This window comes from Syngnathus floridae, chromosome 6, assembly GCF_059516105.1.
Source record: "Syngnathus floridae isolate MCC-2025c chromosome 6, RoL_Sflo_1.0, whole genome shotgun sequence".
Lineage (NCBI taxonomy): Eukaryota > Metazoa > Chordata > Actinopteri > Syngnathiformes > Syngnathidae > Syngnathus > Syngnathus floridae.
In genome coordinates this window covers 10814740-11103097 of record NC_142418.1, presented here as the reverse complement: position 1 = coordinate 11103097, position 288358 = coordinate 10814740, and the positions used below count along the sequence as shown (strand labels likewise).

At 40.9% G+C, this 288358-nt stretch overlaps 13 protein-coding genes and 4 long non-coding RNA genes across 28 annotated transcripts in view; 9 read left to right on the top strand and 8 right to left on the bottom strand.

Moving 5' to 3' along the window:
- Window positions 1-5080: 5080 nt before the first annotated feature.
- On the bottom strand, window positions 5081-6600 carry ascl1b (achaete-scute family bHLH transcription factor 1b). Its single transcript, XM_088379012.1, has one exon. The coding sequence runs from the start codon at window positions 6210-6212 to the stop codon at window positions 5640-5642; it is 573 nt and encodes a 190-aa protein (XP_088235138.1). The 5' UTR covers window positions 6213-6600; the 3' UTR covers window positions 5081-5639.
- A 3572-nt stretch (window positions 6601-10172) lies between these two features.
- irf7 (interferon regulatory factor 7) lies at window positions 10173-13327 on the top strand. Of its 4 annotated transcripts, none has more exons than XM_088378628.1 (9): window positions 10173-10328; window positions 10599-10752; window positions 11147-11315; window positions 11403-11501; window positions 11584-11676; window positions 12180-12364; window positions 12629-12830; window positions 12912-13027; window positions 13109-13327. In XM_088378628.1, exons 1-9 carry the CDS (start codon window positions 10321-10323, stop codon window positions 13265-13267), a joined length of 1185 nt encoding a protein of 394 aa, XP_088234754.1. In that variant the 5' UTR covers window positions 10173-10320; the 3' UTR covers window positions 13268-13327. The 4 variants fall into 4 exon arrangements, with proteins under 4 accessions (XP_088234754.1, XP_088234755.1, XP_088234752.1 ...); XM_088378629.1 differs by having other exon boundaries at window positions 10282-10407; XM_088378626.1 differs by lacking the exon at window positions 10173-10328 and having other exon boundaries at window positions 10570-10752.
- A 357-nt stretch (window positions 13328-13684) lies between these two features.
- Window positions 13685-25041, bottom strand: phrf1 (PHD and ring finger domains 1). Of its 2 annotated transcripts, none has more exons than XM_088378624.1 (19): window positions 24935-25041; window positions 24297-24357; window positions 24077-24192; window positions 23846-23962; window positions 23186-23382; window positions 22726-22809; window positions 22394-22527; window positions 21581-21672; window positions 21053-21228; window positions 20681-20813; window positions 20221-20333; window positions 19931-20124; window positions 19726-19848; window positions 19389-19543; window positions 17084-18860; window positions 15856-16994; window positions 15697-15767; window positions 14359-14568; window positions 13685-14275 (listed from the first exon to the last, which is right to left on the bottom strand). In XM_088378624.1, exons 3-19 carry the CDS (start codon window positions 24153-24155, stop codon window positions 14144-14146), a joined length of 4926 nt encoding a protein of 1641 aa, XP_088234750.1. In that variant the 5' UTR covers window positions 24156-24192; window positions 24297-24357; window positions 24935-25041; the 3' UTR covers window positions 13685-14143. The 2 variants fall into 2 exon arrangements, with proteins under 2 accessions (XP_088234750.1, XP_088234751.1); XM_088378625.1 differs by having other exon boundaries at window positions 21068-21228.
- Window positions 25042-26738: 1697 nt separating this feature from the next.
- LOC148396516 (uncharacterized) lies at window positions 26739-29948 on the top strand. The gene is made up of 2 exons (XR_015859049.1): window positions 26739-27023; window positions 27395-29948. It is a non-coding gene; the product is annotated as an uncharacterized LOC148396516 (long non-coding RNA).
- LOC148396514 (ras association domain-containing protein 7-like) lies at window positions 29724-56557 on the bottom strand. Its single transcript, XM_088378606.1, has 7 exons — window positions 56246-56557; window positions 52265-52382; window positions 35096-35294; window positions 33467-34377; window positions 31570-31744; window positions 31394-31483; window positions 29724-30004 (listed from the first exon to the last, which is right to left on the bottom strand). Exons 3-7 carry the CDS (start codon window positions 35196-35198, stop codon window positions 29973-29975), a joined length of 1311 nt encoding a protein of 436 aa, XP_088234732.1. The 5' UTR covers window positions 35199-35294; window positions 52265-52382; window positions 56246-56557; the 3' UTR covers window positions 29724-29972.
- Window positions 46952-50136, top strand: LOC148396515 (uncharacterized). The gene is made up of 2 exons (XR_015859050.1): window positions 46952-47387; window positions 49201-50136. It is a non-coding gene; the product is annotated as an uncharacterized LOC148396515 (long non-coding RNA).
- A 151-nt stretch (window positions 56558-56708) lies between the features above and the next one.
- LOC148396513 (uncharacterized) lies at window positions 56709-62301 on the top strand. Of its 2 annotated transcripts, XM_088378382.1 has the most exons (3): window positions 56711-56842; window positions 58784-58884; window positions 59844-62301. In XM_088378382.1, the coding sequence occupies exons 1-3, from the start codon at window positions 56788-56790 to the stop codon at window positions 61044-61046; spliced, it is 1359 nt and encodes a 452-aa protein (XP_088234508.1). In that variant the 5' UTR covers window positions 56711-56787; the 3' UTR covers window positions 61047-62301. The 2 variants fall into 2 exon arrangements, with proteins under 2 accessions (XP_088234509.1, XP_088234508.1); XM_088378383.1 differs by lacking the exon at window positions 58784-58884 and having other exon boundaries at window positions 56709-56837.
- Window positions 57587-69975, bottom strand: lrrc56 (leucine rich repeat containing 56). Its single transcript, XM_088378381.1, has 12 exons — window positions 69397-69975; window positions 68727-68814; window positions 68343-68403; window positions 67605-67701; window positions 67302-67499; window positions 66216-66384; window positions 65941-66147; window positions 65689-65756; window positions 65267-65412; window positions 64425-64612; window positions 63932-64265; window positions 57587-62918 (listed from the first exon to the last, which is right to left on the bottom strand). Exons 1-12 carry the CDS (start codon window positions 69547-69549, stop codon window positions 62831-62833), a joined length of 1797 nt encoding a protein of 598 aa, XP_088234507.1. The 5' UTR covers window positions 69550-69975; the 3' UTR covers window positions 57587-62830.
- Window positions 69976-70058: 83 nt separating this feature from the next.
- Window positions 70059-85022, top strand: LOC148396511 (GTPase HRas). 3 transcript variants are annotated; one of them, XM_088378386.1, is made up of 6 exons: window positions 70059-70311; window positions 76806-76998; window positions 79430-79608; window positions 80627-80786; window positions 81393-81517; window positions 82326-85022. In XM_088378386.1, exons 2-5 carry the CDS (start codon window positions 76888-76890, stop codon window positions 81510-81512), a joined length of 570 nt encoding a protein of 189 aa, XP_088234512.1. In that variant the 5' UTR covers window positions 70059-70311; window positions 76806-76887; the 3' UTR covers window positions 81513-81517; window positions 82326-85022. The 3 variants fall into 3 exon arrangements, with proteins under 3 accessions (XP_088234512.1, XP_088234511.1, XP_088234510.1); XM_088378385.1 differs by having other exon boundaries at window positions 76800-76998; XM_088378384.1 differs by having other exon boundaries at window positions 70059-70393; window positions 76800-76998.
- Window positions 85023-85471: 449 nt separating this feature from the next.
- Window positions 85472-88933, bottom strand: LOC148396509 (uncharacterized). Of its 2 annotated transcripts, none has more exons than XR_015859040.1 (3): window positions 88885-88933; window positions 87031-87137; window positions 85472-86618 (listed from the first exon to the last, which is right to left on the bottom strand). It is a non-coding gene; the product is annotated as an uncharacterized LOC148396509 (long non-coding RNA). The 2 variants fall into 2 exon arrangements; XR_015859041.1 differs by lacking the exon at window positions 88885-88933 and adding an exon at window positions 88537-88628 and having other exon boundaries at window positions 87031-87132.
- LOC148396510 (tumor susceptibility gene 101 protein) lies at window positions 85589-87887 on the top strand. Its single transcript, XM_088378565.1, has 5 exons — window positions 85589-86062; window positions 86144-86209; window positions 86296-86459; window positions 86531-86633; window positions 87046-87887. The coding sequence occupies exons 1-5, from the start codon at window positions 85897-85899 to the stop codon at window positions 87162-87164; spliced, it is 618 nt and encodes a 205-aa protein (XP_088234691.1). The 5' UTR covers window positions 85589-85896; the 3' UTR covers window positions 87165-87887.
- Window positions 87904-94640, top strand: tsg101a (tumor susceptibility 101a). Its single transcript, XM_088378563.1, has 10 exons — window positions 87904-88264; window positions 89640-89727; window positions 89900-89965; window positions 90143-90306; window positions 90423-90549; window positions 91089-91146; window positions 91233-91327; window positions 92883-93085; window positions 93412-93651; window positions 93738-94640. The coding sequence occupies exons 1-10, from the start codon at window positions 88223-88225 to the stop codon at window positions 93825-93827; spliced, it is 1173 nt and encodes a 390-aa protein (XP_088234689.1). The 5' UTR covers window positions 87904-88222; the 3' UTR covers window positions 93828-94640.
- A 584-nt stretch (window positions 94641-95224) lies between these two features.
- On the bottom strand, window positions 95225-100944 carry ldha (lactate dehydrogenase A4). The gene is made up of 8 exons (XM_088378564.1): window positions 100780-100944; window positions 98966-99091; window positions 98166-98283; window positions 97919-98092; window positions 97643-97816; window positions 97407-97524; window positions 96386-96509; window positions 95225-96200 (listed from the first exon to the last, which is right to left on the bottom strand). The coding sequence occupies exons 2-8, from the start codon at window positions 99089-99091 to the stop codon at window positions 96036-96038; spliced, it is 999 nt and encodes a 332-aa protein (XP_088234690.1). The 5' UTR covers window positions 100780-100944; the 3' UTR covers window positions 95225-96035.
- Window positions 100945-101524: 580 nt separating this feature from the next.
- Window positions 101525-105259, top strand: LOC148396506 (uncharacterized). The gene is made up of 3 exons (XR_015858930.1): window positions 101525-101642; window positions 102246-102303; window positions 105129-105259. It is a non-coding gene; the product is annotated as an uncharacterized LOC148396506 (long non-coding RNA).
- A 9595-nt stretch (window positions 105260-114854) lies between these two features.
- Window positions 114855-241629, top strand: brsk2a (BR serine/threonine kinase 2a). Of its 4 annotated transcripts, none has more exons than XM_088377638.1 (21): window positions 114855-115109; window positions 115219-115341; window positions 187781-187875; window positions 198937-199022; window positions 201315-201455; window positions 209210-209326; window positions 213023-213056; window positions 213886-213954; window positions 215121-215267; window positions 221063-221094; window positions 222412-222576; window positions 223810-223907; window positions 225243-225393; window positions 226310-226375; window positions 230892-230952; window positions 231987-232743; window positions 232817-232865; window positions 233866-233989; window positions 235506-235686; window positions 237140-237229; window positions 239661-241629. In XM_088377638.1, the coding sequence occupies exons 2-21, from the start codon at window positions 115248-115250 to the stop codon at window positions 239795-239797; spliced, it is 2694 nt and encodes an 897-aa protein (XP_088233764.1). In that variant the 5' UTR covers window positions 114855-115109; window positions 115219-115247; the 3' UTR covers window positions 239798-241629. The 4 variants fall into 4 exon arrangements, with proteins under 4 accessions (XP_088233764.1, XP_088233761.1, XP_088233762.1 ...); XM_088377635.1 differs by lacking the exon at window positions 226310-226375 and having other exon boundaries at window positions 114857-115109; window positions 239661-239718; window positions 239896-241629; XM_088377636.1 differs by lacking the exon at window positions 226310-226375 and having other exon boundaries at window positions 114857-115109.
- Window positions 241630-243556: 1927 nt separating this feature from the next.
- On the bottom strand, window positions 243557-280032 carry LOC148396504 (ankyrin repeat and BTB/POZ domain-containing protein 2-like). The gene is made up of 18 exons (XM_088377633.1): window positions 279998-280032; window positions 278697-279923; window positions 255428-255577; window positions 252903-253113; window positions 249765-249917; window positions 249299-249464; window positions 249086-249175; window positions 248490-248591; window positions 248241-248337; window positions 247376-247511; window positions 246490-246767; window positions 246142-246320; window positions 245973-246078; window positions 245055-245157; window positions 244885-244966; window positions 244719-244787; window positions 244479-244592; window positions 243557-244391 (listed from the first exon to the last, which is right to left on the bottom strand). The coding sequence occupies exons 2-18, from the start codon at window positions 279586-279588 to the stop codon at window positions 244200-244202; spliced, it is 3120 nt and encodes a 1039-aa protein (XP_088233759.1). The 5' UTR covers window positions 279589-279923; window positions 279998-280032; the 3' UTR covers window positions 243557-244199.
- Window positions 280033-281908: 1876 nt separating this feature from the next.
- b4galnt4a (beta-1,4-N-acetyl-galactosaminyltransferase 4a) overlaps window positions 281909-288358 on the bottom strand; it is a 94698-nt gene continuing 88248 nt past the window's right edge. Inside the window, exons 12-20 of the mRNA XM_088377632.1 lie at window positions 288095-288195; window positions 287828-287901; window positions 286288-287758; window positions 285749-286131; window positions 285428-285581; window positions 285273-285345; window positions 284358-284511; window positions 284124-284250; window positions 281909-283854 (exon numbers count right to left, since the gene is read on the bottom strand). Coding sequence (XP_088233758.1) covers window positions 283740-283854; window positions 284124-284250; window positions 284358-284511; window positions 285273-285345; window positions 285428-285581; window positions 285749-286131; window positions 286288-287758; window positions 287828-287901; window positions 288095-288195 — 2652 coding nt within the window. The 3' untranslated portion in view covers window positions 281909-283739. The remainder of the gene's footprint in view (window positions 283855-284123; window positions 284251-284357; window positions 284512-285272; window positions 285346-285427; window positions 285582-285748; window positions 286132-286287; window positions 287759-287827; window positions 287902-288094; window positions 288196-288358) is intronic.

Genomic DNA, 288358 nt, shown 5'->3' with positions numbered 1-288358 from the left:
AGTAAAATTAGTTGATGTTTTTGTTCACAGAAAAGTATACTGCCCATGACCCTAATGTGGAAAAGCGGTTTGGATGGATGGATGGATGGATGGATGGATGGATGGATGGATGGATGGATGGATGGATGGATGGATGGATGGATGGATGGATGGATGGATGGATGGATGGATGGATGGATGGATGGATGGATGGATGGATGGATGGATGGATGGATGGATGGATGGATGGATGGATGGATGGATGGATGGATGGATGGATGGATGGATGGATGCTGGACTGATGGACAGAAGGAAGAACGGACAGACGGATTGATGGATGTTTTTCATTTTACAGTATTCAACTTTAGAGCTTCTACTGTGAATTCAGAGGCGACATTTTCGTCCTAACCTGGATTTAATTTGACAAACTCAAAGGTTGAATGTCTAGGTGTGCAGCAGTAAGCTTATATAATGCAACAATACACATGAGACAAAAAATACCTCTGTCTGAGATAACCAATAGACTCATGTGCCTTATTGAGGATAGTGCGTGTGTTGTGGTGTGTCACTGATCAGGTTCTGCAGGAGCATGCTCCAACCTGCTAAGAACTCAGGCGTAGAACTTTGTGAGTACATATGTGGGTGCATGCGCGTGTGTGTGGGTGTGTGTTTTGTGCATGTTTGTGTAAAACTGAGACCTTTAGACAGACAGCAAATTTGCACAGCGGCCCATCTTTAAGACGTTACAACGTTTTGCTGAGTGAAAGAAAACACCTGATGGTGGCAAAAGAAAGGAGACAAGCCGTTTAAACTGTACCTAGAAAGGACATGTCTACACATGAGACATATTCAGACCGTTTGAAGCGTTCGTTACTGAGTTAGGAAAGAAGACTATAAATCAAGAGATTATTATTATTATTACGATCTTTATTATTCAAAGTATTCCATCATCTTCTTCAAGTCATATTTTGATTAAAAATATATATTTTGCATTAAACATCTTCTCAGGATGCTGACCACCTCTGCTAATATTGGCTTCATCTTTAAATGAAATAATTCATTTGATTTTAACCCTGGAATAAAATCACTAATAAATATGATATAATGCGTATTTGTTTCTCCGTTTTCGTGTTTTCAGAAAATTAAAAACTGAGTTGGGCCATTATTTAAGGAAAAGGATGATTTTTTGCATCATCCCCCTGGCCATGGCATGTGCCTTGTCTTCTAGTGGTGACAAGTCCAGGGAATATAACACTTCCCCATACGGCCCAAATGAAAAGCATCGAATAACAGGAGTCCATCAATAATTAGCACATCCATTAGAGTAGACTTAACCTTTAAAATGAGACCAAAGAGAAATAAATTTGGAGGTGTGAGTAAACGGGGAAAAGAAAGATGAGAGTGGACAGCAAGGATTAAAATTGTTTGAATTAGGTCCACGCTCGCCCCATTCATTTGGTATTCTGCTCAAATCAGCGCTTTTGTTGAGCCTGGTGTAAAGTAGTGTCAATCATCTCGACCCGGTTTTGTAGACTGGGCAAATTTATTATGAATTTCCCCTTGCAAATAATGAGTGGTACCCCCTGCCTGCTCTTTCCTTCTCCCCCAAGCCACCTCTTCTCACTCTGCCTCGCTTCCACCCCCGTATCAATGCTGCAGAATAGGCAATAGAGGGTGAAGTTAGCAATCTCAGGGCAACTTGCATTCTGGACCCACATCAAAGTGACACAGACGTCCAATCAGATTTGTCTTACAGGCATTACATGATGAATATGGTGCGGCCGGAGCACAAAAGCGCCTTTGTGTCTCCTCCAAGCAGAGACTATTCACAGCCCACCACAGCCAGCCAGAGTGGAAGTAAATGGCCAAAAGGGCCCGGGACAGAAAAAAAACACCCAAACTTGGGCAGCACAATAGCCCATGCAAATCGCAGCCCCCGCCACCTCCACACAACACACTACTACACAAACCCCCGTCCCCCCACCACCCCAGCCTGAGCTTAGGTCCTTACATGCAGGGGTGTCAGGGATTCACGTCCACGCTCCTTTCATTCCGTAGACTGAAGACTGACTTTTTTTTTCCTTCACTAAGCACAAGTGACTTTGTGGTTGTCAACAGAAGACATCTATATAAGACTTTTGCTTGAGTGTGTATTTTCTGCACACGTAGCCCCATCAAGATGAAGAACAAATTCCAGTTTGAGAGGGGCAATTAAATCTTCAGTCATCCATTCATTGACTCGATACACTCCGTGTAAGCTGTAGCTGTGAGTTTTGAAACAAACCCAAATGACAAGGCTTGACTTTTCCAATTTAAAAAAAAAAAAAAAGAAACAGACTATAATTCATTTTGAAACGACTCAGATGTGTTTCATAAGCTCCATCAGGTTGGATGGGGAACGGTGGTGCACAGCCATTTTCAGACTTCTCCATAGATGTTCAAATGGTGACGCTTGGACCTCTTAAGCACACTCACTGAGTTGGCCTGAAGCCACTCGTTTATTATCTTGGCTCTGTGCTTAGGGTCATTGTCCTGCTGACAGATGAACCATCACCCCCGTCTGAGGTCAAGAGCACGATGGAGGAGGCTTGCATCCAGGATGTCTCTTTACCTTACTGCTGTCATCTGTCCCTCAATCAGTTCCTGCCACTGAAAAGCATCCCCACAGCATGTTGCTTCCACCGCCATGCATTACTGTAGCGATGGTATTAGCCATTTCCTTTGACTGGTTTGAGCTCAATTGAGTGACCTCCAGTAACTGCTGGAGCAACAACCTAATTTCCGTTAAAAAAATTGACATATTCACGAAGCCCAGTAAATTTCACCTAACTTCTTGGGTTGGTCCAGCTATTTTAAGGGTGTGCCTTTCCAAATGTTCAATCAACTAAATTCATCACAAATAAATTCCAATTTAATTGTTCTTTCTTGCTGTGGCAAAATCTTTGTTTGTGTATGTATGTGTGTGAATGTGTGTTCTTGACTTTTGTTCTGTATTGTATGAATACAACTGAATATAAAGAAAAATACATTGTGAATTCTAACTCATCTCAAATGTGTTTCACACACACACACACTGGTAAACATATTTTAGGTTTACACTTGCTTGCCACTTATTCAACAAGACATTTTGGCACGAGCACACACGCGCGCCACTCTTGACTCCTGTCACATTGGGCTGCACACCCAAATGGGCTGCACATGATGGATTATTTCATGATGAATTGAAGTGAACATGGCCCTTATATTTGCAACATGAAAATGACCCTACAAGACAAAGTAGCATGAATAAATTCATCTTGTTACGCTATAGCTGAGGGGAAAATTGTGTATCAATCAATCCGTCAGTGGACAAACGTTTTCATTCATTGAGGGAGTTGGCCTCTGGTTGACACTAAAGGACATCACAGACATCATCAAGCGTGTCATAATGGGGCAGCGGGGTGTTGCACGCCCCAATTTGATTTGTCTTTTGCAGTCCTGGAGACGTAGGAGGGTTTTATACGACACATTATGTCCTTTAAGTCATTTATCACTTGTTTGATCCTGACTGTGCCACTGACCAGTAGATGCACCAAAGCTTTTGTCAGCCCCCACCCAAGTGCAGGCACGTGGCTAACACCTGCAAGTCATGTGTGTGTGTTTGTGTGTGTGTGTGTGCGTGCGTGTGTGCGCGTGCGCGTGTGTGTCGCCTTCTTACAGAGCATTCAAGGACCTGTAACTTAAACTCCAGCTGAATAGAACTCACGCCCTACGACTCCCAATGAGACGTAAGAACCATGATATTTCACAGAACTAATCAAAGAATAAATGTAGTCACAATGAAATGAAAATGTTCTGACTTGAAAACATTTTGGGTCATGCCAACACAGTATTAATTGTAACAGTGAGAAAGTGAGAGGAATTTGGAATGATAACCATAGAACCTGAAAGATATATTGTAATGTCAGAAAGGGGCACATGGAGAAAGTGGGTTAACTTGTTACTGTGCCACAATTGCATCACTTGCTATCAAAGTTTCAGATAAGTATCTTGTTAGTTGTTTAGGGATGCAACAGTACAATTGTGAACTTATTTTTATACTGGCATGAGAGTTGAGTACGGGGAAAGAATAATTTACATTCCTTGTTATAGGGTATTTGTTTTGAAATTAAACTGGATTGTGTTTGCTGTCAGAGGGTTTACGCTATTATAAATATGATCATTATTGTGCTTTTAATCGTGTTGTCGTACATTAAGACTTAGACAATATATTATTATTATATTGTTATTATTATATCATAATAACAATTTTAATCCACTTTATATTTATATAAGTTTAGTCAATATTTATTTTATATATAAAATATAAATTACTTGAAACAAATAAAATATATGTAAACAATAAGTAATTGTGAACTATTATGAAGTCCTACACATGACATCAGGAGGAAAAAAGACATTTTGAGTGATGGGCTGTTTTTTCCATCAGACTTTGATGGCTATAATCATAAAGGCAATAATTGAGTTTAATCATTTACAATAAAGGCCCCAAATTTAAATAATGAGGCGCAAAGGAAGCACAATGGTGCCCACAGTGGGGTGTTGTGCTCCCTATTTTGAGGGAGGTGTGCTAGTGATTGAACCCTGCTTGAAAAACACAGTCGGGGATACAACTAGTCTACAAGGCCAGGTTTTTATTTAGATTGATTTTAGTCAGGCCAATACGAATTTTGACCTGACGTATTGTCTGGCTGACTTTCCCGGGGCCGTATTTCAAATGGGCTTTGAGAAGGGTGAATTGCCTCGTCCTCCTCCCCCGAAACACTCTCCCTGCAGGCGAAATAGAGCACGCATGAAACAATGCAATGCAAGAAAAGTAATATTAATCTCCCCTGCCTGAATGCACACAAAGAGTAGTGGAAGGTGCGCGTCTCTAATTCTTACACACCCAGCTGCGCAATTTTAGCCCCATGCGCCCAATCAAGTCGGGGTGAGGTCATTGAAGACGGGGGGCGGGGAGTGAACTTGAATACAAATGCTCCATAGTTTGCTCAATTACCGCCGCAAACGCGTGAACATAAGGTCATAAAGATGGAAGGAAACCAACACATCCACGCAAACATGTAATATAAATAGATTATTTTATTTATAAAACTCGTTTTACACAAATATATCTGTTAAAATCAAGTATGTACAATTGGAGGCTGCAGGAAGTGGAGAACAAGTGCATACATCAAAAGAGATCTCCTTATCACCTCCTATTACATATATTTATATAAAAAGGGGAAATAAACTACAATTCGTCCCAGGTAGTAGCCTTGATATTGCTGATAAAACTTAGTCCATCAGTCAGTGACAATTTTCAGTGTACAAAAATAGGTCTTCGTGTTACAATGAATGACAAGAAAATCTGTCCGTCTTCAGTCATTTGAGGACAGTTGTGGCCGTGGCTGCCTGCGCGCGTGTGTGAGCGTCTCCTAATAATTGCACTTCTTCAACAGTGTTTACTTCAGCGCGTCAACATGACACAGTCCAACTCCTTTACTCCTTCAACTTCTGTTATTATTGCTTGGCTGCTTTGTTCGCAGAGTCAGGTGAGGGCGGGACGTCACAACACTCTTGGAACCCTCGTTCAGGCACCGGTTCGCTTTTACGCACGGGCGCCGCCGTGTGGTGCTGCGTCAGTAGCGGTCGAACCAGGTGGTGAAGTCCAACAACTCCTGCTCTTCGGAGCTCAGAGGCTCGTCGGACGAGTACGTGGAGTGGGGCGACTCGGGGTCGGCCGAGTAGGTGTTGGAAAGCGTCGGCGAGGGCAGCCCGCACTGGAACGCTGCCGACACCGCGTCGTGCTCGTCTAAAAGCTGCTGCAAAGCTCGGATGTACTCCACCGCGGAGCGCAGGGTCTCCACCTTGCTCATCTTCTTGTTGGCGGCCCCGTTGGGCACGTGCTGGCGCAGCGTTTGGAAGCCCATGTTGACCTGCTTAACCCGGTTCCGCTCCCGTTCGTTTCGCCGAGCCACGGCCACGGGCTGCTGCTGCGGGATGGAGTAGCCCAGGCCGTTGAAGCTCAGGCGCCGTTTGCAGCGCAGAAGCTCCGGCGAGTTGGAGCGCTGTCTTTTCAGCACCTTGCTACGGTTCTGCTCGTGCGCGGTCGGGAGCGAGCAATCCTGAGCCCCGGCGTGCACGCTCAAGCCGGATCGTCTCTCAGTGAGCGCGAAGGAGAAGGCGGTCTGCGTGGTGGTGATGGTTGCCATGTCTGTGACAGCTCCCGTGATGGATGCGTTGACGCTTGGCTCTCGTGTCCTTCGCGTGGGGGACCGTGCGGCGGCCGACTGTCGTCCAAGTCTCTCTTGACTGCTCTTCAGCACGAGCCGATGTGACCCAAACTTTGGCAGCACTCTTCTTTTTCAACACGCGCCCTGACGCACACCCCACCCTCTCCTCGCACGCTCCGTGGCGAGGCCCCGCCCCTGCTGTGTGATTCTTCCGCGGGCCGGCTCCCTCGGGCCAGGCGCGTGGCTCCGGGAGCTCAATAAACAATCTGAGCTTTCACTGGGCCCCGAGCACGCGCTGGCCTCATTTGCATTCCAATGTCTCCAACTTGAAGGCCCATTGGTCCATTCAAACGGCCTGCAACCGTGCGAGAAGAAAGCAGGAAGCTTGAGGGGCGGGCGGGGGGTGAAACAAAAAAAGACTGGAAAAAAAGGAGAGAATTAAAAAAGTGAATGGTTGGACTCTTTGAAATGCCTTTTGAATTTGACAATGTACCCCTGGCAAGTCTTCAAATTATAAGTCCTCGCCCCCACTGCCGTTCTCCTCTGGCTCTTTACGATCACAAATACCAAGACGCTCGCTCCTGTATCCAGGTTACAGCTTTACGCAGCCAAATGGATGCTAAGCGTGTCTCTGAGCACAGTAATTGGCAATTAGACAAGTGGCGCGAGTGCGCGATTCACTCCAAAGTAAATATTGCGTTTATGACATGCAGGTTATGTGTTCGCCCCTGTAGGAATTTTAAGACATTGCTGTTGTATTCAAATGCTAGCAGAGGGAGTTCATAATCCCAAATCGAACTGCAGATGCGCAGAAGCATTTCAGCACCACCTTAGAGGGATCACTCATTCATCGTGCTAAGAGAATTAAACATGCCAGTATAAATGTTCAAAATGCTTTGAAAAAGTCAAGGAGAAAAGCACTGGTTTCTTTGGGTTCAGTTGACTAACATCCATGCACTGTCGGTCTTTGTAGGAGAAACTCGGTTGCAGGGGGAAAACAAGATAGTTTTGCCACCTTGTGGTATGAATTAGTAATTGCAACAAATTCACCTTCCGCCAAGATTTGTTTTCCTTCCTCTTCTGCGGTTGGAGGGGAATCATTGCAAATTATGTTTCATTCATCAATGACGTTAACGTAAACCGAGGCAGATGACATGGCAATGACATGTTATTCCACTAGGTGGCAGAAGGTACAATTCACCTGCGTGCCAACCTGTTAGAATCTGACAAGACAATAATGCTTTTGCGTTGAAGGCTATGAGTTCACACATGAGTTATTCTCAGTATACAGTACTGTATATATTTTTGGTGACATTTTTGTTTGGCCTATCCTGAGATTTACATATACAACATCAAAACATGTCTATGTGCTCCCAATTAACTATTATTCTCATTTAATTTCATCATGCTTATTTTTTGCCCAAGTAGGCTACTGTTTTTATGTAAGTTATTTTGCTATGGAGCATTACTTAAATGAACACTTTTTATATTTCTAAACAGAAAACGTGAATATTGCACATTTTATGAATATATATCGATATAAATGAATGTCTACAAAACTCAATAGTAATTGAAAAAAGAAATACAGTATGTATTCTATGCATGGTATAGTTTCACAGTAGCGCCATGATGCATAAAACAGTAGGGGGGGGGGAAATCCTCAGTCTATTAAGAATTTGAGTATATTTACATACATTTATTTTTGATGGTGCTTACTGTTGCTGTCCCATGAAAAGTGCCAAAGGTCATTCATGCCACAATGCTTTAATGGCTGACAGTGTCAACAGCCACACACTTCACACTCACAGTGACATTTTATGAAAAGTTTTTATGAAATTTCCTGTTGGACTATGACAGTCTTGCCATAGTAGAAGGAGTGGCCTTTCATATCCTAACATAACACACATATCACAGTTATAATAAGCTTGACAAACATATCTTATAAGGACCAAGTTAGCAACAGCATTGCTCAAAGTGTCGTGACATGCTGTATTCTGTTCACGGGGGAGGGAGAATGAGAGAAAGGTGTGTGAGAGCGTGGGTGTACAGTATGCAAGCCATTGTGAAAAGCAGCGTCACTAGAAGGAGGAGGGACAACAACACAATTAAAAAATCCCCTTAAAATGATTGCATCATATTACAGGTTACAATGCTACAAAATAAAATGTCATCATCAAGTTTGGATGAGGCAACAGTTATGACAGCAAATGAGGAAATCATCAAAATAATCATTCCAAAATAATTTATGCATTTAGGAAGTTCAAGGCTGGAAGTAAATATTGAAGTCTTCTAAATCCCAGAAGAATGCTGGTGAACACGAGCATCACATCTCCTTCAGCAGGCTAGCTAACCTACCAAAAGGAGGAGAAACCATTGCAAACCATTTCTGCTAATCTTGAAAAATAGTCTTTCACATCTCAATTCAGCAAAGCATCTTGTCAGGTTCTTCATGGGGGAAAAATGTGCTCACATGAAACGAACAGCCATGAGAAGTGAAACTTTAAGAAATGCAGTCAAGGCATTCGAGAAAATCAACACACAACAAATTTCAAAAGCTGTCACGTGTCAATCTACAATCCTGTAACGCATTCCTGAGCCCAATGGCGTAGCTAGATGGGGGGCCACAGGCACCCCCTCCCCACGCCTGCTACGGAGCATATATTGAATGTTTAGCAGTGTTTACTGAAAATCTTGGGGTGGGAGGTGGTAAAAAAAAAAAAAAAAAAAGGCTGGTTTGCGACTCACCAAGATATCCTCTCTCTCATCCTGCCTGAGACAGAGTCTACATACTAGCCGGAATGGAGAAGTGTCCACATTAGGCATGTATCACTTCTGTATTACTGACATCTCAACTGTGCATGTTTCTAAAGAACACAGCTGGGGTAGGGGGGAGCTTAAGCAAAAAATACTATGACCAAAATCCATTGGACTGCTGGGTAAGAAAATTGACAAGCCACTAATAGAAGGTGGAAACCAACTCGATTTTCCAGTTTTGCGCTCCACTCAGCTGTGAAAGACTAAGTACGTCATGAAACCGGTGTGCACCTCCACAGGTTGTTAATACACATAGTCGCACACCTGCAGTGTCCTGAAGCTAGAAACCCCTCAGTATAGATTATGACACCTCATTTAGAGAAGATATATTTAACTCTAAATCCATGAGTAGTTTCTTATTCACTAAAACCAACTAAAAATCAGGGCAGGTGGACAAGAGTCCATGCCACATAATGGGTTGCAATAACTCTTTCAGATAGAAATTACATGCGCATATTGAAGATCTATTATTAGCTTAGATTCTCATAGATACCGTGATAACCTGTCATGTTTTAACATGAAGCGAGCAAGGCGGCTTCAACAAGTTTTTGAGTTCACTGTGGTAAATAGTGCAATAAATCATAAGTGGCCACTAAGTGACAATAATGATCCACTCAAGGGATTTTGACCTCAAGGTTCTGTTGATTGAAAGAGCTGATGAAATACCAATGTAATCATACAAGAAAAGAGATGACGTCACGCTTCCTTGACAACTTTCATTTTCTCCCAATACCGAAAGTACACGCCATTGCTGGCAACCAGTTAAAAGTGTTCCCCGCCTACTGCCCGATGACGGCTAGGATAGGCTCCAGCACACCCGTGACCCCTGTGGGGATATCCCCCAGTACAGGTGGATGGATGGACCGAAAGTATACCGGTTTGCTTAATTTATGTACCTAAAGCAGATTGTAGTGCAGATACACATTTCCTGCATTGATGAAACCGTCTCAAGCAGGGAAGAGCACAGGAAAGTCCCCCCCCCCCCCCCCCCCTCCTCTCTCTCCTCCTTCCTGCATTGATAAAACCGTCTCAAGCAGGGAAGAGCACAGGAAAGTCCCCCCCCCTCCCCCCTCCTCTCTCTCCTCCTTCCTGCATTGATGAAACCGTCTCAAGCAGGGAAGAGCACAGGAAAGTCCCCCCCCCCCTCCCCCCCTCCTCTCTCTCCTCCTTTAGGAGGAGGTACGCCACGCTGTCTGTGAGCGTGTATAAAATCTCGCACAGGGCTGAAAAGAACCAGATCCACCCCCGCTTAAGAAGCAACAACAGACAAGATATGGAACGGTAAGATATTCTCTGTCTTTATCTCATTTTCTTCTTGGACAGTTTGTGATTGTATAGTACCAATTAAAGATATGGAACGGTAAGATATTCTCTGTCTTTATCTCATTTTCTTCTTGGACAGTTTGTGATTGTATAGTACCAATTAAAGATGTCAAATGTCAATTGGTTAATTCTGCTCCTGTTTACCTGGTCGAGTTGTTAATAGAATACGTTTTCCTGAGTGTAAGCAAAACAACAGGTGATGATTTAATCCAATATGTTTCTTCTCAGCCCTCATAAACCACTATTTGCCACCTGGCTCATAGAGCAAGTGAATTCAGGCCAGTATGAGGGTCTGCGTTACGTCGCTCCAAACAGAATCCGAATTCCCTGGAAGCACAACTCCAAAAGTGACTGCAGTGATGTCGACACTAAAATCTTTCATGTAGGTCTGAGTTCCTTCAGTGAACTATAACACTGCTGGCACACGTTTGCCATATCTGGTTCGATATTTAATGAGCTTTCAATTTTGTAATAATAATGCTTTTGAATTTTTTGCCAGTCAATCGCAGGGCACACATAGACAAACAACTAGTCACACTCACAATCACACCTAAGGACAATTTCAAAAGCTGAATTATGTTTTGAGTTGGAAATGTCATTAGAATGAGACAAAAATTGTGTTCAATATTTAGCATTTTTGTTCATATTGTTTCATGGAATTTATTCTAAATACTGTCAAAACAACGAATTAGTTTGCACCAATCTAAAAAATCTTAATTTGTTGGATAATCTAGTAAACAGTTCCACCTACTGAGATGTTCCTGTATGGTTCACAGGCATGGGCAGTTGTCAGTGGTAAAATCAGTGTTTACCCGAATAATAAGGCCAAATGGAAAACCAACTTTCGTTGTAACCTGAACAACCTCGATCAGCACTTCAAATTGATTGAAAATAACTCCAAGACTGAAGACCCTCATAAAATCTATGAGATTATCAACACTAAGAGTAAGTTGCTATTGATTTAACCTAGATCTCTCGTCAAAGCAAATGTATTGATTTTATTCTTTGGTTTTGTTTTTCATTCATTCGTAGGCACGGAAGAAAATAAACACTTCAATGCTGTTTTTGTCTCCAAACAGCAACAATTTGCGAATAACTCTATAGCCTTAAAGCCTGGTTGTCATCCGTTAGGTACATCCCATTTGTTTAAAGAAAGATAACGTTTCTCCCGCTTATAATGTTGGTCATTGAAATATGATTTACTCTCTCTCAGGCGGGTGTTTAACAGAACATTTCCAATGTCCAACCGTCCAGAGAAACTATTTCAGTGATGCAATTGTTAAGAATGCTGTTCCTCCTTTCCAAGGTGAGCATTTATTTCATTCTGTGTGGATAAACATCATTGCCTTACAATAGATACCATAAGATCCCTGTGCAGAAAATGCATTGAATTGAATTGTTCACCTCCCATTTGACAATCAGAATTTTCCTCGTCCAAACCTGCGTAATACTTGCCCATTCGTCCACCTAACCTTCTTCTTAGATGGGTCAGTTGAGGGGGTAGCATGGCAGGGAAGTCCTCACTCCAGCGGCTTTGTCCGACTTCTTCCAGCAGGATTCCAAGGCCTCTCTCAGGGACAACCCCAAGGCCCCCTCCCAGTGGTTCATGCCCCAACACCTCACTAGTGAGGTGTCCGTCCATGAAGCATTCTTGCCATATATAAAGGGGGCTTTATTTTTAACCCCTCCCTATTGACTGAGATTCTCACCCTATCTATCATGGAGAGCCTGGACACTATCGTACATCCTTGTTCAATGAACATGTTCTTTCAGTCATGACTAAAACTTAGTTTGCTTTTCTCTTCCCAGTAAATCCTTACCTATCTTATAGGAGCATTGACTTAGAGGTCTCCATCCACTACAAAAATAGACAAATGTTAAAGACTACAGTGAACACAGCCCGTCTCCAACTCCACTACTTCCAAGAACCTTGTGAGAACAACTCCCACACTCTCTGCTTTCCCACCACTGAAGGCCTGAGGGACCACAAACAGGTGCCTTGTAACATTCAACAGACACAATGTGACAATCAATGTGATTTAAGACTCGTATTTGACTGTCTGATTCCACCTTGAATCAGGGAAACAGCCGTTAGCATTTTTGCAAGAAACCATCAACCATTTTATGTTGAATGGTTCAAGAACTTGACTCGTATGAGCATAACCAGTTTGATACAGTCTGCTTTTTGTCCAATTTAAAAACAAATGGGATGAACGTTTTGAGATGATAATAGGGAATGGATTTTGTCTTTCCACCAGATTGAGTACACCAACCGCATCCTCAACAGCATCCAAAGAGGTCTACTTCTTGAAGTCCATGAGTCTGGCATTTATGGAATCAGGCAGGACACTTGCCGCATGTTTGCTAGCATTGAGAAACCCAGCATGGCTCAAGCGCACCCGACAAAATTACCCCAAAACACTAAAATGGAGCTCTTTAATTTTCAAAAGTTTTGTTATGGTGGGCATAATTATCTAAACCCAATTAATATTGTAGAATGGTTGAATGAAATGTAATCTTTTTCATTTACATCTGTTTCAGAACTAAACCAGTTTAAGGAGAACAAGGGAGGCTCACCTAACTATACCATCACAATATGTTTTGGAGAGATATTCCCGGATGGCAAACCACTGGAGAAGAAGCTCATAGTAGTCCAGGTGAGCCTAACATTAGGTTATATCATTCGTCTTTCAAGTACACAAGTGCTGTAAAAAGTCCTTCCCTGTTGCTATTACAAGGTGGTCCCGCTGATCCTCCAAAACTTTCATGAGATGGCCCTGAGTGAGGGAGCTTCTTCTCTCAACAGCGCCAACATCAGCCTCCAATTGTCACACAACAGCTTATTTGATTTTATTTCTTCTCAACTAAGCCCACCGACAACTGAGTTCAGCCAATAGTCCTGTGGAGATTTTTGTCCCTAATTTTTCCATTTACCAATAAAGTCTTAGTAAACCCAATTGTTTTATACACTGCTGAGCCTATGTGACTTAAAAAGGTTCCAACAGACACATTTAATCTCGTGGTATTTTTTTTTTAACTTTACTTCCCGAAGTCAAACAGTAAAAATGAGCGAAAATGACTTACAGTCCTAATCTCCAGGTCAAAGCAGAAAAAAAACAATTTGCTTCAGCACGCTCCTAAAATGTCCTTTTAATGCTGCAGCGCTACCTTAGCTGACCTAAACATAATGTTGTCCTCTCCTTTCTCTCTGTCTACATGTTCATAGTTGTGTTCTTCAGGAGGAAGTTCTTGGCTATATTTGGCAGTGTTATTTTGGATGCTGCTACGTACCAATTCGTGATAAAGACGTTCAATTAACAAAATCTTGCTCCATTTATTAAATTGAGACGACAGAAACAGGCAGAAATTACTGAAATAAACAGTTAAGTGGTACTAATGAAATCAAAAATATTTACAATATTGAAATTTCCTAATAAGACTATTGACATTTTTGCCAAATATTCAATAACAGTGACTTTCCTTAATGATACATTTAAATAACTGCAAAAAACTGCCTTTGAACCAAAACAGGAGCTTTGGCCACTGATGAATATTCTATTGACAAAACGTTACGCTTGCCGAGAATGGAAGTACTTAGAGAACAGTCTCTTAACAGCACAACTTTGGCTGTGCACAAAAAGAAAAGGTTTTAACCCTGCAAAAGATCAAAATCCATGCTTGTCCACCGTGATTAAGAAAAGAAATGCAATACTGCAAATTTCTCTCCTGCAAAAACTGTGCATGAGTGTTGATGGGATTTCGATCAGTGGCCGTCAGACAGACGTCTTCTTGGGCTTAGTCTCAGTTTTCTGGTGTTTCCGAGCGTGCTTGTATTTGTCCACATAAGCCTTTACCAGATTGCCGACTTTCACTGGGTTAATTTCCCCACTCTTGCTGTGGCAAACCTAGTGGAACAAATGGTGACTTCAACAATTCTTTGGTCTGAACTGAAAACAAACAATTTCACCTTACTTATCCTAGAACCCACCTTCCGCACAGCTTTGCGTAGGATATCCTTATATTCCTCTTTGTTGATGTCCCTCTTCTGGTAGAAGGGTTTGATGGCCAGTTTCACCTCTTCAACGGCTCGCTCCTGCATGTGAAGCTTCTTCAAATACTCCTGACAGCCGCTGCCACTTGGCAGAGTACTGTCATCTCCCTTGGCCGAATCACTGACTGAAGCAGGTCCACTTGTGTCCTGTTACAAAATGCAAAGCCGATCACAACATAGTCATAAAGTTTTGGTGGAAGTTTGTTTTCTTGAGTTGTGAAGAATTTAAGTGAGACATATTTGAATCAGAAAGACACTGATCATAGCAAAGTTGCAGAATATTACCATGAACCAGATTTTTACCAAACTTTAAGTCATTACTATTTAAGGGCTGGACACAGCATCTCAAATTATAGATGTTGTTGTTGTTATTATTCCATAAGTAATATAATGCACTATATTTCATGATGTGGAGTTCAATTTTATATAATCTGAAATGACACCACTTGTCGGTTTTAGTTTCAATGACGTCACCATAAAAGGTTGCTCCATCAATGTTTGTTGGATAAACACTGCCACTTACTGGTGATTCAATTAACGGACATGTTATTGATGGGCGCATAACTGCACTTACTAAAATATAACTGACTCAAGTGTTGATGTAGACAGAAATAAGCATTAAGAAATGCCAAAGCCATTTTAAATTTCAATTTACAAGAGCTCAGAAATATTTGGATCCAGTCACATAACTTTAACTACAGTGGTAACTTGACTTAGAAGTACAATTAATAACTCAATTTACCAGCGCAAATTACTACATCAATTTCCTCCATATAAACCAATTGAAAGGTTTAGATTCTGTTTAAGCCCCATGCCATATAGGTCATATATAAAAATAAAGTAACACTGAATTGCATAAAAATAGTATTTCTAAAAAATGAATGTAAATGTAGTAGTAGTAGTAGTAGGAGGAGTAGGAGTAGTAATGGTTGGATGTGGGCATTCAACCTATTGATTGACAGCGGGGGCTAGAATCACGCCTTGCAAGTATTTGTATTTTTGCATTTGACTTTGTTTAATTAACGGCTGGACGTGCATCAGCAACTTTCTTTACGCGTCTGGCTTGCAACACTAAAAAATAAAATAAAACAAGCCAAAGATGTCTTGGACCCCCCAAAATTTGCGCGCACACACACACACGTATTTAAAGGGGGCATATTTTGTGATGTCTATGGGCTCAGTCAACTCGTCACTCGAATTTTATGATTTTTTTTTTTTCATGTTTCGAATCCATTCCGAGGCTTCTTTTAACCGTCTCAGTGTCATAGGTCTTACCTGGCTAATGTTAATAGGTGAGGGTTTATGAGCTGCTTCCTGCTTCCGCTTTTCTTTAAACAAAGCCAGCTCTGAGGGAAAGCATAGTGAATGAAATCAAAGAGATGCAGACACAATTACTGGACAGCCAAATGTGGAAATGAGAATAGCGACACTTACTGTCAGCATATTTGTCTGGTTGGGCTCCATCGGTATCTTGTACATTCCACGTCACCCTTTTGCTTTGAATCTTCATTCTAGATGTCGTCAGCAGCTGTTGTGCCTCAGTGTTACCTTCTTGTCTGATATTTTGCTGTTTGATATTGGCACCATTGTCCACAGAGTGCTCTTGCTTCACACAGTCCAGAATGTCAAGCAACATATCCACAGAGATGTCATCGTCGTATTCTGAGATGTGCTTCGTTGGGACGTTCAACTCAATTGCGTTTGCCTGGTCCACTGGGGCCTTCACGTCGGGCTGTAACTGTTTGGGTGCCTCCTGGTGACCGCCTGAGGTGTGAGCCGAGGTAACTGGCAATTTTGAGGGCACTGACTCCGCTTTAATCGGAGTGATTTCAGCAGTTTCTTCCGTCGTGATTGTTTCAGACACTTGAATCTCGATGGACTCTTTTTTTATTCCTTGGATGGATGAAGGTGCATCTTCTTTCTCGGTGTGTTGGGGGGTGGGAGCACTTTCAAACATATCAAAAGATGGTTGCTCATTTTTCTTTACCTTCCTCAAGATTTGTACTTCTTTCTTACTTTCTACAGGTATGGCCGTGGTGTCTGCACTGTCATTTTCCTTTTTAATTTTTGGAACAAAGGGAGAATCGGGCAAATCTTTTTGGACTTCTGGATTTGTTTCATCTTTTACAGAACTTAGTGAAACTCTGTTTTCGTTTTGAGTGTCCTTGTTATATTTTGAGGGTGGAAAACCAGTCACTGAAGCTTTTCTAAAGCTTTTAGATGAACCACCCTCCTTGCTTTTCTCTCTTGAGCTTGATCTGGATCGGGATCTCCTTTTGTATTTTGGTCGTGCCTTTGCGTCTTCATTACGCGAGTGTGTGCGCTCTTTCCATCGTTCTTTGGATCTGGACTTGTATGATGATTTCGATGGGGATTTAGAGCGCGAGCGTCCATGTTTCTGGGCCTTGGCTTTACCTCTGGATCGTGATCTGGACCGAGAACAGCGACGTGTCCTATTCTTTGACATCCTACTTGTCTCAGGGCTACTTCTGCTGTCATCACTTCTTTCCGGGCTGCTTTCTTCATGTCTTTTTCTCCTTGAACGCTCTCTGCTGCTTGACGTGGAGCTAGACCTTCAGATTGGAAATCATAAAGGAACAATTAACAGGACAAGTGTATTTGGTACTTTGTAAATAGAAAAAAAAAAAAACTATCACCGTACCTTGATCTATGTCGTCTCTTGTTTTTACGAGAGCGCTTGGGAGAACTGGACAGAGAGCTTCCCGACGATGAATGTGTTCTTCTGTCTCGCGACCTTGACCGCCTTTCTCTGTCTTTGTCCGTTTTCTTCTGCTGGTCTTCTTGCTTTGAGACGAGATGGTCCTTAGTCTTGTCTCTGTCAGATTGTGAGATGCGTGAAGTATTGTGTTGTTTAGATGGAACCACTTGGGTGGACGTTTTCTTTTCATGACTCAAATCCTTTGGAGGAGAGCTGGAATCAGATTTTTCTTGCTTTAGTCTTATATTGATATAAGATGATCCAGAGCTCGAAGAATCAATCTTTCTGTCAATGGCGTTTTTGGAACTAATAGCATGACGTCCACTTTCCTCCTCTGTCTTCAAGTGGTCCAAGCTGTGTTGAACAGGTGAAAACGTGACTGTTGTCTTTGAACCAGAACAACTTTTCACACCGTGTCCAAACATGTTGTCTATTCCTGAATCAGCAAGTCCCGTCTGCCTCTTGAAGCCACCAAATGGGGTTCGGTTGTCCATTTTTATGTCCACCAATATTGAGTCCTTTTCAACTTTGACAACTCTTGAAGTGCAACTGCCCAACCGTGAGGGAGTTTGCAAATGAGCACTCCTTGGTTCTTCTTGTGCAAATTCACTCTCGGGTGTTTTGTTTTTTGTTTGAAGCAGCTTCTGCTTACTTTGTGCTACGTCATAGGTGAACGCTGACCTGGGAAGTGAATTGAACCGACAATTGTTTCTTTCTAAGCTCTCACTTTCACTGTCAGAACTGCTTGAGTCTGATATAGTTGGGTTCGAGGGGTCGTAGACATTCATGTCTTTTTTGTTAGCGGCAGCTGTGCGTGACACCAACATTTTCTGTTGATCTCTGTGCTCTTGTCTCTTTCTTGCCTCATCCAACTTCTCTCTCCTTTCACCTTCACTAGCAGAAAATGATGGGAGGACCAGACGTCGCGAATGCAACGAGTTCCCGCTGGCGTTAATGCGGAAGCTTATGGATGAAGAAGTTGAGGAGGATGCAGAGGAATTGGATAGTGATGCAGAAGGAGAGACACTGGAGGAGCAAATAGAGAATGAGTTGGAGAAGGCTTGAGAGGAGCCAGCTCCTTGATTTGGAGGCTGGCGGTCAGTGTTGCTTTGTTGGCCAACATGTTTTTGTCTGTTTTTGTCCCCGGCAAAGCTGACCACGGCAGTCTCGGGCATGCCAGAATTATTAATACTGGAGGAAGAATTACTATTGCTTTTATTAGTGCCACTATTGCCATAGTTTGTGGCATCTCGTTTTATTTTTGGTATCCTTGGGACGTTGTCCACATCTATCCACATGGGCTTTGTAGGTGCTTTATTAGGATGACATTGTGACTGAAGTGTTGTTTTGCTATAAGAGCTCAGGTTTGAGTCCCGACATGAAGTGAGGGTGCCGCACATGGAGGACCCATTGGTTCTCTGGAGACCAAACGATGGTGAGGGTCGTTTTTTAAGAGGCGGCTGTAAACACAAATGGCCTCTCGATGACAAATCAGGAAAGTGAGGAGGCTGGCTATTGTTGACATCTGAAGGTGCTGACGAAGAACACTGAGAGAGAGATCTGTTCAAGTTGCTGTGGGAGGCTCCTGGTAGATGTCTGTTGTCATAACTGGATGAAAAACTTTCTGCTAGGCTGGCTGAAATCACTGGCTGGGGGAGACCACTAGATTCCTCTGAGCTATTACGCTTTTCTAAACCTGGCTCCAGCGTTGACAAACTGGCTGTGGAAATTAAAGCACAATGTAAGACACAAAATGCTAATTGTTGCAGGTATTCATATTCATGCTCATTGAAGTGACGAAAAGTAGCCAATAGTGATTGCTAACTCTGCTTTTGAGAGTGTGTGAATCTCTGCAGTCGTAATGGTCTGTTAATAAACCATTACGATTGAGGCCAAGTCTACAGGGTTTGTTGTTGTGCACAAGTGTATATCAGCTATCCTGTATTATTGTAGCATGTTAAAATGAATAAGGGACTTTCCCCCTTGTCATACAATGGAAAAGATCTTATCTTTGAGCATTAAAAGTCATGTGAATGATTAGTGATTGGCGGGTTATTATCTGGATGAACTAAATTGAAGGTAAAATTCACCTTCTTTGAAAAGGAGCCAACTTCTCTAATCCTGATCGTTGGGTCATCAGCGAAAAGTGAGTTGTTGGGCTGAAAAACGTTCTATGCCCATAAGGTGAATTAAATAAAAAAGGTCTAAGGTATGATTGTGGGGCTGTGATTAGAATTTCTAAACGTACCTGATTGTAAGGCTTTAAGAGAACCATCCCGACTAATGACGACATCAGAGCTGTCCATTAAGAGCAGGCTTTGGCCTGAAAGGATGCTCCCCAGCAGATCGGGCACCGGCGCTGCCTCCACAACAACTCCAGTTTGGGGAGTATCCATACCCCGCCTGGCATCACACAAAAGGTATTGAATTGTCTCTTCATTTTGAAAAGAACATCTTGAAATTGTACCCTGGCACAGCAGGGTTCTTTTTTTTTTATTTTAAGATTCTATATTTTGCAATTGATAAACTCAAATATCCACAGTACATTTATCACAAAACCCCTAGACATCAGGATGGAATTTTACCTTGACATACCCATACCGATAGGTCGGGCAACAGGCTGGTGAGAGCGAAAAGCAGAGTGAGAGATTCCTCTTCTCTTTGCCTCCAGCAAGGATGAAACAGTTTCTTCTTGCTCAGCCTCATCACTGAAAAACAAAAAACAGTAAGATCAAATTGCTCAACCACTATCGGGGTAAGTTATCACAGTACAAAGACTAACGATCATACCGATCAGCAAATGGATCCAGGTCGAAAGGATCCCCATAGATTGAAAGGGATGCAGCCCCTATGTCGACTCGCATGCTGCTTAGTGTATGCTCTGAGGGTCGACATATTGTAGGAAGTGAACAGTTGTTCTTGTCCTTTGATAGTCCGAGACTATTGGCGATGCGGCTCTGAGGAGTCGCTACCTTTTTTCCCACCTATGATAAAGCATAAACAAAGACAAGAAAGTCATTTTACATTGCACTGACTATTATGCTCACAATTAGGCTCACAATTACTGATGAGAGACTCACCATTGTCCTTTTGGATTTAGTCTTCCTCCCTTTACGTTTCTTCCTTGGTTTTGTTGAACGGCCTTTTTTACCCTTGTTGGAGAGCACCTTTTTTGTGGTCTTTCTGCGAATTCCTGTTTGAGTGAATGATTGATTGATTTACCGAACATTTATTACACAAAATTATATTACATTTTCATACGAGACAATGACGAGAGAACTGTCTTGCTCCTGCGATGTTTTTTTGTTTATCGTAAATCATGGTATGCATGCGCCCTATAATGCGGTGCACCCTATGTGTGGAATAAGTACAGAATAGCGCCTGCAATTGAGTCTCCGCCTTTTAACCCGAAGTGCCTATGGTGCGGAAAATACGGTACTAAAACAAAACATATAAGAGACACATACTAAGTATAGTGTGTGCTACTTTTCTTTCTGGTTCACTTGTTCCCCACTCTTGTATTGTCTCAATCCTACTTACCAGTCTTACGCCTGCGTCTAGTTGGAGGATGAGGTGTGAGGTCCCTTACATATATTGCTGTGTTCAGCCCAGCAACCACAGCATTGATGGTCTCATCCAGCCAATTAGAGTGGTTCTGGTATGTTTGAGCAAGCTGGAAAACAATAGTGGCATATGAACGAGTGTCCAGGTTTATTTTATCAGTCCATTCTGGTACAAGGGCCAAACACATGCATATGTAGTATTTATTATATGACATGCATCACGCTCCTGTTTCAATGGCACCTTAAAGGGAGGTGCATTTTCTATACACTAAATGCTGCTGCAAATAAGTACATACTGATCCAGAGCCATACGTAAGCAGAGAAGAAGCAACACGCCATCATGCCAAACCTGCGATGTGCGTGCCTGTGAGATACGATGTCGATTCACATTGGCCCGAACCCGCTCACTGTGCTGAGTGCGAGCGATGGCTCGTATTGGACCCACAGCTCGAGACTGGGAACGACTGGTAGTCGGCTGGCCAGTAGAGGGGCGCCTTTGGGTTTGATTCTGTTCTTCTACTGATCCTTCAAAAAAAGAATGCTCTTCAGTGAAAGCATGTATAAGCTTTGACACTTGACAAAATGTACTGTTTGCTTCTATAGAAATTGTTGGGTCTCTTCTCTGTTAACAACCAAGTCTTTTGTTATTTGACGAGTATACTTCTGAAAACGCATCTCTGAAAAAAACCATTGTGAAATTGGCTGAATTGTCACATCACAAGAAATGATTTTTTAACCGATACATGAGTGAAGTGTAGCATATGAATCGCTGCCTCTACAAGTGAAAATAACAACAACTGAATAATACAGGAAGAATCAAATACATTTAAGCAGATTGTATCTCCAAAACCAAATGATGTCTAACAGTCTAACTTACCTGAGTTGTTGTTATTAGCAACACATTCAGGACAGAACCATTCCTCAACAGGAACAGTGTCCAGGGGTGGTGTCAGACATTCCATGTGGTAGCTGTCAACAAAGGGAAGTTGGCCAATAACTCTAGTGCTTTGCTGGTGTGCGAGAATATTTGTTTTGGAAAAAGTTAGGGAAGACCTACCACAAAAGAGTAGTACAGTCAAATAACATCTCGAATTGAATTTAATAATCAATGATGAAGGCTATGTTATTACATGATGATTCAGTAATGACACAAAAAAACATTGGCACCCCTGTGCTACTGTTAGATCATGCACCACCTCCAGAAAACTATCAATTACCAATTATTCGCTATGTACCTTTATTTCTTTTATTTGCATTGGAACAACACAAAAAGGAGAAAAAAATCAAAATGCTGTTGCTTTACATATGTATGTAGCTACAACTTCACTCAGGACAGATGCCAGGTTAGTAATTCTCAACAAAAATCAATCGGCTGGAGTTATGAAAGATTTGAATATTAACAAGTTTAGCTTGAGCTTTTTGCTGCGTGTGTTTTTAACCTAACAGTATAAGAGTAGAGCCAGAGGTTTCCACCTGTCCCTTTTGGACAGAGATAGGACATTGCCACAAAGTTTGCATTTTCACAACTGGCGCGGCTTTGTGCATTAAGATAATTAGATGTGTGGCAGGGGCAGCAACTGGCTGGGTTTCATGTACAAGACAGCAAGTAGCAAAGGAGCCTGCAAAATGTCCGTCTAAATGGCCCGTTTGATGTGAAAAGGTGTAACGTGTCATAGGATGAATGTCTTACCCAGCGTCACAGCCATCGCAGAGCAGAAGTCGGTCCTCGCGATCACTGCCCTGACACACTTCACAGTTTGTCTGCTCCAAGTCCAAATCCACCGTCACCTCATCAACTTTCTTCACTGGTTTTTGTACTGTAATCTGTATTGAGCATACAGTAAGTACATCAAACACTGTACTGTACATCTGGAGATAGCAAAGTCATGTCTGGTGTGCACTTTTGTACACCACATTTGTACGAGTGACTTAAGATATTAAAGGGATAAGTTCATATTATAGCAAACATACACTTATTAAAATTTTCATTAGTCTGTTACATATGATGGAATATGCACTTGCCATTTTCTGCACTTTGCCTCCATAAGATATCCGTAGGTATATGCTGTTGAATGTAATACGGTCCACAGGGCATGAGTTTGCATTCTGAAAAGAGGGATAAAAACATATAAAATTAGATGCTAACCTTCTCTCTTCTACTTGTAAAGACTTTCAAAACAACTTTTATGATGTAAGTCAAGTCCACTCATCCAAACATGATAAAACAGACTTAGCAAAGTATGGCCCTCGAGCCACAATTGGCCTATTAAAATCAAAAGTACAGTTACCGTCAAATGAATAGTATCTATTCACCCATTTTCATACAATTGCCAACAATTTAAATAGTAACATCCTTCTACACGTACCGCATTTATTGTACTCAGTGATCTTGTAAACATTTGGCACAACGGTGGTGCAAGCCCCACATTACCCCCACTTTCTCCACCATGTTGACGTTGCGAACAAAATAAACACGTCTTACCTTGGACCAAGCAAGGATGCAGTCGAGGCAGAAGTAGTGCTCACAGTTCTCTGGTGTGGCCACAGGTTGATTGCTGAAGGTGTTCAGGCAGATGGGACATTTATCTGCATCCTCGTCTGAGCTCATGGCTGGAATGGTTGCAGAGGTCTCGCCTAAAACTCCATCCTCCGCCTTAGCGTCTTCTTCTTCATCCTCATCTTATGTAGATAATACACAGTATAGTTATATAGAGGAGCTTTAACACAAATAGAAAATATGACGTAGTCAAGAGGATTTATCAATTAACTGTCATATCTGTATTCCCTTAACACGATAGCCTTTATGGCAGGCAAACTTAACGATGTTACGAACACTAAACACATTTATTTACTATGCTTATAAACTGAGAGGAAACTATACGACACCGCGACGTAGGAAGACTATTACACGCACACAGTTAAGCACATAATTATCATAGTTTGGTCAATTTCTACACAAGTTTAAAATCTGTTCATCATAGTAATTTGTTGTGCATTATGAAATATTTATTTGTTGAGGGCTCATTTTAATTGCAATAATAAAGAATTACACATTTGACACCAGACTGTAACATGATGTGGAGATACCAACGTGATGGATGGATCGTTTAAATGCATCTAACAAAAATGACATTACTATTACCATCCTCCACTTCATTGTCTTCTCCCTCCTCTCCCTCTAAACCATTGTCGTCAACATCATCTTCATTGCTGCTCTCGGATTCTCCCTCTTCAGACCCATCAATGTCATCATCAGAATCTAAAACAACATTAGTGTAAGTATATATATGACAAGACTGAAATATTTTAGGGTACAAGTTATTCATGTATGAAATGCCATGAGTTTGTGTCGGACACAGATCACACACACGACCTGAAATGTCCCACGGCACATCTCTTTTTTTGTGGACGCTGCGCCTTATCAGCTCTTCTGGACTGTCATCATCATCCATGACTGATTATTAAGAGGATTTTCACTCCAAAGCACGTCTATAATAAAGATGAAAAACAATTTTAAAAACCACTGTTCAAACTATAACTTGTATAATGAATGTGATGGTTTAACTGGATTAATTGCGAGTCAGATTACTCACTATTTGGAAGAGAGGGCAAGTTGATATGATCAAACAGCAAAGTTCATTTCTACGATGTTGCCTGTGTCAAATTAACATAAAAGTGAGCGTGAAGAATGCAAATACAGGTCGCTACTAATATAAATCAATGTTGTGAAAAAAAAAAACTTTATGACATCATGTGATCCAAACTAAAGCGTGATTATTTATGGGCTAAAAAACGAGTAAGGTTGTTTTCTAAAGATTATTTAGATGGTGAAAGATGCATGCATGTAATCAAGACAGGGGCTACGTATGTAAACAAAGAAGCAAACTCAGCACGAACGATACGTACGTCGTGTACTGCAGGAAGTATTAACGAAGGGCAAACAGAGATATTGTATTACAAATATGTGCACTAATAAGATCATAACATCAAATAAAGATTGTTTAGTTTAAAAACAACGACAAGCAAGTTAAATTTGCAGGAGCATGAATCCGTGTAGTTAGCTAACCTTCGAGTAGCATAAGCTAAATTTAGCATTGAGCTTCCACTACAGTTGAAATTTCCTCTTCATTGTTCCGCGCACGCGGATAGTACACTACATGCACCAACTCAAAGTCGCAATCGTATATAAAAGGCTAAATAATAATCATAATAATAAAATAAAAAGACCTACCATATTTGGTAGCAAATTGATAGCTACGCTGAGAGAAAATGATGTTTCTATGGTAAAGGTGTTGAGTGACACGGCCGGCTGTTTCGACGGAAATCGCCGAGTAGATGTTCTTTGCTGTTAATAGCGAATGGTAAATATCGTTGAAGTTTACATTACCGCCATCTACTGGTATGGCGTGTATAAGACGTTTACAGTATTTTACAGTACAGTATATCTTTTACATACATTATTTTCATTTTGTCATTTGTCCTATTTCCAGACCATATTTTTGACATGTTCAATCGTTTCTTCATGTCCACAACAATGATATTTCCAAATTACCTTTCGTTTTCTGTTATGAGGTGTGCGAAGAGCATGGTAAAATGCATTCCTTGAGAAAAATATCTATTTTTTTTTTTTTTTTAGAAATAAAACTAATTTGAATATCTACATAATATGTACAAAAATATCCTCCATAAACATTTGGAGGGTTATTAAGCTTTTTTTTGATAAAACAAAATGTAAAATCTTGTAAAAGGGCATCTTATAATTAATTAATCAATTAGATAATTGATTTATGTCCCACATAAATGATGTGATATCATGTTTAATTGCCGTCTCTGTTAACTGATATCATCACGGAACGATTGTCTCATTTCTACATTTGTTTCTCCTCCTGCCTCACAATTCCACCAATCTCCTTCTCTTCTTGATGTGCCCACAAAAGGGTAATCAAGGTCAGGCAAAGAACAAAAAAATGTTAACAAGGGTCGCCAGAGGTGAGGGCTGTGCCCGGGTCACCACCCCTGCTGACAGGTGTCAGCCTGACATGACCCTCTGCACATCCCTGAGGGTACACTAGTGCATGACGTCATGGCACTTTGTGCAAAGTCCATTGCATTGTTTCTCTGTCTCTCACGCCCCTTTATGTCCCACCACACCAACTCCTGTAATCTGTTACATAATGCAGGGTAATCCTTATTTAGTACTCTATGCCATGGGGGTTATGTGTATCCTGGATAGGAATAATCCAGTCTTTGGTTCATAGCCAAATGTTGTTTAGATAGAAAGGTTCAAATAAAGGTCTCAGACCGGATGCATGTTTGGCAATATACAGTTCACAATGTTCTTGGTGAAAAGATGGTAAAGTGAAGTGCAACCCCAGTGTTTCCTTTTCACATACTTGATTTTATTGTTTTACAATAAAAAAAATATGTTCTTCATTATATTTTCCAGGCCACTGTAAAATGAAACTACACACCATGTACAATATAGTTCCAGAATTTAGAACATATGATACTGTTAATATATGAATAATTGATAAGTATTTTTGATGGGCTCAGAATGTTCCCGAATGTCACGTCGTAAATATTAAAATGCTCTCCTGGTCGTCATCGTGAAATCAGATTGTCATGCAGCATCCTTGCTACGTGCACAATCTCTCTCTGCTCATGGCAACACTGTACACAAGCGAGTCGAGTCCAACCAATTTGCATTGCACGCATAGGGGCGTCATTTGTTCAAAGAAGTTCAAACTACACGTATTAAGTGAATAACAGCAGTTACAAACACCCGACGCGTTTATATAAATATAAATACGGCCATTCTGGGTAAAAGTTTGAGTAAATAATGATATGATAGAAATTGGATTAAAAGTGGAATGGTTTGTTCCTAATGTAAGACGTGCGAAAATGAACGCACCGCACCCCAACTAGAGCGTGAACTGTAAAGTAACTGCTGGTTGTGGCATGGCCACCTTTCTGAGAATTTCATTGGTCGATAATGGATTATAGGCGCGGCATGTTTTGCTTAACCGAAAGTTCATTGGCTGGACGCTGTGCCTGTTGACTTGTTAATTTACATATCCAGGTCAGGTTGTCGTCGCACGGGAATGGGCTGGGTAGAGCCAGTGCAAGTGAAGTCAACTTCGGCTGCGTTGGGTTTACTATAATCGAAAAATGGAAATGACCCCAAGTTTTATTAAGATCTGTGATTTCTGTAAAGAGAAAAAAAAATGTGATTAGAAGTAGGCGATATATGCAAGAAATCACATTCAATTATTTTTGGTGTGCATTTAGGAATACTGTACAACAAGAAAAACTTGGGACCGGTAAGTGCAGCTTTATTTATACACCACTGTTATAAGGTATAGAAAATTGACGGATGGATGAACACTCTATCTAGCTGAAGTGAATGAAATGGACTACATCCCATCTGTCTTTGGACTACAATTCCTGTAATGTTTATTACATATTTTGATGATTTGAATTAAAAATAAAACTCCAATCGCTATGTGCACTACACCGTTTGCAATGGGCCATTTAAACTACTTTATAATTATTTCTATTACATTTCTTATACATGTAGTGACCTAATGTCACCGAATACACTGCCCTGTCTTGTCTGACCATACAATGTGTGATATTCATAATATATACATTAATATATATAATAAAATTGCATGTGTGTTTTTGCTGCCAGGGCAGTGATTGAAAAGCTCTAAAAGCAGGTAAGCCACTGACTAACGCACATTGCGCCCAATGCCAGTTCCACTGTGCGTGTGACAGCGGCTAACCTGGTTTTGGGATTGCGTCTTGGAGCAGACAAGCCATCATTCAACAAGCACGCCTTCACCATGTCCCAGTACTGTATTGCCGTTCAGTCAGGCCTATGTTGGAGGTCCTGCCCCTCCCTTTGTGCACCTACTGTACTTTATTTATGGCCTGCATAGCAAGAGCACGTACTTGTTGACCTCTGTGACCTGCTCTCTCAAATACAACTTTAGTAACATTCATACTAATAATAAAACGATTGCAGCAATTTAGCTGCAAACTAAACCAGGACATATTATTACAGAAATGCCTTTGTGTGACATGATATGTGTTTTATAAAGAGACTATTTGAATAAGTGAGGGTGATTTAATTCCTTTTTTGTAAGAAGTCTTTGAATTTATGGGCTATATCAAGTCAAGCAGCTTTACATTACATGTTCCTGGCAAGTGGGTGAGTTTACCTTACATTTAAAAGAATAACATATTTAATCGAAAGTCTTGAACCAATTTAGCCATTATTGTTTCAAGGAGGACACACTGCATCGCTTTCTATGTGACTAAAAAAGCAGCTGGTTGGACATTTGAATAGAAACCTTTGGACGGCATGCAGGACTATTTATGTCCACAAGTGGGCGTTAGAGGTCCACCGTGTTGGGTCTGTTCAGCCAGTAGAGCAAAAAAACACATGGATTTGGGAGATTATATAACCCTCCCAGACAGATCTCACTGTAATCCAATTCTTCTTAAGTAATCATCATATCAAAAGTGGCCATTTTGTGAAGCTTTAATATCCCACTTATACAAGTACATGGAGTTGATGGTAAAAATTGAAGGAAAAAAAAGTTGACTGAGTGATGAGAGTGCCAATTCGTCGAGGTCATGCTTTCCAGTCCAAAGGTGGCCCACATCCTAAACGCCACATCAAATATGCGGAATGTTGTATGTACAACATTCCGCATATTTGCACATTACGGGTAAACATGAGGAAGTTACTGGAGTTTTATGTAGTGGTGATCACACATTTGTGATTTTTAGCAATCTAATACAAGTCCATCAATTTCAATATATATATTTTAGCAAGTCCTGATCATGCTTGTGTATTTCTTGAGAATATTTGTCGATGCTCAACATCACTGAGGTCAGCTGGCAGTCAGATCCACTTTAAGGGACAAACAATGTAAAGCAACTCCTTGGGTGGCAATAAAGAGCTGTGGTGGTAGGTAGGTAGGTAGGTAGGTAGGTAGGTAGGTAGGTAGGTAGGTAGGTAGGTAGGTAGGTAGGTAGGTAGGTAGGTAGGTAGGTAGGTAGGTATGTAGGTAGGTAGGTAGGTAGGTAGGTAGGTAGGTAGGTAGGTCATACAACAACAGTAGGGCCTACTTAAGGTGCAAACTATTCAGTTTTTGGACTATGACAGTTTTCATGATTTTCATGTTTTCATTTATGTATTAGTTGCTTTAATTTAAAAACATTGTTGCGATGGTTTTGGATGTTGATTTATTTCTTTGAATAAATCCAAAACAACTCATTGGCCTCATAATGAATATTAATGTTGTGTGAGTCACTATTCTGAAATAAAACTTTTATATTCTATAATTTTGTTGCCACAATTAACTACTGTAAATATTTACACATAAACAGACCTGCACTAAAATATAGCAATTTATTATCAAGGCATGCCCTTACCACAAAATGTCATGTAAGTTGCTTATATACAGTAAATTTTATGTATAACACTCACTCACTCACTCACTCACTCACTCACTCACTCACTCACTCACTCACTCACTCACTCACTCACTCACTCACTCACTCACTCACTCACTCACTCACTCACTCATCAAAATAATAAAATAGGTAATAAACTGCTTTTGGTCTCCACGAGGCCCACACGTGTAGTGTCTTCATCGTCACATCTTGTCAATCTACCATGTTCCATCACCTGGAACGCCAGCAGATGTGAGGCCAAGATGCCTGCAACATTTGCAGCAGCTGAATACAAGGGTGTACTTTTCAATCGACTGAATGCTTCCAGTAAAAAGCGAAGAAATAATCACAATGCATCACTGGGCCCATTGTGCCATGAGGAACAGAAAGGAGCATGAATAATTCAAAACTTATAATATATTTATATTTCATTTCAGTTTTTGGGAATACTGTGTTGATTATTTACTGCTAGAGGTTAGCAATACATGAGTTTACGTTATATAATTACAATGATTCATAATGTATGTAATAAAGTACAATGAAAGCACAAAAGATTCTCTAAAACATTCAGACATTTTTATTACATTTAAATACATTGTAATAATTACTCTAAGTAAAAGGTTTTACATTTGTCAGATATTTTGTAGCGCTTACAGTAGCAAAACTCTGTAAATATATTTGTCTTAAGTATTTACAGTATTTACGTCTATCATGGAATGAGAATTGCAAAGGAAGAGGTTAAATAGGAGGTGATGGTGACATTAAAAAGTGAACAAGTTTCTCTTGGCTCTGTGGTCCATGTTTTATCGCCACGACGACTCTTGGGAGGTCAGGACTGCAAGACACAAAAACAAGCAGGGATAATGATCCCTTTGTTTACAAAAAAAAAACTTCAGGAGAAACCTATGCCATCAGGATATTTACACAAGATGGGGTGGATTGATTTTTCCACCATGAAACAAAGCAGGAGTAAAACACATCGTTAAAAACAAATTCAACTGGCAGAGAAGAGAGCTTCAAAAGGAAAGGACTCCCAAAACACAGACTTCATTTTAAGCTGTCACCACATTAGAAGTGCTTAGTATACAATCAACACTGGCTTGAGGGATTTAAAATTCATATTTCAACTCTTGATCACTTCAGATGAACACACCCTAAAGCTACAGTACACTGAGGAACAGTGTAAGTTTTGTCAGGTAAAATGTTAAGTGCAACAATGTCAAACAACCAGGCACATTCAGATCAAGCAGAAAAAAACAAGTATCTTATACCTTGGCCTTTTTGCACATTTTTAAGACCTATTCCCTTCTTTTAGTGTGGAGTTTACAAGCTGACAATTGTTGTAGTTGCTCCAGTTTAATACAGCAGAAATACATTTTGACTGATTTGCAAATAGGCCAAGGTTTTACACAGGAAGAGAATGGGACAGTGCAAAACATGCAGAGCCCTCTGTGAAAGGCTCTTGCTCTTTGGATGTTGATGGTCACCAAAGTACAAGGCAGTGGAGTAGGGATACACCCAGCCCCTCAGACATAAATAGCATTCACATATAAACTGAATCACATCTTTACATATAATAAAACAAATGTACATTATGCATGTGCTATCATTGTGGCAATACAGTGGAAAAGGCAGCAATCAGGAGATAATGAGAATTGGCGACATTGTAAGAACGCTGTCCTGATTAATGCCCTGGCCAAATTTTGAGACACACACACACTCAGAGACAGACAGACAAACTCAGTAAAACTTCAGTCAGTGAAAATTTGGCCAGGGTACGGATCTTTTATGTTAGTGTTAAGTGTGCCAATGCACAAAAGTAAACATAAGAAAGAAAGCAGATAGTCCAGAAGAAAAACAGAAGGAAAGATAACAGATTAGGGCAATAAAGAAAAATAAAGAAAATGTCATTGGAAGAAGGAATGTGAAATTTCATCAAACAAAATCAAAGGGGAATCAGAGAGGATTGTTTAGTGGAGCTTTGAAAAATAGAGCACGAGGAAGGCAGTTGAGAAGTTGCAGGAACCTCCACCTTACAAATGCTTCCACAACCCAATGCCAAAAACAGCAGCCTCAAACCCAAAAGAAGCCAGGATGGAGAAAAGTATGGGTGGGGGGCAATAGTCCCAGGAACCAGGGGAGGGAGGGGGGGAGGTGCGGGCAGGGCAGGAGAGGGGCAGAGCGGGATGGACGTGGAAGGCGGCAGGGTCTCACACATACACACCCTCAGGGTTGAGGCTGGACACGAGGGGGTTCTGTAGGTTGCGTGGGTGTCCCAGAAATTGCTTGGCAGTAGGACGAGGTGGCGATTCAGCTAGAATTATAAGGACAAACAAAAAAAACATGCGTCAAGAATAAATCTACAGGAAACAGTTTAATATTTCGGACTTATGCCCTTACTGCCATTTGTGTATCCATCCTGGAGAAGATGTGCAAGTTCTAACTGCTCCAGTTGCTCTTGGAGGTCTGTACGTGAGTGGCTGTGTGCAGGCAGGACGCCGGCTTGTTGGATAAATTGCTGCAGGTTACACTGCCGCAGCTCCTTATTCAACTCCTCCAGTTCGTCCTGTTTGGCCTAAGATTAAAAAACAAAAGAAAAAAATAGAAGGTAACATAAGAGAAGATGGCAAATCGTGCCAAACACTAGTGGCAAATAACAAATGTGTTGAGAATGCGGAAGTTTTCATTTCTAAGTGTGTTATTGAATATATAATTAGAGGACTCATCACCTCATTACTGATGCTAGTGGTATTTCCTGCCATAGGGGGGCATCAGAGTGAGGAAGTCGATACTACTGAGCCTGCAGGGTCACCATTAGCAGACACATCCGCAGTGAATCGTTTCAGCGACGTTACAACCTTCAATTAGCTTTTGTCATGTCATCAAATAACAGGAACAGTTAAACTCAGTTGCGTGATTCATTTACTGATCTGAGAGGCCAGGGAGACCGTGTCACGTATTCATTTTACTTATTATAACCCATAGGGGAAATGCTGGGATATTATTCAGTTATTGAAAATGAAAACACTCACAGATCAATGAACTGGTTCTCTTTGTTTAATTACTGTATGCAAATGCTGCATGCAAAACAACCGCGTGTAAGTGTGTGTGTGCATGTCTGTGTGTGTGGGGGGGGGGGGGGTAATTTGACTGTGGCAGCCTGCTGCATTTCACACCTCCAGGTCTGTCTCCATTAACCTAATGGCAGTAAAGTTAAACTCATCACACCTATAGCAATAAATAGTCTAGAGGCCATGATGGTTGACAGTGCCTTCTTCGTTTTTTTTGCATGGTAATAATAAGCATATTTCTCCAGTGATAAATCTCCACTATAATTGCTACACTGATAATACTGTGTGCATATTAGGGCGTTTTGGAAATTCAAAATTTAAATATACGTAAACCTGCATGTGGAAAAAAAAAAGACCAGAAGCCTAATATGTTGGTTTTGGTACGCAAGCCTACTGTATATAGTTGCACTGATGACTATGACAACGAGTCAGTCTCAGACCATCAATCAGAGGCCCGCCAAGGGAATGACTTCCTGAAAGGCAAATGAGCTCTTAATTATTCTTTAATTACTTTTGCAACTACTTAACGATGACTTGGAACAGGACACAATGGTCAAACCTCCTGACTAAAAGTTGTCGCTGTACTTTTTTTTGGCTGGAATACATCTCCAGGATGCTCCTGAACACACCATCAGTGATGTAACCTCCAAGAGCTCATGACACGGATATTAAAGTCTTTGGTTTCACGTGGCCTACATGGAAAGTTTTCAACTTCGTTAAGCGTTTATTGACATAGCCGCACCCAAGACAACATTCATCACTAAATAAATAACCAAGATAAGTCTTTGTTGATCCAATAAAGTGAAGCTCTTGTGCTCGAAAACAAGTCCCTTTAATCTCATTTCTATATCGTACAGAAATAATTCAATAGACAATGTGTATGTGTTTAGAAAATGTATACAAAATGAGACATGCCAAGATGGCTAAGCAAAACACCTAATGTTCCTGTAATAACATGTAATAAAATGTTCTTATGTTAGTGGAATAGTGGTTGAATATTGTTAGTTCAATACACAAGATGAATTCCAAAAGTTTTAATTTCACTTGAAAACGCGTTTGTATTTGGTAACTGTCTTTGTGCTGTCTGCTGCAGTGTGTACGCGGAGGAGAGGGATACTGTCTGTATCTAGGTAGAAAAGGGTCTGATCTACACAGTCAAATAAAAAACATCGTAGCCAATCACGGCTTCACAGTCCCTTTTCCAAAACTAGAGCCTCTCTCCTTACCTGCAGCAGAGACTCTGTCTTCCCCAGAGCTTTATCAGTCTCAGAGAGGTGCTCCTCCAACTCGGTTCCATGCTTCTCCTGGCTCTGGAGCTCTGCTTTCACTGCATCAAGGGACTCCTCTGGACCTTTGCTTTTGGCTTCCATCTGACTTTCTCGTTGAATCTCTTGCTCTAGTTGAGAGGAGCGCACCGAGAACTCATGGAGCCGCCTTCCGCAGTCATCTAGCTGAACATGGAGGTCGCCCAGCTTTCTCCTCATTCCTCGCTCTCGCTCCGTCTCCGCTTGAAACTCCTCCTCCCAATATTGCTCGTGGGCGAGCTCAGCCTGGTTCATCCGCATTGTTTGCTCCAGAGTGTCCAACTCCTCTTGGAAGTGAGCATCGGTGATGGGTGAAGGAGACAGAGATGGATAGTGGCGCTCCCATGTATCAGACTCCCTTTCTAGGGTTTCCAGCTGTGCTTCAATGGCCCGTAATCTCTCTTGTTGCTGAAGAACAGCCTTAAAGACCTCCTCTTTGGATGGGCCGATTGGCGGCGAGGGATATGGAGCATGAGGAGATGCAGGGATGGGAGAAGACGAAGGTGAAGCTCTCTGGTCTGGGGAATCCTGAGGACACCTCTGAAATTGCTTAGCTCTGGGAGATGTTGATGGGCCCAGGTTGAATGTGAGTGACTTTTTGGGTTGGCTGCGTTTTAAAAGGTCTGGCTCGGTATACTTGGGCAGGGGGGTTAGTTTGTCTTGTCTTGAGCCAGGACCGTCACTGCTGCTTGGACCAGTGCGACGCAGGAAGAACTGAACCTCATTGCCGTGTTGGCCTAACTTGGCTAGAGACTCAAGAGGTCTTTCTGTGGCCAGCAACTGTCGCTCTGTATCCCGCAGACGTTGGATTAGAACATAGCGGCCTGTCTGACCTGAGAACAAAGGGGGGGAAAAAAAAAACAAGTTCAAAGCACATAAACAACTGTTACTTTCCTAAAAAACGTACTTTACCAACGTAAAACAAGGAATGGCTGTAGCTAATTTATGATGTTTCTGATATATGCCTCTGAGAACAAAAAAATGCAAACATGAAAAAAACGCTAAACTAAAGTTTCCACTAGGACCTTGAAATTAGGACAAATCCTCCCTTATGGCTCAGCAGGTATCACTGGTGGAAAGTAGCTAGTGCTAAATCTGGTCTTATATTGTTTAATGCAGACACAGTGTATGGCTTGAATAAAGACAGAGAATACATGAGCAGACTCAAATCCAAAATGACCTCATGGCAATCCAGCGGAGCTCTTAACTTTGTGCAAAGCTGCAACTTCAAGATTAAACATTATGCCTCTGTTTTGTCCGCATGATTTTTTTTTTTAACATCCAGCCATGTTTCAATGGTGGCCAATGAAGATGAGTTCATCAGCTACATCATTATTGGGAACTCACATTAGTTAGAGAGGAGAGACAAAGACAAACTAACAATATTCTCTCCATCATACACGTTAGCACAGTTGAAACACTAAATTGGGATTCCTTTCTTTTTACACAACAACTGATTCAGCACTGCTCGTGAAACCCGAAAAATGCACTTAAAAGTACGGCTAGATGGAAATAGGTGACACTGCCATATGAAGAGCTGGGGTCACTCACCTATTGCCTGGGCCAGAGCGATGACCACATCCTGGCAAGATGTCTCTTCTGATAGTCCGCATACCACCCGCACCACTCCGTCCACCCACACTTTGAGTTCCATCCGAGACCGAACGAAGTGAGCCGATTGGTAAGATGGTCTTCCAAAGTGATCTCTATAGTTCAGTTGGGCTGAGCTCAGCAATGCATGTCCTCAAATCTGTATGGGATGGACCACAGAGACACACAGGTGTTGAAAGTCGTGGACAAATTGTGTCTATCTTACACACAACAGAGTGTGTTGACAGTGAGTTCACGTTCCATTTCATGTGATTACTAATTCATGCTGAGTAATTCATTTATGACCACACCAGAATATAAAGGGTGTAGCAGCAATCCTAGTGGTCTGTTAAGAGCTCAGCCAAGATCTTGAGGACCTAGAAGCATGACCGGCAATCTGTAACCCAATTAAACGCTCCGCTACCCTCCTTCAAAGCCGTTATGATAGCTTACTGCCAAAGGGAATGGACAGGAGAAGTGGAGCAACTCCAGCTTGCGTGCATCTGGTGGAGGGTGTTTGTGTGGGTGGAAAAAAACATTGAGAAAAAAGGGAATGGTGTGTTTCTAAGTGTCCTCCCAGTGTCAGCAGGATCAAAGTTGACTTGAGATGGTAAAATCAACAACCTCTATCCAGGCAGGTTAGCCTCGAAATTAATATCATTATGTTGACTTCGGTCTCCGTCAGTATGTACTTTCACAGCCAAGCTTCAAAACAAGGTAATAAAATACTGCAATGCTCATAAAAAGAGGAAAGCCTCAGGCAGTTAAGGTTTATCTACAAAAGTTGGCACCAAGAAAGAAACTATGTCATCTCGGTGGGTAAAACACAAGACTCAAACAGATGGCGTTCTCTTTCCGTCTGACTTTCTAATTCTCATTGGGAGGTGTTTTAACTCAAGCCCCCCTTCGCCCCATACACACACACACCTTATCTTGGCCTTCTTTCAGTGCCTGGCCGTGCTCTGTTGGCTGCCAATAAGAAGTTGCCTCTGAGGAATGCACTGACTTCATTAGCCAGCCGGAAGAATTCCTACTATCAGCCTTGCCCAGCCTACCCTCATGACCTCACCACCGTACACCACCATTATTTCTCCACTTGTTTAGACAGCAAACCCACTGGGCAGCAGCAACATTACATCACACAAAGGAGGTCTGTCGTCACCGCAATAAGACTGGACCAGCAAGCTCGATGGCAAATAGTAATAAGTCAGTACAATGTAGGCAAATAAATCTCCTTATCATAACTAAGCAGCACTGCAGTGATGTCAATATTTTTCCTTGGAACGACAAACAGTGTTGCAAGACATTAATTAAACCTGTGCGGTTGAGCCATGGAGTGAAGAATCATCTACTTTGGCAGAGAGGCTTTTTTTCCTCTCTCTATCTGATATACAGGAAGCAACATTTCAAATCTTGGGGCCATCAACAGTGGAATGACACTTTGCAAGCCACGTCACAGGAAATACCGGAACACCTGCCTCACTTGAATTAAATGCAAAACACTTCCACAGCCTAAGGTGACGTGTAAAAAGTGAAGCTGAAATGGAGGATGAACTTTGCCCTTAATTTACCAGTAAATTAGGTTTTAAATGCAATTATGCAAACATTCTCTAGTTTTTATTCCAATTTAAGGTTTCTATGTACCAAAAACAATGAAAAAGGGAACACAAGAATGCCACTCTCCCATGTTATTTAGATCTAGTTCTCACTGGTTAGCGAAACATGATAAGCTGTACGAACAAGAATCAGACAGACCTGTGAGCTTCAGGTTGCGATCAGTTCCCTCTGTTGTAAGCAATAAGAGTGAGAACTGGACAACAACCTGATGCTGTCTAATCTCTGCAATTAGTACGAGCTCAGATTTGCGTGTAACTAGTTCTACACACAGCCTTCCACCAAACCACCCATTCCAACATGAGTTGTATCCTCCTGGCAATCCTGTATACTGCACTGCATGAAAAAATAAAAACTCACTTCCGCTGCTCTATACGTCATTGCCCAACCCACCAAAACAACCTGACACCTAGTTTCACCTGAAACAATGTCCTTCTTACATGTCACATGTTGACTCAGTGTAAAGGAATGAAGAAAATGCTCTCACTAATCAGCAACCTCGATCAAATCTTCATCTTAGCGATAAAACTACTTGAGGACGTTGTCTGTTGAATGTATGATGAAAGACAGGGAAAGAAAAAGGGAGACTTGAAGACAGACAATGAGCAAGGCGGTTTGGGAGATACATGTGAAAAATAGATAAAAGAAGCGGAAGAGTGGCAAAGAAAATAGCTATGATTGGAGCCATGTGCTTGCCATTCTCTCCTCTCTCATCAGTCATCTAAAAAAACGCCTAGCGCCTTTTATCACCCCGTCTGCGCCTCATTCTGTCTCTCTTCAAAAACAGTCAGAGGCTCCTCTGTGAATTCCACTGAAGGCACAAGTGATGACCACCGCTCAGAGCCCAGGGCGTGTTTCAGCCCATCTGAGTGGGGAACAATGCTTGTTTGCGCAGTTTTTCCTCCCTACCCAACTGTTAGGTGGACGGTGGAAGTGCTCGCTAACACGAATTTGAACAGATTACCGTATTTTCCAGACTATAAGGCCCACCTAAAAACCTAAAGTTTTCTCAAAAGTCGACAGTGCACCTTATATATGGACCAAATTCCTAAATTTAAACTGGCCCGAAGCATTGTGTCATGAAATCAATCCTAAGTGGCCTGCTGAAGACTATGAATCATAAATCAAAAAGACTATGGATCATTATTTTGTGATTATAAAGTAATTTGTTGCGTCTGAAGTTGAAATAAAAAAGATAAAACGGAGAATGATTTGATTTGGATTAAAAATCTGACATGATACATTAATGGTGCGCCTTATAGTTTGGTGCGCTTTATATAAGGACAAAGTTCTCAAATGGGCCATTCATTGAAGGTGCGCCTTATAGTCTGCTGCGCCTTATAGTCCGGAAAATACGGTAGTTAACAATATTTGTAAAAAATAGACTTACAGCTTTGAGTTTGGAAGCAAAAACAAAGGTTTTGCGTTTAAATTCCAGCTCTCCATCAACCGTGCCAAAAAGTATCAGAAAATTCTGCACAAGGCTGATATTCTGCAGAGACAAGTGTAATACCATCGCTTTGGTCACAGGTTGGATACGCCTGCATTCATGTGTAAGTAGAACGGCCATTAACGGTCATCACAGTGCTATCGCTGCAGCAACAGGAGGACAAGAGACAATGCAGACACTACGCATCTGGGCACTCAGTCCTACAACACAAAGCGGCAGTGTCAAAACACACTGCACTTGTTTTTGCTTAAAATCCCTAACGATGGCCCTGCCTGGTTAAAGACTATGTTGTAGGTTAGACATTGTTACTTGATGACAATGTACAGTGGTGGAAGAACGTCCGTGTCGCTCTGCTCGAGATTGGCACAGACAACACTCAAAGACTTTACTACGCTGGGATTGAGCGGCCCGCGCTGATCACAAGCGCAGACATACTATTGTTGTTCCGCTTTGGCTCTAAGCAGGCAGTTGCCTCTTTTGTGGCCTTTGGTATCACTGGGTTGTGTGCAGTGCCAATTATTGTGGCCATTCTGCTGCGTCCACATGTTATGACTGATAAAACTAATAAAGTGCTTGTCTTTGTGCTCCCTGACGCCCGATTTGCATTCTTTATTCAGCCACTCCTTCTTTGTCATCCCAAGTTTCAGCCTGCTGGGAGAGCACAGTTGCTGTGTTCAAATACCCATGAGGACAAAAACAAACCGTTTAAGTCCACAACATGCCCGTCGTCAAGAGCGGGAGTCATTATCATCCACTAAACCGTTTTGGTTGAGAAATTGCAGAGAGAATGAGTCATACATGTTTTCCCCCATGCATATCAATTTATATTTTCAGTGAATAATGCTTGCTTTAGAGTTTCATTTTAAAGCAGATCTTTTCACCTCTGCGTCTGTGCGGTAGTGGAAGAGACGACCTAGAATAATGAGGTAGCTTTTTTTTCAGAGCCCAAAGGGAAAATCCCGTTTAACCACTTTAATGACCAAGCATTTTCACTTTCATTTCACCCATTTGGCTTTCTCCTGAGCCAGCTGTGTTTTCCTTTAGTATTTATGAGGCAGTACTAAAGCAGTAACAACCTCTTGGAAAGATGAGTCCAATGAGGAAAATGTTGAACGTGTACCTTTTCCAATGGTCAACAGGAGGAGTCCATCCATATGATTCTTTCCTTGCTCAATCCTCCTTTTATATGGCAATTTAAGAATTAAAAAGATATCACTTTGTTTTCAAAGGCATCCAATGTTACTTTCTCATCAGAATTCGTCGAGGTTCGTTCAAGGTCGCAAATGTTCACCAGATGCTCGGCAGATTTTCGCCTGTACTTTATGTTGCAAGGGAATTTTTTTAACCTGTTCAAAATTCCTTGCAACAAAAAAAATCACTAAAATTGTTGGTGAACTTATGTCAAATGTTTTGCAAACATTTGCAACCTTGAACGAACCTCGACGAACTCTGACGAAAACGCAACACTCGCTGCCTTCGAAAACACTCGAAAACACAATTGTCCGTGGTTCAGTAGGACAGGGGCTGTACTTGGCACATATAAAAACAAACAAGAACTGATGAAAGTGGAAGAAAAACAGTATATTGTATTGCGCTTGACTTTGTCACAATGTCAGTACTTCCCTTCTTGACGATGAGACCTCACCATTTTTCATCATAGGGAAAGAATAGTTTCGTGATGACTCAAATGACAAAGAAAACACTCCTTCCCAAAAAATTGTAAAAAAATAACATCAGTGCCTGTTCTTGTCTGCTTCATAAAAAATTGATGAAAGACATTAGGAATGGATGGATAGGAAGATCCAATTTGCATTTAAGGGAATGAGGGGAACGTTTTCTTTTGACTCGCCATTTTTATCAAAATGAAATGGCGTCGTCTTTTACAGATGTCACCCTTCCATAGATTTTGATGAGGCGCAGTGGTTGCTTTTGTGTAATGTGTATTTTCACTCTGGGCCTCTTTAAAATGAATATAATTAGAGATTCAACTCAAAACACTAGAATGCCAGCTGTCTTCCAGTGATGCTTTGAGAAAGCAAAGAATGACCCCTGGCTTGAAAATAGCACAATGTTCCACAAACACAAATCAATAAATCTTAATCAGAGATTTGCAGTGTGTAGGTCAGACAGCAGGAAGTGGACCACTGAGTCAGGAAACTAAATCAGAGATCTGAGGCTCTCAATGAGTCACTCAATCACTGACATTTAATGTGACAGTAATAAATGGTGGGAAAATAATAGCTGAATAGTTTAGCAATTGTGTTTTTATTTGTGCTTTAAAGAATTATGCAAAACACTAGAACATGATATGTTGTATATTTTAAGCTGTAATCCTTCTTAGAATGGAGGCTCGGAATTCCTAAAATACCAATTGCTATCAGCTCACTATTAAGAAACACGTGATAAATATATTCTTCCCTCAGCACATTTCTTTTAAAATTGTGCTTACTTAATGTGCTTAAAATTGTCTGTCCCCAGTTTGCCTGAGCCTTTCTTTTTATTGGTTATGAAAATGGACTTACAATAAGGGAAATAAAAACAACACTCATAAGATTTAGTCATTATAGTTGCACTGAGGCCCACTATCAAGCACTGCACGCTTTAACCTGCTGACTATAATGACTGGCTTGACCAAGTGTGAACTTTTTGCTTGCATTTTAATTAAAATTTAATATTTACTACCACTAATGTTAAGGCCACAGTATTGCCTTCAATTTCAGTTGTCCCACCATAATTTGCACATATCTTAAATATGTAAGCTAATCATGGTTATATAAGAGTGGCTGATTTTTTATGAGATGCCCTACGATTCAGATATGACCTAATTAGTCGACTAATCGCAATTATAATTAGTGATTAGCCGAATAGCACAATAATCATTTGTGGCAGCCCTAGTAGAGAGAAAAGAATAATTATTCAAAATCCATCCATATGTCCATCACCAGTGACACAAACATAACTATCAATGCATTGCAAGCCAGCAAGAGCAATGATTATTTACTGTTACAGACAATGTGAGGTCTGTCAACATCTGGTGAAAATGAACAGGACCATGAAACCATACCGCATGAAATTGATGACTGAAGTGGGTTTATTGCTAACGTCGACAAGCTGAAGCAGAATTGGACATGGTCAGTGAGAGTGTATCACCTGTCACTGACAGTCTTGGCCAAGTCTAACTGTGGAAAACACCTCAGCCGCTGTGAATCATTACAAGCCATTTTCACAAAGATGGTTTAACTGGCCTGTGCAGGAAGCAAGCAAGGGACAAGATGAAATGAAGAATTTCATTGTTGGATGGAAAAATGTAACTTTTTGTTCTTTTCAAAGATAATAACGGGACTCTCCAGAGAATGTGACCAAAATACTTTAAAGCATTGCCACTTCATTATTGCTGCATAATTCATCTGACCAAGAGACTTACTAATACCTGGCTTGTCACTTAGTTATTTGTATCAGCTGAGAAACCAAGCAGAGCAGAGAATATCAGAGACAGGGACTTTGTTTGCGCTGACTCATGGGTATACACACACACACACACACACACACGCACACATGCACAGCCAGCAGCAAGCAGCAAATGGTGAGAATGATAACGGTAGCTTGCACAGGCAGCTCAAGCATCCACAGAGAGCTGGGCTCAGGATGAGTGGGTTGGCCAGCCGCGGGCTTAGCCCTCCAAGCGCAGTTCATATTGTCAGATGAGCCAAAAAAAAAAAAAAAAAAGGTTCTCAGACTGCTGATGAGCACCCATGTGTAATTATACACCGCCAATATGAGTCAGCAATGCTGGTCAGGGAACGAGGACACTGCTCCTTTCCCAATCAAGCTTAAACACACAAATTGACACGTATAGTGTGTGTGAAGTATAAACACAAAGCCAAAAATGAAATGATACTCAGTTGTTGTTAATGCTTTATGGAGGACAAAAGTAACTTCTGCAGAGTCAACTTTTAATTTCCCAAAATATTGAGTTTTTTTGCAGGTGAACAAATGTGTGTAGCACTCAGTTGCTGTATGCGTGCTTGCATCTGCCACAGGGGATTCACGTTTGCCGCAGCGTCCAGTGTCACAGGTTTGAAGCTCAAACTCATTGGTAATTTAAAACATTCCTCCACGTCTTCTCATATGAATTATTCACTGCTGTTTTTTTTTTCATTTACCCTTCTTCTTTACTCTTATCAAATACTCTTTAAAATCCATTTCTAATATTGCTCAAGAAAATATTTTTAGGATATTAGAAAGAAATGATTTGCATTTACCATAAAAAAATGACAAAAGTGATTATTATTAATCCATTTAGATTTATATTTGATGGACTTCAGTCTTCAAGATGTACGTATGTGCTGATTTCTAAAAGTACCTTGGAAGCCAAGCTGTAAAAAAAAAGCATGCACCTGTAAGATTTTCAGATTTCCACAATAAAAGAGCTTAAAATTATGTTTTTTGCAACATAACATAACTGTTTGTAACATTTTTAAACAGGAGGTTTTACTAAATTCATTCAGTCCTAATTCAAGGACTTAAGCAGGACTTGGATTGTTTCCTTTTTTTTTGGAGCAGCCACTGGTGATAATACTTTCAAAGGTACTAAGCCAACTGATCCTGATAATATCTGCTCTAATCCTCTTCCTTAAAAGTACTCATATCGGCACGGTCCGAAGAATTGTTTTTTTCATTGGCCTTTAATCATACTGCCAGACAGCCATCATTCCATTCATCAATTCAGTTGAATATGTAAGATTACCGTTGAAGGCACAAAATGGTTTAATAATCACGCTGATGGCTAAATAGTGAGTGATTTCAACCTTTAAAAGGTAGTTAAGGCATGTATTTTAGACAAATGAAGTTTCCCGTGCAATATGGTGAAAAACGTGGGTCTTTAAAACACATGCATCTATTTTAAATTCACAGAAACCAATGAATATCATATGCTGGGTGAGGATCACAAGCGGCTAGATTGGACCCAAATTTATAGTTTGTATAGTTTGATGAGGTTGTATCATACACAACTGGATTCAATGCCCTGTCATTACTCGAAGGGGAGGCAGAGTATCAAGCCTGCCAATACTGCATGAGTCGAAGATTTTGTGTGCTTCCATGGATGTGTGGCAAAGATAAAAGTTCCCAACTGAACCTCAGAGCCGTATTTTCTATCACAAGGAACATATGTAATACACACACAGACACCATGAACCCCAATGTTTCAATCACCTGTAGTAACAAGTTAGACTGCACCTCTACATCCATGCTCAATGTGGCCACAAAGTTTTGCAAAATGGACGACCAGTCTGTCAAATGCACCTGCCTGCCATTTGTCCACTTGGCTAATTTAGTACGTCCACGTCCCAAGGCAGACATTTCTTTCTTCTGGGTGTTTGACCTCCAACCCTCCCCCTCCACACCGTCCGGGGCTTTTGGCAGAGGCACCCTTTTATTTACCACCAAGAGAATTCTGTGCGTCAAAACAGCATGGCTGGTTGAGCAAGGGGAGCAACCTGCTGCTGCTCACTCACACAAAGAAGCTACGTGGCCATCCCAAAGGGCGGCCGAGATGTTTACTACAATACATTCACAATGGACAGGGAGGCAAATAGACTTGGACTCCATAACCCCTTCAACTAAAAGCTGTCTCTCCTGTTGAGGAAATACAAGCGTAGATATGTGGCAATGGGTTTTTAGTGACGTGACAGAACAAAGAGTCCTGAACCCATTGGGCCAACAACAAGTTTCCCATGACAGGCCATGGCAGCATTCTCAAAGTGGAACTTTATGGCCAGTTGGACTGACTTGGGAACATGACCTTCGGTGGACAAAGCTCTGAAAGTTAATCCTGAGAATCATTGATGCAGCGCAACTACGAAGCAGGATATGTTGGTTGAATGAAAAGGGATTTAGAGAAGGGAGCTCAAAGAAACTTTACCCGGTTGACTAAGCAAGAGCATTTGTGGAGTGTTTATTTTTTTTTTCAACGTAACTTTTTATTTGTTTCAGTGTGGTGATGGCTGTGTGTCAAGTAGGCTAGGGCATAGAATGTTGACAATCAATTGTAACCCAGACTAACATTATAAATTCTCTCAAAATTGTTGATTTTTTAAAAAATTTTGTTGCACACAAAATACATAGCAAATGCCAACATGGCATCGGTTAAGGAAAGGGTTTTTCAAAACGTATGCTGGTTTCCAACAATAACGTGTTTGCAAAGGCACTTAAAACATCTTGAGGTCTAAAAGCAGAACCACAGTGAAATTCTTTTTTTAAATCCCCTCATTCCTCTCAGTAATTATAGTCTCCCAGCTGACAAAGCATAGGTCTGTTGTCTTTGTCTCTTCAGATACAACAGGTGAAGTGGGGCTCACTGGGCTGTACGCCATTCTTTTATGACTAGTTCTGTGAGCCAAATGTATTTTTTCCCATCGTAGCTCCACAGAAACACCTAAGTTATGAGAAGCTTCCCTTAGCTGCCAAACCCCTCAAAAAATAATGGGACAGAAATACTGTCACTGTGTATATCTGTCACTGCCAGCTTGCATAATTTTTGAACGGGCGCCACCCTCCCAAAAAAAAAAACGGTATGCTCCTCGTTCATCAAACCGTGGGAAGTTAACTCTGTGAGGATGATTTATTTAAATGAGTAGAAAAGTTGAAAAATCATAAACTGGGTTGACTTAGGATTGGAAAAGGGGTGCCAGGCAGGATGATGGGGCTGGGTGTGAGATGTGATGCAAGGAGGACTGGATCAATCTTTTATCACTGCAGTGTACTTTCATCCCTAATGGATCTGACATGAGCCTTCCGTCCCATTGCACAAGGACACGTGGAACAAGGAGTGTGAGACTTAGAAGGAGCTACACTTAAGAAAAAAGACATTTACAGAGGCAAAGAAAGTGGTCTGAACCACATTCCCAAAATAATCATAGCCTGAAACTATGCAGACATATTATTTCATGTCCTAGCGTCATCCAATTACCCCCGGCCCTGAGTGCATCTGCGGGAGCCGGTAAACATGCCTGATAAGGACCCGAGAAATGAAGTCACTTCACAGCATGAAAAATTACTTTGTAAATTTCCATCAAGAATTCCCAACAGTCGTGCTGTGCATGGCCGAGCCCGCTTTCCTTTCCACGTGAGCTAAATGACAGACAGGCACTTTGACAGAAGCGACAGAAAGATGGAAAGCCATCTATGAAATAATGCAGAGAAAGAACAGTAAAATAAGGGAGTGGAGAACATGACTATCAGAGGATGCTCCACTCTCAGTATCCTTAACCGGCCCATGGAAGGACAATAAGAAAAGTCACTTAGACTGAGGTAGCTGAACAATAAGAAATAAGCATTTATAACATGTATAAAAAGTTGAGATCACACAACAGTAAAACATACCACTGCCCTGCTGTGTTATCAGAGACAATAGCACTGGTACACTTTCAGGAACTCAAATGTTGGTTCTCTCCTTTGCAATAGCTTCCACTTTTTTGTAAGATTTTGTAAGACTTTTTTTAAGTGCTCATATCCAATTTGGGATATGCACACTATGATAATAGTGGTACACAAGGTGTAACAACCTTACAGTCCAAGTTTAAAGGCCATTTTATATTTTGGGCAGTAATTGTTTTGAAATTTCACTTTGGAACAGATAATCTGGTAAACAATGCAAAAAGTCTACTTCCTTTTACTGATTCTGGGAAACACAAAACATTCCATTACTGTCCAAGTTTAAAGACTGTTTTATATTTTGAGCGGTAATATGGCTTTGGAAGAGATAATCTGGTAAAGAATGCAAAAAGTCTACTTCCTTTTACTGATTCTGGGAAACACAAAACATTCGTACTAGTAATCAATGATATTATTACGTCAGCCTTTACATTTAAAGGCACTCGGGCGTGTTAGTGGCAACTTATAAATGAATGAAAAAAAAACTAAAAAGCTGTTTCAACAATAACAAAGCTAGTTAGCAATCATCAACACAAGGTATAATTATGGTGGGGGAGATTCCAATTGATACCCAAAAATAGTTAGAAAGAATGTTCGGCTATTGATATCAGAAGTTTATTTCCTGGTCAATAGCATACAGATGAATGTTAACAAGAAGCCTGTCATGTGAGAGTCAATAATTAAAAAGTCTTTGACACTTGCATTGCATGATATTATTTGAAATATGTAGCACCCTAACAGTTAAATGAGGCTGGGGAATGCAGCACTGAACTCTGCTCGGGCTGCCAATGAATTAATCTTTAATCCTCCAGTGATAAAAGCAGCAGCTGACTACAAGAAGCATGCACTTGTCTCATAGTTCTAATACCGAATGCTCCCTTTCAACGGAAAAACACGGACACTGCTCCTAACCATGGAGAATTTATAAAAAAAAACACACATGGAGAAGTAAAAAAAAAAAAAATCACAAGAGTACAAAGAAGTTTCGCCAAACAGGTTTGAGTCTACCCTACAGCGAGTTTGTTGTAGTATAGACAGCCGTAAAGTCATAGTTGTTAAAACACAGAGTACTTAATTAGACGTCTAATCATCTGCTTCAAAATATATAGAGCCTATACCATAGTCATTCCTCTCTGCAAGTGTGCCATTATTCAATATGCAAATGCTAGAGCGTATGCTCCAAAGCAAACAGCCGACTTTAGAGAAACTTCCCCGCACTGACATTCAAAGGACACATTCAAACAAATAAAAACAACAAAAAAACTTTCCACTCACCAGGAAGAATATTTTTTTCTCTGTCTTTAGCCTCCTTAGATCACACTCCTTCTCTGCCTTGCTGAGCAAAATTCCTATAAAACTGGCAGCAGAATCCTTCTGGTGTGTGAGCATATGTAAGGATGTACGTATGAGTGTGTGTGGACGATGTGGACGACAACGACAGTCAGAGTCAATCGGACGTGGTGCCCAAGCGATATCAAGGATGTGGCTTCTTTTTTCTTGCTCCGTCTGGCTGGCTGCCTCAGGAATGCACTGCTCCTGGGTGTCTCCACCACAGTCAAGATCTGAAAGCCTGGAAGAGTTTGCTTTTTTTCCCCCTCTCTATTTGTCTCTCTTCCTCTCTCTGTGGCTGACTCTTCCCCTCCTCCTCTCTCACTCACAGAGAAGCACACCCTATCAGTCACTCCTCCTTCTGTCACTCTTTCTCCCCACCCTTTCCTGCTGTGCTGACAGATCAGGTACCTCCTCCTTTTTCAGGTAAGTGTTTACAACGTCATGCTCTCTCTATATCCGTTTCCTCATACTGTCTTTTTTTATCTGACAAATATACTGCATCTTAGCATGCAGTTAAAACTGTTTGCACAATTTATAACCAGAGGCATTAAAAAACCCACCCACCTCTGACCTTGTGTGAAATGAACAGCTGATTACGCAAGTGAATGTCAGGTTTGTTTGTTTTTGCTTGCTTTGCTCAGGAATGACATCATAGAACAGGAGACCAGGTGCACCTACACTGTAGAAAAAAAAGGTGTTTAAGCAAAGAGCCAACATAAAACAACATGAAACTGAACTCTTTTGTTTCCAAAGCACCTTAAAAATTCAATCAAAGACAAAACTGGTGTCTCTCTTCACTTTCGGGCTTGACCACCGCCCATGAAACTTAAAACTGATACTGCACCTGATACCAACAGGTCTTGGTGTGGAACAAAAAGACTGCTGTTCATCGTGAAAATAAATACAGCAATGTCTGACCCGGAGAATTGTCTGGGTTAGGTTAGTATACTAAGAGGAAGTGTACAGTAGTATATTGGGTAAAATTTTTATTATTGTATTTACTGAGACATGCTGTACTGTATTTGACAAGGTTAATTTAACCCTTTATGGCAGGGCTGTCAAGCTCATTTTCATTGCGGATCAGATTTATGGTCTCCCTCAGAGGGCAGTGGTGACTAAATAAAAAAAATAAAAAAAAAATTCACATACAGTAATTGTAAATTAGACCAATCAGATGTTTGTGAATGTTCTGCACTGTCAATTTGAAATAAAGTCATGTTTTTTGTAGGAATTAAGGGATGGAAATGTGGATAGAATGTTTTTTTTTTTAATCTTTCAAAGATTAATTGACAAGTCCTCTTTCACCAGCAGATCAGAGGTGTCATGAGCTTAGCATGCATGACATCACATATGTCTGCTTATCAAAGATAAGTTTGATAAGTAAACATCTACTACAAGATAAGTAAATAATTAGCTGTAGCATTCATTGGCAAATAGAGAGGCTGAGAGAGGACGCTTTCGTTCCCCTGTCCCATTTAGATACGTGTTAACTCCAAGCACCGAGTTGCATTTCTAGGTACACCTCTACATGACGCATTATATGATATAGTATGATATGATGTATTATTTTGTTTCGCTGTTTTTCAATACCTGCCAAACTTACATCCATTTTTTTAAACCAGATGAGAAATGTTATTTCATACAATAAAGTTCTTTCAAATTCAAGGCAAATGATGTAAATCAAATTCGGGCCAAAGTTAAAACCGACTTCATAAAATTTTTTTATATGGCATCTGGTGTATAATATTCCAAATGAACACGTAAACAACAAACATAATGCTGCTATGAATATGTTAAGTCATGTAAAATATGTGTGCATACGAGAAACTGCAGTAAGGTACATGATGCAAATAAAAGCATGCACGCACACACACGCACGCAAACCCTTTCGCCAGGCTCGCCCCCATGAGGAATTCTTTTCACTTCTGAGGGCTTTAGTGTTCGGTCTATGAAGCAATGCTTTTGGCACATCTAAGTTGTACTGTCAGACAAATCACTTAAAGAACAGTCAAGTAAAAGTCTCTGGAGGACTTACTGTACCAAAGGCCAAAGTGAGAAAAGGTTAAGGTGCCGCTGAGGGGTGACATTTTGAAGGAGCAGAAAAGTAAGCACATCCAGTACCTTGACAGGGTATAAAGCTTAAGAGGATAATGTGTGTGTCCATCATCAAATCTACACAGAATTTTTTCAAGGGTTTTTTGTGAGATTTCCAAAATCATGCACAAATCTTTTATAGAGCTGAAGATAGAAACACAACAGGCCTGCGAGGAGGATTAGCAGTCCAAAGCCTCCCAAAGTTTCCTGACACCTTCCAGGCATTCTTCGGGGCACCTCCTACTGCTGTGCCTTCTTCAGTCCACCAGTCTCTGTCCAACCCCACATATATCATCCCTCATTTTCTGTGACTCAAACATTCTTGAACCCCCCCCTTCTTTGCTCCCACTTGTCTGCCCCTCTTCATTCAACAAAGACGCCAAAGAAAACAGACAACCAAGCCCTAAAACGTATTACAAACAGTTCTTTCATAAGATTCAATTGCTGTTTTTGCATTATTTATCACCACAAAAAAATTACATTAATCTCAAACCAAGTGATATATTCCCATCCACCCAAAGAGTGGTGATCAATCCATAAATCCACGAGGGGAGAAGAAGGCTATGATAGCAATAGACCAAGTAGGTTTGCCAGGGGTTAAAAAAGGTTCAGAGTAGTTGAGGGCAAAGGGGAATGCATGCTGATTATGTCTTTGTTGGCTTTTATGCACCATGAATGAATAGCATTAAGATCCAAATGCGCTTTGCCTCCTCCCCTCGTCCTTGTTGACACCATCTTCTCATCTTCCCAACTTCTTACAGTCGACCAAGCCTGGACGGTGAATAAAGTAGCATCATACTACCAAAAACTCTCCAAAGCCATTGTTTAAATCAGTCTTAAAGCTAAATAGGCGAGATAGTACGCATGCCCTTCATGTGAAAAATGCCTTAATATAGTATGGCTGTCTAATTATGGTTTTATTTTATTTTTTTATGTTTTTTAATCTCACATACTTGTTTTAGCCTTTTCTGAGGATTTTCAAGATTCATGTCGCATATTTTCACACGACTGTAAATGTTCTAATGAAAGCAGTCTTGGGTAATAAATCAATCCTTCCAAGGCAATTTTTTCATTGCCATTTTTGCCCTATTTTTCTTCTTTCAACCAGTTCAGGTTGGCTTTACAACATGTGTCACATTTTTGGGAACCTGTATACAAAATGCTTTTAACTTAAACATTTGACCTACACTACCGTTCAAAAGTTTGTGGTCACATAGAAATATCCTTTTTTTTTTTTAAATAAAATGGCTATTTTTCAATGAGGATAACAATAAACTAATCAAGAATACACTCTATACATTGTTAATAAGGTAAATGACTATTGTAGCTGCAAATATCTGGTTATTAATGCAATATCTACATACTAGGTGTTTAAAGGTCAATTTCAGACAACCATCCATCCAGTGCTCAAAACTCAGATAGTGACCATGGTTTTGTTGCATCTATAAAACTCTAACAATGCATTTTTCTCATTCCTATTGGATGACATTTTTCATTCCCACCAACCCTTTAACAAATGCACACTAATAGCAAGCCAGTCATCTGAGACAGTCATTATTTATTGTAAAACAAGATGGTGGCCAGTGTTAGGGTTAGAACTGCTGATTTTACCTTTATCTCAACAAAAACCAAAGCCAAAGGAGGGGTTGGGTATCTAAAGAGACAGGAAATGTGGGTTTGTGGCCTGGGAGCTGTCAGGTGGTAACAGGTCAGGGGTCAGAGTTGAACAAAAGCTTCATAAGCCCCACACAGACCAAGGCTGAGGCCACCGGACATTCTCGCTCAGTGTTTGTCTCAGTTTACCTCACAGTGTTTGTTTGACTTTTAAGGTACTGCATCAATTTGTCAAGTCCAAAGGGTCTTCCAATTGGTCCCTTAACAGATCAGTCGTCTGTGCATTTACCCCCAACATTGTTTATCATATGGTTGAAAAGAACTATGCAAACACCTGCAGGAACAACACTTTCACTGGCCCAGCCTTGCCAGCCTTTTCCCTCTGTGGTTTTCCAGGTCAAAGCCAAGCGGTAGCTGTCAAAGTTCGAAGTCCTTTGTAGCTTGGATCATGCATTATGCACACAAGAAGCAAAAAAAAAAGAAAACAAAAGTCGTTCTTTGACAGTATTCCCACTTGCACACAAACATGTTGACAAAATTGCATATTAAGACTCTTTTCTCTTTTCATACAACCGCAACAACAGATGCTGTATTTTCAAGCAGAGTACATATGCAAAACAGATTCCCCCCAATTGCAAGCATAATGACCTGTTGAATTTTAAAGAGTCCCATCACCATCCTCTTCATGGTTGGAGTGTGAGCTAAGACTGGCCGCACATGAGTCTGAATTAATGATTGTCTGTTATCAGATATGCTATCTTACTCATCAGCTCCTAGACAATGGCCATGTGTGAAGGTTTGTGCCGCTTGCTGTCAGATGCCATGCCGACATATCACGAATATGCTGATGTGTTTGTATTCTCTGCACAACAGTGGTGACATAATGGTTTTGGTCAAATGCTTCAACAGAGCATTAGTGCCAGATTCGTCCTGGTGACTACTGCCAGTAGCAAACCCTCCTTTAGATGTGCCTTTTGATGAAAGGGTGAAGTTTTTCCCAAACAGATGCTGCGTATGTGAATAGCAGAAGGTCCTTCAGGTCATCAGATAGAGTGCATGAAAAGGGAGGGGCAGGGAATGGGCGTCTTGCGTTTCCATAGAAACTAAACACAGACACAACCACCTGGTTGGTGGAGCCCAAGAAGGGGAGCAGAGAAGGTATCATTTCAGGATGGTCACGTTTTGATCCGTGTGTTTATTTGTATTCTGAAGGGCAATATTTTCGGGCAAGTAAAGAGGAAAATGGACCACAGAAGAAACATTACCATTACTTTATGGTTATTCATTTAAGCCAATTGAAGTTCATATGCCTTAGCATAACAAATGAATTTGTCCCAAAAACTAACTAGGTAAATTTCTAAATTTACAATTTTCCCCCACATTTGTTGAAATTTGTTGTATGACTCTTTTCAAAAAACACAGTTTAATAAAACACACCCCATCGATCCAGTTTCCAATCCACAATATAACCTTAATAATATAAAGGCACAATTAAATAAGAAAAAAATAAAACAAAACCAGAGAAGAACTCAACTTTCTTCTGCATTATGTTTTACAATTACGGAGACAATGTGGTCATTTTTGTCACTCACCTCTTGCAGCCAGCCTGTCTCCGTGAGTGTCTTGTCTTGTGAAAAAGGAGAAGAGGGAGCAGAGGAAGAGTGAGACAAGCCTGCTTCTGACAGTTTGCGCTACCTGATCCACCGCTGCCTATGGGAGAGACACATACATGCTTAGAGCAGTGCAGAGGGGAGGGGGCAGCTGAAGAGCAATGTGAAGTGGTGCCGCCATTCCCCGTTGCCTACGCAACCGACGCTCTTTGAAAGAAATCATCCAATGGCAAACATAAGCAATTGTTCAGACAAAAAGTCACATGACTGCTCCAACACCACTCCCAAATGGCAGAGTTGAGGAGGGAGGGGGAGACAAGCGTGGTGCTTGTGGGTGGCATGTGAAGACAAGGAGTGCAGAGGAGGGAAAAAAGGGAGGGGGGGGACAAACAAAAAAGATGATTGTTGAGAACTTACCAATGCTTGCTAGCACAAGAAAAATAGTGCGGTTTTAGAATATATAGACCTTCATTTGCAACCCCAAAATATATTATGAGCTCCAAAATTGAGTGCAGAAATCTGTGTGTGTGATTGTGTGTATATATATATATATATATGCATGCACTTGTGTGCATGCGTGTACACTCTAAATTCATTAGATTAAAGTTGGATATTTATCTAAAAGTACTACCTTTGTGACCTAAAAATGATAGATCACTATTCTCATGTATCTGTATGGCATTTCAAATTCCAACCAACTCAAATTGGTTGATTGAGATGAAGAAATTAATAATCTATGCAGAGCATGAGATATTTTTTTTAAACCTGTCGTGTTTGGCCATTTAATCATACAAAATGGTGGCTCTGTATACCTTACCATACCGAAACTGCTTTGCTGTCTGTAGCACTCATCTCATCCTAATACATGCATATTTTTTTGCAAATGCAGTCAAACAGAATGAGGTTTAAGAAGGGATATACTGTAACAACATCATAATAAATAGCAAACAGTACAGGACATGAACAGACAGGATGGGAGCAATAGACAACCTATTGTGTGGCAAAAGGGCTGGGCAAGTAATCAAAATTTGTGTTTTTGATTTTGGATTCTCACGATCATTAAAACATACTGCTGCTTAGATGTATGTCATCGTGTGTCTTGACATGCTAGTAAATCACCAATGTCACAAATTTACATGAGTTATTAAAGGTGTCTGGAGTTGATGTGCAGGCCCAATGAGGATGAAGAACCCCTCAAGACGCAATCATCTAGTCATTATATTTATAGTGCTTGTCTTCATTAGAATCAAGGGTGAGATGGAGTCTATTCCAAGACAAACAACCATCCCACATATGGGCAATTGTGAGTTTTTGGAACGTGGGATTAAGATAGTTTACCAGTTGAAATTCAAATCCCTGAAACTCAGAACATGAGGAAGATGTGCTAAAACCACTATTTCACTATGATTGCACCCCATCTATGAGAAACTGTTCCTGGCATATTTCTTGGCTTTCAAATGGTTTCATAGAGGCCACAATATTAGGTAGTCTGATGAAAGCCAAAACAGTCATATTAAGCGTTGCAACAAAAATGTTAGTCAAAGTTAATGTGAAAAATAATGCAAAAATATACTCTATTTGCTGATTTACATTTATATATATATATATATATATATATATATATATATATATATATATATATATATATATATATATATATATATATATATATATATATATATATATATATATATATATTATGTGTCCAACTAGTGTTGTTAGGCCTATGTAAGAATTTTGGTGAACTTATTTAAAGATACTAAAAAGTAGCAAAACGCGGCGTGTCTTGGCCAGTAATACGTGTTTACACACAAGTAACCGACAGAGAGACGTGCAACTGCAGCTTTTTTAACGAGTTCGCAAAGACCGCACTGCAACTTTCTACCGAGAATGAAATCTGCAGGTGCACCACTTGTTGCATCACCGAGCGAGTCTCATATATAGTGCTGTATTCCACATAAGCGACACCCAGAAACTCAGCAGATGGAGGACAACTGAACACAACTTACAGTGAGCGGTGCAGCAGCAATAGACGTTTGATCGATACGATAAACAGCCGACTTTAGTCTTTGATTGTTACGCCATTCCGGAAAGGATATTTTAACATTTCCGGTTGTCATTTCAAATTAAAGTGAAATTATTTTTTTCCCCGAACCGCTTTATCCTCTCACGGGTCACGGGTGTGCTGGAGCCTATTAAGATTTTCATTAGACCACGTCTTTGTTTTCATGAGTTAAAAGGAAGCAAATGAGAATCTTGAAAACCTTCATATTTGCAGCAATACCATTTTACAATGTGTATATAATATATAAATTTAATAATTTTATAAATTACTGATACAAATATAGGCAGCACAGTGGGGTACGGGTTAACACGTCCGCCTCAGTTAGGAGGGTGTGGTTTCGATTCCAGCTCCGGTCCTGTGTGGAGTTTGCATGTTCTCCCTGTGCCTGCGTGGGTTTTCTCCGGGCACTCTGGTTTCTTCCCACATCCCAAAAACATGCATGGTAGGTTGATTGAGCAGTCTAAATTGCCCTTAGGTGTGAGTGCAAGTGCAGATGGTTATTTGTCTCCTTATGCCCTGCAATTGGCTGGCAACCGGTTCAGGGTATCCCCCACCTACTGCTTGATGACTGCTGGGATAGGCTCCAGCACGCCCGCAACACCCGTGGGCAGAGGCGGTATGGAAAATGGCTGGATGGACTGATGGACTGATACAAATAAGATACTTGCAAAATCCAGGAAATACTAATACAAATAAGACAACTTACTTGCAACATCCAAAAAACAGAATATTTCAATTCTAAATTATTGCAGTTGTAAAATTCGTTTTTTTCCCACTTAGCTATAAATGTGTTAACAGAAATAACTTTATCTTCCTGACTATCGAATGTTCCTCGTGAAAAGAACTTTACGTTGACAGTACTTTACAAACAGCATGTCCCAAACCTGTCTCAACTCGTACTATCCGTATTTCCAGGTATTCCAAGGTAGCATTCCTGAATAAAAATGACTCATCTGAAGTCAAAACAAAGTGGTTTCCTAAGGCGAAAACACATTCCAGCAGTTTTCTTGGAATGAGGGAAGTGTACATTACTTCTTCAAAAGTTTCCCTCCACAGCAGAGTTGTACGTGGCGGCATTGCAGGTGGGCCGCAAAACTGGAATTGGAAAATCATCCGCGCTCGCACTCACACCTACGGGGAATTTGGAGTGTTCAATCTGCGTATCATGCATGTTTTTTGGCAACTGGGAGGAAACTGGAGTGCCCGCAGAAAACCCACGCAGGCACGGGGAGAACATGCAAACTCCACACAGAGAGGGCCGGAGGTGGAATCGAACCCGCATCCTCTTAACTGTGAGGCGGACATGCAAACCAGTGCTACAACGTGCCGCTGAAATGGGAAATAATTGTAACATTTTAAAAATAAAATTGATTTATTATTTAGAAGATTTATTTTCCAGCTAATTTTGTCAATCATTTATTCATCCAAATTATGTCAAATGTAGCTGAGATTCCCAAAATAGATAGAGATGCAAATAAATAGCCTGTATAGATCTATCCTCCTTCGGTGCAAAATAAAATATTTCGCCAAAGCAGTGGTCCCCGAGTTGCTTCTTAGTTATAATGGTGGTCCCTTGGACAAAGCCATTTGAAAACCCCTGCTCTACACTACTGTATTCCATTGAGTCTTTGTTTGATAAATTTACAATCAAGATTTTGGCAATATGTTGGCTATAAATAGGATATCTTGATTGACATGTTAGTCTGAATTTGCATTCTTGGGATTACACCATCTTTAAGCATATTGCTTCATGGAATTAACATTTAAGTTTTACAACAGTTTAAGGGGACAAATTACTGGAGAAATGTATACTGTTTTGTAAAATCTGAACACGACAAACCCTTTAATATGGATGATACAGCCTAGTGTAATTTATACATATTGTTTTGGTGACCTACCTTCTTTTCTCTTGATTTTCGTCATTCCTCCTTTCTATGTTTGTATTCCAAAAAAAATATATAAATAAAAAAGTTACATTTCCAAATGAAGAGTTTCAGCTCTGTTATGTAAGTTTCATGGCTGAATGGCAATGAGCCAAATCATGTTCACACGCTGTACTTTAAACATTCCTGTTCACAACATGTATACAAGCCTAAATCGACACTGCAGAATGTGCCTCAAGGATGTACAGCCAACAGCAAGTTTTTGACTCTGCAATTGGATCCTGATAAACCAGTTGCCGGCTCGCTGACTAAAAAATATTCAACTCTAAAAGGCAATACATTGCCCGTAACCTTACAAAACACAGTCCACCTAATGTTTTTGTTTAGAAGGATTACGTCATATCACATGGCTTTGATGATGTCACAGAATTGTTAGAATATAATGATATCATGCCTATGATATGCCATCAAACATAATCTTGGGAGATTATCTTTTGTTGAGATGCATGATTTTATAAGAAAGGTAGTTCACCCACATATTGACTTCATGTATTCCAATGACATTTTCCCCTGAAAGAAGACACTTCCAATCATGTTACCGGATAAGGTTAGGTTAGCAAATTGTTTTAATGGATTTCACAAACACTACTGCTCTCAATAGCATATTCTCAAATATATGTATGTATATGTTGTAGCCGTCACTCAGCTACTTGCTGGATTTATTCTCAACTGCTAAGTACAGCGTAGTAGCCTACTGTCCATCCATGTATACTCATCACATACCATATCACTTGACTATTTTTGCGTATTCTGCTTATTATCTCCATTCAGCTCTGACTATTTACGGTTATTATTGCTGGTATTTAATTCATTCTCAATTTATGCTGTACACAAATTCTTGATACAAGTATAGTTTATAGTTTTTCATGCTCTATACAATGCTGCTGTCTATTTCTATGATTTCTACTCTACTATTCACAATCATTCCTGTATTTATTCATGTTCAGTCTGCCATTATATGAATCCGCTGTAGCTGAGCATGCTTTTAGCAGTTTAATGACATCGCATTGAAGTTTACAAGCATTACACACATTCTATATTGAAATACAATAAATGATTTGTTTTTAAAACATCGCCAGTGCTAATGCAAACGTTAATGTAAAATCCCATTGACATGCTAACAGAAAATTTGTATCGACCTCCAGGAGTGGTAGTCATTCAAATAACAAATATTCATGCCCAAATGCCGTAGGGACATACATCATACACACACACACACACGCACACACACACACACCCACACCCACACACAAACACACACAGGTAACAATAATACTCAAAGGCACATATTCCCAATCCGTGTAAAACGAGTTTTATTCAGAGAGCTTGATAGTAACTTTCTTCTTCCACTCTTATCATAAGTGTATACATGCATGCACGGCACCCCACTAAGGGGCCAAAGCATAAACATCAGCAACAGCTAGAGTTTATTTCATTTATTGTTCCTTTTAATATCAATTATTTTAGTGTATTCTTATTTTACTTTGCTCCTGTTTTAATTTGCGGTTATTCCTTGAACTTATATTCAAAGTCGAGTATTCAAGTTTTCCACGATATCAAGCAAAATAGAAATATGATCTTCGAGGTCCCATATTAACCCAGTAAGTCCCCAAACTTGTGAAAATAAAAGTAGAACAACAAAATAGCATCAAAATAAAGATGATATAGAGATAAAAAAAAGATGCTTATTCCCAATTGAAACGTGTGCTGACATGCAAGCCAGCAAAGGTGTAAATGTAGCAGAATGAAAATGCAAAAGAGGCGTAAATTTCCTGTGATATTTCAAAGTTCACTGGGTACCTGACAAAAGGAATAGGCATGAGGCTATGATGTCGTTTTAAGTAGTAGGGTTTTAGTAGGTTAATAAATACATTTTAAAATCAATGAAAATTTGCTTTATTAATTGTGATTTCAATATGCCTCAAAATAATCACGTGATTACTAGTTTTTCCATAACTGCCCAGCCCTTGTCTGCCATTCGCATCCACATACTGTATGGTATTTATTATTAATATACAGTTGCCATATACGTATATTGCCTCTCTACTCCTGCTCGCTCTCATCGCTTGATATTTGATGTTCCGAGATATATAGAGCACTTTTTGTGTTGTGTTATTTAAAGTGCTCTCCATCTAAAACTGAGGTGGATAGAGATATTGTAAACATACACATAAATATTGTAGGATTTTTTTTAAATCTTCCTATTCGTGTGCGCTGATATGTCCACTGAGCAGCTGCAAAAGTGGAATTTCCAAGTAGTGGTACTAAATTATATTCTATCGATAATAAATAAATAAAAGAAGCCCTGCAAAGAGCAGCAGGGTTATGATAAAGCAATGCCCAAAAGTATTTAGGCAATTACAATCTCCACACCATGAATTTTACAATACAAAAGACAACCAAATGTAGACTACAGAATATGTACAATTTCTCAAGTATTTGGACATTTGACATACTGTAATTGAAAACTAATTGGATGAAAATGCTTTGCAGTCATTGACTGCCTGAAGTCTAGATGCCCTGGACATCATTCAACTCTGAGTTGGTGGAAATGCTTTGCTAGACAGTTTGTGGGTCTTCCTACGTTGCCTTCAGTAAGTGACAAGCATGTTGCATGTTGTCGGGTTGAGATCAAGACACTGATTTGGTCACTGAAAGATATTCAATTTCTTTGCCTTTAATTTTTTGTGCGGTATAATATCCATCTGTACTATAAAGGGCCATATCACAATTTTTTTATCATTTTGGGTAATGTGAGAAGACTTGAGTTACAGTCGATACATCTGCTAGCAGTCAAACCCTGGAGAGCCCGTTCATTAAGCAGCTGTCGAGTTGTTCCTTTTCTTGTCCATAGTTTTCTCTCTCCTTCATTCTGATACAAGTTGGTGTTGGTTTGGCCCAAAGAATCCAATTCCAGAACAGGTGACGCTGTATGAATGTTTTCTGACTTTCCTGCACTCACTTATTGTTTCAGAAAGGTGTCTCGCGACTAGATTGATAATCACATCCCTACTTTCACCAGCGTATTCTTGACTTTTGTTAATGTTTCATTCACAGACAAAACAGTCTTCCTTCACCGATTTCAGTGGTTTTATTGCGACAGAAAAAAAATGAAACGAGACAATTTGACAGTACATAATTGAATGTTCTTCAATGACAAAGTCAAATACCTGATCTCAACTTTATACTTGCTGTGGACAAACATTCGGAGCAGCTAGACCCACAAACAAGCAGTGATTTTCTCCAAGGGTCAAATTACTGTTGTGAAAGTTAGGTCGCAAATTGCATGCACACATAAATGTAGTGCCAACTAAGTGGAAGATGAATAGTCTTCATAAATGCATATATACATACACACAGTTAAACACCACTGCAAACATCAACCACAAATAAAATTACTGTTCAAATAGATAAAAAAAATGTGCATAGGGAGCACATTATTGTGTCACAATAGGTAGTAAGTAAATTACAGATTCTTAAATATGTTCTTTGTCGACAAGAAAAAGGTCAATGAAACATTAATTCTTGCATTCTGCGTATTTTTGTCTCCAAGGCTGCTGCTACTCACAAGATTTGCTTACATCTCTCTGGGAATACCATAAAAAAGTTGCGGAGTTTTCTGCAAGCTATCACCTTTGGCCTTCAGGAAACACAGCTCAGTTGCCGTCCTTGCCAGCAGAGTGTCTTCCGCCATAAGCGTGAGCCTAACAACAAACCTATATCTGTGGCCCCTAATATTACCAAACTGCGGAACAACATCCCAGAAAAAAGCAGTGCTCCACCAAGGGCAACTAAACTAAGGAGTAGTGGACGGCAGTCTAGAGTCTTTCAACAAAGGACCCGCCCATTGATACATCGGTTTCCCAAGAACACGAAGAATACTGCCACACTACCAATGGCTATTGGCCCTCAAATAACCAAACTGGATGTTAAAGTAAATCAAAAGAAAGCCCCCCCCCAAATTTACAAGAATGCTAGTGGCACTCAGGAAGTTCCATTTCAAACCATCACCCTGGACTTTGACAAATCCAAAAAGAAGCAACCCATCCAACAGCAGACTCCACGTCAACCAAAGACACATACTCAGAAAACTGACCACCAGTGTAGTTCAGACGTTAAGCATACCTATACACCAATCCTCAGCGATGCAAGACAAGGTGATCAAGATATTTTACCATCAATTCCCTTGATCCCCTATATAACACAATTGCAGTCTAGGCCACATCAGAAGAAAACCAACCCGGAATGCAGGCACAATCCACACCGCGTCCGTCCTCCAGTCCGCAAGGATTGTAAACACAGTCCTCAAGAAATCTCAAAGGGTCTTCAGATAACCCAACTGGAATGTCCAAGTAGGCAGACTTTGCACCCAATCCACAAGCATGAAAAAGACATTCAAGCTGCTATCCAACCCATCACCATAGTCCCTGATATATGCGAACTGCATAATAGCTCCCTGATGGGAGTCCAACATGGTGTCCGCCGACCAAATGACAAGCCGGCAAAAGTGTCTCATCAAGATATTCCTGAACCCGTCACCATGGGCATTCAGGTAACCGAAGTCAAGCGCAACACGGATCATCAATTTGTCCACACGTCAGTCCAAAAGAAAACTTGTGACGCATGCTCTTACTTCACACGGGTGGAATTTTGTCCTAATCATAAGAACAGTAATGAAGTCCACAAGGGGACTGGGCACACTTGGCCAGTTGACACAACTCCCATTTCTATGTGCCTTCAGATAACCCCACTCTAGCGTGGTCTCCACTATCTACCCACTAATTCACAAAGATGCTCGACTCATTAAACGACAATTTGATGGAGGCCGTTCAGAAACCGGATAAATTTGGTGCACCCATCACCGTCAACAGCAAAGCCACCACTATTCTGTGCAAAGGTTCACGCTGGTTCCCAACAACAACCGTGTGGACTTGTAGTTTTACGTGAACCATACAAGATTCCACTGGACTTCACTCAGGTCAGAGGTTTATTCTGAGAGCTCTTATCAGAGCTCTGTGGGCTGCACTTCAAATGGGATCATCGTTGTTTTTTACAGTCAAGGACCATAGAGGTTTTTAAATCTGTCTCAAGAGGGGAAGAGGCTGTACATGAGATACAAATCCCTAAATAGCACTCTGTCAGAATTTCATCTACAGTACTGTATCTTCAAACGTCAGGTCAACAAAGACACATAAAGGGGCTTTAAGATCAGTTGAGCTGTAATCACTTTGCAGAGACTACTACTCCAGGACTACTACGGCAATTGTTTTAGCTAAACCTTTGTGCTTTTACCTTTTGTTATAGTGTGTTGTGCGAATTATCACTTCGACAGCTGCGTGAGCTGAACTTGATAAGAAAATAAGTGAAGTGAAATAAAAAACAAAAACTGGGGTGTGCTTGAGTCTAAGACGTTTTCCTCTTTTAAATCCTACGTACCAGGGTTGGAAGCAGAATTATGACCCAAACCCATGACCTTGCAGATTTGCCACCTGTAAGGTCAAGCTAAAGGCCCATTGTGGGCCTGGCAGAACTTTAGGATGGCCACCCCTTCAACTAGATCAGGTTTCACCAATTTGGGTCCTCGGTGTCTGGTGTGCTGCATGCTTTATATTTCTCCCTGGTGCAACACAACCGATTGGCCCGTGACTGATGGGGCCTGAGAAAATATTCTTATTCTCAACACTGACATGACAACCATTTTTTAGGGCACCCTGAGGTAGGCAGTGGCACATTACAGACAGCAGAATAATGAGTTTTAAATGGCTGCTTTTCATTGACCAAGGATAACATGTTCCCCATGCGTTTAACTTGTAAAACATTTGTATTGCCAATTTGCCATTTACCCATCAAGATATTCTGGCTACCTCTAGATCTACGTAATAACTTCAAGACTTGTCTGCTGTAATGCATCCTTTTGACATAGTGCCCTCATGTGGCATGTAGGGCTATCACACCACGAATAACCAGTATGTACAGCAGAGAAAAAATAAAAACATTTTTTTCACCTTAAACCTGAGCCTAAAAGTTATCACAATGTTTATTCATATTTGTAATATATTTTGTGTGAAAGTATCAATATTTCAACTGAAATATGTAGCAATTATCTTCTCAAAACTGCAAAAACTACTGTTTTATCACAGTTGCAGAGCATTTGTCCTGTTTTATGGTTATATAGTCCTATTAACAGGGCATGTTAGGAGATTTAAAAGTAATAAGTCAGAGTAAAATACAATGACAGTCATTAGTCAAGTAATTGGTCTCTGTTTTTAGAAATTTATGGTTGGGCCTCATATATACGTAGTATATGTATATTTTAAAAAATTGTTGGGAACGGTTTCAATAAAGGGACTAGATAAGCAAATTGCTTCAACCTGCTTCCCTTTTCGACAAGTCATGTCAAATGTGCAATGGAACTGTAACAAATGTGTTGTGCACTTGCAGAAATAAAAAAATTCAAACCAAAAATAAAAGCATAAAAATAATATAGCCCTAGTCGAGACTTTCTAATTCTGCTAATTCTCGTGTCAGTTTAATTTGTGCTCACTCTGAAGGCATTTGAAGCTGGTGCTCTGTCCAGGATCTTTGACAGTTCACTTTTGTTGCCAGGCTGTACACGTCCATCTCTAAACTGAAAGACAGGGAGATGTAATCTAATTAAATTCAAGTACAATTTGTGAGTGAGTGAGTGAGTGAGTGAGTGAGTGAGTGAGTGAGTGAGTGAGTGAGTGAGTGAGTGAGTGTAAATAAATAAAGGCATGAATGAATGAATAAATGAATCAATAGATGGATGAATAATGAAATCAATCAATCAATCAATCAATCAATCAATCAATCAATCAATCAATCAATCAGTCAGTCAATCAATCAATCAATCAATCAATCAAAGCCAAAGTTTTCCTTTCCATTACTATTCATGACAGTTAGCTGGTAGCAGCAGGCAGTCATTTTCACAGGACTAGATATACAGTATTTGCAGCTAGTTAGTGGATGTGAATGGTTTTGAACAATTTGAGGGAAAGGCCCCAAAAACTTGGAAATGTTAGATGCCTGTGATAAATCTGCCTTTTACAGTAAATGTGAACTCTGATCCCATGTTCTGTACGCTTGCCTATTGGTCCCCTTTTGTCCATTTTAACAACTTCTTCATACGTGTTCAAATGAACAGTGATCAGTTGTAAATTTGATTTTGTTTTTGGAGGGACTGGTAGGCTACTTTTAAGTGATACTATGGGTACAATTATACAGTACAATTTCATTGAAAATTTGAAAGTAAAATGTGCTGCTCTGACAAAATGTTAAAATTTTGGAAATACGGACAAATTGTTCTGATGTGGATTTGTATAGGTTGGGAGCTTTGCTATGGGCTTTTCTAATTTTTCATCTTGTTTTCTATATTTTTGAACCTCAGTGTGTTTCTTCTTTTGTTATTGAAATAGACATGCTTGCACAATGTATCGTGGTTCAGAATTTGGGACAGAAATTTGAACAAAGACGAAATTATGTCAAGACATCCTTGTCTTTTATCGGGACATAGAGGTATGTAAGTAACATTGCACTACTGTAACATTGCACTACTAAGAATTTAGTGGGAAAAAAAGACTTGAGAAACATTTTTTACAATGGAATGCAATAATTTCTCACCAGGAATCCTTGCTTTGTCCTCCAAGGCTATTTAATTTATATTGAGGGCTAATGTTTGAAGGCAATGACGGACAAAGCTTATTCATTCTTGTCAACTTCTGGTTAAATGGCAGGTCAGTCTGTGCAGTACTTGTGGCCTTTAAAACTTTGCATCCTTCGCTGCAGGAATGAAGATTGTGTTCTGAATTGGCCAGGTTGATTCGAATCCGATGTGCGCGGATTCCTATGGGCTTCTTCCGACAAGAGGCTGATTTGGAACTTAGTGGAGGACGAGGTGAAAGTGTGTTGTCACAGAAAAAGGGATCCACATCAGTCGACATGGATTCAAACTCATCTGAAAATGACATGCAAAAAAATGGGCAGAATTAGCAGCTCTCACTAAGTCACCTTTTACAACTTGACATCACATTAAGTTCAGCCTCCACCTCCGGCTTAACATTTTTATTATTAAAATTATAATTTCTTTTAAAGTGTCTTCAGTGTGTGTTTTTACCTGTACATATAGATTTGGAAGATGAATTAGATGGACTTGTATCTAGAATATCCTCACAATGTTCTTCATCACAACTGTCGCTCATACAATCAAATCCTTTCTCTTCATCATCAGCCTCTTCATCGTCGTTGCCATGTCGAACAACCAGTACTTGTGGTAGTCTATCTCTTTCTATTTCTTCGAGATACCTGGATGTGTGAGTCACGTATATGGAGACGTCACTTAAAGGGGAAGTAAACCCCAAAATTTTCTTTACAATAATATGTTGTATGTGCCCCCACTAGTCTAAACACAACATTTTGATTCAGATTTATTTTGTGGGATATGAGTTAAGCAGCAAAATTCAAATTTTTATGCATCTCCTGTCGACTGAAAACGACATTGCAGTTGCCAGGTCACAATCAATCACAGCTCAGCTTCAGAAAACTGGTGAGCTGTGATTGGTTGACTGGCAAGTTCAGCCTACTGCCCAAAGACTGCTGGGATAGGCTCCAGTGCACCCGCGACCCTTGGGAGGATAAGCGGTTCAGATAATGGAAGGATAAATTGAAAAAAAATGCTATCGTTCTTAAGCGCCCATCACAAATACATTCTTCAGTGAGTATTTCCCATGTCATCAAAAACGTCAGCACTGCACATTTCCTTGAAATGACGTCATATAGTTTTGACAAAAATGTATAATTACTTGGCAACTCCTCTTACAAGGCCTATAGTTTGATTATTTTTTATCGAGTCCCACCCTTAGTATTTATATCCTTTTCACAGTCCCATTAATTAACAGAGGCAGATTTTTAAGTGTGATGTTGTTTTTCATCCAAAAAAGAATAATCTGAGTAAATTACCTGCAGTGTTTCTCCCTCCAAGTTCTCAGTTCAGCAAGCACGTCACCACCACTCTCTTTCCCATCAGGGTCTTGAGGGGTAAGCGTGTGCTCTGGCACATAAATGGGCAGGTTAAGGGGGGTAAAAGTAGACGTACAGGGTGCTGTCTGTGAGGAAACACAAACATATACACTAAATCAATGTAGCAATCTAATACGGCTAGGTAAGCAGACACCAAAATAAGGAAAAAAGTAAGCATGACAGCGGAGGCGACGCATAAGCACAAATGTAACAAAATAAAAGTTAATAAAATGTATACATAAAATTGTCTCCCTTCAAAAATAATGCCCAACCAAAATATTGTACTTGTGGTTCAGCTGGATCCCAGAGCAAAATGTACTTTCACAACAGAGTGAAATAAATCTTCATTTTATGCCACTTACCCTCAACTTTTCACGTCTTGCTCGTATTGCCTTGACAGGGTTTCCACAGAACAGAATCTTACCAGCTCCTGCATATAGGATATAAAGATGCAGCCTAAGTCCTGCTTTTTTGATTATTTTTGTTAAGAGTTTGTCATTGTGAACCAATACTAAAAAGGGACTCAGAATCAAATACATCCATAACAGGAAAATACTATTTCCTAAAAAGTCTACAGTAAGTTAGCATTCATGAGAAATATCAGAATATGTAACCATGCGTCAGGACACTGCTGTCTTCTTCAACTTCAGCTAAATCTGAATCCACAGAACCGGGTGTGGACACTGGACTGGATAGAAACCCAGATGAACTTGCTGATAGAGGTCTGGATATAGGTGTGCTTGCTGATGACTGAGGCCGGAGGCTGGAGACAGGGCGCTTGGTTGAGCTGGACCAGATATATGCACTGTTTCCTTCGGCTTCTACAAAGAAATTGAGTGTGTCATTAAAACATCTTGGAACAACAGGTGAGACCACAACAAAAACATACGGTCTCCATTCAATGTCGGGGTGGGGTCCCTTAGGTAGTTTCGGAGAATAGCCCAGTCTTCCCACAAGTTGCTGCTTGAGCCCAACCTGCCATCCTCCACTCTTGCGTTGTCAAGGTAACGCAGCTGTGGAACCAACTCCCTCACCGCATGGTAATAATTGTACTCGATCTGGTGGGGTGAGCAAAATAGGCCAAATAAACTACTGTGACTGCAATTTTAGAGATGGCACAGTTCAACAAGGCTAGATGAAATCTCGTCAAGTTTGAACCGGACATTTCTCATCTTCCATCGTGCAGAAGAGAACAAATAACTAACTAATAAGGGGAAAAGAAAGCAATGAGAGAGTGTGAGACTTCTGAGAGAGGAAGTGAGCGGTTGTTTGTGTTTGTGCGTTTGAAAGAGAGTTTGGCAAACTCAAGTTGCCAAGTCAAACCCACAGCTGCTACAAAGCGCAAGCCTAATACATATTCAGCTCAGCCTCTCCCTTCATTGCTCTCGTTTCCTAATTAATTCTCTGCTGGCGACCGTAAACTCTCTTACAGTGGATCCCAACTTTCCAAACTGTTGTAAATCAGCAGAAGCCGCAAACCATTGTGGTCAAGGGTGGCCATGGCCAACATGAGCCGCTCGCTGGCCACCTTAATGGCCACCCACACGTCTTGGGGAAGATTTTGAGAAACCAGACATCCGTCTTACCACATGGGTGCGTTACATTGGGGCACTTACATACGTACATTTAAATGAACACTCAAAAAACAAGTCCAAGATTTTACTCCTAAAAAGTATAATTATCATTATTGTAAACTACTGTTACAATATGCAGAGTTTGAGCATTATTGCTTAAATCTTTTTTTTTTTTTTAAATTCACATCCAACTATAATACAGTGAACGCTATGTTTAAAAACCGTGCCTCTATAAACAGACTGTATGCATAGCAAAAGATTTCATTCTAATATTGTTTGGTTGTATTTATTTTATGTCAGTGATTATTTTGCATAACACTAGAAGGATCCAGTGTACTAGAATTACGTGTACCACATTTGAGAATCTCTGAGCGTCTGTATAAAAACATATATTGACCTACTTGTGTGGTAGTGGAGTTTGGCTGCAGGCACACCGGGTTTCCCTCCAAGGTGAGTGTGTGTAGTTTGCCACATAACCTGAGATATTGAACCTGGACAAGGTCATTCACATCATTTCCTTCCAAATCTAACACCTGTAGATTCTCCAGCATGCCGACCTGACTCAAGTCGGACACTTGGTTAAAGGCCAGGTACAATTCCTGAAAAGAGAAGATAAAATGCCCCCCAAAAATAACAACACAACAGCTTGTATATATTTGAACTAAACAAGTACTTGACAAGAAACTATGACTTGTGAATGATACCCTGAGAGAGGAAATAGTCGAAATGCCATCCAAGCCTTGTAGATGGCAACAAGACATCCATAGAACCTGCAGGTGGGACAGGGTGGTTCCCAGGTCTCTATATGCCAAAAAAGAGGACAAAGGTATATTACATCTGACAGTATTTATAGCGTAGTAAGATTGGTGCTCATTTTGAAGTTTATTTTCTGAATATATCTGAATACTCAAAATTCAAAATCATCACCAAAATAAATGTGTTAGTAAGAAGTTATGAAAATGATCACCTTACAACTGTCCTACACTTAAACAACTCTGGGCGAAATAAAACTTTGATTAAGCAAAAGTGTACTTTCAGAGGACGCCCTTGGGATTTGAAAAAATATACAATTGCAATGAAATTGGGAGTCAGACATTGTGTAAAATTTAAATAAAAACACTAATAGTTGCTTAGTAGGTGGGATTCTTTGCCAATTGAATAACTAAGAACCTTCCCCTTTTTGCTTGAACACACTTCTCATTTTTCATGTTTTATGACATTTTATACACTCTGAAGAGAAACATTAGTGTCACTATTGCATATTTACTTCCTTACATCATTTAACTACACTATATGTATTGAGCACAAGTGGTTGAGAAATTGATGGATGACTTAAACGCATGTTCACTGTGGAAGCTGATGTCAACAAATATGTGAACGCCAAACGAAGTAGACAACATAAGGACTAAGTTAAGGTCAAGTATTGTGTCAGTTTTACTCACCTTACAGACATGAGCACACTGTTGTTCATTTTGAGCAGCACCAGCCGAGGCAAGTAAGAGCCTAGAAAATGATATCAGCTATTTAAAAGAGGAAAAATATGACCATTTGAAGCCCCTAAATTAAATTCCAGAAGGACAGATAACCACTTTTTGATTCTTACTGAAATAGTTCATTTCCTAAAATGGCAATAATACCTTTCATATTCCTATGCGTATGACTGTGACCTTTATATTGAAATTTTGACATTACGTACATACAAATATCTATCACAAGGATGAGTATTCTTATAAAAATAACATACATAGATACTGCAAATGTATTTTTTCTCCAAGAATGACACCACATTCAACACCGCATATGCATTGATGTGGTATGTCGCTCACCAAAGTTACCAAGGCTGTTTTGTCGAGTGTCCACGCAGATTTCCAGTGAGGTCACCTGAGTCAGATCTTTTGTTCCACACAGTAATTCCTGTGAAGGACAGGCTCAACTCAGCACAGTTACCCAAGATGTATTGCTGATATCAAGGATTTCCATCTATTATAAAGGACATTCACTTTGATCAAGATACAACATAAATGTGTATGTCATAATTTGTGCACAGCCCTAATACACGTATATAGGTAGGAAGGTGGGTAGGTAGGTAGGTAGGTAGGTAGGTAGGTAGGTAGGTAGGTAGGTAGGTAGGTAGGTAGGTAGGTAGGTAGGTAGGTAGGTAGGTAGGTAGGTAGGTAGGTAGGTAGGTAGGTAGGTAACTAGGTAACTAGGTTATTAGGTACAATACAATACAATACAATACAATACAATACAATACAATACAAGACAATACAATACGATACGATACGATACGATACAATACAATACAATACAATACAATACAATACAATACAATACAATACAATACAATGCAATACAATACAATACAATACAATACAACACAATACAATACAATACAATACAATACAATACAATACAATACGATACAATACGATACAATACGATACAATACAATACAATACAACTTTATTTATATAGCAAATTTTACAACCTTACCAGCCTCTCCTGGGACAGATAGAGTTCCACTTCACCCTCCTCACAGAGTTTCATGGCAGGAGCTGGGTTGAAGGGGCCTGATTCATCCATCATAGTCACCTGGACCCGACCAGAACCAGGCCGAACTTCCCGTATTCTAAATGTGCATTCCATTCTTCTCGACTAACAATATGGCATTTCAAAAAAGCGCCAGGCTTTACTTTGACCTTGGTGTTGTGGGAAAGTTAATTCAGCCATGTTATTCACCCAATGATGGCCATCGGTGCGGTCAAATGTTTGCTTGGCAACCATTCTCATCTTCCTGGATACGGACGGCAAAGGCTTCTTGGGAAATGTAGTTTTTCTAGTTTATGCCTGCTCCAAAAAGGTGTGGCTACGCAAAATAACCTTCAAATGTTGCAGTCGTATTCATACTCATTCAAAGTTTTTGTGTGTACGTGAGTGTATGTGTGTGTGGAAGGGGGTAATCATACATAAAGCCTCTTCGCTGCATGAAACTGACAAGGAGCTTACTTGGATGCAAAGACAATCAATTCTTCTCTGAAATCTAATCGACAATTTCCTCTGAACAACGTGTTGTTTTTTTCTGTTATTTGTGCGTGAACGCGCCAAGAGCGCGCTACTGACGGGCACGGCGCGTGCACATCGGGGCGGTTCTGCGTGGGTCTGCGCTGGGCGTGGGCTACACGCACTCCCCATTGCCCACTCCTCATCCTCTCCCCTGCTCTCACACTGGAGCCACATTGTTCGATGAGGACACATTTCGGTCTAACCGATGAGTGCCTCCAAGTCGCTCGGTGCTATTTAGGAAAAGTGAAGCGTTCGTGGCAAATAATAAAAATTCGATGATTTGAAGACGACCGGAAACGGTGCGAAAACTGTTTGGAGATATTCAGTTGAAGAAGGAACTTGAGTGTGAGCATCTTTTTTTGTTTTCCCCCTTTTTTAACCCCTCTCCTCCGTCATAGGAAAAATCGCTAATTGCAGCCCGCTTATTGTAAGTATGAAGCAAACACGTTCCAGTCTCCGAAAGATGTTAATTACGATCTTGTGCGCCTTTGCACGCCGTGTTGTGTCTTGGTGCCCACAGTTACACGTTAGCTAGCAATGGTGAGGCTTTAATTGACAACCAGGACGTTTTCCATTTACACGCGTGAATTTAGTTCGAGAGACGTGTGTGTTCCTAATAAATAATACATGTGCCATTATCATTCCGAACAACGACCCCTGAGCAGTATTTAACTTGGGAGGGGGTGACTGGATGTCTCTGTTGCCCATAAAACAGAACACGGAGTCATTCAAATGCCTGCACAGCTTAACTGATTGCATTGTGAAAGAAATACAAATAAACGAGACTACTGTCGTCGCTAACAGGGGCCACCAGAAGGGAGACACCCTGCTCAACCGTGGGAAAACTGCAAATGTATCACTGCGGAAGTTTCATATACAGCAAGTGCTGCATCATAAACATCCGCCCTGATGTACATAATGCCGAGATTTGATTTGATTGACACTGTCACGTTGGTATTCATAACAATGATTATTGTCGTTATCGTTTGCAGTGATGTACTGCATCATTCTGATAGCTGTTTGGAAAATCTATCTATCTATCTATCTATCTATCTATCTATCTATCTATCTATCTATCTATCTATCTATCTATCTATCTATCTATCTATCTATCTAGCCAACCAACCCCATCCATCCATCCATCCATCCATCCATCCATCCATCCATCCATCCATCCATCCATCCATCCATCCATCCATCCATCCATCCATCCATCCATCCATCCATTTTCAACATCGCTTATCCTGGTCAGGGTCGCAGGGAGGTGCTGGAGCAGACTGCACCCTGAACTGTTTGCCAGCCAGTTGCAGGTTTATGGCGAAATAGAGTGCACTATAGAGTAGACTTGCCACAAACAACTATTTTGCTATTTGACTTAACTGGTTGTGTTGAGTGTTGTTATAACATGTCCGTGCAGTAATTCACCAGAGTACAAATTTGGGCTCATGCTTGATTTAAATAAAAATATATTGTTCATGATTATTTTGGTAATAATTGAATTGAATTCACAGTTGTTGAAACAATCGGTTATTTTTTGGTACAAAACAAGACAATGTTTAAACGTAAAAAATATCAAAAGAAATACATTTGTTTGGAACGCAATAGTTATCTAAGTTTGTTTTGGACCAAGCAACATTGATAAAATTGGTCATTTTAAAATAAAGAAATGTATAAATTATTCAATATTTGAATTCAAATATGATTCCCTTGTATAAATAAACATACAGTAGTCCATTGGCTGTTAATGCATATTACAGTATTAATAGATTTTTTTAATAATCATGCCAACTTGGTAATTGTGGAGTGTAATAACCGTAATTATCATTTTATTTTAATTAATTGCAAAGCCCTAAAATGGCGAGGAAACCTGACTTCTACCCTTTGCTACCTCATACTACTTACTGCTTCTTCTTTTACTACGAGTACAATCCCTTCCTCCCTTCCTTTTTCCTATTCGTCGATGCAATACATTTAAATCAGCTTAGACAGATTTTAATTATTTTATCCGTATCAAAGGAGGGACCTTCTGTGTTTCTCTAATGGTGACCCAGTCCCCTGCTTGCAAGAATTACCAAGCAGTGAATTTAGCAGCATTCTGTGTCTGATGATAAGCCACTTGGCTCCTATAGCCAATTGTGCTTTGTGGAGGTCAGCTGGCCTTTTCATCTCTGCTGCTGCCTGCATGGTCTTACTCTGCTCCAGCTGCCCAGAGAATGACCCCCGCCGAGAAAAGGTCACCTGCACACAAAATCTTTAGGAGAGAAACTGTTGAGATGGCACTTGTTTGAAAATGCAAAATGGAGGGTTTTTCCTTTACTGTGCTCTGCGTTTTTGGTCGGGCTTCCACTTGGCTGAAGAATGAATTATTCAGCATTGTTAGGCATACTTTTACATGTGCATTTGGTCAAACTTGTTTTAGAGCCTCAGAAAGCAGAATTGAGATAGTTGACTGGCTCATCTGCCAGTCAACACTTGTTTGGATGCCGTTTAGGAGGATGATGTCATTGTAGTGGGTGGGTGTAGCGAGCTGTCCTGGAGCCTTGTATTGGATTGTGATACCTCCCTTGGGAGGGTCTCCTTACCATCAACGCTCCACTAAATATCTATTATCTCGGTAGTAGACTTGTGGCTCTGCCAGTATGGATTCTTTAACCAATTAAGCACTTAAATTGACAGTAGAAATTATACTAGGAAAGATTACCCTCCTTGCACTATACTTTTTACACAAGTTGTGTCTTGACTAGTGCTGAAATACTGTGCTGTCTATATTTACGGAGGTCCTAGAAAAAGCTGAGCAGAAAGTTGGTTTAAAAGTTGGGAAACACATTTTTTCTTCTATTGCGGTGTCTCTTTTGTTTTGCAATAATCCTGAATTCACGTGCAAGACTGCCCATCAGTTCCCTTCAGTTGCGCCCACCTTAAACTGTCATGTAAGATTATCCTCTCGGCTCAGGCAGGGGTCTAGGGTTTCCAAACTAACTGTTAATTTCCCAGGCTGGAGGTGGCAAGTTATACAAAAAACTCCAAACACAGACATACTAGTTATCCTTCCTCCGGCCGAGCCATGCAAAGATTTTGTGAGCTGCACATGTCAAAATATAGGAATTAAACACTTCAACGGATTAATGCCAGACTAGTTTTATACTTCTGAAATAGCAGACATTCTTTATTTGATTCTGATTCTGTATTGATTCAGAATTTGCTCAAAAAAATTTAGCAATAATAATGATATTTATGTGAAAACACTGATAATGTTAATGATTTCCTCAGATAATTGAAACAGTAAATATCATTATGTAACACTTTTAACACGTTTACATTTTCATGTGATCACTTCTGCAACATTCCTACAAATCAAAATGTCCCATCACTGGTGAGCTTTTAAGATCGCTCATGATCACCGCGTTAGAGAGCCCCTGTGCTCATGTTTGCTTTATGCTAGTATGCTAGCTAAAGCTATTGATGAGATGTTTTTTTAACATTAAGTCATGATTGTGTACATGTTAGAATGCATGGTGATGATTCTCTCCGATTCAAGTCCTGTGCCACTATATTGTGGAATTGATGTGCTGATCATCAATCTATTGATACATCAGCCCAAGCAGCAGCTCAGTGTAAGCCCAATACTGACAAGTGACTTGAAGAAAGCAATAGCATCTTTAAGCATGATGAAGTTTTCTATTCATGTGTGGATTATTTATCAGCGGCTGACATGGCCTAGTTTGAGAGGCAATGGCAAGGCTGTCTGGTTTCCTGCCTCCAATGTGCCAGCAGCATTCACGGCACTGTTGAATTTTTCAATTTCAACTGTCAGTTACATCCATTAGGCAGGTGTGCACTTTCGATCCTGTGTGGCACGTATGCATAACCATTTGTGTCAATTCTGTTTGTGGAGGTCTCACTGTTTGTGCATATTGTGCCACCTCGTCGCAGTTACATAGTTTCTACGTAGTTTTAGTCTTAGATAAAAGAAAGCAAATCTTTGTGACTGTTTTTAAATGGAAATAAAGCTACAGTAGTGTACACATCTTAAGGTATGTTCACCTGAGCCTACAGGTGTTCCAGCAGCTACATTTCTCCACACAACTATCACCTTGACACAACTCCTGCTTCTATCAGCAGACGCCTCATCAATAAACATTAGTGACGATCCAGTTCCATTGGCAGCCAGACGGTCCCATGCCGTAACGGTGCCTCCAGCATATTTGGCATGCAATCTACAATGCCTTGATTCCTGACATGTTGCCTTCCTTTCCCAACCTTCTGGTGCATGTTTTCTCTGATCTCAATTCTTGACTCTCGACACGTTGGCTTCCTTTGACAATGCAATCCTATACGATCGTGTTTTATTTACCATCGAAATAACATTTACGTTTAACTGTACGTGTGTGGTCTTTCCACAAGCAGCCAAAAGAACTGCCTCTGGACATTATTTTGTCATGAAAATAGCCAAAAGCTTGAGACTTAGAAAGTCAGACAGATTGCTGTTATGCCAGCGTGTTACATGAAGGAGGCCTTCGCTGACATTGGTTACAATGCTCAGAGCCACCTGTTCCTGCAAGGCTCAGCAACAGTTTAGTCATGTCAGGATCTATTGCTGCAGCTAATGGCTATGTCCTTAGTTATGGAGTCTGCCTTTCAGTCAATCATTAACATCACTGAGCAAGGCATGGCTAATCTTAGCGTGCTTGACAAAGAGGTTATTAAAGACACACCACTCAAAGGCACATACATATAGTATTATAATTTATAAAAAGGTAGATATATCCACGTGCCCTGACACTGTAAATTATTGGAAATCAAGTTGATGTTCCCTCCAGCTGTGTAACATTGCAACATTAAGATTATGAATGTATTTTTGTTTTATACACATGTAAAATTATGCAATTATTTGTTGTGAAATCAAATGCTCATAGTCCAACCTGAGGCACTTTAGCTACTTGACCAGAGCTGCACCATACGTATTCTTAGGGTTGCTCAATAATTAGCGACATGATAATTATGGGGTTGATGTTGGGTTAACGTCATATTTATAAATCTGATAACATTCAAAGTTCTGATTAAAGCATAATAATAATAATATATCCAATAATGTAGATGAAAATCCAACAAAGCCCTGGGTCAGACAGTTTTGAAAAGTTGTATTCTTTATTAATTACCATTTCAATACTACAATTTATCAGTGATTGAGTTGTCTTTTTCTGATCTTTGTATTTGCTTGATGATCTTAAACATTATAGAAGGGATACTATGCAATACAATAACAATTTTCTAAGGGGGCTTGTACTTTTTTATCGAAGTGCTTATCAAGATGGGATCTGAGGCTGTCATTAATAAAAAAAAGAAGGAAGCTGCACCCTAAATGTTGCAGGGATTCACAGTGATTTTCCTCTTGTAAATTTTAGTGAGACATTATCCCCATGACGATATTGCCTTGTCACTTATTATCATCATTATGCTCAGTATGTGAAATTGTGATTGTAACCATAGGGTTGCTAGGAGCCTCTGGCAGAATGAACGTGCGGTTGGCCATGGATTACTAGCCCCAACTTGCATCTGATGTAATCTTGCTAAACCTCCATGGAAGCGTCACCGTGGCGCTGACTCATCATGTACCATCATGCCTGCCACTGGTCTGTTTTCAGGTCATTTGCAGGGTACAGACTTAGTAGGTTTGGGTTTTAGTAATACAAGAATTGGAAATGAGGACATTTCATTTAAAACACCTAGGACTTATAGTTTGGTGCGTCTTATATTGTATGAACAAAGCTGGATTTCCCCCTAATTTTAGCTGATCTGGTTTATATTCAGGTGCGTTTTATAGTCCGGAAATTACGGTCCATGTTTGCACTGCATGTGACAGCTACGCCCCTATGACTGCTTTGTTTATCCTTTGATTTCATCACAACAGCAAGAAATGTGTCTTGTCTGGCCACATTGTTAAATTCGAAAAAGTTAGCCCAATGGCAGAGCATATTTTGATTATCACAGTCGAAATACAGTGAATACACCAAAGTCGGGTTGTAAATTTGTAAAAACTTCTTTAAAATTATCTGTGCTTGGAGGTTCCTCTGTACTTTACATGTCTGGCTGTTTTTAAACAAACAGCCTTGTGATTCAGTCTTTGAAGTTGATAAATTATGTTCCAAAACATTTGTTAATTTGTTTCATTCTCACCATCTTAATGAATTCAATAATAGTTAAAACAACCACATATATTTTCATTTTTTAATAAATTGAGCTAAAAAACATACACATTAAATATTTCCCGAAGTATATTGCATTTGATAGTACATCATATGGTTTTGGGATATCGAAATTTGTGATTAGGAGAAGATTTCCATTTTTTTTTCAACACTAGACAAATGTGTTTTTTTGCTAGCTTTATAAATGAGTTAGCCCTTCACTGTCACCATTTAAAATGTCCCAAATTAGAAACTAGAGGTAAAAGTCATAACATTTACATGCTGTGTAGTAAATGACAACAAACATTCAGACATGATCCCAGGTTTTGGCAAAGCTGCCCCTCGGGAACGTGTAGCCTAGACATCTCCCTATGTCGCGTTTCTTTTTCTGTCCTCTCAGAGTGAGCGGGAGAGTCGAACGCTGAGTACCTTCAGCACATTTTTTACATTCCCCTGTGAGGATCCGAACACAGGCCCTCTCTATTCTCGCTCTCATCATTGAATTCTAATAGTAACATCTGCTTTCTTTCTGTCCCTGATCATAGAGCATATCTAAAAGTGTGTTTAAACATTTTGAATGCTAATGTGCTTTGGGTTTGTCAGTTTTCTAAATGGCAGCCTGTCTCTGCTTGCTTTTCTTCTCTACAGCTGCAGCAGCAGCGTGTGTGTGTGTGTTTGTGTGTGTGTGTGTGCGTGTGTATGTGTGTGTATGTGTGTGTGAGCCACATCGGGGAAGATGACAGAGTACAAGCTGGTGGTGGTGGGCGCTGGAGGCGTGGGCAAGAGTGCACTCACCATCCAACTCATCCAGAATCACTTTGTGGATGAATATGACCCCACCATAGAGGTACAACAATCTTTCTTTTATTTCCCGCTACATTGTATATATTCCCGCTCCAGCCCTATTGGAATCTTGGATAAAAAGTGAACACGCAAAACCATTTAATATGCAGTCACTATCACGTCCCTGCTGTTCTTCAACATTTACTTTTCTTATGAATTCATAAAAATTGTGTAGACTCTCGGATTGTTTCTGAAATTATTAACTGGCCAATGTTAGCGTGAATACAACCCCCTTACATAGGTATCAGACATATTTGAAAAGTAATTTCCATGCTTGCTTGTAAGGTTTTGGTTCCCCCCACCCTCGTTCTCTCCCATTTTTGTTCTCTTTTCTCACCACGCCTGCCTCTGGCCAGACAATGTCCTTTTTGTGTATTTGCATTCCTGGCTCCTATGCTCTAATAAACAAAGGGAAGGCACTCCCATGTTTTTGTGGCTGCACATTGGAGGGCTAAATACGGACTTGGTTCTTTGATTGTGGTGTTTGTATGAGATGATATTAGACAGAGAAATTATCGGTGACTGGTTAAGTCCAACGGGAAACTACGGAGCTTTTTACGTCGCTACATCAATTTAAAAAGTTCGACACTGTGTCTTTAAAAGAGCTTTAAAATACGATACTCATCACTATCTGTTCTGGAACGACTGACAATTTGTTCGAATTCAAAAGCAAACCTCAAACTCTCCATAAAACAACCGTATAACTAGTCCATTTGAAGATATAATAGGTTATAAGTTAAGTTAATAAGTTAAAATTTGAACTTTTTTTTGAAACTAATGCAAGAGTAAAAGAAACAAAATGACCTATGGTTGATATCACAATCTTAAAACAAGACATTGTACCTTACCACAGCTGTTTTCGCACTGCATTCCCGGCTAATTGGCGCAACAGAGGAGTAACAGTAGAGTATGGAGTTGGGACCTATTTGCCTGTGCATCTCAGCTCGAACTCGCCAAAGTGTGAAATTGCCATGTACAAAGTGTGCTTTCACAGAGGAGTTGTGGCTCACCCCTTAAACTTGCGCACACCGAAAAACGCAAAGATGGCCTGTACACAACATTGCAAGCCCCCCCCCCAAAAAAATCTGTTTCTTTAAGATCAAGCATATACATTATGTAAGCTGTTATGTATACAGTTTTGTATACTACTTGGCATGTTCGATACCACTTTTATCCCTCCGATACCAGTGGGGGTTTTCACTCTTTGAATACCAATACTGAGTGTGGAGACCGCAAGACGTTTGGATATATAGAATTCCATTTAACACAACGACCAAAAAATGTGACCCAAGACCTTTCTCACGCAGATGATGATTTGCGGATACGTCTGTCTGCCGCAGCAGAGTGCCAACTACTCCCAAGAATGACTTCTCGATCTTCTCTGATTTTTCTTTTTGCCTTAAGTATTGGTGGCTGGTATCGGCAGCTTCTATGAGTACCCGATACTTTAAAATGAAGCAGGTATCGACCCGACAGGATACCTTTTATCGGTAATCGCCCATCCCTGTTATATACTGTACATATTTTATATTTATTGTGTTTCACAATAATTACGTTCAGATGCACCTGGAGATGGAAATCAAATCGAGTCTGTGTTGCCGAAATGGACAGATCCAGTCAAACGAGCGCTCGATAGATATCAACAGCCTCTCGAAATGTCCACACTTACTCTTGATTCCTCTTCTTTGTGGCTATTTGCTTCTTCTTTGTTAATCGTGCTGTTTCCATGGTTCAATAAAAGAATTGAACTACAGTACAGTTATATTTTATGTGGAGCTGCAGAATCTAGTACATCTTTGCAGTTTGCAACGCATTGGCCCATTTTTGGTGCTCTGTCACTTTGTGTGCTACTAAGACTTGCATCAGTTTTTGTGATGGTTCACTTCAGTCGCTTTCGGCTGCATGGATCAGTGCAGGCCATAGAATAATACTTAGATGTGTTACGACATCAGCGTGTCAGCGACAGTGGTTTTCAATGGAAAATGTCATGGGCTTTGAGTTTTGAGTGTAAAAATCCTCTGGACCCGACTGGTGGCATTCCAACTGTTATGGCACTGATTTTTTTATGGAGGCCAACGATTTCCCGGGGCAACATCAAATCCTCATCTTGAATCAGTACACAGGGCAGCAAGCTGGAAATAATCTGGGAAAATGTCATTTTAGGTGGCAGCTGTGGAAGAGGTTTTATTGATGATGCGTATAATACTTCACTTAGGATCTCAATCGTTTTCCATAAACACCTGACACTGGCCCACATTTTGGAATACCTGTTGCAAAAAAAGACAAAACTGATTTACAGATATGAGGTGTAACAAAAAATGCTGGGGACTTGTGTACCATCTGCAAACTTTTGTGCAACTTTAGAGATCAGGTCTATTGAGGGGCCAGAAAAGGCCTTGCTTTATGAAACAGTATCTCTTATATTTGCGTTGCAGGACTCGTACAGGAAACAGGTTGTGATTGATGGAGAGACCTGCTTGCTGGACATCCTGGATACTGCAGGTCAGGAGGAATACAGCGCAATGAGGGACCAGTACATGAGGACGGGAGAGGGATTCCTCTGCGTGTTCGCAATCAACAACACAAAATCCTTTGAAGACATTCATCAATACAGGTATGGCAAAATGACAAGAGTGGGAAAATGGTGGCCTTGGATTTTGGCATGTCCATGGGCACTGTGCTTGACAGTCCAAAGGGGAGCGGCTTGTGTTGCCACTATGTGTGTGCCAGCTCTCTGCAGTGGTTAGGAGATGGCAGGCATTTAACACGGCTAAAGAATGCTTAGCCCCAACTGTAGGATTACAGCACCATGCCAATGACATCGACCCTGATTCATAGGGAAGCTGGCCATGGGACTCCCAAGGATGGAGAATGAAAAAGAGGAAGCGAGAGGAAGGATGACAGGAGTTTCCTGTATCTTTGAATTTGCGACATGCCAAGTAAACAAGGCGATATATATCTTTGATAGCTCTCCCTTCATTCAATTAGTCAAAGTGCAAAAAAAAAAAAAATTCAAAGTGAATCGTTTTTGACAAATGATTTTAGTAATGCTCCCATTGTTGCAACACAACACTGGTCAGGACTGCAGCTTTTACTATTTGAATATTGTATATGAAATAGGTTTATGTTGCGTGTGTCAAACACCTACGTCATTTGACTTATAACAAGGTAAACAGCATTAGTGGTGTTGATGGCTGATGGTCTAGCTTTGATTCATGTGGATGTGTCCTGCTGCACTGTAACTGGGGGGGAAGGAGTACATAGATTGATCAGACACCCTCCTCTCTGTCAGTTTCCTTTCACTGCTGGCTGCTGTAGCAATGAGGTAATGCTCTTTGCCGCCTGCCTGTCGTCCATCTCCACCCCCCACCCCCCAGCATGCTCCCTCCTTCAGTAGTTCAGCAGTCCCCTGCACCACCAGGGAACTGGATCTTCCTCAAGGTCCTAGTGCTCTCTGGATGTTTGATTTTACAGTGGTGAAACAGCTGCTGTTTACAGTATAAGCCAGGGAGTTCTCTGATGAGGGGTGTGGCACTTTGATTTAACATTGCATTGTTGGGGCAAGTCGAGAAAACACTTAAGACTGCTCATGTTTAATGATGTCTCCATTTTGTTTTGTTTGCGACCTACAGAGAACAGATTAAACGCGTAAAGGACTCGGATGATGTTCCCATGGTGCTTGTGGGCAACAAATGTGACCTTCCTGCACGTACAGTGGACACAAGGCAAGCCCAGGAACTCGCACGTTCCTATGGCATCCCTTACATTGAAACCTCCGCTAAGACACGACAGGTACATCATGTGACGCTTGAGCTAAAAAAAAACACATTTATCTGTTTTATTGTTTTGGAAGATTTTAAAATGTTCTCTCAGCCTAGAAATTAATTGTGCAAAAAATATGTTAATGTCATGCATTGACTGCTGTTAAATCTGTTGAGATTTTATTGCTGTGTTGTGCTGGGGTCAGTGACTCATAACCAAGTTACCTTGACTGGAGAGCAGAAACCCATTTGAAAGGACTCAAAGGTAGCGATAAAACATTATATGCATCTTCATACAAATTAATCTATTCATCAATGGACTGGCAGCAAGTCTGCCATTCAGTACAAAGAATTAAATGGGACATTTTTTCATTGCTATCTTGATGAAGAACAGTTGAGATGATTGCCATGGTAACATTGTCACACGTCTCCACGATGTGCTCTCCTGAAGGCTTTGCTCTCCCTGGGGAGGGGGGGGGGGGCAGTGTTTGTTGTGCAACTCTCTTCTGATTGATCATAGTTAAAGAATTCAACAGCTCTATATTTTGACCCGTTGATTAATCATGGAAACTTGAACAGGCTGACATAAACATACAACAAAAACAGCTAATTTCTGTCTCAATATTTGTATTTACAGGGAGTAGAGGACGCTTTCTACACACTGGTCAGGGAAATTAGGCAACACAAGCTGAGGAAGCTGAATCCGCCAGATGAAAGTGGTCAGGACTGTATGAGCTGTCGCTGTGTGGTATCGTGATGAAGGTGAGACTACTTTTGATTTTAATTTTCAAGCCCACACCTCACTGAGCGATAAATGCTTGCAAATGCTTGCGAACGTAGCTATATCTGTTTTTTGTCAGAAATGTTGTAAAAGATTGCAAAGAGTGGCAAAGTGTTTTTCTTCTCTGTAAAGGATTTCTCTGGAAAAAACACCAACTGTCTGGCAGCACGACACTAGTAATTTACTGTTATTTTACAATTCACCCACTGCAGTTGAACAGTATATTACTGAATTGTAAATTACAGTATACTACCATAGGATAACAGTGGGTGGGGTGGTAATTTTACATTGTTATGTACTTTAACAGAATAGAACTGGTTTTTGGATTAAATTACCTGACAGTAGGACAACTGTGTTATTGTATTTTTGCAGTTCACACCAGTTTTTTTATAAAAATAATAATGTGATTGCATCCAATTTATAAGACGCTTTTCTGTCACACGAGCAAAGCGCTCGCAATAGTTATTCAAGTACTTGCACATTCACATTCTGGTGTGGGTAAACTACGTATTATCCACAAAGACACAATAACTCGGACAGAGCGGGATTCCAACAGCAGACCCTTTGATTATTGGATATCACGCACTACCTCCTGAGCCACAGCCGCAGTTTGATGTCTCTTTAATTTGACTTAAGTTGTGTACCTGCTTGTGCTTCTAAAGTCTATAATACAAATATATCAGGCTACAAACTAGGACCTCCTGTAGAGTGTTGACGCAACTGCGCTAGTATTTCCGTTTAGAGTGTAATACATTCATACTTTTGCATGGTGCCATGTTTTTCCCTCAGGTCTCCTTCACAGCTTGGAAAGAAATGCTACAGCACAAGACGTCGCAGCATGGACTTGAAAATAGAATGAAAAAACTGAATGATGAAAGTTAAATAAAAGGTTGCAATTTTTTTGTCTCTTGAGAAGAACCTGAACCAGAGCCGTTTTTATGGAAAGAAGGATTTGGACTGACTATTGCCTGCGTGGCTACCTGAGCAAGCTTGGCCAGCGCTCTCCCGTTTTTTGTTTTTTTTTGCGCTTCATGTCGACAGGTGAGCAAAACCACGAATCACTATAATCAACTCCAACGTGGTCTTGCTGGGTAACTAACTTATTGTTTTCAGTCTCTACACTGGTCCTATAGGGAGAGCCTTGAATCCCCAACCCCCTTTCAGCTCACCCTGAAATACTCAATCCACTGCACTGGTCTTGGGTAGGCATTGGACATTTGTTTGCTCTATAACCACTCGTGTAACCCACTTCAAAAAAAAAAAAAAATCCAACTACCTCCCTTTAAAGGTGAAGGCTGACTTGGGAATTTGTAGAATGTGTTGCTGTTGTTTTAACAGTTAGCCTTGTTGTAAAAGATGTGCATTTTGGTTTTGAACTGGAACATATTTCGTGGGTGGATAATTAAAAAAAAAATATTGAGCTCAACTGAGTGAGTTAAAAGAGCTCAACATTTTTCATGACTTGCCCATACATTTACAGTAATAAAAAAAGAAAACGTACGTCCATACAAAAATACAATCATGTTGACACTAATTTCATTGATGTGATACTACCCCTCCTGTATATATTCTAGGGGGTTATTTAAAAAAAAAGAATTGGTTTTGAGGGGTTATTAAAAAAGAAAAAAAAATTGGTTTTGATTTAAAAGATGAATGCATCGAATCAGATCGAATTAAATTGTTCCACTTCAAAATACTGTATATAGATATACGTATCGGATCATCTTTGATTGGAGAGATTTGTCTTTGAAGGAAAGATGGCTTTTACACTTACCTACTGACAAGTTAATTCCTATTGTAATATGACAACAAGAAACTCATTGCATCATACCCTCTCAAACTCAGCCGTACCACAATGAATTGTAATCACACTGAATCGAAACAAATCAAAAACATTCCGCTCCAATAGAAATCTTGAACTGTATCACCCCCCCAAGTGTCAAACTTCGTACTGAATTGCCTTTTTTTGGAGAGAGAAATCCATTTTCGTTCTGAATGCAGCTGCCTTACATTCTTTGGTAAAATTGTTTTTGTGGAATAATAGTGATGGTGACGATGATGATAATAATAATCATAGCTTATTAACAGCAATGGTTACTGTACAGTATATTGGTGTGGGTATAGTAGGATTTATATCTGTTAAATTCACATTGCACTGGAAGCAAGGGAGGGTACAGTGCTTTTGCACAGTGCTACAGCTGGAGACATTTGCCTATATCATAAGAGCAACATGCTATGCTTGCACGGTTACAGGTTTTAGGTGGAGAAACAATTTTCTTTTGAAAACAACTTTCTATTATCGTTTCATGCGCTTTTAACATGCTTTTTAATCTGCTTCTTAACCCCACTACAGAGTGTCACCCTTTGCAGAGTGTAACACCCACATTAGAATGCTTAAACTTCCTACACGAATCCACTACCCTCAAAAATCTCAAAATGTGTGCTGTACATGAATGTGAGTGACTAATATGTGTAATGAATGCTGGATCATGAGGTGCGTCGCTGTGTTTCTCAAGTGTTAACTCGCTTGTGTTTTCGACTGCTGCATTCATTTGCTACTTTACTCAGAAGACTGCGCTTACCTGTTTCTACTTTGTAGCTTATTCCATATGCACCGGAGAAGTTTGGTCTGTTTACTTTGTGTGCAACTACAGAAAAAGCATTGGGTTAAGACATGGCATGTGCTGTACAGATCCTGAAGGTAAAACTGCAACATTTTGAAGTGTGTCTAAAAGAATGAATTTTTTGGTCGTGTATAGCCAATTAAAGCCAAATTGCCTCACTCTTGCTTGATTATATTTAGTTAGTTTAGTTAGTTACATTTATTGTCTATTGGTTTATGAATCCCACTCATATCCAGAGTAAACATAAAACTGCTTTCAATTTACATTGGAGGTGAGGTCACGTTTTTTCCCCGCTACAAAGGACAAGTCATAAATAGCAGGAACAACCGTGCTGCAGTGCGAAAGCTAAGTAATTATTAACCATTCATTTTTGCTCGAATGAAGGGTATGAACTGTGAATGTGTCATCTGAAAGTTTTCAGCTAAAAGTCTGTTTAAAATTAATTTGGTTCAAACTGTTGTTCTGAAACATTTTGATGGAACCTTTGTCTCGTCCTAAATGCTTGTTGTTGCCCTGTCAAACTTTATACTGTATAGCAAATCCATAATAATGCCACAACTCCACAAATCTATGCATAAATTCTCATCGTCTTAGAATGTCTCATATCGTTGCCGCATGGATACTTAGCCAGTAACCCCGAGAATACATGTCACAAAATGACTTGTACAGACCTGTAGAGGTTTGGACTTCTCTACTTACAATTGTATCAAGGGCTTCTCTCTCCCTTGAACACTATTGAATGAAAGTGTGTTTGGAATTTATAAAAAATGTTGGCTGTTTAGCTATTTAAGATGTATGTACTCTTTAAAAAATGTCAAATGTGTTGCAGGGCAGGAATAAAGATGTTATGATAAACATGTTATGTTATGATAGTCTTGTCATTTTTGTGTATGCCTTTCTGTTGTCTTCAATTTGCTACCTCCTACAGGCGAGAGATGGAATATCAACTCACATCTAAATGCTAAGTTTGCGGTTACATTATTGTTGTACTAAATAACGTTGTCGTACAGAGGCCCTGAAATGCAGAACACAAGAGAAAATAACTAAAAGCAAATCAAAAACTACAACAGCAAATTAAAAAAACTTGACAAAAAATAGATAAACACAACAGCCATTTAAAAAACACAACATTTAACTAAACACAACTGTAAATAACTAAAAACAACAGCAAATTAAAGAACAACAAACAATTAAACACAATCCCAAATTACAGATGGATTGTTGCTTTTTCTTCAACAACTTATATTTAATATCCACAGTTCAACTTTGTCATTTTAAGTTTGTGTCAAATTGGGACTTTACCTATTGGTTAAAAACACAAGAATTACTTTGATCAAGACTTAAAACTCACGTACGATAGCAGACAACAGAAGTAAAACATACTCTTTATTTATTGAAAGAAATTACCTTCTATGTAACAAACATGCTCATTTAATGGGTCACGGAAAATAGAACAGTGTTTTTTTGGGCCATATAACCTAATTATTATATTATGGTTATGGTAAGTCACGTGTTTGTACTATCATTATGCTGTTCTCTTATTGGCTCTGAGGGGGTCCATAAAGTTGTGTTCTTTCCCTTAAGCACACGGAAAGAAAAATCAAAGCTTAGTGAGTGTTGGTGAGCTACAGACAAGGCAAGACATATTTTTTCTTTTTAGATACACACACAATCATGACAACCTGCAAAAACACCATAAAGAAAATGCTACCAAAGGTAAGGGAACATAATATTGTATGTGTATGGTGAGAAAAATATTCCTATTCCTGTCATTCCTATTATTCTCTTTTGAGTGTATGCTTGTTTCCGTTGCACAGACTTATCTTAGTAAACATGTGGCGGATGAAATACATGTTGCATTGATCCATTTCAAAGGCCTTGTTCCAGTGGTGGATGAATACAGTAAGGAGCTTACACACAAAAAAAGATTCATTTTTCTTTGATAATCGTGGGCTTTAAAACACTCATGTTCCTTCTTTATAGTTTACAGTGATGGAACCACCAAGTTCTTGATGAGTCTTACAGGAACTATCCCCATCCTTTTTGAAGGTAATAATTTCACATTTTATATCAGGTGCAATAAAGCATTGTACGATCGGTGATAAATATTCTAACTGTTCCTGGCATTCTGTTAGACAAAAGTTATAACATCCCCATATGTGTGTGGCTCGAGGAGTCCTACCCTAAATCAGCCCCCATCTGCTACGTCAAGCCCACGAGGGAGATGATGATCCTGCGGGGAAACTACGTCTCCAGCAATGGTGACGTCTTGTTGCCGTACTTGCAGGAGTGGAAGCAGGTGAGCAGCACACGTGAGAGGTTCGCAGTATGTGCATAGGATAAGCTGACTTTTTCGTGGCACTCTCTCAGGGGAAGTGTGACCTGGTGAGCCTCCTGCAGGTGATGGTTGCCATGTTTGGAGACCTCCCTCCTATCTGTATGCAGCCTCATCGTCACCCTGCACAAACATCCTGTGAGTAAATATAATCATATGTTTTGGCAAAAAATGCGTAACATGCAGAAAGAAAAAAACAGATAGGCAACTTTTCGCACAGAATTTGTGCACTAACCAACCATATCATTACAATGAGTTCCCATGCACATGCCAAAGTCAAATTGAAGTGCTGTGTCCAAGAAAATAACGTCAAAAATTTAATCATGGTTAGTATTGATCGACACTGTTACAGTGACAAAAACAAGGAATACTAATTCCATGTGCAGTAATGTGTTTTGATTTAAGTTTGCAATGAATAAGAAAAATCAGGAAAAGAAAAAACATTTTTCTCTGTCCAAGATATCAGCTAAGTTATAACTGGGTCATATCTAATCAAGTCTGAGATATTGTATTTATATACTTTGTCATTCATTACCTGTCCTCAATATAGGTTCGCTGCAGTTCCACAAACAATCACAGGTGCTTTCCCGGACAGACGGCAGTTTGTATTTGTCTTTATCAACTGAAGATGGGCAACCTGTCCTTCAAGGAAATGAAACCAGCTGTTAAAAGATTTCAACATTAACTTGTTGCTTGTGAAAAATATCTCGGGCACAGTATAACATGAACATAATTGGTTGTTATTTGATTCATTTCATTCTTTTGTCAGTCAAGAACTAGCATTTTATCATTACATGTATATAAATGACTTGCAATGTAATTGTAAGATTTAAGATGCATTGCCTCGTATATACTGTTTACTATCATATTGTACATTAAGCCTATGTGTGTGCATATATATATAAATTTTGTAAATCATGCATGTATGTGTATATACGTATTTATTTAACATATACTACACATCCTTATCATTATCCAGCTGTCTGTCCGTCCGTCTGTCTGTCCGTCCGTCCGTCTGTCTGTCCATCCATCCATCCATCCATCCATCCATCCATCCATCCATCCATCCATCCATCCATCCATCCATCCATCCATCCATCCATCCATCCATCCATCCATCCATCCATCCATTCATTGAGCAGTAGGCGGGGGACACCCTGAACTGGTCGCCAGCCAATCGCAGGGCACACAGAGACAAACAGCCATTCACACGCACAGACAATTTGAAATGGTTAGGTTTTGAAATATGGTATAAGCACTTTCTTTCGGTGAAATGTCACTAAATTATTAAGGCAAGAGAACAAACTAAATTCCCGTTTCAATTATTTCTGTGCTCTATCTGCTGGTTAATGCTGTATCAAATGGTGTTGCTAATAAAGTTTTTACAAATAAAACGTCATCATTTCCCCGGAAAATGTCGGGCATAGTACCGGAAATACGTTGTGTTGTTAGTCTCAAACGAACATATAATGTTGTTTGTACCGAGCAGTTAGTGTACCATTAGTCTTGCGTGTACTGCTTCGATCTGAGTTAACAAGATAAACATCCACTCTGTTCAATTGGACGTTTTATTTCAAATAGCCGGATTTTTTGTGTTTAGTTCGTCCCGGGGTTTTGCTAATATTAGCATAGCATTTACTGGATTCTCGCTAGCGAGATTCAGATTCTGCTAGCTACTGACTTATTTATTCGGTTATCATAAAAAAAAACACCTTAACAGGGAAACAATGGCGGTTGTCAACGAAGGAGCCCTGAAGAAAATGCTGAAGGTAAACCTTTCTCTTGCTGAGTATCGTAACTTGTTAGCATGTTAGTTAACATCAACGTAACATAACAGTACAGTAGAGTGGCCATTTCCTGGTTTGTTAAATGGCGTATTAGTTTAAACATTGTATTGTTTAATCTGTTTATTGTACTCCCTCACCCGGTCAGTGTCGTCAATATTTGTTATTGATTAACCGAAACCTGTATTTTCTGATGCACTAACTTTTTTTTTTAGGATAACAATTTCACACCTTGAAGGAATGTTTAACATATTAACCCGCAATTCGGCTTGCTCCGTCCAAACCAAGTAGTAAGGAACTACATATGTGGGGTTTACACGATGGTGTAGGGACGTGACAACAACTTTACCCGACCAGAAAGATCTTGAACAAAGGAATAAACCATTTTGTGAAGTATGTTAAGAATAAAGGAAATTTTGACATTTTAAAAGCTTCGAATAGCGGGCAAAAACAATGGAATGTCCTGTGACTGAGTTTTTGTGCGAAGCTGTGGGCGCTGTTAGGGACATCATTTAGAGATGAGAAAAGCGTAGCAAACGACTACGTGTGCCTTAAAAGCCATATTTGTTGTGCGACCTCCTTCTGCCTGTTGTTTACTTGGTTACCGGTGCTCTGGAATTCCTTCTTAACCGTCGAGATGTCCTACCAATGCCCTGTGCGCTTGCGTGCTCTTGCTCACAACCCCCGCTCAGAACGTCCTACCCGTTTATACGTATCTTTCTACATACTATATTATTAATGAGTAAATCCAACTGTCAGAACGCCCTACCTGCTCATATGTATTCTGAAGTATAATCTTAGGAGGTTATTTCTATTGTCAGGATTGTCCTACCTGCTTGTAGTATTTTCTCAAGGGATCTTTAGAAGGTTCTACCTGTATTCATCTTAATAAAGCCAACTGAAAGCACAGGATATTGTACTTCTGCTGTCAAATTAGCCATTGGTAGGACGTTTCTCACAGGTAGGACATTTTGGCGGAACACTTCCAAAGTGAGGCAACAGATTCCTAAAGCAAGGCAACAGAAGATTCCACTGTACAGCATCTCTAAACATAGATGCGATAAACATATTTTTAACTAGGCAGAATTGTTTTTTCAGAGAAGAGTTCAAAACATACCTGTGTAGCGTGATCATACAAAAATCAATGCACAAAGAATGGCTGAAACCAGTGCGTCGTCACAGCCGTACATTGTTTACTAAAGGCACTCAAATATGTTACGTTTTCGTGCTCCCCACCAATACTACCGATACAGATCAATAAAAAAATGACTAACACGTCAAACCTTTCATTTTGCTTTAGGTTGTGTTTAAACTATAGGAAAAAAATGTCATCACTCATTTCCTGTTTATCATATTCCAGCAATATAAATACAGGGACCTGACTGTTCGTGAAATCACCAACGTCATCTCTCATTACAAAGACTTGAAGCCCGTAATGGATGGCTATGGTAAGCCAATATTCTTATTCATTCCTATAGTCATAGGTCAAACACAATCTGCTCTGAGTCCAAAGTCCAAATTGTATTAGAGATTCCACGCTACCTCATTCTTGGGTGACTGAATATACAGTGATATGTGAAACTAGTTCGCATCTCCTCACTGGCTCAACTTGCTTTTCAGTGTTCAACGATGGATCTACTCGGGACCTGATGAGTTTAACAGGAACAATCCCTGTAACCTTTAGAGGTACATACAGTGTTCTTATTTTTGTTTTGGATGTCACTGTAAAAATATTGATTAATTATTCTGTTAAGTATTTTGATTCACGTGCTCCAGGTCACTTAAACATACAGTTTCATGCTGGTGCACTGCACATAGAGATGATATATTTCCGCTTTCTGTAATCTGTGTGTTTCCTTGTAGGCAGCATCTACAACATCCCAGTGTGTCTTTGGATGCTGGACACATATCCCTTCAACCCACCAATTTGTTTTGTTAAACCAACCAGCACCATGATGATCAAAGTTGGTAAACATATTGATGCCAATGGAAAAATCTACCTACCTTATCTACACGAGTGGAAGCATGTAAGCAAAGTTATTGTATCTTAATATTATTTCATGGGTGCTTGTTATTAAATTCTGCTAAATACCAATTATTTTTTTCTGTGAGAATCTTTCACCTTTTCCTCTTTGTTTTCCAGCCCCAGTCAGACCTGTTTGGTCTCATTCAGGTGATGATTGTGGTGTTTGGAGAAGAGCCACCAGTGTTTTCTCGCCCCACCACACAAACGCCTTACCAGGCTTTCCAAGCTGCTGGACCTCCTAATTGTAAGTGGTACAGGTTACTATTATCTTTCTTTCCGCGTGTGGTTAAATGACTCTATTACCCAGTCTAACACCAGGTGGCGCCTAATCCCCATGAGGAAATATTTTTAAAAACGCAGGCACCCAGATAGTATGGGCTTTGAGACCACTAAGGCTAGACGATTATAGAAAAAAATCATAATAACCACAATTATTTTGATTAAGATTGTGATTATTTGAAGGATTATCCATTGATTTTTAAAACTTACAAAGTAGGGTGAAACACTGTTTCCCACCATTCGGATATTCTGATGTGACTCCAGACAGACCCTGCGGAGAATGTACCCTGATTGGTAGTAATGGCGTATCTAAAACAAAACATAATTAATTCAACTAATTGACGTTTAATATCTACATGAATTAGTTATTTGTGTGACTACCTCTCCCACTGTTCTACACATTCTTACGACCAGGTACTCCTTCTGCCAGGAACACAAAGTTCTTGGGCTTTTCAGTCTGAATGCCACTGATGTGATTGTGTTGTCCTCTTCCTGTTATATCAGCTTCCTACGTACCTGGCATGCCCGCAGTTTCACCTTATGGCCCAAGTCCGAACGCAGGGTAAGGTGTTTCACAATCATGCGCAAACACAAGTTTTGCGTGACAAGCATGCTCAGTAGCAAGAGCTGTTCAATCTTATTTTGCAGCGGTTACCCAGGTTACCAGTACCCAGGGGGCAACTCTTACCCGGCTACTTCCGGTCCCACTCACTACCCCGCCCAGACTCCCGTGTCCACAGTGGGTGTGTATTACATCTAACAGCTCTCATCATGACACACTCTGTGCAATGACACTCGATTCAAATTCTGTAGTTTTGTAAAATACAACAACATAGCAATAGTTTCTGATTGTGACAATACTTTTGCTCTACCTGAACGTAGAGCAGGTACTTTATTTTTTACTTTGCCACATATGTTGCAAAGTTGCTGACATCGCACAATAGTTTGTGCAGTGGTGGTGTAAGATAATTCAGGAATAGGTTTCACATGAAAAGGAGGGGGGGGAAACTGATTTTGTGAGTAGCAAACTGAGTAGTTGATGGTTCACTGTACAGTAAAGGAAAAAGAAGCTCGGATACAGTGTTATATGTTGAAGTACCGCTTAAATGATTTATAGTGAAGCTGATCAGATCAAATGAAGCCTCCCCATCTTTCTGTGGAGTTAACTGCAAATTCAGCCATGTGACCTTCTTACTGAAACCCTCTCACCCTGGGCCTGACTTTGGTGGCATGCTGAACCGACAAGCGAAAGGTCATCTAATGTAACTAGAGTTGGGAGCAGTAAAGGCCAACAGGACCTACAGTATGGAAGAAAGAGAGTCCTCTCTGGTTATTAGTGCTATATTTGGGGAGGTAAAAGTAACGGCACACAAAGACGAACCTGTGATCAGCTGGTTGGAAGCAGTATTGAAACACCAGTAGACTGTCTGCCACTTGGAGGACTTTTGGTGGTCTCCTATATTTAGTAGTGGGGTGGGGGATCATTTCTGACATTTGTAGTGCTGAGTCAAAACTGACCTGTACATGCTGTAGCGGTGACTTGAAGAAGACATATCGAATGCACGTTTTTAGGTGCTTTCATAAATCAGTTTTTGTCACTAAAAAAAAAAAGAAAGTGGCCTCGCAACTGTGATTTAATTTTCAGTTGACAGCAAGAGGCAAAATGGCTGCCCGCTGAAATGGATAAAAACGGCTCAATTTTGCGGCTTAAATCAAATTCAACCAACGCAATATTAATCAGAATGCCACAATCCGACTATTGGGGGAACATATAACACATTATTGTAAAGAAAGTTTGTGTTGACTTCCCCTTTAATCGTTTCAAATGAGCTCTAGTGAGGTGCACTGATATCAAGCGGTATGTTGACTTTTAAGGCCAATGTTTACTGAAAGTGGAACCTCATATTGAAAAAGGAGGCTAAAGAACACATCTGTATTAATAATGACAGTGTTAGGTCTAAATACGATTAGACATTAAATCACTCGCTGAAATGAAGAGAAGACACCCAGAACAGGTTTACTCGCGAGGAGAACGATAGAGAAAGCAATCTCAGTTAAAACCTCCATCAGTTCTGAGTCCTTACTCCACGTGCCCCTCTTTTTAATGTTATGGTTGCCCTGGTTACAGAGGGGTTGCTACACTAAGGGAGGGGAGATTGTGTCTGTAGCAACGTTGATTAGCTAAAGAATGTAGTGTGGTATGAATTAGCATTCATCAGCACTCCAGGTCTGGCAGGCCAAGGCCTCACTTAAAATTAATCCAACAGACAGGCTTAAAACGAGTGTCACTTTGTTTAGGCTCCAACAGAGACGGCACCATAGGTGAAGACACGATCCGTGCGTCGCTGATCTCAGCTGTTAGCGACAAGCTTCGCTGGAGGATGAAGGAAGAAATGGACAGGGCTCAGGCCGAGTTGGATGCCCTCAAGCGAACAGAAGAAGATCTCAAAAAGGGCCATCAGAAACTGGAGGACATGATCTCCAGATTGGACCAGGAAGTGGTAATGAGTTTATTTCTTTCAGTGGAACAATCTGAATTTCTACCTCATCTATTTTTAAAATTCAAATTACGGAGTGTGTTGGGAGCAATGTATCTCGTGTTGCATCCTCTTTTCGACTGACACTGGACACATTGGTATTATGCAGAAGAATGCCCAAATTACCGTTAAAACAGTTTATCCTGTTTACGCAGTCATGCCTTGGTCATGGAAGGTTTTGTTAGCTAGAGGTGCCTTTGGAAAAGTCAGTTTTACCACAAAGAAGTACATGTGACATTGTGAAAAGGTTTACATCTCGGGGTTCACTGGACTGTCATCTTTTGGGTCAGGCTGACGTCGACAGGAACATTGAGTTGCTGAACCGCAAGGATGAGGAGCTGACCGAGGCCCTGGAGAAGATGGAGAACCAGTCGGAGAACAACGACATCGATGACATCATTGTGCCGACGGCCCCCCTGTACAAACAGATCCTGAACCTGTACGCTGAGGAAAATGCCATCGAGGACACCATCTTCTACCTGGGAGAGGCCCTCCGTAGGGGCGTCATAGACCTGGAGGTTTTTCTCAAGGTCCATTTCAACACAACTTTTAGATACAAACACATACTACATAATTTATGTGTATCAGTATTGATTCATCCCTTCTTTTCCTCCAGCACGTACGCCTTCTGTCCAGAAAGCAGTTCCAACTCCGCGCCCTCATGCAGAAAGCCCGCAAGACCGCCGGCCTCAGCGACCTCTACTGAGGGACACGAGCAGAAAACAGACATGTCTTTGGGCCCTCTGGTTCTCTTTCTTGTCCCTCTGTGTTGTGTCCCATCTTTAATGGACCACTGGGTTGCTTAAACACTCCTAAGATTTGTCCGTGACTTGGATTAAACCAAATGCTTGAGAGATTTTCCCAACACTCACACCCATGTCTGTTTTTAGCCAGGCAGCCTTGTTTGTTGAGTAAGCACAAAATATCGGGTGCTAGCTGTTGAGACACCCCTTGTCACGAAAAGGTTAAGCTCTGATATGAACACCAAATGTGATTAAGAAGACCCTTGATATAGTGCTGCATGCAGCCTAAGCCACATTCAGAAGCCCCCCCCCCCCCCCCCCTCCTAATTTGGATATGCTTTATTCCATGAACCTGTATTGTTTGTCTTGCCTCTCCTCTTTCCATTTTCATTGTACGTGTCAGCTGCTCAGGTTAGCCCTCCAATTTGACTGTTTGGCTGCATTAGCAACTAATCATGTACAGTAGCTCTTCTACTCTGTACAGTCTCTCTCGAGGACATTTTTACAAAGAATATCCACATTTTTTGGTGTCTGTTGTTTCTGGTAAGAAATTAGTTCACTGTATAAACCTTTTTTGTAGGGTACAAAAGATTATTACTAATCAAATGTTAAGTTAAGACACCTCTTGTTTAACTTAGCCCACTACTAAATGCACTTTGAAATGTATCATAGCGTATCTGCTGTTATTTTTTGTTTCCAGTTAAACCATAGATCATCTTTTGTGTCTGTAAATTTATGTAAATCCATTCAAATTAAAGACCCGATTTGATGGCAAATCAATAAGATTTTGTGGGAAAGACCACTGCTCTTCAAATTGAGTCGGGTCACTTTTCCACCAGGACAATGCACCAATCCACAACTCTATTCGTGTTTCCAATTATTTGACCAGGATGGGCATCAAAACATTTGATTGTTCCCCAACCTCATAGACAGTTGTTTTGAGACCATTGAGGGCATGAAAGAGGCCGAGATAAGGGTCGTGGACACATTCACATCAGAGATATTTCCAGTGGGCTTTCCGGACATTTTGAAACAATCCAAGGGGGGGGAAAAAAAAGCATATGGCATCAGTTTTGTCACAACAACCTTAGTTTGGAATCGCTCTTCTATCACACTTGGCCTCATTAGTCTTGTGGGGCACGTATAGACAAGACTCGAGCTATTTTTTACCCCCTTTATCAAAAACATTAAGATGAGCCTTGTAACTTCAGGACTTGAATATGATTTATTGCCCATACTACATAGATAAGCGTGACCTATGAAAGTCATACTGCGAAAACAAGCGGTAAATCTTAATGCTGCTTTTTATAAATTACTCTATAGTCCTGTTATAAATGAAATGAAAAGGTTGACAGGTAAGTTCTTGTTTCTGTATCCTGGCTTTATTTGATGCTACAGGATGTAAAAATATCTCCAGATGCGGTTGATCATCTTCCTGATAAATAACACTGGAAACAATAAATATGTATCATCTGCAGTAATGGCTATTCAGAAAATAACACCATTACACTCTGTTCATGTCCTTTAGAAATTAGATGGAGAAAAAAATAAATCTCTTTGAGGGCATTATGGTGTGCAAACAACATATTTTTGTCTATATTGATATCTATTCAGTAGCATCCCTAAACAGGAGTGGAGTGAATTTCCAATGTCTGTTATCTGACTTGTCAGTGCACGTTGTGTGTGAAGAAGGCCTTAGATTACGATTACATCAGTTGGACAAGAAATCTGCCCCCACTGAGAATGGAATGTCTCCATCAGACTCAAGAAAAAGAAAGACAAGGGGACCAAATGGACAAAAAACGGACACACAGCTTTTACAGTGTTGACAGACTATACACAAAGCATACAAGGAGTGTATAGAATAAGACCCAACAGTGCACAGTAACAATATGTAGAATTTTAGACACAAATTCCCAGCTCTCGACACAGTGTGACCTCTAAAGCTAAATAGTTGTGATTCTTGTTATACGTATTGTGAAAGGAGCGGACAGCAAAAAGAACAATACACTTAATGCTTGTTAATATGTGAAAGTAGCTACCACTTTTTGCAACTTCATAGGTCTTAATGGAGGCCTTTTACCACAGAGGGACACAACACAGAATGGATGCGCTCGGGCTAGTTTGTTTAGTTGGGGGTTGAAGAACTGTACCATGGGGCGCTACACTCTTCACAGAGTGAGCTCCTTTTGGACAGCCCACAGTGTCTCGGCGCTCTTCACCAGATGCTGCTGCTCGTCGGGCTTCAGGCTCATGTTGATGATGTCCGACAGGCCCTTGTTGCCCAGAACGCAGGGGACGCTAAGGAAAACCTCCTCTTTCACGCCGTACATCCCCTGCCGAACGTTACATGCATTAGCTGTCATATATCATCACTCACTTAGCACAATCTTATAAGAAACCACATAAGAGCTTTAGCCACACTGTTTTTTTAATTAATGGCACAGTAAAGTGGTTAATGAACAGCTCGTTTGTTTGAGTTTGGTTTGTTAGATTGAGTTGCACAATAACGTGACCTTACCTTGACGAGTGTGGACACGGGATGAACTTTGTGCATGTTCTTGGTGATGCTCGCCACCAGGTCAGCCACAGACATCCCGATGGCCCATGAAGTGTAACCCTTCAGTCGGATCACCTCATAAGCTCTGCAGAGAACACACACACGAACACAGGATATGGCACAATTACAAACATTTCGAAATGCCTTTTTTCATCAGAGCCGTATTGCTAACATGATAAGGTATCATTGCCCCTAATGTCAAACAGGAAGCCTATTGTCCTGCAATAAGAACACTGCTCGGCAGAAAAGTCATGTTTATTTATTATGATTGTGTCCTATTGCCGCAATCTGACCGTTGGCAGCTACTCCTAGAGATACTAAAGTCTAAGCAGAAGTTCAGAGGGGATAAAACTTTTTCTGTTGTCCGTCTCTACTACTCTAATAAACTCTGGCTGCACATTAGGCAACGCCCCCGGACTCCAAATAAAAAGATGAAAAAGCCTGATGCTATCATTAGACCCCCTATTCATTTTATGGTTTATACAGTTTTATTTTATGCTCAGTATGTTATTTGTCATGTTTCATTTTAATGTATCCACAGCATGTTTCAACTGCGGTTGAAATTTCTCTTCAAATGAAATTGAGGAGCAGATTTGTGATGTGTACATGCAGATCTGTGACTATGTATTAACAGTAGTAACATAGTTCTGTTCTCTAATCCAGCCCATCAATCATTTACAAAGCAAGTCACAAATATTTATTTTACCTTATATTTGAATGACCTGGCCCTTCTCCCTGTTTTAAAAAAATATATATATATGGCCATGAAATAGAAATAGAAAAGTTTGCCCAAGCCTGGTCTAAGCGTATACTGTAGTGTTATGGTGTATAACCATCTAACACCAGGATGAAATTCCTCACTCAGGATGGTCAGCCTTGTGGACTTTGTGCCAATTAAACTTTACTGCTATCTCACAGAGGAACAGCGGGCATGCAAGTACATGATGGGTTTGCTTTGCAGATTTGTGGCAAATGTACTCACCCATCAACCACCATTTTGTGCACCGCCTTCCAGTCTTCGCTATCTCCTTCAGCGCCCATCTTAGGGTTGAGGCCCTGAAGACTGACACCAGCCACGTTCACGCCACTCCACACGGGCACTAAGAGAAGTCAAATAGCTCAGATAAGGCAAATTCAATGACTGGCAACCAGTATGATGCTATATTTGCACTGCGCCTGCATATCAGCTCCCATTTTATTTATAGTGATGACACATACCACTGGAGTCCCCGTGCTCTCCGATGATCCAGCCATGGCAGCTCGAAGGGTGGAGGTTCAGTTTCTCTCCCATGAGGTGGCGGAAACGGGCAGTGTCCAGGTTGGTTCCGGAGCCGATGACGCGATGATGTGGAAAACCGCTAAGCTTCCAAGCAACGTAAGTCAAGATGTCCACTGTTTGGGGAAAGAAGGACAATTCTACACTAAACTAAACAGTATAGTAACACAAAAAAGTGAAAGAAAAAAAATAGAAAAATAGTCGGACTCCTTGCTTACCTGGGTTAGAGACAACCATCAGGATGCAGTTGGGGCTGTACTTGACAATGTTGGGGATGATAAACTTGAAGATGTTGACATTGCGCTGCACCAGATTGAGGCGACTTTCTCCCTCCTGCTGGCGTGCACCAGCGGTCACCACCACCACCCTGGAGCCAGCTGTCACGCTGTAGTCTGGAGAATTCAAACATGCGAGCCTGATTGTAGATTACCAGATAGTTGTGATGGTTGTCAATTTGTTTCTCACCTTTGTCTCCCACAATCTTGTGCGTCTTCAGGAAGAAGGAGCCATGTTGCAGGTCCAGTGCTTCACCCTTCAGTTTGTCCTCCATCACGTCCACCAGTGCCAGCTCATCACACAGATCCTGATCAAGCAAATACAAAATGAACACATTCATGTGTGAGGCCATCAATTGTGCTGCAGGAAATCAATCCAATTCTACTGATCTAGTCTAAAAATATATATTAGTTATTGACTACATGCCAGCAATGGAAAGTGCCGAGCGGAACAATTAGCTACCCTAATACATTTTTGAGTAAACATGTATATACTTTTCTAGCATTTTCGTATGGCGGCGTGCCACGGCAATATTATGCACTGTGGCTCGAGAAAGGCTTGACTGGCGTAGAGTGTATTCTACCTATTACCAAAATTACAGAGAGGCCCACTTAAATTCCGAAAGAGGGATTGTAAAGCCCGAGAGCCACATCATGCATTTTCATGCTGCCCAGCTTTTGTCTTGGGGGGCCCTCTTTTACAGTGCCTCCATTATTCCGAAAGGCCAATTGTCAAGTGCATAGAATAAAAGGTAGGCATGTTCTTTAATAAAGCAAAGGTAGCATTTTCCATTCAATTCTAGCAATCATTCATAAAGTACATGCATGCAACATGAAACCTCTCTTCCTTACACTTTCTATACACGAGTGCAAACATACACTTTATTTGATACCATTATTATTATACAATATGAATTATGACAGCTGCATTGCATGGCCAATGTTAGAGTCACCAGACATTACTTTATGCTTTTTTTTCTTGTCTCTTACCTTGAGCAGAACACTCATGGCAGTGGCCATGCCCACCATGCCAACGCCCACCACCGTCACCTTGTTCCTGCTGCTCCCTGGCTCCTCCTTCAGCACATGGGTGATCAGTTTGTCTTTGGTGGCCATCTGTGGAAAGAAAAATGAGACTGGATCAGCCAAATGGACACAATGGATGTGCAACTTGGTGCTGAAACATGAGTAAGGGAGTTTAAATTATTTGTATTGTAATGAAAGGCTCATTTCGCAAGAGGTGAAGCAAAAAGCAAAATACTAGAAACGCACTCTGGATGGCTGCTAAGACATTGTTATGAATATCTCTGGAACACCTGTCACTTGCTCTGATGAATTCTGCCTTGATTTGTTTGCTGAGTGAACTCATTGATTCCCAGAGTCTCACTTCCCCAGATCACCATAGCAACCACTGCCTGGACAAGTGCGCTCTGCTTCAAAATCTCCCTAGCGAGACGCCCGTAGTTTCTCAGGACTGAGGGGCAGGGGATCATGTGTACGTGCAGCACAGCCCATCCCCCAACACACACACAATACTATTTATGGTTCCTTGAGAGTTCACTACTGACAAGCCTTTGCATGTCAATGTGATGTGGAGGTCACACACGAATGTGGAGAGGTCACACTTATAAGCAGGATGTACTGTGGTAGGTGATGCAAGACCTTTTGTGTTGGAAAAGTGAGCTTTGTTAACACAAAAAAGACCTTCTGTCACTTTCTGTACAGGTTCACACTGCCACTGAGCAGTATTCTTCTAGGGTAGCTTTTATTGTAGTACTTTGTAGTTGAAATGTATAAGGCAATCTATCCCATGAGAGATTTTTAAGATATGTTTGAATGTGGATGACAATACAAGTAATTTTATGAAATACAACAGAAGGATATTGTTACATAAACCAGGGCGGTCTGTTATTGAAAAACCCTGGGTTTTTGGCTTTCTTTCCTATAACTGGTCAACAGGCAGGAAGAGAGTCAACATTAGAAGCACAAATAGACACACAGCAGTGGAATGTCACTAACAGGACAGACACAATTTCCACTCTTCATTCATTACGTGCGATTGTTAAGGCTATTTTTTTATACACTGGGGCTATGCTTATACCACACATACGTTTAGGAGAGAAAAAAATGTTTTTTCCCCCTCACAAGATATTTAACAATATTATAACAGGTGTCTTGTGAGTAGAAAAAAATCATCGCGTGGATTACTAAAGCGCTCAAAACTCAGTTTGATGCTACATTCTTGGAACAAACTATAAATTCATCATATCATGTTTTAGCGTCAGAATCGATTATACAGATCTCTTCTGCGTCAGGCGTTGTTGGTCAAGCAGGATGGAGACCACTACCAGTGGAGAGGAGGAAGGGCGCCTCCATTTCACACTTACGTTACACTGCGACACGCACGCAAAGACCTCGATCTATTGGTGATGGAAGTTATTACCTCTCGACTGTCAGCGCATTTAATGTAAACGTCGACAGTGATCGGGATTTTTACGCTGCCAGCAACAAGTAGGAAATCTAGCTGAGCAAATGTGATTGGCTGAAATCATTATGATCCTGCGAAAAGTGTCTAGCTACCGTCTCCAATTTGTGTTACCACATCATGTGTGTGTACCGATCGTCTCAAACAGGTTTTTTTTTTTTTTGTAAATAAATACGCATGGGATGTCTCGGCCACTCATTTGAAGCTTATTCTCGAAATGATGCAGGCAAGTTTATCACGCCCCTTTCCGGTCAAATACATTTTATACACCCGGAAATCATCTTCACTTTTACTTACGAGAGATTTTAGGCCAACTTACCGTTTAAGCTTCGATGTAAAGGCTGGAATGCTTGTCGTTGGTTGCTGTCGCAGTTTTTCCGCAGAAGAGGTGCAGCTGGGTGGAAGGCTTCGCTTGTTATTTAAACAGTACTAACGCCTCCTCTTCGCTCCCCCCTCCCCTTCGTCGTAATACGTATTCCGAAACACGAATGAAAACTATCAGATAAGGGCGTGGCCACCGGGCAGACTGCGTGCTGGATGTCACGTCCCAGGCAGATGCGGAAGAAAACGGAACCACGATCTGTGCCGCCGCAGTGATCAAGCATCAGTACCAGAACTGGAATTATGGATAGTAACCAGTTTAACGTTGCATTAGGGGTATTCACTTAGTTGTGCACATCACGCGTGCGATTTCTCTCTGCCATTTAGCAACCTTGTTACAAGTTAAATTGGTCTTCATGTTAACAAATCCGATCATTTCCATCCATCCATTACCTTTTCTGGTTATTACAAATTGAATAAAACCTACAGTTATCATAGGGATGGCTATAATTTCATAATGTATACATTTAGCAAATTATTCAGGTTAAGTTTAATAATGCTACAAAATATTATTGTATTCGAGAACGTGTCTACTAAGCCGCAACGCAACTTACATTTTTCTGTGGTTCAATTGCATCATATAATTGATCAGTGCAGCTTTTGCGCCCCCAACTGTCAGCTTTTAGTAATGACAACAAAAGAATATCTTGCGCAACACTCTTGTCCGGTCTCTACACAAAGCTGATGCAACGAGCATTTGTTGCGTTATTACAAGTAGCTACAACACTGTCATTCATTCTTTTTGTTAATTAGTTCACAATGGGGTGACCCAACCCACGATGAGTCACTTTTGAACTACTGGTATGTAATAAAACCTTCAGGTTTAATAATCATGATTATTAAACTTCCGCGATGAAGAGCCAAGTTAACTAACATGGATGCGGGCTCGACCACGAGTGATGCCAAAGCATTATCAAACTTCTTATCAAAGCTAAATCGTCAATGTTGCAAAATTCAGTCAATTGTGTGTAAAAGTACATCTTCAATGAATGCACGAGTTTACTTTGACATTTTCAGTACTTTTCTTTTTCCATCAGGACATTTGGGATCATTAAATCATTTTTCAAGTTGATAATTCATAAGGCGAAATCTTGTAAACATTCAAAGAAAGACATTTGATATACATGGATATTATGGCCTTCAAAGATCCCAGATCAGAGTCCAATTGAAAATCTTTGGTGGACGTTGAAGAAAATGGTATATGGCAAGGCTCCAACCTGTAAATCGGATCTGTTGAACGCAATCAGAAAGTTGGAGTCAAATTGATGAGTATATGGTATTGTTTTATCACTCATTAGGCCTCTGAGACAGCGAGCTGTGAGAATGCAAGTCAGAGTACTCGTGGTATGTTGGAGTTCTTTTATCCTTTTTGTTTTTAATCAGTCCGTATTTTTTTCCCCTCAGAAATTAATCTTTTTTGTTTTATCCGGAGGAACTCTCGAGATAAATACTGGAGCGAGATGTGAGTATATGAACCAGTGGTCCATTAAACGCAATTCGCCAGCAGATGGTGCTAACATAAAGAGAATATGAATCTTGAAATGTACAGCACGATTAATTAAGACAATGGCGCTTTAATTCATCCGAGAGAATGAAATGATGAACAGAAAAGAGAAGAATCTGTCTAAAACTTTGTCAAAGTTATGATTACTCATTTGTTTTCCAAGTTTTCTTCTCCTCCACTATGATTAATACATAATTCAAAGCGAGCACTGGTTAGCACGTCTGCCTCACAGTTAGGAGGGTTCGGGTTCGATTCCTCCTTGTGTGGAGTTTGCATGTTCTCTCCATGCCCGCGTGGGTTTTGTCCGGTGTCCTCCCACATCCCAAAAGCATGCTTGGTAGGCCGATTGAGCACTACAAATTGCCCTTAGGTGTGAGTGCGAGTGCGAATGGTTGTTCATCTCATTGTGCCCTACGATTGGCTGGCAACCGGTCCAGGGTGTCCCTCGCCTACACCCCGATGACTGCTGGGATAGGCTCCAGCACGCCTGCGACCCCCGTGAGTACAAGCGATATAGAAAATGGATGGAACGATCGAGGGCACATGTCACAGCACTATTTGGGCGGAAGGTGTGGTTCACCCTGCCTGAACTAAACACCAGCCAAACCACACCCACGGGTAATTTGGAACACACAGGAAGGTCAGAGACGGAATCGATCACTGCACCTCTGAACTGCGAGGCCAAAATGCTGGGCGGTGCTCCACCGTGCCGCCACCTAGATTGCTCAAGAACGTATGTATAAAAAAAAATAGTCCCACGTGAGGACTGATCAATAGCATAGATTAATGAAAAAATATTATAGTGAGCTGACATCAGTGATATGGAAAAACAACCATTCACACTGCCGTGGACACATATGGAAAATACAGAACAGGGGTCACTAACATGGTGACCTCTACGGACCCTATGAGTAGCACTCAAGCCTGTTGTAGCAATATCTCACCAGTGATGTCAAATTCCATTTTTCCAAGGACAGTTAGAAATCCGATCTGGGTTGCATTTAGTACCTGCAGTGTGTGTGAACTTTCCCCTTGTTACATGTCCCAATTTGCATCTGCCTCCATTTGGAATGTGATCAGGTAGTTGTATTCCTATCAGCCTTGTGGAGAAACAAATGCTAGTTTGTCACATTAGCGCCTCCGTTTGCTCCACAGGGTCAACAGTTTGCTATTGCACAGAGCATTGGGAACACGGTGTGTCTGCTTGAAGGTGATAGTATACACCCCTCGCAGGTTGCTGTATGCCGCAGAGCAATCTAATCGCCTCCGCGCACCTGCCTCTTCTGTTTAGAAATGGGGCCAATGAACACAGAGCCATCAATCATATGACGCTCAACTCACGATGCATACTGTTTGCGGTTTCTTGATGAATTTGTCTCACTCCTCATGCACATCTCCTTATCTCACCTTCCTTCCCATCTCCTCCACTTCCCTCACTCCCTCTGACTTCTTTTCTGGGTCCTAACACTCTGCTTGCAATTGATAACATCCCTGCTGGAGCTTCTTTTATTAGCCACCCACAGCCAGATTAAGCGGGGTAATAATATAGTAATCAACAGCAATTACACACCGTTAAGCCCAGGGAGAACTCTGCTGTGTACAGCAGCAAAAGTGACACTTTTACACAAATTGGATGTGTTTTAATGCAGGATGAAAGGGTGTGTGACTGTACATATATTTGCATGTGTTAGGCAAGTAGGGCAAATTCATTGTACCTTGTTTTGCCTGCAGTACCAATCCCTTTCTTATTATCACTACTTAGATAAAGCCCAGGCTCCCTGCAGTTCATAATCAAGTGCTAATTAAAGCCCCGATTGGACAGATTGTATGCACATCTGTGAAATTATTATTGAAAAATATGAATAGCAATGACGTACATCAGAGCAGCTGAGTGATGAAACATATCCAGTCCTGTGATCTTAATTGTCACTGGTGGAGTTACATATGTGGTGTATGATAATCACCTAGGAGAATACAGTAGGGCAGTGCCTCAACCTCTATTGGGCAGACGCCGCTGGTGCAAGACGTCAAAGTTGACAGACAACATAAAATGTGCTCACTATTCTGTTTTGAACGATACATTGCGTCATCACGACTTTTCACAAACGTGCTGAAAATGCAAGATCCCGATTCAAACAGAATGCATTCATTCTTTGATTCTGCTGTGTGACACTTTATTAGTTGATTATATTTTCTTTAAATACTTTGAAAAAAACTTTAGTAATGACAAAAAGTATGCATTATGTGAGTGTTTAACAAACATATACACTACAATACAATCTTGTTCTAGGTCCTGATCACGGTTACAGAAAAATTCTACCATCACTATTATGTTCTGTGCGGTAACTTGGAGCAGTTCTTTTAAATCTCAACCATCTGTGGAGCTAGAAGGGATTCTGCAGGGGCACCCCCCCCCCCCCCCCCCCCCACACACACACACGTTTGGCACCAAATAATTGACTTTTGGGTATTTTCCTTTTTTTTTAACATTTCTACCCAATAAAATAGTCTTTATCAGCTTTTACTCAAGAATTCTTGGGGGGGGTGTAAAATTGTCCACCAAAGGAAAAATAGCAGAGTGGTTAATAGCCAGTGATTTTAATAGAGTGTTAACAAGTTGATTAAGAACCCACTTTAACTACCTTTACTGTGATAAATAATTGATCATCTTGTAACACGTCTGAGTCACAGTTTTGAGGTTGAGTGTTTAAAACTGGGCTCTGGCTTTCCTTTGTGGTGTTTGCATGATACTTGTATAGTTGAGTGTTGTTGTTTTTTTGCAGGTACTCAAGCTTTCTCTCACATTCCAAACACATGGATGTTAGGCTAGTAAATAGTTATTTGTCTCTACAATGTGCCTGATGATAGACTAACAAGCAGTGCACGGTGTAGTCCAACTCTTGCCCCAAGTCAGGTGAGTTGTAGAGTCCAGGTCAGCTATGATTCTAATGAGGGCACAGCGTATAGAAAACTAATGTATAACAACAAGTAAAACACAAATTTTCATTTTAGTGTCTCACCTTGCCACTAAATCCTCCTCAATTCGTGCAACAAAAAGGGTGACTTTCTTTCATGGTTCTATGTTGCTAAAACACGTTGATGACCACGTTGACATTTGTTTGTGTCAGACTTAACAGCTGGCTTGGTATTGTTTCAGAGTACATGATGGTGAAAACAGGTGGAAGCATTGATATGAACTTCCAGCCTGCAAGGCATTCACGCTCAACAGCCATGTTGGATTTCAGGAACATCTGTGTGGTTTTGCTGTGCAACAAGCCCTACAGCCGACCCCCACGCAGCCTCCATCCCATCCTGTTTTTAGCCACACATATGAACACTAATTGAAAATACCTGTATTACCTAGCCTGCATACACGTGCTTACACAAGCAGAAAACACAATTATCTAAATCAGCCTTTATGTTGGAGCAGTTTCCATTGAGTTGCTTTTTATCAAAATAAATAATCAATTTTGTTGATGTTCCAGCATGCACACTTTTCTTCACAATGGAGATTTTTGAATTCTCCTTTGTTATGATATATTAACTCTTGTTTTTATCACTGATACAAATAATATAGACAGCATAGTATGTTTGTGTTATGACAATACGTAACAGAGGATGACAGGATGAACGTCTTTGCGACTTTTCGTGACCTTGAACGAACCCTGACAAAAAATCAACAGACCCTCGCTAGCCTGAGATACAGGCCTAATAAGTCATAAATAGTTAGAGGTCATAATGTTTCCAAAACGGTTATCTTTTGTATTTTTGTTTATTAATTCATAAAACGTTTGGGTTTCCAGTGCATAAAAAGTGGTTGGCCTTACATTCCTTTACATAATGCAGCAGAAACTTTGTGTCCAGAGAGCTTAACACCTGTGATTGATATAAAGGCGAGTGGTATATCCATGTGAGTGTGTGTGTGTGTGTGTGTGTGTGTGTGTGTGTGTGTGTGTGTGTGTGTGTATGTGTGCGTGCATGAAGGGGTAAGGTTAATTGAAGTTGTTAGAGTGAAAATGATTCCCTCTGGGAGAATAAAAGGTGGAGGCGGTGGGTGGGTTCAGCAGTGGGTGACCAGAGGAGAGGGATGAGGTAGTGCGGAAAACCGAAAGGGGAGGAGGAGGAGGTAAGAGAACTGCCCCTTTCCCCCTATTGCTGGGAGGCAGTGACACATGAGGATGGCAGGGAGAATGATTCATCTAAAGGTCAGGTGTGTCCATCCCTTCATCCATCAGCACTGTTTTGTATGTTTCTTTACATGTTTTTTTCCTTTGGAATTTGATTGATTTCTGATTCCTCATCCTCCTCACTATGTCTGTCCAGCTCTTGGCTGTTTGTACCCCCCATGCGGCCTTTCCCCTCTTCTCCCATTCTCGCTTTCAGATGACAGGTTGGCTCACTGTTTAGTCCAACAGATGCCGGGGCGGGCAGGCCTGACCAACTGTTTTAACTCCAATCAGCTTTTATTGCTCTCCTGAGGAACTCATACAGCGCTTTGCCAGTCTGACATTTTCAGAGGGGGAGAGAAAAACCGAAAGGAAAGGAGATACAAACATTCACCTTATACAGAGTTGATATACCAAATCTTGGTACATTGCACATTTTTCAAGAACTACAGTTGACTTGAGTATTCTGTTATGAAAACAGACTAAAAGCAGAATCAGCTAATAACAGCAACAGGAAAACACAACATTTGCGTGTGAGTTTTCAGATTTGACTGAATTTTTAACACCAGAGGTAGATGATTTTTAAGCTGACACAGGCCTCAAAGCATTTACCATAAATCCTTTTTTGGATCCAGCACCACATAAAAAAAAAATCTCCTAAATAAGACCATGGATGGGGATTATCTTGCTACTCAGAATTTTTTTTGCGTCATGTTCATTAATGCTCCCTGGTTCATGTTCCTCCGTATTGCTGCTATTGCTATTCCTTTTCCAATTAATCAAGATCTCAACCACGACTTCATCTCTCTCTATCTGACTTTTTATTTTGGTTTGGCACCCAAGTAGGTTGAAAAAAAGAAATGATCTTTTTTTGTCAAATCAAAGACTTTAAAGTAAAGCTAATTTTGAGATGTAGGGAGTAAATGTCACAAGTCATTACATAATGAAATACTGAGTAATGAAGTATTTGAGCTTCGCTACTTCCCACCACCATTTATGTGCATCAGTGTGTAAACATAAGTGTGCATCGATTAAGGCATGAGCGCTGATGGTGAGTTATTATGGGCTGTGCCAACTGCTGGCTTCAATCAACTGAGATGGAGTAAAAGTATAAATGTGCATGCGACAGCAAGTGAGAGAGAGAGAGAGAGAGAGAGAGAGAGAGAGAGAGAGAGAGAGAGAGAGAGAGAGAGAGAGAGAGAGAGAGAGAGAGAGAGAGAGAGAGAGAGAGAGAAGGGGGAAGGGGTCTCAGCGGGGATGGAGACGTAATGTTAAGGCCGGCAGGTAATGCATCTGCCGCTGTCATTTGCTCCCCGACAGCTTGAGCCGCCCCTGCTTGGCCCACGTCTGTCGCCTTTTTTCTATTCTCCATCCATCTCGGCTGTGGCACCTCACCCTCCAGGCTCCTCCTCCGCCTTCATCCATTCGTCCGTCCGTCCGTCCGTCCGTCCGTCCGTCCATCCATCCATCCATCCATCCATCCATCCATCCATCCATCCATCCATCCATCCATCCATCCATCCATCCATCCATCCATCCATCCATCCATCCATCCATAAATCCATTTGCTTCAGTGCTTGTCCTTATATCCACCTCCCAAGAATAATGGCAGTCCTACTATTGATCATATGATAAAAAGGCACCTGTGCTTACCTGATGAAAAATTGCGTTTTATAGATGTTGCAGGCCCACTTGAACTCGAACCCAACCTGCTGGCTATTAAAGCCACCAACAACCAATGGGGATCATCTGAATGTTTTTACTTCTTACATGCCGGGCTCAGTCAGCTCTGTGAGACCAATAAGAGCATGACAAGGCAATCATGGGATATTGATCACATAACCTTTCCACAGTGTATAGCATGCCTCTTCTAATGGATTTGTTCTTATCCAAGCCTGCTATTCAAGATGAGAGTACACGCTTCACTGTTTTCTCCAACTATTAGGTGTAAGATATTCCACAACAGCAAAACAATCTCTATTTATGGTGAAACACAAACATACAGTACCTGTTTAAAGGTCATATAGGACAGCACAATTCATTACATTTCTGACAGAGTGTGTAATTTATGAGATACGAAGGTTTTATGGACTACAACATGGCCTACATGATATACAGTCACCAGACACAAATCTAATGAGATCCAACAGTGTATCTGAAAGTCTGCCTTTAATAAGATTCTAATGCCATGTTTATTTTTGTGGCTGTATTGACCTTTTCATCAAGCTCAGTATGTAGCAGTGTATGTTGACTACAATAAGCTAATCATATATCATTTTTTAGTAAATTGCAGATCCTGGTCAAGGCTGCAGGGAGCTAGAGATGGTTCTTTCTGACTTCAGTTGACTTTTCCTTGGATGGTCAGTCTGAAGCCACGCTGCCTGCAGAGAACTTAAGTGAACCACTACAACCACTTGGATAACCACTAGGGGAGCTTCAAGATCAATTATCATAAGAATTTACAAATCCTGTCTTGCGTCCCTTTTTTTGTCTGTGTTTCTCATTACGTTGCTGTATCCATCTGTGCTTGTTGGCTTTTATTACAGTTTATTTGTATTTTGTCACCATTCATTCATCATTTATTTTTAACGTGAGTCCAGCACACACAACTGGGCCCCAAAGAATACATCCAGGCTCCCGACAGCATTTTTATTTCTAACTGCGTGGAGAGGAAAGCGTGCATTCGAATTGGTCTGAGTCACTTTCAAAGGTAGCCAGCCGGTCTGTGACTGAGTATGAGTTAAAGGTCATCCCTCTTACCAGTTGCACCTGTGCACAAACTGTTAAGATAAAACAGGACTGTACATATTTCTCCAGATTTATATTTATGGTAGTGGCCATATGTTAACACAATATTAAGAAATCCACTTTACCCAAAAGTCAAAGCCAGCTAGGAAAGAACCCCCAGACTAAATCTTAGAAAATGAATGAATGGATGTTTTTCTTCACAACAGGCCAACTGATAATGACACCAGAAAGAAAGCAGTGGTTGTGCATGCATAATTAGTGACCGACGACATTAATTACAGCTACAGTAAATGTAGTTGTTTTAATCCAATGTACCATAAGTGTTTTATCAGTGGTTAGTGAAGCAAGCAATTAGCCTTGCCATCCTAATTGCCTAGTGACATCATTAGTTCATCCCCAATAATAACCAACTCTGCATTGTTTAACATTACATTTATGCAAAGTATTATGCATGTGATCTTTTACATCCAGCAGAATCAAAAGTGGTCCCATTCTACATGTATTTAAATTAAAAACGGATATTTTACGGGGGTTGTTGAAGTTTTGCTTTGCGGCAAATGGATCCAATTTTCCGTCTTATGACTCACGAGAGGATAGAGATGTCTATTTTACATATTTGGCTGTGAAGCGACAGGATGTGCACAACTTGAGGGCTGTGTAAAACAGATGCAAAGTGGGTCAGATGAGAGCACGGAGAAATTTCATCATGCCAGTGGTGCTGCAAGAGCCCGCGTTAGTCGACAGAATGCTTGCTTTGCAACAACTGGGTAAAATCACGCAATGACCATGTCTCCAGATTTTATTCTTTAAAAAGATGATTGTGTCTTAAGTGTATGTTGAGTAATGATGTGGACCAGCAGGCGGCAATGTTGTGCTAAAGTGTCTTATGATTTGTGTGCTTTGCGGTACAGTGCATTTCCATATTGCATTTCAAACTCATTTACATGCAGATGCCGGCGGATCAGTTGTACAGTCGGCTACTATGCTCCAAAGGCTTCTTCATTCTCAGACAAGCGTCCTCAGGTGCAGGGATAATATGAAGCTTTCTGCATGTGTGCAAGAACCTCTTTTGCGTAAGTTTCAGTTCCACAATAGTTTAGGAAGAACTTAACTACTCAATCAATATCTACCATGTTTTACTTGTGGATGTGCATTATTCTGTATGTGAAAATATGCCCATGAGATCCACTGCAGACCAGTTCGAGTGTGCCCCTCTTTTAGCCCTTGCAAACACACACAACCCTTTTGTATCTGCTGTAAGCGACAATACATGTCTTGAGAAACAGTGTCACCTGAAATCCTATCAAAGAAGGATACTTCCTCTCATCAATATTTCACCACCCTTTTGCTTTCTTCTGTGAAGTACTCTATGGAGGTCACATTTTACTGGCAGAGGTCAAACTGCGGCTTCATTCATTTTTCAGTCACTCCTCTCCCCTCCAGTTTTGTAAATGTTTTCAGGTGAACACTGATAGCCTTCACTGGATGTGGTTGACAGAAATTAATCAAGCACACCATGCTGGCCAAACCACTAACTGCATTTTGTGCAACCCTGAAGGGCTGAGACTTCCAGCGCATCTGTTCTTCCTGGATTGACTTACACAATATTTGAATACAAGACATTTGAGTTTTTGAGTGTGTGTGTGTGTGTGTGTGTGGGGGGGGGGGGGGGGGTGTAAAGGGATACATACAAATTGTTTACCTGGTCAGATTATTCCACACATAATCATACAGGGCACAGTGTGATGAGACGTTTAATTCTCTGTGTCCAGCCAAGTGATATGAAATAATAATGATGTGAAATAATAATTATCATGAATTTATATATTTTCATCATGCATATTAATTACAATTGTCATCCATTAACAACAATGAAAAACTCACTGCAGTTGGAGATGAGATTTTTCTGCTTCCAATTAATTCCATGATAGGCTTTGTAACTGGGTCACATGGGAGACAAAAAGCCTCAACAAAGTAGGGTAAATTGAGACTAAATCAGCATGCTCAGTTTAAATTCTCCATGTGGCGTTGCTTGGTTTCTTTCAATATGTGCCTATTTGGTATTGTTGATGGCATCTACTTTCAGGTCATATTTTGTTTCATCTTGTGGCGAGCTTGTTTTTGTTTTTTGAGCTTGTTTTATTTTGTTTCATCTTGCATTTCTTTCTTGCATTAAGGCAGAGGTGTCAAACTCATTTTTGTTGAGGACTGCATCTTAGTCAGTTTCCTGTGAAGGGCCAATATGACTGTCAACTGTCAAGTAAATGTATAAACGTCGCATATCATTTACAGTATAGGCTACACGACAAACTGAGGAATAACTAATTTTGAGAAATCAGAGACTAGTAAGAACTGTTCAAAGTTTTAAAAAGATGAATGGTAATAAAAATTGCTGGAAACATCTCTATTTTTCTAACGTGAAGACAATTTACAGTTTTAATATTGACACAATGCCGATGCACAATTTGTATTTGCGGGCCAAATATAATTACACTGTGAGCCAGATTTGGCCTGTGGGCCAGAGTTTGACACTACTGTTTAAAGCCTTATGAGGGGGGGGGGGCTTTGATAATTTAGCATTTTAATTCTTACCAGTGCATTTGCTGCATATTTGTTTTTAAAAAGGAATTCTTTTTATGTGATACAATTGCTCCACTACATTTGAGCCCTGTACCTTTTGCCACAAAACCGCACAAACTTGTCTACCTTCTTTTGTCACATTAAATAAAATAATGCTATTGTGGGGGTTTCTAAATCTCAAATCTATCTCATCCTTCATCTTACTGGAGCCCTACAGATTAAAAAATAAACTGCAAAATCATATGTAACGTAAGAACAATGCATTATGGAAGGGCTTGTTATCGCACTGTTTTTGGTTATTAAGGAAAATACGATCAGCCTTACTGCCTGACCTGCAATTATGGAGAATTGTTGTTAGACTGTTGGTAAATGAATAAATGGATAAAGTAAAAGTATTCTCTGGAACATCCAGAAGGAGTAATAAATTGTTTGTCCTGTTCATTCAATCAGCTTGAAAACGTAACGCATCTTTATTGAACTCCATACACATCCAAGCAGCACTTTTCATTGATTTCTTGCAAAGGGGTGGGATAGAGGGGCGTCGGTAGGAAAGCGGGGTGGTACAGATGAGGTGATTAAAAACTCAGGCTACAGATGTTCTTAGAGCACTTCAAAGTGGCACTCCTGCCAGCACCATTGCCAGGCGTGATGCATTATTGAGAAGGTGCCCACCTGCCTGCACCTGGCACTGGATTCACATGCCTGGTCCACCTGATATCAAGCAGTCACCTGTATGGCACTTTGGGTCGCCCCTCCCCAAACAGACTGGCTCACGGTGGGATGAAGGGCAGCAGGGGAAATGACGCACACTCGCATCAAGGACCTCAAAGGCCCTCAACTAGGGCATATGCTTATGAACTCCTTTAATGAAAGGCTACAAACAAGGAAATGTTCTTGTCAAGTATTGCAATAGCATTTCCTTGCTTACTCTGAAGGAGACTTACAACTATTTTCCTGCAGAATTGAAAACAGAAAACCTATGTCTTATTAATGATTTCTGACATTCAAAATACACAGTGGATTGCCGTCCACCATTTAAAAGTGACACTGATTAATTATGTTATCATAGTAGGCCCCTCCTAGAGCTCGCACCTTATTGTGGTGAAGGGCTCACTCATGTCACTCGTGGTAAAATAGGGTCCAAGGAACCAAAAACACTGGCTTACGTTTTCCCTTGCCCGGATGTAGGTCACCTATGGTGTGAAGCGCCAAGCTTATATGTTCTTATTGCCCTTTGCTCGTCACCTACATGTTGGGGTTCACCCCGGTGGGCAAGAGGAGGTCCTCTCCCCGATGTCCATGCGATGTTCTAGAGGCGTGTCAACTAGTGTCAGTGCCAAATTTGCCCACCACAAATAGGTTGTAATTAAATCTACTCTAATAGGATTGGAACTTCCACTAGTGCTTTCACTATCAGAAACATTTTGTGAATTGCAACGAATTAATATTTTTGGAACGATGAAAGCTGTTTATTCTTCCTGGAACGTCCTTAGTTTTGAGGGACACGACTTTGTGTTAATCATCCAATATTTGCTACTTGCTATTTCAGACACCCCTTTAACTTTGTCCTCTGTTTAAGAAGATTTGGAGGTCAAATTGCACATTAGTTTATGAAAGCGCCAGCTTGTATGTGTGTCCCTTGCATGCGTCCCTTGACATCTGTGCTCTCTCAGGGTGCGAGGAATAGACAGAGGCCAGAGCCACAGTCACAGGTCTCAGACCAGTGGGGTGTGAAATGAATTGGAAATCCAACACACACTCCCCCCACCCCGCTGCACTCACAATCACTTGAAAGTTTGTGTTGAGTGAGCGTCTGTATGTGTGTGTGTTTAAAGAGCTGATCTAAAAAAGCAGAGCACAAGGAGTGGACAATGACAGAGACAAGAAACTCTTTGCAGACAGTATAAATATTTATGAACGTTTTTGATACTTACAACATGTGCATTTTACAGAGAAACACATCTGCATTTTCTGGATTTTGTCCATTGCAATACTATCTCTTATTAGAAACAAAGCAAATGCTAGAAATTGATACTTTAACCAATATATTGGCTAAGGTTTATATATATTAATAGGGTATAAATGATAGGCATACCAATATATTGCTTAAGGTTTATATATATTCACTGTAATTGTCGTCATTTTATAACTTATTTTCGTCCAATGAATGTATAGGGCATTAACAGCAAGTTCAAAATATAATAATCAGGGCTGCTGGGAGGTCAGGGCTCTTCAGTCTAGACAGTTGATGGAGACAGAGATTTCTAATGAATAAATTGTGGCACAAAGATTTATTTCACCAGCATCCACTTCAAGAGAAAGCTTCCTCTTGTTGTGGCTCCACCTGCATATCTCAGTTTTGAAATAACACAAATCCTTTTCATTTTCTGTAGAATTTATGACATTAACACTGGTAGAGAAATTGCATTAGGATAAAAGCAGTCTTGGTTTCAGAGATTACTGCTGTTTTTCCTGTGACATGTATTCTCAGGTTGTAGCCCCTCCATTTTTCTCCATGTAGAACTGTCATGTAAAACAAGGAAAAATCAATAGAAACGGAATTGGATTATTATTTGGTTTAAACATTAATGAAATAGTTTATTTGAAGTGGATATTCCGCCAAAGTTTCAGCAAAGCTCCTAAAGTCCAAGGTAATTAAGTCAGCAAGAAGATGCTGGGGTGTGTCTGCTTCTAGGGTGCACCAATTTGCAGCAAATCATTGACAATTTTTTTGGTTTTACCTTCTAGCTCTGTTTAGTTGTTTTTCCTTGTTTTGCTCTAAAATTTCATAAGTGTGAATCAATGTGTACAACCTCCTCCTGCCAAAAGCCGTTTGGGATTGAGTTCGGGTCACCTGCGACCCTATTGTAAAAAGGATGGATGCATGCATGAAAAATGAGGAAATTTCACGTTCGTATTTCAGATTTGTGAAACTTGTTGTCATATTATATGTCTACCCCCTTGCGTGCACCCAAAATGTTTGCAAACAGGTGAAGAAGAGCTGCTGGTCCAGCGACACAAAACTGCTGCGGCGCTAGACACAGTGCTCCTCTGTGATTGGCTAAGAGGACCGCCAATCATCTCACACGCCTCCGCAGCACCTCCCACAGTCGCGCTGAGGCAGCGCAGCTCGCTCCTACAATGCTTTGAAGGCACTTGGGTGCACGTCTTCGGTGATTGGAGAGCTGTGCAGAAAGAAAAGGAACAACCTCGCCTCCTCAAACACCGAGCGAGGTTGTGGGCTGCGGAGATCGAGGGCAACACAAGCAGGTGAGCCACAAGAAGAGGAGGTGACGTTGGTGGAGTTTTAAAAGCAAGACGTCAAAGCGGCTCGGACCTCCGAGGAGGAGTGCTTTTCATCGCCTGCTCTTCGTTTTAGAAAGTAACTGATCTCCAGCTGCATTCGTCATGTCATCGTCCGGTAAAGACAACAGCGGAGCCCCGCATGCCAATTACGTGGGACCCTACCGATTGGAGAAGACGTTGGGCAAAGGACAGACAGGTTAGTGGGCAGGTTTGCAACTGCTTCATTCATTTGATTCGATCTTGCGCAGACCGTGCGCATGTCATTTAAGCGTTTAGTTCGAACCCCCTCTCGCGGCTCCTTGTGCACTGCTGTTTCCCACTGATCCGCTGACATAATCATTGTTCACGCACTGTGGGATAGGGGAGTCGGGAGGGGTGTTGTGGATTTAGGTGATGCTGGTTTGCATTGGTTTGGACTGGCACTTAGTGTACGCGTGTGCATCCCGGGCCGACAGTTAGAATAAAGTTTTGGGGGCGTTATTCCCACGCGTGTGCGTGCGTGTTTGTGCGTGCTCAGGTTGCAGCCCTGTTAATCCCGATTTGCCCGATGCAACGATCTATTCTTAGTCCCATGGCAGGCAAGGCAAGGGAAGCAATCAGTCAGGCGGTTCTCCTCTAGGCCGTGGTTGCATGACGTGGGTTTCCTCCAACATGGTGCTGCGGGTACCACCCTGACAGGTGCTGGGAAATAAGAGCAACATGAATCTGTCTTCATATCGCCTTGGGCATGTTAGTGGTTTCCCTGAAAAACCGGCACATAGCTCACTATTGACTCCAATGACACTGCAGTTTGTTGTTGCTTGAGGTAATTCATAATGGAAACAGGACTTAACTCCATCAAATTTGATTCGAGGGGATATTTGTGTGGATTCTGTGAAGTGAGGTATGTGTTGCCGGTGGAGCCATGCATGCAAGAGAAGAGGAAAGCTCAGTGCAGTACTTGTAAGACGCTAAAAAGACTGTGTTTCTGCTGAGAGAATTTTCTCCCATCTGTTGTTTAAAACGCAGCAAATAGGCGTTACTTGTGTTACCTGGCCCAGCTGGTCATGCTGCACAGCCGTGTATGCGTGTAAATTGCATTTTCTTGGCCAGTCTTTCTTCTTTCTGTCCATTTCCCGATTATCTTATGGGGATTTCCTCCCAGTCCAGGTATGTTCCGTATTTCCTTTCTCCCGCACTTTGTTGTTTGGAATATCTTGTCAAATTTCAGTGGCAAACTTCTACAGAATCTTATGCACAAGCAGCAACTTTATCAGGTGCACATGCAAAGTCAATCTGAATCAAGAAGTCCACGAACCGACAGTAATGTTTTCTTATGCAAAATATTATATATCACAAGATGCTGATTGCTGTGGATTTTCTTTCCAGTACTCTAGAACTGCATCATCAAGCAAGCTAGCCAGTGTTACACCACTAAACAGCAAACATATTGTTAATTTAATACCCCTGATTCAAAACTTGAGAAATGTAATCCTATTAAAGATGGAATGTTTAGCAATTTGTTTCAGTTAGCCACAATAACGTTCCAGTCAAGTAAATCCTGATCAGGCTTGCGAAAATGGATTTGAAGGCAGAATGAATGGCCAGACAGTTGTAATATAATTTGCTGACAGACAACAACATGAAGTTAGCCCAGTAATTAAACAGAAAATGAATAAGATGCAATGTTGTGGTTTGCCGATGGTACACTTGAACAAATAAACTCGTTTAAATCATCCCTCTGTCGTAATCTCGATTCATTTTTTCCATCCATCCATCCATCCATCCATCCATCCATCCATCCATCCATCCATCCATCCATCCATCCATCCATCCATCCATCCATCCATCCATCCATCCATCCATCCATCCATCCATCCATCCATCCATCCATCCATCCATCCATCCATCCATCCATCCATCCATCCATCCATCCATCCATCCATCCATCCATCCATCCATCCATCCATCCATCCATTCATTTTCTATTCTGCTTGTCCCCATTTCGGGTCATAGGTGAGCTGGAGTCTATCCCTGTGAACTGATACACTGGACTGGTTGCCTGCACATATAGCCAAACCAGAACCATTTACACCTGTGGGTAAATTACTATCTTCAAATGACCAATCTATATTTCTGCAATGTAGGAGGAAGCCGGAGTACCCCGGGAAAACCCACGCAAGCACAAAAATATCATGCAAAGTCCACAAAGGATGTTGAGATGTAAAGCACAAGACTGTGAAGTAGGGTCATTCAGATCGGCTTCGCAAAGGATTGAAACGCCGTATGAAGGGAACTGAACCGCCCTAAAGCTCAAGTGTTGCACAAGTGTAGCTTATGTTGTTGTTGGCTTGTGGTTAATAAACTCACTATATAATATCTGCCACATCTGCACAATCCTATAATGGAAATAAATGTTGCATGGTGTTTTCCACAAAAGATTAATTATGAATAAATCGCCACAAGTGCCTGTGCGCTGCTTCCTCGCCGCTGCTCCCTCGCCGCTGCTGCTCCTGTACAATCGTCACTTGCAGAAAGACCCAGTTCAGTTTGCTCTCTGGAGAGGCTTTTGCTGGTGGAACGCTGCTGGCGCAATGGTCTACCGGGTACAGACTGCAAATGATATGGTGTCACCCGCATCATCCATGCCTCATGATGCATTTATGAGCTGCTTTTGTCCCAATTTCTGGCAAGGCTCGTTTGTCAAACCCATGTAAGCATAGATAAGCTCAAGTGTCAGAATTGCATCCTTCGCTGTCCTGTGTTGACATTTCATTTGTGAAATTCAGTGTCATTGAGACAATTATTCGAGCATTCATTTTAATGTGACATTTACCTGTGCTCAAGTAAAAGGCTTGTGTGTTCTGTTTGAAAAACAATTACATATCTATCCATATCCAGCCTCTGTGCGGCTAATCCACGCTAGACCTATTTAGATTGATGACATGCATGCATAATATCCTGTTGATGACATATTTGAGCTCTCTCAGCCAGGTCTTTCAGCAAGGTCCGGCCTGCAACTGTGCATGCCTCACGCAGTCAGGAGTGACAGCAGGCACCTTCCAGTGGGTTAAAGCTGTGGTGCTTGGGTGGTATTATTAGAGGAGAGGAGTATGTCCTCTGGTTGAGCTGAGCAGTGGTGCTCTTCCCCGTTCATTAAGTGATTAGTCCTGACACAAACGCACACACACGGACACACACTGCCACCAAAGTGGTTCTGGTTTGGCTTCCTGATTTAATCCCCTATGCAGCCAAAGTCTCCAGTCGCTCACACAATCACGTGGCCCATTGGGCAGGCCCGCTCTAAGCTTAGCGACGTAGCCCTCGCGTGTTGCCAAATGCAGACTCATTGCGCAGACTTCTGTTCTGTAAAGTGATACATAATCATGTTTTTATGGTCTAGTGACAACAGATGGAGATGACATTTGCTGGCTCTACGCAAGCAGTTTCTGTCTGTCTTTAGTGCTGTTTTTGTCTGTATTTCCTTGGGTTAGCTTGCTTTTTGTGTACCCGCACGGGCCAGAACAGCGTTCTTTAATAGGTTGTGTCTGCATGAGCGACTGCTCATTAGGGTTGGAGCCACAGAGCCAGTCTTAAACAGTTATTGTACTCGAGGGCTGAGACTTAGTCAGACCTGTGTATCCGCTAGGTGAGGATTGCAGTCCTGCTTTGAACTGTTTTTGCTCTTGGTGCTTAAGATGTCAATAGTCACATTGGTAAAAACATTTGTACCCTTGCAGAAAATACACGTTGTGTGTGAAATAGCCCATTTCTTGCAGTTTATGAAACTTTGCTCTAGAAGGTTGACAATTCTGGATTTGTTTTGTCCTCAGAATACCGCGAGCTGAATCATTGTTTTGTTTGTTCATACTTCAGAAACCGCAACCCAAATTTTTGTTTGTTTGTCCGTTGATTCGTGAGTTCGTTCTTTCTCTCTTTCTTTGTAGGTTTTTGATTAATGGAATAAATGCTGCCCATTGTTTGGCTAAAAAGGCCTCTTAATCCGGTGTAAATCCTTGTTCTTGCAAGATTTAGCTATTGGCAAGCTGTGAGCTCAGGGTTATGTAGTCTCCTTGATTCTTCGTTGGACATTTAGCAAATGAAACAAACCATGAGCTAGGCCTTCATATTGACATATGCACCCAACAAAATGCATCCTGCAATGTTGTATTGGTCCGTATCTCAGTTTGTATATCTGCTAAGACGTTCTCTTTCTGTGTTCGCTGCATTTATACGGGAATCTAGCAGTTTCATTTGTCTTTGTGTCAGCACTGGTCCTGTTGTGGTTTATATGAGGTCTTCACGGTGCATGAGTACGCAAGAACAAACAAAATGTTTTCTCTATCCTCGTGCACACAGACAGATGATGGGTTGGACATTCCATGATAATGAAAAACCGTTAATTTGGTTTTGATTAATTGCTGGTGAGTTGGAGTGGTTCATTGAGATCAATTTCAAAGATTTCCTGTCTGGTGGAAGCAATCCATTGGTGTTACACACCATGATATTCCTCCCTGATGATGACAAGTGAGGAGGGAATGTTCACTCGATGGTGTCAATAAAAAATAACCCCCCTCGGCCAAAGCATGAAAAAACACCCCCGTTGCCTGTTGCTGATGCCGTTAAAAACCATGCTGGGCGCTAACACAAGTGGTGACCCCCACCCAGGGTGTTCGCTGAATGACTCATAATTTTTTGTGAGACTCTTTTGCTAGTCCGGCAAATGAGGCAAATAAATTGAAATTAGTGTTTGGTGGATTTGTTTTTAAGGCTTGACCCAGTGGCTATTTTGTGTTACTCCTGCTGAAAGCCAGCCAGCCATACAGTATGTTAGCGCTGTGGAACCGAGCTGGGTCACATGAAGCCAAGACTGTCTGGGCCCAGCTGTTTGATTCTCAAGCCAAGATCATGCTACCCCTGACTTGAAATGTAACCTAATTGGTGGGATGCAACTGCATGTGTACTTCATCTGAGCCATATGTTCTGTCTTTGACGAGAATTACTTTATGATGACAACTTCCATCATAGGGCTCCGCTCCGGTCTCCATTGGCTTCCCTCGGCGAGTCAACATTCATACAGGGATTCAACCATTCGGTAAATCAAACAAGACCTTGGTAGAATTGCATCGATTGGGAAGAATGTATGTAGCCAACGATTTTCAGAGACTAATGATGAGGAAAGAGGTGGAGAAACAGTGGGGAGTATAGTGAAGGATGAAGGTGAAAAGTAGTAATTGTAGTCAAAGAAAACGGGGGACCATGAGCAGAAACACATGAAGAGGTCTTGATGTTTGTGAGTGCATAGAAAATTATTGAGTCAAGCAAAGTATTGATCATTTTATTCATTATGCTCCATTCTCCTCTCTTTTTTTCATTCTTCTATTCCTGACCTCAAGAAGGTGAAAGGGCTCGATCTTTAGATGGGAGGTCAGTGAATTAGTTAAGCATTGCTGAAAGTGTTTTTGTTTTTTAAATTTGCCTCTCTCTTGCGCTACAACATTCCCATAATGTAATGAATTAAGATGAAATTCCCCTCTCTTTGTCCTACCAGGGGCTACGATGTAAAGCTTGCTTGTCCATAATGACTTAAAAATAAATGCAAGCACCTGACACAATGTCTATATTGTCTCATTCCAACTCAAACGCAGGCAGCCACACTAACACTGACCATCTGAAACATTTCCCCTCTAAAAAAACATCTGCTAACTCCTACCTAACAACATAAAATGCAACAAAAATGAGGAATGTTAATGAAATTAGTGTGTTGGTATTCACTGGCAGAACCAAGCAAGGTACTTACACCACGACTGTATATCACTGGAAAGCAGCGTATTGCTCTGTGTCGGAGAGAGGTGGGAGGGGAGGAACTAGGCGGTACAAATCAATTTTGAGGCAAGGCGAGTGGTATATTTTAGTGGTTGAAATATTACATTTCAGTCAAGTATTGTATGATAATGCACGTTTCTAGTTTGTTTCAAAAGAGCACAGTAAAAAAATAATCGAAATTTTAGGGGAGTGGTTGAATGCAATACAAAGGTGATTGAGCACCCGTAAAATGAGCTAGAAATGTCTGTCTTTATCACAAGCCCCCCAATGAAAGGAGGATGATACAGGTTGGAGATATAGTGGTAATCTCTAACAATGGAAACGACACAGGACATTACAGCAGCCATCACAGCAAGACACTTTTTTCTCCCTAGATTAGTGAAGTTCTCTGCTTGCCATAGGTTGTTGTTTTATGTTCTCATGCCATTTAGGATTTCACGGTAATTGTCCTCCAGTGCAGTGGAGAGTGTGTACACCACTTCTTCCCCCCCTGCTGCTCCAAATTGTGACGATAAAATGTCTATTTTTATGTCCTACTGATCCTTGTCATTGCTACTCACTGTGTTTTGTCTTGTTTGGACAGTCATTACAAGTCAGCTACCACCACGTCTTTTGTGTCAGTTCAAATTTAACCCTTGCTTAGCTGCCTGCCTAGCTAAAAGTGCGTGAACGCTGGGTCGGCTGCCAATGTTGGTTGTCTGGTTGTCATGGTTTCTCCGCTTCTTGCTGGTTCCCAATCTGCCTTCATGAAAAACGGAAGGGATCGCTCTCTCTCTCTTCTTCCACCTACTCACTCTTCTGTTTTCTCTCGCTCTCAACCTCTGCAAGCGGCTGCAATCAGAAATCAGCATCATGTCTACATCTGAATCGTGGCAGTTAAATATGCAGCCTTTTTCCACACGTGTTAGTTTAACTCATTCATACTGAGTGTCCCCCCCCCCCTCCATTTGTTCTGCTTCGTTGCATGGTTCACACATGCTTGTGCAGGCTGCATGCTTTTGCGTGTCGTCAGACATACGGCCATGGATCAGACAGGCTTGTCCTGCTCTTTGCTCTGCGCTGCGTTCTGTGTTCCCATTTTAAATCTGTGAGATTAGCACATGTGGGGAGCCTCGGCTTTAGTGGCTGTCGGCTCAGCTTGCCTTGGCAGGATGTCCTGTGATTGGGGGGAGCGCCGTCCTCATCCCCCTCAGTGCTGGCTGTCCTGCTCTACTTCATCCATTAACAAATAGATAGGTAGGCCATTGACCTTGACTTTGGTATAGTTTTCCTCATTGCACCACCCTTGCACATCTCACACTAGTGCTCCAGAATCCACCATAGGCCCTCTCTATAGACCATTAATCGAAGCAATATGGTAATAGGGAGATTATTCTTATTTTGATCGATACTCATCGCATTACTATTATGCGTAACTCAGAAAGATCAGCATAAAGCTTGGAGTTGGTTCATTTGCCGGATGAGCTCAAAAGAGTATGGATTTTTGTACTGATGTATTATATTTTAATTTGATTGTATTCCAGACTTAAAAGAGGTGGTCATTTGACTTTTTTTTTTTTTTTTTTAAATCAACTATGTGGAAAATTCATGACCACTTCATCAATTGATTGTCTTTCCATCTATCTCATTTCCCTGCTTAATCTCACATAGGGTCCCAGATGGGCTGGCGCCAATAATGTGTGTCTGGGGCAAATGTAAATGATGGCATTTTGGCAGGATAGAAAAGTTGAACGCGGAATCAGAATATTCCCATTTGGCTCAGAACTGTCAAGGCATATTGTCATCAGAGAGGAATGTTTGGATGGCACGTCCTGTCTGACCTATCTATGAGGGGAGTGCACTCGGAGGGGGGCCTTGATTCTCTAAAATCTTGATCCGATTTGATGTTCGATCTTACAGTCACAATTTAATTTGATTCTCTGGTATGTAATATTTTGTTTTCTGCATTGCATAATAATAATACAACATTTGTAATGAATAAACAGGTTATAAAGAAATCTTTTTTGCCCGGCTGGTCAAATGCTGTAATGAACTGAGCCTACTGTAATAACTTATAAATTATTGAATTTTTTCCCTGACTGTTTTTGGGGATTTTATTTCTGACAGTGTTGTAAATTAACTGTAGGTTTGTGAAGCCCTTTTGAGACACTTGTGATTGAGTGCAATACACATAAACTTGACTTGATTTATAGGCTAAGTGCCCCCCTTTTACCTTTTGAGTGCACTATCACTGTAATTTCAATCTTATCTATTTTACTTACATTCTTTATGTGGTTTGAAATCACTGTTACCAATAGATCTGACTGAGTGACCAAGCAACACAATGGAAAAAAAGGGGCATTGCTGCATCTTCATCCCCAATGGCTGCTTTTTGACTCTAGGCGTAAAGCTGCTTATTCATGACAATGCTAGTGATGTACTTGTGTGTTTGTGTCTGTGCGCTCCAGCTTCCTCCTCCACATCAGTCTGATGATCCATAACAGTGCCAGAGAGGCATAAATCACAAAATCAGTTTTTAGCACATGAGATAGGCAGAGTGGACTCAGTGCAGCCTCAAAAGAGGAGGCGGTTTCTGAGTGTGACGGAAAAAAAAAACAACAGCGCAGTAAAGCACCTCTCAGGGTCAGCGCCTCTATTATCATTCAAATCCAGGACACAGCATGGGTGTCTCTCCCTCTCTTTCCTTCTCTCTCTGTCTCCCACATTCACTACGCATTGTACAATGAGAACTCCCTGCATTCACACAGAGCAAAATGCGCCATGCAGCTGTATTGTAGGAGAGGAATTCCAGTTATCCATTTGCCCAGAGCAAGGATGTGACGTCGTGATAGAGAAAATGCAACCACAGCAGGAAGGGCTGCACAAATGTGATGCCTGAGGGTTAAGGACACTCACCTCTTAATTAATTAATCAACCAGGGGTCGCCCACACAGTTCCCCCTGATTCTCAGTTATTTATTGCAGACCATTTTATGCTTCTGACTTTGTGGGGACAATTTAGATAAGGCCCTTTTCTATTCCAGCATCCCCCAGTGTGCAGAGCAAGGTGCATAAAAGCACTGAAAGATGCGCCTTGTGTGGAAGAATATACAAAAGTCACTGACCGTCTCGAAAACCTGAACTACAACAGAGATCGTCACCGGGTTACCTGGCCTGATAAATGTTCTTCTCAATGAATCCAAAAACATACACTGTAAAAAGCCCTCATGGAAGAGTGGGGAAACTACATTTTGTTCAGTTTGTGCATTTGTCCTTAAAGTGGACACGCTTATGTTGCTTTTTGGACCATGTCCTCAGTTTCACGCAAGTATACTCATATTGACTCTGTTGACAGCGTAGATAGGGACTTGTATGTAAATCTATATTTGTCTTTTCTAGTGGCAGCATCTATTTTGATGTCTGTTGCCATAGCAACATGGTCATGGCTGTGACTGTCCTTGAGCAAGTTTTTTTTTGTTAGCCTGCTTTGTTGCTGTCTTTAGTCCTACTTTGGTGCGTTACAGTTTGTTAAGTAGAAGCAAAGATGTACAGCCACCAGAGGATATTTACATTTGTTTGTGACTGTTTTAAACAAAACTGAAAACGTGCAGGTCGACGTGTGGCAGGGCATTATTTATTGAGTGGCTTGTGTTTATAATGACGATTGCTATTTTTCCTTAGCATAACCCGTCTTCCAGTCGTGCTCCTTCCTAACACAAATTGTTTTTCTATTTTTTATCTATGCGTATTATGCGATCCTTTCGTCTGCTTTAGTTATGCGCTGATTGAATGAAAATATTGTGATGATTAGCCACATTTTCCTGGAAAATTTAATAACTTCTCGAGTCAAATTAAATTATGTACATATACATTTAACAGTGTCCACCCATTCTCTAATTTCTGTACGCTTATCTTCAGCCTCTTATTTGGGGTGAGTGGTGGGGCACACCCTGAACTGTTCGCCAGCCAATCACAGGTTATACAGTAAATAAACAAACATTCACATTCACACATATCGACGATTTAGATTCTTTGGATTATTTAATTACCTAACCATGTACGTTTTTGGAAAACTTGTTAACTCCACATACGAAGGTCAAAGACCGGATTTGAGCCTATGCCTTCTGCTGTGTGAGACAGATGTACTAACCAATCATCCACCATGCCGCCAATTTTGCTGTCTGTTGGATTTTTCTTTTGTGCACTCACTCTAGGAAAAAACATTTAGAGTTAGCACAATTAGTGAATGTAAAGTATACACAGTCATACAACGTCCCTTGCATCCTACTTTCAAATCTCAGCCACAGTCCAGCACTGCTGCTAACGTTATCATCTTATTTTTCGCTCTCTCTGTATCTTGCCATCCTTGGCTCTTTTTTTTCCCCTTCATGTCTTATCACCCTCTTTCTTCTCGACCTTTGCTCCTCCTGCTCCCTCATTTCCTCGTTTCATGCCTAATGGATATTTCCCTGCACCCTCCAGACCTTACATTACTGTTCTGCTCAGGTAGGTCTCATTTCATGCAGAGGTGATTAGATCTCACCGGAAGCAATTCAGTACTGATAAGCTGCAGTTTTTTGAATTCACACAACGCCGAAAGAATTAAATTCAAGCATTTCATATGCTTCTGTCAATCATGGGACTGGTATCTCTTACTCACTTACACATATTAAGCAAACTTGAATCTAAAAAGCCTAGCCCGCACACAGTATACATTTAAGATTTATCTGGGGGGAGGCTGTCTTAATAACAAAGCAAACGTGTAGTGTTCATCCTCTTATCCCACTGTTCTATCTTTCCTGCTGGGGTAAAGAGGCGAAAACAAAACGTTCTTTTGAATAAATATTACAAATCTCACACATAACTGTGCAAGCATGCGTACAAATGGGTTAATTTAATGTGAAGGCAGACTAATGGAAGAGGAAGATGCTGTGTTGTCTTTTAGTAGGCCTGTGCTTGTAATGGCTTGTGAATACCAAATTGAATAGAATGTGTCATCATACTTCATGTTATTAGTCACAGTCGTAAAAATAAGACATATGTGCTCGTATACTAATTCTAAAGCTTTCTACTTGGAATGAATTCAGACAAAACAGTTTTATGTGGTCCTGTATTTTGGATTGCCTTACAATATGATCTATATTGTGATTCAAGTAGAATTGTGTTTCATTATTCTGAATCTGTTCTTGATAATCCGATACTGAGTCACACATGGAAATGCGCACAGACTGGTTACACAGTAAAGGCTTATGAAGGTCTAATTCGTATTCAACAGGAGTATACATCTCTCCAATAAAACATGATTCGATACATAGGATAAGACATAAGTCAAGTACATGCTACATATTCAAGTTGAACAGTTCAATACAGTTTGATTCAGTGGAACTGCAATCCGATTCACAATGGGATAGCTGTAGCCTTTGTGACGTTTCTTAATATGTAACCAGATATCCAAAGCCCAACCTATTCAAGTTAATGAAATTCAAAGAAACAGCAAATGATCAGAATTGTATATACCAGGTGTGGATTGCTCATAAAGTAAAACGTTTCTCCAGACATGGGGTGAAATACGACTGAAGGACAATACATTTTAAAATGTAAATATTTGATTCAGTTTGCTTCAATTAAAACGGATTCAAATTGGTTTTCTTTACACCCCAGTTATTTACTGTTACCACTACTGTTGCCCTTAAGACATTGTTAACTGGGCATTGATGCAAACGGATTGATGCAAAGGATACACCGCAACCCTCTCCTCCTTTTCCATAGTATTTTTATGATCATATGTCAAATCCCTCCACTGAGAGATGAAAAAACCCAGCATAATTTCTGATGTACTTAACGCTTCCATTTGTCCAAGAGAGGTACTTAATGTCCCTCTCATTTTGTTCGGCTTCAGGAAAATGTCCCCACCTCATGCGCTGCTACCCTTTCAAGCTCTCTTTATTGAAGTGCTCTTCGTTGGCAATTATACAACAGTATCTGTGTCACGTAGAAGTCACATGTATGAAGGCAAGAAGAAAGATGAGCTCATAGTGGCTCCCTCCTGGAGTCTGAGGGATGTGTCCATCCTTGGAAGTGATTCATTAGCCTGCCCCCAGGATGAGCGCCAGGCCCCTTGTGGTCCAGACAGACTCCATGCTTGACACAGTCCTCTTTTTGTTCTTCTCTCGTGTAATCCGTCACACAACAGGGTGAGAATGATGGAGTGCCCATGTGGCACAACCTCTGCCTGGACATATATCGAGGCAGTTTTGCATTAAGTGGTGATGCAATGTAAACAACATGAATGATCGTCATTATAGAATAGCTTGAAGATAGTTTTTTGTTGGTGGTGGTGGAATTGAGTTGAATGTAGCCTGTAGTGTAAGGAGCAGTGAGGTAGGAGATGCTGTTTGATCACAAATATGGGTTTTCATTTTGTCATGATTTGATTAAATTCCATCTCCAGTTGTCCTGTGTCGAGTTTGCATGTTCTCCCCGTACCTGCGTGGGTTTTCTCCGGGCACGCCGGTTTCCACCCACATTCCAAAGACATGCATGGTAGGCTCATTGACCACTCCAAATTGCCTCTAGGTGTAAATTTGATTGGTTGTTTGTCTATGTGTGGCCTGCGATTGGCCGGAAACCAGTTCAGGGTGTCCCCTGCTTACTGCCCGAAGTCAGCTGGAATAGGCACCAGCATGAGGAAAAGTGGTTCAGATAATGGATGGATAGATGGACATTGTTTAGTGATTGATACATAACTTTGAACAATTCTTCAAATGTCAGCGTTCCCTAAGAAATAGCCCTCATGTGCCGGGAACTGTGGAGTGTGCAGACTCTTGCTGGTGGCCTGTGGCGGTTGCCTACGATCTTGTGCTGGTGCAAATGGCTCCTTGAGATGGTGTTTCTTCACCCGGATGTTTCGTGCCCACCCTCAGCCTCTTTTTTTGGTGACTACGGTATTATTTTCAACTAATATGTACGTGAGTGTGTGTTATGGGATCATTTTCTGAATAGGTGTGTGTGTACTACAGTTTGACTGACTGATTGATTGATTACCAGATTGACCTCTTAAGGCTTCAGAGATTGTGAGTGAAGCACATACTGCCCATAGCAACCTTTTTCCTCTTTTTGAGTGTGTACTGTTCGCTTCCATGTGATTAAGCTCTGTGTACAAGAGGTAATAGGGTCAGTCTGGTGGTGCCTGTTGAGCAAATGACAGTGATTAAGATAGGAGTTGGTGGGCTCTGACCTTCTTCAGGTTTTCTTCCTTAAAACACTAGCCCCCCCAAGACATGTGTAACCTTATCACTGATGAGATGAGGAGAGTGTTGGAAGGTAAAACTAGCTGATTCACCTCACCTGAATTGATTCAGAAGCTCGTACAAGGACGAACCAACATTTAAAAGTAATTTGATAGCTATTATCATTGCAGGGATTCGTGACTGGCTCCGTGTAGAATGTCTCAAGTCAAATGTTCCTGGAGTGATAAAAATTTATAGTCCAACAAAATATGCAGGGAACATTATAATGGTAATCATGTGTTTTGCTTCTTCTTTGGCGTCATAGCTTCAAAAATACAGACCACCGTGATGCCATGCAATAAGACCTGCATTCAGTTAGCATCAATGTGTTTAGTCTGTGTTTTGGTTTTTCTTTGGCTTTTTTGTTTTCATTTTGCAGCACCTTGTCCAAAAAAGAAATAACATAAATGAGCAGTATTAGGGAGAACTTACTGTATACCTGTTGGTGAACTCACCGGTAAGTATCATGCTTAAACAAACATGCATTGCACGTGTATTGAAAGCTAATGCCCAGTGTTTTGGTCTGTATACTTGACTGGTTAACTTGTTTTTTTAAGACTGTTAAACAATTTATTGTGTGATGCACTCCTGAGATTGATATCACCATCACACCCATGTAATTTATGATTAAAGTTAAGAGCCAGTGTGATATAATAGTTGCAGCTTACAATTGACATTGATACAGCTCTTACAATTGGTACAACAATTTTTTTTTTTTTTTGGTATCCTGGTACCTTTACTTTGTTACTCCCCAAGCCTATATATCTGGATACTTTTACTTGAACCTGATGTATGTACAAGAAGATGACCCAAACTTCAACCAGCCAGCCTCAAGTTTCACATAACAGCTTTAATATTTGATGTTAGATAAAATCCATGAACACTACCAACTCATCACTCAGCAAATGTTATTCTCATTATCCAAATAACGACTGGCACTTCATTCATTCAGTCTGTAATGAAAATGAGGTTAATTAAACGCTAAGCAACTTTAGTAATTGCAGTATTAACAGTTTTAAAAAACTTTTAAATTAAAACGGTTACAAATGTCTTATCAAATGTCTTATCAAAAGCTTATTTGTATCTATGAATCACCTGGCTCTCTGCTTTAAAGGGGCTTCCTCAAATTTCCCAAGCTTGCCTTGATATGAGCTGAATCCCTATCTAAAATTCTGTCCTTTGGTGAGCCTTCTTAGGTGAGTGGCTCCTTATAATGAGTTTTTATTAAAGTCATTCGTTATCAAAGAGACTTATTTTCTGCTCAACTTCTCCCCTTTTCGCCAGCTTTCCCCCCCTCGCATGCCCTGCCATGCCTTTCACTTTTACTTTTCTCCACACAGCTTCCAGTGTCACCCTTCTAATTGTCTTGTCTCCCGTCTCTGTATTCCTGCTGTCCCTTTCCAATAAGATCACCACAGAGCATGCCTCCCTCTCCGGCTTTGCTCTTCACGATATCCTCACTAATTGCTTGAAGTTAATAAAAGGAAGTATCCGTTCTTCAATTGCCTTACCCCGTTCTTGTCGCGTTTCTTCACCCTTCATTTCTCAGGCAACCTGTGTCTTATTAATAACTTGGTCCTCCTTGGACATGATGTTGGAACATTATTGCATGAGGTGCTCAAAAAGATCTTTCTTTCTCTTTGACTGCTAACTCTTCCTTTCACTTATAGTGATAAATTTGGCTGGACAGGTGTTTACAATTGTTAGGTATGACAATTGGTATGACATTCCAAAGTATTGGATTTGTTAAGGAACCGCTGACGTTTCAAAACCAAAACAAATTACATTGTGTATTTTTGGATTGTCAGAAAGAAAATATTTTATTATGGTCGATTGATTTATCCTTTGCAGCAATAACAATAATTTGATTTTAGTGCTATGCAGTCATAGCCTTGAATGTAATCATCCAGTGAAATGATGCTAAATATTAAATAATGACATATCATGAATTTGTTCGAGACCACTTCTGACAGAGCCAATGCAAGCTGGCTCATGGGCCACCATTCAGAAAGGCTTAATATCGGAACCTGTGCATCTGTGAAATATTTGCAACCAGGTAGCACATAGCAGAGTTTCAAATGAAAGAGCAGATGGGGCAACCAGGTGTCTCCCACCATTGAGAATGGCTAGAATTCAATTATTTTTCGGGTCATGCATTTAGCCTTCTGACTGTCACACTCATACGGGCGCATGTTGCCCGGTGTGGGCCGCGTGAACTGCTTTTTGGCGGTTGCCGTTATGTTGGTCGTTTTTTAAATGTCTCTGCCGTGTCCCTCTAAAACTCACCATGTTCCACCAAGTGTTTTTCTTCAGATGTCATATTGAAGTCATTGTTTTGAAGCTTCTTAACATGTTTTCCTCATGAGGTGTTTGGCTGCGGGCTGCAAAGTACAAGTTACAAAACTCCAAATGAACTACAGATGAACTTGTCAATATACTAACGCACGCCGAGCGAACACAAGAAGGGTAGAGACGCACACACACACATCACAACGACACGTGACACCCTCTGAGAGTCACTCATTGGTTCGCTTTTTAAAACTAACCCCACATATGCACACAAACGTCTTAGTATTTAGAAAAGTATTTTTCTAAATCACATCACAAGTATTTTTCTAGAGAAGTAATGTGTCTCGGCTGACCACTACAAATGTGCATGTCAGGCGCAACATTTTAAACGTACCTCCCTCCCAAACTAAAACAAAACTAACACTTGCTTTGTTAGGGTAAGGGTCAGCCAGTGTGAGTACCAACGGGGATGGATAGATAACGTCATAGAAAATGATTCAGGTTAGCTGCTGGGATTAAATCTCCCCATGGCTCGGACTAGAGAGATTACCAACTTGCAGAAAAATGCTAGAAGATTAGAAATACACATGTGATTGCACACATGCGGTGCCCTTACACGCACGCACGCACGTGCCAACAATGCGGTGTTTTAGGGCTCACTACTGACCCCAGGCCCAGGGTGAAGCAGATGGCTGCTCTTTGAGTTGTTATGTAAACTAAATGACAAAATCTTCTCTTGATACATGTGCGATCTGTTGTTATACTCTATGCATCTCTATAAATGATATAAATATTGATTACTAACAAGACTATTGAATTTACAGAATGGAGGTAGAATCCCATGTTGACAACATGGGTTTTAAAAATAGAACATGTGGTTGTGCTGCTAAAATTTGAAGTGCGGAAAGAAGACAGACGGATCATCAAGAAGTAGGAGGGCAGCGGTATGGTGCCAGGGAGGACTAATGAATTGCCAGATAAGCATCTACGCACATAGGCACACACAGTGATATCAGTCAGCCCTGTTGGCATGGTGACCCTCCCATCACCTTGTGTGGTCACCTTGACTTGTCCCAGCACCCTAACATGGTTGTGTGTGCCTGTGTGTATGTGATCGAGTAACTCTTGACAAGCTGAAATTAAAAGTTTCCTTATGGTAGGGGGCTATTACAGGGACGAAATATCTTTCACAGTGTTCGGTCTTCATACGGGAAATAGTTAACTTATCATATCCTCACTGGTCATTTCACTTATATTGACTGTGATTCAATGAGTTAGTTTTTTTTAGCCTCTTCCTGCTCGTCGGACTCTTAACAGGTAGTGAGGCGAACAATGGCTTCATATCTTCCACTCCTTCTCCCATAAAGTTGAAACGTAAGACAATAAAGGCAACTAATTATACTGTTAGCACAGGCTTCCATTAACCACTGAGTGACTGCAGTGATCAAATAGGTTTTAGTAATATGCCGATTTAAAAAAATCTTTTAGTCACGTGTTATACATCACATATTTTGCATTCTGATGCCGTTTACTCAATAACTTTTTCTTTTCATTGGATTGCTTAAAAACTTCTCTGAGTCAAGTCTAACATGTTTATGCACCTTCGATGAGACCATTCTGTAATTAGATTCAGTGGGGCATGGAAGAAAACATGAGCAGACTACTCTGACAAATGTATCTAGCATTAATAAAATACATACGTGTTATAGATAGAAGATCTATAATACTGTCATAAATAAGTAAATAAAGGTCATATGGTATCTATTTGTAACAATTTCATTACTTTATATGTAAAAATATATTCATTATATTGATTTATTGACATAAAAAAATGTGTATTGAACCGTGGGTCAGAAATTGACGTACAAAACGAATCTCAACTTTGGTGGATGATGACAGCCTTAATAGATACTACTTAGACATACTCAAAGCTGTGCAGTCAGTGTTTGAGTTCCATTTCAATTTTCTTTCCAGCATACACCATCATCAGTCAGTGAATGACTAAATGTCTTAAAAGCACTTTGTGTAATTTGAAGATAGAAAAGCAATATTGTAGTCCAGTGTATTATTTGCCTTAGAATCTGTACCACCGGCTAGTGTTTTGTTGGTGTATTGTAACTGTGCATATGACATATTGATTGCAGGGCAATGTTTTTAATGAGAAACAATTGGCTGTGTAAGCATACTGTTGATTTCTAATAGACTTTTTTTCTTATGTAGGATGTGATTGAGTTTTTGGTCACATCAATGAGTTTATTATGCATTTTAAGGTCTGTATTGAAAACGTAGCATTTTGTTGAATTTGAAAATGTTTTTTATTTCCGTTCTGAGGTGCAGGAAGACACTCAGGATTACTGGGTTTGAGTTATTTAGTCTTTTGATATCAGTTTTTATTTGTAGACTCGTCCTCGTCATCGATCACACAAGCACACTATCAGTTCTGACTGACTCATGGCCTTCCAAATATCAACACAGAATTTATAACATACAGGCATCAAATGATGGATACTAAAGCATTTTCTTGATGTTCATAGTAGTCCTTGAATATGAGCTAGTTAAACAAGTTAAACTAATCCAGGATGCGTGATGAAGTGTAAAGACTGCAGTCATATCAAGTGTGGTCTAGAACAAAGGGCCGAGCAGCAGGGAACCTGTAAAGACATTGTTGCGGCAAAGGTTACACTAAGGTTAGTTCCTACTACAGCTTGTCTGTGAGCGTTCTCCTGGGAAACAAGCATTCAGCTGCTTTTGCCCCTCACTGTTACACTTGGGATGACGCTTGTCGGCCGTGAGTGTCTGCTTTGAGTTCATTTCTTATTTATGTAGACACAACATGCATACCTAAGATGTCGTACCACCAGTGGGGGGGTGGGGGTGGGGTGGGGGTTGAGTGGGTGGAGGTCGGTGTCATGGGCTCACACGACTTGACTTGGAATCTGAGGCAGTCAAGCAGAAGATGCGCATTTGAAGTAGGGGGGGACATGCTCGAACAGAAGTGCACTCCGCTTACACACTCAGGAACAAAGGTGTGACAAATAGTGTAGCCTGCATTTCTTTTGGGCATTCATTATTGTCAATATAATGCAATCTAACCAATATTTTTTTCTTTATTTATATTTTTATTACAGTTCCTATGAGATTCGCGAACCCCTGATGTGACAGAGCCCCCATGGCTGGCAAGAATCAGAACCATGGCACAATTTACCTTTCGAAATAGGCAGTGGTGCTTCACCTTTTTCTCTTTGTCTCTCTCGCCTCTGTCTCGCTTGCTCTCTCGCTTGGTCTCAATGATACCATTTGTGGTTGGGGCATGCTTCTGTTTTGGACCAAAAATGGTTAAGTTTGCCATTCTAAAGCCCTTATGCAACACTGAACAACTTTCAAAGGCAGCGAATGTTGCGTTCTCGTCGAGGTGCATTCAAGGTCGCAAAAACTTGGCAAGCGGTCGCCAGACGTTCCCCTGTGCTTATGTTGCAAGGGAATTTTGAACATGTTCAAAACTTCCTTTTGACAAGGAAAAATCACAAAATCTGTCGTCGAAGGTCTGGCATACATTTTGGATACATCTGCGACCTTGAACGAACCATGACTTGTGCTTGACTCGAATGGAACATTCACGGCCTTTGAAAACACAATTGTTCGCCGCTCAGTGGGATAGGGGCTTAACTTGCTGGTGCAATCCGAACCAAACTTTGCTGCATGAATTTCTGAAGCCTACGCAGAGAAGAGGTGAAATGTTTTCGCCGACAAATCAATCCAATACTCTGAGAAGTTTAGATCTTTTTTATTTCCCAGGCAACATGGTCGTGAATTCCTTCTTACCCTCTTTTAATTATCATGACTAACAAGGCTAGAAAACTACAAGAAGAACTTGGGTAAAATTCTTTTGTATCCTTGTCGAATTTCAATAAATTTTATTAAGTAGAGAAAGGAAGAATTGAAAGGTTAACAGTAATCCACCATTAACAGCCCACCCTTTTGGGGGAATGGAATTACTATGTTTAAAACATCAATTGGACTCAGCTAGGTACACTTTCAACTTTGATCTGCATGCACCCTGTCACATATGCCAGACCTGTGTGTATGAGAGAGAGAGTGAGAGAGAGTGAGTGTAAATGCCTCTGTGTGTATGTGCACTACCCTGGGCTTCTTAAGACTGAACGCTGCTCCATATCAGGACTGATCACCGCTTCAGGCCGGTTCTCGAGCGTTCGCCTCAGGCCCGTCTTCCTGAGTGGTCCCTATGTGCTCCTCAAACTGACACTACTCATGCATGCTCACGTTCAAGCACTTGTGCGAGCGAGCACACCTGGGGATTGCCACGTCTGTGTAAATGCGCGCACGGTGTGTAGCCTATGCCAATGCGCAGTATGAATGTAGAGTACTTGTCATGATGCATGTACTGTATTGGACAATCTGCTGAGTTTAAAACCACACACAGGCAAGTTTTTACGGTGTGGACCCAGACATTAAAGATCAGGGTGTTGCTTAAGATGGCTCAGCTCAGGTCATGGCTTGAGGTCAATATTTCACACACTGCAACTGTGTGCATTAAGACAATGCTGTCAGTGAGCAACAACCATGAAAAATACAGATTTATTGTGAGACCAACAACCTTGTGCTCTTCTTGCTATTGCTGAGTCATGTCCGTTGACAGATACACTCTTTGAATCTTTTGCAGCATTTGTTTCTGAATCTGCTTGGGGTGGCAGGCACCAGGTATCAGGTCCAGTGTGTGCATGTGCTGAACAGTTTTCTGTGACTCTTAGTGAGTTGATTCCTGTCAAAACAAGGACATGGCATTTAAAGTCTACTTTAGGATTTGCTAGTAGTACACGCTAAGTGAAGTGTCTGTCCATCCGTGACACAGTAGAAGTTAACATTTGATTGAAATGTGAAGTGAGCTAAAGCAGAAGTGAGGAGGAAACGGCACTAGAGGAGGAGTTCACTGTGTTGGAATGAATTGCTTTGGAGCTGAAAAGTTTGCAAAGCGTAAAAGACAGAAATCGCTCTTGCTCTTAGGAAATAGACATAGACTATACATACGTAGGAGGGCCTAGCTATGGGAAAGTGGAACGTTTATTTTGGTTTTTACCTGTTTTGGGATGTTTTTTTTTTTTCTGGTGTGAGGAAAAAAACAAAATCCAGGACCGTTGTCAGGAAAAATTTATTTCACTCACTGCAAGTTTCCCTCGTCAATGTAGATCAGACAATCAACCAGTGTGAGAGTTGCTACGCCATTTGCTTTGTTCAGTATGTAAAAAAAAAAAAGAGAGAGGTGTGGTAGGAAAATAACTGAATAATTTTGATTGCAGGTCAAACATGTAGGATTTGATTTTGTTAACATTTTCTTTAGGGATGGGCGTGTACCTACAGCAATACCAGTGAATAGAATAAAAAATCTGATTACTGTGGAAAATAAATGGAGACTTTTATCATAAGGGTGTATCACTCAGTATCAAGTTTCCATTGTACAGGCTTAGCATGATTAAAAAATGCTCAAAGGTCAGTAAGAACAATGATCTGGACCGTATTTTGATTTCATCCTCTCTGCTTCAAATTGAAATTGATATAGTTACAATTTTAGTCACCAATAGTTTTGTCCCTGTTTCTTACGGTAAATCACACTTTCTCATGAAGTGCAACATTTGTTTCTCATCTCCTTCTGCATCTACTTCTTCACATGTGCCACTGGACCTCATGATTGTATTAGAGAATGAGATATGATGTCAATGGAAGATAATCTGATGGGAGCGACGCAGCCATCAAAGTATAAAAAGGAGTCACAAAAAAATAGATTGGATGGTGAGGGTGTGGTGTTGCTATGGGTGATTGGCAGGGCAGATGATTTGTGACGCACTATGTGTGTGTGTGTGTGTGAGTGTGTGTGTGTGCGTGCGTGTGCGTGTGTGTGTGTGTGTGTGTGTGCGTGCGTGCGTGCGTGTGTGTGTGTGTGAGTGACAAGCAGAGAGCAGCAGCAGGATAGACAGGAGGTCAGTTTGATCTCATCGGCCTCTGCTGATTGAAGCTTTAAGATAGGAAAGAAACGTGTGTGTGCTTGTGTTAGTGCGTATGTGTGTGCCTTTTTTTCAATAGTGTACTCGATTGTGTACTTGTGCCATTAAAGCGGGAGCTGGTCGGGGGATGGTGAACTTGTCAAGAGGTCTCTGTATGTGACGTCAGTGATGGAGAACATGGGTTTGGGAGCCGGCAGAAGTGTTGGGATCGCCACTCGTCCGCATTCCGTTGTTTGTGTGCACGTGTTTGTCCGTGTGTGAGACAATATTGAGTCTAACATGCACACAAGTTTCACAAGTGTGTGTATTAATAGGGATGGGAATCTTTTGGCCTCTCACGATTCAAATGCAATTCTGGGATGTGGGAGGAAACCAGAGTGCCTGGAGAAAACCCACGCGGACACGGGGAGAACATGCAAAGTCCACACAGGGAGGGCCGGAGGTGGAATTGAACCCGCACCCTCCTAACTCTGAGGCGGACGTGCGAGCCAGCGTGCCACCGAGCCGCCCACGTCTGAATCGCAATGCATTTAATATTCAGAAATTTTCCACACCCCAATGTATTAATGTGACATTTTACATCTGGCTGCCACTGCAAGATTTAAATGATAATGGCTCCATTGACCCTGAAGAAATGCTGCAATAGCGGAAGTTTTATGGATGCATGCACGTGTGTGCACGCGTGTTTGTGTGTACTGGAAGCGGCTGTGTATTTGCTGTGGTTAGTCTTTTTCCCAGCTTTGTCTGGGAAAGTGAAACAACAAATTACTTATCTCTAAATATATTTATTTGCCCAATCCTTTGTGTTTATTTTTTGGAGGCGGGGGGTTTGCAGCAAGACTCGCCAAGATATATATATATATATATATATATATATATATATATATATTTTTTTTTCCTAGTTTCTCTCTCAATGTGCTCATTTCTATCTACAGCATGTATTTTTGCTTTTCACATTCATTTTCCACCTTGTGGGTCTGCGCTACATAATTTGTTTATATTTCGCTGCCTCTCCCCCTTCTTTGTCCTGGATGTGTTGATCCTGTCTCCTTCCCAACTGTGCCCTCCTGTCCAAATGATGCATTAATCCAGGTTACCCCAGCCTGTTGTTTATGCCACACAATGGCCTCGCACGCGCACGCATATTTGCTCACAAAGGCTCCCCTTGTCTTAACCGTCACACAGGCTTGACTCATAGCAGGCAAAGAACAAAAAGCCGATTGGGGCACTCTGCGTTGTCGTACATAATCCCACATCTTTAGGCACAGGCGTCATTTACAATACACGGAGCTATCGTTGCTAATCATGTCAACAAGAATGTCTGAAATGAATTTATTGCATATTTCAGTTTGGTCACTTCCCTGCTGCTCAGTGTATCGATCTTGCTGTTATCATCTTTAAATACGTTCTACGATGCCTAGCTGCAGCATTTTGCTCATTTTACATCCTGTGATCAGATGCCATAAATATCGGTGACTATTTCTCCGCGGTCCTGATTGGGATTATACATGTCTGTTGTGATTAAGCCTCGTAAAGGTCATATGGATAAGAGTCTGTTTGCTGTTTGATTAAGTATTAAGTCAACTTTCTGTAATATTCACAATTACGCTCTTGGGTATTTAGAAATCAGTTGAAGCTGTGTTCTTTGGAAAACTGATTAATTTTCATACACGCTGCTCGTGTGTATGTTTTGTTGTTGAATGGGCTAAGTATTATAAGCTCTCCGCAGTCCACCGTTGTGTCCAATATATGTCAGATGAAGAACTTTTCTCTCCCACTTATCTCGCTCACAATTGGAATAGATAGGTGAGCCTATCACAGTTGACTGGGTGTTGGTGATTTTAGATTGCTTTCCAGTGAATCCCTGAACTCAAGTCAATGCATGGGAATCACAGTGATGACCAGAGGAGCGCACATGCATTTGTTGTATAAAAGGTACAGTTGAGATTCAGTGTGTGAGCTGTATCATAAATTTGGCCTCCAAACTAATTCTTGGGTTTACATGATGCTGTCAAAAAATAATTTACATTATATTTATTGCTCTTGTATACCTGCCTCACAATAAATGATTCCGAATCTTTCCTCTGACTGCGATAAGCACTGGAAAGTAGATGAATTTCCACCTGATAGCTGTTTTGCTACCACACTATTTCCTCTGTCCTTTCATGCCTGTGGGAAAGGCGACAATGAAGACAGACTGGAAGAACGCTATTTTCGCACTCACGCACCCACACACGTTCATGAACAAGGACACACGTTTCCTTCGGGCCCCATTGCACTTTTAGCCGCAAGTCAATCCTTACGAAAGACTCTGAAATTATTTCTTCACTTTATCCTCTTTTATAGTCAGTGCACAGTTTCTAAATGAAGTAGAGTCTGACCTGACCTCTTAAAGTGATTTGGGCAACTTTCTTTGTGTACTCAGTCAGTGGAATTTCTGTATCCAAGTTTCCATGACAAAAGCTCAATCTGGTACACATACAAGTGCAATAAACAAGAGCAGCCGGTGCACTTCTCAAATCTGTTTGTCTAACGTTATGATGATTCCACCGTATCTCTGAATGAATTTTCAGTCTCTTCCTTCAAGCGTGTGATGCTCCCATTATTCGGTTTTGCAAGCCAATCATTTTGTCGGCGCCATAGCCATGTTTTCTGCTCCAGCTGATATTAGAGATTCCACTACACCCATTTATGCTTCATTGTCCAATATAGTGCATGTCACTCCCCATCACTGCTCCTGTGAAGCGCATCTTACAATTGCGTCTGTAAACTCTACGACAAACCCCGAACACGTTTCTGATTATTTTTCTCAGGCTTCGTTCATACCTTGACAACTCCCTCGCTTAATTAGTTCTTCACATTCAGTCGAGCATCCCGATGTGTTCATGCCTCAGTGGAGGGATAACCAAAGTGATAATAGGGAATGAAAAGGGCTCTCAACCTGTGTATCATGCACTAAAGGAAATTGAAGGCTAATAATGACGGCACGTCTGTTTCCCGTGTCTCTCAGGGGGCCGCAGTACTTGTTGAATGCTGGCAAGGCATAATCAGGTAGCACAAAACAAATCCCTTTTAGTACCACAGTTGACCTCCTGCAAGAAAATACAAGTCTCTTAACTTAATGGGCCCTGCAGCCTCTCTTTTCATTGTTCCAGTCACTCATTCTTTGAGCATCGTTGTAGGGCGGCAAGCGCCATTTCCTTAAAGGCAATAATAACACACCTGAAAGGGCTATGCCGTGTCCCCTTGGTAGCTCCCTAACCTGCCATGCCCCATCCAGCTTTATCACTGCCTCCCATATCGATCATGAGATGTGGAGTGTCATAAAGCTTGGATTCAAAACGAAACAGAAAAACGTCCCCCCCCCCAAACAAAATACTTGCGCAGCAGACATTTGTGAACCGTATAATGACGAAATTTGTCTAGGATGTTTCTTTGCTATCGTACTTTTAACATTTATGTTTCCATTAGCCCAACGTTTTGTGTTTCTTGCCCAAGCCAATCGGTAAACACATGCATGGAAGAAATCTTTCCATGAAATAAGAATGGTCCTCCCATCAGAAAAAAACAATAGATGGATAGATAGATCAATAGATAGATGGATATTGGAAATCTATGAGATATCCAGTCCTCTAGGGCTGTCTTTTGTTGGACTGCCATTTAATGTTATTACCTGGAAAAGAGATTTTAAATGGCTTTTACAGAGAATCGGTGAAAATTGCACAACATCACAAGGACATGTTATATTCTTGGGAGCACATGTACATTACTGGCAGCATTCTGCCCTGATGTTACGCTTAACAAGCCTTCAAGAGGGAAATGACTGTGCTTTCAGAAACAGCTCAGCAGGTACCTTTAGGAGGCTGAGCGTATCTTTGATCATTATAAAAGACCTTCTCTCTCTTCTAATTTGTACGCATCTTACTTGTGACCAGAGGCTAGAACAGTGCAAGAAAACATAGAACGATTTGAAATGAGGAAAGGAACTGGCATGAAATACCGGAACAAGATGGGTACTCATCACTCAATGTCCATCCTGCTATCTACGTATTAGAAATTTTTGATGAACTTCATGTTTTATTGAATATATTGTGCTCACAATGTTCTTTTATGCATTTGCTGAGGCAAAAACACCCACTTTAGTGTAAAAGCAGCCCATCCTTTTTTAACGAGACGCCTCTTTGCACCAAACTGCATGCTAATGTAATGTTATATGGTTTATTCAACAGTCATTATTATTCTGCTGTCAAAAGCCATTGATTGCCACAATCCACCTATCATCCTGCTTGATGTGCCACACAGCACTTGACCCATTCGGAATGTTTGTTACTGACAGGGTCAGAATGATGTCACGTGAGTCACAGAGGAGCTGTTGTGTTTTCTGAATGTCCAAATTCTTTGTTGTATGGTACTCAATACCCCAAAGGTGTGTATAGAATGTAGTGAGAGGAAGAGAAAGAATAGGAACTAAGATTCAAATTTGACTTTATTTTCAAGACCATTTTCCCTAGAGGGGGACCATGTTGGCAAAACGAAGGGAAAGACAAGACTGTCAATCACACTCCGGAGGAAATTTAATTTTTTTCCTTTAAAGATAAGAAACATGAAAATGTCTTTTTTTTTTTTAAGCCTGAGCTTGCCAAGAACAAGAGAGGATTGTGTTTGCACCACTGAATACAGCCGTGTCTCCAACTTGAAAGAAATGTAAACCAATTAAGTGTCATTGATGATAGTCTGTCATGTTGGGGCAAATGCATTGTGTGTGAAGACGTGTGTGAAAAGGTCACCGGGGGTCACTGTGAGTCAGTGCTAAGAAATGTATGACAACTTGTAAAGAGCATGAAAGGACAACAAGATGGCCACTGACCTGCAGAGCCGAATATTTAAATCAGTGACATATTTGTTCAGTCCTTCTCATTTCCTTTGGCATTTCTCTTGTGAATATAGATTGGATTTAAGATGGATTTACTGAGGGATGCAGCGAGAGGGTTACTGTGTACAGGTGGTTGAGAGAAAGGTGCTTTACTCTTAGATGGACCTCATGCAATTTTGAGCGGGGCTCATAGATGATACAGGAATAAAAAAGCGCCAGGTGGAGGCCAAAACCTATTTGCACCTTAATACAAGAAGTGGCTTATCATTCCAAAAGGGTTCTTTTTTTTTTTTAATTTATTTTTTGCATCAGTAGTGCACTTCATCTCCCGTTCCCTTCAATGCAAGCTCTCATGTCAAGCGTGGCTTTGAACGTTGAACATGTCCACTTTTCTTCCAAATTGCTAATTATTTCAGAGGAAATGGCATTACTGAAATGAATTCATTTATTCTCACCCAAACTATCAGAATTCCAAAAGCTTTATTGACTGCTAAGTGAAACTCTTTCACCTCCACAAAAGATTTTCCTTTGTATCTTACATGATACATGATGAAGTAAAATTTTTGAAGATTTTCTTGAAAGACTTGTGGTGTTTGATTTTGGGGATTCCGCTGTGTTCAATCAGACCTAGTATTTGACACTCCAGTTTGTATTGAGCGTGCGCTGGAAGACGAAAGCCTGACTTTCTAATTTCCTCTAATTAGAGTGTCAATGTTTTGCACCTCTTTCAGATTGGCTCGCAGCTCTGTGAGGACCAAATCGGATGAGTGCTCCCCCATTACCTTCTAACTGCTTGGTAACAGCATGTCTGTGTAAGGAAATAGGAGCTCTGTGTATGCTTTTTCCCAAAATCTTTATGCTGCAGAATAGTTGCCTTGAAGCAAATATTTGTTTTTACCTGTCTGATGTAATGTTGACTTATTTCAACGCCGTTGCTGTTTGATTTTGAGCTGTGCTGACAAATTCACATCCCTCAGCTTTCATATAGGCAGCATCAGCAGAATATTGCAGACGAGACCTTCTGGACCTGTGAGTGCAGCACAGACTTCATGTGCAATTTACATGTTAATATGCCTGTGAAAGCTGCACAGGGACTTTTATGATTGTGCGTGTTGGTGACCAAATGTGAAAGTGAAACCTTAATTAGTTCTCATGTGTTTTCTCATTCATCCACATCTGAACATTACTGATGCAAAAGTCTCCAAGGTTTCGTCATTCCTTTTTCTCCTTTCCTGATCACTCTTAGCATTACCCGCTTGATTAGGCTTTGCCTGTCTTACAGAAGTTTAGGCCATTCTGTGATTTAGACGACTGAGGAGAAAGTAGCAGGAATTTGAACTGCAATAACTTGATTTCTCAGCACATCTAGTCGGACTGCAGCTCAAGGAGTATAGGAAAAAACACAACTGTTAGCATATTTTTTGTACTAACTGAAAAGAACACAGCAAAGAATGATGGCAAAAAAGCTGAGTGCAAAATGGCTTAGTGGACAAACATGAAATTCTTTCATAAAATATTGCCTGTGCAATTACAAAGTGATTTATCGTGACAGTAGTTTGTAACTGATTACTTTTACTTTCATTATTCTTAGTAGGAAAAAAATTGTTCCCTAATTAAAGCAAATTTTTTGGAAGTTGACCAGCAACCTGGAAGGCATTGCATTCAACCACGTTAAAAGCAACCCCCTCCCCCCCTCTTTTATTCTCATTTTGGAAGTGGGCCATTGTCATCCCACAGTGGTAATTGTCTCATGCACGCACGCACGCACGCACGCACGCACGAACGCACGCACACTATCAAGGTCACAGTCCGCACCTCCTCCCCTTGGCTTGTCCCCATTTATCCAGTATATAATGGGAAGTGCTGACTGGTTTAGGACATGCTTAACAGCCCCATCACATCTGTGAGTTAAAAATATAACCTTGTCCATTTAAAGGTTTGCATCCAGTGTTTACTTACCATAAAGAATTCAAATAAACCTTCAGCAGCTGATATGTTGGTGTCAATGCATTTATAGTATTGTGAGGAATTTAGCGTTTTATCATCTAGTAACGAAAATGTCAGCTTGTTGTATGAACTAATGGCGTTATACTAGTGTTCTTCTATGAACACCCACTCTGGATTTGTGATCAAGGTCCGAGGTAGAACATGGAGGTCAATGGGAGCGGTGGATGTACTTCAATTGGTTTTCCTCCTTCTTGCTCCTTTCTTTATTAGCTGTGTGCAGCTGCATTAGGATTTCCCCCCGGGAGGAGAGAAAGAAATTAAAAATGGGTAGAGTCAGAGGACCTGACCAACATTCATATTTATTGTGCCTTCCTGGACACATGCTGCATTGATGTGTGTGTGCGTGTGTGTGTGTGTTTGCAAATATAGGGTAACAACTCCGAAGCCCCTGGGTCTATAGCTGCTGTAACCCTGACAGTTAGTGAGGCCAGGTAATTACCTTAGAATGACAGGTCTGCAGGGCATCGTATGTATGTATGCATGTGTGTGTGTGTGTGTGTCTGTGTGTGTGTGCGTGTGTGTGTGTGTGCATGTGCAAAAATACATGTTTTCAGGGTTTGTGTCTGTATCCTATCATTTTATATTCAGGATAGGCACAGGTGAGTGTATTTTGGGAGGTTTTGAGAGATAAGAGATAAACAGTGAAGCGCAGTTTTCCCATTCAATTTAATTAAACAGCATCAATTGATGTGTGCAGAAGACCACCTGCTTGCGTATGCAAAGTGTGCAGCGAGAGGCTCAGGCCAAATGCAGCCCTGTAAGAACAGCTCATACTGTATTTTGTAGTTTGTGGGAAGACAATATTTTCCTCCAAACAATACTTTGTTCTATTTTTGTTATCATAATCACTTATTGCAATTCTGACGTGAATGCACTCGTGTGTGCATGGTGTTTGTTTGCAGACATATCTTTGTTACTAGATGGGGATCTGTTTTTATTAATAATTTGATTAATTAATACTTTAATTTAATCACAACTATCTTGTTCTGTTTATTGGTTTCCTTAATGTATATAATTAAACAAAGCTGTGCCTACATATTAACGATCAGGGACATATTTACACCCTCAGTATGTGTGTCTCCATAGGCCATTTTGTTTTCTTCCCTGCTGGATGCTCAACTCATTCATCTCCTATTTTTTACATCTTGTTTTTCCTTTTGTGGCTTGTTTGTAATGTGTATGTGTGTCTGTGTTTGTGTGTGAAAACTCAAAGCAGAGGATTTAGGTTTCTCAGCCCTCGTCATGATTCCACTGAGGTGGGATTTGTCCAAGTGTGTGTTCAAAATGACGCCTCCAGCACAGCACATTACAACACCTTAATCCATAGTGGTTTATACAGAGGAGGAGTAAAAAAAGAGAGGACAGAACGGGCAAGGATAAAAGGCACAGCGGAAAAGACAAGGAGCAGGATTTGGAGTATTATGGGAAGGAAATTTCAAGGTCATATAGAATCATAAAGAAGGACTGACAGCTGTTGAAGTTAAGGAGTTTCATTAATTTTCTATTCACTATAGGGGTGAATTGATTAATCTGCAACTAGTCACTTATCAAATCATTGATAATTACTTTGAAACACTGGTCAACAAATGTTTTCTATTTTTTTATCAGAGAGGCAAGTTAACATTTATAGATTAATTTTTTTTACCTGAATTAAAGTCTTAAAATGTAAATTAGTTGCAGCCTCAACTCACTACATACCTACAACTCGCGATAAAATAATATGCAGTTTACAACTACCACAAACTATAAGGAGAGAGAATATATTTGAGATTTGTACGTGTTTTTTTTATTGTTGGGCATGCGTACATCATTTGTAAATATTCAATTCTGCGTTTGAATCGTCAAATATGCGTTTGTGGATCAGCAAACACATGCATTCATTTTTGACACAAATATTGCGCCGTTTTAAGAGATTACACACACATACACACACAACTCTCAGATGTTGAAAGGCCATATTCCTCAATTTTGACATAAATCTTTCGCCATACCTAGTAACAACCACAATAAATGGTGTTCTACGACGGATCTCATGTATTGGATGGACGAGGTTATACAGATGTGGTTGTGAGTGCACTAAATTATTTATTTCTACAACCATAACAACAATAATGGCTTTTATATCCCGAATTGCCTTGTACATTCATGGTGTGTGAATAAGACCAGTGACCCAGTACATCTTGTTGACTCCTTGGTTATTGCCAAGGTAACAAGTCAATGCCAGTTCTTTATGCTGCTGACTTTATTGAGTTTGTGTATATATTCTCGCGTCTGTAATGTTTAAGTGTGTGTGGATAGCACTGGCAGAAACCGAGAAATGAACGGGTGGGAAACTCGTTTGTCCTCAAAGTCATTTTTTATAGGAATACATCAGGTAGCATTTCTCTCTCTCTCTCATAAAACGCAGTGGTATATAAATTTTATAGCCGATTTCAAGATTCCTTGCTATAAGATGGAGATCCGATAGTAGATAGTAGTCTTTGTCTGAAGCAGCTAGGTCTGATCACATTTCTTGGGGGCGTCAGAACATGATCCATCTGTTATTAAGGCTGGGCGATATGATTGAAATATGTATTAGTTGACATCAATACTTGATCCCCTCCAATCATAAGAAAATATACAGTAGATCAAAAATAACAAAATAAAATCCCTCTTCACCTCCTATCTGTTTAACTACCTGTTGTGTTCTTAAAAAAAATTATCTCTCCTGGCCACACCATCATGGTCCACTTTTTAAGCAGCTTCTCAATTTGTAATATGTGCAGATATTCCCCCTGGGCATGAGCGTTTTCTGTGCTTCCTGACTATTTGTGTTCCACCTTTTTGTCCTACACTCACTATAAAGGAAACTCATTTCAAGGGCTTTTTATATGTAATCTTTTAAGCTACACCTCTACTCCATAATACCTCTCTTGTGGTTGCCTGTGTGGGGCTACTCAGGGTAGATTTTTTTTCTACTTAAATATTTCATAATCGCTATGATCTTGTTTCATGGGCTTAAAATTCTTTTATTCAACTGGGCCTCAGCTAGATGGAACAGTAGGCTTTTGTACAAAGTTTTAAAAATGCTCCCTTAGCATTGGAAAGGTATTAAATGATAGCTAAGGTGGCTGGCAGGCGGCAGTGTAACACCACCAATAGTTAAATTTGATTTATTATACATAGTTTTTAATTAGTCCCCCAACCCCAATTTCTTTTTAAACTAGGCCAAAGTCACGCTCTATTTATTTCATTTTCAGTTGAACGTGTCCTCCATGTTTGTGAGGTGTTTTTTGTATATTCTTGAAAACATTTGAGTAAATTCATTTAGATTTTCTCTACTTTTCTCTTAAAATATTCTTTATTTTCAATGTCTGAAATGTGTTTCCCTTTAAATGTTTTGTAACTATGTCAATCACATTGAGTCACCTTCAATATAAAATGTGCTATAAAAATAAAGCTGTCTTGCTTACGGAAGTCACGACATAGTTGCACAACATCCATGCAACTCCCCCAGACAGCATTTTGCTGCTTCCGTTGTTTCTTTAAACAGGGGGCATTAGGATTATTATCATTCTCAATTACACGCGCTAAGTAATGCAAATAATGGTAATATCATAGATGGAATTGCAAAGTCTCCTCTACTGCAGGATGACTCACCCCCACTAAGTAAATATGAGAGCTGTGCTAACCAGGAAGAGTGAAAAGCTTTTATTTTTTATTTTGACAGAAAAGAGGGGCTTTACTTCATACTCGGGGTATTTCCCCCTCCCCCCTCACTCACTGCTGTTTCCCCAGAAAGATTACTGAGCTTTGAAGGCATCCGACTTTCAAAATGGGGTCTGCTGGATTGGATGGAGGGGAAATGAGGGGAGATGAGAATTGCTGCTACAGTGCTTTGAGGGTTGAGGAGGAGGAGGGGGGGGCGTCTGTCACACAGGGACTACCACAACGAATAGTCGGAGTCTTCATGTTCTAGAAGCATACGTGCTGATGTCTTTTCAAAACGTGAAATATTTGTGGGTACAGTCACACTCATCTATTGCTCTCTACCTCCCGCTCCTCTGGGTTGTAATCCATTCAGACATATTTTTGATTTTTTTTCTTTCTATTTTTGTGCTGGCACTTGCCCACATACTCCCATTAAATCACTCCTACATGCTGTCTGTATTTTTCTTTCCTCCCTAGGGAGCACCAATTTTTCTTTATGGACTGCTGTATTTAAGGCAGCCAGGATGTGAATCTGTTGTTGCTTTTATTGTTGTTAGTTTTAAGGACACTAGAGGCGGTGTGAAGAAGGCAGCCCTTGTCAAATTTTTTAAACTTGAAGCAAGAACTACTGCTTGCTACTAGTTGCATAAATATCGATTCAGACAGATTTCAGAAGGTAGTCAGAAAGGAATTCAAGCGATATTCAGTTCAATTTTTTGTATTAGTGTAGGTTTAGCCTCTGCTGTGGCTGTTGTGCAGGAACACTGTGCAAAAGAGGGTTGTCTTTTCTTTCTCTTTTTTTCTGACTTTGTCCAAACAACACTCCTCCTGTCTGAACCGATTTCTGCAATGTAGTAACATGATTTTGGGGTCACGAACAGGCAAGGCAATTTTGGGAAGAAACACGATGAACATGCTCAACACCGACTTGTCCTTATTGACAAAAACATCCTTTGTTGTTGTCTCTGCGCAGAATGTAAAAGTAGGACTGTATAATTGCATTCAGTGTTTACAGGGAAAAAATAATCATATCTTCATTGAAACCATTCATCCATCCATCCATTATCTGAACCTCTTATCCTCACCAGAGTGGCGTGCGTGCTTGAGAATATCCCAGCAATCTTTGGGCGGTAGGCCAGGTACACCCTGAACTGGTCACCCAAACCCACACAGGCTTAGGGAGAACATGCAAACTCCACACAGGAAGGCGGGAGCCGGAACCAAACTCTTCTTCACTCAACTATGAGGAAGACGTGCTATAATTGTGGTCAAAGCAGCAGTCTTCACTTAAAAGATGACATAAATTCTCCTGTATTTATGTATACAGAACAACAACAAATCATCAAGTCATCAAGTCATTGACGTCACATTGTCTCCTCTACTTGCACTTACTTTCCTTAGTCATTTGTCCATTACCCATTCATTAACGCTGAATAAAAACTAAATACCAAGGTCTTCCCTCCAGAGTGAACTTTACCTCCCGAGCGTGAGAATACCCACAATGCAACACATTGTTAATCCTATTGGCTGCTGACGAGCCATTACCATTCTGCAGTATGCGTCACTGCAGAGAAGAGAGCCAGAACCAGACAAAGCTAAATGCTTAACTGCTGCTTAAGCTTGTCAGATATGAATGAGCGGGAGGACACAGAAGCAAGTCGGTCTTAGATCTGTGTCATTTTGTATGTGTGCACAAATAAAATGTATGTAGTTGTATTGCTTGTGTGCATGTGTGTGTCTGCGATATTTTAGTAATATTTTGGTTAGTTTTAGGAGACCTCCCCTCCTCTCCCAGTGAAGTTGAATTAGTAGAGTTTATGCAATCATTTCCAGTTAATACTTGCAAATGCAGTCCCTTAATCTACCATGATTCCTTGTGCAGCATGGATTTGCTTGCCTGAAAATACCCTGATTATTCTTGTGACGCATGCATTAACTTTTACCCCTCTCTTTAGTTAAAAGCTTTAGCCTAATTTATTTCCACTCATATGGTAACGTAGGTGCTGTGGGGCGGTGTTCAGGGTGAAGAACAAGAAAACGGGGCTAGAGGGGAAGGAGGAACATTCAGGGCCCAGGATTTAATTTCCGCTTTGCACCATGCGATAAGTCAAGTTTAATGAGCTGACAGAGTGTGATGGGCGAGGCAGGCGGGCAAGAGCCGGGGCACACATAGCAGGGCAAGGGGGAGGAAGAATTTTAAAAGGGAGAGAAAGACAGGATATCCTGCAGATTTGTCGGGCACAAGGGTGAGGTGTTCACAGTTCTGTAAATTGGATAGGTTTAGCATTTTCATTTTTATACACAGTTCATGTGTATATGTATATGTACAGTTTGAGGGCATGCCGTCAGGGCCTTCAAGGCCTCAACGCTATCAAGGCTGTCAATGCCAAAAATACTGGCCCGTGACACGAGTAATGGCAGTTTTTGGTTTTAACCAATCCGATTTCAGATTCCCGTACTGGGCTTGCGAGCAGGCTTCGATTGACATCGGCAAAAATTCATTTTCAAGCAGACTTTTCAAGAAAAACGTTGCTCGCTGTAGGATTTGTTTGTCACGCCCTTGGCATGTCATCTTATCGTCTAGAAGTTTCTGGTTTGCACAAAATGTTTAAACATTTCAAACCTAGGTTTCATTCACATGTATTCAGATATTCCTTCAAACATTCATAGATTTATACAGTGCATGAATCAGTTGCATCAACAACAACAAAAAGCATGTTATAGAATGACGCTTCTGTTTGTCTGCAATGTTACGTGATCTTGACCCGCGTTATATTCTGTCTGAAAGAGGGTGAAAGGTTAAGAAGCCCTCCTGCTGCTGATGGTTGGGGAAGCGGACAACTGGAGCTCTCCTTGGTGCTGAATGTAGCTTGACTGCTTCCATTCACTGTTGCTTTCCCTCTTAAAGACAGTTCAGAGTTGTATTGACAACGCTTCACATTATGGCAGTGTGCCAATAAATCCTCCCTTTATTAGACCCTGTGTATTGATCCATTTTCTCTCCCCTCAGACCTCTAATTCTATTGGTCCATCTCTGATTAATCCCCGTTTTCCCCCTTTCTGCTGCCTCTTGCTTTTTCATTCAGAGGAAAATGTCAGGCTCTATCTCTGTGTCTTAGCTCACTCCTGAGTGTAGGAGGGGATTGGTGGGGGTTTGTTTTATGAACCCATTTGTGTAGTTTCTGGTCAGTTATTTGATTAAATATCAGCAAGTGGTCGTGGCAATAATGCCACTAAGGCAAAGGTAATATTTGATTTTTTTGTCACTGTGGCCTTATCACAGAAAATGATCCAACTAGATCATGCACTGTTGATGGTTTGTGTTTTATGTCTCTTCATACACATTCTTCAGAATGTATTATTTCCTTTGTCTCCCTTGATACTGATACAACGTTGCATTTACACAGCATCAGGAAATGCTTAACAGGTGGAAGGTAAGCTTGAGTGATTTCCCGCACGATTTTCTGTTTGTGTAATGTGTGCACACCTGCGATAAAGTTCCCTAGAGATGTGACTTCTGATGTGTGATGACACATTTAAGTGTGTGTGTCTGGGCGTGTGTGTGTGTGGATGTGTAGGCGTGGCTGTGATGGTAATCTGACTGTCACACTAAAACTGGTTTCTGCAGTGAAATCCTGTTACATCTGGAGTTCTCCATAGGCCTATCCAGAATGACTGCTTTCTTCTGTCTATTTTCCTTCCTTGACTGTTTGCCATAATTTAGATTTTTTTCGCTTCCCAGTTTTTTCCGAATTTTCCTGCCCGTTTCCCCCTGCATCTCCTGAAAAACATGCTGAATGTTTACATGCGTTTTTCTGTTGTTGAAGTTGTTAATCCCATTGCCAATTGACATTTGAGCTCAAACTACATGTAGAATAAGAGAAAAACGTGTCATTTTAAGGCATAGCTATGTGGTTGTTAAGTTTGCTTAGCGTAAAGGGAAAGTCAATTTTCTTTACAATAACACCACAGTAGAACTCCAGAACTCAACCACCTCGGTACTCAACAACAAAACCCATCCAGCTGTTGCACATGAAGCATAGTATTTGATCAATGATTGTTATTGTCAATGCATATATTGTAAGCCTACTGTATTGATAAATACCAACCATTAAGTCATCAGTATCCATATTTAACTGGCTAAGAAAGTACAGAGAAGAAACTATAGGCAACAGCTTCCATCAGTACCCCCTGTCACATATATAGCTGTTCACACTGTGCACATCTGTATACACACCCGCAGAGCCCAGAGGGGTGGTTGTCAATTGGACAACCTCGCCTTGACTGGTTGCTGAAACCACAACTCACATACGTGAACACGCTCTTGCTTTGTATATTCTGTAAACACGCACGCATGCACGCACACGCACTGACCGAAGGGCTGTCATTTGTCTTCTGTTATCCATTAGTGTAGATGGATGGAGCAACAGAAAGAAACAGGAAGCCACAACTGAGAGGAAGCCACACAGCAAAATAGTTTGTGAGTTGCTGCAGGTTAGAAAAAGTATGTGAGACAGAGGGGAGCTGTCTACAGGAGTTTGTGTGTAGCAGTTTCCCCTGTGCACGCCCCTCTGTTGAAGTGAGTTGTAACAGACAGCAAGGCCCAATGTTCCAAAGGCCAGCAAGCTCTCGGCATTTGCATTATCAGTTGTCCACTTGTATCTTCTTCACAGCTGTCAGGGTTACGCTCGACAGGGCAGACCCTGGCATTTCTGACTGTCCAGTTAGCCCTGCGCACACACACACACACACACACACACACACACACACACACACACACACACACACACACACACACACACATGCACGCCCACACAAAACACACACACGCACGCACGCCCACACAAAACACACTTTCACACGCACGCTTCCATGCACATACAAATAAATGATCTTCTGTTTTGTTTTGTTAAAGGGTAGATGGTACTTGATACACTCATTGAGGATCTATCCAACCATCCGTTTTCTGTAACAACCTTAATAGGGTTGCAGGTCATATAATGAGATCCTATCTCAGTTGCATAGTCAATCGCAGTATAATGAAGGCGATTGCATTTTATTTATTTTTTTTAATCCTTGTTTTCCGCGGGAAAACAATCTCGGAGACCAGAAGCCTCTGAATTGAGGACATCAGGACAACTGTTCCGAAATGCCAAGACCTTTCTTATCAAAAAATAAGATGTTTCATTCCCTATAGACTGCTTTCTCTGTCTGTGTGTGCGCATGTGTGAGTTAGTATGAGGGAGTGAGTGACGAGATGAGCGGTTTTCAGTTGCTGTTAATCACACTCCATCTTTGATAGAAGCACTATGCTGCGGCCACTGCTGAGCTCTCCATCGCCATTGCTCCCCACTTGAGGCAGCTATTCTTTCCATCTCCTCCTTCAACAGGTCTCCTCGATCCCAAGAACCACATCGACAGTCGTAATGATAAATCCCTCTTAAATCTGTCTTAGCTCATTCTTCTTGCACCTGCTTGCACTAAAGATTTGCGATGTTAAATCATCCCCCGTAGAGCCCAGAGATGAATGGTTCATTTGGCATATTCCTGTTGATAAGCTTAATCACCATAATTACTGTCCTATCACCTCAATTAATCAAAGTTTGACTTCCTTAATAATTTTATCAGTGAAGCCTGTTCAGTATAAGTAAGCTAAAGTATAAGTATAGGGGCCCCTGGCCAATACACCAATACAAGTTGGAGCAAAAAAATGGATGATTTCCCCTGAAAAAAAACAAAACGGCAAAACACAAATTACATCGGTAGCTGTTTTCTAGTGGCACATGATGATGATATATTCTTAAACCACTGTGTAACCTCAAAACAGTACTCTGGTTGTCCCTGTCCATATTTCAGCGTCTGACCCCAAACAAGTCCTGACATGAAAGCAAACACATCTACACTTTACTTCACTGACCCCAGATCACACACTACTCTTCCTGGGGGACTACAAGGTGTTAACGTGACAGCTGCCTGGGCTCCATATGGTGCTGAGACACACATAACCAGCGACACAGAGGGAGGGACACAGATATCGATGGCGAGGGAACACACAGGACTGTAGTTATAGCACACCGAATTGCTCGCAGCGATGTGGGAGGGGTGGGGGTGTAAAGCTGATCAAACCTGATAGCTGACCTTCTTACCAAATAGCTACATGCCTGAAATATTCCCCCTCGTGGGTTCATTTGTAAAACGGAGACTGAACTTTGTCTGCCATTGTCTTATATCACGAAAAGGTCGCTGTGACATCTTTTTCCTAAATGTGGTTCTTTGTTTAAAAATATAAAGTTTAGTGTAGTAGTAGTTTAGTGGTCCAGTGAAACTTTCAGTGAACTCCAGCGTCTTTCCTCTCTTCCACCCTTTTAGCCGGCGGCTTCTTTTCCATACCAGATGGTGTAGCCCATCCCTGTTAACAGGCAGAAACTGCAGAAAGAAGTAAGAGTGAGGTAGGGTAGGAATTTCCAGGGAGGGGAGTCAATGTATTATTAATTGTGAGTAATTGGGGCATATTGTACGGCTTTATACATTATTTAGGGCACGTTATTCTGAGGGCATTTAAGCTGAAGTGCCACTTGGCTTAATAGATGGGCAGAGAGTCACATTTACCAAGTGACATGTTAAAGTTCACACGCATTTATAGCATTCTTCAATCAGACACTACATAGAACAAAGATTCAAATTGAGTTCTCGTTCCACTGCATGCAATTTAATGAATTAGAAAACCCAATTCCGACGAAGTTGGACATTGAATAAAATGTTAATTAAAAACAGAACGCAGTGATCTGCAAAAGGCAAGATATTTCAGGTACCATCTGATACTTTTTCTATTTTGCAAGTATTTAGTCATTTTTAATTTGATGACTGCAACACATTACCCCAAAACAAGGACAGGGGAATTTTAAGCATTTGGGAACTGAAGACGCTAATTGTCGTCATGCTGTAGGCGAAATAGTTTTCCATTTTTGCTTGATTTACAATTAAATTGCTGAACAGCCCGGGGTCTCCGTTGACGTTTTGCACATCATAATGCAGAACATTTTCAATGGGAGACAGGTCTGGACTGCTGGCAGTCTTTTACCATGAAGTCACACTGTTATAACACATGCAGAATATGTCTCGGCATTGATAATGTCCCATTTTCGTTGGAGTTGGATTTTTACTTTGTATAGAATTTCTTCTGAATGAACCTTGACTTACTTGAACACTCTAAATTATGGTAGTAGCGGTTCACATAGTTTTTTATCACTCTGGGGAATAGTCTTCCTTTTGGCTTAGGTCAGCTGGGATATGTTCTGTCTTCCCCTGAGGCCCTCAATCAGGATAAGCGATAGAAAATAAAATTAGCACGTGAAATGTGTATCTCAATTAAAGTTAATCCAATTCCTCATATTAACCTTCACTAACATATGTGAAGGGTGCCAGTCATCAAGGTCAGGCTGTCCAAGTGTTCAATTAGAAAAATGCAATTAAACTTAGTCGGTTTATTTAGTCTAAACGTTTAGGCATGTCAGTCATTTATCAACACTTAAATGAACAGTTTTAGACTTAAGTGAAATACGCTTTCTCACAGCCTGAGGTTTTTATTTAAATTTCCATTTCTGGCTCTGTGGCAAGACGTTTAGCCAAGTGGCATTGCCGCACAACATAAGCTGAAAATTTACTTCTGTATTCGGTTGGGATAAATACAGCTCATATTATTTTATCAGCAGAAGCCCATTTGACGAGAGGTGAGAAGAATTCCAATCCCACTTCATAAAGCCAGTCCAGTTGGACTTTCTGTTTTCACTGAGTCTAACTGTAAGTCAAACAGCACTCACATAGATTGGCCAAACCCTACCTACGTAGTTTATTATGAAATGTTTCATACCCAAGTTATAGTCCCACACTGATGTTCACAAGCTGATGGTAGCGTGATTACTCTTCCGTTTCTCTGCTTGAATGGTCAGCAACACGTGCAAAGTATGTGGTATCGTGTGCACACTGCATAAGACACAAAAAGCACATTTTAGGGCTGTGTGTAATCTGGAGTAAACGAGATCTAGCAACTCATCACCCTGTTGAGCCTTAACAATATTCACTGTTTGATACAATCTGTTTGCTGTTCATGTGTGCTTTTTAATACCTTTCACTGCACTGATCAAATCTAATATTAACAGAATTGTTTTCTAGGTCTATTTTGCATGCAGCACCGGTTTCTTTCCATTTCTTATGAACCCATTCGAATTATAGAGAATCTGATATAGAGTTTTTGGAAGGTGTTTGCTGTTGCATGAGTAATCTTCTATCAGCAGACTTCACACATAGACACACTAAGCTGTGTGCTGCCAGGATGAGTGTGAATGTTGCTCTAGGGAGGGTGGGTGGTGTGTCGGGGATCCTCTCAGCTTGCTGGCAGGTGCTGTCATTGGGAAGAACTGTATCACTATGCATTTACATTGATCCTTATTAGCCCTACTAGAGATTAAACTCTCTGCAAATGCATGCCTTCACACACTCGCACACGCACATGCACACACACGCACGTGCGCGCACACACTCGCACACATAGTTACCCGGGGACATTTCTATGGCTGGACCAATTTTCTAATTTTGTTTCACAACAAGTCAATTGTGTTTTTATTATATTTAGTTTGCCACCGTCCAATTTCTGCAAATTAATTATTTAATCTTTTTTCCCCATAATATTTGTTTGTTGTAATATTTGTTCAACCTTTGTTACCCTAGAACCGCTTTTTAAATGAAAACTTCAACAAGAACCGGCCTTAATTTGTGGTTTCCTTCCCAGATATTTTTTTCTTTTAATTTAAAGTTAAATCATGTTGTGCACAAATGGGTTTTCTTGTGTAGCACAGTATTTTGATATGTGTGGAAGTCTCCGCAGTAACAGGGCATCTCTAATAGTTTCAAGATCTTACCAAGTTCGGTATTGCTGGCTCCAAGCATTGATAAACAGTACATTTGTGGTTGCTCATGGTTTTAGTTTTGTAGAACTGCATCACTAAATTGCACATAGTCTCCCTAATAATTTGAATGCTAAGTATTTGTTGAGGTTGCAATTATGGTATGTTTAAAGCAGGACCTTGTGCAATTCTGTTACGATCAATAAGCAACACTTTGCCCCCCAAAAATCTCTGCAAAAGTTTAGAATTTTAAATAATATAGTCTACAACATTCCTACAAAATAAAAAACGTCTATCACTAGTGAATTAGTTTTAGAAGACTAACAGGATGCCCCTTGGTGTTGTCTAGTGACCATATAATAAAATCAGAGGCGCATAGAGGACCAGAGCAAAAAGCAGCAATCTTAAATGTGCCACTGAGAGTCCGAGTGATAGTTGTCAAGGTTGGGTTCTTGTGCCTTTATGGATGAGGAACTGCAAGTAAACCAGATCAGCACGAAGATACTTTGAGGAAGGGATAGAGAGTAGTCTTCGGGCGATACATATCAGGATCTGAAATGGGTTCCATTCATAGATGTGATACGAGATGAAACTGAGAAAGCGGCAAGCACACAGGTCGCAGAGCATCAGCATGGAGAGGTGAAGAAAGGTCAGCAGAAGACATTTTAGTGCTTACTCTCAGTAGGTGCATTGGGTGCTCGACATAAATGTCAAGGACTCAGCACGTTATACGGCTCAATGAAGATCAAAACAGTTCCTCCCAGGCACATTGGTCTAATCTGCATTCTACTACTTCCACCTCATGTTTCTGTATCATTTAAGATATTCAAAGAAATGCAAAGGGAAACGAAGCGAAATAACACAAACGTTTAAATGCAAGGCCTTGCAAAGAATGTGCCATAACCATGCACGAGTCCTACGTCTTAATGTTATCTTAAAAATGTCCAGTGGAGAAAAAAATCACATAAATTGCTTCTTAAAACGTTATTTTATGTCAGACATTATTGTTTTAATAATTGTTGGACATCTGGGATCTTACATCTGACAAGAAGTTGCTGCATTGACTTGTTCTACTGTTGTTGAGATGCCGTTATAGTCTGGTGGCAACCATCCATCTTGCCGTCCACACCTCAATCCCACCATCCATCTGCCCATATGACCTTTTAAAAGGTTAGAAGGGACATTTCTTTCTGGTTACTTCTTCTCTCCCAATAAACTAGTCCGTAGAAACCAAAATAGTCCTCATTAGACCATGGGGTGATCTTTAGACCCCGCAAAGATAGAAATTAAACCTTAGGGCAAAACTCACTTTATATTAACCAATAATATAATCAGTGTATTATTTATTCATCAGAAACTTTACTAGATGCTGCCAATCAGGGAACGTACGAGAGCTGTGTGAAAATGTTTGTAAGCTGACAATACTCAGTTTTCATTAACACTGCACAAGATGAATTACTTTAACATTTACTATTTATAGTCATTTGCAATAACTTAGAACTACACTGCATCATGATTATACTGTAATGGTTATTTACAGTGCTAAGGTATCCTCTAATACAGGATAAGATTTGAATGTAAGCATTTACAGCTGAAGCGCTGCACAAAAATCTTTTATTTCCACTCTAACCCAGTGGGAGACTTTGGTGGGTATCTCCCTGACACCATCACTGTTATTTCCAGTCGGTTGCCCTGGGAAACCAGTGGCATGTATAGCTGCAGGTAGGTGTTGATGACGTAAAGAACAAGCTCTGAAGATCACATGCTGATTCTTCTCTTGTTTGACAACCAGAGTCACAGACCCTGAAAATGTTGCAGAATATAGCTGAAATGTGATCTCAATATAACCGCTGATGTCATAAGTTTTTTTTTTTTTGCTTCCACCTGTTAGCATGCCTCGTTGTCCTACTTGTGAGATTTTGTGCGTGTGTGTGCGTGCGTGTGGGTGCGTGATCATGTTACTAAGCAGAAGTCTCTTCTCAGACTCTTCATTGGTGGAGCTCCTCTTTGGCTGGTGTTGCATAACTGCTCTCATCTCATCTGATCTCGACAAGTGGGAGCACAACTTTGCAGGGAAATCGGCAGTCCACATTTCAAGTGGGGCCAGTGATTAGATTTGATCCAGTGTACACCATTTTAGTGTATGTCGTTGAGGAAAGCGTTGAGTTAAGAGAGGAAGAAATTATACATACACCCTTAAAACTGCTGTGTTAAAAATTGAAATGACACAGGAAGTAGGGAAAAATTAACACAACATCCTGGGTTAGTCCGATGTTTAACCCGAATTGGGTTGATTTTAACCCATCATTTTAATGGGGTAGACATTTGGGTTTATCTTAGTATTTTAGTCATTGCACCTCCTGGCATTGCAAAGTGTGGCTGTGACCTAGCTCCTATGAGTTTTGCTTATATTGAGGTTGTGATCTGGCTTTCGGACCAGAAGACCGTTTGGAAGGAAAGGAAATGAACAAAGATGCAAAGCTTTTAGTGCTCCTTTATCTACATGACATGATAGCACTACTCTTTTGCTGCATATGTGTGTGACTGTCAGGTGTGTGTGTGTGTGTGTGTGCACCAGCCTTAAAAGCACAGACGCCTTAAGGCAGGAGATGCAAGTCACATCAAACAGACAGCTCCTTCAAAGCTCTTCATAGTGGAGGAAAGTCCAAACTAAATACAGGTTGACAAATCCATCAATGCAGCCTTGCATGCACATTATTAGCGGAGAAGGTCTGACTTCAACTAGAGTTGACTAGAGTTGATATAATGCTGAATGTAGGAACCCGGTTGTTTCAATCAGGTTTTTGTCTCAATTAGAGCCCTGTCTAACCCGTACGTCTTCCTCTGTGATTCAGACAAGACGTACATTCTCCTCGTCCCCTCCCTCTTCGTTTCCTTGTAGAAGCCTTTGAAGAATAATAGGTGTGCACTGGGAGAGCTATTGATTTGGTCTTGTCGTGTTCAGGGAGAAAAAAAGGGGCGCTTATTTTCTCCAAAACACAGTCGGAAAAAAAAATGTTTTAGAAAGCCCTTTCAAATCCAATTTGCAACTCATTTTCTTACTTTTTCTGCTATTTTGCTTGTTTGCGCACTATGTCTTCTCCTGTTTTTCCTCCACTTTGCTTTGTCTTTTGCCCTTGCTTCCATCTCATAATATAGTTTATTTCATGTTAGCTAATCACATGCACGCCCACACGCACACGCACACATATGCAGTCCCTTCATAAATAAACCTTACTGCGGCCTTTAGGTGTTCCAAAATAATTTTGTTCACTTTTTCTGCTGGGAAATGTGCTTCAGGCAGGATAACACTCACGGTGTGCCTATAGTGCCACACAAATGCAAAATAGCACTGTGTTGTCCACCTCGGGCTCTCCTTTAAGCTACTGATGAAGGTTTGAGCCAAGTCTTACTTAATGGGGTAGAATGCAGCCAACTGTGCTAAATCAAAAGTTTGTCGATGGAAGATTTAAATAGATATTTGGGTGAACAAGCTTCACCCTTGAGATGGTAGGCTAAGAAAAAGTAACATTTAAAGCGAGCATCTTGTACATAAGATTTGGCCATGTATTATTTATCATTATGTACTGATCCATGTGCCGACACTCATCATTACTAAATCAAAGTTAAAGTGCTGATACAGTATGTAGATTGTGTTGATCTAAGTATATATTTTTTTATACATTCACGTCTTTTTTGTTTGTGTTTTCATTCATATCTCTCTCTATAGAATTTATTGCTGCCTACATATATGCTATTGTCATGCTGCACCATCTCATGACCTGAACAATTTTCTTGTTCAAACAATGTGCTGTTTCTGTCCACTCTGCTGCTGTAAAACCGGCATTTTACTATTAACTGACTAATAATGGTTTCTTGAATTCTAACTGGCATTTTCCCCATTACCTGACTAATAAAGGTTTCTTGAATTCCATTTTATTATACACCGTCGCTGTTCTGACTCTGTTGTCTCTGTCACGTACTCTAAAGGTGAGAAATTTCCAGGTCAACATGCCACTCTCAAACTCACGTCAAGTGGCATTTATACACAACAGCGACACAGAAAAAAGGACACACTCGCTTTTACAGGCAAAAAAGAACAAAGCAATTAGTTGTAGTGCAAAAAAATGGGAAGCTTCATCAACTCCTCTTCATTGTGTGTCTTTTTATGTTTCAGAGACTGCATTTACTTTCCACTCTCATCACACTCATTGTCTTTGCAAATACCAGACAGATGTCCGAGTGTGAAATCTGTTGTTTTGTGATCTATAATGTGTGACCACAATACCGCGTGAGTGTGCCAGACAGTCCATACTGTGTAGATATGTGCACTGCTTGTAGATTTGACCCCACTCCAAAGTTCCATTGGTATGCACTTCCTGGCTTACCCAATCACAACAATACCAAAAATACTGCATGTCAGAATGAATGGCAAATGGAGGCGGGTTCAGTCATGAAGAGGGTGTTTCATGTGTTTATATTTTTGGCTGAGAACTTCCCCTTGTTTTATAAGCAGCTACTTTCATCATTGCTCTGATTAAGTTGCATAAGAGAATTCAAGCTTGGCCTCATTTTGTTCCCCCGGGACAGGCAGCGCGTGGAAGTGGTTCTGCATAGAGAACAAAGAGGAGAAACGGAAAACAAGGTGTTCTTGTGATCACATTGTACTACTTGGGAATCTTTCATCATTCCTTTGGTGGGGATTTGAAAGGCTCTCGGAGCACGTGGCAAGGCAATGACGACAGACAGTTCTTTGAATGGAGAGTGGGTTTAGTGTGACGATCGGAAGGAACGAACGAGCCCGGCCCCGTGTTGTCCGATGCCTGCCTGCCTTGATTTAAAAAAAAAAAGCCGCCCTTGGTGGGAAAAAGAGCCGCCCTTGGTGGGGTTACCTCTGGAGGTGACTCAGGCATTGAAACCCAAAACAAAGAGCACTGATCATAAACATGTCTGATAATAATAGAGTGTTATAAACCTTAACCTCCATAATAACATTTTTATTGGCACTTGTGTTGTGAAGAGCGGCGTTTGATATGGTTTACCGTGCAGCCCAGCTCGCAAATTGATAGTTTCCCCATTTACGGCCACCCTAGTTAACGAGCAACACTATCATTGGATCTGTGTGATCAGCAGGTAGTGTGCAGTTAAGTTTTAAACCTTCTTTTAGTGTTATTGGATAGATGATTTGCATAATACTTTGCCTGGCACCACATCACAGTACAGTACTTGAATTCTGGTTTGATGTTGAACTCTTCCTGTTGGTAACGTCAGTGCTCAGTCTGTTTTATAGACAGCGTGTTGTTACTGCTCAGGAGTGGAAATGCAACAGAAGGTCGTTGCACATCAGGAGAGCTGCAGACTCAGAGAGGACTAATAGCTAATATTGAGATTTAACCTCAAGGAAGGCAACATTTTCTAGAAATAGTTGACTGTAACATTTTGCAATTCAACACCACCGCAAACTAAGCCCACGTGAAATATCAGTGGAATTTCCAAAAACAAGTAAAAGAAAAGTAAATGGTCCAAAATTGATGTTCAGGAAAAATGAGCCTCAAAAGTGTAGAATGTTTAGAGTTCCAACCATTATACCGCTGACATCATTTCATATTAGCAAATGTCATGAAACGTCAGCTACTGAACATCTGAAAGATTACATTTTCTTCTTTGTAATGCCTCTCAGCACTTTTTGCTATTTTGGCTCTCATGTAATTTTGTTATAAAGTGTCTTTTCGGCTTGTATGTCAGCAATGTTAAAATTGCTCAAATATTGCTTATACAGTCATTAAAAGCTTTATGATTGCCACAGTTTTGAGTTTGGGATAACTGAGGCTTTTAGGATTCTTTTGAAGAAAAACTGCTGTCCATGGTGCTTTGCTTCTTGGTTCGTCTATTAATTTATCTCAATCGAATTAACACGAGCCACTGAATGGCACACGAGCAGATTAGCTACAGTCTCTCTGCATTGATGTCCGTCTCAGAGAATTATAAATGGACAGTATAAAGAGATTGCATCTGGTGACCCTTCAATGAGATTTTGCACAACAGTGCATTCAGACTGCATTATGAGACTTGGCCTTCGTGGTCTTGAATCTTTCACATTCAAGTTGTTTTTACGCGCATAATACACTCGGGAACTGTATATTCAACCAGACACGCAGTGAATGAGAGAGAGCAGTTTCCACTTTGAAAATTCTGACGCACATAGGCATCCATCCCCAGAAGACCTGGCTCATCTGCAGCCTGAATAGCACCACATGCAGTAAAGAGTCAACTTGGTGTCTAATGGTGATGGAAGCAACTTCCAGTCCATGATGAGACACAGCGGCATTTACAAGCCGGAGTAAATGAGGACACGAATGTGTTGGCATTTGCCATATTATCTTACAGGAAAAGACTTGCATGGTTCTACTTTGATTAAGAATGGATGAATAGGAGTCACTTGTCTATCCCGCAGTCTTTCTTTCATGCTCTCTGCAGAATTCTGATGTGGAGATGTCAGGAAGGGAAACGTGGAGCAAGAAACAATGACGCGTGAAAGCTGCTGAGCCCAAAGGGGAGGAGAGACTGATGTAAAAAAAAGAGCGACTGCTCTAATTTTACCACGTGTAGATGTCTTCTGCTGATGATAAGCAACTATGGATGTGCTGCTATGTGCTGCCCCCACCCCAAACCACCATCTTATTATTCTTTTCTTAGCCAATCATCACACCACACTGCTGTATTTGGGTCACTGCAACATGTTGCTGCTGTCTCTCTCCTGCCGGATTTATTGTACTGTAATCACCCGAAAATAAGACGAAGACGAAGTCGGAAAGGGAAAGTGACACAAACGGAAATACTCTCTTTCCAAAACCCAGTATCAGTGTTTTGAATTCAGCTACACGTTTTTGACAGAATATTTCATTGCATCATCAGTCTATCCAGTTTCATTAGGCTTGTGGATAAACTCGAAATAACTTTTTTTCTTTGATGAGCACTTTTGCAAGCTTACTTTGAGCAGCAGAATCAGAATCGCCTTTATTGTTGTTTTGGTGAGGACGCTGCAGTGATGTGACTCCAAAACTGTCATCAAAACAGCAGTTCATTCAAAGAGGGAATCCTCCATTCCTTAAAACTGACTGATTTAGTATTTTACTCATGACCTAACAAGGATTGAGATCATTAATTTAGCCCCATGTCTATCCCAATGTGTGTTTTGAAGTTCTTATCTTCACACTCGTGCAGCCCCTTAAAAATGTAAAAGGTTAATGTTAAAGATCAATTTGATGAAAATGATATGTCCTACCCCTATTAACCCCTGACACACGTGACAAAATATAACTAGCACAGCATATCTGCTGTGTGAGTAAATCGCCCCATTTTATTTCTGTAGAGCTGCATATGCTCATGGACTTCAAAACAATATTGCTCTCGACGTTTCCGTCCATTTTTCCATCCACCAATTTTGTACCCCTAATGTTCCTGGCGTGCGTATTGTTTTGGAATGTGGGCGTACATCGGAGCACCTGGAGGAAACCCACACAAGCATGCGGGGAGAATATTCAAACTCCCCACAGCCAACTCGGATCATTTTGATTGTGATGCAGATGTGCGAAGCAAATATTCCTCTCTGCCCCACATTATCAAATGCTAATATTACCAAAGAGAGTTAGATTCTCGAGGCTTCTTTCAACCAGCCTTACCCATAATGCATTGCTCCATTTACCCTCTCTGTGCACCGTCAGCAGCACAGACGTCATCACATAACTCCAGCGACATGATAAGAGTTTGTCAAACTTAACTTTGTCAAAGCGCTTTCTTCTAATGGGGTCATGAGTCATAAAGCGTTCGGAGTGAGGTTTGTGTGTCTAATATGAGGTTTGTGTGTATTCGTTGGGAAGAAACGAGTGTTTGCCTGAAGGATCCCTCTCGCAGGTTTAACACATCAGTCCCACAGTGACTGATGACTCCTACCCCCCCACCTTCTCTCACCTCCCTCTCCTCCTCCGTTTATTCATGCTTGCCCCCTCCATTTCCTATCCTCCCTCTCCCAGCAGCAGGAACAGCCGTGCGCTCTCTGGCCTGTATGATAATTTCCTCACTTCAACATCCTCCCTTGCTGTATGTCTCACTGCCTGCTCGTGGGGTGTGGGAGGTGGGAGACCGCCTCACTGCTTTGCCTGCATCATTGCTATCTGGTGGACACGATAATGACAACAGAAGAGCAGAGCAGAGGAATTGATGGGTTGGAGAGAGGGAAGCGCAGTGTCTTCCATAGTGCCTGCATTAAGTAACCTACAAATGCTGCAGTGCAAGGCGTCTGATGGCCGACCTATATTTATACATATGTATAACCCTTGCTGTGTTCTGTTACTCCCCACAAACACCAGCAGTTTTCAAAAGTACTCACCCTGTACTTAAGTAGAAGTACAGTTACTTGTGTATTACCAGTAGTGTTTTTACTGTTTGTACTGATTCAACTCATTGAAAAATTAAACTCAAAAATGTACTTTTAATGACTCACTCGCTCACTCCCAAAATAAATACTCAAGTACAGTACAGGTCATTTCATTCCCACTGCTGCACAGCTTTGGAAATCCGATTTGGTCACTGGCGTGGTGAACTACGTACGACGTGTTGGCTACTTGTACATCAGGAGCTTACAGTAGTGTGTGTGTGTGTTGAAGTGTAGACGTATTCAAATTCACATTTTGATGCCTGACATCATGGGAGAAATTTTCTCCCAGACACTGATGCTCGCGTGGCCCCAAGCTCCCACGCAGCACTCTCCCAATACTTCTTAGCCTCTATGACCCAGCAGTGACTCCGCCCACTCGGATGACCCACTGCAGTGTATGTACACTCTGGCATGCCATCATTGGCACTCATAGTGATTGATTGTCTCTGCTTCCATGCTAACTCGTCAAGCGCAAATGTTGTGGCGGTAGTGCACAAGAAGGTGCTTTAGCCCGTTTGACTGACACATGCTGCACGTGTAAAGTTCAGAAATTGTCACAGGCTTGTTATTTTTCTCCCTGCCTAGAGAATACTGTTAGTGTGTTTTGGTGAAAAGTGGTCTGATTTTTGGAATCGTTGCCTCCAAGCTCTGCAATCAGTTATTTTTTGAGTAGTTTAGAGAATGTTAACACAGGCGGTGGATCAAATAATTCATTTGACGGGTGTGTTTGAATATCATCGCATATCTATTTCATTTTGTTTTTCGATATGGAAAAGCAGAAGCAACGAAATGAAAATGTGACAAGACGTTTGGGTGTTGTACCATATTCATGTCACGCAGTGCTGCAGATATTTTTGAATGAGTGGGAAATTTTCTTGAGGGCTGGGGGGCTTTTGTTGCTATTTGTTTTTTTTTCCCTCAGTCTGCAAAGGCAACTGTTGTGTAATTTTATTGTAGCAACATTAGACAGCTAAAGAACAAGAAAAACAAGATGAGATTAATTAAGTCCACGGTGGTTGCAACCCTTATTGTTTGTGATTTTTCTTCACATCATTTATTAATTGACAGCAAGCTACCATATTTCTCCCAGCCTGTTTTCTCTTCTCTTCTGGCTGTGTGTCTGTCTCTCAGCACATCATTAGTGCAGCCTCTTCATTCCTCATATTCTTTTCATCATATTGCACACTTGAGCCTCAGCATGCCACAATTTTCCAAACTAGATTGTCTTTGAGTTTTGGGTTTGTAACAACTCAACGCAGACCGAACACTCTATTTCTTTTGATCAAGTTGTTGGATTGACGCCATTAGATTTAATGTTGTAGATTTAATGACCGATAAGTTTTTCTTAATGTTTGTGGCATTTCTACAGTATCATAAAACAAATCAGAAGATGCTTAGGAACACATCGTAATTGTCTGCAATTGCCGCCTCTCAAGAGTTCCTCTCTTTCTTCACTTCACCTCTAGACAAATCCGCTGCTCTCTTTGTTTAGTCTTCCGATTTGACCCTAGATTGCACTCTCTGCATCCCCTTGGCCTTTTCTTTGGCTGACCTGGCTTTTACTCAAACAGCGTGGAAGCGTTTACAGAGCATCAAGTTTAAACGACTTGATCCGGCTTTGGTTTAGCACAGCAGCGGATTCGGATTTCTTGTTTGTAAATCTCTGAAATGTGTGACGATTCCATCCACAATCGCAGCCTCAAGGGCTTAATGCAGGTACGGGAAATATATCACTTTTAATGCAACAAAGAGTAAATAAAAAGAAAACAATGGAGGGAAATAATGTGCAATTTGTTTTGGTAGTGTCAGTCTTGTAGGATATGACTACACAGGGAATAATGAGGTTGGATGGATGAACTGTTTGCTAAACATCAGGTGGGACCGCTTGGATCACATCTGCTCTAGCAATTTTAAGCACATCAACAACAGCACTCGGTTAGCAATAGATTTCATTTTCGCTGTTGTTTTTCTCTTGGGGCCGCCATTTGTTCACATCAAAGCTCTTTCTTACATCAGATAGAAAATCTAATGTATACTGTTTTTTCCCCATTTCATCATTATGTAATAAGGATAACAGTAACTGTCACTGCTATGGTGACCCTGAATCTCTTTCCTTAGTGGTTTGTCATTTGTCTGAGTCCTCCCTTGTGTTTGTGCATGTGATACTGTTTGTAGTTGTAGTGGTGCCTTTAGAGACACAGTGAAATGATGACAAAATGTCTTGGAATGGGATGCTACAGTGCAAACACGTTCTGTTCAGTAGCTGTTCAAAAGCCAATATTCAGTTCAGTTCACATTTGACAGCTTGCATTTTCATCAGTTTTTTTTTTTTTTTAATTTTAATTCACTATGGTAGTTTTATTTTACATTTTTGTACTGTAAATACCACTGAAATTTGGATGGCCCACAATGAATACAATGGGTGTGAAAGAATAGAACTTGGGTGCTTTTATTTTCTCTGGTCTACATCAGTTGATGGATTTGTTAACATTGTCTATATAATTAAATAATTATATGGACAATCTAGCACCAGCTAAAATCACAACACAAGCACATTGACTGGAGAAAAGATGTTTATGCTGCCATCAAACGTCTAAACAAAACAAGGCAGCAATTATTGTGCATGATTGCATACATGGTAAGCTAAATACAAGTCTGAAAAGTCAACCGTCGAATCAGTGTACATGCCACCTGAAGTTATTTTGCAAGTATAAGTTTTCATTTTCAAGCATGGCACGTCACTTCATCCTGTTAACTGCCGATTCTATTTATGTTGTTACGCCACTGCTTTAGCATTGCATTATGGAGCCAGTTAACGAGCCATTGAATTAATGTGCTGATGTGCTCATGTATGATGGATACCTGTAACATCCCGGTGAACCACTCTTGTGTAGTCTGGTCCCTATCGAGGCTGGTCGAGTCGATCACCACAGTTTGTTCAGCGTCACTCACGCGCTCGCTTATTTATTTTGACATGACAAATTCATGATATTCATTTGCGTTATTGTTCACGGTTGTGTGCAACAGGCCCACAGGCGGTGTTTTCTAATTCATTCCTAGGGGTCATGCTCAAAGTTGAGGGGTTTTGGACCACGTCCATATGATTTTGATTTACTACGGTCATTCAGTGTCTTGGGAAGCAGCCAAAACATAACCACGAGCCCATCAGATAGGATCTATTTGGTGCCAAACAGATACTTAATTTCACCGTGTCCACGAGACTATGGAGGAGCTAAATGTAACTTGTTGGCTTTATTGTACAGTTGTGTTATTGTGCTAAAGTTGGGCAGCAATCCTACATAATGTCATTGTTTTTGACTAGTTTTTAAATTGAAAAGATAGATAAGTAAATATAAAGTAAAGATGAATTTGAGAATCGAGCTGAGGCAACATTATTTTTGACAGTCAAGAGTGCCTTTCAATCAGAACTAATTGTATTTTCCCAACAATATATTGATAGCCTACAAAAACATGGCAAGAGAATGGAAAGTATAATAATCATGATCACCAAATTTGAGCATAATCCATTGTTGAAATAAATGTGACAAACTTCTCATGCCCGTCGCGACATCATAATTTCTTTGGTGCCTGAATAGTAAATGGCTTTTATGCTTTATACTTTTTCCTTTCAAAATACCCTGTGCAATTTAGATTACCTCATTCATGTTCACGATGGCTCTGAATTACAGAGTGTCTGGTGATAATGGAAACATCTTTATGCACAGTTCAAAAAACAAAAACTATCTTTATACACAGCTCTTACATTTAATTGCCCTACATGTTTTCGGCTACCGTGTATTCATTGACAGACTCAATGCTGTCTTTTATTTGTATATGAATAATATGCAGACATACTTTAAAAACTTAAGGGAAGACAAGGGACCTTTTTGGTTGTCTGTGTGATGTACATAATTTCATTCATTCCATTCAACTATTGATTATTGGCTGGACTGTTTGTCACCCACTTACTCAAGTCAAATTAGAAAGCACTCTTTGTAATACCCGCAATTCAATCGATTGGAATAGGGAAAACACTCCCAAATCAACACGATGAATAGAATGCTTACTGGGAGGAACAGCTTTCATGGATTGTGCCTATTTGCTCGGAATTAATGGGAAATTTCCAGCTTGGCAAAGCACGAGTTATTCAGCATGTAAGGGGATAGAAAGGGGGAGATGCACAGCACTGGTTAGTGTATTTTACATTAGTTCCAGTCACTTATTCTGAAAAGACTCTGGGGATGTACTGTATTGAAGGCAAAGAATAGCAACAGTTGAAGATGTACTATTCTGAATTTTGCTCCCACAGGTTTTCAGACCTATTTATAATACATGACTTTATATGAATAATTTTAACTGTCTAAAATAGCAAACTATATAAATACATAAAAAGAATAACAACTAAGGCAATTACTGCCTGTTACAAAGTAATTGCCGTGGTCAATTACGTACACGAATTAGCTTTGATTTGGTGTGCATTTTAGCTGATCGCTTGGATGAATTTATCTGTGATGCAATTTTGTTTTGCCAATTTTTATGGTCTGCTTATTTCTGCAAATGATGAACCAGTGGACCGTATATTTTTCTTATAATATATGGTGACGCAGCTTCAACTAATGATCAGATTTGTGAGATACTTAAATACATAACTCGACCGTATGCTATAGATGATTTCATTGATCGGAATATGACTCCATCCTTCCATCTATCCTTTTTTTTTTTTTTTTTTGGAACATAAAGGTCTGAGTCAAAGTGACAGGAGTAGTCAGTACTTCAGTCCAGACAGACTAAGCATTTTAGTGAAGGAAGGATGCAGCCTGAAATCACCAGACACATCTGTACAGCATCTGCAGTGCAAATTCTCAATCTCTGTCCATCCGTCCGTCTTATCCATCCATCCATCCATCCATCCATCCATCCATCCATCCATCCATCCATCCATCCATCCATCCATCCATCCATCCATCCATCCATCCATCCATCCATCCATCCATCCATCCATCCATCCATCCATCCATCCATCCATCCATCCATCCATCCATCCATCCATCCATCCATCCATCCATCCATCCATCCATCCATCCATCCATCCATCCATCCATCCATCCATCCATCCATCCATCCATCCATCCCACATAAAGCCTAACACACATCCCATCCCACATTCGAATGGTTTGTGTTAAATCAGCATCAGCATTTGATGTAATGTATGCAATACTTGTCAAAAACCAACAATTGCTTTCAATACAAAGGGACAACGAGAATAGTGACTGTTAACTTAAACCTGAAAATACATGCTGAATTATACTTGTCGTGTGAAAGTGACTATGTAGAGACACTCATGCTCACTCCGACAATACGACAGTGAAAAGTAGTGTTAATGATCTCCTTTCATGTGGTGGTCTTTGGAAAGGGACCGAACATGGGCCCCATCCCCGAGAACTCCGTCCACCTCCGTCACACGAACCCATTACTGACAATTAGCTCAGCTCTCACAGCACTAATGGACCATGTCAAACACACAAACGCGCGCACGCACGCACTCACACACACTGTACAATTGGGCAAATGGCAATCTAAATTTAGCTTGGGAGCAAAAAGACTGCGACTAAAACAGTAGTGTATGATCATATCATACAACAGCAGTGTATGATCATAAAACAACCTAAATTGTTTTAGAGACCTGTATGATTGAGCTCTGATCTCTGCAATTATAAAATATTTAATGCACTTTTGCATAACAAATGTATAGTAAGTCTCAAAATATTCACTTGATTATTGCGGGACGCTTTATTGAAGCTCTTTTGTATGCTGACTGACTTTTTTTTTTTTGCCCTACTCATATGCACTTTTTTCTCTGTGAGGTTGTCCAAATGTCCTCCCCTTACAAAAAACTCTCAGAAGGCAATGAAACTTTAGGAATGAGTCAGAGTAGAGTCACATGACCAAAAAGAAAGCAATGAATTTAAGGCCATGAAGCATCCCCAAAACATGCAGGGTAGGCCGATTGAGCACCCTAAATTTGCACGTAGTTATTGTGAGTGGGAATGGCTGTTAGTCTCTGTATGCCCTGCGATTGGCTGGTAACTAGTTCAGGGTATCCCCCGCCTATTTCACAAAGTCAGCTGGGATAGGCCCCAGCACACCCACAACCCTTGAGGCTAAGCGGTTCAGAAAATGGACGGATGGATGGATGTGGAAAGAGGCCTGGGAGAATGTTTAACACATTTTGAGAGGAGCAGATGAGTTGAACAAGGTCAGTGCGACAATTAAACATAGGAAACTATAACGGCTGTAAAACGGTGATGGAAGAGGATCATTAACAATTTTTACGATGTGTGTTTGTGTCCAATCCAGATGCAAAGCTTATGCACATGACCTTCACTATTGGATATGGAAGTATCACTTGAACTGTCAATTAAAATTAAAATGTTCTGAGCACAGATGAATATTTCACTCTTTGTTGTTCTGTATTGAAATTAGAATTCAATTGAATACAGTCAAAGAGATGAGTTCTAAATTGAAACCTGCCTGTATACTTCTGTAAGTCCTGGGGAAACAACCTATCAATCGCAACATAGCAGTGGCTCCTGATTCTAGTTTTAATAATATCTGGAGTATACTCACAGATAATCAGAGATACACTGAGACTGCCACTGTCATATGCGAAAATTTACACTGTGGACTTTTTATGGTTGTTCATTTGCATTTAAATTGATTGTGCGTCACATACTGAACAATACGTTGTGTTAAGTGCTAATAACATTCCCAAGACTGTTCTGTTTACTTGTAGTGTTCTTTGCACTTCACAAGGATGCAGCTGAGCCCAACTCGCAACCAGTCCAGTTTTTGTTATTCTGATCGGCCACCACACAGTTTTCACAGCAGTTCCTGCATGTGTGTGTCTGTGTCTGTGCGTGCATGTGTGTGTGTGATTGTATGCAGTGGACAAGTGACAGCCGCTGACCTCGCTACATGACAAGCAAGGAAAGCACGCAACAGGCTAAGAGGCAGGGGATAATCAGATATTCAGAGAAATGTTGGTCGCATTACACTTGTACATTCTGTGTCTGTTTGTTCTTGTCCATTTAGGCGGCCAATTAGTCAAGCCCTGTGGTCAGGTTTATCCTTGTGATGCAATTCAAATCACACAACAACATTCTTTATTATCACACAATCAATACATGTTATTTTTTATTATCATGCCTCTCATTCCCATGCCTGAACTATGGTTGTGTAAACCATACCAACAGATCCTCGCTGAGTGGTTGCGCTTGGACATTTCACAGCGCTGCTTGCTTCCCCTAGTTTGGATTAGAGTGTGACGTCTGAGGCTATGGTTGGATTAATCTCTAGAGATACAAGACTCATTTGGATTATGCCCCAACACGAACACAGAAACATGAAAGCCTGCATGTGTACACATTTCTTGTTTGAAACTCAAATATGCATCCAGTCCACGCACAAACACCGGCCATAGTCTTTTCATTTTCATACCAGTATATATTTCTAAGCCTTCTGCCTTTTCTAGATTAAGCCCACCTTTGCACTATTTTAGTCATAACATCTTTGGAGAAGTTTAATTAAAGGTTTGACGCAAACATCTCTATCTGAAATGAGCTCCTGAAAGGACGTGTTCAGCCAAAACCTTTGTTCTTGCTCGGTAGAGCAGCCCACGTTCTGCCAGTGCTTCCCTAAATATTCACTGTGTGAAGCAAAACCCATTTTTAGGGCAGCCATAATCAAAGCTGGCCCCGTTTCACTCTGACAGAATCAGAGGTTCGGCTGTGAGGCATTTCATGTGAAATCACAGACATTACTAGTGGGTTGTTGGTTGGGTCGGTGATCGGTGCTTTTGCCTCAATGTCGTCTACCTCTAATCGACAAGAGCAGCCTCTCTGTAGCAGGTCCCCGCTCACCTCCATCTTCTCTTTGTGCAAATGTCTCTGTCCATCAATCGTCATGCCTCTCCACTTCAACCTCCCCCCTGTATCACCTCTTCTCTTTCCTACCAACAAAACTTAATCATTTATCAGTGCTGGGAGCTCCGAGTCAGTTTCTGAATGCATCTTGTATAATCTGTGCACATTTGTCCATATTTGTGTTTCAGTGTATTGTTAATGTTTTATACCTGGAAAATATCAATGTCAAATACCATCAATGGTTTTTGAGCTAACCCTGTTTCTGTGTTCGTTCTTTGTGGCTGTCAAGCTCTATCGATCATTGCTCTTAACCTTTTTGTCTAATCAGTAAAATAAAAATATGTGCAATTTTCTAGCGCTTGCATAAAGAGCAAACATCGAGGAGAAAGACAGTATGGGGAGGCAAATAAAAAGGCCAAGTAGGTCTAGAAGCATCATATATGATGTTCTGAAGCAAATGTAGAGGGTTTCTCAGGCAGATTTCTCAATAAATGAAAATTATGATATAAACAAAAGCCTGATGACAGGCAAACTCGCAAAAAAATGGCTCACTGACTGAGGCACGAACAGGTATTCCCTTTACTCGCCTCTTTTTCTCCCTCCCCTCAGCTCGTTTACACTTTTAAGGGTTATAGAAGATGCTCCTGCAGATTAGTGGTAATCTCCCTTTCGCCTCTTGGCCTTTACTGCTGTGTATTTATGTACTGTTTGTGAGACTGTATGCATTAAGAAAGTTGCAACTCCTCAGACGTCTCTGGGCGGTTCTGTCTTGGTACTCGCTCTGCCTTTTTACTTCCTCATTAGCTGCACTTAATCGTTACTCTGAGCCTGAGTTATAAGGCTATTTGCATCATCAGTTCCAGTCTGAGTGTGCTTGTGTGTGTTTGGGTTGGTGGCTGTGAGCATTTGACAGCACTTCACACGCAGATCACCCCCCCCCCCCCCACACACACACACACACACACATTTCCAGCCTTAAGCTTTGGGATGAGTATTTTCCATTTGAAATTTCAGAGGACAGAGTCATAAGTTGAGGATGCACACATGCGCGCACGCACATCCACTTACACACTTTCAATACAAGCTAATGCTTCAAGAGTTATTGCAATGACCTATCATTTTATGGGCTTAAGTGACACTCGAAAGCATCTACAACCACTACTTGCTTCAATGATAACCTGGGACTTGCAAAGCAACCATTCACCCGTTTAAACCTATTCTTAATTGAGGACCAACGAAAATGTAATGCTGGAGGTTTGGACCGCACAATTTTTACCAGTCCAGACTTACAAAAGACCCTCACGTGTTAACTGTACCCTATATTGTGTGTATATATAAGATCTTGTGAATGGATTTTTGCAAAGGTGGTGTATAAATTGCACGTCTCACAAGTGAGGCGTCAGATTTGAATTTGCTGTTTGTGTTCTCCCCATATGCGCTATGCCATAAAATAGTATGGGTTTTCCCTGGTTACTCCGATTTCTTTCCACACGCAAAACACGCATGTTAGATTGACTGCAAACAAGGTTTCATATATCTACCAATGTCTGTAGACATAAGCAAAAATGGACTAGTTTTGTCTCCAACAGTAGTTGTCCTTGGCTCCTTTTGTGTCTCTTCTATGTATGTTATCTTGTTTGTGTTTTCAGATTCACCAACAATAGTTCTGAAAGGAGGGTTAACCACTCAACTAGTTAGTCTGTTAGCTAGCTGTGAATATTTGATGGTAAAAAACTGCGTGGTGGCCTGCAGTGTCCACAGTGTGACCATACAGACAGATTTCCTTTGTTACTAGAGCAACACTATACCAACCCTCTTAGTCATCCAACTCCAACCAGAGCCCATGACATGAACTCAAATCGTCATCAGGAACTGAGAGACTGTCAATCCTCTACGCTGCCATATATGCATGCAGGTTGATCTCTATGCCTGGACAAAAGTGGAGTATGTACTTTTTGGAGTGGATTTTCCTAAAGCAGAGCATTACATCCTGCAACTGCGGCTCTTGCCATGACCGCCAAAAAATTAACCAGGGTTTGAGTGTTTCAGTGATGTAGTAAGCCCGAAATGGCCCTACAGATATCCATCATGGCATTATGGCAGTCTCATTTATTGCCTTTAACCAGGACCCATTCCAGTGATGCACAGCATGCGATAAGCATGTCAGTGAAAGGTTCCTATGACAGGTTTATGTGCATTTCCAAGATATATAAAAACTATATATGAAAATTATCGTAGCCATCACTGGTACCCTTTCAGGGCGGAATGACAACATAGAAAGCCACATAGAAAGCCGCTAGTACAAGGGCGCTAGTTAGTTAGACTTAGTGAAGATTTCGCTATATTTAGCAACTTTTCCAACACCTATAGTAGCTATTTTCCCTCAAAAAGACACCAACAAAATGAAAACAGTTCTTCTAATGCTTGCAACTTTCTCATATCATGCACGGTAGAGGGAAAAGGGCCAAAAAGTGCTGGGATTGCCTGATAACTCAGTACGCAAATCTACGGTTTCATATACATATCGCTGATGTTCATTCCTACAAATGATGATGGTTTCCTATTCGGGCGTCAATGCACATTTTACTTTACTAAAAGAAACTCAGTTCGCTGTATTTAGAGGTGGAGGAAAGCAGAAGGTTCAAATAATTAGTTTATACAACCTATAATGCAGTCAAGGAGGTAGCTCATGTTGGGGTACTTTTCCTCAGTGAGTAGGTTCCAGAACTGCCCTTGAGCTATGGACTTCAGCTCAATGACAGCTTATGAAGTCAGAACCCCCTCGTCCACTCCAGTTCAGATGAAACAGTGTTGCAGTTTTGATGCCAGTCAATCAATTTCAGCATCTTCCCGAAAAGGATAGCACTCAAATGGTTTGAGTAAAGAAAAGTCTTGAAAGCATTTGTCAAACTCTGACAGACAATTGTCAATCAGCTCTGTGTAGCATACACTGTCAAGTTCCACACAGGTCTTCCCTTGCATCTCCAGCTCTGAAGCTAGGTTCTTAAAAATGTCCACATCATGGCACTGTATCTTTCAGGAGAGATGTTGCATCTTTCGTTCGAAAGCATTAAGACCAAGCTGATCAAATTGATCACTGTTTTGTCTTTTCCTTGCAGCTGGAGATTTAGGTCATTTTGCAAGTTTGTCAGATGGGTTAAAAATGCCAAGTCTAACAGTCGCTGACCGTCATTTAGTTGCTTGTATTCTGCATGTCCAGCTACACGGAAAAACTTCTTTCCGATCTTTGTTGCCACATCCATGATCTTTTTCAAGTTGAACATTTTAGCGCAGAACGCTTGTTGGTGGATTATGCAGTCCTAATTCAAAAAGTCTGGGAAAGCATCGTCTTGCCTACACTTGACATTAAATCCATTCATGTGGCCAACCATTGCGGGAGCTTAGTTCTCTCAATAAAGTGAACGACTGAAATATGTCCTCTCCTCGCGTATGTTCTTTCATGGGAAGCAATTTTAATAGCTTCTCTTTTGCAGTGATAGCACTAAACACCATACGAATAAAAATTCACATCTCGCCTGGCTGTGTTACTCATGTCTGTAGATTTGTTCAACTGCAGTGAGAAACACTCACAATCACTCTTAGGCATGGCTTCACAGCACCATGTAACTGTACCTCTTGACTGCTGCAGAGCTTTGATGAAGTTAATATTCCTCTCTCATTTTTAATGTCTCTGAACAATGAGTCAGCTGCTTCAACGAATGCCTCTTTTACCATCTCTCCATCTTGGAAGGACTTCTTGTTATCGATGACGAGACTCGCACAGAAAGGTGCTTTGGTGGCGCCTTTTGCTTTTGAACTATGTTGTGTGAAAAATCACTGCTGTCCGGACAACTGGGATTTGAGTTCATTCACCTTTCTCGGCTCGCTTTTCGGCGGGAAGTCGATGTCATATTTTTGATGACAGCCTGAAAATGCCACTCTACATTTCCCTTCCTTGGCATTGCGACAGTAGACTGTCAGATGAGGCATGACTTCTATTTTTTCTTTTTTTATGTCATGCGATCTACCTTTGCGATCGACTGGTAGATCGTGATCAACACATTGAGCATCCCTGGTGTAGAGTGTATCTTTAGTCTCTACGTGTATGCCCTCTCAAGTGGTTTTGTATGTGGTGAACATTTGGACACTATGATGTTATCTCTTTTTCTCACTTTCCACTCTCTCGGTCTCTCCTTTCCCTTTTATTACCCTCCTTTTGCTTGTGTTGAGTAACCTCACAACATCCCTTTTACACATGGTGACTCTTCTTTGCTTTTCCCATTCAGCCAATGTCTTGCTTTCACTCACACATCAGTCTTTGTTCAGTTAAAAGGCCAGGTGAAATTGACTCTTGGTGGAATTGGCCCTTGGTTGAAGTGCCCTTGTAGCTCTGTTTCACAGACTTTTTTTTTTTTTCTCTTTGTGATGTGAGTGTTTATACCCTGTGTTCCAATCATGACGTAAGCCTTTTTTCTGATAAAGCAGATATTCTAGGGTCTGCCTTCTCTTGAGAACTCCATTTACATTCAGTGGTAGGGTGTTGTTCCATAACATACATGTGTGACAGGGAAACACACGTGCACACACACAATGCGCACAAAAAATTAATGTCTGGTCGACCTCGCAACATTGCACTAAATTGTGTGTTCATGGTAACAGACTGCGTGTCTTGAATTGAATTGTTAACTCAGACTGCAGATTGATGCAATGTGAAGTGTTATCGGATGACAGAAAAGAAATCCATCGTTCAGGTAATGTGAGAATAGAATATATGTGCCCAACCTGCATATAATTGCATTTAAAACCCTTGAAAAACTGCTCTGGAAGAGGTCAGTGGTGTTTGCTGTAGTACTTTGAAATTACCTACAGATAAGGAAATGCATAGTTGAAATGAGTTTTGTCACAATTGGTATGGCATGACTACATTTTGTGACTGGCTCCAAGTTAGCAAACAGATCATTCAGAAGTTGCAAAATGCATTGCTCAATAGATACGTTGTGACAATTTTTGTTGCTGGCATTTCATGTATTTATTGACGAGTGGAATAGTTCCCCTCCTCACCTCTCTTTTTACTCTCTACACTGGCATCACTACACTTGCCAGTGCTGTTCAGCTAAAACAGAAAAAAAAACCATTACAATACATCTGAGGTATGTAAAATAACATTGCTCGTGCTAAATTAATCTATTTGCATATATTCCTCCCACATTGCGAATCATGAATTATGTGGTTATATTGCCTGCTTGATAGATGTAAATAATCCTGGGTGCACCAGTTGGATCAGCTTCCACATCTGTTTGCTTGTTTGTGTAGACCAGTAGTAAATCAGGGCCATTGTTACTTTTTGTAAAAGAGCCATTTTTACTGAGGTTGTGGTAATATTGCATGATGCAACTGCAGAGCCATCCTAGTCAAAGTCCCACTATGAGAAATATGGATAAAGAAGGGGATGTCCAGAAAATAGAGAGAGAACAGACCTCACTGAAGACAAGAAAAGAATGTGCAAAGGAATTAAATCATGTGAAGGAACCGAGTGCCAATAGTGGAGATAATGAAACTGGGTCCCACCCAAAAGGGAGAGAAGTGTAAAGAAACAGAGCTATAGCTTTAAGTGGTGAGGAGAAATTCTCTTGTGGCCTCATTGAGATGCAGTGGTGGCTTGCCGATTTAGGTAGCTGCTGCTGATGAATTGATTTAACCAGAAGACTCGCTCAAATTAACCCACTCCCTAAGAGAGATGTCAACAGCCCCTCCAGTGGCTTCTGGGATGATTACCGGCGCATCCTCCCATCCTAAATACCTCCATCTGCACTTGTCTCTTTCTTACTGAATTCTGCCGGGCCAAATCCAGTCAATCGCAGGGCACACACGAAAGGTTCACTTGTAGATTCACACCTATGCATGATTAAGATTAGTTTGCATGTAGTCATGTTTTTTAAAATGTGGAAGGAAAGCATGCAGAATTTGCTGAAATTGAGATCTGATCCCAGATTCAGTTGGTAGCGTTTCGGCTAACCACTCTGTGTTGCCCCAATGTAATTACGTTTATGAATAATCCATGTTATTCTTTCACAAATATTTCATCATGATAAATATTGGCTCCAAATACAATTAGGCTCAGACATCTGCCAGTGAACATGTACTTCCTTACGGTTAAGCCTTTGGAGAACAAAACATTTTAGTTTCACAGAACAATTAATTTCACTGCGGAACACCTGTACATTATTATTTACTGGGGTCCTACACGAGAAGTGTATTATAATTTGATAAAAATAATATTGCACATTGTTGAGGGGAATTGATTTAACAATATGTACTGTAATTTTCAGGTTCTTATTGTAGAGCTATAATACTCATATCAAACATGCCTTTATAGTTTTGCAATGCATTCTAATTTATTGCTCTAACATTTCAGAAAAAAAAAATCCAGGTATTACTGAATCCAACCCTTAATTTATAAATATTACAAAATATATTAAGATATTATAGTGCATATTTATATTATTATTATTTGCATTGTTGATTAAAATGACTAAAAATGTGTTGTCCAGTGTAATCATTCTGCTTTCCTCGAAGACAACAGAAATCAGTTAATATTTTTTAAGGCTGCATAATTTACTATAAACTTACATTCCAAATTTCCAACAGTGGCTTTTCTTTTCCTCCGTAAGCTCAGCAAAATTCAGATTTGACAATCCATTCTTGCGGCTTTTCCTAAATGGTTCATGGAATCCATTCTTACGTTCAACATCACTGCCTGGTTTAGTTCAGTCAATCTCACCCATTGTAAAACACTAAAATAATCAGAATTCGCTATCATCTATATTCTATAGTACCAGAGTTTTCAGAAAAGGCACCCAAATCTCCACATACCCTAGCAGACAAATAATGATTGGGTTTGATTTAGTCTGTTGTTGAAAAGATGAAATTCCGAGCAATTAACCAATTTAAAATGAAAAAAAATTAAATGATTATCTATTAATTTAACATTGATTAGTGCACACCTCTACATCCAATATACTCTGCCCTCCTCAACCTGTGTTTGCGAGCCACAAATTAGCTTACTAATTATGTCTGTGAACATACGAGGACATGAGCTGCCAGATAACAAGTCTTGATGTGTCATTCCAACTCAGATAAAGCTTCCTGCCTGCTCTTGATGTGCAGTGAGTCCGATTTTGTAATCATTTCCAATACTAATCGGAAGCTGTCTCATTGGACCTTCCAGAGGGAGCCATGTTTAATCATGAATGTGTAGCAACTCTCCACACCTTTAATTAGAAAAGTAACTTGGGGTGAATTTAGCTTGCATGATATACACCAAAAGCCTTGTGATGTCTTTTTTTTAACTAGAAATTGTCGCAATGTACTACCCAGCACTCTGCAAGCTTTCTCATTCACTACCAGCTTATATATCTGCACCTCATGTCTTATAGCTGAGAGGAGGTTAGCCTACACAGGAGAGGAAGACGTCCTTTGTTTCAAGGTGTTGCGCTCACTCATTCTGGCAGTGAGTCATCGCCAAGACTCCTCTCTCCCTGGAGGCGCATTCACATAGGAATACGCATTTAGCATGCACACTGACACACACAGCACCAATTCGTAGCCTTGTATCAATGGCTGTCCCTCATTTTTCTGCATATACTATAGAATAAAGAGTATGTCCACGTGCATGTTTGTCTCATCAGATGCCATCTCTGCAGTGAGCCTGGAATGGCTAATTAAAAGATGCCGGCTTGTATTATTCATGAGACAGTAATTATACATTCCTTTTGCTGATCCCAAGTCAGTGGAATCAAAAATAGATCTGAGTGCCTCGTCCTCCTCTGCCTGAATTTCTCTCTGTGTTTTGACTGCGCCTCTCCTGTATCTTTGTTTATATTACCAGTGCGTCTCCGTCTCCTTGCGCCGGCCACATGGTCATGCGATACCTTCCTACTCTCTCATCTCTTCATTATCTGTCGCCCTATTTGCTCTGATTTTCCCCTTTTGGGATTTTCACAGTACATCTCTCTGACAGTGTCACTGCAGCTCGACTCTGGTTTGAGCCTCCCATCTCTTCAGGCCAGAATTCCGACAGGAATATTTTGAATTTGCGCCGACATCTAGGCAGTGAGATTTCAAAGAGAAGCGGTATCGCTGACTGTGATCAAGTTAATGGGCGAGATTGCATCCTCAAAAGAGACAGGCAGTATTTCTAAACACTTGACCTAAAATCTGGAGATGAACCATTAAATAAATACTCTATGTTGATCATGATCTATGATTGAGCGGCATCCTGTCTAGAGTATATCGTGCTTGTTGCCCCCAAGTCAGCTGGGATTGGCTCCATCTCACCCACGACCTTTATGAGCAGAAGCAGTACAAAAAAATGATGAATATACAGTGTACATTTTGTAATTGATACAGGATATAAAGACAGCATCACACCAAAGCCCATCAATATAAGACTGTGATATATGATGAAATAGATATTCGTTGTTTATAATGCATAAGTGGTGCACAGCTGTGTGCTTTTCTGGCTGTGCGCATTCTTTGCCAGGTACGGATTCTGGTGGAGCAACCCTAAAATGAAGGCCCTGTGGCCCTGTAGGAATGCTTCCTGCTTTCTCATGTTCTTTGAGCCCTTTTTCTCTTCCACACTCCAGAATCCAGCACCCTGTTAAATTGCTTTTCTGGACTTTCAAAAACATGTTCTGTTTTGATACTATGGTGCTCATTGTTCACTGGTGATGACGCATCAATTATGAAAGGTATTTTTATATTTAAACTGTGCTATATTTTCCAAAATTATCTCTAGTCTCCATATACTTTGTGCGCCATGATTTGTAGCCAGAACCGTGGTGGGCAGAGAGGTAGGCGTGTCAGAGGTCTGGAAGGGAGAATGCGCATGGATTGAAGGTGTGCGCACACACACACATAAACACAAAACAACTTGGGCATGAACCAGCGATTCTGGCATAGAGTCTGTGACTGACTGTGACTTTGTATTGCAATGAAAATGAACAATGTTGGTGTCGCTTTCTTTTCCTTCCTATAATTACTTGCCCTGACAATAAGGGGGAAATCTGGTTTAATGTGCGATTTGATGACGTGTACAATCCCAGTAGTTGACTGTTGTTTACCTTTTTTGTGTATTGGCTTTCCTGTTGGGCCATTTGATGCAACTACAGTATGCATCCAGCAAAAAGGCCAAGCAAAAATATTTTGACCTTGCAAAAATATGCCATTTTGTTCTGCGCAGCCTCAGTAGCTACTTTACCCCGATATATATTTTCTTTACTCCAAGGGTCTTTCATGCATACTGTAAGTATTTAGGATGTGTTAGCGCATGTATTTGTGTGTTAGTGAGATAGTTGTAGACAGGGTTAGGGGGATTCTGAGATCCGCCAATCAAAGAGCTTGTAGGATTAGTGTATCATTCATTCACAGTCCCTTGGCAATACAGTTCATCATTTTCTTCTTTTTCGAATCCATTAAAATAGATGTGCCTTGAAGCCACTGTGCCTCCTCAGCATTTCCCACTCCCAATTTCCCCAGCATTTTTTTTTTTTTTAGTTGTTTTGTAAACGTTCATACACTCCTGTGCTAAGTTCAAGAATTCAATCTGTTGGTGTACTTTTAATTGCCACAAAAAAAAGGCAGACAATGTTTATTTCCAAAGTGTTTGTCAGGAGTCCCACGTTATGTGCAGAAAGTTAATTATAAAGACAGTCTTTTTCAAATGTTTTATTTTAGAGCTTCTGCAAGCGTGCGTCACTGTGCCTCCGGCACTCCAGGGACAAGTTGCTCCGCTTGCTTTTGAGGCTGTTTTGTTGGTCTGGGTCGCAGTTGCTCCTGATGTTTTTGCCTCGGCTGGTAGGCTTCAGAGGTTTACAAGGAGACTAACAGGGTAGGCTCTCATCATGCATGGGTGCACATAGGAAAGGAGGGGGTAAATGGCGCATTTTAGAAACATTCCTGGAATTTTGAAGTATTTTCTCAATCGGAGATCGAAAACCATGTCAAATAATACAAAAATGGATTGATGGGATCGCGGCTGATGAGAAACAAGCCAACAAGCACGAAGGCAGACACAAGATAGGAAAAAAACGTGTGCCACAAACTAAATGGAAAACCAAAGCAGTAAATTAATCAAACACAAGTCACGAAGAAACTCCATGACGGGAAGATTACAGCAATAGCATCCGACTTAAGCTTTTGCTTGCAATCTAACAATCTCAGCCAAGCAGGCTGTCTTTGCACTGTGTGTTTTTGACGCAATCGGAATCAAAAGATTTTAAACAGAGATGAGACAATTCTTTTATAATATATAGCCCAAACAGGGCATAATTAAGATCATGTCAGTAACTACCAAACAAACATCGAATTCTTGGATGATACTTGTCCTGAAATGGAATGGAATTATAGAAATGGATGGATTGACAAAGTGGTGAAAGATGATGCTTTCCTTGTGCAAATAATGTTGAAATACTTTGCAGTAACCTACTGATCATTAATTTGTGTCGTGTACAATATGTACAGTCTAGCTGATGGGCCCACGGGGCTGTTGTGGGTAATTGATTGGTCTTAAGTCCTGTCCTTTGCCCTAAAGCATGGGATTCTCACGCCCTACTCTGAGGACTTTCCATCTGACTGACTGAAGTAATAAGCCCTGTTTGCACATTTTGTTTCCTTTCAAACTTTGATCCCGGGGCAGAGCTGTAGCCCTCACGTCAAGTATTTGGGGTTAGAGTGTAGCAGTAAAAAGCAGCTCATAGATCTGTGTCTAAGGGCATTGAGCTTCTCTGAGCCAGCACCTCTTGGGGAGAGAAAACTAAGCCAGCATAAGCTACTACCATCTGCCAGCATTGGCTTAGGGCTTCTCCAAGATCAGGATTCAAAGTAAGAGAGGTGCTCAAGTGGAGCTTCTTCATTTGTCCTGTTCCTCTCTCCGTTGCAGTTACTTTTGGATGAAAATGAAGCTGTCCAAGAATGATCCTTCAAAATTATTTCCTGACTGACTGTATATGCATGTTTGCATCTCCCACATGTCCCCATGTTGTTTTTTTAACGCTCATAATAAAGATCTCACAGTTTGAAAATACATGTAAATAGCTTCAAGATGCATTTTACTTTTCAAAATCCCAGCCATGTAGTCACAGAATGTGGCTCAACAGCACCTTCTTCCTTTGTTATAAAGTCATACGTTGGACATTTGTGATTCTCAGTGAGCTGTGGATCCAAGCTTACTCCAAAAGCCCCTGTATACACACAATATTTATCATAGAGGCACACAGAAAGAAAGGAGTTTGGCGCTGGGATGAGGTAGGGGTCAGTCGATGGTGGCCTATCCAGCCCACAAGTCCCAGGCTGGTGCCATTATTCTGTCTATGTGCATGAAGCCAAGGGCTTCCGATTCTATTGATTTGAGAGGAGGGTGAAGGAGAGTAGAGATTGATGCACTTGGTGATTCAGTGCAGTTGCAAGCCCAGGTCAGCCTCTCTGTGTATTCTTCCTATGGTTGTAAATAAAGCTATGGAAGCGTAGTGCGTGACAGTGTCTGTCTGTGTGCGAGTGTGTTTGCCCCCGGCTGTGTTTATACCAAACTGAGACATTCAAGCGCAACATGAATAAGTGTTTTTTTTTTTCTCCCCAGTGAGAATTCAGACACCGCTATGCCAACACTTTAACAATACAAAGAAACTACTTACAAAAACTGGGTGCACTCACATGCTTGTGCAAATATGCCAAGTTTGATTCTTGCATTTCTCTTTGAATCAAAAAGAAAAGTCAACAACAAAGGAACAAATGTAAGCAAAAATAACTGCGTTCGCTGCTGGAAAGGTGACGGCGACATTAGCGGTTTGCAACAGACGTTTTACTGTGCGTAATATCGGTATGATATGATATGATAATATATGATATGATATTATATTCATATAGTTAGGATTTTTAAATATAATTTCTTTAATATTGGCACATTTTCAAAATAACTACATGATGGTTCACTGAGCATTCATCTGCTGACTTACCTAATTGGTAAATTTGTGTTTGAATGACAATTAAGATTCTAATTAGGGATGCATAAACCATTTTCGGCGAACGCTTTTGTCACAGAAACAAGATGTTGTCATGACACGATCAAACACTTTTAAAGCAAGCACACTTGGCTAGCTAACCAGTGTGTAAACCTAAGTCTCAGTCACTACGAATAAGCATTGACTCTGATGTCACGGGGCACTTGGGAGCTCTTCACAAGTTTAGACTTAGGAGAGGAAAAAAAGCGTGGGGGAGATCTGGGATCTGACCCTGGGTAGCGGTGCATCACGATGCTGTGGTCGCCCACGGTCCACCTTGGTCAGCCACACGTGGCAATGGACCACTGAACTGTGCGGAGGTGGGCGGTGTGAAAACGAAGCCCAAAATTTCCCCGCGGTGGTGGCAGTTAAAAGTATGCGCATTGCTGGGAAGGAACCAGAGAGATTGCACTTAGACAATATTGGAAAAGTGCCAGAAAGGATCCAGCCAATGAATATTTTTTTAGGTTTTAAAGGTATTACAATTTGTCATTTGTGTTGGTCTCCGTTTCCTCTCTTTTGATTTCGGCCAAAAATTTTAATTTAGATGGATCCCCAATTCTAATTCTAATTGTACTAATTGTACTAGTAAAAACAGATGAAATTACATATGCAGACAGGCTCTGGTTTAAACAGCATTTACTTCACGTGTAAACAAGACGCACATAAATAAGTTAATTTCACTTTTCACTGAAACTAACTGAAATACACCTTAAAGATAGTACAAAGTATATTATTAAGCTTTGCCTGGTTTTGGGGGGGGGGGGCTGGCAAACCGAGCAGAAAAAGCCCAGACTGCCCTCTGCCTTGGCCCTTTGTCTAGCTCCTCTAGGGAAATCCAGAGGTGTTCCTGTAGGCCTCTTCCCAAACATCTCACCAGGGAGGCATTGGGGGGCATTCTCGTCACTTGCCTGAGACAGCTCTTCTGACTTCTCCTGATGATGTATGACAGAGATTCACACCCTTTCTTTAAGGGAGAACACAGACACTCTGTGGAGGGAACTCACTTCAGCTGCTTGTGTCCCTGATCTTTTTCTTACGGTCACTACCCACAACTCGTGACCATGGGGTGATAGCGGTAAATGGATAGCTTACCCTTTCGGCTCAGCTCCTTCATCACCATGACAGACAGAAGCAGAATCAGCATCGCTACTGATGCCACAGCCATCCTCATCGCGTTCTTGGTTCTATTTCTTCAAGGTTCTCCTGAGCAAGGCACCAAACCCTTCTCATCTGATGGATGCACCCCATGAGCACTGACTGCATGTGTGTGTGTGTTTTTCTCAGTGTATTATAAATCTAATAGATACCTTCTATAAATGAGATTACATTTACAAGAATACCTAGCCAGAACCCCCTTGATCTCTAGCATCTGTTGCCACATTTGCAGTTTGAATTCAGACCATCAGGCACCGCCTACGCCCACCACTCAGTTCAAACTGCCACTCCCAAAGGCAATGAGCCCATGGGAATAGTGACCCTCATTGTCTCAAATGAACTGATATCAGGAACAATTGATGTTATTTTGATTAATCCAATACTCTAATTACAACTACATGTAACTGTGATGTATGTCATGGTTGACATTGAGTTATTGAACATGGATTTCTAATGGCATACGTGTGCCAGGCCCAAAACGACCATGCGTTTATATGTATTGAATTATCTTGTAAAAATGTTATGGTATAACCATTACGTTTATAGATACTGTACATGTTTTATTCATGCAAAGCAGTTAAATTGAATATAAATTTGAAATCATAATGGATTTTCTGCACCGACTTCTCACCAATACAAACATTAAATTTTAGAAGATGACTTGTGAAGCAATAATCCATTTTTCTCTTATGTTTTCAGGACGATATTTTCTCTTTAATGCGTTTATCATGACTGAGCCATGAGCTTCTCTGGCTTCCATTAGCATATGATAATAATCACGGGGCTAATGGTTTTGACTGCTGTTCCACATCTTGATCAAGTGCCTTATGCTCTCACCCGAATCTTCAGCATTTTATAACCTCATCTCTTCCCTCACTTCCTCTTCCCTATGCAACTTCATCTGCACTTTTGTGCCTTGATAGGCTCTTGATCTGCACAATCTTAATCTGTAAGGGTTTTGCGTCAGATTCATTTACTGGCTCTGTGTTCATTGACTCTCCGGTTACTTGTGTTGTAGCTAACACAGCACAACTGCATTGCAGCTATTTAGCACAATGTAGGAATCAATAACACAAATGGCCCACTCCCTTACTGTTTTTATGATTCAAATAAACCCAGGAGAGCGATTCAAGAAAGTGTCACTACACTTACGCAGTCAATAACTGCATTACGGACTTAACGTCACAAGCCATTTTACATCAGTGTGGTCAGTAAACAATCTCTTTGCAGTTCACACATCATGATACATCACATTTAATTCCGCACACACAGGTCCGATAAAATTTCAGCAGTACAGGTACTTTATTTTTATTGGCTAGACGCCCACTGTCTTGCCCAGTGGCATTTCATTTGGTACTTGGGTCTTCAGTCACAATTGATTGGACTTAAACCACGTTGCAAAGATAGAAACCTTCAGTACTATATACAGATGCAGTATAAAGCGCATACGTTTGCAACGTATAGCATCTGGATCAGTTAAACATTTACGTCTCTGTTCTAATAACATGACAAAAACAGAAACAATAAAATACATCTAACTCACAACAGTTGCTGAATTTTAAACGCATCACCCGCTACAGATGGATTTTGTGAGTTGAAGTTGGCTGTGACACGTTTTGCTCTAACAAAGCAATCAGAAGATGGCAAAATGCTGTTTTCACCGAGGGTCAGTTTGGCAAATGAATTTACAATCTGATCGGTGAAAGAAACAAATGTGCCGTTTGGTTATTCATAGTCCACCAAAAACGGGTTGCGCTGTGATTGTGAACTTGGTGTGCCAGTGCATCAGACATTACAGATAGAAACACTTCAAGCACAAGCTGCTGATTGGTTTAGAACATGGCCTGCATTCAGAAATTTACGGGAGCGGAGCATGCGCTGCCTTTCTGAAGTTTCACACTGCTAAAGTCGTGCACAAGCGTCGTAATGAATTTGCGAGCGTGCTCAGAGTTTACGTTGCATCAGGCAACTTTACATGATTTGACATGACAGCACATATTGAAGCACATACTGTGCTTTAAATAAGTACATATAATGTAATATATACAATTTTGTATACTGGAAACAGTTCAGCCAAAAGAAATGCTATGTTATGTGAGGAGAATGGACTTTTAGGAAGAAATAAAACCAATTTCACAAGGAAAATATTTGAATGTTGTTGAGATCTTACTGTTTTACTCAATTAGGTGTTTTGTTTGTTTTTTATAGGATTGGTCAAGCTTGGAGTTCACTGTGTAACATGCCAGAAAGTTGCCATAAAGATAGTCAATCGTGAGAAACTCAGCGAGTCAGTACTAATGAAGGTAAGTCATGCATTCTGTATTATTCTTTATATATTACATAATATGCAGTTTTCTGTGTTTGACTCCATGTCAACAAAGAGAGTCCGTACCACCGTTCTCAATCTATGTATAGGAAAGCATATTTATAATTTTACCAGAATATAGCTAGCTCTCCACTATCTTGTCCTGTCTTTTCCTCTAGCTACCGTAACGTTTGATTTTAAGATTTTCTTTGAATTACGCTTCTTGGTACATCATGGGAACTTGTCATAGCTTAAAGTCCATAGTTAAGCCTCCTAGTTGCTTTTATATAGTACCCATGTTTGTCAACTGCCAGAAAGTAGAGATGATATGGTGATTAGAAGGCTATGTCCTCTGTTGCAGGACGCCTTGTTCTTCTTGTCTTTTGAGGATAGTTCTTTATGACTGGCTGTGTGTCGCTTGTCACTCTGCAGAATAAATTTGGGATGATCAGTCGCCTCCGTCATGCCTCCCCGACGGTTATGCAATCATGGCCTTCTCAATACTGAGACGATGTGCAAACCTGCTGCTTGTGAGCAGACTCGACAGGCGAGTCCTTGGAGCGCTAGGTTAAAACAACGTGTGGCAAAAACATTTTCCCCAGAGAGCCAATGATTATGTTACAACTCAGGCTGAATCTCCCTAAAAGGCTCAGTGTCATTCTTTTTGGAACTGCATGTTTTTGAGAGACAGGATTGAAAGAAATAGCAAAAAAAAAAGCAGGTAATTAATATAGTACATGTGGGGGTTGTGTTTTTCAATTATGTGTTATTATGTGTTATTATGTAGCTGTAATCTCATCACACTTGATAATAGTCCTATAAGAACTTTAGGGTTTGTTTATAGAAGTCATTAGTGGAATTTATTGGGCTTTGTGGAGGATGATGTGATGATGTCTGTTGTTTTTAAAATTTTACTGTAGAGTGAAGTGTGTAAAGTGCTTTGTGGTCCCACTCATAAGAAGCATTTGTTTCGTGGAGTGTCTTGGGTTTTGATGGGGAACAGAAAGTTGATGTTTTTTGTCATTAGGCAGTAATATAATGGTAATGAATGCTGGTTGGTGGTCCTCCCTTGGGAAGATTTGCAGAGGACCCAAAACTCACTAATGTACATAGAATGTAAAATGTTTAGCTACCTCGACATAAGACTGCTTGAATGACTAATCTTGTTAAGATACTGCATATGTAGTCCAAGTTTTTACATATATTCCAGGTTTTACCTGCAAACCCTTTTTGCTTTTCAGGTTTCCCGTTGTGCAATCCAGTTCAATTACGATCAAAATTGTCATGTTGCAAAATTGGCCCGTGTTTTGATGGAATACTGAAGGATAGAGGGGACAGCACTATACTGCCGCCCGAAAATTGTCTTTAACTGGACACATGGTGAGGCCACAGTGGAATTGTTTGCTTAAGAGATTGAAAGGAGGGTGCAGACTTGCTTACGTTGCAGATTCTGCAAATGGAAAACAAATTCCTTCATTTGCATCTCGTCTGCGGCAGAATCCTTCACTCCCTTAACAGAATGTCATTGCTGTGCTGATAGTGGTGTTTGCAAAGAGGTCAGGATTAATAATCCCTTTAGTTTGACAATGTACCCTTAGCTCGCTCGCCCACTCGCTCACTCGCTCACTCACTCACTCACTCACTACTCTTACGCCTAAGGCATCATCTTTTACTTATTCTTGTACTTCATGATTGTTCCGACATGTGTTTTCCGTGTACCGCGCAAAACATTTTGTCATACAGCACAACATTTATCACCTTACTTACAGGTTTTTGTTTTGTTTAATATTCATAATCAAGAAGTGTTTTTAAATATAAATGTTGATTGTATTTTGACTTTACTCCTGCATTATCATAGGTTAGTGATTCGAGTGCTGTACAACGATAGTAAAACCGGTGGCGTTCTAATCCCATGAGATCTTATAGTACATGATCTCGCCACATTATTACAAACAAAAAAATAATATATTGAACTGCTGCTCAACTGATAGTATAGTCCAGCTAGCTCTATTAACTTAGTCAGCAGGCTACATGTAACCCAACCTGTGAACCAGCCTGCTTGAAATGAATTGCATTCAAGAGATGCAGAGGATATTTCAGTTCGCAAGATTTCGAAAGTTCGTACAGGGTTTGATCTTGTGAATGCAACACTTGCATAGCCTACCCACATTGCTGACGGTACCTCAATCAAGGATGCCAAAATACTCATCAATACACAAAGGGGTACATGGGGGAGTGCATGTGAGCTGGTTCACAGTAATCGTCAGAAAAGTTATTGGAAGAAATGATAAAACTCTCACAGGGGAGTATACGTACATCATACACTGTATGGATCAGTTTTATTATTATTTTTAAAAGTGATATAGGAAAGCTGCATGAACTCAATATTGAGTAGCTGTCATTCTGTTGCAGCACAGAATACAAAAACCGCCACTAATATTGATTGTTATACCGATTGCAAATGTATGGAGAAAGAAGAGAGAAGAATCCCATTGCTGTTAACGACAGTCTGGCAAGCTTTACCATTGAGATCAGAGGCTTCTTTCTAGCATTACAAGGAGTAGTTCTGCGACTTAAAACCACCCTTTAGTTTCAGGGCAGGTTAAATTGTTTCAAGCCGCAAGCTCCAACATCGAGCTGGGAGGCCAGAGTATCTTTAGAGTGCAGCGGTGTGTGTTTGCTGTTGATATTTTCCTCACATCACCCTTTGAGGTAGCAAGCTGGTAGCGACTGATGCTGCTGCTGCTGCTGTTGGGATAGGAGCAACTAATTAGTTCAAGTGACTCGCTCTGGTCCTCAAGCAGAACAACTTCAAAGTCCCTCGGTGCTACCCGAATCAGGATAGAGAAGCAGCAAAAAGAGAGAGGTCCAGGTGGAAATGAGTTTAGGATGGAGGGACAGACTGAGGGGTTGTTAAAGCAATGTCTGAAGTTGATGGCTGCGGTTACTGTGCACATTAGTGCAGTGATGGCCCTTGTTTGCAGACTCCTGATGTATGACACGTCCCATGGTTTTAAAATTGAAGACAGTAAAAGAGAAAGAACAATTCCCACCTGTCGACTAATACATACGTAAGAGCTGAAGGAAATCTTGCTGCAATACATGTAGCCGGACCCTGAAATACAAAAGAATGGATCAATACTCTTTTTCCAGTGAAGAGTTAATTAACACAATCAATAGTGGTTTTAATTCTACACTTTTCCACAAGAGAGTATTTCACTTCTTTTATAAGGCCACGTGTTATTTTACCAGTGTTTGTAGATCTGTATCGCCAAGTGTTGCTAAAGATGATAGCACAGTGGCTGTGTTTGAAACACCTCATTGAAAATATCTAATGGACTCAACATGCAGAGCAAAGCAAGTGATGAAGTAGCGGCAGATATTGCAGTGGGCGGCCAAGGCACAAAATGTCCGAGGCGAAGATGAATCGCACTTGCTTTAATCTTGTTATCCCGACATTTCAGTGACACCACTGTAGCTTTCTTTTTTTCTGCCATCTCTACCTGCCCTCCTAACGATTACAGATTGACCATTCCCTCCCATCTTTGCCGTGCCGCAGGTGGAGTAGATATAGAAATGCTTCCAACACACACTTTCTCTGACTGAATGTTGTGCATTAGTGAGTGTGTGTGTGTGTGTGTGTGTGTGTGTGTGTGCATGCGTGTGTGTGCGTACACACACAGCAGTTTTAATGCAGACATGCAGTAAAATAAATGGCTTTCATACGTTGCAGCCTTTCACCTTGATCCATCAGTTTGGTTTGCTGCAAAGCCACAAGCCAGGTTTTTCACCGTATTTATACCTAACAGGTTGGATGCACAAAATGATTTTGAAATTGTGCTGAGTGTTTATTGAGTGCAGAAACGGCTTCAAGTCATGCAATAAGAAATATCGTAGTTCGTTCACTTAAAGATTACATTTTGCCTTGCGATACCACACTCATGTCTACCATGCATTTTATTGGAAGGAAGTAAAGAGAGCATTGTTGCAGCCCTGCTAAGCGGTGTGCCATTCGTAAAGCTGACCCAAAAACAAATTTATAAGCCCAACAGCTCATTTTTTTATGCCGAGACAAGACTGTGACAATTTCGCAGCATTTTTAATACTGCAACATTGTGATATCACAAATACTGTGACATCTTTGGTTTACATGTATTGTTAATGTTAGGAAACATATTGCTATATTTTACTTTCTTTCTGAAAGGTATGTGTGTAACATAATATATTTTAATATATTATCTTCATAACCTGGTGGTGAATTGCTCCTAAATAAAAAAAAATCTCTCTCTCTCTGTCTGAATTGTGATGCTGCTCTGCAAAAAAGAGGAAATAGATTTTACCCGCAGGACACAAGCTGTGGAGATTGAAAATTTCCCTTGACCTATATAACATTTTGGTGACGGAGGTTGAAAATGTGGTTGTTTTTATGACTCTGGCAACATCTCATCAAACTCATAAAGTGTTGTTTGGCTTATTTCGAAGATAAAACAGAAATGGAGTGAAGGCCCAGAAATGAATTGGAGCAAGACAAGTCAAGATGTAAAGGGAACCCCCATTGGGCTCAACGGGAGACATACAGACATCTGAATTGATTGCATGGGTTTCTCCTCTTAAAACGCTACCATTGCTGTGTTGTCACATAGTCGTCACATCTCTTTCTATCTGTTGTTTCAGAGGGTGTGACGACACCTTTCATCCAGTCGCTCTGCCCCCAAGCGGCTTGAAGTTTTTCATGCCTCTTTTCCCTTTAATTCCTTTTTATGTTGCTATTCTTTAATTTTTGATTGGACTTGTTGACCCACTTGAGTGTTTTGTTTACATGTTCACCACTTACTGTTGAATATTTATTTATACATTCGCTTTTGTACCAGTTGTGAACTTTAATGAAACTTTTTTAACATTGGTTATATCATTTCATTTTGGGTTTATATTATCATATAAGGGCAGCAGTTCTGCCCAATTTAATCAATTCTACGAATGCTAAGATGACGCCATTCAAGGAATGCTGTTTTATACTCGGGCTCAAAGTGATGAAGCCATGTCTCATCCCCACTCACTAAAAACACATTTGTCACTTTTGTGGTTGTCTAGAAGCTTAAAAAAAAAGGTTCAAAACAAGACTTCTCATGTGTATCTGTGAGGAATCCACCTGACACAAAGCTTTGCAATCTCTTTACCGTTTTTGCAGCACTTCCATGCCTTGTTCCCAGAAATTCAACAATACAATTACTGATGAGCAATGAAGTCATGTTACTGGTAACGTAAATGTTGTGATATGTCTATTCAATGCAAGAGTTTGCCATCACTGTAACTGGCACTATACAGGAGATGACAGTCTGTGTCAGTCACACGTCACATCAAACATTCAGGGCTATGGGTTGAATCATAATAATGCCTCCAGAGGAACCTTATAACATAACTCTAACTATAGTATCCATCTGTGATCACATACTTGATATGAAAAGCAATGCCCGCAGCACTATACAGCATAGTGAGGTACGTGTCAAAAGTTGAGCTTCTGTGTGAAAGTGATGATTCGATTGTTGTACAGGTACAAGTTCAAGAAAACAATTCACTTTTGAATGCAGAATCGTCCCTTTGCTAATCTTATTGTTAATGTTGGGTGTGATTTTTGTAGATTCGGCGCTGAAGCGGTAGGAAATCCCCAATGACTTTTCTCTATGTTACGTTTCAGAGTAATTGGCTTATCTCAGTTAACCAGTTTTACACTGCTTCGCTGCCATTATTGAGTCCAGTGCATAACCAGTATTGAGCCGACTCAGGTGTCAAAGACCAGGAATGGAACACACCACCAAATAATAATATTTCGCAGCCGAGGCTTTTTGTTGTAAACAAGTTTTCTTCCTTAGTGACTATTTTAGGCAGACAGTAAATTGTTTTCTCCGGGCACTCGGGTTTCCTCCCACATCCCAAAAACATGCTTGGTAAGCTGATTGAGCACTCCAAATTGCCCCTAGGTCTGAGTGCAAGTGCAGATGGTTGTTTGTCTCTGTGTACCCTGCGATTGGCTCGAAACCGGTCCAGGGTGTCCCCCGCCTACTGCCCGATGACTGCTGGGATAGGCTCCAGCACAGCCGCGACCCCCGTGGTGACAAGCGGTATAGAAAATGGATGGCTGGATGGTAAATTGTCATCACTGAAAGTACTTTTCAAATTTCTCATATGTTTCCACACATTATTGCAGGGCATAATACTGTATACTGTATCACAGCACTTGTTAAAACTATATAACTAGAAAACGAATACATTGTGGAGTAAATTCGTATCTATTCCATTTGTAGCATTTTTCTTTCTGTTTTCATTTCCCAACTGTTCAAATTCAAGGTCACCTTATCAGTCCTGTTGAGTAAATTAGTATCTCCACTAAAGGAGGGGGAGACTGAAAACCTGCCAAAAAAGACATTTCCGATGAGTGACACACCAACATAACAAAGCCTTACACTGCCTGCCTGCTAATGATAAATCACTCCTGTGGGGGCCTTGTTCTCATGTTCATTGAATGCCCATTCACACAAACCTTTGCCTGTTGCACTCCATCCTAAGAAACTGCTGGAGTTCCAAAAGATTCATGATCACAACCTTTGACCTCTGGTCTGCCAGGCCTCTCCCATTAGACTCGAAGGTTGTCCATTAGTGAGAAATAATGTAGGCTGCTCGATTCATCTGTCAGAATCACAAACCACAGTAGAACAAAAGATTAAATGTTTGACATAAAAAAACAAGGGCGAAAACAAGATTTGTAGGTGAAGGAGTTCAGCAAAGAATGGAGAGGCATGAGCAAGATTTGAGCAGGTGTTAAATGGATGAAGGATAAGGACTAGCAGAGACACTGTCAATATTGATTTACATGTGTCCGGCATTGATCAGCCCACCGCGTGTAAGGAATTTACCGCCTCGTCGCTACAGATTACTGATACAATCATTATCAGAAGTGCCTGATGCATGTCTCTTCGCCAATGATGCAGTCGTGTTAAATAGTCTAGATTAGTTACACTTTTAAAATTGAGTGGGTTATGTATTTGGAATTGAAGCTGGATCTTTGTCTAATTCTAAGGTAAGACAAGCTCAATTGGGAGAAACATGACCCTTGAACAAAAAACAGGAGAGTTTGTTGCTGAAGCCCCTTTATACCTATCTCCATGTTCTACCCGTTACTACCTGTTATACCTTCTCTTATTGTGTGTCACCTGAGGTCATCATATGTTATATAAATATGTATGTATGATGCAGACCGGCCTGCTCATTGACACCTAAAACCGCAGGTGTTTAATTTCATACGTCATGGCTGCGCAGGCATTGACCAACTTATTTGTACGCATAGAATTAAAAAGTCAACTTTCCAAAATATGTCCCCTATAAAACTTAGATGGAATGCTTTTCATGAGTTTTATCCTGAGGAATCTTACCTACTGAGGCTGCACGCAGCAAAATGGATGGCACAGCTAACAGGTTGATGCTTGGGTGTGAGGAGGCCATGGTACAGGTAGTGTTGGCATTTCCCTTTTAGCCTTCTCCATTGCACCGCATATGCTTCAGCCCTCTCACATTCCATCAACATCTTTTGTTTTGCATCGCTGGGACTCCCATGCAAGCTTAGCCACCCCAGTGTTTTAATATCTGACATACACATGACTGCCTGGTTGACTTTGATCCCCAGATTTCAGCATCAAGGGACCTTTCAGTTGTCGGCCTTGGGGGCGATGACAGAAATGTCTGTGTTTTCCCTCTCTGTGCATGAGAGAGACTCGTGGACCAAAGGGTACACGATGCAATAAGCGGAGAGTGTGAGATGACAGAACTTGTGATCCAGTATTTTCCCCTCTGAGGGTTTGGGCTAGCCTCTGGATTCCGGTGACAACACACATGTAATGTCTTTGCATCGTTGATGCTGCCTGCCTGTGTGTGATCTGAGTGCCATGATATTGATGTTCTCCATTATTTGTTTGATCATCCATTCTGAGGCAGGCCCATGAAATAAATGAAGAATCAATCTTGGGCTGATGGGGCATTGCTAAGCAGGCTTTCATCTTTTTGGAATTGAGTGACATTTATTAATACCAGTCCACACATCACTTTATTTTTCCCATTCGTCCAGGTCTTAGAAGACATCATCTTACTGGTCACCGTGTGACACATGAGCTAACATGCAATTTTTCACATCATGAAGCACATCCTTTATGATGTTGACTGACAAAGAATCAACTCATCCAATGTGTTGTCTGTTATAATTATCATTAGCGTGAATGATGCTTGTCTTCTGTTACCTCATTCAGTACAATTTCTTTTTCATGACATATATAAACAGTGAGATGTCTGCCAGTGATGGCAGAGGTTCCTGTACAAGACACCAGGACCCAAAAACAAATACGAGTCATCACAATGGAAAAATATCTGCCGACCTGGGGTAATATAATCCTGAAAGATTTGAAAAACCTATCAGGTGACTTTTCAGGTTGCAACAAGTGGACACGTCCGGGAAAATGCTGCCTGGTCTACTTAATTTAAACATCAATTTTATTCAGACGTTCTGTGATTGCTTTTCTGCTCACAACAGCAGCATCCATTGCCATGGTTGTAGTTACCACAGCAATCCTCATCAGTGCTGGAGCCTATTGATCCTTTTAATGTGGCAGGATATGAAGCTGATGGATTCCTTGTGGATCGAATTGTGTTGGCAGTCAGCACGTCCTGACGGGCTCCTGTTCTGACATGTTCATCTAATGATGCCCCGCCAAGAACAATAACTAGGCACTTAACGAGACAAATGATCATGCTGCCAAATAAACACTTTGGCTCTTGCATTCATTTGATCAGATCTCAGTGCATGGATACCTATTCTTCCTTTAGAGAAGCTGCTTGGCAAATAGTAGAGGTCATAGAGTTGCAGGAAGTGCAGGAGTAACGAGAAGAATTAAGAAGCTGCTTGTATCCAACTACCTGAATGCATGCTTTCATAGAACACATAATGGACAAAGCTAAGTGTTTTGGCCTCATGTCTTTGCACTGACAAAGCCCTTAACGCCATTTCTACCAAAACTCGGAAAGAGCATGCTGTGCCCCAAACAATTCACCTTCATGAGTTAATGAACTGCTTAATCTTGCAATAATCATGTGGTTTTACAGTTAAGTCTCCACATTAACTTAAGCCTCATGCTTTGTATTTCAATTAATGAAGAATGGGTGGCTAGAGGTAGCTTAACAAGCCTGCTGCAGGCTTTGTAGCATTTCGACAGCTCATCTCGCCTTGAATACCGTGCAGCATTAGTCTCTCTGCAGGGATGCTGGCTGCCAGTGAGAGAGGCGCTGTCAGCACGTTCTTATCCACACACAGCAGTGTCAGGTGAGAGTGTCACGATGCACTGCTGCTCATAATGCTCATTAGTCGAGATTATCCCATATTAACCAAAACAGTTTCTCCCAGTGAAAATCCCAGTGAAACCCAATTGACAGAGCAGTAAAAGGGCTCTGCATTCAACAAGTGGGTATGCTGCGAAATCAAGACAAACTCAGCATGTGTGATCTTAAAAACAAGTCACATTACATGACACTAGAGGAATATAAAAGCTGTGAAAATCACATGAGGTTGTGTCTTTGACAGTGAGACAATCAAGACACGGAGGAGTCTTCCCATCTTCATTTGTCTAATGCCCACAAAACCAATGGAAGAAGGAACAGAGCAGCGAGGAAAGCGCATGGCCGTAAACCCGACGGGGCAGCGCAGGGGCTTTAGATAAAATTCGACCATGCAGGCTTCCTGCTGACAAAAGAAGCCTCTCAGCATTTCTTGAAGCAAAGGAAAAAAAACTAGTACCTTGTGTGGAGTCAGCGGTCAGCTCGCGCTGGACGTTTGTGCACTATCACAGACATCTGTTGAGAGAAGTTGATGCATGTGGACATTTTGCCCCCCGTTCACTTACTAGCAGTATGTTTAGGAACTTGAAACTCAACAGATTAATGTACTTTATGTTTATTTCCAAATGAATACTTTTTCTCCACCTCAAGCATGAAAATAATTTACCTAAATGAGGCAGTGTGGTTAAATGTGGGGGAATCAGAGGGTCCTGTTTATGAATGATATTTTTCCCATTCTTGTGATAAAGGTCTTTGAAAGCTGCTCTGTAAAGCAGAATTCTGAAATCATTTTTAACTCAAGATACAAATTAGCAATGCGGACAACGTGGAAAAATCCCCTGAACTGCTTTGACATAATATAATAGTGTTGTTAAGAATATCTCATCTATGAATTTATTACACAGCACTCCATTTATTTGCATGTTGGGAACGCTGTTTGAAATGTGTTCATTTATAAAAATAAATTCAGAGTTGCAAATAATGTGAAAAACCTATCTACGTATAAATGAACTCATTACAACTTAATCATTTTTTCTTGAAGTATTTTATTTCCACTGATGAGATACATGCTGCGTGTGTTAGAGTGTTAAAATTTTATTTTATTTTAGCTGTGAAGTTTTATTATGAACCATAAATCCCATTTCTTGCTTGTGTAATTTTGTGCGGTGTCATTGAAAATGCTACTGAAAATAGTAAAAGCACACCAAGAGTGGACTGTAGTAATTTACTTTGCCAATTTAAGTGCTGGGAATCCCACCAAATTGCTCGATGTAAAAATATTATTTGGGTTGTGAAAGTTCTATGTTGGCAGACACAACTTGTCTCTTGTGCATTTTCTGAAGAAAATTCAATTTGTTCAGTTTTGCTGAATGCCTTGAGTGTGGTTGAAGTTTAGCTCCACTACCTTCTTGAATAGCTTTTCTGCCTCTCTTTGAGCCCTTTTGCAGATTGTTGCCTGTCACACTTCACCTGTCACCTTCACAGATAAAAAAATAATAATAAAATAAAAATCATAGGTTGGAAATTTTTACGGACCTTTTTCTTCAATTTTGATTGTTAAATTAGTACAACTGTGCTTGATGAATGCCACTTTTACATTATGTTGCCATATGACTAATCACATTTTTTTCTCTACCTCCTTTTCCCTCACCTGCTCCTACTCCTATTTCCTTTTTCGTTCATTCAGGTGGAGCGAGAAATAGCCATTCTGAAGCTCATAGAACACCCGCATGTTTTAAAGCTACATGACGTCTATGAAAATAAAAAATACTTGTAAGTATGATCTTTAGATTTCTTGCAAATATGCAAATAGGAACTGCACTTTACAGTCATCTGTTTGTTGTTGTTCTTGTATGCAAAGTTTTGTTTGTTGTTATTCCCCACAAATCTCAAACATTATATTGTTGGCCCAAAGGAGTATTTTTAATTGGCTTGGAATGATTTGAGGACAATGTCAGCCTTGGAGGGGCCGACGCTCCATTAGTATTGGCATGAGGCATTTAATTTAGTTGCTCATGCTTGTGGAATGCTAATAGGGAGAGAAAGTATCCCTAATGTAAACAACATGACACACTCATCAGACGCAGAACCGTTTGCAGTGGGATACATTAACCACGGAGAGTGGCAGCTGTATTACACGCACACGCATGCAGACACATTCATAAAGCAATTTGCTAACTTTGCCTGTGGTGAGTGACAAGCCCATCGGTCATTTGTAGCAGTCTCTTGATCCACGGAGGACAATTTGTCAACTCAATTCAATTAGCTCTCTTCTTGAGTTTTACAGCTCAAATGGGATAAGGCACGCTCTACTACAAGCTTTAAGATTTTAAAAGGATCATACTAAAAAAAAAAAATTCAGATTCGCAATATACTAAATAGATTATTTGAATCACATTTCGAATCGTTTATTGTTGACAGTGGGGTCACAAGTAGCTTGGTCCAGTGACTAACGCGTTCTAATACTAATGCTGTCAGTTTGCACTTAAAGTGTCTTTAGTGAAAGCTATCAAGTTGAAGATAAATAGTATAACGGTGCTAGCTGTCCAACAACGAAAGATTTATGAGGTTGTTGGCATAAATCCACTACAAGTGGTTTTCTGAGTGTGCTGATAGGTGTGAAGTAAATGGAAGTTGAATTGTTACGCTGTCGCATCAATATTCTATGAAGGAATGCTTCATTGCCACAAGTGAATAATCGCATCATGATGTTGATATACATACCTCGAAAACGAATAATAGCCATCGCTGTGCTCAGCCAAAGATAACAAAATGCAGATGTGTAAATGTGATTTAGAATACTCCATCTAAAAAGTCTTCATTTTAATCTCTGCTGTCACTGCTGAATAGATATATGACTTCACACTTGCTGTATTTACAAAGGTCCCAGATAGAAGCGACTTTTTCTCCTACATCACATTAATTGCATGAATATGAATATGACACTTGACCTTATGACAACAGTTCTGATATTCTGTTGGTAAAAAAATCATTATTAATATAACAATTAGCATTGTAAGATTCTTGACCATACAAGTCGAAAAGAAGTAAAACTGTTAATCATGAAATAACAGAAACAGTCAATTATACTAAGTAACACTGCTGGAGTCGTGCTGCGTTGACCGTCTCCTCTACATTGTGTATAACTTTATGTCTATTCCATCCTTCTTAAATTTTGCTCCATGGTTTAAAATACGTATTACATTCATTTAATGTCACAAATATGCTTCTGGATTCCCTCAAACACACTCCAACATCTTGTACAGTTTTCCCCAAAAGAGCAGAAGCTGTTATAGCTGGAGGGAAGACCAACTACATATATGTTTTTTTTTTCTCCTGTAGGTGTCCCATTACTTTCGCTATACAGTTTATGGGGAGTGAACAGAAGGTGTGTATTTCACCTGCTGTCTAGCATTCCGTTTGTGCTGTAGTAAAGATTAAGGGAGGTTGAGCACAGAATAAATGAGGGGAGACCGGTTGAGAGCAGGACAGGGCATGACTGGCTATCGGCCCACGGTTTGTTTCATGCGGGCCTCAGCAGAGATTCATCTCCTCATGTCTCCTTGGAGCACAGGAGCATGGCCGTGCAGTCATGATGACAGACTGCCACCAACCCCAGTGCTCCACCTTGAGTAGTGGCTAAAAAATATGAGAGGAGGAAATACTCTCGGTGCCTCTTCTCAAAATAATTCATACTCCTTGAAGCTCTTCAGTTAACAATAACCACATAAAGAATTCCCCTTAAGTCTCTTTCATGTGATGAACTGAATCCAGCAGTCATATTATGACTCCTTGATGTGTAAAAGTGTAACGTGTCATCCTTCTGATGCCTCCCACAGGAAGTGAATTTGTCATAACCCTTCACATTTAAATACAGATTAAAGAAATCAATACAAAAACAGTGTAAGTGACCTTTGCGATCAAACAGAATTGTTTTGGGACAATAATGAAAACCGCTTACGCATTACTTCATCTAGCCTCTGTGATGATGAGCTCTTCATTTTCTTTTAGCATTGTTTCTTGTTTGCCCTTTCCCTTATTCCATTTATTTGTCATTCTCTTTAGGTACCTTGTACTAGAACATGTGTCCGGTGGTGAACTTTTTGACTATTTGGTGAAGAAAGGCAGATTAACGCCTAAAGAAGCCAGAAAATTCTTCAGACAGATCATGTCTGCGCTGGATTTTTGCCACAGTCATTCTATATGGTAAGTGTCTACTAATGAGTGTGAATGCAATTTCTGTTTGTTTTGGTCCAGAAGCAAATGAGTGGAACCTTTTTGTTGCACTTGCATGGCAGATTTTGGACATTTTTTTTCCCGAAACTAATCTAACCAGTAGGCCCCATTGACTATATCGGATGTTGTGAGGTTTTAGTGTTCATCTGCTATTTGTCCGTATTTCTTATAGTGGGGGATTTACCAAGAACGATCATGAGAAAATTAAATGGGTAGCAGCGGATTGCAAGTACAGCGAGATCCAAATCTCCATTGTAGCTGTAGTTGGCAATGGGGTACAACAACACTGTAAACTTATATTCAAAATGAAGTTTCTGAATATTGATTGTATTTATAAACGGGGGGAAACAATTACTGTACACACACTGCAAACAATGGAAACATTTTCTGAATTTAAAGATCCATTCATCCACCCACCCATGAATGAATAAAACAAAAATATACATGCATGTAGGCCTTTCGTGATAATTACTATATCATTTACATCTATTGTTTACATATGCCAGCAACACTCAGTCACACAGCTTTGTTCTTCTTCATGTCACTGACCTTGCTCACTGCTCTAGAAGTATGAATACTGAAATGTTATTACCATTTTCCTTGCCTTAATTTATCTACAAATATTCTTTGTTGTGATATCTAGGCTTTTTCCATTGAACATAAAGCTGATATGTTTGCAGGTTTGCGTGTGTAATAATTTCTTCACTTTCAAACAATTTGTGGCGGTTTTATAAGCTGTACAAATTGCCTAAAAAAATTGGGATTCCCAACCAGCCATTGCAGCCTAGTGCAATCAGGTGACATCTCATTTTACTCTGCCACTACAAATACGGAGATGTATGTGTTGTGTAAACGTTTATTGAAGTGCATTATTTCAACAGAGCCTGAATCATTTTTATTTACATTTTTTAAGTTTTAGATGGTTATTGTATTGTTGTTTGAATGTAAATGTTAAAAATTCTTGGGAATTGAAAGGGAATTGCTAATTCATAATTTAATGTACTTTAATATCATTATATCAGTATGTATGGATCGTGACACGAGTATCATAATGTGCTGTGTCATGCACCTTTATTGAATGTGCCTCATGCTGAGGGAGGAAGAATTGCACTGTCTGGGGAAGCTGTCGCACACAATGACCAGGAGATAGTCTTTTGTTTGTTTGTTGCTGGGCTCGTTAAAAAGAAACCTCGTAATTGCATTGTTTTTCAAGTGAGTATGCAGAGTTGAATTTATATTTGATTACATGCAGGTGACTTCTTGGATATGCATCGCACACTTCATTTATCGTGAAAGCAATTACATTCTGCCTGGTGCTATTTAATAATTAAAGCTATGCGGGAGCTCTTATATACAGCAAACGCCTGTACAAAGACTTTAACTTAGATGGTACTTGTTACTTGTGTTATAGTGCGGGTAGGGTAGATTTTTCTCGCAAAATAAAGAATTGAATTAAGATTTAAGGCTATTGTACCATTGATCTGTCTTGCCTTAAACAAAGTCTGAAATGAATAATTAGTGGGAGGTAGTACGGATTAATCCAATTAGGGTAAAGCACCTGACTTCTAGTGCATGCACACATGAAGATTATCACGGAGCTTTTGCGGTGAGATTCCACAGCAGATTTATTTGCTATTGTCTTTTTTTTTCACTGTGGCTGCTCAAATCCACTTATTGACATTCTTGGAAAAGAATGCCTTGTAAGTCATGGTGAAGCGGATTCTCCCTCTTTCTACCTTCCATCTTCAATTAGAGGCAAACACACGGGCAGACGCAAAGAGCACACCCCCTCACCTTGCTCTCCATCCCAGCTAATGAGATCCCAGCAACCCCTCAGTAAAAAAGCATTTCCACAATCATTTCCTCTGTTTCTTCTTGACTGCACAGGAGATTTCTGCAGACCATTAGAACTGCTGCTATTCCTGTGTGACTCAATGATGTGAATGGTGGGAGGGAATGGGACTAAACACATGCTGCGGAGCCTGCATCTGCACACCTGACTTGGCCTTGTGCTTCTGCTCGCCACCCACATCGTATTTCCAGATATCTATTGCCACAGATGGATCTACAGCAGCATTTGCATAGAAGAGAAATTGAATGAATTTAAGATTATTTATTATTGTTATTATTGTCATTATTTAATAATAATGACAATATTTATTATAATGATTATTATGATTATTATTATTATAAGTTCTCAACAATGTTCAGTTTATTAGAACCTACTAAACGATGATATCCATCAGAAATCAAAAGACACAAAATTGTCTGCTCCTAAAGTAAGAAAAAATCTTGTATTACTTGTAACATACGTACCTATGCGTTCTACAAATTGTAACAATTACTGCCCCCGACAAGGCCTCGACAGACGATGCTCTACTGATGCTGGGATTGAAATCACCAAGAACATTTCAACGAGAATTATTTTCTTCATTATTTTCACTCCAGCACACAACAAACAGAAAATTGTTCTCCACCGCAAACATTTTGCATTTTCCTTTTCTTTTTGACGGGGCTTACATTTTGCTGTTTCATTCACGGTCACGGATGACTTATTCATAGAAACAAATCTTTGGAGTGAATGCATTGAATAGAATCAATTTGATCCTTTATAAATTCAGTTGAGCTCAGCAATCGATTTTTTGAAGTGGTCTTCCAAAGAGTTGCTGAGTGCCACACCGACATGCTCACGTCATTTGTGTTAAATATGAATTTATTGAGCAAAGCAGTAAATTATATTGTTTTATTTAAGTGCTGCTGGGTAACTATGGCATTTGTTAGGAAATGAAAATGAAAAGAAAAAAATGGTTAAAACTATAATCAGGCAAAATAAAAGGACATATTTACACATATTAACATTAAGTTACACAAAATTATGCCTTCAGTGTTGTTGTCATATTTTATTTTAAAAAAATCTGCCGACATTATGAGCATAAACAACAATTAACTGTTCATAGGACTCATAGGACTTTTCTTTCTTCCCCATCAAGAGCCTTTTTGTACAAACTGGCTCTTACGGTTCCTCAGTCTGACCAACTTTCTGTAACAACCCCAGAACACAATGATTGTAGTCCTATATGTGCAGAAAAGCTATATTGTTTTTTTTTCTCTTAGTTCTGTGAGGAAGGAGCTGATGACAATCAGTCAGAGGTCAAGTGAATCGACACCATACATTTTTAATGCCCCCCAGTCACTTTGTCCTCCCACACTGTCACATGTTGGTCATGCAGAGTTTTCCTGGACCATGCTATGCATTTTCATGACTCTGAGCCCTGAAGCTTTCAGAGAAAAAGAGCAGCAATCAGTGACAGTCTCTACCCGATCCACAACATGATCAGGGTTTTTTCTTGCGTTTCGTCTTAGTAATGGCACTGGTGTGTCACACTTTATGTGTGAGTTAGTAAATACTAATTGGCTGTGTGGGTGTGAGTGGAGGAGAATGGCTGTGACCCAAAATCCAACATCCAAGGGTGGTGGGATTAACTTGTACTCCTTGCGTGACTAATATACTTACGCATATGTCTTCACCTGTTGCATTAAAATCATATAGGAGCATCTTCATGTCCACCACCCACCAATCGTGTATCTGTGTCTCTCAGATCTACTACTCGTCTTTTTGGAGCCTTCTTCGAGGTGCTGTCTGGAAATTTAATTGCTGCCATTCCCTCACATTCACTTTCAGTGGGTCTGAATACAGCATAGACACTCAAATCCAATCAAATAAAAAGAGAGGGACCCAAGGGTTATTTGAGACCTAGGACGACGAGAGATTCATTGTGAAGCTCCAGAACCACACCGACTTTATTTATGAGGCATAACTTACTTTTTATAAGGACAGTAGCAGAAAGGAAAAATGTGGGTATCATTTACAAATGTGTCTCTATATAGGCAGTGGTTTTGACGCGAATTCAACTCTTCAGAGTGATTCCCCGTAATCTTGTGGTCTTGTGGGCGCAGATTTCTGGATACACACAACGCAACCGGACCGCAGTCGATGTGCATGTTTGTGACCACAACGCATCCATTCAGGAGACGGTGTGAATTAGGTGTTACCCCCACACTTGACACATGCATGAGTGCTTTTAATTTTAAGTCACTCTACAGCAACAGTTTTCCAAATGTAATGAAATTGCATGTCTTTTAAGTAAAATATTCAACTATCTTCGTTTAACTTCTTTCTCTGATGTCTTTTCAAGCATTGTTCTTTTCTTCTGCAATTTTATTCATGAATAGTGATTCATGTTTTTCCATTCAAATGAGATGAATGACTTGCATCTTGACATTGTAATTATTTGCATGCAAAGTCATTTTTGCAATAAAATCCTGACTGTTTGTGGCAAAAATGCCGTTGATATTTTGCTACTATCTACAGTATGTTATGACAAATCCTGCATACCTGCATTATTGCTGCGAATAAAATTCAAGGCTGGTGCTTGGCATCTGATTGAAGATGAGCCCACAGCCTTTTTAGAAAGCACAGATCTAATTAGTTCAAAAGAAACCAAAACTCTTTGAGAGGAAAATAAAAGAAGTATTCGGGGAGATGACGCAAATGTGTGCGCCATGGTTTCGGCTTTTAGTGTTTGCTTCAAGCGTTCTGATTATGCATGAAAAAACAGCTTTATTACACCCCCCCAACAAGATGCAAATGTGATGGTAGCGACAAAGATACCAATAAGTCTTTCATTTGGATGAGGAACAAACATTTTGAAAACTGTAAGACAATCAGAAATATGGCAGGAATTTTGATTGAACAAACTCTATGACTACGAGGCCACAAATCAAGATAAATCAGCATGGTGTGTGCATGCACATGATCATGATCATGTCTAACAGATCCACTGGGAGGTTAACCTTGCTCAGACAGCTTGGAGATAGCTCTGGAACTGGTACTACTCACTGAAGAGCTCTGTTATTGAATCCTACAGAGTTTTACACGGAGCTTTGAAAGCATATTTGTGTAAGGCCTGCTGCATAGGGGAGATTATAGGACAAAGGTGCACTTCTGACACTAATGTCCCCATATCTGGAGCCACTTAATCATATTATCACAAAACCCTCCAGGCAATAATTCTACATCCCTTGTGATGCAATTTGTTCTCCGAAACTTCCACTAAATGATTTCATTTGTGCCTTGCTGCTTGTTTGGATTCACCTCTTGAGGTTACTTTGTTTTGCTTATGTTTATGCCGTGATCACACGCTGATTGAAACAATGTTTATAGCTCATCTAAATATTAATTTTGTGTGCTTGTTTTCCATCTTGAACTAATGGTCAGAGAGTACTTAGAAATTCATGAGCTATTTGATATACTGTTAAACACCAAAGAACTTAGGCCACCCTTTTGGGCAATAAAACCATCAACTCTATTACAAACTAGAGTCGTAAAACAGACGTTTTATGATAAATAGGAAGAGGGAAAACAAACAAAAATATGTTACTCAAAATCCAGTCCAATTAGATCAAGCTCGGTTGCCCACGGGCCTTTTTAAAACGGGCAGCAGATGGGCAAGCTCATTCAAAAATGAGTGAGTAAAAAAATAAAGGAACATTTGGTTGAAATTATGTCGATTCTTTTCATAAAATAATATTTGTATTGTTTTAATTCATTTTATTCGATTTAACTTGCCGATTGTATTTAATGTACTTGTAGTTTTAATTCTGTTATTTGGAATAAACCAGTTAACTTTTATTATCATTATAGAAAAGAATTAAAACATATGCCGTTTAACTCAAATTATTTGTATTTTGCTTATGTAAATAACCAATTTAAGAAATAAAACGGCAATTGATGTAACAAATTTTACAAGACTCTTGATAATGCAAATGAAACAGTGAGGTGAAGAATGCAGCAGGCCGGAGTTGGCCCATGGCTCACAATTTGTCTAACATGTTTTCGATACAGAAGTGATAATATAAACATTTTGCAATCCAGTGTGGCTTTGACATCACCACTCTTCGATTATCTTAATGTGGGAGGCCACAACTACTGTGTGAATACACACACATAAATATCGCCAAGTTAATTTTGAGAGGGACAAGCTACTAAAGCGCTTGATGAGGCAATTTAAACGGAATGCAGTATGAAAGCGACTATTGAGCGCCAGTGTGATGCTAACCCACCTGACAGCTAATCCCTCAGGATAGGAAACAAGCTGCGCAGCAGCTGATGCCAAATTAGGTTAAATGTCTATTGTGATGTTGCAATGTCCAAAGGCAAATGTGTACAGATGCTCTCCCTCTTATATCATTAGTTTCAAGTGGCGAAAGTCTACTTTGTGACATTCTGATAAATTCCAGTAAATCTTCCTCTCATTGCGAAACAAATGTGAAGGTCGGTTGGTGATTTGGGGAAATGGGTCTGCTGTCTGAGTTGGTTAGTTTTTCAAAGAGGCCTAACATAGCTCATAGACACGCATCCATGTGTATAGAAATGAAACTTCTCTATGCATCAAATTACAAGGATTTTTCATGGCTGCATAATAGCTGTATTATGTTGACAGATAAAAGAAAGACAAGAAAAGATGTTGATTGGCTTAGTCTCAGACACTCCACCAAAATAGAGCGCAACAGCAATGTTGATCGAGTTTATAAAAAAAAAACTGAAAATCTTGACTTTGCTCTTGCGAAGATTAAAAAAACATGTCTACTCTGGAATTTATAGAGTTCCTAAATTCTGCCCTTTGCAACAGTGTCCTAGATGCTCCTAATTAACATTTATTGAGTTTCACCAACACTTCAGTTCAATGAAACAGATTTATGACTGCACTCAATAAATTGAGGGAGCGAGAACTTAGGCCACAGGGAAGTAAAAGCACTCCCTTCATAGACGCAAACGCCTACCACAAAAAATTCAAGGATATGGTTTGCGTGTGTGCTTTTATTCTAGTCCTCCAAACATAAAACAAATACATTTCTTACATGTAGTCAAATGGTCTTGGATAAGCAAAAGATTTGTTCTCATTAAACCTGTGTCCTCCTCAAGGTCGGTATGACCTAATGGTGATTGAAAGCCTCTTTGCACCAACTGGATGGCAACATTGCTTCTTGGAGGAGCTCTAAATTCTCGTCATTATTCTTTAAACAAAAGACTTTCATGTGTATGTTAGTTGCTTTGCAGCCTTTACTTCTACCTCTGCTAATAGGGCGAGGTTAGCTGCCCCTTTACAGTATAAGTCCTATTATATAAATGTACTCTTTGAACATCTGTCCATTCCAACACAGCAAAGGAATACTCCATTGGCACAGTCAATTTTTTTCTGGTGGTCTCTTTAAAGAAAGGTAATAGGTACCCCTTGCTGAGTTTAGTGATAATGAATGGCAGCTAATGAACTGCACGTCTGTGGTGGGTTCCCCTCTGTGTGCTTTACGCTGCAAGTTTGCTGGTGGCTGTCTGCGAGATGAGAGGAATGGGATTAGTGGAGGAGAGGCAAGGGAAATGGAAGAAGAAAAGGGCGCAGTAGGGGGCTGTCACACCATGTAGCATTTCAGCGTGGAGGTGGGAGTCTCTGGTTTCTGCATGAAAGTGAAAGGAGGAGAGGTGATGCTGCACGCGGGGGGTCCGCACGCTGAATGGTAAAGGTGCTGAGTTGCAAGAATGAACGTGACCCTCGGGTATTTGATCGACCAAATTTGTCCCTTCACCTTCACTTAATTTGCTGAACATGTATGAATTGTGTTCATGTCTCATTAACCTCGACATGTTCCTCTCTGTCCTGTTTCAGCCACAGGGATTTGAAGCCGGAGAACCTGTTGCTAGATGAAAAGAACAACATCAGGATAGCAGATTTCGGCATGGCCTCTCTTCAGGTTGGAGACAGTCTTTTGGAAACCAGCTGCGGGTGAGTACTTAAAAAAGTATTGTTATGCTTGCTTCTGAATGAATATGAAAGGGTGTTGCACAGGCACAAAATAGTAGGCACAGATGTGTGTAGTTGCCGGTATATCGTGCTCCGTGGCGTGTTCTCAGAGCTTCTGTCGTGGTTGGTTGAGCTCTTGAGAATGGACAGACGGTCTGTCTCACAGTGTGCCATGGCTGCGGGCAGGGCCAGGGCCATGGCCACACATTACTGTCTCCTCACATCAGTTGCAGGTTTTATGATGCGCTAGTCACGACCATGCTGGGCCCATCAATCCCACAATGACTGCAATGAAGTGGAAAAGTCACTTTCAAAGTGGGAGGAGTGCACACAAGTTTTATTGAACCCCAAAGTGGAATGACGATTGTGCAGGATGCTCCAAAAATAAAAACATAACACAGGCTTACTTTCATAAAGAAGCTGCAACGACATGTCGATAACACAAACACAGACTGGATGTAGTATTTCTTTTTGCTCATTTATGTCTAATTTAAAGCAGTTACTTGCACGTAACTCCCACTCACTGCAGATGCTGAGAACAGCCGTCTGTTGTGACCTTTGATCAAATTTGAAATTGAATGACCTCAAGTGCATTTGACATTATAGTGTACACCAAATTTTATGTTTGCAGTACATGTAAACTATAATTGCCTGATGAGGAATAACATTCCCTCAGCGGTGACACCACGTGACACCAAGCATGCAAGCCCGTGGCATCTGTCCCAAACTCAGCCCTAATTCTGCCCAGATTATACCGCCAACTGCAACAAGATACTCTCAAACACACGCGGCACAAAAACATGCGTAGGGTACTGACAATGTTTGGTTTGTTCATCCTGACCTATGCTTATAAATAATGTCTAAACTGGGGCTGGCTCTTTCCTGATGACAGTGCATATACTGGATAAAGTTTCCTTTGAAAAAATATTTGCCTCCTTCTCAAAGTCTTGTTCAAATTTACCTGACGCTGTGAGAAAATGATTTTCCTCCTTGTTAAATCAGGAATTAACTCTGGCTAATCAATCACAGTTTTGAGTTCATTTAACCAACCACACCCACGCCTGATTTCCTCTTAACCTGTTCAATTGAGAAACCACTTACCAGGAAACATAACGTGTCTGATAAAATGAAGGTGGCAAAAGAAAGAATCAATGGCAAAAAGATGCAGGACATTCAGGAGATTAATATATAGACTGATGAGACGAAAGATTTACTTTTTGGAAGGGGTGTGTCCTGCTATATCTGGTGTAAATAATAGCTGTTGGGAAAAAAATTAGACCAGTTGTCAACATGCTGCTGCTTTGCTATTTCCAGACCTAAATGACTGGTTGTGATTGAAGGTATCATGAATTCTGCTCTTTACCAGAAAATCCCAAAGGAGAATGATTGGCCCACGGTTTTTGTCCTCAAGCTGAGGCACACGTTAGTTCTGCAGAAGGACAACAATACAAAACACATTCACTCGTGTGTTGATTTACATACCTCACCTATAGCATTTGAAAACCATTTAAACAGTTTGGTTCGACTTTCAGTTTGGTGTGCATGTGTCCTGTCGGTTCATAGGTGCGTGTAACTCTGTCTCATTTATTAATGAGGTGCAATAATGTAGCACTAAAGGAAATGAATAAGGGATCTCATTTAACTCTGCCACGACAGATGGTATGTGGTTGTACAAATATGTTGTAAGCCTGAATCATTTTTATTTTTTGTCTTAAGGTTTTATTATTCTACATTTCAATGGAAGTGTTCAGCATTTTTGAGAATTGAATAGTAAATGTCCTTGAACTATTTTTCTTTTCATATCATCACCACAAAACATTACTATTCTGGTGGTTTCTGGGAAAATTAATCATCCTTAAATATGTTTTATCATGACAGGCCTTCACGCAGGCATTCACATTGCATTGTAGTTCTATGGGGGCTTAATCTCTTATGACTCATAGATGGTGCAACACACAGATATGCGTCAGAAGCGTGTCCTTTTCCTAGAAAGGGCACAGAACGCTTACAACTTCTTAAAGTCACACTAAGGCAACGGAATTCCCCGCCAAATAGGATCTGATATCTAATCGAAAAGCCACACAGGATTTACAAAGTGTTCCGTGCAAGGGGGAATGTTGACATGCCACGTCTTTGAACACCATCAGTCCGTCTGCAGATGTTCCATGCATTCTATACCACTTTATTGATTCCCCATTTACCCCTGACTTTCTCATCTTCAAGTGCACATTTTATTTAAACACATTTATCTGGCCTCATGTTGCCATTCAAAAGGCTGGCACCAATGCATTACATTTGCCACTGGTAATGGAAATGACTGTAGATGATACTGACCCCATGTAGATTTGAAGGAATCTCGAAATACATACTTTAATACAAACAGACAGCAGATGAGCAGAAGTAATGACAAGTGCATACATACAGTATATGGATGTGTTCCGGCTGTCTGACTTCGTCAGTGCTTGCTGTTTGGTTGCGTCCAAACATAGATGGAAAATTAAGATTTAGGCTTTGCAAAGCTGCACACATTTGGAAGGAACATTAACTTTGAATTATTGAACTTCACCAGCTACCGAATATTAATTGTTTTTTTCTTTCTATAAATGACATGCAAGGTTAAACTCAAATTGCAAGTGCTCTAAAAAACAGTTTTCTACATTTTGTCAGGAGAACATCACTGATACTGCTTAGGTCTATTAATATTTATGTCTTTAATGAACACGTTTCACCGACATCTTTGAAAGATCATACTATGATTGGCATACTATGATTGGAAATAATTGATTGCACTCGACAATTATGTTAGTAATCTTTGGAATATACACTGCATTGGATGCACACAAATAAACATTTAAAATTCTCAATTAAAAAAAAAAAGGAAATGTTAAAAAAATAAAATGTAAATAAAAATGCATTCCGTACGGTTTTGTTTTATTTTTCATGAACAAAAAATGAAAACATAACAGTATACTGTGCACTTTTGCACATTGCAAAGAAATATTGCCTGATGATTTAAAATAAATTACATTGACACCAATAATTGTCATCTTCGTAAAGACAAAGATTGTCAACTATTCTAAATATATATAATGTGAGAGAAAATTTGTGTGGGAAAAGCCTGAAATGTAAAATTATGGAACTTGTGGTAGAAGTGGTACTTGTCTGCATAATGCAGTTGCCATCAGGAAGGCTTTATTTACATAGGCAAGTAAACCACCCCATTGACGTGATGATGGCGGTGTTGTAATGGGCCAATATTTTGACAGCCAGAAGAAAGCAGGGAAGCCAAGCCTGCTATACCTGAGTAAACACACAAACAGGCCAGCTAATAGAAGCCATGTTTATACACGCTACTTTCATTATTTCTGTAGAATAAGACTTGAGGAGGTGAAGCTGCGAAAGATTTTCCTTTGTCTCTTTGTAAGCTGTTTGATAAAAATAATACTAGTTATTCATCAGCCAAGCGCACATGGACAATCTAATGATCTAATAAAGAGCTGTAACAAAATGTGGCATTTACAAACTTAACAGTGCACAGTTCACTATTAACTCATCATATTTAACCATGAAAGTAAAACAACATCTCTGAAATAAAATAAAATGTCATATAGTTTTCTTTTTCCTCTGACTTTCTGTGAGTTTATATATTCATTCTTTGTGTTTCTGTCATCCCAACAGCTCTCCACACTACGCATGTCCAGAAGTCATCAGGGTGAGTCAACAAGCTCCTCACTGGGGATCCTATTACCCATTTTCTGCTTCTTACTAAGTTGGACTTATAGTGGATATATATATTATAAGAATTCTTTATACCACCTGATCAAATGCTGGGTTTGTGTGATACTATAAAATGAAATCAAGATAAATTGTTTCAAAACTCCATCCACCATTTGTGGCCTAACCTGTAAACCTTTAAGTTTAACCTTTAAGAACTGAAAAAATGCAGTTGCACAAGTGTGCACACTGTACATAACTGTGATGAAGTTGTGTTCAGAAACAACCAATCAGGGGTAAGAGAACCTAAATGCATTATGGAATAATGTAATGTATGTAATTTCTGTATATCGTGCATATTTGTCGACAAAGTTAGAAGGTGGTCTCTGCCCGGATCATAGAGAACATAATGTAATAATGTACCCCATATTAATAATGGACACTTTATTTTTGCTTGGGTTATTACTTTATATCAGAAAATATCACTCAACACTAACATTGCCACAGCGTTTGACACCAAGTCATTGAGAAAAATTCTTGTTCAGCACCAATATTCAGCCTTGAAAATGGCTTGCTCTTTGGTGATGTTAATGGATCAACAACCCTATGCTGGCGAAATACTTAGGTCGATACAGACTTTTAGGAGTTGTGCATCATGCAGAGCAACGGATTGCCATAGTAAAAACGCAGAGCTTCAAATGTGAAGCATCTCTCTCCCAATATTGTTTTGCTGCTTTTTGCTGTATATCTTGTGCTCTTTTACAAGGCTTTTTCCTCAGGCCTCTGTCGTGTTGTACTAACGCTAACATTAACAATCTCATCCTCAGGGGGAGAAGTATGATGGGAGGAAAGCGGACGTCTGGAGCTGTGGGGTGATTCTTTTTGCCCTGCTGGTGGTGAGTGTCAATTTGTTCTTTGCTAGCTGATAGCTGTTTGGTTGCAAAGTGTTGGACGCTATGGTCCAACAGTTCTGGTGCTCTTGAAGTTGACTTCAGTTGGACAAGAAGGGCATGCGCCTTGAATGCAGTTGCATGAGCCAGAGTTAATGTCACGAGGGTGTGTATCCTCGAGCTATTTTGCCATCCACACCACACACAGCAGAATCCATTATGATGCCTTTTTGTCCAGCTTGATTATGGATGTGCTTTCCCAGACATGCAGCCCTGCACATTTGTTTCATCAACAGCTGTGCTTTAGTTCCTGCACATTCCTTTTGCATGAATGATCAATACAGGCAAACTGCAAGAGGACAGTTTGAAAGGAATACCATTGCAGACAGAGTGACTCTGGCCGCTGCCGTCGTCTTTGTGTCTTGGCTTCCTTTCTTTCTATCTATCCATTTGTTCATATGTGTGTCTCACTCCTGCATTGAATTAAGTATATAGAATCAAATATTGTCTTAATAAAGCAAGTTTTGGCCGTCACTTGCTCTCATCCTTTTATCTGTTGTGGCTGCACGTTGCAAGATTGTGTGGTTGTATGTGGCACTCTCCTGTCATTAGAGCCAGCTCAGATGGCTAAGGCAAGCACCCCCTTATTGTGTTACTCTGCCACTCTACATATCTGCCTCACTTTTTCACCCCCATCTCATCAGCCTGCAGAGTTTGCTATTCATCACACAGCCACATCTGTGAGATGTCAGCCCACTCTGATAAATGACCCTGATAATGCTAAATGAACAAGGTAAATGCCAAAGTGGGGTAATTATTAGAAATGCCCTTGTTTTTATGTTACTGCTGATTATTTTTCATTTTTGCATCATTGCTGAGAGCAAGCAGATTGCTCCCAATAGAGAATTTGAGAGAGAGAGAGAGAGAGAGAGAGAGAGAGAGAGAGAGAGAGAGAGAGAGAGAGAGAGAGAGAGAGAGAGAGAGAGAGAGAGAGAGAGAGAGAGAGAGAGAATTTGCACAGGATTGGAATTATGTTTTTATTCCTCAGAGCTAACCCTTTGGATGGTGATGTTTTTTTTCTGGTGCCCATTAAATATGCCAATAAAACAAGGGATAATATATTCTTCTGCACATAATTTCTTTCTCTTGCTTTCTTCCCTTTCTATTTTCAGGGAGCACTGCCATTTGATGATGACAACCTGAGGAATCTGCTGGAGAAAGTGAAGTTAGGAGTGTTTCACATGCCCCACTTTATCCCTCCAGACTGTCAAAACCTCCTGCGGGGCATGATAGAAGTGGATGCCTCCAAAAGACTAACGGTCAGTCAAGTGAAGAGGCTGTGCTGCTTGAGCTCCTTTGTTCTTGGCTGCTGTTTATCTGTCAACCAATGGCATGTTTATATATTTAAAAAATGGCAGGGCACCTCGCAGGAAAACTTAAGAACTTTCTTTTACAACTGATGCACTTCTGAGATACCGTTTTTCTTATCAAGGCAATGTTATAAATGCACACGTCTTCTTACACTCTTAACAAATATTTCTTTTAACTGACTAGCAGCTGCAATAATTTGGCCTAGCAGAATTTGAAATTTCTTTTGGTCATGTCAGCCGCTTGTCGCTAGGCAGACTTCACTGGGGTCACTCACAAATGCACAATAGACAATTCTAGACAATTTATTGATCTCATCAATTTTACAATTGATTCTGGGTTATAAAATGCAAAGTATGAAGAAGGCAAATTGTGTCAATTGGTGGATTGCGACCAGTCAAATCTTGGAACAGCCATTTTAATAACATGAGCAAGGGTGCCTAAAACATTTGACTGTAAAATGGAAGTGCAGTAATTAGCAGTACATTTGGTGCCCGGTTGTCCGTAATTGTGCTCCTGGCATTCAGTAATTTCCTGATATTTGGATGCTTCGATATTGTTTGGAATAAGCAATTCGACGTCATCATTCTGTGATCATGCATTGGCTCTCATTTTTGCATTCATGCAAACATGAACAAAACTGCTCATTTTCAGGAGTGCCACAAAAATCATTGAGGGCCATTTAATGGTGTGTGTGTGTGATCTGGTTGTAAAATGAGAAACATCAAAGGCTTGGCTTCTTTTGTATGCTGTGTGGATATTAGAAGTTTTATTTTGTGTTGTCTTTGCTAGACAAGGACAAGTCGCCTTGAGGACCCTTTAGTTATGTCAGCAAGTCTTCAACAAAGTGCTGCGTGTTGGCTAAGCCACTGAGAGAGAATATGCTACCTGTCCCCCCTCCCACCTCAAATCTCTCGTGCAAGAGAGGTCAAAACAGCTTCAGGGATGTGGTGTGACCTCACGGAAAGTCAAATAGCCCGATTCGATGAAGGGCTCTTGCTCTTCTGTTCTTAGTGCACCATCTATGATGGGAAGCAGTCGGAATGATGATGTTGACTTTCATAGTAGAATCAAACTGACAGGGCGTCAAGAAAAAAACTATCGCTGTGCTCCATGCTCAGGTCACACCACTGTAATGCCGAAACAATTCTTAAATGAAAGAATCAATCAGCGGGTGGCCTGGGTCCTTTTGCCCCCCCCCCGTACCCCTGTTATAATAGTTTTGCATAAAGAGATATTTTTGTATTATACTACAGTATATAATTGTTTGCTCAGTCAGTCAGTCAGTCAGTCAGTCAGTCAGTCAGTCAGTCAGTCACTCACTCACTCACTCACTCACTCACTCACTCACTCACTCACTCACTCACTCACTCACTCACTCACTCACTCACTCACTCACTCACTCACTCTCTTTGCTTCCCTTGTGTGTCGCTCATCCTCAGTCCCAGTTGTGCCATGTTAGTGTGGCATCGCTTCACTAATGTACAAATGCACCTTGATTTTCTCTGTCCATGGTTCTGATTTGGTTGCTGGTTTTATGCGCTGCAGCTTCTCTATCTCCAAAGCAAGTGTCTCTCTGTATATTTCTCTCCCTTCTGTCTCTTGTTTCATAGCTTTCCAGCAGATAGCAGTGGTAAAAAAAAAAAGTGTTGTTAACCAGGCAAACTAAATTTTGAACTGCTCTCTCTCTCATGCCATTGTCCCCCCTCTTACTTTTCTCTCACCCAAAATGATAATGCAATATCAGAGAAAGAGACACAAGTCTTTCCTCACACTAAAAAGCTTATATTATCATATATTAAACTGGAGCTCATATGAGGCTATAATTAACATAGATTACATTTTTTAAGTGCACAGAAACGTATTTCGCGTTCAACCAAACCATGCAATTTCTTCTAACAAAAGTCAGCTGATGTCAAACTACAACTTATATACAAAAATACATTGACCAATCATTACAGGAGCAATTTGGGCCTTCTCAGTCTGCCTCCGCTTCTTGTTGTTAACCTCCCTCTCCAGTAGACCTTAGTGCTTTCGGTCACATTGCAGCGCAACGTATTACTAGCCTTAAACCCGTATCTCATTGAGCGGTGAAGGTACGAATGTTTTTTTTTTTTCTTTCTAAATTTGATGGCGACTATAACAACTCTTTGCAACAATTAAATCTGTTTGCTAATGCGTGGCAAATATATTTGCAAGAACCCTACGAAAAACAAGATTCACTACTTTCGCCAAGCGTTCAGCGCTCAGTGAAATCCGCGCTTTAGGACGTGCGACACTAAATTGCCCGTATACTTTGAACATTCATGAAATTAGCAATATTCATAGGAAGGGTGCACTGTACATTAGCTGCAAATGGCCAATATTGTCCTACTGCTGGGAGAACATAGGAATGGTGAGGTGCTCTAATGCTATACTCGCGTTGTGTACCTTGCCTTAAGACTCTGAGCTAAATGAAAGCTTTCGTGTGTCTAACAGGTGCAGCTGTTCTCATCTTCCTTTGTCAGACAGCATGCAATCGCTCGCTAATCAACAGTCTATGCGGGCGAGTTTATTATATCAAAGAGCAGTTCATCATGTCAGAGCCTCACGGGGCCAGCCATTTCTGTGGCTAGAATAGAAATATGACTGACTATTCAGTGATCTTTTTGTTGTGAACTCAAACCGCTTATTATTTTTAACCTGTGTGTCTTTTTAAAGACTCATTAACCACTCTTGCCTTTCTGTCTAATTCAGGGCTCATCAAAGTTATTCATATTGATGTGTCAGCAAAGGTTTCCCGCTGCTCAAATCCACCCTCATGTTTCTCACTCAGCCCCACTAAATACTCGTTAGATAAAGATAAAGCACAAGCATGGATATGTACATTTTTAAATTAGCTCCTTAAGGTCTTGACTTTGGATAAAAAGTATTTGGCAGGCCTATGGAAATTTTAACTGGTTATTGGAGCAATGCTAGTCTGCCTCCCAAATCCAGCCTAGTCTGACATCTTCCCTTATTCTGTCTGCCCGAATGCATTTGAATGGAATCTTTTTAGGTGGTGTAATACATGTAAAATGAAAATATCGATTTGGCTACAGTTTGCTGTTAGAAGTGTACTAAATCTATGCACGTGTGTCTGTCTGCTTTTATTTGTGTACATTGACTATACAAGTTCATCTTTTTTTTCTTTTATCACGCAAATCATTTTCTCACTTATAGCCCATCTTCACTTATCCAAAGTATCACGGCTGCGAGGTGTACAACAGAAATGGACCTATAGATTATATATTGGACTATGAAACAGAATTATCGGACGATGTGTAGTAAGCACCTAGGTTTTATATTATACAGAGAAAATGTAATTCAAAACAATTCTAAAGAACGTGGTAGCCCTCGGCATCTATCAGTGTTGCATTCAACTGGTGCAAAATCTTCATTCTTCTGTGACTTGTGCCGTATGAAACTCAAAGCACATTTCATAATTCATTTCCAATTAGAAAATGGTATTTATTTGTATTTATTGTATTTATTTAGATAATCAATTCAATAAATTTATTCCTCACAAGCATTAAATGTAGCAAACCACAAGCCACCAACTGGCGCATAGCTCACTTCACCTACCAAGGCTGCAAAGCACCCACCCGTGTGTTGCCTCTGAACAGCAGCCGAGCAGCTGGTACCTGACTTTAAACCAACTGCACTGAGTAGCGAACATGCTCACATAAATGTCATGTTTAATGTAAGACACCAACAGAATGGACAACTACACACTTGGCACTATGCTTCTTTCATTCCGCCCATGACCACCTCGTGATTCTGGTGCCCACACTAAATTGTGTGGCAAATCTGGCATGTGGTAAAAGTTGGCATGGAACAAGCTGATTGTGATGACACCTTTATTTACTGTGTAGTTTCCAGGGCATGCGGACAACCTCGGAACATGAATATGACATGGCCTGCTCCATCGGCCACTTACTCGGACATTGTTGCAAATTAAAACAAAAAACAAGGCTCAAAGTGTATGGATTTATATTAGGCAAATTGGCACCAAACTAATTCTGATACAGATAATTTTGACCTACTTAGTGTGGGATCCAGTCACTCATGCCTTTACGTGTACGTGCAGATAATGTTTTTTCCTCAAATTGCTCACAGGCATTTGAAGTTATAATTACACAATATATAAAGTAGCAGAACCCCAGCAATTCATAGACTTGGAGGGTCAAAGTTAGGGAATCATGTTTAAAACATGCCAGATTATTGTAATCCACAATCCTTGTCTCGTAAATGAAAAATGTTCTTGCTTTCCCAAAATAGTTTGTTTTCTGGTGTCATTGGTCATGTTGTTGTTTGGTGCCTTTCTTTCATGTAGTTTATCTTTCCCGTGTTAAATAGCCTAGTAGTGATCACCCTGTCATTGGTTGCTGATCAGTCCAGTGTTGCCACTCACCTTAAATCAACTGGGATAGATTTTAGATTCCAACTAAGATAAGTGGTATGCAAAATGGATGGAGGCTTTCTTTTTTGGGAATAACAGATTAACATTGCCATTGTTCACAGTATGAAATTGTTTTCCTGATGACTTTGAAAATATCATGATTGAAGAGTAGTTTGTGTAATAGCAGACCTGCACACACTCTTAAAGGCAGCTGACAATACACCATGCCAAGTAAACATACAAGGATGCACACTTTGCACGGCCAGTGGTGTAGCACAGTAACATTCCTCCATTAAAAGTGTCTGAAATTGGTGCTGTCACATCCACTAACTGAAGGATGAGAAATTGCACTTCAAACCACGTCTCCTTCAGCCCGTATGTGATATTGCTTCTTAGCCTGAAGCCTTTCAATAAAAGTGGGAAAGAGTAGGTCACGTTTCTTGCTTGTATCCGACTGTCACGGTGTCTGTCAATACGTTAACCAATGTGGTGACCTCTGTGGAAGCAGTCGAGCCACAGGTATCTCAGCTCCGCCTTTGTAGCAATATTACATGGAGGCAAAGCAGAGGTTGCGCCTCTGGGATGGTGGAATCATCAAGAAACTGATGGAGGCACACGGTCGAGAGAATGCCTATGAATGAATGGCAATAATTAGAGCTGCTATGTGTGGTTCCTCAGCAGCAAATGGAAATCCCAGCAGATACATTGATCTAGTGGCCAGCACGGTCATTTGGGCAGACATCTGCTTTTGTTGCCTTCTCACTGGCACTTTCTCTCTGGTTCTGGACGTCGGCCTGAATAAAAGACCTCATTGATAGTATTGGCGTGGAAGCATATTAAAATTGTGATGAGAAAGAATGTGCGTGAGCTGCAAAGGGAATGAGGACTGGACGATCCCTTGACACCTGCGGGGCTTGTCCAGGTCAGCAGTGTGTATGAAGGAGATAATATTCTGTTTATAGCTCAGAGTTATCATCTTTCTCTCTCTCTCTCTTCAGCGTGCCAGCCAGCACGTTCTCACCCTCATTCCCCTTTTGTTTTTCATTCTTCCATTGGCACTATTAATATTTGAGAGCCTCATTTTTGCCTTGCACATTTCAATCATCCTTTATACGAACCAATCACATTTCTGTTAGTACGCAGAGCTTATTGAGGTCATACAGCATTCACCTTAATTTGATTTTCTTTCATGGTTTACCCAATAGTCGCCCTCTTGATTTTGTTTGGATGTGAAGAAAACAAATTCAATTGAAAGGTTACTTTAAAAGAAAGTCATTGCACATTAGATTCTCATTTGCCGTCTGTCTCTTTTTTTCTGCTTTACAGTTAGAAAAGATCCAGAAGCATACATGGTACATGTAAGTATCTTCTCATTTTTACTCCCCACTACTCCACTACTGAGGTTGTTGCCCCGGGAGTAGCAATTATGTGACATAAGGCATGTACAGCAGACTACATTGGAGCAGGCCATGACTCCCCTCTTGGGGTTGTGGGGCTAAGTTGGTGGTGCTAGAAAAAGGATACAGAGAAAATGCAAGCAGCGGGGGAGGGAAAGCAGCTGCTTAGAGTGCAGAAGGGGCAGGTGTTCACTCACTTTAAGTTTTACAACACCTGGTTGGGCCCGCTTGAAACAAATTTGCAGTGTTTGCAGCAGTGTAAGGTGCCATCTCTTTTGTTGATAAAAGAAACACTGCCAGAGTTTTTAATCAAATTGCCTTGCTCTTGTTGGGCAAGCAAAGATGAATTATGGTGGACGGGATAAGCACTATAGAAGACCGAAGGGATAGATGGCTTGTGAGTTATTGTCTCTGTCAGAGAAATTTCATGCAATCACAGAGCGACTCGTGGCGTTATGGCTCAGTGGTAGCGTGTTTGTCTCCCAACTTGAAGGTTGTGGTTTTAATCCTCAAAACATGTCAGTGTCCTTGAGCAAGACACTAAACCCCAATTTGCTCCCCAGCCTCGCACTAGTGTATCATCCCAATTTCGTTGTGTCGCAGTTGTACAATTGACAATAAAGGCATTATTTTTCCTCTTTAGTCAAACAACAGAAGAAAATTAGTCCTAAATGCAAATCAACAGAGCACTTAACTCTTTGCACAATTGTGTCCGACGAAACTAACTCTTCACAAGCCAAAAGTGGTGCTAAATGGTAATGATGGCAAATGAAACTTCAAGATGATTCATGAACCCATTGTTGTGTTTACTTAGACCACCACCCTCACTTTAAACCTACATTCCCATCTAAAGCAGCCAAAAAATACAATAATTGGTTCATGAAGCTTCATTTTGCCATCACTACTAAATGGAGCGCTCATTTCCACAATGGGCACCATTTACACTATGGCTTGCAAACTCATAGCTCAGCTCTCCATAATATTGACTAAGGGGAAAAATATTCACCAGATGATGCAACACGGTGAAAATGCAAAATTCTATTGGGGTCATAGGAAAGTCAAGATGAGTTAAAGGCACTTGAATGTCCACATTTGCTTATCCGTGGATTGTGGTATTAATCTCAATCTAACAATTTATGTAGAACTATAACGCTTAGTTTTGTCAAGCAGTCTTAACGTAAAAAGATGACAATGCTCATTTTTGTCACAGTCAGAGGTATGTCCAATATTCGACCAAGTTCTAGAGATGCTCCACTTCATCTCATTGTGCCTTCTCAGAGGGGGCAAGAACGAGCCCGAGCCAGAGCAGCCGGTGCCGCGGAAGGTGACCATACGCAGCCTCCCATCTGCAGACGACATCGACCCTGACGTCCTGGACAGCATGCACTCTCTGGGTTGCTTCAGGGACAAGAACAAACTGCTGAAAGACCTCCTCTCGGATGAGTGAGTGCACTTTCAAACCTTAATACAGCAGAAGGGGAATTAAAGGGCAGCCAGAAATTGACAAGGATAGGGTGATGGGATATGATTTTTTTTTAAATATATGTATCAACACCAACATGCAAGCAAATTTCTCAAGTTTTTAAGTGCAATATGAATATGATTGAACCTGTAGATCGATGTGACTTGCCAATACTCTAAATCCAGGTTGGCTATTTTCAAGCATAAATAGCGCTTTTCGTCTCAAGTACTTTATGCTGAGCAAATATCACTGCTGCAACAGAGGTCATAATACGTTGTCATCACATCAATCCCATTGTCCTCAGAATAGCTCAGTCTATTTACCTTATTGTCATCTATCAGCAAAACAAGTTTGCATCGCTCGTAATAGAAGGTGCTTGCTGAATTCACGTGATAACGGATTGAAGTCTTTGTTGCACAGTGTCATGCTTCAATCCATTATCACTTCATTAGCCTGCATGACACCGCTTTCATACTATGGGATATGCCTCCCTCTCTCTCTCGTTACACAGATATACCAAACAACAGTGATGAGAAAACTTCAGTTTTGTCTGGAGTGCACAAATATAACACTCATTGTTTTTTCGTAATGCAATTTCTCCACTGGTTAAATTAATCAAAATGATTGCTTTAAAAGTCTTGACCCATCAAAAAATACAGACCATGACACAATGAATACAAAAGGAACATTACAATCGACCTTTTCCTAATGTCCACCTTCCCAGGCAAACACAGTAATAATGCAGGACAAGGGGAAAATGTGCTGTCTGCATTCTTTGCCTCTGCTTCATTTGAGCTGAAAGTGCAGGTCCTCTTCTTTTTGCCTCCTGCTGCTCTGCAGTCTGCCTTTATTATAGAAGGCCAAACTCTTACTGCTTTACATTTCAAAAAACATGGGCCAGAGGCAAAAAAGATATCTGATGTTCCGAATGACTGAAAAAGATACTTAGACAATATTTGTACACTTTCATACACTTGCAAGCCAACTCTGTCCTGTTATATATGTGCACAACATTATATGATGATATTTTACCAATCAACTTTTATTTTAGAAATCAACACATTTTGACAGGAGAGATACAACATACATACATGCTATATAGTATATATAAGTACATATTGTATATATCACAGGGGCTTCAGTTCTATTTTGAATTTAATGTACGGCAACATCTTGTAATATGAAACTGTCTCTTTCATCTACATTTTTATCAGTGACAACCAAGAAAAGATGATCTACTTCCTGTTGTTCGACCGTAAAGAGAGGTACCCCAGTCAAGAGGACCAGAATCTTCCCCCTCGCAATGAAATCGGTGAGACCTGAACAAAAGACAAAAAGTGATGACAAGTAATGCAACTGAGCAGTCAATAAATAATAGCATAGCCAGAGAAAATAATCATTTGTTTCAACAATTTCATTCCATGACAATAAATTTAGGTTACTTTCCATCCGTTACTTGTCATTAGAAGAAGATTATTGCTTCGCCTACAACTTTTGAATTCTCCTGGTGTACAGTCTGACACACTTGTCATCCTCCTTCTGAAGAAATTGGATCGGTTTCCCACAGTGGTGAATTGGCTCAACAATAGATATTGTTTTGTTTATTTATTCCTTACCAGCAGACATGCTCTGGATACACATTGGTGCAAGAGAAAAACTTTTAAATAGGGCAGGTGTTTTTTTTCCTTTGGAAAACTTACTGGCACAGATCTCATCAAGAAAAAGAAACCAACACACATCACGTTTCCTGCGTCAATACATGTCGCTGTTATTTTGGGGGCTGTAGTCAAATCTTCCTTACAATTTCAATGTCTGTGTCAATCTGAATCCTCTTTTAACTGGTAGTCTGAAATGAGAACGTTGCACCACTAACATATGCATATAGTGTAAACAGCTGTCCATTATATAAGGTATAGTAAATGTATGTCCAGGCACATACACATATTTTGATCATCTGTCTCTTGCACTTGCAACGTGCTCTCTCGGCAGGTTCAGCAACACTGCTCTGTCCATTCGCTTACAGTACATAGAATATAAAAAACAATGAGCAAACCGATAGCTGAATCAGTTTCAAAAGAATTGGTGAATATGTTAGTCCCTCACCTCTGATATTGCTCTGCTTAGTTGTTTTGTTTCTATCCATTCAACAATACCAATACAACAATATTTGATTAGTAACCGGGAGAACATTTATTTTGTAATACACTTAAATGCAAAATAAAATTGTATCCAATTATTCAGTGGAATAATCGCCTGAATAATAGATTAAAAAATATTCCATTGTTAAAGCCCTCATCCATTCTCATATATATGATATAAATATTTATACATGATATGAATATTATTCTAATTATTATATTGCATGCTCAATGGCACATAATGGAAATGTGAGCCCGGGAGAGAAAATGATTTAAAAAAAACAAAAAAAAACCCTCACATTTGAGCTCATTATGGACATCGAAGCTCTTTGTTGTAAGATTGTGACATTTTGATGAATACAGCCTCCTTATTGAATGTGGTACAGCGATCATTACTTCAAGGTCTGGGAGGAAAGCAATACTTGTCACCATTAGTGAGGGTTAATGCAATTAGCACTAAATATAACTTCAGCGTTGAGAACTACAAGGGCCTCGCGTTTGTCACACAGATCCTCCAAAGAAACGGGTCGACTCTCCCATGTTGAATCGACACGGCAAACGGAGACCAGAGAGGAAGTCCATGGAAGTCCTCAGTGTCACAGACGGAGGCTCACCAGTGCCAGCCAGGCGGGCCATCGACATGACACAGCATGGACAACGGTATGCATTTCATGTGACACAAGATAAATTCAATTTGATTCCATACAATATAATTCAGTTCAATTCAAAAACTTTGTTCTCTAGCAGCACTTAAAATAAATGCAGTCAATAATTAATGCAACAAATCAGTGATCCAGATTATCACTGACCCTTGAGGATTAGAGACAATCCAGAAGGACACTGAGCGCTTTATCGTCACCTCAGAGTACAAACCACCTCCAACTCCTTTCACCTGGCCGCACATGTGCATGAGGAGGCGCGCTTACATCCCTGACCTGGCTTTCTCACTCATCTTAATTCGTCTCAACGGGCTGCCATCAACAATTACAAGTTTATTTGTTTGTTTGTCGTTGTCACGCGTGTGTATTTGACTGACATCAAAATTGCATTCACCAGGGACATCCAATCAGTACGTTCGCACTGCAGTCATGTTGCCAGGGATCTTTTTATACCCTTTCATCCAGATGACTGATTCTGGTGTGAAGATGTGCGATTGCATGCGTTTCTTTTCTTTTACACAGCCATGAATCGTATCCAAATTTTGCCACTTACGAGCAAACCATTGCAATTGTATCGCTAGAACCGTGCAGTGAGAACCGAGGTGTTAGGATTTGAAAAGGTATCTGAGGTGATGTTTAACGTCGCAGAGGTCTTCATTGTTTCTTTGTTTTTCTTCAAAGAGCTCTGTTCATTTTTTTTTTTTTTGACACGTTTCTTGTCAACACTCTCCTGGTTGCACCTGGCAAATGATATCCTGACAGTCTTTTTGTGTTTGTGACAAAACTCTGATTTGGGTGCATCCTGATGTGTGTCTTTGTGTTTGTGTTGGGCTAAAGCTCTCTGGGCAGAGCAAGTTTAGCAAACACCTCACCATTAGTTTGACAGTCTGCCCGCTCTGTCTCCTGTCTGTCTGTAGTAAGTCAGTATACAGTAAAAGCTTGGATATTCCCGGCGCCAGGAAAAAATGCAGCAAAGAAGAAAGGTATTCACGCTCTCCCTTCCTTTTTGCTTTTGCTCCCTAACCTAAGGTAGATGTCTATGGACGGAGAACGATGCAGAAGTGGGCTCTTTAATAGGTGGATTTGTTTGAATGTGTGTGGGTGTGTTGTATTTAATTTATTGATACAATCTTAAATTAAAAAATAAATTAGGTTCTAACAATTTAGGGCCAAAAAATAGTGAATTTGAAAGTTAAAGTTCTTTTTCCTTTTGAAGATGTGCGAGGCAGAGCTTCCGTATCCATCTCCAACCTTTCCCCCTCTTTTGGTATGAACTTAATTAGTCTCTTTTGAATGCATTAATAATCAGTTCCTCCCGTGCTGTGCCCCACTTTCTCTTGAGATGCCGAGGGTTCCTTCTACTTTGGAAAGCGGAGCTTGAGCCATAACCCTACAAAGCAAAGGCGGCGGATTTAAAATCTATTTGCACATCTTATTTCAGCCAGCAATATATCATCACACCACACATTTCTGCTCGATGCCAGTGACGTTTTTTGACAGCCCAGAAGATGGACTGTGAGTTAGCGTGATCAGCCTAATGACAGAGTGCTGCTTTACAGGGGAACCGACTTGAATGCAGAGCCAGCTAGTCATATAATATAGCCGCACTATAGAGATTTGTGAACTCATCCCAATGTCAGATCTATTAATAACTCCTCACTCGGGCAGTTTGGCAACAAGTGCACATCAAGAATTCATCCCACACCTCTTTAAACTTCCATCCACAAGACACTTTGGAAGGATTAGAGCCATTCCGGCAGCTCCCACCTTTTAAGATGCCCATCTTTGAATTCTATGTTAAGATTCATCTTCTTGTCTCATCCCCTCTGCTCCACTCCATCATCCCTTCAGGGCATTCAAGTCTTTATTTTACGGTTTTGCAAGTTTTGGCATTGTCTTCCTCTGCTGTATTTCTTCTGCCTTTACATCAGATATAGTAAAGGAAAACAGTTTACCTTTATGTTGATAATCCACGACATTCCATACCAGGTCAAGTGTTAAGTTAGTGGTCATGTCACGTACAGTTACGTGTCATTGTCAAAAGTATTGGGAGGCAAAATTGACTCCTACAGGGAGGCAGGACTTTCTACCACTTTTTTTTCTTTTTATTTTAAATTGTCTCTGTTCTCCTAAATACATGCAAGCATCCCTTGGTTGAATTTGTTTTTTTGCACTGGGACAAGCAAGCCAGAACAAAAAAGCCTCCCCTAAGCTGTTTCCACGAAGTTAAAATCATACATCATGTGCAACATGCCTTGGTAAAAGGACAAATTAAGATTTGCAATGAGCTACGAGCTTTAGTCCAATTCAAATTGTTTAGGGGTTAATAGGAAATGTTTATGTTAACTCTATATTATTCACCCAAAGAAGCTCAACTGCATCTTTCCTCCATCTACTTTAATTTTGTTTTCCTTTGTATTTTACTTAGTATAAATGTCAACAGTGGGCTCCTCACTAGATTTTTATATCCCCAGTCTGTCTCACTCACTCACTCACTCACTCACTCACTCACTCACTCACTCACTCACTCACTCACTCACTCACTCACTCACTCACTCACTCACTCACTCACTCACTCACTCACTCACTCACTCTCTTTGCTTCCCTTGTGTGTCGCTCATCCTCAGTCCCAGTTGTGCCATGTTAGTGTGGCATCGCTTCACTAATGTACAAATGCAGCTTGATTTTCTCTGTCCATGGTTCTGATTTGGTTGCTGGTTTTATGCGCTGCAGCTTCTCTATCTCCAAAGCAAGTGTCTCTCTGTATATTTCTCTCCCTTCTGTCTCTTGTTTCATAGCTTTCCAGCAGATAGCAGTGGTAAAAAAAAAAAAGTGTTGTTAACCAGGCAAACTAAATTTTGAACTGTTCCAGCCTTTTTATTCCATGAACTCAGCCAACCTCAGCAGATTGATAAAACGTAGAGGGAGCATTCAAGGTGTACTGGACAGAATGACTTGTATTGGCAGGATGAATTTACATCAGGGTGAAACACAGGGGAGAGTGTTCATTTAAAATCTTCCCAGCGTGCAAGGAGAAATGAAAGCTGGTTAATGATATGGAAATGAAACATGAAAAAGTGCAATAGTGAGTCATAGCTTTTTTTTTTTTTTTTCACTGACCGGCTCCCATCGCTTGATGGGGTTTAAATGAGTTAGGTCAGTGGAGCAATTTTAAGTCTTAACTTTGATGCTAATCATGGACTCTAAGTGTTTAAGGTACTCAAAGAAAGAATCTTTATGACAGAACTTGTCGGGGAAAGCTGCAGGGGTCTTATTGCATCTTCAAACTTGAGGAGCTGAGCTATGGATATTAATTTAGTGCTTCTTCAGGGAGTATTGCTCGCCCCGGGAAAGGAAACGACTTTAAATAGTGCGCTGATTGATATGGCTATCTACTTCACAGAGAGGAGACACTTCTGAAATAGAGTCAAAAGAAGAGGAACGTTCAGTCTGATTGTGTTTGGGCTTTGGTGTGGTTACTCCTGGCACCATAAGTTGTATCAGTTTCATTTTATTTCAGTAAATTCAGTTCTCAGATCTGTCTGTATTATTTCATCCTACACAATCTCTCATTGGAACCTGCTGAGTGTTTTGGATGGAGCTCAGACAAAGCCTGTGGTCACACACTCCGGGACATAGGCCTTTGTTGCAAACTATTGTTTGGAATAGGAAGAGCAGTGCATTGGTGGGTTTGATGAAAGAATGAGCTTACTTAAATCGGCGTGGGCCTTCTGAAGTGTCTTTCTTTCTTAAAAAACTAAACCATTCATTCTTCAGCAGTCCATTACTGTATTGTGTGACCACATTAATTGGCACTGCTATACAGGAAGTTTTTTTCTCAATAAAAAATGGAGCCCATGAATGAATGGGTGGTTTTGAATTTGATCAATATGGCCTTGGAAAAGGTAGATTTACTTAGTGAAAGCTTAATCCTGTAGAACTTCCTATATGTAATCAGATTTAAATTTGAACTCTGATTCAAACTATTTTTTTTATATAGTTCGCCTTAAATGTGTTTTCTAAGCAAATTTCTCAGAAACTTGAACACCAGACTTGCTTACATGTAAACATTCCAATGTATGATTACAGAATAATTTAGTTTTGTGTGCTTGTGTTTACACTAAACAGCCAACAACAGTTAGTCATTGTCATTTTGTAGCAAGGGTGCCTTACTGTGCAGCAGCATTGCCATCTGTATTATTAGCTCTATAGACCTGCTGGTCCAACACTAACAGATGCAGAGTATGTCCAACAATATGCTCGTAATAGGCCGAGGAGACCGAGTGTATCTGTGTTGTCATGAGGTGCAATTGGCAATGTGAGCATGTCTCCGTGAACCGCGGGCTCTCAATTCAACTGTCTGGTCAGCTGCTCTCTCAAACAAGTCTTAGCTCATTTGTTCTCACCCACCATTATGGTGGGCAATCACCACGGAGATATTTATAAAAATAACTTGTGAGTGGGAGTGCTATCTTTCCGCTGTAGCAGTTACTCTTTTTTATTTTTATGTCTAAGGAGGAAGATACTATTTCTTCACACACGATTTAAAACCTTCCCGGGTTGACATAAACCCCAACTCACACTTTTTTGTGGCAGTGTCTGCCTATTGTACATTTTGTTTTCTTTTGTTTTTATTTCTTACCATGTAAGTAAGCATTTGGTTCCATTTTTGGAAACAACAAGATTGATCCAACATATGGGAGCAGCATCATTCTCCATTACTACACCAGTCTTCTTAGATCTCAGGGGAAAACTCACATTTTATCATTTCCTTTTGTTTTTGAGAGGCGTGGTCCACATGTTCGCAAATTCATTAGCGCTTGAGTGGGAAAAGAAGAGCGAGCGGTTGTAAAATCAATGACAAAAACAAGCAGTGTTGTGACAGTCAGCAGCTGGCGTTGACAGGCACTTTGTGCGTGTTGTCTCGTGTGTACGTATGTGTGGTGTGCGTGATGGAGACAGATCATCCTCTGATTGTTCAATTTGGGGCTCGCCTCGCCTCACAATTTTATTGACGACATCTGCATGGAAATGGAAAATGAATGGCATGACACCAAATGCCCCACTTTATTTCCCTCCTCAAGATATCGGCTACTGATGCGGTGCAAACAGACTTAAAAGTCACCATGTTTTATTTATTAGCAAAGTGTAGACTGAGTAACACCAACAACAAAAAAAGGCTAATTTAAATGCTAATGTTTAGGAACGTGCTGAGAGATTTCCAGGTGAGTGTGCAGTCAAATCAACACGTTTGACATTGCTGCGAGTCACTGCTAAATATTGTCTGCTAACAAATGAGGTCATGCACTGTGCGCTGTAGTGTTCCTACTACTCCTCCTCTTCGTAGTCGCTCGCTGTGTGCTTGGCGTGATGGTGCCAGATGCTCTAGTGCTAGCCGATCCAACATTTGACCTCCAAGCTTGTGACCTACGCCTTTTTCTAACAGCTTCACATGTTCAGCCCACAACTGACTTTTTCCTTTGCGTGTTTGGTCCACAGGTCACGGTCTATTAGTGGAGCCTCCTCAGGCCTCACCACCAGCCCGCTCAGCAGCCCACGGGTAAGTCAAGACCTTCTATACCCTTACAACTACACGCAGGTATGTGACATTACACCTCTTGACCAATGTTGAGGTTTCTGTGTCGTTGGTTCCCCTGTGGGATGACCATCTAACTGCTGCTGATCTCTTCTTGTTGTCAAAGTCAGCAAGACAAAATAATGGATGGTCATTAGGGCTCCACAGCAGCACCTCCTGACCTTTAACAAACCAATATCACTGCTCAAATGTTATACGGTCCCTTGAATATGATCTATTATTTTCCCAAACACAATTGTGTTGTCAATTTATGCTTAATTTTGCCTAATTTATGCCTAATTTTTATTTATTGGGTGCTAGCGAAAACATACAAGGAGAAAGGTTGATCAACGTTTTCTCTCAAACAAAAGGATCTCCTCGCCCCGTCTTCTCGGCTTATAATAGTTTACTCTGTTTTTGGCAGCCTTAGCATGTGAAAATCCAGCTCAAGGAATTATTTTCAAAATCCTACTTTTCTATTTTGAGTGGGATATAGGCTAGGAGCAAATGTATCCAGCTGACTAACCTTGAGAAGACTCAGGGTTATCCAAGATCCTCAAACAAGCTGCTCATGCCACAGCTCATCTAAAAGGGAAATTGATTTCAAAGGCCAGATAAATCTGAGCTATTCTGTCCATATAATTTAATATTTTTCCTCAATATGGCTGCACTTTCAAGGTTAAAACTCAATAATAGATCAAGTGTAGTCATGGCCGTTATTGAGATCTGTCTTCCTAGCTCATGTTTTTTCCATGTCTGTCGGAGTCTACTGGTTATTCTTTTGTGACACCGCACAGTTGTTGTTTTTTAATCGTTTAAGTGTCTGTCTTTGTTTTTTTACATGTCTTTGCTTGCTCTTTTCATGGTTTTATTCCCATATCACTTTGCTTTGTTTTCTAACTGCATGGTCTTTTCTCCTTTTCCTTTCCATTCTTGCGCATGGCATCTGACTGCTTGGTGGTTGTATTTACTTGATTCTGTTGTTTGTATTCCTTCACCTGTATGTCCTAATCAAAAAGCCTGTTAGAAAGTTTGGGACTCCACCTCAATCCCCTGATTTAGCACAATCCCCAAACAACAGCCCCAGTCCGTCCCCTGAGCCACTTCCAAATCATACGGGTCCTCGTTTGTCAACACCCAACTCGCTGGCCCCGAGCACCGAGGCACTGCCGGCATCCCTTAACAAGACTCAGACGCTCCCGACCAAGCCGAAACTTGCGCCGAAGCCTCTTCACGCGACACGATCCAACCCGCTCCCCGAAGCTTCATTAGATGCGGCATCCTTGTCGGATTCCTCGGCTTCCTGCCATATCCCATCACACCTTCCATCTGCCTCCGTGCCCCCAACACCCACCTCCCCGCTTTCCCCAACCCCCCCAAGCCCCACTGCTTCATTCCAGGGCAGCCCCCAAGTCCGTCGCTCTCATTTCGCTGCCAACCCCCAACTCTCTGTGCCCTTCATCCCAGTGGTGCCTGCCTCCCCCATCAGGCTGCACCACTTTCACCCTGTAACACCCACGCCTTCGTCATACTCTGACCACTCAGCTAAATGTATCCCCCTCATACAGGTTACACCCCATCCTTCCCCTCGAGGTAGTCCCCTACCCACTCCAAAGGGCACCCCGGTGCACACGCCCAAGGACAGCCCCGCCGGGACACCCACCCCGACCCCACCACCAAGCCCCTCCATTGGTGGGATGCCATGGAGGACGCGCCTCAATTCCATCAAGAACAGTTTACTGGGCTCGCCACGCTTCCACCGCAGGAAACTCCAGGGTTTGTATACACTTTGACAATTTTGTTTTATTTTTGTTTTCATTCCACCCTAAACACTCTCATTTGTCCACAGTTCCCACACAAGAAGAGATGTCCAGCCTCACTCCAGAGTCTTCCCCAGAGTGAGTAAATGTTACACCTTTACAATCATAATGATGTATAACCCGGCCATACCTCAAAGCTACCTTCTCAGACAGGACTGCACATGGCAATTTAAAATTATTATGATTAAGATTTTTTTCCTGCTGAGCTTCTTGCACTGACCTTGTCTTTAGCTTGAGGTGTCTGGTTATGAGTAATGGCTGGCTGCCTGTGTGATGCTTCTCAGCCTCCTGAAGGGTGATTACTTAAGTTTTGGCCAACGCCGTGTGCCTGTTTGGTTGGCTGGCTGTTCATTTCCACCTGGCAGAGAAACATGAGGGTTGATTGGAGAGCTTCCCGCTGAAGATCTTCAAAGTAGATTGCAGTCAAACACCAGTTGCATACTGTATGGCTTTTATTATTAAAATACCTATCCTGCAATTTCTCATACCATTGTCTCTAGTATCGCTGCAGTATGAAAGCATCAGTAATTGATTTGATCACTTAACAAGGTTTGGGTGATCCTTTTTAGGTTCCTTGCAGTGGCACTTCCTAAATAATGGAGGGCCTAAGTACCTTTTACTGTGGCTGACTTTTTAAAAAGCTCTTACCCGGCCTGCTTGTAAGAGGCCACAACCTGAGTGTGCACCTGAGACTGGCCACAATTGTCTTTGTCAAAAGCAATTATTTCTGTGTCAGACCCCGGTGCTGATGTCACTGTGCATCAAATTATCTGAATGTGCAAAACCACAGTGGCTCTATGAATATGCACGCCAGGCACGACAGTGTACAACTTACGGGAGCTAACTTTAGAAGGCTCAGAATACCGACTCTACCATTCTCAGCCTAATTGTGGGAATTTTTTAAAAGTGGCGCTTGACTCAAATTTGAGAAAATCCTAAAGCACACTAAACACACACTGTCAACTTTGGAAGTATGACCCCCTTTTGTATCTCAAATGGGCGTTTAAAAAAATGTGTGCTGTATTATTTAAACCTTTTAAGAAATTATGACATTTCTCGTGTTGTTTTCTCTCCATAGACTTGCCAAAAAATCCTGGTTTGGGAACTTCATCAACCTGGAAAAAGAGGAGCAGATCTTCATTGTCATCAGGGACAAGCCTCTCAGCTCCATCAAGGCTGACATCGTTCAAGCATTTCTCTCGGTATCGTCAACCACATTTATTATTGAGCTCGCTTGTCCACACAGTTCAGAGTCAGGCCCCCAACACAGCTTTACTTACTGACACTTTTTCATTGGCCAAACCTTAGTTCGAGACAAACCATCACTTACATTCACACCTCGGGAGTCTTTATAGTCTTCACTGAATGCTTGTTTTGGGAATACAGTTGGATTATGCAAGTACAGGGAAAACATACAAAGATCACACAGGAAGGCTGAATAGGAGTCATCAACCTTAGCACTGTTTTCGAACCACTCTTCATTGTGCCATTTTTTTAAAATCATATAGGCATCATCTTTTTTATGAAATATGCACACAGTTTAAAAGTTCATCGTGAAGCACTTTAGATGAATCCGATAAAATGAAGAAAAAAATAAACTGTACTCTGTAGTCTTGGTTTTGTACACTGCAGTGTTCCACTTTACCGCAGTCCTTAGTCTCCTTCTTGATAAAATTTGTCTGCATACGTCCACTTCTCTCAAAGTAAATACAGCAGCTACTTGTTCTCCATTTTCTTTCTTTTCCCGACTCTGCATTGTGGAAGAAAAGAATAAGTGTTGTGCACTAAAAAGAAAAAAGAGCTTTAATTCTCTTCTTTATGTGCCTTCTTCAGACTCGTGGGCCTTAGTGAGTGTGGCAGTGGTGACTATTTGCTGGCTTTCTAATAGCAGGCTAGATATGTGTCTCATGAGTATGTGGCGGGCCCAAGGTCTGCTAACATGTTTCAGATTTATGTCGCAATTCAGCCAACTGCTTTTGTTCATCGCTTCTATTTCCCACTTGACTGCAGACTCAATGGAGGTCAATACAAAAACTACAGAAGGCATTTGCGATCCACCTCTCCAACACATACTCTCAGTTTTATATATTGACTCCGTATTTATGTTGCCGTGGTGTGTGTGAATAGAATACATCGCATCTTGCATGTAAGCGCCACACAATCTAGTTTAGCATTCACCCTGTGTGATTGAACAGAACCTTTGCTCACCTCAGTTAAATTTGAACAAAGTTGCCATTAAATGCAAGCAAGATTGGCTTACCTTTTGAGGTCAATGTCAAATACGTTTCCCCATCCCTCAAGGTAGCTTTTATCCCTCCCGGGCTTTTGCTAGCCGGTAGGTATTCCCGACAGGAGATTGGCACCTGAATCAGTGGAATTATACCTTGAAGCACACTCACATTAATGGGATGTCAAGACATCCACAGCACCAGGATGGAAGGTGCCAATTTTACAACTCACCTGTTCATAGGGCGCACAAATTTATTTTGGAAGGGAAAGTGCAATGTTGTCGGGTGACAGACGACTACATTAGCTTAAGTCCCTCGCATGCAAGGGTACGCCCCAAGGTATTAATCTCCTTCAACTTTGACTGTGGCTCATATTTTATGGAGAGTGTTTCATTGACAGTTGTCTTTTTTTATCGTGGAAGAAAAATTCAACATTGATGTTTAATTTCATTGCTCACTTCTATTTTTTTCTTTTCATCTTTGCTTCCAGATCCCCAGCCTGAGCCACAGTGTCATATCACAGACTAGTTTCCGAGCGGAATACAAGTCCACGGCCGGCCCCACAGTCTTTCAGAAGCAGGTCAAATTTCAGGTGGACATCACCTACACGGAGAGTACGGCTGCCACAAAGGAGAACGGCATCTACTCCGTCACCTTCACCCTGCTCTCAGGTAAGGATGCGCCTGCATGTCATCATCCATCCTATCAGTTTCTGGAAATATCATTCTATCACGGACCTGCCCGCTTGCCAATATACAAATCACTACCTTTGCTATTTGCTGAATCCCAACAAGTAAATAGCATAAAATAAAAAAAGTATATTACTAAGATAATTTACGGCATGAATACAAAAATACAATCATCCACTATGTGACATTCCCCAGCATATCTATAAAGAAAATTACCAATAATAATTTGTATATGACATACCATATTGATGATACACAAAACAGCAAACATATCCTGATTGAAATTTTTAAAGTTGTTTAGTGTTTAGCATTTGTCCACGGATATGTGGAATTTTACGGGTTCTCCCCATCACTGTGTGGATTTTCTTTGTGTTGCAAAATTGGGACCTGGTAATTTTTCTTTCTATCACACATCACAATTCAGTCAATTTCAATCCAGTCCGAATAGACTTTTTCCGACTTTGCACAGACCCCACCTTCTCTAGGAGCGGTAGTAGTATTAGGCTTTACTTTGGCTGCGTGGTTTGTCAAGAAGAGACGCTGTCAAGAAAATTGGCATGATTAGCCCGACTTGTATTTTGCATTAAAGCAGTGTGACAGGCAACCATTTTGTAATCATGCTTTACTGTCAATTAGGGTGTTATAAGGAAGGGAATAAACGCATCTAATGTTCAGAAATACAAAACATTTTTTTCTTGAACATGGCAGAGGTATCACTCATCTATAACTTTAAGAGAATAACCTCATGGTATTACTGAATGTTTTTGTAATAGGTCTTGCCACACATTTCATCAAAATGCAGCCTGCGAAATAAAGTTGGCTGAACTTTTTTATTTTTTTTATTTCTGTTTTTTCTTTTTTATTTGACATGCTGGTACATGTCGTGTGGTGTTGCAGATGCAGGCCCTCCAGCAAGCACTAACTTTTTAGAGCTCCGCTCCATGCTGTTCAGCTTCAGGGCAACTCGTGTTGTCATCCACGTTAACCTTAAAATATTTCCTAGTCCACATGGCTGACATGGTTCTTACTCTACCAGCGTAGGCTGGAAAGTGTCACCGTGTCACATTTTTTTTCTTTTAAGTGTGAAAAGGAGTGCAGATCTGAGTATTGATATCTACTGATACTGTTATTTATATCACTTTGATTGCACTTTGTGAAGCACGGATCTGTAATGAAATTATGTAAGAGAAAACGTTTCCAACATCACAAATTCAAACCTTCATACTAGCTCCTGTCCTAAAGATGACCATAATGCAAATCATAAACGGCTGGTTGCCAACTGCCAGACAAGGAAAAAAGATAATGCACTGGCCGTGCAATTGGCTGGGGACCAGCATGTCTCGCTCAAAGTCAGCTGAGATACGCTCCAGCATAAGGGTGTTTTCCCAAAAGCCAAGTATCTGTTCTTCCTTTGGTTTGTGTGTCTGTGTTATAGGACCCAGTCGGCGCTTCAAGCGGGTCGTGGAGACCATTCAGAGCCAATTGTTAAGCACACATGACCAGCCTGGAGTCCAGCAGCTGTCTGGTGAGTAAGATACCCCCCCCCCCCTTTACACCTCCCCTATCAGCATCACTTTCACTCTCTGCCTCACCAAGAGCTTCGTAGGCTCTGCTTTGCACGCTTGGCTTCACAGCATTCTCCGAGGGTCAAAACATTGTCCGGTGATGAAAATTAGAGGGAAGGTATGGAAATACCATTTGCATTCTTATGGAGGTTTTGTCACCATGGCAACACCACAGCGACACCAGACCTGGGCGAACATGCTGCGTGCTTGACTCCCAAGTAGATGATTGGGGAGCGCTTTCTGCTCCACATAGGAATTCATTGTTGTCTGTTTCGTCAGTGAAATAGTTGATTCTGAGTTGCTGAATATGATTCGTCATCTTTTCTCACTACGGAAACGATCTGCTCTCATCTTCTCTTTTGAATACTTGGGCTTGTCTCACTTGACATCTTCGTGGCAATGGCGCTCCCTGTTGGTAAAATTGGGAAACATACTAGCCAATTATCCATTTTCAACAAACCTTTATGGAGACAAGGCACATATTTTGCATTAGAAGTGAATTTTAGGAATTTCATTGTTTTTATTCAAGAGGCAAAATGAGCAATGTTAGTTATAAGTCGCATGAGCAATCACCCATGTGTTGTCGAATTCTTCAATTAATGGCTACTATTTTGCCATAAAAGGGATACATACAAGCGCACGGCCACAATATGACATTCACTTGGCTCTGGAATCACTGGGAGTTGTAAGGATTAGCTGTGATATTTTAAAATATGTCTCTAATTAATAGACTATGGCCTTGGTACAAATGGGAGTCACCTACATATAAAAAAGATCGTGTTCCGTAATTAGTGAGCAATGAAAACACGTGAGCATTATGGCATGCCTATTGCAAAAAATAAAGGGCATGACTGCACCTTTTACAGTTTAGTCCAAGATTTATCAAAATGACTTAACATCCTAATGAGGTCAATATGCACAGAGCAATAACTCGGACTCAAATTAAACTCGTCCTTTTGAAGAACACTTTTTGAGCGTCCCCACCGCAGGGCCTTTAAAATGAGATAAGGGCTGTTAATAGGAAGAGCACAAAGAAGTGGTTTTGCGTGTCATTTTTTCAAACAAAAGGCCTTGTCAATCCTTGCGATTATGTCTTTAATCTCCAAAGATCACCTGGAAGCCAGTGGACGAGGACAAAGGCTAGGTGGGGACACGTGGAAGAGTGTGACAGTTAAATTAAAGTGTGTTCGCTTTTTCCATTACTGCTGTTTTTAAAAAGCGGAGGTTCAGGTGTAACAATCGTAAATTCTTCACAGCTAAGTAAGGGAATAGTTGACAAACTGAAATCATGTTTTTTTTTTTGTTAGGTCAATTATGTGCTGGCAACAGTTCTCTTTCTTCGAATAATTGCACTATTTCTTTACATAGAAAACTTACAAACTGCAAAAATACCAGTAGTATCAATGTAGAATAAATCTTAACAACTCAAATAACATTTTAACTTTGATACTACAAAAAATTCAACTAAACCACACAGTTACTCTGATTGGGTTTCATTGTGGCATTGTACACCTTTCCAGAGAAATGTTGTTGCTAGGCAGAAATCATGGCGCACAATCAGTATGAAAAAGTCAGCAGCTAAAACGTTTTTTTACTGCAGCCTTGCTTACCTCGATCTTTAGCCAGCAGACGACTTGATGCTCAGTCAGCGGATCCTGCAGGTGTTTCATTTGAAGATTGCAAGGCATTTAACCTGCTTTCCTTTAAGATGTGAAATAAAACCCCATCCTTCCATCCATGTTGTGTAGCGCTCGTCTTCATTCAGGTCAGCGGCGAGCAGGAGACAGAGCCGTAGCTGAAAGTATTTCAGTGTGGTGGCCAGGGTGACACAACATCTCACTCAGGGGTGGCCATAAGGGCATGCACGTCCTATGTATATTTGCCTTCTCGAAACACCCTCTGTATCTGAGAAATCATTTCATTTCATGCAGCAAAATGTACAGGACTTGTACCGTGCTCAACACACTTGACTCATACTACAAGCAGGGTTGTGTAGAAAGCAACATTTTTTCTGAGCTAAATTTACTGTTCTTTTGTTTGCCATTGCTTTATGAGCTTTGATGGCCCATTCATTCAATTTGTTCATCAAATATACAGTTAATATAAATGAATTGCGCAAATGATCTAAGAATACAGCATCCATGTGACTTTTTTTTTTCCCCAACTGTATATGTTATTTATTTCCCCTTTCGTGCACCTGATTTGGGCAGACGTTGTAACCATGACCCCACCGCCTTTATTTACATCAATTAACCACACTTAACAACATCAGTCGTGCAGCATTTGTGGCCCACTGTACTCTGTACTCCTCCGCCATGTTTCCTTTCCTTCCCCGGTGCCTCATCTGCACCTCGAGTAACGTGTCCGCCGTAATCCGACACCTCTTTCCAGACGAGAAGAACGGCCAGGTGCCATCCAAGCGCTGCCCCTCGCCCGCGCAAGCACGCAGGCAAGAACAGGAAAACAATGCCGCCAAATGTCCGCTCGTCAAGTTGACGCTACAAGAGGAGTCGCTAGATCTGAACTAGATAGGGAACACCATCATCATCTTCTCATCCCTCCTTTGCACCTCCTTTCTTCATGCTGCTAAAGTGTGTGCGCTAACCTCACTTGTCTCTCACCCCAGGACTTATCCAGAAAACCTATTAAGTCCCGTCCCCGTCCCTCCCCTTCCTGAACCATCCCACCGAGAGATGGACGTGCGCATGGAGGACTGCTTTTGAGAGGTTTGCGTTACCACGGAAACAGATCCTTCATGCAGACTTCTACCATCACCTTTCCCAACCCTGCGTGCTCTGACAGTAGAAGTAGATGACTGTTCCTTTGGTGTTTCTGATACCCCGCCCCTTCCACGCCTGCCTCAGAAAACAAGCATTTTGCTAAGAGACTCAACATGCATACCAGCACATTTCCAGTATGCACACTAAACTCTGGGATGTATTACCAAGGAGAAGATAAGGAGGAGGCGAAGAAGAGCCGACATGGACGGTCGCCGGATTGTATTTTTATTTGTTTTTTTGTTTCATGTGCTTTCTTTGAGATGAACTATGTGTAAAGTCCCCACTTGACCCGAATACCAATACTGCTGCAAATGAACTTTTCAGAGAGAAGCTGTAGGTGAGGCGGCGGGTCATCAAAATTTGGACGGGTGGGTGATTATCTGAAAATGAATGATTTATCCTGTTGTACAGATTGCAGTCATTTCTGATGTACAAAGAGTTGTTTTGTTGTGACGCGATGTTTTGGTAGCCAATAGGAGAAATCATCTGTAATTTTGGTCTCATGATCATTTTGTCTTTCATGTTCTCTGCAGCACTTTGTCTTTATTTCTCCATTCAGACCTCTCTTTCTCTCACGTATACTTACCAGCAGTAGGAAAAGATGAACAATTATGTGATACGTGCTTATTTTTGTACTTGTGGCCCTTATTTATTCATCTCACGGTGTCATTTCCTAATTTATTATAACTATTTATATGAACAAAGCTGTTAGGTCAGTTGAATGTTATTTATTATTGCCCTCTTGTGTGTTTGTAAATGGGGCATCATTTGACGAAAAACAAGATTTCGTTTTAGTTCAATGATGAATCTTCTTCAATGACCAGGGGAAAAAGAACTTGTGAAAGCAAACAAACAAAAACAAAAAAAAACATACCAGTGATTTAAGAATGTAGACTTAGCCTCTTTTTGGAGAGAGGGAATGCTCTTTTATTGATATTTGTCAGTTTCTATATTATTGTTTGTGTAGGCTGGGCCTGAGAAGGATGACATTGATCCACAGGTCTTCTCTTTGTAAATAGATCGTTCCAAAATGGGGTTGATTGTCTTCTTAACCATGCTGGGGATTCCTGCTCTATACATTTAGCTTGTATTGCTGTGTGCATGTCAAACATGAGCTTTTCTTTGCATGGCTTTTGGTGTAAATGTTTCACGCTAATCAGTCGCCACAAAAACTACTGTTTCCATTGGCCGACCCTTCCTTCCTTTTTAGCTTTGCCTATAGTTCTGTCTTTTTTTTTTTTTTAATCTCCCCTCCCATCCAATTGATCTGTTCCTCTTCGTTTATCTTGCACACAACGTTTTTGAGCAATGCCTCTCAGTCTGTGCCACTCCATGGAGAACTTGGACGTCTGAGCTGTTTTATGTGGGGGTTCCGAAAGCACAGGGAGAGGATATCATTACATACCAATAGAAAGCAATACCCTCATGTCAACTCTCCTTTGTTTTCTACAAATGAAAAGCAAGCAGCTCAGAGGACAGTCAGTGCTTCAGAGAGCCAGAGCAGGAGTAATCTCCATATAACATAACTACGATGAGCATCATCAGTGCTGGAAATAATAAAATCATTCCGTTATAGTGTCTTTCTTTTTCTTCCGTGAGTACTGTATGTGCTTGTGTTGAGTCCCCAGCATGTGTAGATTTAGGCAGGGGTCACCAACCTCGTTGAAACAGGAAAAGCCACTTCTTGCATACTGGTTCCTGTGGGCTGCCAATTTGATACACACTTACGAAATAGCAAATTCAAATTACCTTCAATTATGTGTTAATGACTTACATCCATGTGAAGATCATGTTATTCCTCACATTATCAACAATGATTTAAAAATACAGGAAACATGATATGCAACGTTTTTCTTAGCAATTTTTTTTCCAATAGTTTCTCCTAAATTCCTAGCGAACTCCGATACCCTATGACTGGTGAACTATTTTCCGAGGAGCCCACAGGCTCCATGTTGGTGACCCCTGATCCAGTGTGTAGTGAGTTATCTGTTGATCTTTCCTCAACTCATCGTGGCAACATTAAAATTCAGTACAACTTTTACAGAATTCCAAATAGACAGTGCAGTGTTTCCCAACTTTTTTTTTCATTCACGGCACACCTTTTCATTGGAAAAAATCTTGAGGCACACCACCAACAAAAATATGTTAAGTGTTACACCAGCTTCTATATTAAAATCAGTTATATTACAACAAAAGACGTAAAGATCTATTCCTATATATGTATGGAGAGTCGAATAATTGAATAAAAATAAATACTAAATATTCTTTAAAATGTATTTCTTTTGTAAATGAAAGTTTTTGAAAAAAGGTTTTAGACAGTGTAAGGAATAAACTATTGAAAGTGATTGTGATCAAAATCCAAAAGAATCAAGAATATATATATATATATATATATATATATATATATATATATATATATATATATATATATATATATATATATATATATATATATATATATATATATATGTCAGATTTTTTGGGGGGTGATTGGTGAATATAAATACAAGGGTTAGGGTTAGTGAACGAATCACTTCCTAAAGTGATTCGTTCTTTTTTCAGTTCATATGACTTCAACCAGTAGGTGTCGGTGATGTGCATTGAAGCTGGTGCCACCACGCCGTAAATCAAAACAAAGAAGTAAATGACGTAACTTCCCGTTCACGAACGAGTCGTGAATTGCATTTCCCGTTGACCAACGGAACAGATCTGTGAGTGAACGAGTCAGTGAGTGAGTGATTTGCATTTCCAGGTCATCGCGTGAACGGATCAGTGAGGGAGCGAATCCTGACTTTCCTGTTCGCGAACGAGTGTTTCAGTGAGTGGTTCTTTCTTTCCTTGGCAAATCGTAGATCTATATTCTGTCTTACATAGTTCACGCCAGGAGATGCAACACATTCATTGACTGATCCGTTGATGCACGGGAAGGCAGTTCACCCATTAACTCGTTCGCGAACGGGAAAGTCAGGATTCGTTCCCTCTCTGATCTGTTCACGCGATGAACTGGAAATGCAAATCACTCACTCACTCGTTCACTCACAGATCCGTTCAGTTGGTAAACGGGAAATGCAATTCACAACTCGTTCGTGAACGGGAAGTTACGTCATTTTCTTCTTCGTTTTGATTTACGGTGAGGTTTTACCAGCTTCAATGCTCATTACCGGCACTTACTTTTTGAAGTCATATGAAATGAAAAAAGAACAATTCACTTTAGGAAGTGATTCATTCACTCTCGTTCATTGAAAAAAAATCGTTCTTTTGAACGAATTGTTCACTCACGAGCCAACACTAACAGCAACACACACATAAACTGAGTATGTGCCGATGCCACAACATGAAATCTCAAGTTTCTCCGATTTTCCACGCATGCACGATTAGCAAGTGGCTGACCAGGCCTTGCGCGAACTGACCTGTGGTTTGGTGATCCTGTTTACAATGCGCTCGGTATTTAATGTTGAACAATTTCCCACGGCACAGCTGAACATCTCTCACGGCACAACACTGAGATAGTGTATACCAAATGTATATTTATTAATATAGTCAAACAACATTTTTCAAATCTCGTATTATGATTCTGTTGCTACAAAGTATTCAGCCTCAGCATTAACTCAAGTGATTGTTAAGAGTGTACCTCAAACAGTAAAAACAATATACAAGCATAATTTTCATTGGAAAAAAAAAAGGAATAAAAGGAAAGACCCTGTTAAATACTCTCAAATAGTTTTTTCTCATTAAATAGAAACCAGAAAGTGTGGATTATGTGGTGATTTAGTATGGGGACTGAAAACAAAAGCGCATGTTACTGACCTTAATACATTTAGCATGATTGGGTAGTTAAAATGAGCAAGGCCACAAATCCAGCATGGCCTCGAGTGCTTCAGTGGGAGAGCCACTGTCTCCAAGGCAGTTGTTTTTTTTTCCACTGTTTTCCACACTAGAGGGCAGCAGTGGCTAACAGTTCCACTTGCGTTTCTCCCGTCAGTTTCTTTTTGACCAGAAGCTTCCTGAGCCCTTTTACAAACATTCTGTACACCTCAAATACACCCAGGCGGTGTGCTTAACATACTTAATCAGTCACTGCAGATATTCTGTGTCACACGTGTGTTGCCAAGGGTAAACAATGTCTATGTTGCATGTTGTCCTGGTGTCATCACACCCTGGACGTGACATGTAGCGAGCGTAACCGACGGGCCAGAGTGCCCTCGAGCTCCTCCAGGGGTGATTCGCTGCCTTGCCGGCATCCCAGAAGAAGACATCTGAAAGTCTCTCGCTCCATCAGCGCAGGCATCTGCTGCAGGAAGTAGCCTTCGCAGAACAGGCTCAGCTCCACTGAGCCATGAGCCTGAGACAAGACATCAGGAAACGATCATATGGGTTTATGCCTTACATAAAACATAATACAGCAAGAGTGTGTTTGTGCGTGCATTACCTTGGCAGTCTTGTAGATGTTAACTGCGTTATCCAGGTTGATGTGCTGAGAACAGATGCGCTCGCAATGTCTTTGCAGCGCCCCCAGCTGGAACGCACAAGCGGCTGACAACAGCTGAAAGAAACAAGGCACATACCTTTTCAAGCAAGTTGACCCGAAAAGGTCAGAGACTGAAATCTTTAAAGGACAAGGCCTGATGTTAATTAAGCTGCAGTTTTAGGATTCTAAAATAATTCTCACCTCCAACAAATCAGGCATCTTTGTTTTAAGTGACTCTGTTCCTCCGCAGTACAGGTATGACATCATCATCTGCATACATGTCAAAGAAATTCATTATGTTAGATATGTCGTGCTCCATTAATTTGATAGACAATGTTTTGGTAGGTAATTTTAGATTTGAACTTACCTGGAAAACATTATATCTGACATCACTGATCTCAATCTTCTTGTTGGCATCGGAACCAGAGGACGCCAGCAGAGATTTGAATCTAGATGAGAGAGAAAATCATCTTTTTAAAACATCTGCAGGCAAAAACATGTTGACTAAGGAGTGTGTACACACACAAATGCACTTACTTGTCAGAGGCTGTGATGAGCAGGACTCTATGGCCGTAGAAGGGTTTGCCTTCCACCAAGAAAGTTACGTCTGACATCTCCCGGTTATTCAGGAAGTGAGGATCTGGAGGGAAACATTGCAACTTTTTGAACAAAGTGGTGCCAACCTGCATCAAAGAATTCAAATCGAAATAGAACAACATCTATTTGATCAGATCAGAGAGTCGTGTGTAATATTTTGAGACAGACTGCAGACACAGCCGGAGAAAATCCATCTTTTTGTGTTGCTGCTATTGTGTGCATTTGGTTGTCCTGCTTTTCTGTGTTACTTTAGGGTTTTTCTCTTGACTGCCTAAGCTGCATGCCTCAAAATAATTGCATTTGTAAAATCTTAAATTAGATTTTTTTCCAAATGAAGGTCTGGCTTCCTTTCCAGTTGTGGCAATGCTTCTTCGTTTTGTTGAATAGACATGAGACGCGTTTAGATAGTTTGCATTAACTGTTAAACACGTTTCATGTTCGATGGAGTCTAAATTATATAATTGTAACCATTGTGATAAAATAATGAACCCTGTCCAATCCCTCTCGCGGGGAGCCACAGAAATGAAATGTGTAGGAACTGGAACACGCACATCTCCCCCGTCCCTTCCCAGTTCACACACACAAAGGTGTCCGTTTGCAAGATAATCAGTGACAGACAATTCCTCATCAAAATATCCGCACACCAAGGACTAAAGCGATACTAAGATCAGAGACACTGCCAGTGACGACGCACAGGGAAAGGCAAAATAACCCACGGACTACGAGTTTTTCATCTGATGAACCAAACTGAGTGAAACCACATCTTCGAGTCAAGCCCTTCTTTTCAAGTGAAGAAAGCTGAGCAGTTAAAATACATTTCACAATCACTTTATAAAAGAAGAACAGCCAAGCTCATACCCAACTGTGCAGAAAGAGTTGCCTTCATCTCGGGGATAGCTGGAAGAGGAGCTGGGCCAAAACAGTGGCTAAAAATATGTGACAACTGCTGGATGATGGCATCACTCTGTAAAGAAACATTAACATGGTGAGCTTGTGTTTTTAATGCGGGGGTAAAATTTCGACTTACCTTGGTCATGCGCAGGATGTTGAACATGAGGGGCAGGCCCACAGTGAGCAGCTCCTCACAGTAATCTTCCTCTCTGATGGAAGTGAACTCCCTGAGGAGGGACAACGTGACACCCACCCTGGACTGCTGCTGGGCGCACCGCAGGGACTCGAGCCACACATGAAGCTTCCACTGAACGCCTAGTAAGAGCCACAAGACGGGATGGCATTAAGGCTTGCAAAATTCCAGGAAATTTTTAATATGGACATTTTCTATTCTATAGGAATTTATGGAAATTTATGATAGGGAACTATAGTTGTGACAAATGCAGAGGCAAGACACACAGTACAGTGGGCATGTGTTAACTACCCAGTGCTCGCAGCTCCATAGTGACATCTAGGTATCCATGTTCGGCGCTGTAGTAGCTGGCCTCCTGCAATGCCTTCATCCGAGCCTTGCAAAGTCTGGCTAAGCCTCCCTCCGGTACTGCCCCGGGGCCAGAGGAGGAGTTGGGGAGGGTGGAAAGAGGGAGGAAAGGGCAGATTACCGCTTCTTCCCCCTCCACTCCCTCAGCCAGTATCTCCTCCAGAGACAGGACGTCCTCTTGAACCTTCTGAGGCTGAGTCAAGAGCTTTCTCAGCACGTTCCTGACGTGACAAAGGAAAGGAAGCCGGCGTTAGAGTTACAAGGAGGAGAGAGGCGAGAACGCCCAGGACAAAGCGCGGAGAGATTTATAGGCGCTCATGTCGCAGCGCATCCATCCGCGTCTGTGACCCTGCGGCCTCCCACTTGTCTCGCGCATTGTGGAATGTGACGTGTTGAGTCTATATTGTGTTCACACGTTCTCTTAGAGAGCAGGTGCAGAGATTTATGCGACCATCTGGTGCTCACAGACAAATGGATAGTAAAAGCAGGAGGCTGTTCATTCTGCAAACCAAAAGTAGCCATGAGATAAGTTCGATGCTATCAAAATAATTGATGAATTTAACAATCAATGACTTATCAATTAATTGTTGCACCTCTAATTTTGAATATGATTAAAAAGTAGTCTTACAATGCATCCAATTTGTTATTTATTTATTTTTTTAAATCGAGTCCTTCCACTCCACTTTCCACTGAAGTCGAAATTAAAGGATTTACAAGACAAGACCCGAACATTTTTTGATGGTGTGTTATAGGTGTTTAGCTAGTTAATTCGTTTTTGTTAGTAATCAATTCTCAAGCCTTGTTGCCATTCCAGAGGGAGAATGAGTACCTGTGGCCATGCGCTGCAGCGTGACTGAAGCAGTTCATGTCTTCGTGGAGGGACGACGTCAGAGCGTTTCCATCATGGGCCTTTGATAATGGGTCAGCACCTCGCGCCAGCAGCAAGGTCACCATCTCATAGTTGCCTGAACACAAAGTCGTTGCAAGTTAATATCCTGACCTAGCAGCTATGTGCAGTGAATAAAACAAACGTGTAAATATATTGTTTGTTGTTGAAACTAGTAGTAGTCATCAAAATTAAAGAGATTGTATTATAAGATTTAGGAAATTCTGTTACACGATCACTCAGGTTCAGTTGGTAGCGAATTGAAAAACATGGCAAGGCAACATTTTAAGAATTGCAAGCATCTGTGGGAACCCTGTTACACCAACTGGGCCAAAACGGCATGACCACTGAACATAATTTGTAAACGCAACATTTTGGAACTGTACTCAAATTCATTCTGGTCATAGTCGTCACCATGTTGTGGTTTTTATAGCAACAAATACAGTCATATTGGCCTCTTCACACGCTGTCAGTGTGGTTATGCAGAGAGTGCCTGTCCTCTCCTGCAGTCCTTGTGTGCTTCTACGAGGAATGTTGCCCCCAAGCTTGCAAACAGCCGCAGGCAGCACTCCTCTGCCTCGCTAAGCCTCCATTTAGCCTTTGATTTTCTTTGTCCAGTTTTACATTCACAACTCAATAGTGTTCTCATCCTTTCTTTGATGATCAAATGGTGAGTTGTTTATGAGAGCACATTGGCACTCATTTGGTCACCCATATAAACACGGTTGAGTTGGTGACCACCAATTTGAAACAGCAAGGAATCTAATGACAGTTTTGGCTTTTGCAGTGTATGTGTGTTTGTGGCCACCTGCTGCTGAGGCCAGCTGCAGTGGTGTGTCCGCCGTGTTCTCCTGTCCATTACGAACTGCTGCTCCCTCCACACTTGCACCAGCATCCAGCAGTAGCTGCAAACAATACACCATATTTTTTTTCTATCAGACAATGTCTGACATTTATGGACTGACTGCAGAACTCAGATTTGTCAATGCACTTTTGAAAGGCTATCGATCAAACTCAGGATGACCAGGCCATGAGAATGTGAGTGTTTGTTTCTTACCTGCACTACTGAGATGTGCCCGTGCAGCACGGCAAAGGTGAGCGCTGCCCAATGACGGCTGTCAGGATGCACAGATGGGTGCTTTGGGGAGCACGGTGGAACCTGTCAAATCAAGAGTTACACACTAAGATCATGCAAATAGAAGACAAGTTATGAGGACCACATAACATTCTGGCTGTCTATGCCAAGTCATTAAAAATGAAGTGCTGCGTTAGTGTTGCCATTGCTGTTATTTTATAACGATGTGATTTGTTTTCTATGGCATGGTAGAGTGTGTGGTTAGCACGTCTGCCGCACAGCACTGTAAATCTCGCCTTGTGCCTGTCTGTTAAGATTTTGTTCCTTCTGCCCGTGCTTGACTGCGTATTCCAGTTTTCCCCCACAATCCGAAAACATTCGCAGTAGGTTAATCAAAGACTGAAAATGGTGTAGGATGATAATTTGAATGTGACTGGCTGTTTATGTGGCCTGCAATTAACCGGGACCTAGGCTCTACTCAGCTCTTAGTTTTGTGTGGAGTTTAACAGTTTGAATGTGTTGTGTTCTGTATCCAAACACGACATAAGGTTCAGGAATTCAGTAAGAACTCTGTTTACCGCCACATCAAGGTTGGCGCCAGCATCAATCAGCATCTGAACGAGGGCCTCATCTCCGGCGGCACAGGCATACATCAGAGGGGTCATTCCCTGAGAGGTAGAGAGAGGGGACAAGAAAAGAACCAAACAGATAAAGACAAACATCTCGACACATCTCTGTACTTATGTTGCTGCTCTCTCTCAAATGAACAAGAAAAGAAAGCTGCTCAGAACCTGGTCATCCATGCTGTTGACTCCATCAGGCCCCAGCAACTCAATGGCTTGACCAATAAGATCCGTGCGACCGCAGTTGAGCATCCGGAACCCCAGGTCGAGGTGGAACTTGTCTGTTGCTGCCTTTGAATCCAAACGCTTGAAGGAGCTGAAGCAGCACTCGGGCCTAGCGAGAAGACCAAAAAAAAAAAGAGAGAATTTGTCAGCTGAGCAGGCGGGCAGGAATGCAGAATGTAACGTAGTCAGTCACATACTTGGATGCAGTGCTCTAAATTACAGATGCGAGACATTTTTTGTTTGTCTTGAGGCAATATTGTGAAAGATTTTAACATACATGCTTATTATAAGGATACTATTTTGGATTTATTTGTTTCAGTGTTAAAAAGTAGTGCATTAGTAGGAAGTACAACATTGGTAGCAATATTGTTGTGTGACATTATATGACTGGGCACAAGTTGACACGTACTTAAGCTGTCTGGGTTCACAGTCAAGTCCAGGAAGAAGCAACCTGGCAGTCTGTCTGACATCATCAGAGTCCACCAGCAGACTCCTACGATGTTCAGCATGAACTATGGCCACTCTGATCCACTCCATCAGAGGCGGCAGCAATAGGAATGGCCTGTAAAGCAAAACAGATTAACAATTACCTATCAGTGCTTTTGAAGTGTGACGCAATGTTGAAACTGACAACTTTGCTCACAAACTGGTTTTCATCAGACACGGTGTTGGAGAAGGATTTGCTCACTTCTTATGATTCAGGCATATTTCGAAGAAGCTCATAAAGCGTCTTCAACCATGACGTATGTGTGTCTGGCAGCTCTTTCCTGAACCTTGACACGCCTTTTACAGCTTGTGTTTCCTCCCATACAGAAACTCATAGTCATGCATTTATCATGCAACTTTTAAGCTGATTCAAACACATGACTGTACCAGACACCAAGGTTAAAGAAAATAGAATCAACCGCAACGAAAAAAAAGAACTGAAAGAATATAGATAAGAATAGATCTGAGAGACAAAAAGGATATAAAGCTGACAGCAGTTGAAGAAAATAGCTTTGATCACAGAGAAGTAGAAGAATACACACTAGACATGCGCTATGGAATGCGCCCATTCAAACCATTTGATTGGCTTTATCACCACTGCCCTGTTTCTCTCCCCATTTCCCATCACACTTCTAATAGCGTTAGGTACTGACCATGTCTTGTCCTGTTATCTTTTATCAGTTCCTTCTGCTCTATATTCCCTTTTCCTTTTCTAGTGTCTATTTAAACAATGGCCATCACAAGGAGAGTCAATTTTATTTGCTTTTGTTCAGCTAAGCAGTCACAGAGAATGTAATCATTGTTTGAACAATGTTATCATGACTCCCTAAGCTACATTACCCCTGCTGGGATGTTATTCTTAACAACTTCAACATTCTTTAGGGGAGACGCGAAGAGTCCCAATGCATATAATGCATAAAGGTGGAGATAAAAAGCATGAGAACTTTATTACATCATGTGTCACTGCTGTGTAGATGCCATAGCAAACACAGAACTATTCCAAAGTAATGTCATTACTACCATTGGACCGTTTCAGTGATTTTATTCTCATTTATATTGTCTATTTATAATATGCAATGTAAAGCGTTTTTATGCAGTCAAAATTCTCAAAACATTGATGGTATGTCTTTAGTGACAATCTGTTGCTAAAGGCCATTTCTGTTAAGTAAAGGAGAGAATAATACACTTTCCCCACATGGTGCATTTAGTGGCTTAAATGTCTTTCATTTAGCTATTTAAAGCTCGTCCAGGCTGTAATGTTAACGACCAGACAAGTGGCAGGAGTAGGATAAGTATGAGATGGATGGTTGAAGGGGGTGTTGGGAGCCTGCAGGGATTGTCTGAGTGCTGGGGAAATGACTCAAAGGCAGGTGTGGTATTTCTATATTAAGAAACGGGGATGGGTGGTCCTTTTGCTTAAAGTGTCACTGGTGTAGAGTGATAAGAAAGCCAGGTTTTCTGGGGGAAAGTTGCAGAGCACCCCAGAATCAACGTCAAACCACTTTTAATGGAATCCTCTCAACACATGTTGGCCATTTGCTCACTGTCTGTCTTCCTGATGGCCACAGGGCATCCGAGTTTGCTAACGTTGTCCCTTATTGATGACTGATGCAAAGCCAAACCATAAAACCTGTACCCGTGATCATCTCTATCTCTGCCTCAACCTTTAGTATTCTGCAAGTCAAATCTGACCTCAGGTCTAGGTTGTGCCCCACAGACTGAAACGCAAAACCCAGCTTCATCCAAAGTCGTTGCAACATTAAAGTCTGGATGCCTGTTAACAGTGAAACCAGATAGCCCTGAAGGTGAGCTTGACTGACCCAATGTGCTCAGGCTGCATACTGAGAACAGCAGGATAGACTAACTTTCACCCACTTGTTTACACAGAAATATTAGCTCTGAGTCTTGGCGCCTTCTTCACTACAACCTGGTAAGCTATAAATTGACAATCGGCTATGAATTTTCCTCAGCTATGTTGGAAAACTTCAGATACTTGACTCATCAGGCGGTACTGGCTTAAATGACCCGAGTGCACTAAAGTCTACGTTTGAACCAACTTTCAATGAGTTCTCCATGCAGGGCCCATCGTGGGCTGTAAATGATCAAGTTTACACACTGATCTGGTGTATGATTACTCTTAGAAGAACACCATAGACGGAGTGAGAACACCATAGACGGAGTGTAATAATATCTGATATATAGCAATGATACATCGCCTAACATTAAAAATTCTTCAAGACTTGTTAGGACAAGTAAGAGGGTTTATTTGCGACTGTTTTCTTTGATGCAGAAATGAGGTGCCTCTGCTCTCTAACTGCGTTTACTCATCAGTATTTGCACGTCTGGGAGCCAGCTGGTTTTCTGGGCAGCGTGATAGCTGATTTAAACACAAAAACTTAACATGAATGATCCCATATTTGGCACATCCTCAGTAAAATACATCACTCTCAAATGTCAAAATTGGACTCAGTTTGGCAGCGTTTACACGTGAGAGATGGTTTTAGTTACTTTGGAAGTGTGTCACACAGCTGTACTGGATGCCTACATGTGTAAATAATTGTATGATGCACTCTCAATTATGAGTAGTACAGTTACTTAATCAGGTTCTGATTGACATGTTATATAGACACACTTTCCTAGTTTAAGTTACAACTACAAAACAATAGCTGAAAAAATAACCTCTCAGGATTAACGCAATAATGCTGCAAACAACAATCATCGCAGCTATATCAAACTGAATTTTTGGCCTAATTTGACCTATAAGATGACCTATAACATCAACATTAACACTGAATGCTCTTTCTTACCTCTTATTGACCCTCAGAACACTTGTTAAAATGTAAACTTCACACAAGTGTTGAGTGATGCAGAATACTCTTCAGCTAAATGACACTTCATGTGTTTGAATATCGTTTCTTTTGGCAGAGGTTAACTGTGCTTAAAATAATTCATGTTGTGAGCCAAAATAAACCCATCATAATTCAAGGCCCTTAATATAACAAAAGAGTCTGAAATATGTTTTATCTGCGAGCTAACTTTGTTAACAAACTAAAGCGTTCACCTCTCTTTGCTTAGTGCCATACGCGGGGGATCTAAATTAGGATTCTCCATGGACTCCATTTGCGGGCAGCGCAGGAAGTAGTAGATGGTGTGGAGGGCGTCAGGCGACCAGGACACACACTGCTGTGGGCGTGAATGGCGAGCTGGACTGAGCCCCGGACGCACTGAGCTCAGACGCTGCATGTGGTGCATTGCACGAGATACCAAGTCACCTGGAAAAGACAAAATTGGCATGTTGACATGACATGATTTGCATTTACTGTCTCCAGTGTATTTGTTCAGCATCTATACTGGAGCAGATACTTGATATATGAGTCAACCTTGTGGGTTTCCAATCTAATGGGAATTCCCCTTTTCCTCAACCACTTACGTGCATTTAACATTCTTGCCCTTATTACTCTCTCACCACACTTTGCCTTTAGCGGTATCTGTCTTTAGTGGCGTCATTAGCGGTAAGCACAGCCAGGCGGCAAGGATAAATTGTCGCTTATCTTTTATCAATACTATGACAGATAAGCAGCACCAACAAAGTGTTTATCCACTCCGACATGATAGTATAGAACCACTGCACTCCCTTTATACTGTAATTACTGTAAATTACTTCTGGATCACTGACATAATGAACGTGAAATAGTATCGCTCAAAACAACTGAAATGGTAAACAGTGTTTTAATAAGCTCATACTTGAAGTGTGCATCGAGTTGGCAGTCTCGGCAATAAAAAGCAAGTTATCCACTCGGGTGTAACTTTATACAAGCAACCACAACTGCAAAAGTCTTAATTTAGAGGCTTGAGATGCTGTTATCCTGGAGAGCTTTTGCATGCATATCAGATGAAAAGAGCAGTGGCTAGACTATCAGCCATCAAAGGAAGGCGATGAGGAGGGGGCTGCTGGGGGGGAGAGAACAAGGGTGAATAAAATAGGCCAATTTGAACTTGGTATAATATAGCGCTCATTTAGTATGATTACCGCAGGGCTAATTTCTAACCGGATTAGTATGAGTAGGGTGGGGGTTTTGGGGGTTGTTATGGGCACATTAAAGGGTTTGGGTTAGATAGGGTTAGCCCTTCTTAAACAGCCCACACTTCAAGCTGAAGGGCCTCCTTTGTGTTAACCACTAACAGCATTTGACCCAGGAGGTTTCTTCAGAATTGTACCCAAGATGGAGAGCTTTACAGCCTGTTTTGTGCCCAAGGGCCTAAACTAGCTGTCAAAGGTCAAATGCATACAGAATGGTGTATTTCATTCTTAGATTACTTTTTAGATTCTTTCTAGACGTCTGTGGGGTTACTGGGGGATAAAATAATACAAAGTGTTCAACAGTAGATTTAGAAAATCTATCAAGCCCCCCCGACATAACTACAAAAAGTGCATTCTGGACTTGGTCTGAGAATATTTTTTACTTTAAAGACCCTGTAAACTGACTTCTGTGATTTATTTTTCCAAATTCATTATACGTGTTGGAACATAATTGGTGTGTGTAGTACTCACGAGTAGAACTATAGTGTTTTCAAAATATCTTATTTTTTAGGCATAATATTCAAACATAAGCGGTTCAGTTATGTTTAAATCTGGAATCCTGTCATCTAGAGTGCGTCTTGTTTAAGTGTGCTTTTTTAACGGCTGGCCGACTGGACTCACTGTAAAGATCCAAGAGGACTGCGCAGTCTAATACAGATACTCCTGTGTTTGGATGGTCTCCTCAGGCTCCGATTACAGCGGCAAGCCCCCCGTGCGTGTTAGTTGTGTACACAAGTATCAGTGAACACATTGCCTGTGTGTGTGCCTGTTTGTGTATGTGGGCACGAAAGGGTGTGAAGCATGCCAGCCCTGGTCAGAGCGGTGTGGCACAAAGAGCCCACTGAGAAAGTGGGAGAAAGACTGTGTGTTGCAAAGCGTGTGTAGACTTTCTTAATGTCCAGCTAACGATGATGGTGTATGAACGTGGCCTTGTGCTTTAGGAACAATTGGCAAAGTGTTACCTTGTTTGGGTGGGGAAACCTAACCTGCACTTGCACCAACGCTGATCTCTATGACCCGATTGCTCTCTTCCTTTCACAACAACCTTTCCATTTTTTTACCCTAGACCAAAACATTAATTTTCCCAAGTATGTGCACAATCTGTCCCCACCATTCCATCAACCCAGTTTCTGATGACACTTTGAAGAGAACTTCAAGTCCACTTTCATTCACTGTCACATGGCATCAGTTTTAGCAGACCACATGTCAAAGTAATGCAATAAACAGCAAATGTATGCACTATAACATAAATATACACAATAGACATTCCACTCAAATAAATCTGACACGTGGTGAGTGGATTGCAATGTACACCAAAAGAAGACACAGTTGATTGTATTATCTTTCTGATTAAAGACTTCCTGGCTTTCTTAAATTCAGCCCTTCATAATTTTCAGTATTTAAGACACATAAAATAGCAGGTCACATTTGTACCTCTTTGCAATACCAGGTCTACCTACGTTTAGCTTCTAAGAGGATCAGTGTGTTAAGTAGACATGACTTACTGAGTTCCGAGATGCTGCCCACACAGGTGGCAAGCAGTGACTGTTCCAGCGTTCTGAGCTCCAGTTGGGCATAGGCATCTTCCCTGCTATCAACAGACGTTTGATGATTCTCTGTGTAGGGACTGAAATGGGCCGGCAGTGACAAAACACCTACGCAAACAAAAGAAGAAGAAAAGAAATTCATGATGGGTATGTATATAATTTTGAGAAAAACAAACAAATCTTAGCATCTTCCCGAAAGAACAACTGTTATTGGTATTTACTGAGGCACTAAAGGAAACAAACCGACCAGCATCTTAGCTCACTCAAACTTTTTGTTAACTTTAAGATCCGCACAAAGTAAACTAATATATGCAAAGGAATGTGTAAGATTTGCAGTTTCTTTTTAAAAGACAATATAGGTTTCAAACATGTTATTAATCACAACAATGACCTTTAGACACAGATCTAATCGTAATACTTCCAAATCCTTGAACATTTAATACTGTGAGCCGATGGTGGGAAAGGACTGGTTCTCAAGAGTTTATACATAGCATTCATGGAAGTGGAACAAGACAAAATTAATTATAATACTAGGCTAATATGGATATGCTGAAATAAGGGTGGTCTTATTAGGGGATTACCTTTTCATATCAAACACTTAAGATGCTCTTATCCTCTCCCCAGCAAAGGAACTGAACACAATATGGCTTATGCATTTTTTTTAAAACGTACTTTGTGGAGTATGGACTACCAACCTAAAAAGTCTCTGTATTAAATTATACTAATGGCAGCTTTCCCTATGAAGTGATTTAAAACGGTACAAAAATTGCTTAATCAGGCACAACAGTTACATATTGACAGGTGGCATGAAAATCTATAAGCAGCGACCAAACTTCATTTGTCAGCCCACCGCAGGTAAATGCAAACCTGCCAAACACTGCGGCTATTATATCTCATTTTGGGTAGCCAATCAATGACCTTGTTAACAGGATTGGCAAATTTAGACTTTACAGCCAATCGCAAAGGATGGATAAAAAACAAAATGTTGCCGATCTGATACAGCAGATGGTGTAAAGTCTGAATTTAATCCTGTGGGAGTAATGCTGACTATTGGAATGAGATCTCCCACAGACGTGTTACTTCAGCTCTGTGCGTGTGTGTGTGTGAGTGTGTGTGTGTGTGTGTGTGTGTGTGTGTGCCTCTTTCTCGCGCTTTCCATGCACAATCCGACACATACGTATATGTGCTGACTCCCCATTCCAAAACAAAGGGAAAGCCTGTCTCTCATAGAGTGCTCTTACTACAGTTTAGGCCATACAAAAAAACTTCTGTGCACAAAACTCAAAATACTGTGAATGTTTGTACTTCTTGTTTATTACTGAAATGTTGTATTTTTTGTAGTTAAACAACAAGCACACGTTTCTATAGCCTCTACCCTTCTAAAATGCTTTTTTAACTGTCTGTGCTTTCAGTTCTAGACTGATTCAATTAGATTATTGCTGATGCAATGCACACTCTCCTAAACCACTTCACTTTATTTATGTTTAAATGTATTGTATTTATTGAACAAGATGACTTAGCATTAAGACATGAACACAATTATTGGCGATCGTCTTACATTTGCATGGGTGGAAGTAAAATGTGATCTTGGATGTCTGCATAAGTATGCAAAGATGTTCGTGAGCACACAATGAGAAATTGATTAATCTTGCAACTGCAAAGCATATTCAAGGATATAAAGTTCTTTGATTGAGATGATTCCCTTTTACACTGTATTGTAATAGCATAAGACAAGAATTATTATCCCGGATATTAAAATAAAGTACTAGCATGGGGGCCTACCATCACATTCTCAAAAGTTTCCACCGTCCCACCCTTGTTTTACCACTAAAGCTGAGTCATCTCGACCTGACAGGGGTTTACGACTCAGGCAGAGGCTCTCTTTATGAGTATCAACAAACAGAAAACGATAGCACACAACACAGTGAAACTGGTGATGCAGGGGAAACCTTCTGTGGTTATTATTGTTTAATTATTGAGGTTCAACCTCAAAATGCCATGTGGGAATCATGGCTACAAATCAAAGCTCAAACAGACCACAAGTTTGTGGTATTCTCCAGCCATCGAACTACGTATCTCCGAAAAACATTGTATTTCAGCCAAGCTGTCACTCACAGCTCTAACAAACTTTACAGACTACGGCCAAAACACAATGTTTTGATTCAGCCAAATGTTTTGCCAAGACAAACTTTGAACTCCAAATGGTGTAAAGCAACACAAGTTGAGGAGTTCTGTCAAATTAACAGCTAAAATTTCAAAGTGAATTTTATTTTCTTTCATTCAGACCTTGGCTATTTGATTTCATGTATGTTCAGCTCAGCTCTGAAGAAAGTACTGTACATTCTTGTGTGTGCTAATTTGTTTTGTCTAGTGCAAGGACTGTGTGAATATTAATCATAAAAAAAGATAAGGTTAGCTTTGTCCAAAGAATGTTGCGTGCATATTTTTGTCAGTTTGTATACAAACACACAACTGTCTTTCAAACCCAAACAGCCTCTTCATTCACTACAGGGTGGATCAGAGAGCCAGGAAAAGGAGGCTTCAAAGTCACTTCCCCTAGCGCCAATGGAGCAGTTATTTAGCACAAGGAGGCTTTAAGCTTGCTCCTGTGCGAAAGGAGGTGTTGTTCACGAATGGAAAATCACTCAATGGTACAATGTTTACAAAGGCTGTTAGTTGATTTACTTTGAACCCACCATCACCTGACATCCTTGGTGCTTCACACACACTTGACTTTTCCCATCGGTAAAGGCTCCACCCACCTGTTTTACACACTTCCAGTTACATCCATACCACTGTGTTATCAGTGTGTCCTCTCATAAACCGTTTATTAGAGGCACATTTCTCGTGTAAACAAATGGAGGTATGTTCAATGTGTGGTTACATGTGAGAACTGTGAAGTAGGGCTGTTCGTTTGGCCTCATCGGTTGTAAATAGAAGGATTCACCATGTAGGGTTAAAAAAAAATGTTTGCTTGGCCTGGTGGGTCCTTATGATCCTTATCTAAACAGACTTCAAATGGGACAGAGGGGCATTTAGGGAGCCTACGTGGTCTATTAGTGTTTGGGCTAAAAATAATCATCCGTTTTAAAAGTAAGCACATCCACACAACCAAAGCTCTCTTTCTGGATACAGAAAAGCAGTCATGAATTGAATTACCTTACAATTTGGATTGGGATGCCAAGCACCTTAAAGCCCCTTCTTGTCATGTACAAGCACCCATGCAAATGTCTTACAATGATGATAATGATGATTTAGGGTCTGCACAATGTACCCAGACACCTCTGGTGACATGGGTCATGGGGTCAGAGGCTGTGCACAGCTGGAGTTCAAAACACAAGTAACCTTATCAGCTGTGAAGAAGGAGGCTTGTCCAAATGTTGGGACACCTACTCACATTGTGGATCACCGAATGCTATAAATTAACAGCAAGTTGAAAAATAAGTGGTTCCTTGATTTGATTATTGTGAAAGAAATGCATGTTTTGAAAATGCTCACATGCGCATGCGCACATGCAGGATGAGATTGGATTTGCCATGCCTGGCTTTGGTTTTCCCACAGTCCTGAAAAATATCATATAAGCTCCTCAGCAACCCTAACCCTAATCCTAAACATGACTTCCAAATCCCTTCCTCAAGCTCCTACTTTGTACTTCTTTCTTCCAGACTTCTCTGTCCCCTTCTTTTTTCTCTCTAATCATGTTTTATACAGTTTACATTCCAGGCCAACTGTGGTGCCTGTGGCTATCTGGTCTTATTCAAGACTCCCTGTTTCCATGTGTGATGCCACTTCACATGGAGCACCAAGAAACAGCATAGCACCATCATTGGGTTAAAGAGTTTTATAGGTTTCGCTAGTTTATTGTCTGAGAAATGTGGATAAAAATACACCATCGTGATGAAGGATGGTTTCCTCTTGTGACGACGGATGGTGGCTATTACAACCACACTGCAGTTGCAAAAGTGCATACATGTTCAAATTCAAACCCACTCTCATAATCCAAAGGTTACATGATGTCATCTATCCACAATGCTGCCAAGAGCTGAGCTTGACAAATAAAAATATCATTAAAATAGAAAATAATTGACAAGAAAATTCAATTACCATAACTGTGTCTTTTTTTTAAGACAACTTAAAGAATAAACATTTCTGGCCACAAGAGTCAGTCATTTTATGCCTATCTTTCAAGAACAAGCTTTATTCATCTCTTTTATAGACTGTAGGGTAGGCACAAAGAGCATAATTTGTTTGTGAAATTGAGTTTGAACAAATTGTTCCCATTCTGTCAGTGATCCACTCTTTCTCAGCCTGATCATCAACACATAAACACCCTCAATGCATCAGATCCTATTTTTATCCATTTCTTGTTCTCGCTTCCTTGAAATTCAGCAGGTGCTGTTCATGCTGTTTATTTCTGTACTTGGGCAAACCAGTTCACAAAAATCTATCACAATCAATCCTTTCTCCCTTACAGCCAGGTACAGCCAACTCAGGTCTTCAGCGAGTAGTTCCCAAAAAGCAGAGCCATTTTTGATGCAGAGGCTTTTAGATTTTGATGTTTCAAACTTCCAGAATCGTTGTTACAAATGTAAAGCAGCTTTTTGCTGATTAACATTCCATGTTGGGCACTGTAGAGACCAAAATCATGACGCAGAACACACTGAGTCAAATTAGGAAAAGAAACTACTACTGGGGTTAGTGGGGCCCAAAGGGTCCTGTGTAAGGATTCTGACTCACCTTTTTAAAATACCTCTTTTCTTTTTTTGCCTGCTGTTTGCTCAAAATAACATTTGGAATCACTTTTACTCCAGAATTGTACCTAGTAGAAAAGTGGTGTTTATTTTTTGGGCTGCTATAACAAATGGGGCCAAACTTACCATCCTAATGCCATTGTTAATAGAATCATTGTGAAATAAAGAAAGCACAGAATATAAGGGGAAGCACATAAGTCATTGGTTAGCTGGAGAGGGTGGGCAGGGTACCCAGGACAATTGATCTGGAAATCAATGCCACTGGTGAAATGTGTAAAAAGCCACAAAAGTGGTTATAAATAAACGGACCACCCATACTCGGGCACAAAAAGGTACCCTACTTATGCACTGGTCACTAAAGTGTCATCCAATGCACAAATCATGTGGACGTGTCAGTGTGGCTACTGACAGCAATGTACAACTCTCATCAGTGTGTGTTTGTCAGGGAAAGAGTAGCCAGTGAGTGACATGCTTGTGTATAGTAGGTGTTGTATGTAATAAGTATACTGCCCCTCATTCAACAGACTGCAACACCCATTTCACACCCAGGGGGGTTGGTTTAGAGCTCACCCCCTGACCCTCTCACATACCCTATGCATACAACACACACACACAACCAGAAGGGGGGTTGTTTCCAAGCAACAAAAGGAGCCTGCTAAAAAGGACTGTGCTCTAAGCAGATTTGTCCCATGTTGCCCCTAAAAGCGTCAAATCGAACACAGCAAAAAAACATTTATGGGAGCCTATACTGAGAGAATGGAGGCATGTGTTGATTACTTAAACTCATCACACGCACTAAAATGTTAACAAAGCCTAATTGCCTCACAGAGCATCCGTACTAAAACAGCACAGCAAAGTTGAAGTGGTGTTGGAAAGTGTCTGTCAGCCCCGTTATTGACTGTGAGTCCGTCCATGTATTAACCCCCCTTCCAGGCAGTAGGCCCCAGCTTCCATGTGACACCGAAATGAATAAGAGAAGAAACAAATTAAATGGCTAGAGGGAAAGCTGTCCTTTAATTGATTCATCATTCAACATCTAAGGAAAAAAACTCCTGGTTAACTTGTTTATCCATCATTTGTACTATGAATAATACAAACACACAAATGGGCTATTAGCGGTTGCAAAAACATTTAAGTGTTCAGCTGGAGCCAGACTAGTAAAATTATCACTGTATCTTCATTGAGCTTCCTGTGGAAATGAGAATGTCTGGACTTGCTTGTGAAGCACAATGAAAGAGAAGGAAGACAGCACTGAAACAACAAAGGCACAAAGGAGAGAAGTACCCACCAGCAAAAATGTATCTTGAGGACCCTGATGGCCTTCCGTGCTGACTTGGCATGTAGGAGATGGCTCTCAAAAACATTCCGTCGGATGTACTCTGCTTGCTGAAAGTACTGACTGCCTAAATGCATGTCTACAATGCGGTAGCTATAGAAATTATGAATCAATAGTCATCATTTTAGAAGCGGGAAAGTATCTTAGCAACAGTCAAGGAGGGCAGATGACACCTTCACTGCAACCTATCTCCATGTGTGTTTTCTCTCTCTTTTCATGTTTAACTCCAAAGCCAGAATTGTTTGGCTCTTCAAGAATTGCCCAGAATGCCAAACCATTTGGCCTTCAAAAGAGGAGAACTCTGTATATTTTTGTGTTAATGCATTTCTTCCTGAATATGGGGAAAGACCCAGTCAATTTGCTTGGACCAGTATTTCCCACAGTGCTCGCCAAAGCCACGGTGGTTAAATAATTGCTGAGAGTAAAGCTCTTTCAAAAACAAAGAAATGCATGCCCTGGCACACGGACATACACATCGTAGAGAGGCCGCATTGTGTATTGTCAAGCCCGCCCTGCGCAGAAATAATTAAAGCTTGAGAGGGAAGTGCTGATCGATCATGGCCACACATCACTTAATTGAACGCAGAATGAGAGAACATGGAAAAGTTTACAGATCTTTGAACAGTACTGTAAACATGACTGCACTAACCACCATATGCATTGTTAGTAAAAGAGGCCTCGTGACTTGACTTGAACACACAAAGCTCTACCCTACCCAGAGGAAGCACGCAACCCAGAAGATGCCCATTAAAGGAGTGCTGCGTTTTTGTGTGTGTACGTGTAGCAGATCGGGGAGAAGGACTATTCTTGCACACGGTCACATGATTCCTGTGCAAACAACACATTGAGTGACAAGTGTGTTTTCATTCTTCCACTCTTTGCCCCTGTCTGGGCGTGATGATGACGGCTGAGCATGTGTTGTAGTCATCACCACACCCTACACAGTGGGGCAGAATTTGTTCATTATTTATTTTCATTATTTATTTATGTATTTGCTTCTTTTTATTCTGGCTCTTATCAACTTTCCAAGCTGAAGCAATGTAACTCTTGGGGATGCTCCATTGGAAATTTCATTCAATTGCATTCCAAGTTATCCGATTTTGTAGCTTCCATACTCTTGGGTAACATTTGCCCCTTTAGCCTTTACAGTCTAGCGATTTCCAGAAAAAGCACTGGGCGATCATGAGGAGCCTTACCTGTTAAAGTTCTCCGTCATTGCTCCAATAGACCCTGCAGCTGTCCTTACAACAAGCACCCAGAGATTACAGTGTATATCTAAAAACGGGCTGTGCTTGTGGATAATGATGCCTTCCCCAGCTGCGTAAGAGCCTTCCAGGCAGCAGCAGCCCTGTGCCGGAAGTCTATGGCTGAGCCTTGGCCACTGGAGGCCTGGCAGAGTCTAGCAAGATTAGTGCCGAGATCAACTCGAGAGAAAACAGAAGAATGGGAACAACAGCTTGGAAAAAAGACTCCTGCGATTGATTTGATATTAAGACTGAAAGAACAATTTCCCAAACAACAAAAAAAAAATGGAGGAAATGCACATGTCTGTGCATGAATAGACATGACCTAGTTGCACGAGCCAGCAAACCGCTGACCTCTCTTTGTAGCTCCCATCACCAGTTGGTGTAATTATAGGCTTCAAGAGCAGAAATCTACTAGGGCCAAGAACCTCAAGGCAGGTTCACAACTTTACTCTGCCTATTTGGGATTCTTGGCTGCCTGTTTGTTACGTCACATGATAACCACTTATAGGTACTAATTGAGTGCTGGAGTAGATAATACAGTATCTGCTTCTAAAAGGAGCAACATCGGTATCTGCTAAGGCCTTCAGGAAGAGACAACGGATGATTTACGATCCAGGGGGAAGCGAAGCATCTTAATCTGGGTTATCAATTGATTGTTAGATCCTCTGTTAGTATTGTGGAGACAGTGCACATGGTTAAACTTTGCCCTAGTGTTCCCTCAGCGGGAAATGATGACATTTCAAGACATGTTCTAAACTAAGAAAAAAAACAGCAGCACATTGTAGAAGGAAATAACAGGAGGAGGGCGGACAGGGAGCAGAGTGATGGTGCTGAGGGATGTTTTCACAAGGTCAAGACAAGAGAAACAGTCTCTATTATAGTCAGTTCCTTTCAGCAAGGGAGTGGGGATGCAAACTTTCAATTCAGGCATTGTGATAATCAGGAATAGTGGTTTCCCCAATTCTCTTTGTCACTAACAACAGACACTGTATTGAGGCTGAGGAACAGAGCTTGTCTACCTACATCCTGGAAAAGGCCTGTTAAAATGTTGATAGTATATTGACGAGGTAAATTCCTTTGCCTGCTAGTGTGTCTCTATCTCATTGTATTGTTTGGGGGATACCCGCAGTGCTATCTAAGTCTATTCAGACATCAGGACAGCTTCAACGTTATCACAACTACATAGAGATACAGGGAAGATACCTGCTCAAGTTTTCAAGTATGGGCTGGTCTTGCTCTCTCTGTTGGCATCAGCACAATGGATCCAGTTTGCACACTACTATATCGTAGCAAAGATTTCAATTGAAAGCAGATCAAACTAATAATGTTTGTATGAAACCAGTGAATAGTGTACAAGCCAACACACATCCAGCTTGTCTGGGGTCTTTGTTAACACGTTGGGTGGGTGTTAGTATTCATGGCCTCCAGAGTGACCTCTCCCCTCCCTTCTGACCACAGTGCACTCCTGACACATCTGCCCTCTTTACCCTGCCAACACTAACTTAGCTGCGCTGGACATCTGAAAGCTGTGATTAAATCAATGGGGAACTTCCCAAAAGCTGACGACTCACGGTGAACAAAGCATGGAATTGTTGTTAGGGTTGCGTAATAGCAGAAAGTTGCAAAGCCTGTACGTTCTTCTCACCTCCTGAACGAGTCAATACAAAGGTAGTCCTGATACAACACCTCATTAACAGCAGGTTACGGCCAGTCATTTACAGTGAACAGGTGTCACTACGTGGAATGTACACGTCACGTCATGTACAACACCTGGAATATAATGAACACGCATGCTCAATAAAAAAAGGTTACACATACATCTAGAAGCAACTAGGTGGAAAAAATTTCAAGTTTAATGGATACCACCCTTTTGCCTCACGTGAACATGCTGCTGACCACTATCTTGGGAGTGGAAAAGGCTGTACAAGCATTGAGGGGCGGCTTTAGCTATGCTTACGTTAACTGCTGTCTCACTTACTTCCTCTGCACTTTTCTGTTGGACACACTACCAGCACAAAGCCATCCAAAATAATGATAGACACCACTTTTGCCAGTGACTTGGACCCACTTCCGAAAGTCAAATCTCTTAACTTTTAAGCATTTATTGGATTATGTCATCAGGGCTAGAAGAGATGAAAAGGTGCTTCCTATCAAACATAGGAAAGGACAGAACTGTCTAAATAATGATCCCGCTTTTCCTAACTGATGTCAATGCGTAATGGAGAGTATTTGTGACGCAAGATGCAAAATATTACCTAAGTATAATTACAGAAAAATCTTTTAAATAATGAACAGATTCTTCCCGTGTAAAGTGTTTCCACAATAGTTAAAAACATTACATACAGTAGATACTGTTTTGGTGAAGAATTCATTGAAGATGTTTTTCATTGTGCGTTCTCTAAGTATGTCAAGGTAATTAAATTTGTTTGTATGGAACCGCATCTTTCCTTTTGCTTTGAAAATTGCTGGTCTTCATTGAATGTGCATGTGTGACCCAAAAAAACACAACGGTTGCATAGTCGGTAAAATTTGTGACTGCTCTGTTGGTTTAAATATTGCTTCCCTAAAGAGTTGTGATTATAATATATCCTTTCCTTTTGTGGTGCTTGGTCAGATGTAAGCTTTGCTAAATGTAGCTTAGAGATTGCATCAAATTTTAAATTTAAAACACCAATACTCCAAGTACTTCTGTCATCTCACTCAGACGGGATCAAAAAGTTCCTAGGCAAAAATTTGAATTCGAGGATGACCATGAAAAAAAAGGTCCATCTTCACAATGAATTTATCTGTCTGACAAGAAAGCCAAAAAGAAAAATGACTCTTTCTTTGGACACCCACAAACAAGGCATCCTTTCAACTGTGTGAAATTCCAGCACATACTGAACCGCCAGTACTGCACTATTTCAAGCATGTCCTTCCACCCATCTCATCTCAATGTGTAGATTTTGCCAGAGAGATATTAAATGTGGCCACCCACATCTGAAAATACTCAATAATAACACAAAGAGCTGGTTAAAACACACCATTTCAAACTTGTGGTCACACATGACAGTGACGCAGAATACAAGAAGAGGACTATAAGCTTTTATGTTTTCAATGGAAAATGATACAAACAGTTATGTGCAGCACACAAAGACCAGACAATGCAGTTCAATTCACGTTAAAGAAATCCCCCCCTAAAATCACAATATACTGTAATTATTAGTTCTACCACCCATCTTAACATGTGTTGCTAACTTCCTCTAAAATATGATCATCATTTGGTAATCATGGGTTTATAAGTGTTTATTTTGGTTTCAGAATGGTGACCACAAGAGGTGGATGTGCAGAGCAGAGCACATCAGCAAAAATGACGTGGGCTTTTGGCTGAGGCTGTCACGTCTGTTTTTCTGTGGCCACATATGGTCTCCACATGCAGGTGCTTGAAATGTGCTGCTTCCCTCCACTAACCGCAACGAAATTCATGAACGTTTTACTGTACCGTACATGGTTTTGGTTTAATTGTGTTGTGTGCGATGCTGTGGCTCTTTTAATTACACTGTGACTTTGGCCCAACAGGTGACGTTCCCAAGAAGTGTTACTGGTTTGCAGTATGGCGCATGAACACAATTATGGGAAACTGATTTGGGAAGCTGACAATGGCCCGGTGCAAAAGCACAACACGAGAATAATTGCATTACGGGTAGGGCCAGGTTACTTCATTCTCATTTGAGTCGCTTGTCAGAGAGGAGTATTAATACTCAGAACTAGAATGGGAATTGGCTATAGAGTCAAGATTAGAACTCATGTAACAAATAGAATTAAAACCAAACCACTTTAGCATGCTGTTACAGGTATTTGCATTTTCAAAACAAATAGATTTCACTGTGTATGTGTTTGAAATTGTAATGGGTGAGCAGGAAGAGACAACAATATTGTAAATAAAGAAATATTTTAGGAAAGATCTCATCGTGGCACGGCGAGTTCCTTAAGTGACATTGCATCAGTTTGATCCACAAGGTTGCATTACAAGGTCGGAATGCTGTGGGGGAAAATGTTTAGAAAAATGAGTGCTGCAATGTCCTTATATGTCCCCTTGAGCCTTATCTGGCATGAGAAATTGTACAGGATGATCCAGCTCTAAGTCCTTGAGCTGTGGTCAAAATGTGTTTACAGTTTTAGAACTGGATCTATGCATTGGGACACGAAGCAATATAAATAATACTTTATTAAACTCAAGATGGACATTTTTATTTTGGTCTTTTATCTTGGACCATTATTTGGACCTTGTCACGAAGATAAACAGACCACATTAATAATAAAGACAAATAATACTGTAGCTGCAAGAAAAAAAAAATCACACACTAGAAATGCCAAAGGCAGTGATGACTGAAACACACACATACAAGCACGCACATACAAATGTACCTTAGCTTACCCAGTGTTTCCCAACCAGTGTGCCGCGTCACACTGGTGTGCCGTGAGAGATTTTCAGTTGTGCCGTGGGAAATTGTCCAACATTAAATACCGAGCGCATTGTAAACAGGATCACCAAACCACAGGTCAGTTAGTGCAAGGCCTGGTCAGCCACTAGGATCCATAAAACCATATATATTCCATGCAATGTGAGCGAGGGTTCCATAGTGTAATGGTTAGTGCTCTGGATTCTCACCACAGCGACCTGGGTTCAACTCCCAGTGAAACTTAACATATTTTATCATTGAAACATTTGCAACACAGTTGCTCGTGTGCTGCCCCATATAACCATTATAACTATTTGCTTGTGAGCTGCTCTATAAAACCATATATATTCCATGCAGTGTAAGCGAGGTTTCCATAGTGTAGTGGTTAGTCCTCTGTACTCTCACCCCGGTGACCTGGGTTCAAATCCCAGTGATATCAAGGTTATTTTATCATAGAAAAATTTGCAAAAATGTTGCTTGTGTGCTGCCCCATGTAACCATTCTAACTACTTGCTGGTGAGCTGCTCCATAAAACCATATATATTCCATGTAACTTTAGCGAGGGTTCCATAGTGTAGTGGTTAGTATTCTGGACTCTCACCCCAGTGACCGGGGTTCAAATCCCATTGAGACCTCAAATATTTTATCGTAGGGAAAAAGCTTAAGTGAAAGTGAAAAGTGCCACACCCGCCCCCATCCCCACCTCTTGATTGGCTGTTTTATCTGTGGCGTCACTTGGACACTCCATTAGGTACACTGCCATTTTCAAGTGTACCTAATAAAAGGCCACTTTATTTGGGAAATACCATGGTCCAAAATCACAGGCGTCAAGCTCTAGTCTTCAGGGCTGCATTCCAACATGTTTTCCAAGATTCCCTCGTTAAGTGCACCTGCGTGAAAAGTTTTAGCTCCTTTCACGTTCTGCAGGAGCTAAAACTTTTCACGCAGGTGCACTTAACGAGGGACTCACACGGACACTCCATTAGGTACACCGCCATTTTCAAGTGTACCTAATAACAGGCCACTTTATTAGGGAAATATCATGCTCAAAGGTCACAGGTGTCGAGCTTTAGTCCTCGGGGCCGCGTTCCAACATGTTTTCCAAGAGTCCCTCGTTAAGTGCACCTGCGTGAAAAGTTTTTGGTCATTTTCACGTTCTGCAGGAGCTAAAACTTTTCACGCAGGTGCACTTAACGAGGGAATCACATGGACTCTCCATTAGGTACACACTTTATTAGGGAAATATCATGGTCAAAGGTCACAGGTGTCAAGCTCTAGTCCTCAGGGCCGCATTCTAACATGTTTTCCAAGATTCCTTCGTTAATGCGGCCCCAAGGACTAGAGCTTGACACCTGTGACCTTTGACCATGATATTTCCCTAATAAAGTGGCCTGTTATTGGTACACTTGAAAATGGTGGTGTACCTAATGGAGTGTCCAAGTGACGTCACAGATCAAACAGTGAATTAGGAGGTGGGGGTCAGGGCGGGTGTGGCACTTTTCACTTTCACTTAGCTTTTTCCCTATGATAAAATGTTTTAGGTGCCAATGGGATTTGAACCAAGGTGGCTGGAGTGAGAGTCCAGAACACTAACCAGTACACTATGGAACCCTCGCCTTACAGTGCATGGAATATATATGGTTTTATGGAGCAGCTCACAAGCAAATATTTACAATGGTTATATGGGTTAGCACACAAGCAACTGTGTTGCAATTTTTCTATGATAAAATATTTCAGGTATCACTGGGATTTGATCCTGGGTCGCTGGGATTATAGTCCAGAGCACTAACCACTACACAATGGAACCCTCGCTCACATTGCATGGAATATATATGGATTTATGGGGCAGCTCACAAACAAATATATACATGGGGCATCACACGAGCAACTGTGTTGGAAATTTATCTATGAAAAAATAATTTAGGTCTCACTGGGATTTGAACCTGGGTCGCTGGGGTGAGAGTCCAGAGCACTAACCACTACACTATGGAACCCTTCCTCAGATTGTATGGAATATATATGGTTTTATGGCTCTAACTCTAAGACTAAGCCTAACCTTAACCCTAGCTTTAACCCTAACCCTAACCCTAGCTCTAACCTTAACACTAATGCTAGCTCTAGCCCGAACCCTAACCCTAGCTCTAAACCTAACCCTAGCTCTAACCCTAACCCTGGCTCTAACCCTAACACTAGCTCTAACCCTAACCCTGGCTCTAACCCTAACACTAGCTCTAACCCTAGCTCTAACTCCAACCCTAACCCTAACCCTAGCCCTAACCCTAGCTCTAACCCTAACCCTAACCTTAGCTCTGACCCTAACCCTAGCTCTAACCCTAACCCTAGCTCTAACCCTAACCCTAGCTCTAACTCTAACCCTAGCTCTAACCCTAACCCTAGCTCTAACCCTAACCCTAGCTCTAACCCTAACCCTAGCTCTAACCCTAACCCTAGCTCTAACCCTAACCCTAGCCCTAACCCTAACCCTAGCTCTAACCTTAACACTAATGCTAGCTCTAGCCCGAACCCTAACCCTAGCTCTAAACCTAACCCTAGCTCTAACCCTAACCCTGGCTCTAACCCTAACACTAGCTCTAACCCTAACCCTGGCTCTAACCCTAACACTAGCTCTAACCCTAGCCCTAACTCCAACCCTAACCCTAACCCTAGCCCTAACCCTAGCTCTAACCCTAACCCTAACCTTAGCTCTGACCCTAACCCTAGCTCTAACCCTAACCCTAACCTTAGCTCTGACCCTAACCCTAGCTCTAACCCTAACCCTAGCTCTAACCCTAGCTCTAATCCTAACCCTAGCTCTAACTCTAACCCTAGCCCTAGCTCTAACCCTAACCCTAGCTCTAACCCTAACCCTAGCTCTAACCCTAACCCTAGCTCTAACTCTAACCCTAACCCTAGCTCTAACCCTAACCCTAGCTCTAACTCTAACCCTAACCCTAACCCTAGCTCTAACCCTATCTTTAACCCTAACCCTAGCCCTAACCTTAACACTAATCCTAGCTCTAATCCGAACCCTAACCCTAGCTCTAAACCTAACCCTAGCTCTAACCCTAACCCTAGCTCTAACTCTAACCCTGGCTCTAACCCTAACCCTAGCTCTAACCCTATCTTTAACCCTAACCCTAGCTCTAACTCCAACCCTAACCCTAACCCTAGCTCTAACTCTAACCCTAACCCTAACCTTAGCTCTGACCCTAACCCTAGCTCTAACCCTAACCCTAGCTCTAATCCTAACCCTAGCTCTAACTCTAACCCTAACCCTAGCTCTAACCCTAACCCTAGCTCTAACCCTAACCCTAGCTCTAACCCTAACTCTAACCTTAGCTCTAACCCTAACCCTAGGTCTAACCCTAACCCTAGCTCTAGCTCTAACCCCAGCCCTAAGCTGTAGGGCTGGGGAGGTGTATGGTTATATGGGGTAGCACACGAGTAACTGTGTTGCAAATTTCCCAATGGGATTTGCACTCGGGTCGCTGGGGTGAGAGTTCAGAGCACTAACCACTACACTATGGAAGCCCCACTTACGTTACCTATATGGTTTTATGGATCAGCTCACAAGTTATAATAGTCATATGGGGCAGCAGACGAGGAACTGTTTTGCAAATTTTCTATGATAAAACATTTGAGGTCCCAATGGGATTTGAACACGGGTCGCTGGGGTGAGAGTCCAGAGCACTAACCACTACACTATGCAACACTTGCTTACATTGCATGGAACAAATATGATTTTATGGATCAGCTCACAAGCAAATAGTTACAATGGTTAAATGGGGTAGCACACGAGGAACTGTGTTGCAAATATTTCTTTGATAAAAGACTTTAGGTCTCATTGGGATTTGAACCCGGGTCGCTGGGGTGAGAGTCCAGAGCACTGTACACTACACTATGGAAGCCTCACTTAAGCTCTGTGGAATATGTATGGTTTTATGGATCAGCTCACAAGCAAATAGTTATAATGGTTATATGGGGCAGCACACGAGCAACTGTGTTGGAAATATTTCTTTGATAAAATGTTTTAGCTCTCACTGGGATTTGAACCCAGGTCGCTGGGGTGAGAGTCCAGCGCGCTAACTACTACACTATACAATCCTCGCTCCCACTTTGTGGAATACATATGGTTTTATGGAGCAGCTCACAAGCAAATTGTTAAAATGGTTATATGGGGCAGATTCCTTTGAACGAATCTTTTGAATGAACTGATTCTAAAGAGTCAGTTCACTTAAAAGAACTGGAATGCACATCACTAGTTGCTGTGTGCTTTTACTAACAGTGACACTGACGTAAAATACACAGTCAAGTTGAGACACCTCGACTGTGATCGCCACTCAGCCGCTGTCAGAACAGCAGAGCGTCTTTAAAAGTGACTTTGTTCTTAATGTTGCAATATTTTATAGAGCTAGTCAAAAACAGTAAACAAAGCCATATTGATTCTTTTGGATTTTGATCACAATCACTTTCAATAGTTTATTCCTTACACTGTCTAAAACCTTTTTTCAAAAACTGCCACTTTCATTTACAAAAGAAATACAATTTAAAGAATATTTAGTATTTATTTTTATTCAATTATTCGACTCTCCATACATATATAGGAATAGAACTTTACATCTTTTGTTGTAATATAACTGATTTTAATATAGAAACTGGTGTAACACTTAACAGATTTTTGTTGGTGGTGTGCCTCGAGATTTTTTCTAATGAAAAGGTGTGCCGGGAATGAAAAAAGGTTGGGAAACACTGCCTTAGCTTACCTACACTTTGCCTATTGTCATATTTACCAACAAGTGTGTGACTCATCTGCCTACTTGTTTGTGTTTTCCTTTCCCAGAATCTCTTTCCCAAATCTTGTGGAAAATCAATTTGCAAGCATTTTCAGATACTGAGGAAATGGCCTTTAATCTTCATGTAAACAAGCTATTACTACAACTTGCAATTATTCCACACATTACTCAGCAGGTATACCAAATGGATCATCTCTAACCAGCTCTACTTCCCTAGAATAAAAAAAAATATATATTTTTTATACCCTTCATCAGCCATTTCCAAATTTGCTTTCTACAGCGAAACATTTAGTTTACTCCACTTTGAACACTTCCATGGTTTCCTTTAACATATCTTGTCTAATATGTCTATTTTAATGGTAGAAAAAAAAGACTCATATCTGAAAACCAAATAATACTATCGAATGATATCATTGTCAGCGTATGCTTACCCCTGTGCGTATATGGGAATATGCTAATGAATGTTAGTTCATGTAATGGGAAAAGGAGTGGGCCATGTGTGGAACAGTGCTGCTACAGAGGAGTGTGTTTACTTTAGCAGTGCAACACATCTGAGTTGTTCGGCCTTAGCACACTGACTCCCTGGTTCCACCGAACAAAGAAGTCTCTGACCGACAGCACCACAAAAGCTCTCTATTGCAAAGATCTTTAAAAGGAAAAAAAGGTAATTGGTAAAGAAATCACTTCTCTCACTTGGTTGATGAAAATCCAGAAATGTGGGCCCTTTATAATATTGGATGCAACTCATGCGAGTGACCACAGCACACACAAAGACGCATAAATCCAACCTGGATAGAATAATCTGGAGTCACTGCTGCATCCCTCCTTCAAATGCATCCTGTCGCCGCAGCTTCTTATAGCAAAGCCAGTATGACTCCAACAGATTTCACGAGAGAGCACAGGGGTTATTACATCCAATTCTGGGTCAGACAAATGTGTTTCCACTTAAACTATAAACTCTTTGCCACCCCCCACCCAGCCCCTCCACTTCCCTTTCGTCCGATCAAATGATCTGTTTATATAGTTAACGGGTTCTGCATTGACTATAACCGACTTCCGGTTTGCATATCCAGAGAAGCTTGCAGGCTAAGGCCAATGAAACCACGATGACTGACGTTGGCTTTTATTTTCTGGTGGTATAAGACAATACTGCATTGCTAGTTTTTTAAATTTGAACTGGATGTTTAAAAAAGTGAAGGTGGTTATTGTTGCCATTAAAAAACGAAACTAAATGGAAGTAGACAGATGAATCACACCCCTCTAAGCAGATGAAGCCATCGCTGAGGAAAATGACTGGGTGTTGCTGTCACTCCGACGCAATGACAGGTTCTATGATAACATTTATGACTGGATGACAGGTCAAATGTCTGCCTATTTCTCTCACTGGATTGGTCCCTTACACATTGTGCCCAGACTTTTAAGTGAATATGTAACTCTGGTATATTACAGATTTGACCTTTTTCAACATTGTCAGCTATATTTATTGATGCATGCAATTAAGAAATAAGGTGTCAAGATGTGCCAACTAAGGTTACTATGATCCAAAGAAGTACTCATTGGACAGTTTTTGTGTTACTGCCTGAACTTTGTAGAGATGCCCTCCAAAAAGGAGTGGATGAAAAGTGCATGTTTTGTTATACTGTGGTATAACACAGATGGTAACACTGTGACTTTAAGAATGTCATGTTCAAAATGCAATATAGAATATTTGACATGCTGCAGCTGCTCTACCCAGCATTGTGAAATTTTATAAGTTAAGCATGAAGGATAGAAATGTCGCCACAGGCTAAATGCGTGAAATCATAGAAAGGATGCAGCATTTTCTTTTAAGCACTGCAGAACCTTTTGCCCACTGTGAACGCCACAACCGCTAACCTCTGACACTTAATGGTTTCCTGTGACCGAGTCTCGTTTGCAGTTATTATGAGCAATCCAGATGACAACACAGGTGCATGAAGCGTTGCAGTCTCCCGGTCACCCTCTAACCGCCTGCTTCTAAGTTAACCCTGTTTCCCTATTATCTAGCCAGGCAGAAAATTCATTCCACAGGGCTGGACAGATTGCCTCACGAGCCATAGCCAGGATGCTGTGGTAATGCACCCTTGCTGCGCAGTTTCCAATTTAAACAAGGAAAAGGAAGCCCAAAACCAATGTGGGCTGCACGAAATAAAACTCAGTTCACTGTCATCCAAGAATTTGTCATGAAGGGCTTAATCAAGATGTATATCTAAGGACGCTTTTGAGACTGATCCCACTATTTCTGTTCCTCTATTTGAGTGCATCGCTTTTCTGTATCTGTCAGTGTCAGCTTTATTCTTCCGGCCTGGTAGTGATTTACTGTAAACTATGTTGCGAATCATGACTCATTTCGCTGAAATGCGTTTGGAAGGAGCGTAACGTCATCCAAATGAAGACGGACATTTCCTCGAGATCAGAGCAAAACATCACGGCAAAGATTTAGAATGAGTTTGCGAGATAAAATAACTACTCTCGTGATGAACGAAGTGATCATTCCTGAATCCACGTTATTGTCATCCGTTCTGTGAAGGCCTTCCCTGTCTTCCAAGAATAGTCTAAAGCCACACAAAGACCCACATATGAGCACAATATAAGACATGTGCAAAAGAGCAATCCAATGAGTGTGTGTTGTTACAGCTGGGCCCAGACTGGAGGCCAGAGCTAACAATGACATGCACCATCAGTCTGCTGGTGGCTATGTTACTTAGAAACATATCCAACACAAGAGCCTGTGCATACACAGACTCATAAACTTCTGTAATTTAGGACGATCAACCTCTTATTATTCACTTAAAGCTACATGCCTCGCAACATGTGCGTTCAAGCCAAAAACTAGATTGTTGTTCTGTCAAATTTTAAACACGTTGGACACGCATGCATCATACAACATTTATGTCACCATGATATAAAAGCCATGGTAAGTTTTCCAAAACTGCATATGATCCCTATTCCAGATGTGCAGAGTAGGGCAGTGTATTTTCAGAGTGCTGGTTTCCCCATCTGTCCAACCACAGTGCTGGGATGTTCTCCCTGCCTGTTTCTCCACACGGTTCCCACGCCGCCTTCTGGGCTAAATACATACTTTGGAGAATAGCGCAACATACACAAAGCTATCCTGTGCTCCCAATTCCATGCCTTTTGACTATGTTTAAAAATCTGAAGTAGAAATATTTTTTGTTATTACCGAACCAAATCAAAGTTTATTTATCTGGGTCAATGTCGCATGCTATTAATACAGTACTCCCTTTCAGTTAGGTTCTGCCTCAAAAACAGTGAGACCAAATGCACACATACATCGGAACCTCCCGCAGGTGGAGAACTGGCTCATGGCGGGGGGCAGTGGCATTGCAGCATGTGACACTGTGTTGCAGTTGAAATCACCTTTCAAATATAATTTGATATACGACTAGTCTGTTTTGTATAGAGTAAATGACTGTAAACAAGGCAAGTGTAGAAGCCTAAATCTGCAAAAACAAATGCTTCTTTGCCTTCAATATTGTCTATTGTCATAAAATATGCTAGTTGATTAGATTTGAAATGCAAACATATGCATAATCATGCTTGTTTCTGAGTGACGTGACACTGGTGAAAATACTTCTCCGTGTAAGCTAAAGCTAAAGTGGAGACCTAACCAGCCGTACTGATTGTGTTTTGCAACAGTACTGACAGTATTTATAATTCCATTCGTATTTGTGGATCTAAAATAAATACGAGTTCACAATTAAAAGAGTAAACACATGTATAAATCAAGAGAGTAAGTGAATTTTTGCTCCAGCTGTAGCGGGATCTAACATTTATGATATTCTGTTCTTTTTGCTGATGAAAACTCATGACATGGACACGGTGATACTATCAACTGTAGGCTACAGTACAAAATATGCAAACAGAAGACTGTTTACACCTAACAGCCAATAAGGAGTTTACCAGATGTTTGTACGATCACAAAGATCAATGATTCCCCTTTCTACTGTCCATTAGTGAAGCTAGTTCCATCGCAAAGTGCCCCATAGTGCTCTTACGAAATGCTAAGGCAGAAAGAGCTTGTTTATGCATTTGGGGAGAACAGAATGTCAAATGGATTCTTTACTACAATGGTGCTGCACAATGAGTTCAAACTGTGCTGTGGAGCCATTTGAATGCTGATAAAAGGCAGACTAAACAAGTTCAGGGTCGACATGTGTACAACCAGCGCATGCATGAGTAATGAATACGATCCTGGCACATCCCAAACAAGTTCCTCTAATGCACTCCCTGTAGACAAGAAGAAATAAACAGTGAAAGATGAAATATTTGTGGATGTGAATGCAATGAATACAAAAGAAGACGACAGAACCAAGTACACAAGAAGCAAGAAGGAAGTTTTCAGAATTGTTATTGGAGCCCTTGCAAGTCATTGCTTTCTTAAGGACTTCCAGATGTGAGCTTGTGCCTGAGAACCAGTTGGCGAAATGAAGAGAAATCAAGAGCAAGGGAGGAGCATTTTTTTTTCTGAATGTGGCCTTCCCAGTGATCAGCAGCCTATCCCCTCCCATTCACGAATTATCATGTTGAAGGCCAAAAAGGAGGTATTTGCTTTTTTAAGTCATGACTGTTGTGGGAACATCAGCAAGAGCAGGAGAAGAAAGGGGCTGGCTGACGTCTGACTGTAAGGGTGTGGGGTGTCAGGTGGTAAGGTGGTAGAAGGGAATGTGGCTTGAAGAACCCAGTCATGGACCTATAAAAAGCTGGGGTGGTCAGAATAATGGTCTGTTGTTATAACATATGTGGACACAGACACACGCACACACACATGTACGTGCACACATCACTGAACCTACCAAAATAGGTTCATCCAAACCCAACCAAAATACATCTGCCTAAATGCTGAATAACGAGGCTGCTGTTTAACTTAGCCAGTGATTAAATAATAATTACTTACCGTACTAAACACTGATGAAACAAATATGCATGTGTAGAAGTTTGTGGGGCATGACTGTGTAGCGGCAGAATATAGTTGATAGACAATCGATTGGGCAATTAGTGTTAAGCTATTTCCTACTCTCACGTGGATAGCATGCATACTTGCACTAAAAGATGCTCTTTACTGATAGCATCTTCCACAGAAAGAGCTTGCTCTAGGAAAATGTCCCTCCCCCTATGTATCCTGTATGCATCCACTAAGCCCGTGTCTAGCTTCCCCAGCATTTGTTTAACTATGTTGGGCTAAGCAGGACAATCACACAACAAAAGGCCATTGTATTGAAATCTAAAAAAAAAAATGTTGCCCCACTGACCTAGTAGTAGGCCACAAAGAAAGACTATGAACTGACTCAACATCAGGTTACCCAAAGCATCAAGAAAAGAGAACTAAGTCAAATTGCATAGTAGGTCAAACTAGTAGGGAGCAAATATGGGACCATAGGCCAGTGATTATTAAAAAAACAAAAAATAAATAAAACAAAACCAGCCTGAGAAAGTCATATAGAAACAACATAGAGTATGTAACGTCATGTCCTAGCAGATTGTACGAGAAGTCATACAATGTTGTGATACATCTGTCTGGCTGCTCCGATTATATTGTCGTTTGATACAATATGTTAACAACATATATCAATAGTAAGAGAACATTGGCATGGTACATTGTAAAATCAGCTGGTTTGCTGGAATGTGAAAAGACCCATATCGGGGTCATCACTCTGTCTCCCTCTATCACACATTAGATTTAGCACATTCACTGTCAATGATATATTTGTTTTTAAATAATCCAGACATTCAATGCCAGCAGGTATGTATGTATTCATTTTACACTTGAATGACAGTTTAGAGTGAAAGTCAACTTGATTGAAACATTGCCCGTCCCAATTTCCATGAAAAGTTCTTTGTTATCAAAGGAATACTTTAATTTGTCATTATAGGAATCCTAACTTCTTTATGAGTTAAGAACATCGCAATATTTCTTTAAAGCACCTGTAGATTTAACAAACAATCTATTAAAATGACACTGACTTTGAAACAGAATATTTCAATTGATAATTTGACTCGGGGGAGTGAAATTATCAACCCCTCTAAAAAAAAAAAACAAAAAAAACCTGTTTGCTGTGCCTTGGTCATCCCCATTTGTGTACAGACCAATCATTTAAAGAACATGAAATAGAGCTGATGGAGCGCTAGCACAGCAAGAGGATGAGAGGGAGTGTGAAGAGAGAAAACTCTTGTCTGTACTCCAAACCCCAACATGATTACCCGCGCAGCAAGGGTGTGTGACATCAGAACTGAAGGGAGAAGCGCAAAAACACTACAATACAGTCAAATTGAGCCTACAGGCAAGGCACAAAGACCTGCCGTTTCTTCTCACAGGACTTCCTATGAAATACAAATACTTCCTTTGTTCTAGCATATAGCTCAGCACTGTTATTTTCCTATTCTGTCGGGTCAAATTAGAAACAATCCATCAAATGTCTCACACAAAGGGCTGCTATTGTATCCAGAGCAAAGACCTAATTTAAGTGTTTCCACACGCATTGGAAGGTGAACAAGTGGAAAGTGGTGAGCACAACTCTAAAAGGAAACGGTGTGAGAGGAAAACGTTAGGTGGATGTTGGAAGTCATCACACAGCAACACACACTGAAGGCTTCCATTCATTCACTTGAAGGAACTTACCGCTTGCATTCTTCCCACAGATCAGGTGCTCATAGTGCTGGAGAAGTCCCCACAGCTCCGCTTCGTTGTTCACCACCCCCTCCAAGGTCTCGGCACTCACCGCGGCACACGGTGACCCCGAATCTGGCCCAAGGTGACCCCGTTCGGACATGAGCACCCGGGCAGCGATCTCTTCCACCAGAGCTTCCATGCAGGCCGTCAGGCATATCGCGGCATACTCATGGATACGAACAGATATGCGAGTGTCCACCATCCAGCGGAAGAAGCGACCCACGGAGAAGGACAGGCCGCAGCGGGCCGACTTGCCCTTTCTCAGCATCTCGCCGGCACTCATGCTGTACATGGAGATGGCTTTGACTGTGGCCGAGACGCAGTAGTCGGCCAGAGCCCAACTGAGCACCAGTCTCATGGCGCTCTGCACCTCAAAGCGTGTGCAGCGGCAGTGCATGACGCTCAGCCGCTGGGCCTCCCTCGAGATGCGGATGAGAGCCTTTCGGAGCAGGACGGACAACCGCCGTACAGCCTCCGAGGTGAACACAGGTGCGTGGCCACCCTTTGTAGTGCCACTCTCAGACACTTTGCGCAGTATCTGAGACACCTCGTCTTCTGTCCAAGGGAACTCTTCCAGATCAGGCAAGCGGGGACATTTGGAGAATATGTCCTCCGGGTCCTCAGGAAGGACTGTGTTGACCGTGTCCCAGCTGTTGTTTCTGCTATTCATGGAGCCCGAATAGTACCACCAGTTGCCCCTATGAGGGGTTGTCATGAAAGCCTGGGAGTTCGATTTGGAGGAGGACAGGCTGAGGGATTTGCATGAGTCCCCGGCTCCATAGCCCGAGTCCAAAGTCAGGTCCTCCAGGGTTTTGATATGCGCACTACTCACTCCAGCCATGATGTCTCCGTTAATCTTCTTTCAGAAAGCAGCACTCGTCCGTGGGGCTTCACCTGAAGTCAAACCACCTTGAAACTCCCAGCGGAGCTGGATAAACTGGTTCCACCGCACATCATTTGTCAGACAAGCCACTCAATAAATTTCACAACGCCACACGAGAGAGGGCATTAATGATCGAATTAGGAAGAAATGCGAGGAAGGTTGTCCATTTCCAACTTGCAAGTCGGGGAGATGCAATTCCCGACTCACCTTTCTACAGGCAACGCAGAGCTTTCAACTTTCCTCCAACGAGCGTTGCGGTGCTGAAGCGCTCCCAATCTTTTTGAACTCCACGCCTATAATAGAGAAAAGGGGGGAAAAAAATCTCCTTCGACAAAATCGACAAAAAAATCGTTTTAGACCGTCTTGCCTGCCTGCTTTCAGGATGACGTGTGTGGGAATGCGATTGCGAGAGAGACCCAACAACTGCTCGTGGGTTCGTAGGCGGGGCGGGGCTACCGGAGAATGACAACACGGAAGTAATTGACCAATCAGGAGACGACCAAACGATAGGAAGCCAATCAGACCGTGTAAACGTTGCCATTCATTAAAGCGCATACTTCTGTGCTGGACCCTTCATGTGTCTTTTCTCAATTGCCAACTTGCAACAAATTACGATTGTTTAAAAATAAAAAAAAATAAAAAAGCCAACCCCTGTTAACAGTTTTATATGACAGAGCCCAATTCCTGTAGCTGAAACGAACAGACAAGTTATTTTTGATGGAGAGTCAGCTGGCCTTCCTTTCAACTCATCTCTTCCCTTTGGCTCATTGAAAAACTGAAGGATTTTTCTTTATGTGCATGATAAATGCAACTTTAGAATTGCTATAAAATGTCACTGAAGAGGCAATCAAATAAGTCATTTGTTTACATGTGTGGTATTCTTCAGAGAACTGCAAACATGCCTCATTTAGTTTACTTGAGGTTGAAATCCTAATTGTTACTTTATCACATGAGTTTCCGGTATTTCAGCTCATGTGTTCTAAAACGAGGTGTATCAAAAAAATTAAAACTCATAAGCAGATTGTGCCTTTCGGGATGAAGTGTGAGCAGAGCATTAACATGCATGCTGCTGACTATAACTGGAGGTGACAATGGCTATTTTGTTTTTTTGTACTTTATGTTGCTGCAATCATCACAGCAAAACATTATGCACAATACAATTCCCAGAAAAAGGGTGAATCAGTTCCATTTTCGGTTTGAGTCAAAGGCCGTGATAAAAAGAGAGGAAGTGCAAAAGCCTCTGAGGCCATTACAGGGGGTTAACCTTGCCTCATCCAAACAACACGTTACTCTTGTGAGGCCATCACTTGCGTCATGTCATGCGGTTGAAAACATCAAGGACATCATCCAGAACAGCAAGGACATAGGATCTAAGTCTGAAAATGATCAAATTTTACATCACACAATTACCAGCACACATGACCTTCTCTGTGAATTATTTTGCATGCATCAGTGGCTGTGATAAACAATGGTATAAATCAAATTGGGAATAACACAGTTCAACTTTTGTAATAAAAAAACTTATCTTTTTAAACCTCAACTAAACATAAACATGATTTTACAGTAGATATGTAATATAATTAATTGAAAACACCCCCTAAAATAGTTTCTAAGGCAAATTGCAACATGACTTTTTGAAATAACTTATTGCGCCACAAAATGATGTCACCAGTTTGTGTGCACGTCGTTGCTATGGTGCTATAGAGTTGTTGGTGACGTTATTTTAAATGTTTTCATAATGTCCCCATGTTGCTCAATTCTTAAAGGGTGAGGCAAGGTAGTCCATAACTTGCGTATGTGAATTGATCGCCCTCTTGTGGATAGATGTGGGATATATACATAGTGACGTTGAACGGGGTAAAGACCAAGGTTCATGCATCCATCCATCCATTTTCTATAGTGCTTGTCCCCACGGGGGTCGCGGGCGTGCTGGAGTCATCCCAGCAGTCATCGGGCAGTAGGCGGGGGACACCCTGAACAGGTTGCCAGCCAATCGCAGGGCACACAGAGACAAACAACCATCAGCACTCGCACTCACACCTAGGGCCAATTTGGAAGGCTCAATCGGCCTGTTTTGGGGATGTGATAGGAAACTGGAGTGTTCGGAGAAAACCCACGCGGGCACGGAGAGAACATGCAAACGCCACACCGGGAGGGTAGGAGGTGGAATCGAACCGGCACCCTCCTAACTGTGAGGTGGACGTGCTAACCAGTGCACCGCCGAGCCACCCTAGTTCTAATATATCACATTAAAAAAAAACTCACACAGAAAAGGATGTGGGCGTAAGCGTACAATTTTGTATTAAAAAACAAACAAAAGTACAATACATTCTTAAAACATTTCCTCTACAAAACAATTTCACAGAAATTACCTTGGAATGTATATACCTATTTCCCATCAATTTCCCTTTTAAATATATATCTAGTCTAGTTATAATGCTTCTTCTGCTTTTTAATTTGCCCCTTGTGAATGTTAAATAACCTTACATTGTTTGGACCTTTCCCAATAGAGGCAAAGATAGGGCATTTAACAATCATACAGTCAATAACAGGTCTTAAATTATTACTCATATGAGTCCAGCCTGGAGCCTACTAGCCACTCCTCATCATAAGTACCATGCTGTATAAAGAGGCAATAAGAATCCGCCCTCCAGGCAAGCTAATGGGAGCCAGTGAGCCCCTGCTGGACTGCAGCTGCCAGTGAGTCTGGTTCTGCTCAGTAGTCTCTTAGTTTGCAACAACACGTTCAATGCACTACTACAGCAAACACACATAGATACCTGTAATCCATTGTAAAGGACCGTCACTCCTTTGTGATAGTGTAACTGAAGATATAGTGACATTACAGCCCATTTGTAAATCATTTCCGACACTCTTGTGTCAGTAATATATAACTGTATAAAAACTGCCTGCAGCCCAACTCAGATGAAGGCACACATTTGAGAGAAATTTAACGTTCCCACTTCTGTTGAGTTTAAGTTAAGCGTTCTCTACAGATAAATATTTTGAAACATTTAAATCCAGGATTTTCAACGCAACAGCAACGCAACTATCAGCCCTCGTCTTCCCTCGTTAGAGTTTTATGTTCCATGTGAGGTTAGACATTTAGAGGGAATAGAGGATAGAATCAGTATATTAAAAGGTGCAAACTGTTTACAAACCAATGCTTTAGAAATAAAACCACAACAGTTGGTGCATACACAAACAAAAACTACTGAAGGCATCTAAAAGCAGAATGTGGAGTTAATGAGACAGGAAATGCCATAAATAGCAAAGAGCAATATGATGGATGGTAAAACGCATGTTACAGTGCACAGAACAGCAGTTTTATAGAAACGTTCAACTGTATAAAATAATGACACTGAAACTCAACTGATGAAGCTCGAGGCAAAAGTACATTAGAAATAAATTTTCAAAAAAGATGAAAAGCGCGTGTGTGTGTTGTATGTATGCGTGTGTGTGTCTATATATATATATATATATATATAGACACACACAGACACACACACACACATATATATTGCAGTATATCCAGAAAATAAAAGATTTATTAAGCATTATCACTATTGGGCTGTGATGACACACATTCATGTTAGACTGTCATGTGTGCACATCCTAGAAAAAAAATAATCTTAGGTTAGCATCTCTAACCCTTATGAGAAAAAAGGTGTTTTCTTCACACACTTATATACATATATACATGTGCACATTCATACATATGGAAAAACAGCTGCTTTCCAGTTCTTCTAAAAACATTGCACTAGAATTGAGCTATGAGAAGGAGAAAAAAAAGTCTCTCCCTCAAGTACTCCAGTTGATGATTCAAAGTTACTCAGGATGATCTTTGTAAACAGCTCACTTCCAAAGTTCACATATGGACTTTGTACCGTCAAACAAACTATCCTCGAAAGGATGCTGGAACCTTGGCCATCAGTGAGCGAGCTTTCTTGAGTCAATCTCATACCCACACACGCATGCACGCACATACACTTTCGCACACATGCATGCGCATACACGCAAACACACACACACTTGCACGCACACTTGCACACAGGCACACACACTTGCACACAGTGGATCTGCAGGTAGATTAGTATTCAGGTGCTGCATTATCCCTTTGCAGTTTTCTTGTTTTGGGCATTCCACATTCCACGTTTGGAGTGGTAGTAGTGAAAGAAGTTTCTTAAGCGTAGTCTCTCTACTTCCAAACCATTCTGCAATACCCTATAGACATCCAGAAAGAGAAAGAAATGAAATACACTCTGAAGGTGAGCATTTTTAAAATGAGATCCTTGTGTATTTTTATGAGGTGTGGAGGCTTTTATCAAACATGGCCTATTCGTTGAACTCAAATTCTAATGTAAGTGACTTTCAATAGTTTCATAAAAACAGGCGTTTGATTCCAGGATCGTCTTTATGTCTTCATTTATTTTCGCATGGTATTATGAGATAAACAGAAAAATCAAATATTCTAAATTTTCATGCTGAGTTACCTGTCCAAAAGCTCCCAGTCTTCTCCGCCCCAGCGGTCTTTAAATTCTTCGGTGTTCATCCCGCCAATTTTGTCAAAATCAGACTTGTAGATCCCAAACAAACCGAAGCCATTCACCTCCCAATAACCTGTGAAAAGTAAAAACTCGCATCAAAAAATGAAGAACATTACCAGTCCCAAGTGAATGGTGAATGCAATCATGTCAGATATTTTCATTTTTATTTGTGCGTCTTACCATCAGGCTCCTGTGGCGAACTCCCGCAGCCAAGTCTCATGACAATAGGAGCAAAAGCAAGGCGCCCTTCAACACAGTGCTTCCTGATGCTCTCCAAGATGTTTAGAGGGAAATGAATGTGGAGGTCACACAGGAACACAATGCTGTGGCTATCCTGCCGGAAGGAAAACACACAGTAATTATAACTGCAGTATTGTTTATGTGGTGAGTACAAGTTAGCCCAGTTTAGGGGATTAATTTGTTATCTGAAAGATGTTTGGGTGAAAGGGCAAAACTCACAAGTGGTCAGTGCCGTAAAATTATTTTTATATATTTGTTTATAAATATTTTTATATTATTATTTGTACATTGGGTTACAGTTATGCTTTAAACCATTAACTTTTTGTCAGACGCATCGAAATCTTCAAACTGGTACTAGTCTAATTCCAGAGTAATCAATCCATTAATTAAGAAGCTTTGTCAGCACTTTTTGAGTATGTTTTTTTTATTAAATATGATATTAAATATTAAATTTAAATTGTTCCAAATATGTTCTATAATAATAATAATAATAATAATAATAATAATAATAATAATAATAATAATAATAATAACAATAATAACTAACACAGCAAGCATTCCTAGCATCTGGCCTCAGAATCGGCAATCTGTCTTAGCCTCCACACCCTCCAAATGATTCCAGAGTGATTGACAGGCCTGTCATTGCATTGTAACGGCACTGACACTCAACTGACGGATCAACGTCGAGCTAGAAATGGGCAGCCTCTCATCACCAGGTGGGGGGAAGGGTGCACAAAGGCACGTGGGATTGAGACATATTCAGCGAGTCAAATAAGGGACAGCCATGGCATACACATGCCAGAGATGCAGTTAACTGTTGAAGCACTGCTCTCCCATTGTGTTTGTCTATCTCACCTCAATGGTATCCACTCCAATCTGCAGTCCAGCTGAGCGCTCAAAGTTCCCTTCTCTCCTCAGATACTCATATCTTAACAAAACAAAGCAAATAATTGCTAAGTCAACTATTAAACGGACATGGAAGTTGCCGCCTTGCGAGATGCACGACGCACCTTGGAACAGTGCTTTCTCTAAGCGCTTGCTCCACATCCATGTCTTCACTCTCAAAGTCTACAATGATGATGTTGAAGTTGTTATCCTTGGTTTGATGATGAAGATTTTCCATGTCAGAAATGAACTGCTGGATCCAGCGAGCTTGGTTCTTTACTGAAAGGCAGGAACAAGAGAACTCGGATGAACTGCAAGCCCATTTGAACTGTCACCTGTGTACGGTGTGACCTGAGGAAATATCTCCAAGATCCTTATTTCTAGATGAGAGAACATGAACAATGAATTCATTACAGACTATTCCAACAGTAGCGTTTCTGACTAACCTGGTACCACAAAGTGCACCATGACATCTTTCCTCCATTGTAGCATGACCGGCTGGCAGAGCAGAGGTTTGGCAAAGGCTGTGCTCCAGGCTGTGGCTCCAGGCCGTGAGGGAGATTTGGTGGGTGGAAGGTGTGGAGCGGTGCTGAGGTTGGACGTGGCAGCCGAGGGGCCCGAGGCCGGGATGGAAGCCGGAGCCGTGTTCTCCGTGTTCTCAAGGCTTTCGTCAACTTGCCTGCCCCGGTGAAGCAGCAAATAGATGTATTCGGACAGACGCACGACACTGCGGCCTCTCTCCATCAGCTCCAGCTCCACCAGGTAGCGGTTCCCTCTGGCAGAGTCTCGCCGCTTCTCCACGTTGATGATTCGTAGCAGGGTATAAATCCTGGATTCCGGATACAGACAATCGATAAAGTACAGAATTTCAAAACAAAAGAATAAAATTGTTTAATTTGCCAAATAAAAAAACGCTGCCTTTATTTTAGATTGAATTACAACAAATGTATTCATGTAAAGTCGATAAGCATTCACGTGTTCTTACCCGCCGTTGCGTTCGTTGAGCTTCTCCATGTACTGAGCCAGCACGTCCACCACCTCGCTCTCCGCCAGCTGGAGGTTACCAGACACATTGCAGCGAAGGTCATTCCAGTCGGAGCGCAGAAGCTCAAAATCCATTGGGTTCACCGAGAAAGTCCTCTGCCAGTTGATGCTCTCCTCTGCCCAACCTGGCCGCGCTTCCACCTCTTCGTAGCTGTAGTCCGACATTTCACCTTCCTCGGGTTCTGGTTCCATGTCAGGATTAGAGCGGTTTGTGTCTTGCTCCATCTCTGCCAGGTTGGCGTCCGGCTGTGACTCTGTGATCTCGGTGGTCTTGAGGTAGGAGGTTACTCGCACTTGACCTTGGAGGCTTTCGGTGGAGTTCAACCAGTGAGGAGCATGCTGGGTGGGGTCTTGGTGACGAGACCGTGGGGTCAGAGGGTGTGATTTGCTGGTCGGACCTGTTGTGGCTGTCATCTTTAAAGCAAGGTTCTCCCCTTTGCTGAGGCTCTCATCTGACCGTTTTAGAGCTGTCAATTTATTGGTAGACTTTTGTACATTTTCATTTGGAATGTTGATGCTTTTATTGTGAAGGGATGATTTACCCCATTTTGTGGGTGGATTGGGCCAGAGCTGAGGGGAGCTAACTGGACTCCTGCCTCTGCTTTTAACCCATCCAACATGCCCTTTGTCCCCAAGTTTGACCAGTCTTGTGGTCCTCCCAGTTTGATACAGAAAGACTCCAGGGAACACCTCTCTCGGATGGTCAGATGCCCTCTCCTCCCTTCTCTCTCGACGCTGCTCCCTCTCCTTCTCTCGCTCCCTGTGTGGCCGAGGCCTGGTGATGTAGATCTTGTTCTCTTGTGTCTTCTCTTTCTTGCTTCCAGCAATCTTATTTTTACTGTCACGGATATTGTTGGTGTGGGCAGAGTTGGTGAGGATGTGTTTGGCATGACTAGTTATGGAGGACTTTTTTGGAAAAAGGAGAGGTCGAGTTACTAATTTAGGAGTAGCATCGACCTCCTCTTCTCCACCACCTTTACTGGCCGGGCTGAGTGCTGCAGGACTGTTGCGGCTCCACGACAGAGAGCGGCCTCGGACCACGCTTTCTGTGTCGGAGCGACGCATCCTAGTTTGGAGTTCTGACAGACCGTCTTTGGCATCATAACTCCTGTTAGCCCTAGGTTGAGCTCCTCTCCAGTTTCTGTCCCTTTCTATCTCATCTCTGTAGGCAAAGTGTCTCCTTTCTCTGCGGTTTACTATATTATTGATTGCACCATCTTCCCTCTCACCAGGATCCTCCTCGCCATCCTCTACTTCTTTACTTGCAAATGTAGGTCGCGATTGAGTGTGATGATGGGAGGACTTGGAAGCATGGCTTGTCTGACTGAGGTGAAGAGGCTTCTTGGGTGACTGCGTGCCAACAATCTCTGCCTCGTCTTCCATATCCACCACTTCGTCTTCCTCCAGGAAATCTGGAGACAAATAAACAAGGCATACGGTGAGAAATACAGGTGTGGCCCTTAGAGTCAGCCGTATGTTACCATCAGGGTTGGGAAAGAAGAACGGCCTGTCATCTTCCTCTTCATCCATCTTCATGTACTTATAAAAGCCGAATCTTGAAGACAGAAACAATACCCTTTTTAAAATAACTTTCTTCAAAATGTGTCATCAATGATATTTTAACTCCTGTTTTAACAAGTGGAAAAAAAGTAACAGGTTGCACTGGGTCATGGTGGTGTAATTACTGTTGCGTTTTACATATCTGGATGTGTTAAGATGAACTGAAGATTCCCTTTTGATCGACATACTTCTCTAAGTAGATGGGTGACTCTCTGTAGAAGCACTTGTTCTCTCGTTCCATATGTGTGAGACGGGTGAAATCATTTGGGTAAACAAATGACAGATAAACCTGGAAAACAGTATAGCGTCAAACATAAATTGCAGATCGTTAAACTAGCTAATCAAATGAATTGTAACTTGTTTTATATTAGTGTAGTAAGTCATAGTTTATGATAGGGGGCAGCAGCGTTCCATATTGGCTGCAACTCTCCAGTTGATTTATGAGAGAAGCT

Coding starts and splice junctions, on each gene's coding strand:
- LOC148396511 (XM_088378386.1), top strand. CDS start 76,888: ATGACAGAGTACAAGCTGGTGGTGGTGGGCGCTGGAGGCGTGGGCAAG. Junction 79,609..80,626: donor GAAGACATTCATCAATACAG/GTATGGCAAAAT, acceptor TGCGACCTACAG/AGAACAGATTAAACGCGTAA. Junction 80,787..81,392: donor CCTCCGCTAAGACACGACAG/GTACATCATGTG, acceptor TTGTATTTACAG/GGAGTAGAGGACGCTTTCTA.
- tsg101a (XM_088378563.1), top strand. CDS start 88,223: ATGGCGGTTGTCAACGAAGGAGCCCTGAAGAAAATGCTGAAG. Junction 91,147..91,232: donor GGCCCAAGTCCGAACGCAGG/GTAAGGTGTTTC, acceptor CTTATTTTGCAG/CGGTTACCCAGGTTACCAGT. Junction 91,328..92,882: donor GACTCCCGTGTCCACAGTGG/GTGTGTATTACA, acceptor CACTTTGTTTAG/GCTCCAACAGAGACGGCACC.
- LOC148396514 (XM_088378606.1), bottom strand. CDS start 35,198: ATGGAACTCAAAGTGTGGGTGGACGGAGTGGTGCGGGTGGTATGCGGA. Junction 31,745..33,466: donor AGACAGAGTCTCTGCTGCAG/GTAAGGAGAGAG, acceptor TTTTAATCTTAG/GCCAAACAGGACGAACTGGA. Junction 30,005..31,393: donor GTCCAGCCTCAACCCTGAGG/GTGTGTATGTGT, acceptor TGTGTCTTGCAG/TCCTGACCTCCCAAGAGTCG.
- LOC148396504 (XM_088377633.1), bottom strand. CDS start 279,588: ATGGCTGGAGTGAGTAGTGCGCATATCAAAACCCTGGAGGACCTGACT. Junction 248,338..248,489: donor GGCACATCTCAGTAGTGCAG/GTAAGAAACAAA, acceptor TATTGTTTGCAG/CTACTGCTGGATGCTGGTGC. Junction 244,392..244,478: donor ACATCTACAAGACTGCCAAG/GTAATGCACGCA, acceptor GTCTTGTCTCAG/GCTCATGGCTCAGTGGAGCT.
- irf7 (XM_088378626.1), top strand. CDS start 10,585: ATGTTTCTTCTCAGCCCTCATAAACCACTATTTGCCACCTGGCTCATA. Junction 11,502..11,583: donor GCCTGGTTGTCATCCGTTAG/GTACATCCCATT, acceptor ACTCTCTCTCAG/GCGGGTGTTTAACAGAACAT. Junction 12,831..12,911: donor TTTTCAAAAGTTTTGTTATG/GTGGGCATAATT, acceptor CATCTGTTTCAG/AACTAAACCAGTTTAAGGAG.
- ascl1b (XM_088379012.1), bottom strand. CDS start 6,212: ATGGCAACCATCACCACCACGCAGACCGCCTTCTCCTTCGCGCTCACT.
- brsk2a (XM_088377638.1), top strand. CDS start 115,248: ATGTCATCGTCCGGTAAAGACAACAGCGGAGCCCCGCATGCCAATTAC. Junction 187,876..198,936: donor GCGAGTCAGTACTAATGAAG/GTAAGTCATGCA, acceptor TCGTTCATTCAG/GTGGAGCGAGAAATAGCCAT. Junction 199,023..201,314: donor TATGAAAATAAAAAATACTT/GTAAGTATGATC, acceptor CATTCTCTTTAG/GTACCTTGTACTAGAACATG.
- ldha (XM_088378564.1), bottom strand. CDS start 99,091: ATGGCCACCAAAGACAAACTGATCACCCATGTGCTGAAGGAGGAGCCA. Junction 97,817..97,918: donor GATGGTTGTCTCTAACCCAG/GTAAGCAAGGAG, acceptor TTCCCCAAACAG/TGGACATCTTGACTTACGTT. Junction 96,510..97,406: donor CACAAAATGGTGGTTGATGG/GTGAGTACATTT, acceptor TGTTCTCTGCAG/AGCTTATGAGGTGATCCGAC.
- LOC148396510 (XM_088378565.1), top strand. CDS start 85,897: ATGTGTATGGTGAGAAAAATATTCCTATTCCTGTCATTCCTATTATTC. Junction 86,063..86,143: donor TCCAGTGGTGGATGAATACA/GTAAGGAGCTTA, acceptor CCTTCTTTATAG/TTTACAGTGATGGAACCACC. Junction 86,634..87,045: donor TCACCCTGCACAAACATCCT/GTGAGTAAATAT, acceptor TCCTCAATATAG/GTTCGCTGCAGTTCCACAAA.
- phrf1 (XM_088378624.1), bottom strand. CDS start 24,155: ATGGATGATGATGACAGTCCAGAAGAGCTGATAAGGCGCAGCGTCCAC. Junction 23,963..24,076: donor TGTGCCGTGGGACATTTCAG/GTCGTGTGTGTG, acceptor ATGTTGTTTTAG/ATTCTGATGATGACATTGAT. Junction 23,383..23,845: donor AGACAATGAAGTGGAGGATG/GTAATAGTAATG, acceptor TATCTACATAAG/ATGAGGATGAAGAAGAAGAC.
- lrrc56 (XM_088378381.1), bottom strand. CDS start 69,549: ATGGAATGCACATTTAGAATACGGGAAGTTCGGCCTGGTTCTGGTCGG. Junction 68,815..69,396: donor ATCTGTCCCAGGAGAGGCTG/GTAAGGTTGTAA, acceptor TGTCCTTCACAG/GAATTACTGTGTGGAACAAA. Junction 67,500..67,604: donor CGACTATTTCCTCTCTCAGG/GTATCATTCACA, acceptor TTCTCTTTTCAG/GAATTGTACCTGGCCTTTAA.
- LOC148396513 (XM_088378382.1), top strand. CDS start 56,788: ATGACATTTTCCCCTGAAAGAAGACACTTCCAATCATGTTACCGGATA. Junction 56,843..58,783: donor ATGTTACCGGATAAGGTTAG/GTTAGCAAATTG, acceptor AATGCTTTGCAG/TCATTGACTGCCTGAAGTCT. Junction 58,885..59,843: donor GTCTTCCTACGTTGCCTTCA/GTAAGTGACAAG, acceptor TTTGTCTCCAAG/GCTGCTGCTACTCACAAGAT.